Source organism: Lacerta agilis, chromosome 18 (assembly GCF_009819535.1).
Source record: "Lacerta agilis isolate rLacAgi1 chromosome 18, rLacAgi1.pri, whole genome shotgun sequence".
Classification (NCBI taxonomy): Eukaryota; Metazoa; Chordata; class Lepidosauria; order Squamata; family Lacertidae; genus Lacerta; species Lacerta agilis.
This window is the reverse complement of record NC_046329.1, coordinates 5,694,822-5,900,263: the sequence shown is the minus strand read 5'-3', so window position 1 is coordinate 5,900,263 and position 205,442 is coordinate 5,694,822. Positions and strand designations below refer to the sequence as shown.

General features: G+C 48.6%; 7 protein-coding genes and 1 long non-coding RNA gene across 10 annotated transcripts in view; 1 reads left to right on the top strand and 7 right to left on the bottom strand.

Annotated features, from left to right (window-relative positions):
• Positions 1–1,469: 1,469 nt before the first annotated feature.
• On the bottom strand, positions 1,470–20,253 carry UBXN6 (UBX domain protein 6). The gene is made up of 11 exons (XM_033136549.1): positions 20,138–20,253; positions 16,363–16,523; positions 14,972–15,033; positions 14,283–14,417; positions 13,610–13,707; positions 10,357–10,432; positions 8,019–8,103; positions 6,911–7,124; positions 4,781–4,911; positions 2,596–2,741; positions 1,470–1,619 (listed from the first exon to the last, which is right to left on the bottom strand). The coding sequence occupies exons 1-11, from the start codon at positions 20,218–20,220 to the stop codon at positions 1,491–1,493; spliced, it is 1,320 nt and encodes a 439-aa protein (XP_032992440.1). The 5' UTR covers positions 20,221–20,253; the 3' UTR covers positions 1,470–1,490.
• A 6,805-nt stretch (positions 20,254–27,058) lies between these two features.
• On the top strand, positions 27,059–59,333 carry HDGFL2 (HDGF like 2). Of its 2 annotated transcripts, none has more exons than XM_033136547.1 (16): positions 27,059–27,219; positions 32,910–32,986; positions 33,096–33,234; positions 35,105–35,317; positions 36,244–36,363; positions 40,414–40,485; positions 41,525–41,687; positions 46,360–46,438; positions 48,128–48,407; positions 51,527–51,624; positions 52,927–52,997; positions 53,124–53,194; positions 54,091–54,192; positions 56,752–56,971; positions 58,555–58,687; positions 59,112–59,333. In XM_033136547.1, exons 1-16 carry the CDS (start codon positions 27,148–27,150, stop codon positions 59,203–59,205), a joined length of 2,004 nt encoding a protein of 667 aa, XP_032992438.1. In that variant the 5' UTR covers positions 27,059–27,147; the 3' UTR covers positions 59,206–59,333. The 2 variants fall into 2 exon arrangements, with proteins under 2 accessions (XP_032992438.1, XP_032992437.1); XM_033136546.1 differs by having other exon boundaries at positions 46,357–46,438.
• A 5,123-nt stretch (positions 59,334–64,456) lies between these two features.
• Positions 64,457–81,085, bottom strand: LOC117039708 (trichohyalin-like). The gene is made up of 6 exons (XM_033136888.1): positions 81,037–81,085; positions 78,251–78,495; positions 76,501–76,744; positions 74,427–74,620; positions 71,290–72,033; positions 64,457–68,264 (listed from the first exon to the last, which is right to left on the bottom strand). Exons 1-6 carry the CDS (start codon positions 81,083–81,085, stop codon positions 64,608–64,610), a joined length of 5,133 nt encoding a protein of 1,710 aa, XP_032992779.1. The 3' UTR covers positions 64,457–64,607.
• Positions 81,086–81,089: 4 nt separating this feature from the next.
• On the bottom strand, positions 81,090–85,554 carry LOC117039456. Its single transcript, XR_004425778.1, has 3 exons — positions 85,374–85,554; positions 83,402–83,418; positions 81,090–81,139 (listed from the first exon to the last, which is right to left on the bottom strand). It is a non-coding gene; the product is annotated as an uncharacterized LOC117039456 (long non-coding RNA).
• A 25,029-nt stretch (positions 85,555–110,583) lies between these two features.
• LOC117039439 (perilipin-3-like) lies at positions 110,584–127,402 on the bottom strand. Of its 2 annotated transcripts, none has more exons than XM_033136551.1 (8): positions 127,309–127,402; positions 123,451–123,518; positions 117,891–118,086; positions 115,744–115,826; positions 114,330–114,627; positions 112,455–112,654; positions 112,103–112,231; positions 110,584–110,928 (listed from the first exon to the last, which is right to left on the bottom strand). In XM_033136551.1, the coding sequence occupies exons 2-8, from the start codon at positions 123,508–123,510 to the stop codon at positions 110,584–110,586; spliced, it is 1,311 nt and encodes a 436-aa protein (XP_032992442.1). In that variant the 5' UTR covers positions 123,511–123,518; positions 127,309–127,402. The 2 variants fall into 2 exon arrangements, with proteins under 2 accessions (XP_032992442.1, XP_032992441.1); XM_033136550.1 differs by having other exon boundaries at positions 110,584–110,931; positions 127,309–127,401.
• A 3,501-nt stretch (positions 127,403–130,903) lies between these two features.
• LOC117039437 (perilipin-3-like) lies at positions 130,904–149,114 on the bottom strand. The gene is made up of 8 exons (XM_033136548.1): positions 149,019–149,114; positions 141,525–141,594; positions 139,292–139,487; positions 137,950–138,032; positions 137,317–137,614; positions 135,311–135,510; positions 134,013–134,144; positions 130,904–132,906 (listed from the first exon to the last, which is right to left on the bottom strand). Exons 2-8 carry the CDS (start codon positions 141,585–141,587, stop codon positions 132,463–132,465), a joined length of 1,416 nt encoding a protein of 471 aa, XP_032992439.1. The 5' UTR covers positions 141,588–141,594; positions 149,019–149,114; the 3' UTR covers positions 130,904–132,462.
• A 7,840-nt stretch (positions 149,115–156,954) lies between these two features.
• LRG1 (leucine rich alpha-2-glycoprotein 1) lies at positions 156,955–162,892 on the bottom strand. The gene is made up of 2 exons (XM_033136556.1): positions 162,759–162,892; positions 156,955–158,030 (listed from the first exon to the last, which is right to left on the bottom strand). The coding sequence occupies exon 2, from the start codon at positions 158,022–158,024 to the stop codon at positions 157,026–157,028; it is 999 nt and encodes a 332-aa protein (XP_032992447.1). The 5' UTR covers positions 158,025–158,030; positions 162,759–162,892; the 3' UTR covers positions 156,955–157,025.
• Positions 162,893–193,133: 30,241 nt separating this feature from the next.
• SEMA6B (semaphorin 6B) overlaps positions 193,134–205,442 on the bottom strand; it is a 159,047-nt gene continuing 146,738 nt past the window's right edge. Inside the window, exons 13-17 of the mRNA XM_033136545.1 lie at positions 204,245–204,439; positions 202,190–202,330; positions 198,792–198,869; positions 195,652–195,710; positions 193,134–194,348 (exon numbers count right to left, since the gene is read on the bottom strand). Of these exons, the coding sequence (XP_032992436.1) occupies positions 193,333–194,348; positions 195,652–195,710; positions 198,792–198,869; positions 202,190–202,330; positions 204,245–204,439 (1,489 nt within the window). The 3' untranslated portion in view covers positions 193,134–193,332. The remainder of the gene's footprint in view (positions 194,349–195,651; positions 195,711–198,791; positions 198,870–202,189; positions 202,331–204,244; positions 204,440–205,442) is intronic.

Here is a 205,442-nt window from a genome sequence, read left to right as displayed (position 1 = left end):
CAATGTCTTACCCTGGCGACACGTAGGATCTTACCTGGGGTCTAGTAGTTTTATTATTTACACCCCACTTATCTGGCTGGGTTGCCCCAGCCACTCTGGGCCCAGAAACACATAATGTCAAACATTAAAATCTTCCCTATACAGGGCTGCCTTCAGAGCTCTTCTAAAAGTCACCTAGGTGTTTACTTCCTAGACATCTGACGGGAGGGCGTTCCACAGGGAGGGCGCCACCATCGAAAAGGCCCTCTGCCTGGTTCCCTGTAACATCAAATCTCGCAGGGAGGGAACCGCCAGAAGGCCCTCGGAGCTGGACCTCAGTGTCCAGGAAGAATGATGGGGTGATGCTCCTTCAGGTCTGTTTAGGGCTTTCAAGGTCAGCACCAACACTTTGAATTGTGCTCGGAAACGTACTGGGAGCCAATGTCGGTCTTTTAGGACCGGCGTTATATGGTCCCAGCGGCCGCTCCCCGTCACCAGTCTGGCAGCCGCATTCTGGATTAGTTGATGTTTACGACTCACCTTCAAGGTAGCCCCACGTAGAGCGCATGGCAGTAGTCCAAGCGGGAGATAACCAGAGCATGCACCACTCTGGTGAGACAGTCTGCGGGCAGGTAAGGTCTCAGCCTGCGTACCAGATGGAGCTGGTAGACAGCTGCCCTGGACACAGAATCGACTTGCACCTTCATGGACAGCTGTGAGTCCAAAACGACTCCCAGCTGCGCACCTGGTCCTTCAGGGGCACGGTTACCCCATTCAGGACCAGGGAGTCCCCCTTCCCACTTGCATGCAGATCAGATGTTCCACCACCAAGCCACAACCTCTCTCCCCTCGCGCCGTTCACCACTCTCGTCGCCTGCTGCTCCGGAAGACAAAACACCCCGAGTAGCCGTGGCAGCATATCTTCCTTTAATAAAGCTAACAGCTTCTGCTGCCAGCTGTAGGCTGACACAGTTACAGACAGACAAAAAACAAAATAAAATAAAGCTTCCTCCTAGCCTGGGATCGGGGAGGAACAAGGTTTGTGGAACGGAAACCAAAAGGACCCCTCGGCACAAACCGATTCGTGTCGCCACCATACACAGGGCAGGGTAGTGTTTTAATATTTCCCCCCCCCCCCCAGCCAGAAGCTTCGTTTTGAGGCTAGAAAGAGGTTAAGACCCCTCCGAGGGAAGGTTATAAATAGAAGAAGGAAGAAGCAGCACTGTAAAAATATCTCTCTTGATCCAACTCGTTTTGAACCAGTTCAAAGTCCTCGATGCGCTACTGCCCGGCCAGGCGACTCCTCTGGCCACGGGTACTCTGATTCCAGGGCCCTAACACGCACTAGGAAAAACAGCAGCCTCCCCGCCCCCCATTCCCCACCACCACCGTTTAGTGTTCACAAGACAGGGGGTTGGTTACTGGAGTGTCCGAAGCAGCATCCGTAAGAAACACGGGAGAAGGGGACCACGAGGGACGGGGCTGGATCGAATCCTGGTTTGCTTTTATTTTCAGGACAGGGTCTGCACGGAGAGCAGGAGGTCCGGCTTCAGCACGCTCCCGATGCGCTCCCCGCCGGAAGCCTTGATATCCGCCATGACCTCAGCATCCCATACGAACGTCAGGAGGGCAGACGGCACCTTGGGGAAGAAACAAAGGGCGCTTGGCGTTATTAGGACTAGGGGTGTTGTTCAAGTTCTTCCAAAAATCACCTAGGCCAAAATGGAAATTCCCCCCCTTTTTTTTTAACAAGAATTTATTGGTTTTCCACATCAAAACAAATACAAATACAACAACAACAGATACAACAAAAAAAACAAAACAAAACAGAAATAAAGGAAAATACATACCTACACCGGAACACCAACACTCCATACATTTAATTAAAATCTTATTTCGAATCTAATTAGGGGGACTTCCCCCATTCTCTCCTCTGCTTCCAATTCTAATTTACTTTAGTAACTTCTATCTATTTCAACAATTCATTCACCTAAATTCATAATCTTCATCTCTAAAATTTAAACCTTTTAACATCAAAGTATCAAAATACATCTTCTTAATCCAAATCTTAACTTCTTGTAACCCTATCTATCTCTTATTCCACTGAAACTGCTGCTGATATTTCTAATTCAAACCTTATATAATATTAAATTCTTCTTTAAAAACAGTCCAAGTATCTCTTCTCTGTTCCAGATCAAATTTTTTAACACTCTGACTTCGGGGTACCATGATAAGCCTTCCTGATTATACATCTAAAGTTTTTACCCTACCCCTCTTCTTGCCATTTTTTCTCCCCATCTCGGAATCACCCACCGGACCTCCCCCCTCCCCTTTCCAAAACCATTGTCCAGAATGTCCTCTTTTTCCTTATATCTATAGATATAGATACAAAATGGAAATTCCAACTGAATCACACAAGGTGCACAACTGTCCTTTCCCAACCCAAGCTTCCTTAGAGGAGCACAGTTCAAAGGAAGGATCCTGACGTTAAGGGACATGAAAGCCCCATCGTATTCAATGGTGCTTGCTCCAGGTTTCAACGTGGACAGGACTGCGCCTGACACACACACACACAGTCATTGGCAAGGAGACTTAAGCCAAGGTGGCCACACTTACCAGGCCACATTCATTGATCGCCATGCTCTCGTCGTTCAGTTTGTGGCCTCCGGGGGCCAGAAGCTCAAAGGGGAGCCAGTTGTTCTGCAGCGTCTCTCGCACAAACTGGTACAGGGTTGAGACGGGCTCCCGTGCGTAGAACGTTCCTGCGCCGGAAAGGAAGAAAATTTACTCTCTCTAGTATTTTGCGCAGATTCGGAAAGTTTCGGGGCAAACCCACGCTGTGCATTTGAAGCCTGTGACTTCACTCAAAAGGACCCCAGGAACCGTGGTTTCTCCACTGCAAATCTACAGTTCCCAGCACCCTTAGCAAACTGTAGTTCCCAGGATTCTCTGGGGGAAGACGCAGGCTTTTAAATGGGCCCCCGACTGTGCGTCACACGTACGGCGCAGATCTCCCCGTGGAACAGAACCCTATTCTCCTCGCTCCCACCGCAGCTGACATTTGCAAAAAAAAAAAAAAAAAAAAAAGGGAACCAGAAAAATTCCCCAGAGCAAAGGGGGAAATCCTGTTGTTGTCGTTAATATATTCTGGATGGTTGTTCAGCCAATCTGGTCTCTCATTCCCCTCTCCCCAACAGTGAAGGACCCCTGGATGGTTAAGTCCAGTCAAAGGCAACTATGGGGTTGCAGCGCTCATCTCGCTTTCAGGCCGAGGGAGCCGGCGTTTGTCCACAGACAGCTTTCCGGGTCATGTGGCCAGCAGGACTAAACCGCTTCCGGCGCAACGGGACACCGTGACAGAAGTCAGAGCGGACGGAAACGCCGTTTACCTTCCCGCCGGAGCGGTACCTATTTATCTACTTGCGCCGGTGTGCTTTTGAACTGCTAGGCTAGCAGGAGCTGGGACAGAGCAACAGGAGCTCACTCCGTCGCGGGGATTCAAACCGCCAGCCTTCCGATCGGCAAGCCCAAGAGGCTCAGTGGTTTAGACCACAGCGCTACCCGTATCCCTTAGGGCTTGGCTAAGAGGTACTTGGGAGGGCCAGCCCTGGGTTTGGAGAATCCCAGGCAAATATGTAATAACAAGGGTTTTAATTGGAGCTTCCTCCCGCTAAATAGTGCCATTCACCACTCTGGGAGATACTACTGATAAAAACTAAACCAGCCTTGCAGTTACTTCTGGGTCAGCGTTTGAAACTCCCATTGTCCTAGGCGGTTTTGCGACAGGGGGTTTCATTAGCACAAGCAGTTTCTGAGCTCTGGGTGCAACACTGCGCCTAAGATTTCAGGTTAAAACTGCAGTGGAAGGAAAGGAGGACCTTTTTTCCGCCTCCCCACTTCCAGCCATTCTCTGAAGACCGGAGAAGAGACCCTTTTAAGAATATCAGGGTGGCAGGCAGGGGAAGCGTGGCTTTGTTTTTTTGCAGATGAGGATCAGACAGTGTGAAAAACGAATGTAAGATTTAGCTGCAGTTCATTCCTTTCATTCAAAGCAAAGACATCACATTGCCAACAAAGGTCCGTATAGTTAAAGCTATGGTTTTCCCAGTAGTAATGTACGGAAGTGAGAGCTGGACCATAAAGAAGGCTGATCGCCGAAGAATGGATGCTTCTGAATTCTGGTGTTGGAGGAGACTCTTGAGAGTCCCATGGACTGCAAGAAGATCAAACCTATCCATTCTCAAAGAAATCAGCCCTGAGTGCTCACTGGAAGGACAGATGCTGAAGTTGAGGCTCCAGTACTTTGGCCACCTCATGAGAAGAGAAGACTCCCTGGAAAAGACCCTGATGTTGGGAAAGATGGAGGGCACAAGGAGAAGGGGACGACAGAGGACGAGATGGTTGGACAGTTTTCTCGAAGCTACTAACATGAGTTTGGCCAAACTGCGGGAGGCAGTGAAGGATAGGCGTGCCTGGCATGCTCTGGTCCATGGGGTCACAAAGAGTCGGACACGACTGAACAACAACAACATTCCTTTTCAACCTTGTATTCTTGTTATAAGAATACATTCCCTTGTTGCACCCACAACCTAGGTTTAAGGGGCCATTAAGCTCCTAGCTTTCCTATCTCAGCTTCTAAAGCTGCTTGCGATGTCCATCGGGCTATCATATTTCTTTAAGGCATTCATTCTTCCAGCCCAAAGGCTCTGACTTGGGACGAAGCAACCTGTGACGACCGAGAATCGGGTAGCCGGTGGCCTCTGACCGAGCTCCGGCTCACACCCAGAGCTTTCGGACGTACCTTGCAAGATGTACCCGTCCGGGAAGCGGACGCGCAGCAAGGCGTAGTTGTATTTCCTCAGCTCCCTCTGCTCCTCCTTCTCCCGCATGGCCTTCGTTCTCAGCATCGACGCCTTCTCAACCGCTTCTGCCCTTCAGAAGCAAAAAAAAAAAGGAGGGACCACATTGGAACGCCGACCCAACCACTGGTTTTGCCTACACATCCGCAGTGGTTTCCAGATCTAGAATACAATGAGCACCTCATTCAAAGCAGCCCTGCAAAGGCTGCCTTTTCCTTTTTTGGGTGCTCTCTTGCAGAGGTTGAAGAGCCGTTTCCTTCGCCGCCGCCGCCTTTCGCCATCGCAAGGGAAGCGAAGCACGGGGTATATCCGCTATCCAGCACCTCCATTCCTTCAACCCCTTTGCTGATGCCAGTGTGGTGTAGTGGTTAAGAGCGGTGGACTTGTAATCTGGTGAACCAGGTTCGTGTCTCCGCTCCTCCAAATGCAGCTGCTGGGTGACCTTGGGCTAGTCACACTTCTTTGAAGTCTCTCAGCCCCACTCACCTCACAGAGTGTTTGTTTTGGGGGAGGAAGGGAATGGAGAATGTGAGCTGCTTTGAGACTCCTTCGGGTAGTGATAAAGCGGGATATCAAATCCAAACTCCTCCTCTTCTTCTTCTTCTTCTGCTTCTTCTTCATACCAATAACAAACTTAGTTGGTCTCTAAGGTGCTACTGGAAGGATTTTGTGTGTGTGTGTGTAGAAAAAGCTAGCCCAAGTGTGACTAGCCCAAGGTCACCCAGCAGCTGCACGTGGAGGAAAGGAGACGCGAACCCGGTTCACCAGATTACAAGTCCACCGCTCTTAACCACTACACCACACTGGCGTAGTGTAATGAGCTTTCGTGTGCATGCACATTTCTTCAGATACACTGGAAGGTGCTACTGGAAGGATTTTTTTTATTTTGTTTTGAATATGGCAGACCAACACAGCTACCTACCTGTAACTTATTCCAGTGTTTTTCAACCTTTTTTGGGCAAAGGCACACTTGTTTCATGAAAAAAATCACGAGGCACACCACCATTAGAAAATGTTTAAAAAAATTAACTCTGTGCCTATATTGACTATATATAAAGTAATTCTCTTGAATTTTTCAATTTTTCCCACGGCACACCAGGCAACATCTCGCGGCACACTACTGTGCCGCGGAACAGTGGTTGAAAAACACTGACTTATTCTACACAGGATACTCCTGATAAGAGGACATGAATGTTCTGGATGTGTTGGGGACTGTCTGAAACACTTTCAGGCCACCATGTCATAGAAACGGAGGCTAATAACTAGAGTTGCCTGTCCAGAACAAACTGTGACACTAAGTGGCAGAGTGCAGGGTCTGGGCCTGAATCGCCTTTGTACTGTACATCTGAAGGAATCTGCCTCCAAAGGTATTAGGGAATGTGGAAACCAAAGCCCCCCTTCGCAGGCACACCAGCAGCAGACTCAATCTGTGGCTTAAAGTTAAGGGAGCAATTTTAAAATAGGTCTGTCATTGTGGAGTGCTGCTTTTAACAACTACTGTCTATTCTGGCGTATAAGACTACTTTTTAATCCAGGAAAATCTTCTCAAAAGTCGGGGGTCGTCTTATACACCAGGTGGAGAATCTGCGGTCGAGTATATCTCAAACTCTGTATTTTAATTGGAAAAGTTGAGGGTCGTCTTATACGCCCAGTCGTCTAATACGCCAGAAAATATGGTAATGACCCTGCGAAGCAACAGCTTTCTTGCTTCAAGTCCTGATGTTCTGTGAAATGTATTTAAACACTTACAGTCATACCTCGAGTTACGGCTGCTTCAGGTTGCACGATTTAAGGTTGCGCACCGTGCCGAAGTAACAGAACGTGTTACTTCCGGGTTTCGGCGCTTGGGCATGCGCAGAAGCGCTAGATCGCGCTTTGCACATGCACAGAAGCGCTGAATTGCATCACGCTGCGGGTTGGAAATGCGCCTCCTGCACTGATCGTGTTCGCAACCCGAGCGTCCGCTGTATTTAAATAAAAATGATTCTCAAAGCAACCCCCAGAACGAACTGGGGAGGCGGCAGCAAAAACGCGTGGCCTGTGAACGTTTCAGACCAGGCGGCACCACTCACCGGAGCCTCTGCTCCCGCTTGAGCTCCTCGGCAGTGATGCTGAAGAAGTCGCTTGGCAGCTCAAAGCGGGAGGCCTGGGGGGACGGCTTGAAGACGCGGAGCTGGCGATCCAGGGTGGCCCGGAGTGGCTCCCCGCTCAGAAGCTTCTCCTTGTGCTCCTTCAGGTCGCCCAGCTTCCCCTCCTTCAGGACATAGAAGTCCTCCGTGGCCTCTTCTAAGGGGATGGAGTGGGGAGGTGAAAGAGAGGTATAATAATCATAATAATTTCATTATTTATATATACCCTGCCCATCTGGCTGGGTTTCCCCGGCCACTCTGGGCGGCTTCCAACAAAACATTAAAATACAACAATCAATCAAACATTAAAAGCTTCCCTAAACAGAGCTGCCTTTAGATGTCTTCTGAAAGTCTGGTAGTTGTTGTTCTCTTTGACATCTGGTGGGAGGGCGTTCCACAGGGCGGGTGCCACCACCGAGAAGGCCCTCTGCCTGGTGCCCTGTAACTTGGTTTCCCGCAGTGAGGGAACCGCCAGAAGGCCCTCGGCGCTGGACCTCAGTGTCTGGGTAGATCAATGGGGTGGAGATGCTCCTTCAGGGATACTGGGCCAAGGCCATTTAGGGCTTTAAAGGTCAGCACCAACACTTTGACTTGTGTATCCTCTTAGCACTCGGCAATTGCTAAGGGGACAGGGGGCAGTCGGGTGTGGGGGACTCCCTGGTCCTGAATGGGGTAGCATGAATGAATTTTGTTTTGAATTCTTTGCTTCACAGAATATATAGAACAATGTTAGGTTACCAAGCAAATTGCAGTCATTAACAGTCGTCAACAGGTTTTCCACACCTATCGGCCAATCCCCCATTCCCACCACCCTTCTGAGTAATACCCCTCCCCATTCCCTCCCTATATATAAGGGTCTGGTGACTTCTGTTTCAGTGCATCTGAAGAAGTGTGCATGCACACGAAAGCTCATGCCAAGAACAAACTTACTTGGTCTCTAAGGTGCTACTGGAAGAAATTTTTATTTTATATTTTATTAAAAACAAAAAGTTCGTGAGCCGGGGACTTCCCGTCCACAGCTCAGCCTTTCAGCTGCTACGCTAAGCCTTACCTTGTCCTGGGATACTCAGGGTGGCCTTTTCAAACCCGACAGCCTGGAAAAACTTGTGTGTCCCCTCCAGGCAGTGGATCCTTTCCTAGGAGTAAGCCAAATGAATCCGTGCTGCTTATTTCTTTTCCTGAAAGCCTTTCCTGGCATCTCAACACATGACTCTCAACAGCCAAACCTAGCCAGCCGGCTAGAGAATTCCTGGGGCTGGTTGTTTCAGTTTTAAATTTTTTATTTTTTTTAAATAAATAATCTTTATTTGGTTCCAATAATATACAAACACACATACCAACACACAATCAAACAATAAAAACAATGAAATTAATCCCTCCCCCCATCCCACCCCTTTCACTCCCCCTCACTTGTACGTGATTTTATTTGTTCAGTATTACCTTTTATTACATCTTATATCCTTTATCCTTATTCTATATTTCCCAATTCTCTCATATCCCCTGTACCATTTACTCCATATTATACAGAATATCAATTCCAGAATAAGATATGGTCATGTATTATTTTACTCTTTCCCATTCTTTTTATTAACTCTTGATTAGAGCGACCTCTAATGTTTGCTGTTATCTTAGCCATCTCTACCAGTTTTCAATTGCTTGCCTTTGCACCCTGCCAAAGTCTGTGGAACAATATAAGGCGATTTAAGCGAGGGGTGGAGACCCTGTGAGCTGTGGGCCAAATCTGACCCAGCATGGGCCTCGCCCCAAACCATGCCCACTTGCCCCACACCTGATGTCACAGCAATCTTAGCTTCAAGCAAACTTAGCCCCCCCCCCCCAGCTGGCATGCCAAATGGGTCTTGCCCACCCCGCCTGCAAGCAAGGCAGAGAGCTCTAGCAGGGACACCCAAGGGGGAGGAGAGTTTAAAAGCTCTTTCCACGTCGTGTAAACCCTGCGCAAAAAGAGCTTTTAAGCTCCCTAACTTTCGTGCGTTTGCATCTGTGCGACTTCAGCCGGTGACGTTTAACTCAAATGTTCCCAAAAGGCAAAGAAATTCTTGACCAGGCAGAGGGCCTTCTCGGTGGTGGCGCCCTCCCTGCGGAACGCCCTCCCATCAGATGTCAAGGAAATAAACAACTACCTGACTTGTAGAAGACATCTGAAGGCAGCCCGGTTTAGGGAAGTTTTTAAATGTTTGACTTTTATTGTGCTTTTAATATTCTGTTGGGAGCCGCCCAGAGTGGCTGGGGAAACCCAGCCAGATGGGCAGGGTATAAATAATCAATTATTATTATTATTGTTATTGTTGTTGTTGTTGTTGTTGTTGTTGTTATTATTATTATTATTATTATTATTTATTTTTGAGGAAGGAGTTAATCGAACCCCTGTTAAAAAATCTACCAGGCCGTTCAATTGAAATGCTGACTAGATATTTAATTGAGGACACCAATCCAGAGCAAACTATGTCTGTAGCCAAATTTTGTTACCATGCGGCAAGACTGAGACGTGTCGGGACATCAACTAACAACAGCGATAAAGCCGTCCACCAAGCCATAGCGGATAATACATAAATGGAATTATCACCCATTAAATTTTAACTTATTTTTAATCTAATACGTGATTTGAAATAGTATCGTTAAAAGACGATATTTAAGAATTATTTATACTATGTACTATCGTTTTATTTTCTCTTTTGCTGGTCTATGACCGTAATAAAGATTTATTATTATTATTAATTATTATTATTATTATTGACTTTGGTGGGGTCGCACCTTCACTTTTCTAGTCCTCATTTTTCTGTGAGATGGTTTCTACCAGGCTGGCAGCAGCCTCTAGCGAGAGCAGGGTTTGAGAACGTGAAAAAGAAGAGTTTGGATTTGATATCCCGCTTTTCACTACCCAAAGGAGTCTCAAAGCAGCTCACATTCTCCTTTTCCCTTCCTCCCCCACAACAAACACTCTGTGAGGTGAGTGGGGCTGAGAGACTTCAGAGAAGTGTGACTAGCCCAAGGTCAACCAGCAGCTACATGTGGAGGAGCGGGGGAGCGAACCCGGTTCACCGGATTATGAGTCTACCGCTCTTAACCACTACACCACACCTTTGCGTGCATTGATAATTTATTATCCCTTTTCAGCCGTGCTGCATTTTGGTACTTTCGTGAGTAGCCCAAGGTCACCCAGCAGCTGCATGTGGAGGAGCGGGGACGCAAACGCAGTTCACCAGATTACAAGTCTACCGCTCTTAACCACTACACCAAACTGGCTCTCTGTGGACATTACTGGGCCCTCAATTCCCAGAAGGCCCAGCTGCTAGCAGGGACAGCTGCCTGGGACGAGAGGAGTTGTACCCCCAACAGCACCCAGGGACCCTCCTCTGAAACGCACCCACCTGGAACACTTTGTTCTGCAGTTTGATCTTCCGGTACTTCTCCTCATCTGGGTGGAGGTGGATGTTGTCAAGGTACCTTGGGAAGGAAGACAAGTTGTCATTCTGGGCACCAGTTCGCTCAAGTTTCCTCTCAAAAGGAAGTGGCACCAAGTTCAATAGGGACTTTTTTAAAAAAAATTACGAAAATACAAACACGTACACTACATATACAAAACACAATACATGTACAAAACGCTTACAGAAATACATCCATATATTCCATACTCATTCTTAACAAAATATCTTTCTTATAACGACTAATTAAGAGATATATATTCATACTTTTTAGCCATCCGTTCAAAACAGTAAGGCTAAATTCCATAGGGACTTTTTATACCACTTTCATAGTTTGGTGTTTTTTTAGAGGGACTTGTCAGAAGGGGGTTTTTTCTGTTAAAAAAGCTTTCTTTTTTTAATTGCAAAAACTTTATTGATTAAAACACAATACAACCAATACATTCTCACATTAACATACAATATCATTTTTATCACCCATTTCCCATTTTTCCATCCTCACACCAAACACCCCTCTGACTTCCCTCCGTCACTCTTTCGACTTCCATTGTAAGCTACTGGGTATTTGTTCACTATTTGTACAATCTTAATTTCTATATATTTCTATAATCATCTTTAATTCTTTATATTAATTTATTATTCTACCATTCCTTCATACCTCTTACTCCAAGCATATTAGCACTTCTTTCTTTGAGCAATGTTTCTCCATATACTCCTCATAACATTTCCGTTGTTCCTTCAAATTTTGATTTGTTTGGTTTCTTATTGCTGCTGTCGGTTTTGCCATTAACAAATACTCGTTTAACTTGCCTATCCACTCATCCTTTGTTGGGACCTGTTGTGTTTTCCATTTAGCTGCTATCACCATTCTGGCGGCCGAAGCTTCCTTGTTAGGTATTATAGGGCAGGAATTGCCAAAAGAGCAGGAGAAGCTATTCATGTATGCTACAACAGTGGCTAGGACAGGCATAGGCAAACTCCGGCCCTCCAGAGGTTTGGGACTACAATTCCCAACGTCCCTGACCACTTGTCCTGTTAGCTAGAGGTGATGGGAACTGTAGTCCCAAACATCTGGAGGGCTAGGATTTTACTAGCCCCCAAAAAGGAAAGAAGACAAGATACCAACGAAAGAAGAACGGCAGGTTAAACTTATGGAATATGCAGAAATGGCGAAACTCACGGGAAGACTCAAGAGACAAAGTGAACAGAGACTTTTAAAAAAGACTGGGAACCGTTCCTGTTGTATTTACAGAAATGTTGTAAAGAAATGGACTCACTAGCAGGGTTTGAGCAACACACTTACAGTTAAGGAAACCAGAGTAAAGGTTAAGAAACGGTAAGATGCAAATTAATTAAATGTAAGAAGTAACCGGAAGGAAAATTTGGTATAAAAATGTTAAGAATGTAAGAGCATTCAACTAAAAGATGAAAAATAAGAGAAAATTCAAGCAGAAGTAGCAAATTGTTAAAGAACCAGAAGGGGAAGTTGAGGGGAGTCACAGGGTGGGCAGTGGGGAGTTTTTATTCTATTTTTTTTTATGTATGTGTAGAGAAGTAGCAAAACCATGTTTGCAATCTTTGGTTCAGACCACAGCGTATTCTGGGAATTGTATGCTGGGAAAGAACTGGGTGTAACCCCTTTCTGGAATGTGAAGTGTTCTCTTTAATTGGGGAGGCGATTTAGTGTTTTATGGTTTCTGCCATGGGAGTGAAAAGTGACACCTAACTCATGGGCTTGGTCCAGCTGAGGTCAGTTGAAGTTATCAGACTGATCCTGAGAAGAAGTAGGGAGGATAAAAGTTAAACAAGTCTCTTGACATCAAAAGACAAATGGGGATCTGCTTTCTATTGGCCAATCCACTAATTAAAGGTTTATGCTAACAGGCCCATTATCGGAACCCTGCGTGGGTGAATGGGTATAATTGACCCTCTATTGAGATGCAAAATTTGCTCTTAGCGACCCTGCTATTAGCCATCATGGCTCCTAAGCCTCCTGCTTTGAGATCTGCATCCTTGCCAGTATAGAAGGACTTACGGTAGGTTACTTTCAAGTTCTAAGTTGTGAGTAGGGTTTTTTTTTTTATAAATAATTTTTATTGGTTTTTCCTTTAAATTTTACAAAAATTTATAACAAAAAACTTGTAAAAACAAATAATACAAAAACTCGTATTACCACAAATTTATACCACACTTAACTTTTACATTTAGGATTTTCATTCCCTTCCCTTCTTTCTTCTTATGTCTTCTCTAAATCATATGTCTATATTTTGCACGTCAAATATTTTTACCCCAATTATATTATTTCCTTTTTCAGATTTCAAATTATAACACTCTCATTTCCAAATTGAATGTCTTTCCTTAATTCTAAATATTTTCTTATATAAGATAGCTACACGCCAAGTGTTATATATCATCCTTTACGTCTTACACACCTTTTCCAAATATTCCATAAATTTCCCCCACTCTTTTCTAAATGTTACTTCCCCCTGCTGTCTGACTCTCATTGTAATTTTTGCGATCTCCATATATTCTGTGATTTTCTGTTGCCATTGCTGCACAGTTGGTACTGTTTTTGGTTTCCAGACCTGCGCTAGCAAGAGTCTCACCCCTGTGGTCGCATATAGGAAAAACTTTTGATCAGATTTATTAAGTTGTGAGTATGTTACCTAGCTAGAAATATTAAGTACCTTCTTTATTTTCTTGCATCGTAACCCGATGTTTGAGAAAATGTATAACCTTGTTTTAGTTTGAAGTTCTTTTAATAAATTCTTAAAAGGACGTTTTGTCTGTGTTTTGTTTCCCTTAACACTGTCGGGGGCTGAACTGGTACCCGGCTGCTTGGGCACTCTACTGAATAAGATTATTGCCTGTGTCTATCTAAATTAATTGTGCAGCCTGGAAAGGATAGGGTTCCCCTTTCCCTATACCCCAGGGCTGGCAATTCTTGGAGTCTAAAAAGGGTGGTGGCAGCTTACCGTGATTTGTTCTATTGGGGGGGTTTGGGAAGCAAGCCCCTTGGACCCCTGTTCCCGGCAACCCGGGAGACACTGGCTGGTGTGTCGAGTGGTCTCAGGGAGGGTTGGGGAACAGAAGGTCCGCTACAGTATGTTAAACGTGTTGAATATTAAATTGTAAAACTTAATAAAACTTATTACAAAAAAGAAGGGGGGGACACTGACAGCCACCAGGATCCACTTACTTTGCAATGGTCTCCACTCCGAGTTTGACCTTTTCCCGGTCCCTGTTGCAAGTGTGGATTTCCATGATGGCAGCAGCCACAGGGTCTTGGGCGGCATGCTGGGGAGATGAAGAAACAGAAATGCCTTTGTACTTATTTGTAATTTTTCTTTTGGCATCTGCATTAAATTTAATAAAATTAATAAGAAGAAGAAGAAGAAGAAAGGAAGAAAGGAAGGAGGAAGAAGATGATGATGATTTTGGATTTGATATCCCACTTTATCACTACCCGAAGGAGTCTCCAAGCGGCTCACATTCTCCTTTCCCTTCCTCCCCCACAACAAACCCTCTGTGAAGTGAGTGGGGCTGAGAGACTTCAGAGAAGTGTGACTAGCCCAAGGTCACCCAGCAGCTGCATGTGGAGGAGCAGAGACACGAACCCGATTCACTGGATTACGAGTCTATCGCTCTTAACCACTACACCACACCTTTGCATGCATTGATAATTTATTATCCCTTTTCAGCCGTGCTGCATTTTGGTACTTTTGTCTTCCCGGACAAAACTTGTTATGTTTGCATTTCTCTCCCCCCCGCCCCTTGTTAACAGATCAATAAAGCCGGGAGGGGGGGGATGCACTCTCTGTTGAGACTCTCCCTCACTCCCTCACTCCCACACTCCCCCAAAATAACCTTACCTCAAGGATGGCCTTTTTGACCTGCGCCTCTCTTTTATCCTTCCGGACGGTGGCCCCAGTTAAAGGGCAAGTGAAGTAGACTCCTGAGACGGACAGCATGGAAGGATCTTCTTCTTGAAGAGCAGGTAAAGAATTCTAAAGAGGGTTTAAGACAGGTGCTCCATTGGAGGAAGGAAAAGAAATGGCCTACACCCACTGTAGTTTCGTTTTGCGGTTATTTTAGCTGCTGCATATCCATCTGAAGGTATTGGATCAGATTGTTAGGTTTTGAAATAATTTACCTGCTGTGCACCTGATTGTTATTGCAATAGTGATGCCTTGATTTTGCATTTGTGAGCTGCTTGGAGCAGATTTACACAGAAAAGCGGCATACAAATTCAAAACAATAAATACCGCATTTTTCTGTGCATAAGACAGGGTTTTTTTAAACGAAAAAATTAAGTTTAAAATTGGGGTTCCTCTTATATACAGGTAGTGTTGGGGGGGGCGTTTTCTTAATTTGAAGTCCCCCCAAATAGGGGGCATCTTACACATGGGGGCATCTTACACACAGAGGAATACGTTAAATAAAGGTAAACACAACCTTTTGAAGAAATACTGAAAGAGCAGGTCAAAAACCTACTAATAAATGGCGAGGCGACAAAGGTGGGCCACCTTTCCCCGTTATTTCAAACGCAACTGGTTCCTACCTTCTGATCCACAGAGGCTCCTTTATCGCTTGCTGCTGCTTCAGCCATAAGCTCCTTTTTCACTAGAAGAACAATTAAAACAAAGATATGCATTCAAAAGTGAAATTTGAGGAGAGGATCTATACCGATGGCTTGTGTGCTATCAAAGTTTCCTGTCCAAATTTACACCACCTCCTCCCTCTCTCTCATTGTGCACAATTACATTCAATGAAAACACATCCAATGAAAATGACAAGACAGGAGTACCGTTTTGGGGGGACAGGAGGACTCCCCGGTCCTGAATGGGGCAACTGTGCCCCTGAAGGACCAGGTGCGCAGCCTGGGAGTCGTTTTGGACTCACAGCTGTCCATGGAGGCGCAGGTCAATTCTGTGTCCAGGGTGGCTGTCTACCAGCTCCATCTGGTATGCAGGCTGAGACCCTACCTGCCCGCAGACTGCCTCACCAGAGTGGTCCATGCTCTGGTTATCTCCCGCTTGGACTACTGCCATGTGCTCTCCGTGGAACTAGCTTTGAAGGTGACTCGGAAGTTACAACTAACCCAGAATGCAGCCGCTAGACTGGTGACTAGGAGTGGCCGCTGGGACCACATAACACCGGTCTTCAAAGACCTACATTGGCTCCCAGTACGTTTCCGAGCACAATTCAAAGTGTTGGTGCTGACCTTGAAAGCCCTAAACGGCCTCGGTCCAGTATACCTGAAGGAGCATCTCCACCCCCATCGTTCTGCCCGGACACAGAGGTCCAGCGCCGAGGGCCTTCTGGCGGTTCCCTTGCTGCGAGAAGCCAAGTTACAGGCAACCAGGCAGAGGGCCTTCTCGGTAGCGGCACCCGCCCTGTGGACAGGGCCGTCTTAAAGGGATCGGCCGCCGTGGCACGGCGATCCCTCGGCACCCCCGCCGTGCCGCCTCTCCGCCCACCTCCCTCCCGCGCTGGCCGCCCCTCGGGAAGGGGGGTGGGCGAGCAGGGGATGAGGGGCGTGGCGCTGGAGCGGCGTGGGGCTTTGCGCGCCCTTCCCAGCGCTCCAGCTGGGGCTCCGGAGGGCGGCCGGCTTGCAGCTCACCCGCCCACCCTTGGGGGCGGGGGCAGGTTGGGGAGGGGGCTCGCGGGGGCGCCCCTGGGGGGCCCGGCGCCCTGGCGCGCCGCGCCACCCAGCCCCTATGACGAGACGGCTCTGCCTGTGGAACGCCCTCCCACCAGATGTCACAAGAATTCGTTTATTATTATTTTCCCAAAATATAGTCCGGGCCACCACATTGTCTGAGGCACGGTGGACCGGCCCACGGCTGGAAAAGGTTGCTGAGCCCTGATATAAATGAACAACTAACCAAAAAAAGAGAGAGCTTTCATTAAGACACGCAGGCCAGCAACTCCTGCCCCTCGTCCTTTTACCCTGATTCCGGATGGCGTCTTGAGATGTGGGGGGACGGGGTTTGGGCTTCTGTTCCAGCCGGGCCAGGGCTGCCGCCGCCGCCATCTGAGCTTCATTTGTCGGCCCTTGGCGACACTTGGAAGGAGGGTCAGCTTTGGGTTTCTCCTTGGGAGCTCTTTCTCTGTAGGGGAGAAACGGAGACGCCTGAGGGCAGAGAAGCGCAAGTGGTTTGAAGGCGCAGCAGAGGACACAAGTTCCAGGGAGCCTGCCAAGCAGAATTGTCACCATGAAGATCACAAGCGGCGAACCCCTTACAGGTGGCAGCTGTTGGAAAAAGGCTCTGGGGAGACCCAAGACACCGGAACGTCCTCCTGGTGGCCCCCTCTGGCTGGCATGTCCCTTCAGTCCAGAGCGCCAGTAATCTGCAACCCGTATTAAAAGAGCACACAGGTCTTCTAGCCTCATGCAGCAAGAAGAAGGACTCATCTGCAGCTCTAAACTACTTTATTTACAGTCTATATACAGAGACTGAAGGATAGGCGTGCCTGGCGTGCTCTGGTCCATGGGGTCACGAAGAGTCGGACACGACTGAACGACTGAACAACAACAACAAATATACAGAGACTCCATAATCACGTCTGTGTTCTCCGAACAAGACTACAAACTGCAACACGGCAGAAGTGAAAATAAACCATACAATAACAACACAGGTGGAAGAGATAAGACAGACTTCCGTTCCCACACTCTCTCAGACACTCGTGTGATTTACACTAACCACAACAGTCCTGCTGAAGCAGCACAGGATATATAAAAATCCTAACAGCATCCCCCAGCAGCTAGAAGCAGGGCTGGCATCACTGGGCAACACTGCCAATCCCCAGCCCGCAGCCCTGGGCCTGTTCCTTCTGCTCCTTGCCATGAACACCGAGAAGGAACAGGAGCAGTATCTGCCACCAGTCACCTCTACCTCCAAGTGAAGGTGAGGGTGTGAGCAAACAAGCAAACCTGTTTGAGAAGATGCCTGTGTGCCCAAAATTATTTTGGGAATTGTATGGACAGAACTACCTAGATTGCATAGAAATTTATTTATGAATGCTACTTGCCCAAAAGTGGAAAGAAGCAGATGTCCTAGCAAAGGAAGAATGCATACAAAAACTTGTGGAATAGGCAGAAATGGTGAAACTTACCGGAAGAATAAGAAATCAAGAATGGAAATGGTTTATTGAATATTTACAGATAAATTGCAAACAGATAAAAACATTGGCAGGGTTACTGTAATAACCTGCAGTTTCGTAAGAGTATATATTTAAAGTAGATAATTAAATGAGCAAATTAAATGAATTCGGACATGCAGAAGATAGTAAAAAATAAATTTAAGGAGCCGCAGAAAGAGGGGGAAGGAAGTCAAGCTTCGAAATGTTAAATTGGTTGTAAAACTAATGAAATTATCAACTTGAAAAGTATAAATAAAAACGTTTTAAAAAGAGATAGAAGGTGCCAGTGTGGCAAAAGAGCTGAGTCAAGAAAGCTACAGAAGAGCTCCCATAAGGAAGGAGCAAGTGCAAGAGAATGCTAGCTTGGTTTTTAAGCGGTAAGGCAGGACTGGGGAACTCGAGGTCTTTCAGCTGTTGTTGGGCTCCAAGTCCCACTAGCCCCAGTCAGGGATGATGGGAAATGTAGTCCTGACAACATCTGACGAGCCACAGATTCCTCACCCCTGCAGAAGGAATTTCATAAAACAGCGGGAATTTTGCGCCAACCAAGAGAACTAAAAGGTACACAGACTATTGAATGTTTCCAAGCAAACTGTAAACAGATAAGAACATTGGCAGGGTTATTTTAATAACCTGCAGTTTTGTTAAAAAGTATATATTTAAAGCAGGTGAATAAATGAATGAATTAAGTTAATTTGGATTTGCAGAAGATATTAAAAATAAATTGAAGGAACCGCAGAAAGAGGGGGAAGGAAGCCAAGTTTTGAAATGTTAAAACGACTGTAAAATTACTGAAATGTATAAAACTAAAAAGCATCAATATTTATGATATATATATATGGCCAGTCTGTTTAAACTCCAGTGCCTTTCAAGATTGAGCTGATCTGTTTCTTGATGTTTAAAAGCTGAGTACATCCCAGGCTGAGTACATCCCAGGCTGAGCTGGGATTGGAGCTTACAGTCATTCACAACTCTCAGGGCAAGGCTGGCTACCTGCCCAATTACAGGTAAACGACCAGGAAGATGACTTTACACACCTATTCATATAGCGCAGGGAATTCCACGCAAAACAGAGAAAAGCTCCCAGGAGAAAAAAGAGACTGATATAGTGAAGGGGGTACATACACCACTCTGGGGTGGGGTGTTCTGCTCATCCTGGCAAACCCAACCTCAGCAGAGAAGCCAAGGCAGTATGGACTCTGTCCAGCCACCACTGTCCCCACAGTGTCACAGCACCATCACAAAGGGGCTGGGGAGCACCCACTTGCAGCCAGAGGACCACCACAACGTCTTCATAAGCGACTTGGATGAAGGAATTGAGGGGACGTTCGTCAAATCTGCAGGTGACACCAAACTGGGAGGGCTAGCGAATGCCACAGGAAACAGAACCGGGATTCAGAAAGACCTTACTGGATTGGAGAACTGGGCGCAAGCTAACAAAAAGAATTTCGATACGGACAAATGTAAAGGTTCTGCACTTAGGCAGGAAGAACCAAATGCACAAATATAGGATGGGGGATACCTGGCTTGCTAGCGGTACATGTGAAAAGGATCCAGGGGTCTTGGTGGACCACAAGCTGAACATGAGTCAACTGTGTGATGCAGCAGCAAAAAAGGCTAGTGCTGTTCTGGGCTGCATCAACCAAAGTACAGTGTCCAGATCAAGAAGTAATAGAAACCACTGTATTCTGCCTTGGTCACACCACACCTGGAATACTGTGTCCAATTCTGGGCACCACAATTTAAGAAGGATGTTGACAAGCTGGAAGGTGAGCAGCGGATGGTGATCAAGGGTCTGGAAGCTAAGCCTTATGAGGAGCGTTTGAAGGAGCTGGGTATGTTCAGCTTGGAAGAGAGGAGACTTGAGAGGAGATAGGATAGCCATCTTCGAATATCTGAAGGGCTGTCACAGGGAACAGGGAGCAAGCTTGTATACTCCTGCTCTGGAGGGTAGGACTCGAACCCACGGCTTCAAGTTTTCTGAGTGGACATTAGGAAGACAGTTAAGAGCTGTAACGACTGGGATTGAAGGTGGTGTGGACTCTCCTTCCCTGGAGGTTTTTAAGCAGAGGCTAGATGGCCTTCTGTCTAGTTGAGACTCCTGCCTTGCGGGGGGCTGGACTAGATGACCCTTGGGGTCCCCCCTGTCACCTCCCCTCATTCTCCCCTCCCCTCCCCCATTGGAACAGTTGAAGGAGCAGGGTATGCTCCTTCCCTGGAGGTTTTTAGGCAGAGGTTGTTGTATGGCCCTCTGTCTAGTTGAGACCCCTGCCTTGCGGGGGGGGGCTGGACTAGATGACCCTTGGGGGTCCCCCTGTCACCTCCCCTCATTCTCCCCTCCCCTCCCCCATTGGAACAGTTGAAGGAGCAGGGTATGCTCCTTCCCTGGAGGTTTTTAGGCAGAGGTTGTTGTATGACCCTCTGTCTACTTGAGACCCCTGCCTTGCAGGGGGGGCTGGACTAGATGACCTTTGGTGAACCCCTGCCCCCTTCCCTCCCTCCTCATTCTCTTCTCCCCCTCCCCCACGGGGACCCCGCCCACCAATCGCGGAGGAGGGGTAGGAGGGGGGCGGCTGGTTACCTAGGCGACTCGCTGAGCTTCTGGCCCGGCCCGGCTCCCTTGAACTGCAGCTCCGCTTTGATATCCTGGAAAAACTTCTTCATGGCGGCGGCTTCGGGGTCAAAAGCAGCCCCTCCCCGCCCCCTCGCCCCACTTTTCCTCCTCCTCCTCCCCCCTCCTCACGGTCCCCCAAACATATCAGCAGCACCCGCCCCCCACCCCTCGACTTTCGTTTCCTTCGACGCTCCGCCGTAAACAGGAAGCGGAAGTCGGTTGCGGGAGGGAAGAAGGGGACGCGCTTTCCGGTCACGTGCACCGCCACTTCCGCCCCTCTCTTGACTCAAACGGGAGGTTGCCGCTGTTGAGGGCGGAAGTTGAGCGAGGCCCCTGTTAGAGTGCCGATTGGCGTCGAGCCCGAACCCCTGGGCGTTTGATTGGTTAGACGTCTATGGTTCCCCCGCCCGGCTTAGGAAGGCCGCTCTAGGCGAGTGACCTTCCTTCTCCATGGTCAAACTTGACCAAGTCCGTAAATGAGGCCATAAAGTCATAGGGTCGTGGAGTTGGAACGGGACCCTGAGGGTCATCTAGTCCAACCCGCTGCAATGCACGAATATTCAGCCCATAGCTGTCAACTTTTCCCTTTTTAAAAAAAGGAAATTCCCTTATTCCGAATAGGATTCCTCGCAAGAAAAAGGGAAAACTTGACAGCTATGATTCAGCCATCCCATGCGGGGATCGAACCCGCAACCTTAGGGTCATCAGCACGGCGCTCTAACCAACGGAGCTATGCAACCTCTATGCATGAAGCACATTTAAAGGCCAGGGTTTTTCCTGAAAGAATCCCTGGCAACTGAACGCTTTGTGTAGCCTATTTGCAGGACCCCGGGACCTGCCTCAATATTTGTTCCTTCGTTCAACCCAGGACTAAATTTCTGTTCTGCCTCATCTATATTCTATATTTCAATACCATTCCAGAAAAGATTTCCTTGTTAGCCCAAAAATGGAAAACGAGCAAGGTTCCAACCAAAGAAGAGTGGCAACTTAAGTTGACAGAATATGCGCAGCCTGCAGACTTAACGTATAGAATGTTGTAAACATTAACTGCTCCTTTTACCTTATGGGTGTTAAAGGAGAAAGCTGAGGGCTCCCTTGGACAAAAAACAAGGACACCAGCCAGGAATGCCAGAGCAAAACAGCAGCCAGTAGGCTTCGTCTTTATTTGAAGACTGTCATGTCATCCCTCCTTGAACCCCTCCCAGGCATACATATCTACAAAACAAAAAAGCATTCCGAAGTTACTGCATTGGCCAGGTAGGGCTAATGACTGTCCTGTGGGGTGGCGCTGTGGGTGAAACCACAGTGCCTAGGCCTTGCCGATCAGAAGGTTGGCAGGTTCAAATCCCTGCAGTGACGGGGTGAGCTCCCGTTGCTCGGTCCCAGCTCCTGCCAACCTAGCAGTTCGAAAGCACGTCAAAGTGCAAGTAGATAAATAGGTACCACTCCGGCGGGAAGGTAAACAGCGTTTCCGTGCGCTGCTCTGGTTCGCCAGAAGCAGCTTAGTCACGCTGGCCACGTGACCCGGAAGCTGTACGCCGGCTCCCTCGGCCAGTAAAGCGAGATGAGCCCCGCAACCCCAGAGTTGTCCGCGACTGGACCTAATGGTCAGGGGTCCCTGTACCTTTACCTTTGTTCTAGCCTGGGCTCAATCCATTTTCAGGTGGTGGGTCCTTTGTGAGGGAAATGACCCATCGTCTGGCAGTTTTGAGTGGGCACATCCTCTGGCAGGGCTCCGCTATGGATGTGCTGGCAGGGCCGGCGCGTCCATTTAGGCAAACTAGGCAATTGCCTAGGGCGCCAAAATGGAGGGGGCGCTGGCCAGGCTTGGGTGGGGACGGGCTAGCAGCAGCTTCTCCGCTGTAGCGGAGAGGTGCTGCTTGCCCCCTACACCACCCCCCGCCCAAGCCTGGCCAGCGCCCCCTCCATTTTGGCCTCTCCACCACCCCTACCTCCCGCTAAAGCAGGCTTTGGCAGGGGGCGGGGGGCGCCAGAAGGTGGTTCCTAGCACCGGTCCTGCGTGCTGGTACACCTGGGAGATTATGGCCATAGCTGTCAACTTTTCCCTTTTTTTTAGGGAAATTCCCTTATTCCGAATAGGATTCCTCGCAAGAAAAGGGAAAAGTTGACAGCTATGATTATGGCTGCCCTGTGAGCACACCAGGCCTCCCCCCCTCCTCGATAGCGCAGAACAACAGTGGAACGGTTTAGATCTGATATACGGTTAATTTTATATGAATTTATAACAGAAACACTATAGAGAAATAAATATTTTCATTCAAGTGTGTGTGAGTGTGTGAGTGTCCTCCTTGTGGAACTGGGTGGTTCGGGGAAATTCCTGTAACATGGGGTACCCAAGAAGAGTCCGTATAGAGTTCTTTGTAGGTTCTCCATCGGTAGGAGGAAATAATGGAGGCCAACCAGAGAATATTGAGAAGCAAAGCAGCTAGTAAGTCGGATCCTTATTGGAAGCTGCTGCTTCCTCTTTGGCAATCCCTCGTAGCCGAGTAAGATTGTCTTCCATAAACACGGTTTTAACAATGAGTCCATAAGTGACTGTGGAAACCAATTCTGGATCCACACGTCCTTCCACAGTGGGGACATTGGTTCCCTGGCGGGTGTTGATCACGGTGAAGGTTTGCCAAGCGTGCCTTCCTCTTAGCACGTTTCTCCCTTGCGTCCTGAGTTCGAGTGTCTACGAAGAAAGTCCATGACACCTTTGGTAAAGGCTGTTCTCCAGCTGGAGCGCTCTCAGGCCAGTGTTTCCCAGTTGTCGGTGTTTATACTACATTATTTTAGATTTGCCTTGAGAGAGTCTTTGAACCTCTTTCGTTGACCACCCGCATTCCACTTTCCATTTTTAAGTTTGGAATAGAGTATGCAAATATCCCGGTCCTCAAACACTCTCCATGGATGCCAACAACAGTTCCCAAGATGGGTTTTTTTTGGGGGGGGGGGAGCCATGTGCTTGTAATATGTGGTGCAGTGTCACACCCCGAAGAAGGAAACCTGATCCCAGACTCGTAGCACAAACCTACTCAGTAATTAGTCCTAGCAAAACATCTCCAAAGCCAGGACAGTCTTATTTGCTCTATATATTTGCAAATACCCGTGGGTGTTTTTTTTTTTAGATCCATAGCTGTCAAGTCTCCCTTTTTGGGTGGGAAACTCCCTTCTTCCAAGCCGTTTCCCGCTGCTATCCCTTATTGTTGATATCCCTTAAATTTCCCTTATTTCCGGGAAGGAGAGTTGGAGTCCGGGGACTCCTTGGGTCCCTGCCTTTCTCAGCCCTGCCTGCCTGCCTGCCTACCTCACAGGACTGTTGTGGGGATTAAATGAGGACTAGGACCAGGGAGCTCCTTGGAGAAAAAGGTGGAATATAAATACCTAATAACAAACAAACAGACAGACAGATATATAAAGAAGAAGAAGATAAAACAGACGAATGTTTCTCGGCAACAGGTGCTCAGATTAAGTATTGCTGCCCCTAACTGGAGGCAAAGCAGAGCCATCCTGGCCAGAAGCCATCAGTGGTCCTCTCCTCCTGCATGAATTTGCCTAATCCTTTTTAAACCCATCCAAGTTGGTGGCCATCGCTGCTCCCTGTGGCAAGGAGTTCCAGAGGTTAACCGTGTGCTGCGTGAATAAGTGCTTTCTTTTCTCTGCCCTGATTTCTCTTTCCTGGGAGCTCTTTCCTGGTGTAAATTAATTTGTAGCCTGGGGGGATTACCACGGCGTGGACTGTCCCCGAGAACCGTAGACTGTCCCCAGGACAGGTGTGAGTGCTGATCCCTTATTTTCAAATCCGAAACTTGACAGCTTTGTTTAGATCACATGACCTGGTTGAAAAAAAAAACGATAAATCTGGAAGAGAGGCATTTGTAATGCAAACGAGGGGCCTTGCCCGTGCAGGTTTGATGCTGCATGTCTAGTCCTCCTCCTCCTCCTAAGGCACACTTAATTGCTTTTATTTCCCCAGTGAAAAAGTGAAGACGCCTTTCCACTTGAGAGTTCGGAGCCATGGGCAAAACACAGGTTGGGGCCTGATTGCAGGTGCCAATTAGGGACGCGGTGCCAACTTCGTAGCTCCAGGCAGCACCGTTAAAGTAGCTGCTTTTGCAAACGGGAGAGCTGATATTTTAAAAAAGAAAGAAGATCTGGTGCTTTAAAAAAAGATATGCAAAGCCTTTCCTGCTTCCTCTTTGACACACACACTTTGCATAGCACTCTCACGCACCCTTTGAGCACGAAGTTTGGTGGGGTGTATTTGCTGTACCTAGGCTATAGAGTAAAATAAAAAATTCCTTCCAGTAGCACCTTGTCTCCCTGCTTATTTAACTTATATGCAGAATTCATCATGCGAAAGGCTGGACTGGATGAACCCCAAACCGGAATTAAGATTGCCAGAAAAAATATCAACAACCTGAGTCAGATATGCTGATGACACAACCTTGATGGCAGAAAGTGAGGAGGAATTAAAGAACCTTTTAATGAGGGTGAAAGAGGAGAGTGCAAAATATGGTCTGAAGCTCAACATCAAAAAAACTAAGATCATGGCCACTGGTCCCATCACCTCCTGGCAAATAGAAGGGGAAGAAATGGAGGCAGTGAGAGATTTTGTTTTCTTGGGTTCCATGATCACTGCAGATGGTGACAGCAGTCACAAAATTAAAAGACGCCTGCTTCTTGGGAGGAAAGCAATGACAAACCTAGACAGCATCTTAAAAAGCAGAGACATCACCTTGCCGACAAAGGTCCGTATAGTTAACGCTATGGTTTTCCCAGTGGTAATGTACGGAAGTGAGAGCTGGACCATAAAGAAGGCTGATCACCAAAGAATTGATGCTTTTGAATTCTGGTGCTGGAGGAGACTCTTGAGAGTCCCATGGACTGCAAGAAGATCAAACCTATCCATTCTGAAGGAAATCAGCCCTGAGTGCTCACTAGAAGGACAGATCCTGAAGTTGAGGCTCCAGTACTTTGGCCACCTCATGAGAAGAGAAGACTCCCTGGAAAAGACCCTAATGTTGGGAAAGATGGAGGGCACAAGGAGAAGGGGACGACAGAGGATGAGATGGTTGGACAGTGTTCTCGAAGCTACTAACATGAGTTTGGCCAAACTGCAAGAGGCAGTGAAGGATAGGCGTGCTCTGGTCCAGGGGGTCACGAAGAGTCGGACACGACTGAACAACAACTACAACAAGCACCTTAGAGACTAAGGTGCTACTGGAAGGAATTTTTTTATTTCTTATTTTGTTTTGACTATGGCAGACCAACACGGCTACCTACCTGTAACCAGGCTATATAGAGTGTTGGGCATAGATCGGGTGCATTTGACTCAATCACACTCTCTTCCTGTGTTCGTCTAGCCCAGGGGTCGGCAACCTAAGGCCCGTGGGCCACAAGCGGCCCACAGGGGTCATTTAACCGGCCCACGAGCCGCCCCCGAACCGTGCCTCCCGCTCAGCAAGTCCCCGCCACGCACTGCGCTAAACCGGCGCAGCCCGGAGCGGGGACTCGCTTCCGCGGTGCCGGAAATCGTGTTTGCACAGGCGCAATAGTGTCTGCGCCTACGTAGGCGCGGGAAATCGCGGGAAAAGATCTCTGCTGTAGTGAACAATGCCCGGGGGAGGGAAACCTTGCCAACCCCTGGTCTAGCCATGTCATGTCGGCAAGATGGGAGAGGGAGAACCATGGGAGTCATCTTCAGTTCCTTCATTAATAATAATAATAATAATAATAATAATAATATTCCTTGGAAGAACTTTCCCCTTTCTATGAGCATAAATACCAATACCAGCACAGAGAGGGACCCTTTCTTAGGACTGAGAAGAAATCTTGGCATAACGCCCAATGCAAGACCAGACTGCTTTAGACCATGTGCAGATGTTTGGGGTGGGGTTGGGGAAACAACCTTAGGAATAAGCAATGTTAAGCACAGGTGGTGGTTCAGCGGTTATGGGGTGCCCGACAAAGACCTGGGTTCAGATCCTCACCCACCACTGTGTCTGGTCAGACCTCAGCTGGAATACTGTGTCCAGTTCTGGGCACCACAGTTCAAGAAGGATACTGACAAGCTGGAGCGTGTCCAGAGGAGGGCAACCAAAATAGTCCAAGGCCTGGAAACGATGCCTTATGAGGAACGGCTTAGGGAGCTGGGTATGTTTAGCCTGGAGAAGAGAAGGTGAAGGGGTGATATGATAGCCATGTTCAAATATATCAAAGGGCGTCATATAGAGGAGGGAGAAAGGTTGTTTTCTGCTGCTGCAGAGAAGCGGACACGGGGCAATGGATTCAAACTACAAGAAAGAAGATTCCACCTAAACCTTAGGAAGAACTTCCTGACAGTGAGAGCTGTTGGACAGTGGGATTTGCTGCCAAGGAGTGTGGTGGAGTCTCCTTCTTTGGAGGTCTTTAAGCGGAGGCTTGACAGCCACCTGTCAGGAATGCTTTGATGGTGTTTCCTGCTTGGCAGGGGGTTGGACTGGATGGCCCTTGGGGTCTCTTCCAACTCTAGGATTCTATGATTCTAAGTGTGTCTGTGGGGGGGGTCAGACTAGATGACCTCCAGGGGTGCCCTTTCCGCGATTCCCAACGGCTTTCTTCCCTCAGCCCCGCCTCTCCCCCCTCTCCTTTGTTAAGCCCCGCCCCTTTTCCCATTCCCGCTCCCCCCTTTTTTTTTTTTTACCCAGCCTGCCCCAACAGATCCCGCCTCCCTGGAGGGAGGCCCACCTCCGGTTGGGCGGGAGGCGCGCGCGCCAGCCGGCCAATGAGCGAGGAGGGCGGCTGAGGAGCGGCAGGCGGCGCCTACCAATTGGCTCCTTCGCAAGCTGCTTTTTTTTATTCCTCCTTCCCTCCCTCCCCTTCAAGAGGCCCGGCGGCCACGCCCACCCCCGCTCCCGGTTGCCTGGCGAAGCCTGAGGCCTGGCTGGGGCCTGCTCGCCAGCAGCCAGCCAGCCAGCCAGCCAGCCGCCGAGATGCCGCACGGCTTCAAGGCCGGAGACCTCGTCTTCGCCAAGATGAAGGGATACCCGCACTGGCCGGCCAGGGTGAGAGAGAGATTTCATATCTCTATATATGGCGTGAGGAGAGCGGTGGGCGAAATATAGATATTGAGGGGGGAGGGGGGGCTCCTCGTCGCTTAGCAACCGCCATGAGGGGGGGGAGGGACTGGTGTCTCTCTCCCCCCCTCCCCCCCGCTTTTCCTCTGTTGCTTCTGAGGCTGCGCCTTAGGGGCTGTTCTACGGCGCCCTCTAGCGGCGGAGGCGGAGGCAGCACATTGAGAAGCCTGGAAGCAGCCCGCCCCCCTTTCATGGGTCACCGGCCTTTTTTTGTGTGTGTTATCGCTATTTTTGTGTGTGTGTGTGTGATAGAGAGAGAGAGGTTAGGCCTCTTCCTCCACCCACTAGAATAAGGCTGGGGTGGAGGAGGGGGGTAGGCAAAGGAGAGAGGAAGGGGTCCTACTGGCATTGCAACCCCCCCCCCCACCATGAGACTCAGGGGTGTATGTGTGTGTGTGTGCGGTGGAGCCTGGCCCCAGATGTGTCTCTAAAATGCATGTGCAGTTTTGTGGGTTTTATTATTTTTATTTTTGCATTGTGGTTTCCAATCCTGTGAACCGGGTAGACAGGGCAGTATACAAATTTTAATAATAATAATTCATGTGATTATGCATGCATGATCGTATGTTTGCTTGCTTGTACAGATTTTTTTTTTTTTTTGGAGCGAGGAGGGGGGAGGGATAGGCCCCCCATCCAGCAAGGGGGAGATTGGGCCTACAGAAGCTACAGCGGTATACAAATTTTAATAATAATAATAATAATGCATGTGATTGTGCATGCACGAACGTGCATTTGCTTGTTTGTACAGATTTGGGGGGGGGGCTCCAATTTGGGCCCACAGAAGCTATGTGGGTAACATACGTGATGTATGCATGGAGTTCAAAGAAACAGGTTTGGGTGCACACAGGTGAGGCCTTTGCAATGCTGAGGAGAGATTCGCCCTCAAGTTTTTGGCGCAGAGGGGTTTGGGTCAGGAAGCCTGTCACTGAATGCTCCTCTTAAGTCCGAGGAGGGAGTTGGAGGGATTGTGTTGGGCATGTGTGCGTAACACTTAAATTTGATTTAGTTATATTTATACCCTATTCCATCTTGGAACCCCAGGTGTTTTCCTTAGGCGGCCGACCGGGTGCTGACCAGATCTGGATCTGCTTAGCCTTCGCCAAGGTGGCGCCACTGCCTACTCTTAAGACCCCGGGATATTAATAGTTAATGGAATCGTTAAGTTTGCTCCCACTCGCTGATTTGGGAGGGGTGGGGAATGAGGTGAAACGGGACCCCTGTGGAGGCTCTATATATAGGGTCTCCAATGGGGGCCCTGCCTACTCCCTCATAAATAATGCTGAGGGTGAGGCTGTGGAATTGGGGGAAACCACCCACTGTACTCTACAAGACTTTGTGACTAGAAAGACTTAATGCAGTCCATACATACATACCGGATTTAGAAGGCAATTGGGCCGCATCCGGCCCCCGGGCCTTAGTTTGCCTACCCATGGATGGAGGAAAGGATACACATAACATCTGAGTGAGTGAATGAATGTGTGTGTATATGCATTGTTTTATTTATTTGTTTCACTTACAACCCGCCCACTCATTTTGTCGTTTTGTGAGTTAGCTTATGCTGAGAGACTTACTGGCCCAGGGTCACCGATTGAACTTAATGTCCGAGTGAGGATTTGAACCCCGATCTCTCAGGTCCTAGCTTGACATTCCAAGCACACTAGCCTTATTTTGCAAGAGCCCAGCCCGTATGTTTGCTATCCAAATGGGGTTCTCTTCCCTGCCCCCTGTTGTACCGTGGGTTCACATACTAGCACTTCCTTGGGATTCCAGCACTTCCAGTGGAATCTCTTCAGGGTCAGAAACTCAGATATGTAAGCCAATCGCTAAATGGCACCTTAAAACCTGGGTTGCTTTCACCACAATGGGATGTCCAGGCGCCATTCAAGTTAATTATTGTTTTTATTATTCATTTCACTTCTATACCGCTTTATATTTTAAAGGGAAAATCTCAGAACTGTTTACAAGACATTAAAACGTCAAATAAAACAGTCCAGAATGTTTTAGCTGAGATCTGTGCATTGCAGGGGGTTGGACTAGATGACCCTTGGTCCCTTCCCAACTCTACGATGATTCTAAAAGAAGTGCAGACTTCCAGGAAAATATTTCAGACCCTTCTCTAAGAGACACTTTGCTTTCCCCGTATTTATTTACCTACTTAATGTATAGATCTGCCCCGTAACAGAAGGACTCTAGGAGGCCAGGGTGGGGGTAGTGTTGGACTAGGACCTCAGGAGATCAGGGCTCAAATCCCCACTCTGTCATGAAGCTCACTGGGTGACCTTGAAGTCAGTCAGAGCCAGTGTGGTGTAGTGGTTAAGAGTGGTAGACTCGTAATCTGGTGAACCGGGTTCGTTTCCCCGCTCTTCCACATGCAGCTGCTGGGTGACCTTGGGCTAGTCACACTTCTCTGAAGTCTCTCAGCCCCACTCACCTCACAGAGTGTTTGTTATTGGGGAGGAAGGGGAAGGCGAATGTGAGCCGCTTTGAGACTCCTTCGGGTAGCGATAAAGCGGGGTATCAAATCCAAACTCTTCCCTTCTTCTTCTTCTTCTTAACCTACCTCACAGGGTTGTTGTAGGGATTAACAGAGGAGGGGCATGAACCATGTACTCGTTGGGGGGAAAGGTGGGATATAAATGGAATAAATGATGTATTTTGCTCACCTGCTTAAGAAAGCTGCAGGGGCCAAACAGATGGAGATGTCATCCAGAGATCTCCATATGGTTGCCGTTGGGCTCATGCCAGTAGCAAAACATGGCTGGCACCAGGGGGATTTCGAACACTGCTTCATCCCTAGATGTAGCATGGGGAATGATGGCTCTGCTGTACCTTCACTGTTGGAGGCAGCACACTTCTGAATGCTAGTTGCTGAAAACCACAGGAGGGGAGAGGGCTGTTACACTGCAGTTGAGCTTGCTGGCTTCTTACTGGGGGCAGGACGCTGGGCTAGTTGAGCCACTGCTGGCCCCCTGCCTGTTTCTTTTGGTCCTCCCGTACCAAGATGGAGGGAGAAGAGAACGTGATCAGGCATCGTTTGAGCATGTCCAGGGATGACACTGTTGTTGGACCGGGTGTTTTATCTTCCTGCCCTTTGCTTCAAAAGAAGGTCTGGGAGAAGCTGTGTTGCTGAGCGGATAGAGCCCTGGCTTCCCACTCGGAAAGTGCCGGGTTCAATCCCCACCCTCTCCTGTGTCCAGTGTGGTGTGGTGGTTAAGAGCGGTGGACTTGTAATCTGGTGAACCGGGTTCGCGTCTCCACTCCTCCACATGCAGCTGCTGGGTGACCTTGGGCTAGTCACACTTCTTTGAAGTCTCTCAGCCCCACTCACCTCGCAGAGGAAGGGAAAGGAGAATGTTTGCCGCTTTGAGACTCCTTCGGGTAGTGAAAAGCGGGATATCAAATCCAAACTCTTCTTCTTCTTCTTCTTCTTCTGTTAAAAGGATTCCATAGCAGGAGGCATGAGATTCCTGCATTGCAGTGGGTTGACCCTTGGGATCCCTTCCAACACTATGATTCCCAAGGCCCTTTGACAAACCAACAATACTGGGGGTGTGCAGTTTGACGTATCAACAAGGCAGCTTCCCCACAGGTGACCCTGCCACTGGGCATTGCTTTGGGTTTCAGTTTGCCATGCAACATATATCCATGCAAGGATCCTGCTTCTCTGCTTCCATGTGCTCCTGGAGTCTTGTCTCAGAACCTTGAAAGCGTTCTAGGCACCTTGCGACAGACAAGATCCTTTGCCTATATATCCTAGCTCCTTTCTAGCAGCTGTGGGGTTTAGACTTGGGACACTATGAAAAGTACACGGAGATCGCACCCTAAACCTGCTTTCTGGCTCTCAGAGATCTTGCCGTCAGAGTGGGAGGGGAAAGCAGCCCACATATTTAAGGTTTCGCTCACCAAGCCAAACATGAGAAGAGACGCTCAGCACTTGGGGTGTTACAGCATCATGTTGTTCTTTGCATCTTGCAAAGGGGGGAGGGCTTGGCTGACGGTCACACCTGCTGCACCCAGCGATCGAAACTCACCAGGTGCATTTTGCACGTGGCTGTCGGCCACTTGCGACCAAGTGAAGACGACCTCGGTCCTGTATACCTGAAGGAGCGTCTCCACCCCCATCATTCAGCCCGGACACTGAGATCCAGCGCCGAGGGCCTTCTGGCGGTTCCCTCACTGCGAGAAGCAAAGCTACAGGGAACCAGGCAGAGGGCCTTCTCGGTAGTGGCGCCCGCCCTGTGGAACGCCCTCCCATCACAGGTCAAGGAGATAAATAACAACCTGACATTCAGAAAATACCTGAAGGCAGCCCTTTTCAGGGAAGTTTTTAATGTGTAATATTTTTGTATCTGAATTTTGTTGGAAGCCGCCCAGAGTGGCTGGGGAAATCCAGCCAGATGTGCGGGGTACAAATAATAAATATTATTATTATTATATTATAAGACACCTGGGTGCGCTTCAGCAAAAGAGCACAATCTTCTGCTGTGAACCAGCTTACTTGCAAAGTACTGCAGCAGCAGCAAACTCTTTCCTTGAAGTGTGCAATTCAATTTCATTTTGAAACTGGCAAAGCTGAGATCTAGCCCTAACGGTGAACTGCACCAAAAGGTGTAACGGTATTTCTTCTCTCTCATCCTGTTCAGTTCTGATTCAGACGTTTACTTAAAGCGATTTAATTACTGGTTCCGTTGCTTTGAACTTACTCAGGTACACATGGTACAAATTGATGTCATCATCAACTATTATTCTTGTGGAGTAATTCTGTTGGGAGTGGATATAATGATGAATATTTAACGAGAGACGGTGACGGATCCAAAGGACCTTGCTTCTTCCTCCTTGTCACTTCAACTGATCCTAAAAGGACAGGATTTGTTGAAGGAAGCCTGAGAACCTGCAGTTGAAAGGGGCAATTGTACAGGTGAAACTCGAAAAATTAGAATACCGTGGAAAGGTTCCTTTCTTTCAGTAATTCAACTTGAAAGGTGAAACTAATATATGAGATAGACTCATGACATGCAAAGCGAGATATGTCAAGCCTTTATTTGTTAGAATTGTGATGATTATGGCGTACAGCTGATGAGAACCCCAAATTAACAATCTCAACTTTGGGGTTTTCATCAGCTGTACGCCATAATCATCACAATTATAACAAGCAAAGGCTTGACATATCTCACTTTGCGTGTCATGAGTCTATCTCATATATTAAACTCCAGTAGCTAATGAAAACAATTGCTTACATAAATGGACTTTTCCACAATATTCTAATTTTTCGAGTTTCACCTGTAGAAGCCCACATAATTGCTTAAGAGCATGCCTGTTTTCTTGACTGTTTTCACACACTACTGTCCTGTAGAATTCTGTCAGTTATATTTTATCTGCACAATCAGAATGAATTTCAGGAACCAAAATGCTTTTTCTGTGCTCTTAACCCAAGCATAGCAGATGTTGTGGGACTAAACCTCCCACTGGCCAATGGATGGCGATGATGGGAGTTGTAGTCCAACAACATCTGGACTGCACATTGGCCAGCCCCGCTTTAACCACCATACCAAGGTGGTTCTCTGCAACAATCACTCAAGCCGCCATGCTGATCCCATTTGACTTGCTCTTCTTTTCAGATCGACGATATCATCGATGGCGCAGTGAAGCCCCCACCCAATAAATATCCCATTTTCTTCTTCGGCACCCACGAGACGTAAGTTCCGGTCTCAGGAGCTGGGGGGAAGGCGCGGCTTTCCTGTGTTTTCTTTGCTCGATGCCGTCCTGCTTCGTTCCCTAACCTTTGCTTTCCTTCTGCGCCCCAGGGCCTTCTTGGGACCCAAGGACCTCTTCCCTTACGAGAAATACAAGGACAAATATGGGAAGCCCAACAAACGGAAAGGCTTCAACGAAGGATTGTGGGAGATCCAGAACAACCCTCATGCCAGTTACAGTGCGCCTCCGGTAAGCGGCGTTAAGGACGGCCCTGCTGGAGCTACAATAGTAGGCTTTGTATCCCCGCCTCAGGGCAACATACATTGGGGTGGGGAACCTCTGACCCTCCAAACGTGGGGCTGCAACTCCCATCTGTTGGTCCTGCTGTCTAGAGGGCCAGACATTCCCAACCCCTGACACAAATAATTCTGCACCCAAGTATGGCCATGTCGGTCGTCTGCATCCAAAGCAAAAGCCTTCAAACATGTTAAAAGACATGTACAGTGGTGCCCCGCTAGACGAATGCCTCGCTAGACGAAAAACTCGCTAGACGAAAGGCATTCGCTAGCGGAAGGCTGCCTCGCAAGACAAATTTTCCTATGGGCTTGCCTCGCAAGACGAAAAAATTGCCGATTAAATTTTTTTTTTGTGTGTGTCAAACTGCTCTTCCCCCGTTGGTGCTTCGCAAGACAAAATTTTCGCTATACAACAGCACTCGCAGAACAAATTAATTTCGTCTTGCGAGGCACCACTGTATCTGAAGAAGTGTGCATGCAGATGAAAGCTCATACCAAGAACAAACTTAGTTGGTCTCTAAGGTGCTACTGGAAGGACTTTTTAAATTTTTGTTTTAAAAGACATACAAATTGATAGTGGCACAAGCTTTCATGGTCTACAGTCCACCAGATTCATGATGCATATATGGGTTGTTTTTTTGAAGGGGGCGGGTGAGACGGACTGTACGCAGCAAGGTTGGAAGGAAATGAAATGCAGAAAATGCGAATGGTGACACAATGGCCAGCCACCAAGGAAGCGTTTGTCATTGGTAACACAGACATCCTGGCACTGAGAAGCCAATTAACACTGTGGTTTAAAAAGATGGAGGGACTCCCTCGGGTATTTTGGGTCCAAGCTGTTTAGGGCATTAAAAAGTAAGTACCAGGACTTTGTAAGGGACACAGGTGCTGTGGTCTAAAGCACTGAGCTTTTTGGGGCTTGCTGATCAGAAGGTTGGCGGTTCGAATCCCCATGACGGGGTGAGCTCCCGTTGCTCTGTCCCAGCTCCTGCCAAAATAGCAGTTCAAAAGCACACCAGTGCAAATAGATAAATGTGCCAGGTAAACGGCGTTTCCGTGCGCTCTGGCTTCTGTCACAGTGTTCTGTTGCGCCAGAAGCGGTTTAGTCCTGCTGGCCACATGACTCGGAAAGCTGTCTGTGGGCAAACGCCGCCTCCCTCGGCCTGAAAGCGAGATGAGCGCCACAACCCGAGAGTCGCCTTTGACTGGATTTAACCGCTCAGGGGTCCTTTACCTTTTACCTTTTTCCCAGCACTTTAAATTGAGCTCAGGAGCAAATAGGTAGGCAATGTGATACTTTCAAAATAGGTGTAATATCAGCAACTTTCCTAAAAAGATTATGCCATATAGAAATGAAATTTATAATAATAACAACTCCTTCTAAATCTGGCCTGCGGACTGTCCGAGAATCAGTGTGTTTTTACATGAGTAGAACGTGTCCTTTTATTTAAAATGCATCTCTGGGTTATTTGTGTAGCATAGGAATTCGTTCATTCCCCCCCCCCCAAATAGTCTGGCCCCCCACAATGTCTGAGGGACAGTGGACTGGCCCCCTGCTGAAAAAGTTTGCTGACCCTTGGATTAAGAGGTGGAGGTGAGGAAGGTTAGCCTGGGGAACAGTGACTGGCCCCAAGGTTCATGGCTGAGTGAGGAGGTGAACCTGAGTCTCCCCAGCCCAAGCCCAACACTATGGATAGGCCTCTGCTCTCAGCTCCGGACCCCCTCTGTTTCTTTCTTTGCAGAATTGTGCATGGGGATTTAACAAAGGTTTTTAGGAAAAACATCTGACGATTTGCCTGTCTTCCCTTTCCCTCCCCCACCAGCCAATAAGCTCCTCCGATAGTGAAGTCCCTGACATTGACCCCATAGTTGGCGGAGGCGGAGGAGGCGGAAGCGACATCGTGGAGGAGGAGGGATCTGCCCCGATGGCAGCAGTCGGCGCTGCGGGAGTGACCGTGGAGAAAGTGCAGAGCGACGACGAGTCGGACAGGGGAAGCGATCACAGTGGTCTGAAGCGGAAGCCGTTAGCCATGAAAGTGAGTGTAGCCGCTGGGGAGCGGAAGTGCTTCCACCCCCCCACCCCCAGCCCTGGTTTCCCACTGTGGGCTCCCTGTCTAAAGTGGCCAGTTTGGGCAACGCAACATCTCTGCTTAATATAAGGAGAGGCCTGTTTAAACAGACGAAAGGCCTGTTTCAGGGGTAGCTTGAGACCCATGGCTGCCCTCCAGATGTTGTTGGACCCCAACTCCCACAATCCCTGGCTAGCATAGCCAGTAGTCAAGGGTGATGGGAGTTGCAATCTGGCAACATCTGCAGGGCCACAGATTCCCCACCTCTGGCCTGTCTTTCCCACAGTGGGTAATTAGGGGTAGTCAACCTTTTTATACCTACCTCCCACTAATGCATCTTTCCTGATGGTAAAATTTCCTTACCGCCCACCAGTGCTCGGCGGAAGGATTCAGCTTGTGCCATAGAACCCCCTACCGCCCACCTAGAGTCCTGAAACGCCCACTAGTGGGTGGTAGGGAGCAGGTTGACAACCCCTGGGCTAAACAGATGCCTCTGGGAAGCCCAAGCAAGAGGCAACAGCCGTTTCCCAGGACTCCCAAGTGGGGATTTGACCAAGGCAGAATACTATTACAGTCATCCCTTGGACCCCGAACGCCTTGCGAGTCGAACGTTTTGCCTCCCGAACTCTGCAAACCTGGAAGTGAGTGTTCTGGTTTGCAAATGTTCTTTGCAACCCGAAGGTGCGGCGCAGCTTCCGATTGGCGGCAGGAAGTTGCACCTTCGTTTCCGAACATTTGGAAGTCGAATGGACTTCCGGAATGGATTCCATTCGACTTCTGTGGTACGACTGTACTCCCCTTGAGCTGGACACTATGCTTCTGTTGGTGCAGCCAAGAATAGAAAAATTGGCCCAGCGAGTCATCCCCGTCCTTTGCTCTTTCCCCTGTTTCAGATGCCAGTGGCGAAACGGCCGCGGAAATCATCCAGTGACCTCGACCAGGCCACTCCATCGCCGTCGGAGGAGGAGGAAAACTCCGAAAGCTCCTCTGAGTCTGAGAAGTACAGCGACCAGGTGAGTTTCGACTGATCTGGGGTGGGGGGCAGGTGGCGATTGTGGTTTTGATGGGGGGAGTCTGGCGGATCCTGTTATTGGCACACAAAGCCCTGGACAACTTGGGGGCAGGTTTATTTACCTTTTGTACAGCCCAGTCACTGTGATCCTTGGGAGAGATGCTCGTTAACAGATTTATAGAAGGCTTCATAACTTTAAAGCTGTGTACACATAAAAGCAACCAAAGCGATTTCAGGAATAAAGCAATTTATTCAGATATGCAGTTGTTCCATAGGCGACTGGGTCAGTGTCTTCAATAGAGGCCTAGATATACAGGTGAAACTTGAAAAATTAGAATATCGTGGAGAGGTTCATTTCTTTTAGTAATTCAACTTAAAAGGTGAAACTAATATATGGGATAGACTCATGACATGCAAAGCGAGATATGTCAAGCCTTTATTTGTTATAATTGTAAAGAATATGGCATACAGCTGATGAGAACCCCAAATTAACAATCTCAACTTTGGGGGTTTTCATCAACTGTGCGCCATAATCATCACAATTATAACAAGCAAAGGCTTGACATATCTCGCTTTGCGTGTCATGAGTCTATCTCATATATTAAACTCCAGTAGCTAATGAAAACATTTGCTTACATAAATGGACTTTTCCACAATATTCTAATTTTTCAAGTTTCACCTGTATAATGAACCTATGGCTGTATCCAACTAAATCCTACTCAGAGTAGACCCATTAAAATTAAGTTAGCCTTGTCCATTATTTTGTCTCTTTTTTGGCCAAATAATGATTAGTTTTATAAATTATATAAACACTCACTGTCAGGTGTGCGGCGTTCGGGAGCCAAAACGTTTTTAGAATTAAGGTGTTTGAAAACCAAGGTACGACTGTTCTGTGGTATTTTTGTTGGTGGTATAGATTTTTGTTTTTTGCAAATGAAGGCCTTTCCTCCCCAACCCAAGCCCCTGTTTCCATATGACGCCATGCATTGTTGTCACCCAGTGCAGTTGGTTTAGGACGAATGGAGGCAGCGCTTTTTTCCAAGCCGGAACGCAGCTCTGGCACCTCTCAGGTGGGCGCCATCGCCATTATAAGAGAAAAAGGGAGAGGCGTTCAGGACGAGTTCTGGCACCCTTTTTCTAGAAAAATAGCACTGAACAGAGGAAAAGGGCTTCCTCACAGAACCAGTTTATTGAATCGGTTCAGAGATGATGACCTCTTCAACCAGGCCTTTGGCTAGTTAAACAATTTGCGGCCTTTTAAACTGTGTGTATTGGGGAGCGGGGTACCGTTTTGTTTCTTGCTATGTTGTGTATTTCTGTGTTTTTAAATTCTGATCCTCGGATGAAGGGCAATATATAAATTCAACAAATAATAACGTAATAAATGATGTACCAGCTTGAACTTGGCTACCGAGCTTTTGCCAGCCACCTCCCACTAACTCCTAGCTGTATCTTTGCAGTTATTAAAAGCCGAAAACGTACTTACAAAGCAATCCGAGATTTCTAGGGTGCTGCGGCTGATGGAACTTTCCATAGCTTTTCTATGCTTTTGCACAATTTCTGTGTGCGTGCGGACTTGCCTATATGCAGTGGCATCGAGGGAAGGGCTGTGGCCCAGTGTTGGGATGCTTGTTTTACATGCTTGTAGGAGCTAGGCGCTGTGCACAGAGCTTAGGGCTTGACGATCAGAAGGTCGGCGGTTCGAATCGCCGCAATGGGGTGAGCTCCCGTTGCTCGGTCCCTGCTCCTGCCAACCTAGCAGTTCAAAGGCATATCAAAGTGAAAGTAGATAAATAGGTACCTCTCTGGTGGGAAGGTAAACGGCGTTTCCGTGCGCTGCTGTGGTTTGCCAGAAGCGGCTTAGTCATGCTGGCCACATGACCCGGAAGCTGTATGCCGGCTCCCTCAGCCAGTAACGCGAAATGAGTGCCGCAACCCCAGAGTCGTCCACAACTGGACCTAACGGTCAGGGGTCCCTTTACCTTTACCTTTAGGCGCCAGGCTCAGTCTCTGGGCAGGAGTGGAAAGGATTCCTTTCTGAAAACTTGAAGAGCTGCTGCCAGTCATGGTTAGACAGTGAGCTTAGGCGGCCTGAGATTTCTTAAGTGATGCGCAGCGGAATAAAATACAGAGTAACGTGCAACGTAAAACAGTGGATTTTAAAAAGTGATCAGATTAAGATTAACATTCCGGACATGTTTGCTGATATGCCCCCCCACCCCCCCAGCATGCCGAAATCCGTACAACGTTGACATGTGCCTTTCTAGCCGGAGGGTTTCTTCTGAAATGCAGAGGCTATAGTGTTGGGTGCTGTCTTCTGATGATACAGAGATTTGATTTCTAGGGCATGAACTAATTAAAAAGAACGTAATGAGGGTATTGGATAGCTATAAGCAAAAAAGAAATCAATCTTTTAGATGGTACCTCCTATAATTTAAATACCGTATTTTTCTGTGTATAAGACTAGGTTTTTATCTTTTAAAAAATACGTTCAAAATTTGGAATCGCCTTATTCATGGATACAATCTCCCTCCATTTTCTTAATTTGGAGTCTCCAAAAACAAGGGGCGTCTTATACACAGGGGCGTCTTATATACGGAAATATACAGTACATTGCAAACAGCTCAAAGGTTTTATTGCAAACAAGCGGTATATCCATTGTGTTAAATGAAAGATAGATAGTAAGACTTTGTATTCTTATGAATGGGTGGCGGGTGGCGCTGTGGTCTAAACCCCTGAGCCTCTTGGGCTTGCTGATCAGAAGGTCAGTGGTTCAAATCCCTGTGACGGGGTGAGCTCCCGTTGCTCTGTCCCAGCTCCTGCCGACCTAGCAGTTCGAAAGCACGCCAGTGTAAGTAGATAAATAGGTACCTCTTCAGCGGGAAGGTAAACGGCGTTTCCGTGTGCTCTGGTTTCCTGGTGCGCCAGAAGCAGTATAGTCCTGCTGGCCACATGACCCGGAAGCTGTCTGTGGACAAACTCTGGCTCCTTCAGCCTGAAAGTGAGATGAGCACTGCAACCCCATAGTTGCCTTTGACTGGACTGAACCGTCCAGGGGTCCTTTACCTTTTATCTTTTGTCATAAATTGTAGTTGAGTGCCTCCCAGAGTGACTGGGGCAACCCAGTCAGATGGGCGGGGTACAATAAATAAATTATTATTGTATTATTATAAGTTGGCTGCTGTTTTGGGGGGGTGGTTGGGGCGGGTGCAGGAGGCATGATCCTGGATCCCAAATCTCCCCTGCCAGAATTTTGCATTGGAAGGGACCCTGGACGTCAATCCATCCTGCCCCCTGTGAAGCAGCCCTGCAAAGGGAGGAATTTGTGAAGGAGGCTGATGCTACTGCCAGCTGCTGCTGTTGCGATTGGCACTGTGCTTACCTTGTGGGCACCTGAGCTCTGCATAGAGTAACCTGGCCTTTAGGCCCAGCTGTGCCCATTTTCTATGCCCATCCAGTAGGGATAAAGGTTCTGATCAGTCTGTGAATCCTAGTTTCCCCCACGAAATTAGGTGCTTTTCCCAGTGCTTTCTTGCTTAAAAGGTCCCTGTGTAGACTGCTTTTAAAAAACTAGTTGGGCTAGTTGGAGATTCATTCCCTGTGTGCAGTCATGGGATTGTTGTCTTATCACATGACTGGGTATCTGTTTTGATTCCTCAGGAATGGGATGTGACGTAGACAGGATGTTTGTCTTACTGTGTTCCCTGAAGTGGGACTGTTGTCCTTTCTCTTTGCTGTCTGATGCTAGAGAGAGATGCTAGAGAGCCATGTTGAAGTGCTCTGTGTGTATTGTATGTAAATAAAGTAGATTAGCCAACATGCTGAGTTGCTGTGGTCTATCACGCAAGCTGAGCAAACTCTGTGGATCAAGGAGTGTGCTGATGTCTTCTGGCATCAGTCGCTGTGATGTTCAGGCTTAAGAAGCTCCCGAACGATCGTCCAGGAGGAAGGGAACATGCCAGTCGGGCATGTGTCTCTGCCAGGGTCCTACTTGTGAGTAGGCCGTTTCCTGACAGGCCTCATACCTAAATTCCTGTCTCTCCCTCTGCAGGACTTTACTCCGGAGAAGAAGCCTCCGCCAAGGGCTCCACGAAGGGTGGCTGCAGGCGGCTGGAAGAAAAAGGTAAAGGGCCCTTTAAATACAAAGGCCTCACTTTGGAGCCTATTTTTAAAAGAAAAACCTGACTAGCTTTTCAGATAACCTTTTAATCGAATACCTTTTTAAAGAAATGCCTGAAGTAACTGATACTATGGTTCAGTATTGTTTATTCTGTTAACATTTCACTCCAAGAATACCCATTTATCCTAAATAGAACCCAATAAGACAGGCATGGGTGTGCAAATTATTTTTTTAAAATGTGATCTCATTGAGATTCCAAGATGAAATTTGGCAGGGAGCTCTTAGAAATATGAAATAATCAATACTTTTTTGGGGGGGATTTAAAATCTTATTCCATTTTTAAAATCGCTTTTAAAACACTTAAAATTTAAAGTCCATCATGTGACATACCATATTAAAGCCTACGAAGTTTTGAAGAGAGTGGTATTTTTAGTTTTGAAATACAGTCAAACCTCGGCTCCCAAACGCCTAAAACCCCAGAAGTAAATGTTCCGGTTTTCGAACATTTTTCGGAAGCCAAACATCCGACACAGCTTCTGGTTAAGTGCAGGAAGCTCCTGCAGCCAATTGGAAGCTGTGCCTCGGTTCTCGAACATTTCGGAAGCCAAATGGGCTTCCGGAATGACAACCAAGGTTTGACTGTATCTCAATTCTGAGCTTTTAAGGTTTTTGTGTAGTGTAGCAAGACCAAAATTGTCAGGTTTTTTGAAATTTCAAACCCTCATAACTCAACAACAGGGTGAGATAAAAAAAATTAAAAACTGAGATTTTGGGAACTTCTCTTATACTGCTTTTAGGAAACTGAAACCAATGTAAAATGGTAAGGTGAAAGTCATTGGAATGGAATGACCCAGAAGGATCCTAGGAAGCCAGTGTGGTGTAGTGGTTAGCGGTCTGTCGGACCAGGATGCAGGAGAATTTCGAAAACAGCTGCCGAGGGCAAGTTGACCCTGTTACTTTCATGCCCTGATCATTGGCCAGGGAGGCACACACATGCTCTGGCCTGGTAGGGGTCTCCTTGTATCGTGTTGTGTCTTGGCAGAAAATCGAATCGGGCTCCGACTCGGATGCCAAGGCTGATTCGGAGGAAGAGGAGGAGGAGGAGGACGACGACAGAGAGAATGCCAAGGCTCCCACACCCAAGTCTGATTCCGACTCCAACTCGGACGAGTCCGTCAAGAAGCCCTCCCGGGGACGGAAGCCGGGTAGGCGACCTGGTTTTCTTCCCGTAGCTCGGCCCGTTAATGGGTGTGTGTTGTGTGTTTTTGTCCAAAGGGTGAGTTGATGACTTCAAAAATCTTCTTTGGCTGTCTTGGCATGAAATAAGTACTTCTTCAGCAGCCCCGCCCCCCTGTGCCCACTCCCAACTCGCTTGAACAGCTGTTCTTTTCCTTAATAGAAAGAGGGGAAAGGAGGTAAGGATGGAGAGGGTGTGGAGTCCTTTTTAGAGATTCAGGAAGCACCATAGCTCAGTGGTGGAGAACTGCTTTGCGCACAGAAAGTCACTTTTTCAGACCTTAGGGTCTCTGGTTCAAAGCAGCAGCTACCAGGGGATGAGGAAGCCCAAGACTCTGGAGAGCCTTGCTGACGTTCTGAGTAAACCAGGGATAAAGGAACCTCTGGCTCTCTAGATGTTTCCGAACCACAACTCTCATCTTCTCTGGCTATGTTTCCTAGGGCTGGTGGGAGTTTGCGTGGGTTTACCTTTGAAGGTGGCTTGGAAACTACAACTAGTCCCAAATAATAATAATATTTTTTTATTTATACCCCACCCTTCCCGATTTAAAAACCGGGCTCAGGGTGGCTAACAACAAACATAAAAACATTGATTAAAAACGACTTTAAAAACAGCTTAAGAACAGCATAAATACAACATAAATGTGGCATCACCAGGGTTTAACTGGCCAGATTAGCCCTCCTAGGGCCAGCAAGGAGACCAGGGAAGAAAATTAATGTGGGGTCTCAGTAAGGGTTTCTTCATAGAAAGGAAATAAAAATTTCTTTCCAGTAGCACCTTAGAGACCAACTAAGTTTGTTCTTGGTATGAGCTTTCGTGTGCATGCACACTTCTTCAGATACACTGAAACAGAAGTCACCAGAAGAAAGGGGAAGGGAAAAGGAATGGAGGATCAGGCTAAGTTGAAGGCCAGGCGGAATAGCTCTTTCTTACAGGCCCTGCGGAAGGAGATCAAGTCCTGCAGGGACCTAGTCTCAAGGGACAGAGCATTCCACCAGGTCGGAGCCATCACTGAAAAGGCCCTGGCCCTGGTGGACGATAATCTGGCTTCTTTAAGGCCCGGGACCCTTAAGCTATTATTATTCGTGAATCTTAGGGTCCTCTGCGGGACATATCAGGAGAGGCGGTCCCGTAAGTACGAGGGTCCTGGGCCGCATTGGGCTTTAAAGGTCAAAACCAGCACCTTAAACCTGACCCGGTACTCCACCAGGAGCCAGTGCAGCTGGTAAAGCACTGAGTGAATATGCTCCCATGGCAAGGACTCCGTGAGGAGCCTCGCTGGAGCATTCTGTACCCGCTGGAGTTTGTGGGTCAGTTTCAAGGGCAGCCCTGTGTAGAGTGAGTTACAGTAGTCAAGCCTGGAGGTGACAGTTGCACGGATCACTGTGGCCAGGTCGGGTCGGGAGAGGTAAGGCCTTGTGCTGCCGGCGAAACATTTGCCTTTAATGCTACGCTGTACAAGCATCTCCCCATATACGCAGGCCGTTACGGCTCGTCGGTGAAATCGCGTGCATTTGGAACACCGTTGGAAGAGCCAGCAAACGCCCTCTGAACCTCTGGAAACCCTTGAAAATCCCTTTAAAAATTAGCAGCGCTTACCAGGCTAGCCAAGCTCTGCCACAACTACTCCCTCCAAACCTTGCTCAAACTCACCACAGGCTTCAATGATCCGTTGCAAAGGCTCTTGGGATTGCACTTGCAAAGTCTTGTGGGATTGCTAGGCGCTGCTTTCATGCATTTTTTGCCCTTTCTGAGCTCTTTTAGGGCTGTTATTGCAATTTTTAGTCACTTCCAGGTTGGGTGCAGCCGTGTGTCAATTGGCGCATCAGTTGGGGTCGTTTCTTGTATTCCTTCCATTGTATTGCCAAGCAACCTGTTCCTTTGCTGACAAAGATTTCTTCTTGCATGACAAAACTTTTTCCCTCCCCTGCCCCCCCCCTCCAATCTGTTCTGTGGGCTCTCCCAACCCTCCGGGGAGCAGATCTGGGGAGGACATGGTGAGATGTTGCATTGCACAAGCTCAAATCCTTGTGCAAGCCGAACTAGCGCATTGAATATTGCCCCCTGGGTCTGCTGTAGCGTGCCATGAGATCATCGGGGGGGAGGAGATTACATACCTTCTGGTGCGTAAAAAACAGATGGAAAACTCAGAAGTAAATAACCTATTATCATTGCTACTATACCAGCACCACGACTGCTGCTGCTGTTTATTGATTTATTTACTGCCTAATGCCTTGACTGTCTTCTAAGCTGTTTGCAAAGTATGAAATCCCAAATGCACCATAGAACAGTATGGTAAAAATAATACAAGGCTAAAAACAGGAGATCCTTCTCAAGGGATCAAGAGAATGCTTCTGTGAGCAGGTGTGTGCGTCACTAGACACCTGAGTGCCATTTGATGCGGGAGGACTGTGTCTTGCCCTGTTTGCGGGATTCCTAGAGACACTAGAAACAGGGTACAGTAAACCCACAACTTGCGCACATCCAGCTTTATGCACTTGGCAAAATAAAATAAAATTAAAAAGAGGGTGGAAAGAGACCAGGCCCCCGGCGGAAAAGACTTGGGCACATTGCACCCAATGTGTTTTAACTATACAGTGGTGCCCCGCTAGACGAAAATAATTCGTTCTGCGAAAATTTTCGTCTAGCGGGTTTTTCGTCTTGCGGAGCGGCAATGACAGCCGCGCTCCGCAAAACGAAAAAAAAAAAAGACGAAAATTTTTCGTCTTGCGAGGCAGCCCCATAGACTTTTTCGTCTTGCGGGGCAGCCTTCCGCTAGACGAATGCCTTCGTCTAGCGAGTTTTTCGTCTTGCGAGGCATTCGTCTAGCGGGGCACCACTGTACACAGTTTTGGCTTTAGGCGCGACTCCCAGAACGTAACCCCTGTGTAAGCTGAGGGCTTGCTGGACTGGACTGATCTAGCAGGACTATTTGTTGGTTCCCTCGCACATTGGAAGCATTTTTACATCAATAAGACAGATCGTTCCCTCTCAAGCTTAATAGTCTAGGCCAGGCACATCCAACTCCCAAGAGACTGCGATCTACTCCCAGTATAAAAACCTGGCAGTGATCTACCCATTGCCATTGGAGGGAGGAGGAGCATGCATGGGATGGGTGGATTGCCCAGAGTTGTTGAGCCCAGAGTTGTTGAGCTTTTGTGGGGTAGGATTGCCCAGAGTTCTTCAGCTTTTATTTGTTAACTTTTGGTAAACTTTATTTAATCCCACGATCAGTAAGGGTCCCGCGATCTACCACGATCAGCTGGGGATCTACCGGTAGATCGTGATCTACTGGTTGGACATGCCTGGTCTAGGCAAACTAAGGCCTGGGGTCCGGATGTGGCCCAATCGCCTTCTCAATCCGGCCCGTGGGCGGTCCGGGAATCACCACGTTTTTACGAGTAGAATGTGTCCTTTTATTTAAAATGCATTTCTGGGTTATTTGTGGGGCATAGGAGTTCATTCATTTCTCCCCCCCCCAAAAAAAAATATAGTCCGGCCCCACACAAGGTTTGAGGGTCAGTGGACCGACCCACGGCTGAAAAAGGTTGCTGACCCCTGGTCTACATGCACGATGCAAAGGGGAGAGTGAACAGGAGCAAATTCGGGCACCTGCAATGCCCAGTCCGAATGGAAGGGGTTCAAGGAAAGGAGCGGCCCTGCTTCCCTTCTCCCCCTCCGCCGCAGCCGAGTTCCTATGTCGCTCATGCCCTTCCCCGAGTCACAAGAAAAGCCTGCAGCTTTTTCCATGGGATGCGGGTGGGTTGCTTCCAGGGTGGATTTGATTTAAATCATGATTTAAATCACTAGTCAGTAAGGCTTGATTTAAATCAGAGTTTTCTACATAAAGACTAATTCTTGCTGGTATAACTTTAATATGCAAGTAGATGAAGATTTTTAGAATAACAACTTTTCATATTAGTTTTTTTTTATCCCCAGTTTAATAGGTTAATCATTCATATTTGGACAACTTTTCTGTTGTACTTAGGAAGGAGAAAAATAATCATTACCTTAATAATAACAATTTAAATAGATTTATTAGATCCATTCCGCTCCAAACAATCAGAAAAATATTGTTTCTATTCTGTTCACTGAACTTCTTGAAACTTAACACTGAAGGGGTTGATTCTGTATTCATAGGTTTGTAGAATAATAGGATTAAGGTCTTTTTCTCAACTCTGTTCATGTTACAACATTTTTGCTGTGAAGAAGAGGCATGTGATCTCTGCTGAGTCAAATTCAGTTTTGAGAACTGCAAAAGTAAACCAAGCATCTGTGATAATATCTTGTAGGCAGAGAAACTGCCCGATAATCTTACAAAAACCTCTGGATGAGCATAAATGACACTGTGAATGGATTAATGGAATTTATTTACCAAAAAATTAAACATATACAGCCTTATTCTAAATAATTAAAAAACTAATCTTTATTTCATGATTGAATAACCTTTGGATGGTAATATATTTTCCCCCAAAAAACATTTTATTTAAAAAAATCCAATTTAAATAAAAAAAAATCCGATTTTTTTTTTTTTAAAAAGCATTGATTTTTATCCACCCTGGTTGCTTCACTTGAGGAACGTGGTGGCTAGGAGGTGGGTATAGCTAATTCTCTCCTCGTTCCTCTCCCCCCCCCGGCAGCAGCGGAAAAGCCGCCCCCGAAGCCTCGTGGGAGGAAGCCAAAGGCAGAGAAGCTTCCCAGCAGCTCCAGCAGCGACAGGTGAGCAAAGGTGGGGCTGTTGTGAGCACAGGGGTCCACTCACCTCCTCGGACCAGCAGGCACGCCTCGAGTTTAGAGAAGGTGCCATGGGCATCAATTGCAAAGTGGCTGTTGGGGGGTGGGATGGCAGAGCGCAGAATTTGGGAGAGGGTGCAGCCGTTGCTGCCTCCTCCCCCCCCCAGGCCCTCCCCATAACCTCGTGCTTGTCATCCCCTACATCCTGCTGGTCCTGACTCCGGAGGTCACACAATGATTAGTCACACACACTAAGCGCTATTGCTGTCTGATAACAACACAGAACATTCCTCTTTCCCTCTCTCTTTTACACACGCACACTCTCAGGTATATGCAGTCACAAATGTATATATTTCCATTCTCTCTCTCTCTACACATGTGCACCTCTTCCTTTCACAAAGTATGGAGAAGCTCTGAAGAGGCAGGTCAGGAAGTATTCTGGCCTTTCTCTCTATTTCTCTCTTTCCTGTCTCCTCTCCCCTACTCCCCCTTTTGAGAAATGCATCATACAGGCTTCCGTTTAGCAGTGCCTTGCAGGCCAGCTTGAGAAAGCACAGGTTTTTCTTCCTGCCGCCGCCCCTCCCGAGGCTGCGGGTGACAGCGCGGCTCGAAAACCTGCACACACAGGTGCAAAGGTGCCGTTTCTTCACATGTCACTGCCCTGTTGATTTCCCACTCGCTCGCCACTCCTGCTACGGATTTGGCAAATTCCAAAATGCAACAGGGCACTCTGTGAGTGCCGGTTGCCTGTTTTGGCCACGCCAGGCTTCCTCGACCTCGGCCCTCCAGATGTTTTTGGCCTACAACTCCCATGATCCCCAGCTAGCAGGACCAGTGTTCAGGGGTGCTGGGAATTGTAGTCTCAAAACATCCAGAGGGCCGAGATTGAGTCACGCATTCTCATGGGACTTACGAATTCTGTGTTCCTGCGTGCGTCTCTCTTTTTCTCTCTCCTTAAATTAGTGGAAGAGAGCCTTGGCTTTTTGGAGCACGGTAGGGGGTGGATGTCTCTGCGCGAGTTTCAGATTATTACTGCTATTTTAACAACTAAAGCAGACTTAATTCCAAACTGCTTTATCCAGGCGGAATCCAGATTAGAGAAGGAAAATACACACTCACATATATGCAGTCACAAATGTATATCTTTCCACTCTCTCTCTCTGCACAAGTGCACCACTTGCCTCTCACAGCCCTCCCTGAGCTAGGGACCAAGCAGTAGAGGCAGCTGAAATAAAGGACAGACTAGTCTGGTAGCATTTACGCAGGACATTTCAACGATGTGGCTTGCCGTGGTCGCCACATCGAGGATTTGTGCAATCTTTTTAGAAGTCTGGCGCTCAGGAGTAGCCAGCAGCTTGCATCCCAATCCCCCCGCAGTCATTTATTGTCTCTTTCCTTGCCTGCTTCCCCTCCCAGTTGAGAGCCAGTGTGGTGTAGTGGTTAGGAGCGGTAGACTCGTAATCCGGGGAACCGGGTTCGCGTCTCCACTCCTCCACATGCAGCTGCTGGGTGACCTTGGGCTAGTCACACTTCTTTGAAGTCTCTCAGCCCCGCTCACCTCACAGAGTGTTTGTTGTGGGGGAGGAAGGGAAAAGGAGAATGTGAGCCGCTTTGAGACTCCTTCGGGTAGTGAAAAGCGGGATATCAAATCCAAACTCTTCTTCTTCTTCCCAGCGACAGCGACAGCGACGTGGACCGCATCAGTGAGTGGAAGCGCCGCGACGAGGAGCGCCGCCGCGAGCTGGAGGAGAAGCGGAAGCGCGAGCAGGAGGAGGAGCTGCGCCGCCTTCGGGAGCAGGAGCGGGAGGAGAAGGAGCGGAAGAAGGAGAAGGCCGAGAAGGGAGAGGTGGAGCACTCAGACAGCGACAGCAGCGTGGACGACGAGGTCCCCAAGAAGAGCAAGAAGGGGCGGCCCAAGGCCCCGTCATCCTCCGACTCAGAAGTGGAGAAAGAGGTGAGCTGGCAAGGCAGGGGTAGGAGCCCCGTGGGAAAGGGGCCAGGCTGAACTTCATCCCTGGGCGTGCAGAGGTGGTGTGGCCCCTCTGTATGCTTTTGGACCGCCACTGGCCTCAGCCAGCCTGGCCCAACGGCAAAGGAAAATGGGTTGGAGTCCAAGGCTAAGTGTGGTAGTGGTTAAGAGTGGTAGACTCGTAATCTGGTGAACCGGGTTCGCGTCTCCGCTCCTCCACATGCAGCTGCTGGGTGACCTTGGGCTAGTCACACTTCTCTGAAGTCTCTCAGCCCCACTCACCTCACAGAGTGTTTGTTGTGGGGGAGGAAGGGAAAGGAGAATGTGAGCCACTTTGAGACTCCTTTGGGTAGTGATAAAGCGGGATATCAAATCCAAACTCTTCTTCTTCTTCACAAACCAAAAAACCTGCTTCCGGGTTTGCAGCGTTCTTAATCCAAGTTGTTCATAAACTAAGCTGTTCTTAAACCGAGGTACCTCCCTCTCTCTCTCTCTCTCTCTCTCTCTGTGTGTGTGTGTGTGTGTGTGTAAATTTTTATTAAATTTTCTGATTTACATTTCCAAATTTTCATTTAAACAGCCTTAATTCGATGACTTCCCTTCTTCTCTTTCCGTGGTTCATTTTGCATACCATCCATCCCTGCCTATTTTTTCATAAACAAAACCATGGTTACATCCATCAGAACTTATTTTCACCGTTGAATTCATCTTAATGCTACCAGCGTTTTTAAATGAACACAATTTTCACCCGTTAATTATTCAGTAAACGTTTTCCAGTTTTCTTTAAATGTACATTCTTGTTCTCTTATTCTATACTGTATGTTAGATCTGCAAGCTGCACGTATTCCATCCGTTTAAGTTGCCATTCTTCTTTAGTTGGGACCTCGCTCGTTTTCCATTTTTTGGGCTAACCAAACACCAGCCGCAGTAGTAGCGTACATAAATATTCTTTTTTGACACCTGGGAATTTTCCTCTGAATTATCCCCAACAAAAAGGACTCTGTTTTTTTGTTTTTGGAAAAGTACTATATTTTTAAACATTTTTTCAATTAATTACATATCATTTCCCAATACTCGTTTCCCCTTTTTACAAGTCTACCACATATGATAAAACATACCCTCAATCTCATTAAATCTCCAACACTTATCTGATTCGGACTTCTGCAACCCTGTTCTTCACACAGATTTCCAGTGGCCATTGCCCACTTCCCTGCTCTGAACGTAGCCCCAGGATTTTCTTTTCTGCCTATTATTTTTTCTTGGATTTTCCAAATTACTGCAAATCATTACCGAATTGATGCAGTTTAATACAATTTCCCAAAACCAGTTCCCCCTCTCTCCTTACAAGATATGTCCAAGATAGACCCCTCTGTTGCTGCATTAGTTCTCAATTAATCTCTAGTTGACATCTCAGTAATTGCCAATAATATTTTCCATCAGCTGCCCCTTTACGTCCCTGCAAATACAGTGGTCCCTCAGGTTACATACGCTTCAGGTTACATACTCCGCTAACCCAGAAATAACGCTTCAGGTTAAGAACTTAGCTTCAGGATAAGAACAGAAATCGTGCTCTGGCGGCGCAGCGGCAGTGGGAGGCCCCATTAGCTAAAGTGGTGCTTCAGGTTAAGAACAGTTTCAGGTTAAGAACTGACCTCCGGAACGAATTAAGTACGTAACCAGAGGTACCACTGTAAACCAAACAAACCTTAGTGTATACTGTATATTCAACAACAGCATGTGTGTTATTTCCCCCCATTTTCACTTAAATCATTTACTTGGGTTTTTAAGAAGTTTTTTTTTCCAGAGTTCAGTGTCATTTTCCAACTTAAATATTCTCTCATCCTTGTTCAAATCTGGATTCTCCCCTCATTACAGCTCCTTGGTTTCTGCCTGCTCTGCCCAAGGTCACATTCCTTCTCACAGATAACAGAGTCAAACCGCAGTCTCTCGGAGAGGGAACCATGTAATGGCCAGCCATCAGGATTCCAACACTCCAGTGTATTATAGACATATCATTTCCAGTACAACTCTGTGCCCATTACGATAAGCATCACTATGCCAAGCTGCGTCCCATTTCATTCAGCCTCTTTGTGGCCTAAATTCCTCCCATCATAACAAAGTCAGCTGCCGTCTAAAGGGTCGTGACGATTATGGCGTACAGCTGATGAGAACCCCAAATTTTGTTTTTTAAAGGTTTTGTCAAGCAACATTTTTATGGTCAAAAAATAAACATTGTCATTGAAGAAAAATTACCGCTATGGAAGAAAAATAATCATACTATTTCTGACAGTTCTTAATGGATAATTAAGTCAAACAAATAGGTATTTTAAAAGCAAACTGGATCAAACATCTGTCACAGTTTTCCTACTATAACTGCTGAACAGAGCTAGAATCGAGGTCTAGTGCTATTCCAAAAAGAAATGTCATGAAACAAGAAGAATTCAACTGAAATAGTAATCATCTTCACTTTTTGTAGTTAAATCTACAACTTGTACCCCTTTTTGTTTAGCTTCTGGAGGCTGGGAGCGGAAAACCAGTTTTCTTCCCACCTAAAATAAAGCCAGAAAATATAAACCTAAAAAACAAACAAACAATTTCAACTTTGGGGTTTTCATCAGCTGTGCGCCATAATATCACAGTTATAACAAGAAAAGGCTTGACATATCCCGCTTTGCATGCCATGAGTCTATCTCATATATTAAACTCCAGTAGCTAATGAAAACAGTTGCTTACACAAATGGGCTTTTACACGATATTCTAATTTTTCGAGTTTCACCTGTATATAAAGGAGTTGTTTAGAATGATTAACAGGAAGAAAATGAGGAATAAAAGCTGTAAATACAGACCAGAGGTGAGACCAGTGAAAAAGCCAGTTCTCTTGCCTTGTCTGGGCTGGGGCCTCAGATGATGACAGCATTGTTTGGGCTGGTGCATAGGGGGGAGAGGCTGTGCTTTGAGGCATTGCAGTCCTGAGCCTGTACATAGGAAAGCAGCTGTTTTACCATAGCCCTGCAGAGATCAAAAGAACAGGGGAAGCCTGGGAGGTTTTTCGCTGGGATGTGATCGCCTATCTTGTGACCTTCTCATTTTCTTTCCCCCTCCAGGTGAAAAAGCCTCTGAAGAAGCAGCAGTCCTCCGAGATCTCGAGGAAACAGAGTCAAAAGGAGAAGAGGGGCCAAGCAGACGAGAAGACCCGGAACAGGTTAAATAATAATAATAATAATAATAATAATAATAATAATAATAATAATAATAATAATAATAATAATAATAATAATAATGTTATTTATACCCCACCCACTCTGGGCAGCTCCCAACAGAATATCAAAAACACAATAAAACATCAAATATTAAAAACTTCCCTAAACAGGGTTGCCTTCAGGTGTCTACTATAAGTCAGATAGTTGTTTATTTCCTTGACATCAGACAGGAGGGCGTTCCACAGGGCGGGCGCCACCACTGAGAAGGCCCTCTGCCTGGTTCCCTGTAACTTCACTTCTCGCAGGGAGGGAACCGCCAGAAGGCCCTCGGAGCTGGACCTCAGTGTCCGGGCTGAACGATGGGGGTGGAGACGCTCCTTCAGGTATACTGGGCCGAGGCCGTATACCTCAGCCCAGTACAGTGGTACCCCGGGTTACGCACACCCCGTGTTGCGGACGTTCGAGTTGTGAATGCCCGCAACCCAGAAGTGTTTCCGGAGCGCGTGTGACCCACGCACAACCCCCGGATGCGCAAAAGCGTTCTGCGCACTTCGCGCATTCGCAGAAGCGCTCAAATCGCACTTATTCCAGGTTGTTTTTTTTGTGCGTTTGTGATACACATGCCCGTGTTACGTACCGCGACCCGGAACGGATCGCGTACATAACCCGGGGTACCACTGTATACCTGAGTCAGTTCCCAACATGCTTTGAAGAGGGAGGTTTAATGTAGTTTGATGAAACAGATTAGGGCAGCTTTTCTCTTCATCTTCTTCTTTTTAGTATGCCACTCTTCATTCATAGATCTCAGAGCAGCTCACAACATACCTAGGGAGAGCTTCTGTAGTGAGCTGGGAGAGAAAACTAGTGCCAAGCATTAAGCTTACGTTCGCTTTGGTAGGAGTTTCCTCCAAACACATTGAGAACTGAATTTGTTAACGGAGCGTTCCCTTGCCCATTTATGGTCCCGTCCATATTCCAATCCTTAAAGTTCAGCGCCTTGGTCTTGAATCGGGCTCTGAAACAGTTTGGTGACCTTTTATTACTGGCAATGAATGTGCCCAGCAAGCAGCCCCAGTTTTAGAGTCTTGCACCCAGTTCTTTGTTAGCTCCAGTTTCTGGACCATCTTCAAGGGCAGCCCAACATGCGGCACGTTGCAGTAGTCAAACCAACTAGCTGCAGGCCTTGACATTTTAGGGAGCGCTGGGTTGCCCGTTTGCAGGTTTTTCCATAGGCATGGAGTAGACACAGCCCGCTCCGCAGCATCGGTTCTGCTTCTTACCCTCTTTTTCTCTCCTGTCTCTAGAGCTTTGAAAGCAGAACGAGGCCGGAAAAAGTCAGAGCTGCTCCCTGAAAGGAGGGTGGAGAAGAAGAAAGGTAAAAAAGGGGTTGGAGAAGGAGAGAAAAGGGAAATGTGATGGGGGTTTGCTTTGGTGATGGGGTGGTAGGCGGGGAAGTGACATGCTTTTCCCGGCTTTCAAAAAACCTTTGCGCTGTCTGCAGAACCCACGATCGAGGAGAAACTCCAGAAGTTGCACAGCGAGATCAAGTTTGCTCTGAAAGTCGACAATCCGGTAAGCTGGAGCCCCCTCTTCATTGAGCCTGTTTTTTCCCTGGAAAGCTCTCCTTACAAGTCCCAGGTTTGCCTGCAGGTTCCTGCCCCCGTAAAGGATTTGCTTGCTGTTTCTGCTGCCGGAGAACTCTTCTGTGATGTCCACCTGAGGCAGGTGTGGGGTTCCTGCTGCCGTCCAAATGGTGCAGGATTCCAACCCCTGCCATTCCTTACTGTTAGACATGCTGATTGGGGCCGATTGGAGTTGTAGGTGCATCAACAAGTGGGGGGCCGCATGTCCCCCCCAGCCCTGGAGCCGAGGGGACGGGTCTCTTGTCCCACTGTTTTCCCCTTCTCCAATCCAATGAACGGCAGTGGGACACCCAGACACACAACCCCACCCCTTTCCACCTGCACTCTTGAGTTGATACAGGCCTGGGAACAGGACATCCCCAGGTGATGCTTCTAATGGCATAAACCCTGTATACCTGAAGGAGCGTCTCCACCCCCATTGCTCAGCCCGGACACTGGGGTGCAGCGCCAAGGACCTTCTAGTGGTTCCCTCGCAGCGAGAAGTGAAGTTACAGGCAACCAGGCACGGGGCCTTCTCGGTAGTGGCACCTTCCCTGTGGAACACCCTCCCATCAAATGTCAAGGAGATGAGTAACTCTACAACTTTTAGAAGACATCTGAAGTCAGCTGTGTATGGGGAAGTTTTTAATGTTTGATGTTTTGTGGTGTTTCAGATATTTTGTCGGGAGCCGCCCCAGAGCAGCTGGGGCGACCCAGTTAGATGGGCGGCTAATCATCACCATGGCCGTTCTTTGTCGTTGTTATTATAATTATTCTCCGTAAGCAGAGTTGGTGTAAGCTCCGGCGGGCCAAATGGTCACTGTGCCCAAAATCCTGTTTCTCTAGGACATCAAAAGGTGTCTGAGCGCGTTGGAAGAACTGGGCAGCCTGCAAGTCACCTCTCAGATCCTCCAGAAACACACGAACGTCGTGGCCACTCTAAAAAAGGTAAGGGGGTGGTGGGTGGGGATTGGGGAGGCCCCACTACTTGTGCACAGCCTTGAGGACATGTGTGGTGCTGTGGTCTAAACCAATAATAATAAAAACAATAACAATAATAATAATAATAAATTTTTATTTATACCCTGCCCTGCCCTTCCCCACCAAACCAGGCTCTGGGCGGCTAACACCAATAAAATCACAACAAAAACATAAAACAATTCATTAAAAATACAGGTTAAAATAAAATTAAAAATTGAATTTAGACTGCAGCCTCATTTTTAAGTAGCCCACCAATCACACCAAAAGAATGAAACATCAGGGTTAAACTGAAACCAACCCAAAGGCCAGGTGGAACAGCTCCGTCTTGCAGGCCCTGCGGAAAGATGCCAAATCCCGCAGGGCCCTGGTTTCTTGTGACAGACCGTTCCACCAAGTCGGGGCCAGTACTGAGAAGGCCCTGGCATCCTTGTGACTCAGGACCTCCAAAAAGTTATTATTTGAGGACCTTAAGGTCCTACCCGGGACATACCAGGAGAGGCGGTCCCTTAGGTACGAGCCACTTGGGCTTGCCGATCGGAAGGTCGGCGGTTCGAATCCCCGCCACGGGTTGAGCTCCCGTTGCTCTGTCCCAGCTCCTGCCAGCCTAGCAGTTCGAAAGCAAGCAAGGGCAAGTAGATAAGTAGGCACCGCTGCGGCGGGAAGGTAAACGGCGTTTTTGTGCGCTCTGGTTTCCGTCACGGTGTCTCGTTGCGCCAGAAGCTGTTTAGTCCCGCTGGCCACACGACCTGGAAAGCTGTCTGTGGACAAACGCCGGCTCCCTCGGCCTGAAAGCGAGATGAACGCCACAACCCCATAGTCGCCTTGGACTGGACTGAACTGTCCAGGGGGTCCTCTACAGCCTTGCTTTTGTTGCCAAGTCCCCCTGCTGCCTGCTTGACCTTGTGTGTGTTGTGATATCAGTACAAGCCGAGCTGCGAAGACGCTGAAGCAGCAAGGTCACTTGACTTGACTAAGAGTCATATTTCACTCTGTGAGAAACACACTAGCCATAGTAGCCCACTCACATGTGATGTCATTGTATTTTACTATTGTACTCTTTACTTTCAGTTCTGCATCAGGAGGTGCAGACGCTTTACAGACAGCTCTGAAATAATGAGCTGCTGCGCAGAGGCATACTCTGCTCTTTATCTACAATAAAGTAGGTTTTTAGCCTAAAAGGCTTGTGTGTGTTGTTTTCAAGCTGGGAACAACCGCATATTACATTGTGCCCCTGGACTCCAGAAGCCAGAGGGCATGGAAGCTTCGTCCGTCTTGGGGGTCAGTCTCTCAACTTGCCCCCGCGGGAAGTTTTTCATAACAGTGTGTGCCCCTCAGATGCACCCGAGTATGTTGTCTCTTAATGCTGTTTCTTGCTGCATTAACTCAATTGCTTGCAGTGGCCTCCTCTGCTTCGATTTATTTGTTTAAACATATACAAAGCCGCATTTCCCATATAAAATAATGCCGGGCGACACATCTTTCCCTTTAGCAAGCCACCTCCCTCTCCTCCAGGATCCTAAGCGTGTAGGAATGGGCCTTGCAGAGTCAGGCCCCAAGGGGCCGCCCCAGTTGAGCAGTGACCAGTCGCATGCCCCTCTGCTGTAGCTCTCCAGTGGCGCATGGCCTCTGAACCTAAATGTGCAGCAGCCATTGAGTTTCACAGTAGAAGGATCATCTGGTGTGGTAATTTAAAACACTATTAAAACAGTTTAAAGCAATTGCATATTCTTAGCCAACAATTGGGACGGTTGGGAAAGATGGAGGGCACAAGGAGAAGGGGACGACAGAGGATGAGATGGTTGGACAGTGTTCTCGAAGCTACTAACATGAGTTTGGTCAAACTGCGAGAGGCAGTGAAGGATAGGCGTGCCTGGCGTGCTCTGGTCCATGGGGTCACGAAGAGTCAGACACGACTGAACTATAACAACAACAGCCAACGATTTCATGGTTGCCAGGAGCAGCATCTTTTAGCCATCAATATGCTTGGGGTGAACAGGAATATTTACCCCAAGCTGGATAGCTCAGTCGCTAGAGCATGTATTTTTTATTGGGGGTGGGGGAGAGATAAATTTCATTATAATGTCAGATTCCTGGACAGGTGGTCCAGTTCACCGGTCAAGGTGGGTGTGGGATGTAAGGATGCGGCCACAGAGCCAAAGGGGTTCCCACCCGCGGTATATAGAATTAAAAGTCCTGCAACTGATAAGTTATTTCCTTCCAAAGGGTGATGGCTGTAATGGGAATACAGTCGTACCTTGGAAGTCGAACAGAATCCTTTCCGGAAGCCCATTCGACTTCCAAAACGTTCGGAAACCAAAGCGCGGCTTCCAAAAGGTTAGACGTCCGGCTTCCAAAAAATAGTTCGCAAACCGGAACAGTCACTTACAGGATTGCGGCCACAACGTTCGAGAACTAAGCTGTACCTTGATAAGCTTGTGTTTTGAATCCACCAAGTTAGAGCCTTTTACATTTTATATCTGCGCCTAATTTGAAAGTGTCTAAAACCCCGTGTTTGTTTGTAATAAGATTCGGCGTTACAAGGCTAACAAAGAAGTGATGGAGAAGGCAGCCGAGGTCTACACATGCCTGAAGTCCCGCGTCCTGGGGCCGAAGGTCGGGGCGAACCAGAAAGTCAACAGGACTGATTCGGAGAAGGAGAAGGACAAAGGGGAGGGGGACAAAGGCAAGGATAAGCTGCCTGAAGGAGAAATGCAGAATGAGACGGGCGAGGAAGAGACGAGTGCTGGTAAGGGGCTTTTGGCAAGAGAGACCCTCTCTGAGTGGGGTTGGGGTTGGCTGGGAGGGAGGGAGGGACAGGCAGGGAAGGGACTTGGAGATTGTTCCCACTCTCTTCAATCAGCCTTCCTCAGTCCTTCACAGCCAGGGAACCCAAGTGGGCAGTGATGGAGGAACTGGGAGGAGCTTAATCTTTTTATGACGGATGTCAGGGACTGGCTGGATGCAGAGGGAGTGGTGGGAGGCACCAGCTGGGAGACCCCATGGGAAGAAGGCTCAAAGCCAGGGGAGTGGTTATGGGATGATGATAGGGATGTGGGTGACGTTCTGGTCTAAACCACTGAGCCTCTTGGGCTTGCCGATCAAAAGGTCAGCTGTTCAAATCCCTGCGACGGGGTGAGCTCCCGTTTCTCAGTCCCCGCTCCTGCCAACCTAGCAGTTTGAAAGCACACCAGCGCAAGTAGATAAATAGGTACCGCTGCGGGAAGGTAAACAGCGTTTCCGTGCGCTCTGGTTTCCGTCACGGTGTCCAGTTGCGCCAGAACTGGGTTTAGTCCTGCTGGCCGCATGACCCGGAAAGCTGTCTGTGGACAAACGCCGGCTCCTTCCAGTGAGATGAGCGCTGCAACCCCCTAGTCGCCTTTGACTGGACTTAACCATCCAGGAGTCCTTTACCTTTTTGTGGGATGATGATGATGATGAGTGGTCGGAGAGAGAAGAGGGAGCGGAATGAGAGGAGCAGGTGCCTGAAATTGAAGAGGCAACAGGGTTTACTGAGCAGGAAGAGGCTGTGGCAGAGAGCAATTCAGACTCTGAGGAGGGAGGCAGAGAGGATTCCAGCCGCTGAAGAATCCAGAGAGTTTCCCGCTCCATTTTTGACCAACTCCCTTTCCTTCTGGTATGGGCATAGCCAAGATTTATGTTAAGGGGGAGTAGGATGTTAGATGGGACAGAACCAATTTATCTGCAACGTGTCTGGTCCGTTAGTCAAGTATTTTTATATCTACCGTCGTACCTCGGGTTATGTACGCTCCGGGTTGCGTACTTTTCGGGTTACGAACTCCGCTAACTCGGAAGCGCAACCGAACGCGCGCGCAATTTGTGCATGCGCAGAGCGTTTTTTTCGGGGGGGGGTTCGGTCTGCGCATGCACAGAACGAATTGTTTGGGTTACGTCCTTTTCGGGTTACGTACTGTAACCCAGAACGGATTAAGTACGTAACCTGGGGTACCACTGTACTTGATTTAGGGGGTGCAGCTGCACCCCCCTGGCTACGCCCATGACCCTGGTCTCCTAGAACACACAGCGAAATTTAAAAAAAAAAAGCAGAGCAGAGGATGGTTTTGCAACTGCTTGGGAAAGACCTCGGAGAGGAGGAGCCTTAGAGAGCGGTGGGAAGTCCTCACAACTGCCTCATTGGGGCAAGACCTACTGGGAAGAGTTGCTGTGATCACTAGGTTCATTTGAATAAAGAGTTAACTTCCCTGACGCCGTTTTTTTAATTTTATTTTTATTGCTGACCCACACTCCTGACAACAGATTGCCCCTTCCTGTTCTCTCGCCTGGGGGGTTTACATCTCTTTTCTTCCCCAGACCTCCCAGCTCCTGTGAACGGGGAGTCGGGAGCCCAGAAAGGAGAAGGCGTGACAGACAACAAGGATGGAGACGAAGATTGGACTTCCGGGGACGTCAAGGGAAGGGCTTCCCCCGAAGACAGCCACAACGAGTAGGGGTTCTTTCTGGCCTTTCTTGTGGGTTTGGTTGTGCTGCTTAGGAGATGCCGTGCCTCCTCACTCCAGAGGCTGCAACTGAAAAGTGTTGCAGTTAGGGGAGTGTTTAAAAAAAATCCCTGCAGTCCATATAACTTCAGAAACCCAATTTTGGGAGTTGGAATCGGACATAACTTGCATGCCTTGGGACAGAAGTTGGAATGAGGTCATTTTTCCAAGGGACGGGGAAAGACCCTTATTGGGGTCAGAGGCATCTGCATTATCCAGAGTCAGGCTCCTGGCCCACCTAACACAGGCCCCAGAGCCGCCTCAAGGGGCCCCCCTGCCCCCCCCAAACCTTTGTTTTCCTGCCTTGGGGTGGTAGAAGATCATTCTCATCCCACCTTGTCTCCCAACCCCTTCCTCTCTGTGCTACTGCAGGACGCAAGACTATTCTGCGACGGAGCGGGCAGGAGCAGAACGGGAGGCGATCCACATGGAGTCGGACTCCGTGGAGGAAGATGACGGGAGCTGAAACCGAGGGGGGGAGGCCCCTGCGAAGAAGCAGCGCCGGGCGGGTTGCGATGCTTGCAGCCCCCGGGGAGGCGAGGTCTCTGCCTTACCCTGTCTTTCAGAGATGCTTTTCCAAGCCACACAGTAGATGACGTTCTAGGTCGGCCTTCCCTGACTTGGTGCCTCCCAGAGTGCGGTTTCCGTTTCGTTTCCTAGACCTCTGCTCCCATCTCCCGTGGCCGTTGGCCATGCTAGCAGGGGGCTCATGGGAGTTGGAGTCCAGCAGTGCCTGGAGGGCACCTGGTTGGGGAAGCTTGTTCCTAAGTCATATCCCTTCCTCCCTGAGCCCTCTCCTCTCCCTCTCCCTCTCCCTCCCATTTCCCAGCCCTCTTATCGCTCCTTGGAGGATTATGAACTTCTGGGGCAGCCCCACAACCGCTGTATGTTTGTATTGGTTCCCTGTTTTTGATTTCCCCCACTCTCTGTCCAGTCTCCCCCCACCCAACCCAACCCACCCCTTTTACTCTTGTGATTTCAACAGACGTGAAATGAATATATAAAGGGTTGTTTTTTAATGAAAAGAAAATGCCATTCATCCTTGTCAGACTTCTTTACTGAGTTTTTCTCTCTCTCTCTCTCTTGGTGGGGGGGAATGGGAGAGAGATGGAGTGGGGAGGGAGAAAGATTGTGCTTTAATCACCCCAGGCTTGTGGTGGTCCGTGGCTTCAGATTTCAAGGGTGCCGCCTGTCAAATTCTGTTTCTGCAGGGTCTGGACTGTTCTGTGTTTCAAACAAGGCGTAGTGATCACTCGCTGCTCCAGATGTTGCAGAACCACAGATTCCATCAATGTGGGCCGTTGGCCATGCCTGTTGGAGCTGATGGGATTTGTAGTTGAGCAACATCTAGGAGGGCCAAAGGTTCTCCTTCTCGGTTGTAAAATCTGGCTGGGCTTCTCTCCTTATGTTGTCCTGGCAGGGCATTCAGCTTTGATTTTATTATCTCTTCTCTGAGTTGTGTTACGGCCTATAGGTGATTTCCCCCCAGCTCTTTATTTGTGTGCGTCACCATTGTGCCTCCCCTCCTCCCTAGGTACACTGCCGCTTACGATAGTTGGTTTGCCACCCTCTCCAGCCGTGACAGAGAGGCCTTTCAAGAAGTTTTAGTGTGCTGATATGGGTCAGTTTCTGCACAATATAATCCTCTCATGCACTGCTGCAAAGATATCGGAAGCCCTTCCACAATGCCTGACTAGAACGCTGGGCTGTTGGCCTCTCAGCCTAGCCGAAACTCCTTGTGTGGGTTGTGTCCGAATGCCCACTAACTGTTCCCCTGAAAGAATCCTACCATCTCATTCTCCTTAATACGAGACTGGTTTCAACCCTATCGGCAAGACACTGGTGTGTGCAAAACTAGCTGAGCAGTTTTGCATTTTCATTTTGTTTTTCAAATGCTGTGTTATTGGGTGGGTGGTGGCGTTGGTCTTTTTATGTCTTTTAAAACAAAAACAAAAAACCTCTCCGCAGGTAGAAAACACACCCAGCAGGGGAGTAGGTAGGAGACTGGCTAGCTAGCTTAGGGGAAGCATTCAGAGTGGTGTCTGAAGCGGCACAGTCAATTCTGCAACCAGCTCTTAGTGCCAGCAACTACCTTGGGCAGCAATTGAGAGACAAAGTATGGAGAAGCTCTGAAGAGGCAGGACAGGAAGTGTTCTGGCCTCTCTCTCTCTCATCTATCCTGTCTCCTCTCCCCTACCCCCCTTTTGAGAAATGCATCATAGAGGCTTCCGTTTAGCAGTGCCTTGAAGGGCACCTTGAGAAAGCACAGGTTTTTCTTCCTGCCGCCGCCCCTCCTGAAGCAGCGGGTGACAGTGGCTCAAAAACCTGCACACACAGGTGCAAAGATGCCGTTTCTTCATATGTCACTGCCCTGTTGATTTTCCACTCGCTACTGATTTGGCAAATTCCAAAATGCAACAGGGCACTCTGTGAGTGCCAGATGGCTGTTTTGGCCACGCCAGGCTTCCTCAACCTCGGCCCTCCAGATGTTTTTGGCCTACAACTCCCATGATCCCTAGCTAGCAGGACCAGTGGTCAGGGGTGCTGGGAATTGTAGTCTCAAAACATCCAGAGGGCCGAGATTGAGGAATCCTGGGCCACGCCTTCTCATGGGACTTACGAATTCTGTGTTCCTGCGTGCGTCTCTCTTTTTCTCTCTCCTTAGGTTAGTGGAAGAGTGTCTTGGCTTTTTGGAGCGCAGTAGGGGGTGGGTGTCTCTGCGTGAGTTTCAGATTATTACTATTTTTTAAACAACTGAAGCAGACTTAATTCCAAACTGCTTTACCCAGGCGGAATCCACATTGGAGGATGAAACTGCCGAAATATTGTCTGAAGCATCATTTTGTTTTCGGAAACCATGAAATAAACATGTTCCTGTCTGATAAGAAAGAGGAGTGTTTTGACTGTCAGTTGTAGCTGAATTGGCTGCAGAATCATCCTTTCAAAATATCTCAGCTTTTGGGTTTGGGGTCTTTTCCAATGCTAGAGCAGACCCATTGAATTTAATGAACCCAACCGAGCTGTGCCCGTTAACTTCAGCAGGTCTGCTAAAAGTAGGACGGGCATTGGAGACAACCCTTTGTTGTTAAATCAAGCTTCCAAGCAAAAGAAATATCAAATTTCATCTGCGAGAGGAATTACAGAATGCCACTTCCAGAGTGTATGGATGGGTCAGTTCCTTCTGAGGCTCCTTACGGCTCGGGGGGAAAAAAGAACAAAATAGGGAAGGTAAGAGAAATTGTTTAATTTACGTAATTTATACAGGTTGAAGGAGAGTCCTGTTGCTGAGTGTTGGGAGGGAGTAACCTTGGTGCAGAATTCCTGAAAGGAGAGCATAGGAAGGGGTGTGCTAAGCAGTGCACAACTAACTTTTGAAGGAAGTGGAAGAAAGGTGTGTGTGATGCTCGAGAAGGAGATTGTTTGATTGGAGATAAGTTCATGTCGCCATTCCGCCCCGCACAAACAGCCTAGAATTGGATCCCCGTAACAGCCCAGTTCTGAGGGCAGCCCAGAAATCTCTCTCCAATAGCAGGGCTGAATCCTGGAATACGGGGGTGCCTGTTTCTTAGTCTTATCACCAAGCAGCTGTGGACTCCTGCCACCCCACACACCTAGAACTCTGTGGGCTGCCTGTGGCCGCATATCTGGGCAGGATGTTCTGCTTAAGGGTTAAGCCCACATTCCTCTTCCTTCTACAGAAAAAGAAGGAAACCCCCCCCCCCCACTCCTGCTATTCTCCTCTCCCTCCTCCCAACCAAAGATTCCTACACCCCCTCCCTTTTAAAATAGCTTAGCAGGGTGGTGAAAGAACACATTCTTTTTTTGGGTGGGGGGAAGAGTTCATTTTGATGTTTTATTTTTCTAGGCACAAAAACAGCAAACGTAGAAATTAAAAAATGACAAGGGGGGGGGGGGCCTCATATCCTCTTGCCAACGAAATCAGAGGATGTTAATGGAAGCATTCAGAGTTCCCGGAGGTTAGGTGTCATGCCACACAGAATAAGCCTTTAAAGGTAAAGGTACCCCTGACTGTTAGGTCCAGTCACGGATGACTGGGGTTGCAGCGCTCATCTCACTTTACTGGCCGAGGGAGCCGGCGTTTGTCTGCAGACAGCTTACGGGTCATGTGGCCAGCATGATGACTAAGCCGCTCCTGGCAAACCAGAGCAGTGCACGGAAATGCCGTTTACCTTCCCGCTGGAGTGGTACCTATTTATCTACTTGCACTTTGACGTGCTTTCGAACTGCTAGGTGGGCAGGAGCAGGGACCGAGCAACGGGAGCTCACCCCGTCATTGCGGGGATTCGAACTGCCAACCTTCTGATCGGCAAGCCCTAGGCTCAGTGGTTTAACCCACAGCGCCACCCGCGCCCCTTTTCTAAGGCTTTAGAAACCTTTATATTCAGGGTTATCTTTTGTGCCCTGTTTCCATACATTTTTTTCATGCCATTTCATGGGCTTTCCATCATCATGGTATGTTACCAGTTCTTGCACTGGCAATTTTTGAGAATCACCATCCCATATAAGAAGTGAGAGGTCATTTGTACAGCAGGTTTTCTTTTCTGCTTTTTGCCAAAATCGTTTTTATCGTTTTTACAAATTTTAACGAATCAACCACAAAGTAAAACAAATTGAATACAATTCCCCCCCCCCCAAAAATGGCTTCCATCACTCCATCCTCGATGTTTCCATATTTTCCTGATTATTTTCATAATTTGGTCATGGTTTTCTCAATTGTTTCTAATTCCCGTTCCATTCCCTAAACTGACCTTACATTACAATATTTGTTTTGTTATTTCTAACTTCTTATCCATTTCCCCAATTCCTGAACATGCACTCTTTTAATGTTTCCGATATATTTTTGTACAGCAGTTTTTAAGGTACACGCAGGTCCCTGTTCGCTGTGCAAAGGTTTACTAATCTGGGCACGATGAATTTGTACCCAAACCTCACTTAACATACTGGAAAATTCAGATTTCCAAGCATGGATCTTTTAAAAATTCCTTGATTGCCTTTTGCTAGTTGGCTGGGGGGGGGGGGCAGGAAGTGACCAGAGAGCATTTCCCCGCTCGGTTCCCCCAGTTCTTTTTGGAGTCAAAAGTCTGTGGTCAGGAACGCAATAGAAATTTGCCCATAGGTATCAATGAGAGTCATCGACTGGTAATGTGAATGCTTGCCAATCGAAGCATTTCCAGGGAATGCATTCTGTTCAGTAAGTTGGACCTGTATGTACCAGAGACCTGACACCTACAAAAAAAGTGGGAACTACTACCACGAATGTAAAAATAAATAAATTCTCATGCCCCATATCCCTGCCAGCAAAGCAGTGTCATTGCTGAAGACATAGGGCAACTGTTATCAGTCTGTGATGCCACATACATGAAATTTTAGTGTTCCTCTACCCCCCCCCTCCGAGACTTAAAACCCACCCATCAGCACCGCCTAGGAGACTCACATTGTTAGAAAGTTACTCTCACAAGCAATCCACCAGGTACCTCTTAGGACAGGCATCCCCAAACTTCGGCCCTCCAGCTGTTTTGGGACTACAATTCCCATCATCCCTGACCACTGGTCCTGTTAGCTAGGGATGATGGCAGTTGTAGTCCCAAAACAGCTGGCCATGCCTGTCTTAGGAGAAACCACAGCCATTGTCCTGTGTGGCCTACGCCCAGCAGGGGGGACGGGATTGCCCAAGCAAAACACATCTATGGCCGAAATGAAGTTCCAAATTGCCTCTCTTATTTTAGTGACCGAGCCCCAGACCCGTCCCTTGGAAAACTCAGGCAAGCCTTTCAAGTGAAATCCACCCCAGTTTGCCGGCTTCATTGGGTTCAGAAGCGTGTAGCTCTGCTCTTTTGGAGTCTTGACTTATTTATCATCATCAGGGCAGCTTTTGGGGTCGTAGGCTTGCTGTACCTTCAGCATGTTATATCCCTGCAGGTTCCACTGGCCGAAATGTTGGAACTCCTCCTTAGGGCCTTCGTCGTCGCATCCCTTTGGGTCGTAGGCCTGTTGGATTTTGAGGATGTTCCAGCCTTCCATTTCTGGTTTGCCAGAAGGCTGGGCCTCCTCTCTGCAGATGGGGGAGTCTTCGTCGCACCCTTTTGGGTCGTAGGCCTGTTGCAGTTTCAGTATGTTCAACTCCCTCACCTCCATTTGAGGAGGTGGGGCCACCACGACTTCTTCTTTCTCCCTGCCAGAAGGCGATTCACCGTCGGAAAACTTTGGCTTGTAAGCTTGCAGCATTTTCAGGATCTTCCAGTCCTTTCCTTCCTCTTGGCCAGAAGGCGGGACGTCCTCCTCTTTCCTAGAATGAGTTTTGTCATTCTGCACCTCGTCATTGTCGGGTGTTCGGAACACCTTCTCCTCCTTTCCCGTATAGGATTCATCATCGCAGCCTTTGGGGTCGTAAGTCGCCTGGATTTTCAGGATGTCCTCCACCGGTTTGCCAGAAGGTTGGACAACCTCCTCCTTCCTGGAAGATGTTTCCTCTTCACAACTTTTTGGGTCGTAAGCCTGCTGGATTTTGAGGATGTTCCGTCTGTCCATCTCCCCCTTGCCAGAAGGTTGAACCTCTTCCTTATTTGTAGAAGCTTCCTCGTCACAAGCTTTTGGGTCATAGGCTTGTTGAATTTTCAGTATATTCCGCTCTTTTTCCTCCTCTTGGCTGGGAGGTGGGACTTCCATCTCCTCCTTCCTGCCGGAAGATGATTCGTCATCAGAAAATTTTGGCATATTAACTTTCAGGATTTTAAATATATCCCAGTCCTTTGCCTGCTCTTTCCCCGAAGGTGGGGTCTCTTCCCTAGAAGGAGTCTTGTCGTTCTCCTGTGTTCCAGAAGTTCGGAACACCTTCTCCTCCTTACCTGTATAGGATGCATCATCGCAGCCTTTGGGGTCGTAGGTCTCCTGGATTTTCAGGATGTCCTCCACCGGTTTGCCAGAAGGTTGGACCACTTCCTCCTCCCCCTTACTGGAAGGTGCTTCCTCATTGCAGCCTTTTGGGTCGTAAGTCTGCTGCAGTTTCAGAATGCTGCACCCCTCGGTCTCCCTCTTGCTAGAAGGTTGAACCTCCTCTTCCTTATTCATAGACGCTTCCTCGTTGCAACCTTTGGGGTCGTAGGCCTGTTGAATTTTCAGTATATTCCGCTCTTTGTCCTCCTCTTGGCTGGGAGGTGAGACATCCTCCTCCATCTCTTCCCATCTGTCATCAGCAAATTTGGGTGTGTAAGCTTGCAAGATTTTCAGTATATTCCACTCCTTTGCCTCCTTTTTGCCAGAAGGTGGGATCTCCTCTTTCCTAGAAGGAGGTTCGTCATGCTCCACTTCCTGTGTTCCAGAGGTCCGGAACACCTTCTCCTCCTTACCCGTATAGGATTCATCATCGCAGCCTTTGGGGTCGTAGGTCTCCTGGATTTTCAGGATGTCCTCCACTACTTCGCCAGAAAGTTGGACTGCTTCCTCCCCCTTACTGGAAGGTGTATCCTCATCGCAGTCTTTTGGGTCGTAAGTCTGCTGGAGTTTGAGAATGCTCCACCCTTCCATCTCACACTTGTCAGATGGTTGAACCTCCTCTTCCTTATTCATAGAAGCTTCCTCATCACAACCTTTTGGGTCATAGGCCTGTTGAATTTTCAGTATATTCCGCTCTTTGTCCTCCTCTTGGCTAGTAGGTGTGACATCCTCCTCCATCTCTTCCCATCTATCATCAGCAAATTTTGGTGTGTAAGCTTGCAGGATTTTCAGTATATTCCACTCCTTTGCCTCCTTTTTGCCAGAAGGTGGGGTCTCCTCTTTCCTAGAAGGAGGTTCGTCATGCTCCACTTCCTGTGTTCCAGAGGTCCGGAACACCTTCTCCTCCTTGCCCGTATAGGATTCATCGTCACAACCTTTGGGGTCGTAGGCCGCCTGGATTTTCAGGATGTCCTCCACCGGTTTGCTAGAAAGTTGGGCCACTTCCTCCTTGCTGGAAGGTTCTTCCTCTTCACAACCTTTTGGGTCGTAAGCCTGCTGGATTTTGAGGATGTTCCGGCACTCCATCTCCCACTTGTGAGAAGGTTGAACCTCCTCTTCCTTATTTGTAGAAGCTTCCTCATCGCAACCTTTCGGGTCGTAAGCCTGCTGTATTTTGAGGATGCTTCTTCTCTCCATCTCCCGCTTGTGAGGAGGTTGGACCTCCTTTTCCTTATTTGTAGAAGCTTCCGCATCGCAACCTTTTGGGTCGTAGACCTGTTGGAGTTCCAGTGAGTTCTGCTTCTCTGTCTTCTGCTTGCCAGAAGGTTGGACCTCCTCTTTCTTATTTGAAGAAACTTCTTCATCACCGCCTTTTTGATCATATGACTTTTGGCTTTTCAATGAGCTCCGCTCCATCTCTTGACTGTGCAGAGATTGGACCTCCTCTTCCTTATTTGAAGAAACTTCCTCATCACCGCCTTTTTGCTCGTATGACTTTTGGCTTTTCAATGAGCTCCGCTCCAACTCCTGGTTGTGAGAAGGTTGAACCTCCTCTTCCTTATTTGAAGAAACTTCCTCATCACCACCTTTTGGCTCGTATGACATTTGGCTTTTCAATGAGTTCCACTCCAGCTCTTGACTGTGCAAAGATTGGACCTCCTCTTCCTTATTTGAAGAAACTTCTTCATCACCACCTTTTTGATCATATGACTTTTGGCTTTTCAATGAGTTCCGCTCCATCTCTTGACTGTGCAAAGATTGGACCTCCTCTTCCTTATTTGAAGAAACTTCTTCATCACCACCTTTTGGCTCGTATGACACTTGGCTTTTCAATGAGCTCCGCTCCTGCTCTTGACTGTGCAAAGATTGGACCTCCTCTTCCTTATTTGAAGAAACCTCCTCATCACCACCTTTTGGCTCGTATGACTTTTGGCTTTTCAATGAGCTCCGCTCCAACTCCTGATTCTGAGAAGATTGGACCTCCTCTTCCTTATTTGAAGAAACTTCCTCATCACCACCTTTTGGCTCGTATGACTTTTGGCTTTTCAACGAGTTCCGCTCCAGCTCTTGACTGTGCAAAGATTGGACCTCCTCTTCCTTACTTGAAGAAGTTTCCCCTTCACCACCTGTTTGATCGTATGACTTTCGGCTTTTCAATGAGTTCCGCTCCAACTCCTGATTCTGAGAAGGTTGGACCTCCGCCTCTTCTTTCTCCGTGGAAAGAGGAGCATCCTTCACCACCTCTTTCTCCTCCGTGTCTGGGTTAGGCAGGTGGTCCTTCATCCACAAGAGAGATTCGGGACTTTGCAAAGCATACTCCATCAGTTCATCCATGGAGCCCTGGGCTTCAGCCATGATCGCAAAGCTCTTGTTCAAGACATTGTCAGCCAAATCTTCAAAACTGTGGGCCGAGGCAAAATCACAGTGGAGCTCTTTAATGTGCCGGCTGGTTTGGGACAGCTTGTTCCGGAGCTCTTCTGGGAGGTCTTTCAGGCTGGCCACAAGGTTCTCGTATGTGCCCTGGAGGTTATGGGTCAGGCTTCGGGACTTTGCCAATGTCTTGGCTTCTATCTGTCAGAATAGAAAGAAGACTTGTTCAGATTTATAGTCCACAAGGACCTGAAGCCGCCGCAAAACCAAATAGAATTCATTCCCCCCCTCTTTTAACCCTGAGCTCGAAGCACCTGCTTAACAGGTGTGACATGCTCATGGAAGCACCTTGGAGAGAGTCTCCACCAAGGGAGATTATTCAAGAATGTCTCTCTTGGCACTTCTGCTGTTTCAGCCCGAAAATGAGGGCCCTGAAAGATGTGTATATCCTGTTCTCACAGTGGTCAAGCAGAGATGCCTCTGGGAAGCCCCCAAGAAGAATCTGAAAGCATCTGCCCTCCTTTACAAATCCCATCAACCAACTGGAATTTGGAGGTAGACTGCCTCTGAACATGAAAGGTCCATTATTTCCTGTGGATGACGGCTACTACTACTAGACTTTGCTTTTCCCTTTTTGAACTGTGCCAATTAATTTTTATTAGTTTTCAAAAAAATCAACAATTTAACAACAAATTAATTCAAATTTAACCTAGATTTAGAATTTAACTCCCCCTTAAAGATCCTCCTTTTTTGCTCACAGTAAAAAAATAAATAAATCCTTAATTTCTAATACATTTCAATCCATTCCTATTTCCATCGACGGTACATGTTCAGTTCATGTTTAGACATTTACCCGGCTATTGTACCAATTAATCAAATAGAATTAAAATCTTACTGTATCGATCCCCATGAATTGTAATTTTAAATCGTGCTTCCTCCAGTAACAACTTAAATTATCCTGTTTTTGCGTTCACGACATCCTAGTTAACCATACTCGAGTTTTACACACCTGATAAACATCCAGGAAAATGATTCTGTTTTACCTTGTTACCCAATTCCCCTTTTCACAAAACAGATCCATTTCCCCCAGGCTTGATATACTCCCCTCTCATTATTCCCTCTTGGTTACGCAGTTCTCTAACCCAAGCAAACCTAATCTCTCACATTTGCCGCTCCAGGTAAAGGGACCCCTGACCGTTAGGTCCAGTCGCGGACGACTCTGGGGTTGCGGCGCTCATCTCGCTTTACTGGCCGAGGGAGCCGGCGTACAGCTTCCGGGTCGTATGGCCAGCATGACTAAACCTGCTTCTGGCGAACCAGAACAGTGCACGGAAATGCCGTTTACCTTCCTGCCAGAGCGGTACCTATTTATCTACTTGCACTTTGACATGCTTTCAACTGCTAGGTTGGGAGGAGCAGGGACCGAGCAACGGGAGCTCACCCCGTCATTGCAGGGATTCGAACCGCCAACCTTCGGATCAGCAAGCCCAAGAGGCTCGGTGGTTTAGAACACAGCGCCACCCGCGTCCCTATTTGCCGCTTTAACCCCCCCTTTAACTCTACCCCATACCAAATACTTCCCCAAATCTTTATTCTATAGTACTGACTACATAAATTTCAGAGCTGCCTTCCTCCTCTTTCTCTAAATACTTTGAGTGCTCAAAACCCTCCATATCAACATCCCAGGAGTCCCCAAATCTCTTTAAGCAGCAAACCAGGGCTTCTTCATGATGCCTCCAGCCTCAGGCTGTGTTGGGAGGGATGACAAAGGAGGAGGCAGAAGCAGCTTCGTGTGTGTCCTTTTCTGTTTTGCTTCAGGTGGCAAGCAGCCTAGGACCAGCCCTGGAGCAGCTTATACAGGTGAAACTCGAAAAATTAGAATATCGTGGAAAGGTTCATTTCTTTCAGTAATTCAACTTAAAAGGTGAAACTAAGATATGAGATAGACTCGTGACACGCAAAGCGAGATATGTCAAGCCTTTATTTGTTATAATTGTGATGATTATGGCGTACAGCTGATGAGAACCCCAAATTAACAATCTCAACCTTGGGGTTCTCATCAGCTGTACGCCATAATCATTACAATTATGACAAGCAAAGGCTATTGGCCCGCATTTTTATTTCTATTTGTAGCACAATACAATTTACAATATTATACTTGTAGAAATTGTTCTCTGGTCTTCGACTGTATTAAAGGTATTTGATTTGATTTGATTTGAAGAAACAAAGGCTTGATATATCTCGCTTTGCATGTCATGAGTCTATCTCATATACTAAACTCCAGTAGCTAATGAAAACAATTGCTTACCTAAATGGACTTTTCCACGATATTCTAGTTTTTCGAGTTTCACCTGCAATAAAAGAAAACAGCCTGCCCGCTAAGGTCTTCCTCCTTCCTCTGGAGACCTGGAGAAGGAGGCTGATAGTCCTTGATTGATTTTTCTGGTCCAATCCAAAGGGTCTAGAAGCCCTGCAGGACTGGAGGCAGAGATTGGGACCAAATCTGCAAAAGGAGCTGCCCGAACTGGCTAGAATTAACAATGCATTCTAATAAAATACAACCGTGGTCATAAAGGAGTAGGAGGCAAGTTGGTAGTGAATCACGGTTTCTCAGCTGCACCATGGTTATTGCGAGAACTGCACAGAGAACGTGCTTTTGTATCTGAAGAAGTGTGCATGCACAGAGAACGTGCTTTGGTATCTGAAGAAGTGTGCATGCACACGAAAGCTCATACCAGGAACAAACTCAGTTGGTCTCTAAGGTGCTACTGGAAAGAATTTTCGATTGTGCTTTTGTTTGATAACCCTGTGTTTCCCAAACTTCAAATTTAAGGGGGTTGCCCGCCCCCCCCCCCCCCCGAATTGAAATTGGAAGCACCGTTCTTACGCCAGAAAAGGTTGACAAGTTTAGGATAGAATCCTTGGCAGTGAGCATATCTCAGTAAGAGTCACCGCTTCCGGAAATGCCCCCCCCCCCGAGTTGGAAGTCGGGAACAGTGACTCGCACAGAGAAGCAGCGGTTCAGCTCCTCTGTGGGTGGGTGCTTTGGGCTCGTGGGAGATTAAGAATGCGCTTCCGCAACACAACAATGTGCCAAGGAGCGTGGTTTCGGTAATGGGGACTTCAGCAGATAATGGAATCGTAGAGTTGGAAAGGGACCATGAAGGTTCTCCAGTGGCAAACCGTTGTAACAACACGGTGGATCAGAATTTGGAGAAGAGGGTACCTCGGAGGTAGGGCTGTCCTCCTCATCTGCCTCATCGCGCAGCCGTAGGGTGATCTCGTCCTCCTCATCGCAACCTGGTGCCGTTAATGTTATGTTAGACACATCTCTGTAGCTGCGGTCCTTGGGTCTCTCCACCTTCTTGCGGGGACAGGGGGGTGCGGGCGGCATCTCAACTTTCACCGGGATGATGATCGGTGCAGGAGCCATCTCAACCTTCACCGGGATAATTATTGGTGGGGGCGGTACCTCAACGTTCACCGGGATGACGATTGCCGGGGGTGGCAGCTCAACTATTTCTGGGGTGCAGATTGGAATGGACGGCATCTCCAGCTGCTGTGGGAGGCTGACCTCTGTGGGCGTCACCTCAACCTGCGGGTGGCTGATTTCCTCACACTCTACGACGGTGCTGTGAGCACGAGGCGGCCCGATTTCCTCGCACTCTATCGTGGTGCTCTCAGCAGGAGGCCCCCCGATTTCCTCGCACTCGATCGTGGTGCTGTGAGCTTCAGACACCCCGATTTCCTCGCACTCAATCGTGGTGCTGTGGTCGCAAGGCTCCCCAGGTCCTCCTCTCCCGACCATGGCACTCTGAACACAAGGCACCCCAATGTCCAGGGTGTTGAGATCTTCGTTCCCCCTGGCAGAATCCCGCCGCGGGCTCGCGCTCCACTCCACGCAGACCATGCTCATCCGTTCGTTGGACGGACCAATCTCCAGCTCTCCTCTGTGCTGCACCTGATCAATCTGGAAATGCCCATGGGGTGGGGGAAAAGAAGAGGATAGCGCAATGAGTTTGGTGGGCACACCTGTGTGCTGCAGGAGCTCTCCAGGGTACCAAATAATTGGGCTTGTTTCTTCTGACCTGACTGCCCTGTACGAGTGAGAAATGTTAGGTGTTGTTGCTGTTCTTATATGATTTCAGCCGTGGTGGCTTGTGGCTATTGGGTCTGTTTGGGCAGGAAACCCAAAAGGAGGTGGTAAGGTTAAGGTAAAGGGACCCCTGACCATTAGGTCCAGTCGTATCCGACCCTTGGGTTGCGGCACTCACCTCGCATTACTGGCCGAGGGAGCCAGCATACAGCTTCCGTGTCATGTGGCCAACATGACTAAGCCGTTTCTGACGAACCAGAGCAGCGCACGGAAACGCCGTTTACCTTCCCGCCGGAGCGGTACCTATTTATCTACTTGCACTTTGACGTGCTTTTGAACTGCTAGGTGGGCAGGAGAAGGGACCGAGCAACGGGAGCTCACCCCGTCGCGGGGATTCGAACCGCCGACCTTCTGATCGGCAAGCCCTAGGCTCTGTGGTTTAACCCACAGTGCCACCCGTGTCCCAAAGGATGTGGAGCCAGAGCCAATTATGCTCGGCGCCAGCCAACCCTAGTTTTGTCATCTTCCACCTCCTTGCCAAGTTGAATGAGGGCAACACTCGGACCAAGGACGAAGAAGCTTGACAATCGGTGCCACCCCCTGGGCTGGTTTTAAGTAAGAAGACTTGCTTGTGGAGGCAGGCTGAGGTTGGTAGGGCAGTGGGCCAGCCACCGCTGCATTTCTTTGTAAACCCTCCCTGCTTATATTTTTGGAAAGATGGGGTGTAGCGAGCCCATGAACAAAGCTCAAATGGGGTTTGGTGTAGGGCCTTCAAACCGCCCTTTAATTCCATTGATTTCAGGAATATCCCTGGGAGCTTGTAGAATCACTTTCTGTCTCCGATGGTTTTCCAAGAAAGGTCGGAGACTGGCTGGGGATGTTTGAGGACATGGTAATTTTCCATGGCTAATTCTTCTCATTTTCAACCTTGGCTGCCTCCCAGTACATTTCTGAGCGCAATTCAAAGTGTTAGTAAAAGGTAAAGGTAAAGGGACCCCTGACCATCAGGTCCAGTCGTGTCCGACTCTGGGGTTGCGGCACTCATCTCGCTCTATAGGCTGAGGGAGCCGGCGTTTGTCCGCAGACAGCTTCCGGGTCATGTGGCCAGCATGACAAAGCCGCTTCTGGCGAACCAGAGCAGCGCACAGAAATGCCGTTTACCTTCCCGCCGGAGCGGTCCCTATTTATCTACTTGCACTTTGACGTGCTTTCAAACTGCTAGGTGGGCAGGAGCTGGGACCGAGCAACGGGAGCTCACCCCGTGGCAGGGATTCGAACTGCCAACCTTCTGATCAGCAAGCCCTAGGCTCTGTGGTTTAACCCACAGCGCCACCTGGGTCTTACTGTGTTTTAATTTGTTGGAAGCTTCCCAGAGTGGCTGGGGCGGGAGCATATCCTTAGTTTTTATTCTTTCCCTCTCTGCCTTTACTCACTACTCACTGGCTGCTGTGATGGTTATGTGTGTCAAGAGTTCACCGGGACCCTAACTCAGAGATTGAAATTACGGAGACCCCCCAACATGGTGGGAGCTGGACCTTGAGCTCCTGTTAACAACCTCTGAACAAGGCATCCCCCCCCCACACCATAGCTGTCAAGTTTCGGATTTGAAAATAAGGGATCAGCAGTCTCCCCTATCCCGGGGACAGTCACATGTCAGTGGTGGGCGGAGCCAGAAGCAAAAGTGGGCGGAGCAGCAATGTAAACTCCAAGCGGGCTCGGGCTCGGAGCGGAGCAAAGAGGAGGGCAGCCAGCAAAGAGGAGGGCAGCCATGTGCTCCGTGCGATGGAGCCCCATCGTCTTCTTGTCCGATCCCATCAAAACAGGACAGGAAGCAGCAGCTGCTCAAAGGCAGCCAGGCTCCGCCCGCCAGCTAACCCTATTGGCCGGCTGAGGGGCTCGGCAGCAACGGATAGGGGCCGATGCAGGGGGAGGAATACACCCCCCTGTAAGCACGGGAAACGGCTCCCACTTGCTTTGAGGGCTGAGGCTTTTCTCTCCAAGTAGGCGAGGTCTTCCCACCCAGTCCCTGGCCAGCAGGGGAGGAGCTGCTTCCATTAAAAACGGGAAATTTAAGGGAAATAAAAAATAAGGGAGAGCAGCGGGAAACTGCTTGAAATAAGGGAGAATCCCGGGGAAAACGGGATACTTGACAGCACTGCCACACACCCCTCCAATGGACAAAAAATCCAAAGGCACATTGATCTTGCAAGGGGAGGGGGGTGGATTGTTAAATCGGGATGGGAGCTGAAGAGAAGAGTTGGGCATACCACGTCCAACGTCTCGTGTAGCTGACTGATGCTCGCTTGGGTATTGCGTCTCGTGAAACGCAGCTTGCTCAGTGCCATCATGTAGGCCCTTTGGCGGAGTTTGTTGGACAGGTCGTTGATCCGCAAAAGGCAGGCTTGCATCCGGTGGTCTATGGACGTGTCTTCTATCTCCTCGACGGCTTTCTTCAGATTTCCTGCACCGAGTTGGGAGAGCGGCGAGAGGTTTGGGGGGGAAAGCGGAGAGAGATTGAGGAACCAGAGCGCACACCTGACCACTCCCCTTCGCCAATCTGCACATTGCTTTGGAAAACCCACAAATTTATTCGTGTCCTGCCTTTCTTGGAAGGGCCCAAGTTTTTGAACGGAAGGGGTAAGTTAGGCAAAGACTCCTTAAAGCATGGGTAGGCAAACTAAGGCCTGGGGGCCGGATGTGGCGCAATTGCCCAGTTCTAAATCCGGCCTGTGGATGGTCCAGGAATCCGTGTTTTTACATGAGTTGTTGTTGTTGTTCAGTTGTGTCAGACTCTTCGTGACCCCATGGACCAGAGCACGCCAGGCACGCCTATCCTTCACTGCCTCTCGCAGTTTGGCCAAACTCATGTTAGTAGCTTCGAGAACACTGTCCAACCATCTCATCCTCTGACGCCCCCTTCTCCTTGTGCCCTCCATCTTTCCCAACATCAGGGAGTACATGAGTAGAATGTGTCTTTAATTTAAAATGCTTATCCATCCTTAAAGAAATCAGCCCCGAGTGCTCACTGGAAGGGACAGATCCTGAAGTTGAGGCTCCAGTACTTTGGCCACCTCACGAGAAGAGAAGACTCCCTGGAAAAGACTCTGATGTTGGGAAATATGGAGGGCACAAGGAGAAGGGGACGACAGAGGACGAGGTGGCTGGACAGTGTTCTCGAAGCGACTGGCATGAGTTTGGCCAAACTGCGAGAGGCAGTGAAGGATAGGCGTGCCTGGCGTGCTCTGGTCCATGGGGTCACGAAGAGTCGGACACGACTGAACAACAACAAACAACAACAAACAACAACAACAACAACAACAACAACAACAACATGTCCCTAGTCTTTTCTAGAGATGCTGAAAATTGAAGGACCAGCATGGATAGCTGGCTCGGGTGAATATCTGATTTTTCCTCCCTTTTTGGTCTTCATCTATGGGCTACTACTAAAATGAGGCTGCATTTTAAGCTATATTTTAAGACGTATTTTAATTAACTCCCCCCCCCCCCCCGCTTGCCAATTGCACTTCATTGTAATTAATATTTGGTGTTAGCCATCCTGAGCCTGGCCCTGGCCAGGGAGGGCAGGGTATAAATTTATTTATTTATTTATTTATTTATTTATTTGGTCCCCCCGGGAGGTGGTGGTCTCTCTTTCATTGGAGGTTTTAATACAAAGGTCGGACGGCCGTCAGTTCAGGGATTCTTTAGCTGTGATTCCTGCCTTGCAGGAGTTTGGGCTAGACCAGGGGTCAGCAACCTTTTTCAGCCGTGGGTCGGTCCACCGTCCCTCAGACCTTGTGGTGGGCCAGACTATATTTTGGAGAGGGGGGGGGAATGAACGAATTCCTATACCCCACACAGGGCCGGTGCGTCCATTTAGGCGAACTAGGCAATTGCCTATGGCGCCAAAATGGAGGGGGTGCTGGCCAGGCTTGGATGGGACGGGCTAGCAGAAGCTTCTCCGCTGTAGCGGAGAGGCACCGCTTGCCCCCTACACCACCCCCCGGCTCCCGCTAAAGCAGGCTTTGGCGGGGAGGCGGGGGGCGCCAGAAGGTGGTCTCGCCTAGGGCGCAAGAAAGCCTAGCACCGGTCCTGACCCCACAAATAACCCAGAGATGCCTTTTAAATTAAAGCACACATTCTACTCATGTAAAAACACGCTGATTCTCGGACCGTCCGCCGGCCGGATTGAGGAGGCGATTGGGCCACATCTGGCCCACGGGACTTAGGTTGCCTACCCCTGGGCTAGATGACACCTCGGGGGGGGGGGTCCCTTCCAACCACGTATATGATTCTATGATTCGGCTGCCTTCTCTCCTGCTGCCACGCTTACACGCTTACCGATCTCCTCTTCGGTAAGAGGTAGGTAATGATCCATCAGCTCCTCCGACTTGTCCAGCAGCCTGTCGACGGTTCGCACAAAAAGCTGGCACACCCTGCAGGTCAGGACATTGTGCGGTTCACATTCTCTGTTGTCGTCCTCGTCGTCGTCGTCGTCGTCGTCGCCATCCCTTAATTCGCTAGCCAGGGCCCTCGCTTCCTCCTCTGCCGCCGTCAAGATATTTGCTCGGACTTCTCCCAAAACCTGAAGGTGAGAGACAGAGAGTGGAGCAATTCATGTGTTGTCAATGGATTACCGTATTTTTCTGTGTGTAAGACGCACCCATGTAGAAGGTGCCCCCTATTTTTGGTGACACTGATTTAAGAAAATGGGGGAAGATCTATCCGTGTATAAGATGCCCCCAAATTTTGGACATTAATTTTTTTTTTGGGGGGGGAGTAGTCTTATACATGGAAAAATACGGTAATAATAATAATAATAATTTCATTTCATTTCATTTCATTTCTATACTGCTTTATATTTTTAAGAAAAATCTCAAAGCAGTTTACAGAATATTGAAACATCGATTAACACCCCCCCCGAAGAAAGTCATATATGAGATAGACTCATGACATGCAAAGCGAGATATGCCAAGCCTTTGCTTGCTATAATTGTGATGATTATGGCGCACAGCTGATGAGAACCCCAAATTAACAATCTCAACTTGGGGGTTTTCATCAGCTGTGCGCCATAACCATCACAATTATAGCAAGCAAAGGCTTGACCTATCTCGCTTTGCATGTCACGAGTCTATCTCATATATTAAACTCCAGTAGCTAATGAAAACAATTGCTTACATAAATGGACTTTTCCACGATATTCTGATTTTTCGAGTTTCACCTGTATATATACAACCGGAGGGGATATAATCTATAACACATACAAATGTCTCATATCAGAAACTCCCCAGGGAGAAACGACTCTGCCCGTGTGGAGATGGAAACTTGGAGACAGCGTCACATGTTCTTCTGACCTGCCCCTTGTGCAAAGACCTGAGGAGCGAGATTATTACTCCCCTCCTACTTTCCGCCCCAGGTCGCTCATCAGCGGCCGAAATGTTTTACTTGTTAGCGGACCAGAACATCCAGACAACAGAGAAGGTCGCCAGATTCATTGAGAGGGCAATGAGACTAAGGGCCACAATTTGACAGACAACTCGAACGAGGCCACCACTTGAACGGCCTTTTAGCCTGGGGGTTTCATATGATTTATCAGTATATTTATATATTTGTGTACTTGACCGGTCTTTCTCCAGTATTTTTTATCTGTTTTATCTGTATTTTTAGTCGCAATGGCCTGTTGGCTACGTGAATAAAGTTTGATTCGATACAAATGTCTCAAAAGAGGCAATTACGATTCCAGAAGTGCAATGTTCAATGTGCAAAAAGTTCGTTGCGATAAGGTGCTCAAGTTTCGCTGTTACCGTTTCCTCATGGGACGGACTTCAAATATTCGAATATTCGTACATAGAAACTTAACAAGGCTGAAAAGCTTTGCCGACCAGGAACCGTTGAGGTTTGGGAGCATTTTAGCCTTCTTGAGTTTCTATCTACCGGGTTTTAAGATCACCCTCTCCATTTCGCACCCTCAAAACGAAAGACCTCAAAAGCAGTTCCTTGGGTTGTCCTACCCTGGGGGGGGGGGAGACACCGGAGGAGCCCTAGATTGATTTGGCTCCTCGGCGCAAGTAGCCGGCGGGGGTCAACGCACCGTCTCTATTGCGAAATTGGGTTCTTCCACCAGGTTGTTTCGGAACACCCCCTCCAGCGAAGGGGGAGGGGTAAGCGGGTGTCCACGCTCTTCGAGATCGGACTCCGAAAGAAACTCCGTTACTACTTCTGGGATGATGAAAGAAACTTCTGGAGATGGTTCGGTGTTCCACCCTTCGTCCACCCCCTCGACAAACTCCTCCTCCAGTTCCTCTTCTCTGCTCCTGCTCCTGGAAGGTGAGAGAGCTGCGGTGGGGGGAGGAATCTGGGGTTTAGTTGCCTGAGCACATGTGAGACTTAACTACTGAGCAATATTTTAATTTGTGTTACAGGTGGGTAGCCGTGTTGGTCTGCCATAGTCAAAACAAAATCGAAAATTCTTTCTAGTAGCACCTTAGAGACCAACTGAGTTTGTTCCTGGTATGAGCTTTCGTGCTAAGGTGCTACTAGAAATAATTTTCGATTTTATTTTAATTTGTGTGTGGCTGGATCCCACCCCCCACCCCACCCCAGACTATTTGGGGCGAAGACTGTGTGCTTTTCAATGTGTGGTGTGAGCATATCGTTACTGACGAAAGGCATTTGGAAAACAGAGAAAGGCAAGAAAACGTTTTGGAGGACTTGAGCATGGAATTTGGTAGCCAGGAGGCTTCCCACACTTGTTACATCCCGTGGGGATGTTAAGGATAGTAGCAAAGGATATACTGAATAAGTATTATCCGCTAGCGAGTGATATAGCAGAGCAGATTCCCCCCAATATAGCTGGAAGCTAGTTAGCAGATTCGTTTGAATCTCTTAAAGGTAAAGGTAAAGGGACCCCTGACCGTTAGGTCCAGTCGCGGACGACTCTGGGGTTGCGGCGCTCATCTCGCTTTATTGGCTGAGGGAGCCGGCGTATAGCTTCCGGGTCATGTGGCCAGCATGACTAAGCCACTTCTGGTGAACCAGAGCAGTGCACGGAAACGCCGTTTACCTTCCCGCTGGAACGGTGCCTATTTATCTACTTGCACTTTGATGTGCTTTCGAACTGCTGGGTTGGCAGGAGCAGGGACCGAGCAACGGGAGCTCACCCCGTCACGGGGATTCGAACCGCCAACCTTCTGTTCGGCAAGCCCTAGGCTCTGTGGTTTAACCCACAGCGCCACCCACGTCCCTCTTAGTTAATCTCTTAGTTAAGATTATTTCCGCGTGTCTCCTATAATCTCTCCTAAAAGAATAAAAACACAAGAGTGTTTTTGAGTAACGTTTACTCTAAGTTAACGATTTGATCCCTGAAAGGAATGCCATACTTACATAGTTACATAAAGAAACCGCGTGAGTTCATCTCATAGGGAGACTGAACTCATGCGCGGCTGTCTGAGAGTCAGCACATGACAAGATTACATTAAGACAGCGATGGCCAAACTCGGCCCTCCAGCTGTTTTGCGACTACAATTCCAATCATTCCTGACCACTGGTCCTGCTAGCTAGGGATCATGGGAGTTGTAGTCCTGAAACAGCTGGAGGGCCAAGTTTGGCCGTCAGTGCATTAAGACAACAGAATGGCTGCAGGAGATTGGCATGGCAGCAAAAGATAGAACAAGACAAACGGGAAGAGGGGAAACTGCAAGGCTGAGAAAATGGCTGTGTGATGTGGAGTCTTTGGTGGAGTCGGCCAGGGCCATGCCCATCTCCCAGGTCACATGCAGAGGGAGGATGCTGCAGACCAGCGGAACAGGATGTTCAAGGTAAAGGTAAAGGGACCCCTGACCATTAGGTCCAGTCGTGGATGGCTCTGGGGTTGCAGCGCTCATCTCGCTCTATAGGCCGAGGGAGCTGGCGTTTGTCCGCAGACAGCTTCCGGGTCATGTGGCCAGCATGACAAAGCCGCTTCTGGCGAACCAGAGCAGCGCACGGAAACGCCGTTTACCTTCCCGCCGGAGCGGTACCTATTTATCTACTTGCACTTTGACGTGCTTTCGAACTGCTAGGTTGGCAGGAGCTGGGACCGAGCAACGGGAGCTCACCCCGTGGCAGGGATTCGAACCGCTGACCTTCTGATCAGCAAGCCCTAGACTCTGTGGTTTGACCCACAGCGCCACCTGGGTCCCCTAATGTTACGCTGGCTGGATGTCCCCCTGCCTGTGCCCACACTAGGGAAATAAGGAATGTTGCGTTTTTGACTGTACCAATGGATTACATCCCAGAAATCCCAGGGGAAGACACCCTCCCAAGGGGCTTTTCCAGCATCAACAGGAGTTTAGTGCCCAGGTCAAAGGTAATAACAGCACTGCTTTATCCTGCCTTGGTTGGGCCACACATGGAGTCCTGCGTCCAGTTCTGGACCCGGGAATTGAGTTTCACGCACCCCGAATGGCACGGCCTATTACCTGAACATTTCAGGATTTGGGCCCTTGCCATTGGCCCTTGAGCTCTGAGTCGTGATTCGCAGCTTGGAAGTGTAGGCAGCCAATCACGTTGGGAGTGGGAGTGGCCCGGGCTTCCAGGAATGGGTATAAGCAGTTGTTTTGGCCATGTTTCCCAGTTACGTAGTTCAATAAAGGCTCTTGCTGTTGTCGCCGGGTCTTGCCTCGTGGGAACCCCACCTTCACTTCATGTCCCATAGGCATCTGGTTGGCTGTTAAGATGTTGCGGCAGCTGTGCTTTGGGCCCGATCCAGAAGATCCTGCCCATTACAGATTTGGCAACTCTGGAGAGCGACTGCCGCAGAGGATCATGAATTGGGGAGGCTCCCACCGACCCTACTGGCTCTCGCCTTGCATTTTGCCCCCCGTTCCCGTTACTCACACTGTTCCTCCAGGTCTTCTTGGTCCAGATTGAAGATGCTGGATTCCATATCCCTTAAGGACACCGAGTCTGAACCAAGGCTGTCAGTTTCTCTCTCACTAAGCTAACCAACACAAGCAACGGATCTGTTAGGAGGTGTCCACACGGTGCATTTCAAAGTGGTTTCGGGACTCTCTGCCCGACGTGGTTCCCAAGCCAAATACGAATAAATAGTTGTACTCTATGCCTAGCTATGGGACGTGGGTGGTGCTGTGGTCTAAACTACTGAGGGCTTGATGATCAGAAGGTCGGTGGTTCGAATCCCCGCGACGGGGTGAGCTCCCGTTGCTCGGTCCCTGCTCCTGCCAACCTAGCAGTTCGAAAGCACGTCAAAGTGCAAGTAGATAAATAGGTACCGCTCCGGCGGGAAGGTAAACGGCATTTCCGTGTGCTGCTCTGGTTCGCCAGAAGTGGCTTAGTCCTGCTGGCCACATGACCCGGAAGCTGTACGCCGGCTCCCTCGACCAGTAAAGTGAGATGAGCGCCACAACACCAGAACTGTTCGCGACTGGACTTAACTGTCAGGTGTCCTTTACCTTTAAAGTCACAAAGAAATGTTGTGTTGTGTTGTGTTGAGTAACCCATTTCTTTTGGAATTTCCCCCTCCTCTTGGCTAATAGGTTGGGATATAAACTTCCAAATAACACAAAACTTCAAGAGAAAAGAAAGGTAAAGGACTGGTTAAGTCCAGTCAAAGGTGACAATGGGGTTGTGGCGCTCATCTTGCTTTCAGGCCGAGGGAGCCGACGTTTGTCCGCAGACAGCTTTCTGGGTCATGTGGCTAGCAGGACTAAACTGCTTCTGGCGCAACGGGACACCGTGACGGAAACCAGAGCACACGGAAACGCCGTTTACTTTCCCGCCGGAGAGGTACCTGTTTATCTACTTGCACTGGTGTGCTTTCGAACTGCCAGGTTGGCAGGAGCTGGGACCAAGCAACGGGAGCTCACCCCGCCGCGGGGATTCGAACCACCGACCTTCCGATCGGCAAGCCCAAGAGGCTCGGTGGTTTAGACCACAGCGCCACACGCAACCCTGTTAACAAACGTAACTGTAACCTAACTTCATTAGGCCCAACTAAAGTCACAAAGAAACGCTGTTTCGTTTTGTTGAGCAACCTGTTTCTTTTGGGATTTCCCCCTCCTCTTGGCTAACATGTTGGGGATATAAACTTCCAAGTAACACAAAACTAAATTAACATGGGACCGGCGTTTCTACTGATTTTAATCCTCCTCTTCAATGTTGGTTCCCGTCCCCACAAATGTTTAAGTAACTGCTTTTATCAGTAACATTGTTGTTCCTTTTCATTGGGACTTGTCTACATGGCACTGGTGGGGCCACATTGACCAGCTGGTTCCCCCCCCCCAACACACACACATACAGGCAGGCAGGTGGCACAGCGCAGCCCCACTTGGCTCCAACGGGGCAGGCATTCCGGTGTTGTTGGCAGCTTGCCCACCCTGGCTCCCTGCAACCCACGCTATGCCACTGCCACTTGGAATATTCCATCAAACACCGCTCTAATGTTTTTAAGTGGGTTGTTTCCCGCTTTAAGGTCTAAAAATCAGATTTTTTTTATTTTAAAAGCGAAAATGATTCATTGATTCTTCTTGGGCATGGTCAATTCTACATCTGGGGCAAACTGCTTGCATGAGAGAGATGTGAAATACAGGGCAGGCAACCGAACACCACGTTGTTCTAAATTTAAGGCAGGAGTTCCCCACCCCCTTGTCATAAACCACTTGAAAAGAGCTGTTAATGTAAAAGCTGCTAAGTGGGGTCCCCCCTCCCCAGCTTGTTGCACCCCCAATTGTAATGCACCGTGCAATTTTTTAAATTGCTTCTTGTATTTTATTCCATTCCAGTCGTACCTTGGTTCTCGAACAGAATGCGTTCTGGGAATCGATTTCCGGAACCGTTTGAAAACCGAGACGTGGCTTCCGATTGGCTGCAGGAGCGTCCTGCAGCCAATCGGAAGCCGTGCTGGATGTTCGGCTTTCGAAAACCGGAACACTCATTTCCAGTTTTCGATCGTTCGGGAACCAAAACGTAAGAGTTCTGGGGCGTTCGACAGCAAAGGAACGACTGTACAATATGAATTCCATGTAACCCTATGGAATTCAAATTCCCGATGTTCTCCACAGGAGCACTGCGGGCCACAGAAATGAAACTCGTTGGTCACCCGTGGTCCATAGGCTGGTTTAGGAAGCCCTGATCAATGGCATGTGATGCTTAGCTGTGATAAAAGAAAACCACTTAGCCCCTCTGAGCATGGACAGAGTTCTTATCTGCCGTTGCATTTTTCTCTGCTGTGCCCCCAAAGTACCTGGTCTCTGTCTCGCACTGCCATCCGTTCGTTGTCATCCAGGGTGGGGTTTCCAAAGAGAGGATGAAAGGGAAATGAAATTATTATTTATTCATTAATAATAATAATAATAATAATAATAATAATAATAATAATAAATAATTTATTATTTGTACCCTGCCCATCTGGCTGGGTCTCCCCAGTCACTCTCGGCGGCTTCCAACAAATATTAAGACACATTAAAATATCACAGATTTTAAAACTTCCCTAAAATTTATTTATTAAATTCATGTCCAAAGATCGCAGGGCGGTTTACAGCCGCAGAAACGCAAAATGAAAACACAAAATTCCCCAACAAAAAAACCCCAAAGACTCGTCAACCTCCATCCCAAAAACACATTTAAAAAAGGACACAGATTGGTAGGCCGGGTGGAAGAGGAACGTTTTCACCAGGTACCTAAAGATACAGAGGGAAGGTGTTCTCAGACAAGCCTCCCTGGGAGAGCATTCCACAAACGGGGAGCCACCACAGAAAAAGGCCCACCTCCCTTTGAACGGATTCTGAGACATTACAGAACTCTTTCCCCCAGGAGGAAGTGATGGTCACTAACTTGGATGGCGTCCAAAGACGATTTGACAAATGAATGGAGCAAGGAGAGAGGGCTCTCAGTGGCTACCAGCCACAAGTGTGACTAGCCCAAGGCATAGCTGTCAAGTTTCGGATTTGAAAATAAGGGAACAGCAGTCTCCCCTATCCCGGGGACAGTCACATGTCAGTGGTGGGCGGAGCCAGAAGCAAAAGTGGGCGGAGCAGCAATGTAAACTCCAAGCGGGCTCGGAGCGGAGGAAAGAGGAGGGCAGCCAGCAGCAATGTAAACTCCAAGCAGCCTCGGGCTTAGAGCGGAGCAAAGAGGAGGGCAGCCAGCAAAGAGGAGGGCAGCCATATGCTCCGCACAATGGAGCCCCATCGTCTTCTTGTCTGATCCCATCAAAACAGGACAGGAAGCAGCAGCTGCTCAAAGGCAGCCAGGCTCCGCCTGCCAGCTAACCCTATTGGCCGGCTGAGGGGCTCGGCGGCAACGGACAGGGGCTGATGCAGGGGGGGGAATACACCCCCCCCGGTAAGAACGGGAAACGGCTCCCACTTGCTTTGAGGGCTGAGGCTTTTCTCTCCAAGTAGGCGAGGTCTTCCCACCCAGTCCCTGGCCAGCAGGGGAGGAGCTGCTTCCATTAAAAACGGGAAATTTAAGGGAAATAAAAAATAAGGGAGAGCAGCGGGAAACTGCTTAAAATAAGGGAGAATCCCGGGGGAAACGGGATACTTGACAGCACTGGCCCAAGGTCACCCAGCAGCTGCATGTGGAGGAGTGGAGACACGAACCCGGTTCACCAGATTACGAGTCTACCGCTCTTAACCACTACACCACACTACACCAGAGCAGCACACGGAAACGCCGTTTACCTTCCCGCCGGAGCGGTACCTATTTATATACTTGCACTTTGACGTGCTAGGTGGGCAGGAGCAGGGACCGAGCAACGGGAGCTCACCCCGTCATTGCGGGGATTCGAACCGCTGACCTTCTGATCGGCAAGCCCTAGGCTCTGTGGTTTAACCCACAGCACCACCCGCGTCCCACAGGCATTTGGTGGGAGAACAGGATGCTGAGCTAGCTAGATGGGCGACGGACCCCACCCAGATCTCTTCCACGAGACTCTGATTCTATGTTCTTATGAGCTACCATGGACCAATGTTCTGCCTCTGTATGTTCTTAGCACTGTAAGCAAAAGTCTGAAGAACGTAAGGACAGGCTGGCTGCACCCTGTTCTCGCAAGGGCCAGTGGGAAGCCCGTAAGGATGACCTGACATGTGCTTTTCAGGTATGGTACGAAGGCGACGCACCGAGGCGTGGATGTTGCACTGCTGGCGTCCTTCCGCTCCCGAAACGGCAATGCAAAAGAGGTCCCCGATCTCTCTCGCTTTCCTAACACTCACCCTTAGCCATGGTCTCCGGTCTCTGGCCTGGCAGGGTGGGCTAAAAAGAGCCCAGGGTTCATGGCAGCATCTTCCCTCGTTCCATGGGGTCTTGGGGCCCAGGATGCTCCCAGAATTCCATGCAGCTGTTGTCAAGCTGGGTGATGTCATAGATGGCTGGCATTGGCTCACTTGCTACAATGCCTCTACCGCCCAGCAACCCTAAGGAAGACCACCATTGCTTCAGAGAGCAGGTCTTAGAACCATAGAATCCTAGAGTTGGAAGAGACCCCAAGGGCCATCCAGTCCAACCCCCTGCCAAGCAGGAAACACCACCAAAGCATTCCTGACAGATGGCTGTCAAGCCTCCGCTGAAAGACCTCCAAAGAAGGAGACTCCACCACACTCCTTGGCAGCAAATTCCACTGTCCAACAGCTCTTACTGTCAGGAAGTTCTTCCTAAGGTTTAGGTGGAATCTTCTTTCTTGTAGCTTGAATCCATTGCCCCGTGTCCGCTTCTCTGGAGCAGCAGAAAACAACCTTTCTCCCTCCTCTATATGACATCCTTTGATATATTTGAACATGGCTATCATATCACCCCTTAACCTTCTCTTCTCCAGGCTAAACATACCCAGCTCCCTAAGCTGTTCCTCATAAGGCATCGTTTCCAGGCCTTGGACGATTTTGGTTGCCCTCCTCTGGACACGTTCCAGCTTGTCCGTATCCTTCTTGAACTGTGGTGCCCAGAACTGGACACAGTATTCCAGGTGAGGTCTGACCAGAGTGGAATACAGTGGTACTATTACTTCCCTTGATCTAGATGCTATACTCCTACTGGTGCAGCCCACAATTGCATTGGCTTTTTTAGCTGCTGCATCACACTGTTGACTCATGTCAAGTTTATGGTCTACCAAGGCTCCTAGATCCTTTTCACATGTACTGCTCTCAAGCCAGGTGTCGCCCATCCTGTATTTGTGATTTTCATATTTTTTTTGCCCAAGTGTAGTACTTTACATTTCTCCCTGTTAAAATTCATTGTTTGCTTTGGCCCAGTTCTCTGTTAAGGTCATTTTGAAGTGTGATCCTGTCCTCTGGGGTATTAGCCACCCCTCTCAATTTGGTGTCATCTGCAAACTTGATCAGGATGCCCTCAAGCCCATCATCCAAGTCATTGATAAAGATGTTGAATTAAGACTCAAGGCAGCTTACAGCTAACATTTCATTTTGTTCCATTTATCTGTTGTACATTACGTCTTCCCTTGCACGTTTTTTCTTTACGACAATCCTGCGAGGTAGGCAAGGCGGAGACGACGTCACTGGCTGAAAGTGACAGGTGTCAGTGTATATACAGTACGTGTGTGGTGATATCAAACAGTGGAGAAGCTTCCTGATGGAGAATAGGATGTCCCTGTTTTCATGGGAGAAATGTTGGAAGGTATGTTAGCGGAAATGAAGTGGACTCCCCAGGGTTTGTCCTGGGGTCCCAGATGACAAGACCCCCCCCCTTCGGTCTCACCAAAGGAAAGGAAAGCAAGATGTTTGGCACCAGCTTGGCTGCAGGAGTTTCCGGAAGGAGTCAGACAGGTGCCATGCCATCCAACAATCTTAGGGACTCCGCTCTGGATATTTGTTGAGTTTACTCCTGATCCTTCTCCCGAAGATGTCCCATAAGGCAGTGGAGGTTTGGGGTCAGAGTTTTCCTTCTCCTAGATGTGCTCCCTTCCTAGGTTGATGAGCCCCATCTGCCCGTTTGCTGTAAAAAAAGAAGTACCCCTGGGCGGTTAAGTCCAGTCCAAGGCGACTATGGGGTTGCGGCGCTCATCTTGCTTTCAGGCCGTGGGAGACGGCGTTTGTCCGCAGACAGCTTTCCGGGTCATGTGGCCAGCAGGACTAAACCGCTTCTGGTGCAACGGAAACACCGTGACGGAAACCAGAGCGCACGGAAACGCCGTTTACCTTCCCGCCGGAGCGGTACCTATTTATCTACTTGCACTTTGACGTGCTTTCGAACTGCTAGGTTGGCAGGAGCTGGGACAGAGCAACGGGAGCTCACTCCGTTGCGGGGATTCGAACCGCCGACTTTCCGATCGGCAATCCAAAGAGGCTCAGTGGTTTAGACCACAGCGCCACCCGCGTCTGTGAGTACACCTGTCTGCTGTGAGTACAGCGTGAATATAGCATGCTCTAGCATATGCCACTCTGTATATGTGTAAATAAACCATATATCATAAAGGCACCACAGTCTCTGAGAGCCAGTGTGGGGTAGTGGTTAAAAGCGGTGGACTCGTAATGCGGTGAACCGGGTTCGCGTCTCCACTCCTCCACATGCAGCTGCTGGATGGCCTTGGGATAGTCACACTTCTCTGAAGTCTCCACTCACCTCACAGAGTGTTTGTTGTGAAGGAGGAAGGGAAAGGAGAATGTTAGCCGCTTTGAGACTCCTTCGGGTACTGATAAAGCGGGATATCAAATCCAAACTCCTCTTCTTCTTCTTCTTCTTCTGCCTCATTTCCAAAGGAAGCATGAATCTTGGATAAGCACCAGGAACCCATGAAATCTTGGAGATTGTGGTGGTGTGTGACGATACATAACCCCTGCCTGATTCAGCAAGCTTGGCTCCTGTTCTTAGGGTGATGCATGATTGTCTCTGTGCAAAAGATCTCACCTTTCTACAGAATCTGTTCTAGGGGTTCCTGAATGGGGTGAGATTCTGGCACACACGTGTAACCCTATTGGGCAGAAAAACAACAACAACCCCACATACAGAAATTTTGCATGTTAGGCGAAAGCCACGCTGGAATGCTGATGAGTTTACATGAGGGACCCTTTTCTCTTAAAATGGTGCAGAAATGTGAAGTTGATATTGCAGGAGGTTTCAGCTACCAGAGGCTGCCAGCTGAGTTTGGCCTGGACACCATCTTCTTCTCCTTTATAAACACACACAAACAATTTTTAAATTCATTTTTTCTGTTTTACAATTTACAATACTCATTTAAACATTCTTAAACTATCAATGACTTCCCTTCTTCTCTTTCCATGGTTCATTCTGCATATCATAAATCCCTGCATATTTTACACAAACTAAAGCATTCAGTATTCCATTATTACATCCGTCAGAACTTATTTACACAGTTGAATTTATCTTAATGCTGCCAGTGTTTTCAAGTGTACACATTTTTCCCCTTCCCATATAATAAACGTTTTCCAATCTTCTCTAAACATATGTCCTTCTTGTCCTCTTATTCTATAAGTCTGCAAGCTGCGCATATTCCGTCAGTTTAAGTTGCCACTCTTCTTTGGTTTTTTCCCTCGCTCATTTTCCATTTTTGGGCTAACGAAACACGGGTCGCAGTAGTGGCATTTTTGACACCTGGGAATTTCCCTCTGGATTATCCCCAACAAAAAGGACTCTGTGTTTTGTTTTGTTTTGGAAAAGTACTTTAAAACATTCCCCCCCCCCAATTCATTATGGCCTGGTGTAACGAATCGGATCTAAGTTAAGGGATTTTCAGAAACCCACGGTGTTTTATGAGTTAATGGGTACCCCAGTTTGAGTGGCAGGTATCCCATGGGAGGTGGGACATTCTGCTCTTTAAAAAGGAGGGAGCAGCCGTTAGAGAGAGGTGTGGTGACTGGAAGAAGGAGGGCGTGGGGCCAGGGTAGTGGTGGGTAGGTTAGGATAGGTTAGGATAGCTTGAAGATGTGTATGTTGTTGTTGTTCAGTCGTGTCCGACTCTTCGTGACCCCATGGACCAGAGCACGCCAGGCACGCCTATCCTTCACTGCCTCCCGCAGTTTGGTCAAACTCATGTTAGTAGCTTCGAGAACACTGTCCAACCATCTCATCCTCTTCTCCTTGTGCCCGCCATCTTTCCCAACATCAGGGTCTTTTCCAGGGAGTCTTCTCTTCTCATGAGGTGGCCAAAGTACTGGAGCCTCAACTTCAGGATCTGTCCTTCTAGTGAGCACTCAGGGCCGATTTCCTTGAGAATGGATAGGTTTGATCTTCTTGCAGTCCATGGGACTCTCCAGCACCATAATTCAAAAGCATCAATTCTTCGGCGATCAGATGTGTATATGATGGTGAAAGAGTTTACTCTGTTATGAAACTACCGTAAGCTTATAAACCATTACTGAAACCGTTATGTTCTGAAAGAAATAAAGACTTATTGTTGAGCTAAGAAAATATTGCCGTTCATGTGGTCCAGCGAGCTATGTATGCTCATGAGGAGGTGAACTCAGGGAAAGGACAAAACTGACCTGCAGGGTGATAGTTTATGTCTTGGGAGTTCCCTCAAGAGCGGCTAGCGGGCGGAAACCCTGGTATTGCCACAGAGTTGCTAAGAGGGCTTAGCGAACTGATATAGTGAGGGGATCTAATAAGGAGAGACCCTGAACTGTAGGCAAAGGAGAGGTTAACCCCTGATGCCCAGAGCAGAGGATATAACCGGCCACGGCCGCTGGACAGGAAAACTCCCGTTATTAAGAGATTCCCAGATTATAAATAAAAGGGCATTGAAATAACAGACGGACCTCAGAGGGACAGGTGGGGTGGATTGAAATTTGACCCAGAATTAGAAATTCACTTAGTAACAAGGGGAGAGTGTGAAGGGGAGGTTCGTCGCACCTGGACATCATCGACCCCAACGGATTGACCTGTCTCCTTGCACCCCTCAGCACAGACTGACCCTCTCCTTTCACCCTGCTTGCACCTGCCTCCCAGCTTAGCCGACAAGACCCCCCCCCCCAAACATCGCACTGGGAGCGCAGAACCTTTCTCAAAGGAGCACGCAAGCGCAGTTTTGTTTCGGAGAGACCTTTAATTGCAGTGCGACCAGTTGCCCGCATCACAGGCGGAGGACGGCGCTGGCGAAGTTGGCTTCCGTGGGGTTACGAAACCGGAGCTGTAGTAGCCCGCAGCTGTAGTAACCCAAAGCTTCAGTTCCATGGAGGAACGCTCTTCGTCTGGCTTTAGAGCTGGGGGTCTTTCGAATACGAAGACGACGGGCGAGGTGGCGGAAGTTGCTGGGACATGGACCCTTCTTCTTCTTCTTTTTCTTCTTCTTCCCTTTTTCTTTCGACGTTTCCCGTTACCGGTGGCCTGGCCCCAGCCGGCGGCAATGCAACGGCTGTCCTGGAAGTGCCAGGCTGGGACAGCCACTGGCCTGGCTGGCTTTGGGCCATGAAATCTAGCAGCTCGTCCAGGTTCTCCCGGGCATTGTTGATTCTCTCTCGGCTCTGTAGGATCAGGTAGGTTGGCAGGTCCCTGAGGGAGCCGACGGAGGACAAATGAGAGTGGAGGTCTTCCAAGCTGCGGTAGACCCGTGTCACTTTATCCTGGAGGTGAGCCGGGAGCTCGGTGACATGCGGCAGGAGATTGCGGTAGGTTGTGTACAACTCGTCGGCTAGGACCCGGGTCATGGTCAGAGCTTTCATCTCCAGTTGCTGAAAAGAGGATAGATAGAGCCCTTTTTAAGTGGAGCAACAGCCCGCCATGGAGGAACGGGGAGAACTTCACATAACTAAGGCCAGTGGCATAGCGTGGGTTGCCAGTGTGTGGAGCCACGCGGAGGGAGGGAAACGGGACAGAGGATGCATGTGCATTCGACTGCCTAATGGCGTCCACATCACAGGAGATCGCAGCCACAGAGATAAGGAAGGAAGAGTCGTTCCATTGTTTGGAGAGTTCACTTCCTGGTTCACACGGAGAAGCCAGCTACGGAAGTGCTGTATTGAAATTGTGCGCCCCGGACAATTTTGCGGCCCTCCCCATGCTATGCCACTGAATGAGCCAGCTACGGAAGTGCTGTATTGAAATTGTGCGCCCCTGACAATTTTGTGCCCCTGTGGCCCTCCCCATGCTACGCCACTGAATGAGCCAGCTACGGAAGTGCTGTATTGAAATTGTGCGCCCCTGACAATTTTGTGCCCCTGTGGCCCTCCCCATGCTACGCCACTGAATGAGCCAGCTACGGAAGTGCTGTATTGAAATTGTGCGCCCCTGACAATTTTGTGCCCCTGTGGCCCTCCCCATGCTACGCCACTGAATGAGGCCCGCCCTAACTCCCAGGCTCTCTCCTTTGACTAACCCTTCATTCTTGGGCTCCACGCCTTATATCTCAGGAATTCCACCCCTCTCCACTACTAGAGGCAGCCTGAGGTTTATAGTGCTTCTCGGCTCCCCCCTCGCTAGAAGGGCTGTTTCCGCTGACCCATTGGCCAATTTCCCCTTGGACGCTTCCGTTCCTCACCAAGATACCTCAGGCATTAATGAGAGGGACTTCTGGACGCCCCTGGGCAGCTGCTTCTGGGAGGGGGTCTCCGGCTTTGCATTCCACTGCGGCCAAACGTTTGACAAGCTTTCGGAGACCTTTTGGAAGCTGGAAGGGCCCGGGGTCGGGCTAAGGGAGTGATCTATCTGGTTAAGGAGGGAATTGGGAGAGAGAGAGAAAGAGAGGGGGGGAGGTTACTGCTGTGGCATAACAAGGAGTACTCTGGCTTGCACAAAAACCCAATTACGGTACTTTAAAAAGGTAAAGGTAAAGGCACCCCTGACCATTAGGTCCAGTCTTGTCCGACTCTGGGGTTGCGGCGCTCATCTCGCTTTACTGGTTGAGGGAGCCGGCGTACAGCTTCCGGGTCATGTGGCCAGCATGACTAAGCCGCTTCTGGCGAACCAGAGCAGCGCACGGAAACGCCCTTTACCTTCCCGCCGGAGCGGTACCTATTTATCTACTTGCACTTTGACGTACTTTCGAACTGCTAGGTGGGCAGGAGAAGGGACTGAGCAACAGGAGCTCACCCCATCGCGGGGATTCAAACCGCCGACCTTCTGATCAGCAAGCCCTAGGCTCTGTGGTTTAACCCACAGCGCCTCCCACGTCCCCAATTACTGTACAGCATGCTAAGAATTACTAAACTATAAGAATTGCAGAAAGGGTAATTGGTGTTAGCTTGCCTTCAAAAGAGACAATTTATGCTACCCGAGTTAGGAAGAGAGCAGAGAGAATTGTAGCAGATCCTTTGCATCCCGGTCATCATCTGCTTGATTTACTTCCATCTGGACGTCGCTACAGGCAGTGGCGTCGCTAGCCTCTGCGCTGCTGGGGGCGGCGGCAGCGCAGAGGCACCCCCTGGGGGAGGGGCACGACGCGCGCGCCGTGACGTCATCATGACGTCACGACGCACGTGTATACAGAAAGGGGGGATTTCCCCCTTTCCGAGGCTTTTTTTCGGCGGGGGGGGGTGGTGACCAGCGAGGAGGGAGTGACGGGTGACCCCCACCTCGCTGGTCGCCCCCCCCGCCGAAAAAAGCGGTGGAAAGCGGAAAAAGAAGCAGAGCGGCGCTTAAACGCGCCTGCTCTGCTTCCTTTCCAGGCTTTCCCCGCCCCCCCCGCGGTTTTTTCGGCGGGGGGGGGTGGTGACCAGCGAGGAGGGGGTGACGGGTGACCCCCACCTCGCTGGTCGCCCCCCCCCCGCCGAAAAAAAGCGGTGGAAAGCGGAAAAAGAAGCAGAGCGGCGCTTAAACGCGCCTGCTCTGCTTCCTTTCCAGGCTTTCCCCGCCCCCCCCGCGGTTTTTTCGGCGGGGGGGGGTGGTGACCAGCGAGGAGGGGGTGACGGGTGACCCCCACCTCGCTGGTCGCCCCCCCCCCGCCGAAAAAAAGCGGTGGAAAGCGGAAAAAGAAGCAGAGCGGCGCTTAAACGCGCCTGCTCTGCTTCCTTTCCAGGCTTTCCCCGCCCCCCCCGCGGTTTTTTTCGGCGGGGGTGGTGGTGACCAGCGAGGAGGGGGTGACGGGTGACCCCCACCTCGCTGGTCGCCCCCCCCCGCCGAAAAAAAGCGGCGGAAAGCGGAAAAAGAAGCAGAGCGGCGCTTAAACGCGCCTGCTCTGCTTCCTTTCCAGGCTTTCCCCGCCCGCCCTCCCGCGGTTTTTTCGGCGCGGGGGGGGGTGACCAGCGAGGAGGGAGTGACGGGTGACCCCCACCTCGCTGGTCGGCCCCCCCCCCGCCGAAAAAAAGCGGCAGAAGCACCCCATCCATGTGCTGCTGCTCCGGGGGTGACGGGGGGAGCGGCGGCGCGTGGGAGTGGCGGGAGGGGCCGCCGCTTGACACCCCCACCCGCCGCTGCTCACCCTGTCACTGGGGGCGTCCCGCCCCCACCGCCCCTCCCCAGCGACGCCCCTGGCTACAGGACTTCATATACAAAATTGGCCAGGCACAAGAATCGATTTTTCCCTTGTGCCATTAAATTGTTAAATTCATAGTTGTATAGCTGAAGGGGAGGTAAATTATGGGTGGGGTTTCTTTGCTTCTTTGTATTGTGAGAGGAACAGTGTCTGTATGTTTACATTGCAATGTAGCCGAAACAAATTCCAAGTATGTTGGAAAATGTACTTGGCCAGTAATAAATTATTCCTGGTCCTATTCTTAAAACCTGAAGGGCGTCTGCTTCCTGGGAGCTTCATTGGCTGGGCTTCTGTGATGTCACAGAATTCTCAGGGCGGACTGCACTCCATCAATGTGGCCGACACCTTGGAGCAGGCTTCCTCAACCTCGGCCCTGTAGATGTTTTGAGACTACAATCTCCGTCATCCCTGACCACTGCTCCTGCTAGCTAGGGATCCTGGGAGTTGTAGGCCAAAAACAACTGGGGGGCTGAGGTTGAGGAAGCCTGCCTTGGAGGCTGTACTAGGCTGGGTCTGGATGCGAGAGCACTGAGGAACCACAACTGCCTTGAGTTCCAGGACAAACGCTCCAACATTCCTCGGACGTAGGATTGCCAGGCGTCCACTATTTGAGTGGACAGTCCATTATGTTCACTATTCCCCCCCCCCCACAAAATAGTGGACATTTTTTTAAATTCAAAAGCTTTATGATGAAATGGTATTTTAATACGCATTAAAATGTTTGTATGAAAATATATAATTTAATTTAAACCCCCCCTTCCCCGCTTGTCCGCTATTTTTTGGAAGCAGACCTGGCAACCCTACTTGGAGGAAAATAGGGATGTTTCTCACTTCCCCCAAATGTCCCTCCTTGATTGCCCCCCCCATTTTTCTGACACCCCCCTGTCATTGAAATTCTACTCAGAATTGATCCAGAGCAGATTCCAATGTATAGTTTGCAGAGTAAGAACATGTTGCAGGGTCGTCGTCCCCCCAAATAGACCAGGGGCAATTGTATTTCACTCAGCAGAGCTTTACTGCTACTGAAGGCAAATGGACATAATGGTCACAGATCCAATACATTCAAAATTGGCACTGTCCTTAAGAAATCCAATTGCAGCAGACTTAACTTAAACTTACAATAACTTACAATAAGTCTAAACCTTAACACTAAGCATACTATGTACAGAACACCACACCAGAAGGAAGAGAGCATGACCTTGGCAGAAGAGATAAGAGGACCAGTTTAAGCCAACTGTACTCAGCTTCTCTGAAGGAATAACCCAAACAACATGAACCTTCTGCTTGCTTCTTTCACGCAGAGAAGCTTCCAGGACCCTCTTGAATTAATCAGAATAGGAAAGATCTCTACACATCAGATCCATACTTCCTGATTTTATTGTTTGGTAGATTTGCAACACACACACACACACCAATAAATAAATTTTAGTTAGGGGCAAGATTAGACACAGGCAAATAATGCATTTAATTTTTTTTTAAAAAAATGAAAACTCTGCTCCCCTTTTGTTCCCTCCCTGGGCAGCCTTGCCCTCCGCAAGCCTCTTGGCGCTAAACAACAAAGACCCCCTGTGTTGCAAACCGAACAAACTGACAATCCAAAAGCAACACGGCAAGCTAATCATACGATTTTGTATCAATACTGAATTGTATATGAATTTACAATCAGTTAGCGTACAACAGGCATGTCCAACGAGTCGATCGTGAAAGACAGGTAGAAACCGCTGCTGTTCCTGTGGGTTGCTTATCGACCGCGGGATTAATTTTAGTGGGCACCCAAAAGAAAGCTCAAAAACTCTGGTCATTCCCCCCCCCTCAAAAAAGCTCAACAACTCTGGACAATCTTCCCCGGAAAAAAGCTTCCCTCTCCCCCCAAAAACACAGTTCGTTCCTAAAGACCTGTTGGAACAAGGAAGTTTTCAGCTTGCCATTGGAAGGACAGCAAGGACAGAGCCCGCCTGGCTCCTCTAGGGAAGGAGTTCCAAAGTTGCCTGGGATGAGCCACCACCAAGAAGGCCCTCTCCTGCGTCCCCAATAATCATGGCTGTGAGGGTGGAGGGACCGAGAGAAGGGCCGCCCCTGAAGATCTCAGTGGCTGGGCAGCTTCATGACGAGACTGGAAAACGGAGAAACTGGCAGATTTGCTCCCAGTTAACTTGGGAAAACATTTACTTCTGTTTCATTGACTACGCAAAAGCATTTGACTGTGTCGACTATGGCAAGTTCTTAAAGAAATGGGAGTGCCTGATCACCTCATCCGTCTCCTGAGAAATCTCTATGTGGGACAAGAAGCTACAGTTGGAACTGGATATGGAATAACTGATTGGTTCAAAATTGGGAAAGGAGTACGACAAGGCTGTATATTGTCTCCCTGCTTATTTAACTTATATGCAGAATTCATCATGCGAAAGGCTGGGCTGGATGAATCCCAAACCGGAATTAAGATTGCCGGAAAAAATATCAACAACCTCAGATATGCTGATGATACAACCTTGATGGCAGAAAGTGAGGAGGAATTAAAGAACCTTTTAATGAGGGTGAAAGAGGAGAGCGCAAAATATGGTCTGAAGCTCAACATAAAAAAACGAAGATCATGGCCACTGGTCCCATCACCTCCTGGCAAATAGAAGGGGAAGAAATGGAGGCAGTGAGAGATTTCACTTTCTTGGGCTCAATGATCACTGCAGTTGGTGACAGCAGTCACGAAATTAGAGGATGCCTGCTTCTTGGGAGAAAAGCAATGACAAACCTAGACAGCATCTTAAAAAGCAAAGACATCACCTTGCCGACAAAGGTCCGTATAGTTAAAGCTATGGTTTTCCCAGTAGTAATGTATGGAAGTGAGAGCTGGACCATAAAGAAGGCTGATCGCCGAAGAATTGATGCTTTTGAATTATGGTGCTGGAGGAGACTCTTGAGAGTCCCATGGACTGCAAGAAGATCAAACCTATCCATCCTTAAAGAAATCAGCCCTGAGTGCTCACTGGAAGGGCAGATCCTGAAGTTGAGGCTCCAGTACTTTGGCCACCTCATGAGAAGAGAAGACTCCCTGGGAAAGACCCTGATGTTGGGAAAGATGGAGGGCACAAGGAGAAGGGGACGACAGAGGACGAGATGGTTGGACAGTGTTCTCGAAGCGACTAGCATGAGTTTGGCCAAACTGCGGGAGGCAGTGGAGGATATGCGTGCCTGGCGTGCTCTGGTCCATGGGGTCACGAAGAGTCGGACACGACTGAACGACTGAACAACAACAACAACTTGGGAAATGTTTGGAACACCTCCATTAATGGCGGAGGGTCCCGAACTGTGGGGAATTTGCAGCGAGCCGCTTCTGCCCAGCGTTCAGCCTCACTTACCATGTCCAACACCTTATCGAGCCGCGAGAGCTGTTCGTTGGTGTTCTTGCGGGTCGTTTTCAGCCGGTGCAGCACAAACCTGAAGGCCCGGTTTCTCAGCTGGGTGGAAAGGAAATTAATCCTCATGAAGCAGCCCTCCTTGCAGAGGTCGTCTTTCGACGTGTCAGGCTCTTCTTTCTTCACGCTAGCGTCAGCTGAGAAAGACATGCAGATAGGAGGAAGAAGAAGAAGAAGAAGAAGAAGAAGAAGAAGAAGAAGAAGAAGAAGAGGAAGTGGTGTTTGGATTTGATATCCCGCTTTATCACTACCCGAAGGAGTCTCAAAGCAGCTAACATTCTCCTTTCCCTTCCTCCCCCCACAACAAACACTCTGTGAGGTGAGTGGGGCTGAGAGACTTCAGAGAAGTGTGACTAGCCCAAGGTCACCCAGCAGCTGCATATGGAGGAGGGGAGACGCGAACCCGGTTCTCCAGATTACGAGTCCACCGCTCTTAACCACTACACCACACTGGCTCCGTGGATCTTCTGTGCTTGGTCTGTACCCAGGCCTGGGATAGCTCAGTTGGTAGAGCCTGAGACTTGTGATCCCAGGGTCATGAGTTCGAGCCCCCCGTTGGACTAGATTCCGTGAGTACTATATAAGCAGGCTGGCTCAGCCCTTCAGTCCAGTTCTGTTCCAGCCTGAGAATAAAGAGAGCTGCTTGGAGAATCACTGTGTCGTCTGCTATGTCCACCCACCACTTAATATTCTCCTTTCCCTTCCTCCCCCCACAACAAACACTCTTGAGGTGAGTGGGGCTGAGAGACTTCAGAGAAGCGTGACTAGCCCAAGGTCACCCAGCAGCTGCATGTGGAGGAGTGGGGAAGCGAACCCGGTTCCCCAGATTACGAGTCTACCGCTCTTAACCACTACACCACACTGCAATTATACGGGGCTCAGATTTGGACTGGCAATCTCACTGGATCTATAGAAGCTGTCCAATCAAAGTTCTTAAGGCAAATTTTCTCTGTACCACCCTGTGTCCCAAACGCATCATTGCGCCTAGAGGCTAATCTTCCCTCGGTAGAATCACAGATCTGGCATAGGACATTTAACTAAACTCAAATCCCCCCCTGGTCTAATATCCCTAGTGCTGCAAGATTGTGACAAGCGCAGTGGACTAAATTGTCTATCAAAAACTCCACTCTTGGGGTTTATCACCACAACATCTACTCGCTTTGTGTTTTAGTAAAGCAAACAGTCTAATTCGTCAGCGCCTAAATGCTGTGGCTTAAACCACAGAACCTAGGGCTTGCTGATCAGAAAGTCAGTGGTTTGAATCCCCGCGATGGGGTGAGCTCCCGTTGCTCAGTCCCTGCTCCTGCCAACCTAGCAGTTCGAAAGCACACCAGGGCAAGTAGATAAATAGGTACCACTCCGGTGGGAAGGTAAACGGCGTTTCTGTGTGCTGCTTTGGTTCGTCAGAAGCGGCTTAGTCATGCTGGCCACATGACCCGGAAGCTGTACGCCGGCTCCCTCGGCCAGTAAAGCGAGATGAGCGCCGCAACCCCAGAGTCGTCTGCGACTGGACCGAATGGTCAGGAGTCTCTTTACCTTTAGATAAACTAAGGCCCAGAGGCCAGATCCAGCCCAATCACCTTCTCAATCTGGCCTGCAGACGATCCAGCAATCACCCCATTGCAGGGATTTGAACCGCTGACTTTCTGATCGGCAAGCCCAAGGCTCTGTGGTTTAACCCACAGCGCCACCCACATTCTCATTTAGGCGCTGACAAATCAGACTGTTTGCTTTGCTATAACCCGAAGCGAGTAGCTGTTGTGGTGATAAACCACAAGAGTGAAGTTTCCGATAGACAATTTTAGTCCAGCACGCCTGTGACAATCTTGCGGCGCTAGGGATATTCGTGTTTTTAGACCACGATGCCACCTGCATCCTACCCATGCTTTAAACAAACAAACAAAGGAATAATCGACGCTTGGCTCCCAATATGGTTGCCCATTTCTCACCGGCGCTTGTGTCTGGTAGAGGAAGATAATAATTCAGCCACTCCTCAGACTTCTCCAGGGCTCGGTCGATGGTGTTTGCAAAGACCTTCCCAACCGAGGAGTCCACAAAGGAACTGATGCTGTTTGCCATGGAGGAAGTGCTAGCATCCTTAATCTGGGAGGCGCCGTCTTCCACGGTGTCGTGAACCTTCTTGTCTTTCCCCCTCTGGGTTAACACGGCCGCTTTGGGCTTGAGGAGCGTCATGTCTGAAGGGGCTGGGTCCACCCTCGCAGGCCAGGCCTAGGAGGTTGAGAGAGGTTAGGAGCAGGGACAGGGTTAGGCAACACGGTGCCCTGAGCAAGGACAAAAATTGACCGCTCCTTCCCCAAATACTAATTTCAAACTGCGAGGTTGGCAGGAGCTGGGACAGAGTGGCGGGATTCGAACCACCGACCTTCCGATCGGCAAGCCCAAGAGGCTCAGTGGTTTTAGACCACAGCGCCACCTGCTTCTCTTGTACAATGGTTTTAACTGTCGTTATATGTGCATTTTTTAAATACAAGTTTTTGTTGTGAAATCGTTTCGAGATGTTTTATAGGAAGTGGTTCGTAGAAGAAATGGTACAATAACAATACGGTGCTGTACCTGGCTAAAGACTACCTTAGGTTCCGTTCGGCTCACAACCTCCTTTCCTGAGCGGGGGGCCACGGGAGGTTCGAAGCTCATAAGCGATGTTTCCTGCTTAGAGACTTTCTCGGCGGGTGCTTCAGGCTGGAAGCGAGAATGAATGAAAGGGACAGAGCTGAAAAGAGGAGCTGAGAGTCGGGGGATTCGGGACAGGCGAAAAGGGAAGTATTCACGCAGCGCAAAGTCAAACTGTGGATCTCACTGCCCCAAGATGCTGTGATTTTAAGGGAGAATTAGGCAAATTCATGGAAGGAGAGGGCTAGTAAAGCTAAATGGACCCCTGACCATTAGGTCCAGTCGCAGGCGACTCTGGGGTTGCGGCGCTCATCTCGCTTTACTGGCCGAGGGAGCCGGCATAAAGCTTCCGGGTCATGTGGCCAGCATGACAAAGCCGCTTCTGGTGAACCAGAGCAGCACACGGAAACGTCGTTTACCTACCCACCGGAGTGGTACCTATTTATCTACTTGCACTTTCAGTTACAGGTGGGTAGCCGTGTTGGTCTGCCATAGTCGAAACAAAATAGAAAATTCTTTCCGGTAGCACCTTAGAGACCAACTGAGTTTGTTCTTGGTATGAGCTTTCTGAAGCTATCAGAAGAAGTGTGCATGCACACGAAAGCTCATACCAAGAACAAACTCAGTTGGTCTCTAAGGTGCTACTGGAAATAATTTTCTATTTTGTTTCGACTACTTGCACTTTTGACGTGCTTTCGAACTGCTAGGTTGGCAGGAGCTAGGACCGAGCAACGGGAGCTCACCCCGTCATTGCGGGGATTCGAACCGCCGACCTTCCGATCGGCAAGCCCTAGGCTCTGTGGTTTAACCCACAGCGCCACCCGCGTCCCGACAACAGATAAAGGAGAGAGGGAACAAGGTTAGAAAATGTATCAAGAATTTTGGATTTGACAGATGTACAGGTGAAACTCGAAAAATTAGAATATCGTGGAAAGGTTCATTTCTTTCAGTTATTCAACTTAAAAGGCGAAACTAATATATGAGATAGACTCATGACATGCAAAGCGAGATACGTCAAGCATTTATTTGTTATAATTGTGATGATTATGGCGTACAGCCGATGAGAACCCCAAATTAACAATCTCAACTTTGGGGTTTTCATCAGCTGCGCGCCATAATCATCACAATTATAACAAACAAAGGCTTGACATATCTCGGTTTGCATGTCATGAGTCTATCTCATATATTGAACTCCAGTAGCTAATGAAAACAATTGCTTACATAAATGGACTTTTCTACAATATTCTAATTTTTTGAGTTTCACCTGTATTTTTATTTTCTTTTTTCTTTGCAATGTGATGGCTGTATGGATTTAAAAAAAAAAAGAATTTCTCTCTCTCAAAACAAATAATGATAAAAATACGGTACTGTACCTTTTCTGCCGGCAGGAAAACCGAAAAGTCATTTGAGTCTGATGCCCAGGGGATGAGCAGGTCTTGTTCCGACGCCTGCCGAGGGGGGGTCCTCACTTTCTCGGGTTGGGGCTCAGGGGCTGGAAGCAGCGGCTTGGGCGTGTCGGCTATTTCCGTGGGCGCTGCTAGCTGAGGTCCTTCCTCCCGTGGCTGTGGAACGACAGGCAACACTTGAGGGGGTGGCGGCAGAGAAACGTGCGACTCCCTCTCCGTCGGTGGAGTCGGCGGGGTCACCCTCTCCCTTTCTATAAGCGACCTCTGGAATGTCACCCACTCGCTCTCCAGAGGTGGCACCGGGGGGGTCATTCGCCCCCTCTGCGGAGGCGTCGGAGGGGGCACCCGTTCCCTCTCCGGGGCTGTTAGAGGGGTCACCCACTCCCCTTCTGCTGGTGGCAGTGGTAGCATGGGTTCTGGCGGAGGCGACGACGTCAGCACCCACTCTCGCGATCCCTTCTCTCCCGGGAGATTTCCTGCCAGTGTTTCCTTCCAGTACTCCTCTCCCTAGGGGAAAGAAATCGCTTTTAGTATGGACTGGCACCGCAGAGATTCTGACCCAGGAGTTTAAAAGAAGCGACGGAGATGCTCCTTCAGGTCTACTGGGCTGAGGCCGTTTAGGGCTTTAAAGGTCAACACCAACACTTTGAATTGTGCTCGGAAACATACTGGGAGCCAATGTAGATCTCTCCGGACTGGTGCTATGTGGTCCCAGTCACCAGTCTAGCTGCCGCATTCTGGATTAATTGCAGTTTCCGGGTCACCTTCAAAGTTAGCCCCACGGAGAGCGCGTTGCAGTAGTCCAAGCGGGAGATAACCAGAGCATGCACGACTCTGGTGAGACAGTCTGCGGGCAGGGAGGGTCTCAGCCTGCGTACCATTCCTATAAATGTGAACCAAACCACATCCCTACCTTGTCCCCACGTAGCTGATTTTAAAAAAAGAAAGAAAAAGAAAAATACCCAGAAAAGATAGAACGTTTTTTATGTATGCCACACAACAGCTGCTAGGATTTTGTTTGCTAAAAACTGGAAAGGCGAAGAGCTCCCAACAGTCAAAGATCGGCAGATGAAGTTAATTGAATATATGGAACTAGCAGAACTGACCGCGAAACTCCGAGACCAGAGAAGGTGCAAGAAGAGTGGAAGAAATTTAAAGAATATTTGAAACAACGTGAAAAGTTGGACATTTGAAGTGAAATCGGTGAATATAATAGGTTTAGCTGTACAATGTTAGGTTGAAATAGTTTATAAGAAGTTAAGATTATGATTTGTTATGATTGATATTATGGTTATGAATAAGTTTGATAGAGATAAGATGTTAGATTAAGATTAAGAATAATTGTTAATGAGTGTTAAAGTAGTTACAAAGTTACTAAAGTAAATTCGAATTGAACACAGAAGAGAGAACGTGAGGAAGTCCCCTAAGTAAGATTTGAAATAAGGTTAAAATAATTATATTGGTGTGTTCCTGTGTTGTGTTAGGTATGTATTAGTTTTCTTTGATTGTTTTGTGTATTTGTATTTTGTGGTGTGTTTGTATTTTATGTAACATGCATGTTTTTTGATTTGTTATTGTGTGTGGAAATGCCAATAACTTCTTATAAATAAATAAAAAGAGGGGGGAAAAGAAAAAAAAGAAAACAACGTACCAGTACCTCCTCTGGCAATTCCTGGTGGGACGTTATTATATTTTGGGGAGGCCTGTAACTGGCTAGTTGCTCTTCGAAAGAATATCGCAGCCCACTCCCTGGTCCCTCTTGAGAAAAGCTATTTTCCATTCCCGGGAACAGCTCATATTCGGATAGCATCGTCTGCAACACAAGCTCGTTCTCGGTGGTGCCCAGCGGCTCCTCGTCCTGCGAGTGCTGCCTCTCGAGTCTCGACTGAGCTTCTGTGGCTGCGGGGGAAAGCACACCCGGTGTCACCTTCCTCGCCCCGCGAGCCCAACCCGGAGACAACCCACTTACCAGCTCTTCCCAGTCTTCGCCAGTCTGGTTGGTACTCACTTAAATACCTCGTGGTAGAGTTTGAAAGGCTATCGTTCTTGATCGTGGTGGAAATCCTCCTGATGGCTTCATCGGGGACGCACAGAATGCTGCTTGTGGTGTGAGGGTTTGTTGTGTCGGAAGGCCATCTTGAGTTGTGTATGGTAGTATCTGAAAGCTGAGGAATAAGGGGTGGGAAGGTTGGTTTGCACAGTTTCCAAACAACCAAAAAACAAGGTTCTGCTTCTTAACGAGAAAAGCGCTGCAGTCCCAATCCCTTAATCATAGAATCATAGAATCCTAGAGTTGGAAGAGACCCCAAGGGCCATCCAGTCCAACCCCCTGCCAAGCAGGAAACACCATCAAAGCATTCCTGACAGATGGCTGTCAAGCCTCCGCTTCAAGACCTCCAAAGAAGGAGACTCCACCACACTCCTTGGCAGCAAATCCCACTGTCGAACAGCTCTTACTGCCAGGAAGTTCTTCCTAATGTTTAGGTGGAATCTTCTTTCTTGTAGTTTGAATCCATTGCCCCGTGTCCGCTTCTCTGGAGCAGCAGAAAACAACCTTTCTCCCTCCTCTATATGACATCCTTTTATATATTTGAACATGGCTATCAGATCACCCCTTAACCTTCTCTTCTCCAGGCTAAACATACCCAGCTCCCTAAGCCGTTCCTCATAAGGCATCGTTTCCAGGCCTTTGACCATTTTGGTTGCCCTCTTCTGGACACGTTCCAGCTTGTCAGTATCCTTCTTGAACTGTGGTGCCCAGAACTGGACACAGTATTCCAGGTGAGGTCTGACCAGAGCAGAATATAGTGGTACTATTACTTCCCTTGATCTAGATGCTATACTCCTATTGGTGCAGCCCAGAATTGCATTGGCTTTTTTAGTTGCTGCATCACACTGTTGACTCATGTCAAGTTTATGGTCTACCAAGACTCCTAGATCCTTTTCACATGTACTGCTCTCAAGCCAATCTTATCTGTCTGTCTGTCTGTCAGACAGACTATCTATCTATCAATCAATCTATCTATCTATCTATCTATCCATCCATCCACACACACACACACAAACAAGGAGCTTTTTTTCCTAGAACAATATTTAAGGGTACTCTCATTTTGACTCAAGAAAATCACCATTCTATAGTTCAAATCGGGAATAAATAAATATAGTAAATGGACAAAAGTACAAAGATTGACAAAACGTTTAGGGGCAAAACGTCCACAACCTGGTGGGGTGTGTGGGTTATGATCGTATTTGTTTTTTTATCTTACGTTTTGGAAACGTACATCCAATCCAGTGTTCCCCCCCCCTGCTTTTTTGGAGGGGGCCAAGAGAGTGGGGCCCTAAGCTATAGCTTGTTTAGCTTATATGTAAATCTGGCAGTGGCTCAACCTGTTGGATTTCTGCGCAGAAAACACGACAGAAGCAGGGAAAGTGCTTCCAAGGAGAAAACAGCCGCCGCAGAGGGATTCCTGTGTGCAAACAACCGTCAATCACGGTTCCGACTTCACTCATTGGCTTCATTCCATTTCCACGAGGTTTAAACTTTGGCAAAACAACAACAACCCACAAGCATAGTTGGGGCTGTTATGGGATTGCTCAGAGTCCAGGGCCCGAGGCTGGGAACACCAGCAAGGAGGGATGCTGTGAGTGCCCACAAACGATGGTTTGGCAAACCCTGGTGTCGCCAAATAATTAGCAGGGGTCAGCAACCTTTTTCAGCTGTGGGCTGGTCCACCATCCCTCATACCATTTGGTGGCCCGGACTATATTTTTTTGGGGGGGGGCGGATAATGAATTCCTTCTTGTCTTTGACCATAAAGGCAGCTGATTGCCGAAGGATGGATGCTTTTGAATAATGGTGCTGCAGGAGACTCTTGAGAGTCCCATGGACTGCAAGAATATCAAACCTATCCATTCTGAAGGAAATCAGCCCTGAGTGCTCACTGGAAGGACAGATCCTGAAGCTGATGCTCCAGTACTTTGGCCACCTCATGAGAAGAGAAGACTCCCTGGAAAAGACCCTGATGTTGGGAAAGATGGAGGGCACAAGGAGAAGGGGACGACAGAGGACGAGATGGTTGGACAGTGTTCTCGAAGCGACTGGCATGAGTTTGGCCAAACTGCGGGAGGCAGTGGAAGACAGGAGTGCCTGGCGTGCTCTGGTCCATGGGATCACGAAGAGTCGGACACGACTGAACAACAACAATGAATTCTTATGCCCCACAAATAACCCAGAGATGCATTTTATTTTTTTATTTTATTCAATCAGAATAAGATTCACTATTCGACTTTTGATTCAAGACCCTAAAATGTATTTTTATATAATTAACTTTTTATTTCTATTCTTTGTATATCATATTGTTGTTTTTCAGCTGGGGGCTGTTCCACAGTCCCTCACACCTTGTGGAGGGCTGGGCTATATTTGGTGGTGTGTGTGTGTGTGGGGGGGGAATGAACGAATTCCTATGCCCCACAAATAAGCCAGAGATGCATTTTAAATAAAAGCACACATTCTATTCATGTAAAAACACCAGGAAGGCCCCACAAATAACCCAGAGATGCATTTTAAATAAAAGGACACATTCTATTCATGTAAAAACACCAGGCAGGCCCCACAAATAACCCGGAGATGCATTTTAAATAAAAGCACACGTTCTACTCATGTAAAAACACCAGGCAGGCCCCACAAATAACCCAGAGATGCATTTTATATAAAAGCACACATTCTACCCACGTAAAAACACCAGGCTGCCCCCACAAATAACCCAGAGATGCATTTTAAATAAAAGCACACATTCTACTCATGTAAAAACACCAGGCAGGCCCCACAAATAACCCAGAGATGCATTTTAAATAAAAGCACACATTCTACTCGTGTAAAAACACACTGATTCCTGGACCGTCCGTGGACTGGATTTAGAAGGCGATTGGGCCGCATCCAGCCCACGGACCTTAGGCTGCCTACCCCTGAGCCATAGTAAGTATCGTGATGTACAAACCTCATCCTCTCGGTCGCTTGTGCCAGATGTGTTGACTGGAGGGTCCTCTGATGCCGGTTTCACATGATGTTCGTCAGATGAGCTAACTAGACCCAAATCAGGGAACAAATTAAAGGGCTCAACTATCCCGTTTTCGCCTCCTGATAAGAATCACTTGCAAAAGCTAACGTGCGGAAACTGGGTTTAAGTTTGGGAAAACGAGAAAGGAAGAGAACGAAAATGGCACCGTCTATCTCTAGGGCTGCCATACGCCTGGAATTTCCCGGACATAACCCCCACCCCCCAAAAAAAGCTCAACTTTGGCCAAAAACAGCAATTTTGTGTCCGGATTTCCACTTTTTGAAATATGGCGAACCTATCTATCCCTATGAGAAGAAAAGACACCCTAGAAAAGACCCTGATGTTGGGGAAGATGGAGGGCACAAGGAGAAGGGGACGACAGAGGATGAGATGGTTGGACAGTGTTCTCGAAGCTACTAACATGAGTTTGGCCAAACTGCGGGAGGCAGTGGAGGATAGGCGTGCCTGGCGTGCTCTGGTCCATGGGGTCACCAAGAGTCGGACACGGCTAAACAACAACATCAATCCCTAACTCTGAAGCTGGACCTAGAATGGATACTTCTCATTGCTCCACCTCGCTTGAATCCTGACTCCTATCTCTTCCCTCGGGGGCCAGCACCAGACTGCTTTTGCTCTGTAAAAGAGACCAGCCCCCTTTGTGTGGAGTTTAAATCTTAGCCCGCGACGGAAACTTCCGATCAAGCTTGCAGTTTGCGCCATGGGGCTGAAGGTCTTGAGTTCGAGCCCCACCTTGGGCAAATTATTCCTGCGTTGCAGCAGGGTTGGACCAAATGATACCTTGTGGTCCTTTGCAACTCCACAAATTGGTCATTCTTTTGTTCTTAACAGGGGAACTGTAGGGAGAAAGGAGAAGTGGGGAGGGAGCAGCGCAAGGAAGTATCCCTTTCCCAGACTGTTAGATGTATTTTTTTGGGGGGGGGGGAATCTGGAAGGTAAAAAACAGATTCAATACGCAGGTGCATATACAGGCGAAACTCAAAAAATCAGAGTATCGTGGAAAAGTCCATTTATGTAAGCAATTGTTTCCATTAGCTACTGGAGTTGAATATATGAGATAGACTCATGACATGCAAAGCGAGATATGCCAAGCCTTTGCTTGTTATAATTGTGATGATTATGGCGTACAGCTGATGAAAACCCCAAAGTTGAGATTAATTTGGGGTTCTCATCAGCTGTACGCCATAATCACCACAATTATAGCAAATAAAGGCTTGACACATCTCGCTTTGCATGTCATGAGTCTATCTCATAGATTAGTTTCACCTTTTAAGTTGAGTTACTGAAAGAAATGAACCTTTCCACGATATTCTATTTTTTTTTTTTTGAGTTTCACCTGTATATGCACCTGCCTATTGAATCAGTTTTTTACTTTCCAGATTCGAGTTTCACACGCAGAGTTGGTTCCAGGCCTATCATGATCAACTATCCCATAATCCAGAGAGAGAGAGATCCCAGCCTGCTTTCCTACTCACTATCTGCCATGATCTCTGCCCACTTGGCAGGGCGCGAATCATGGCATCACCAGGGCATCGTCATTTCCCATGCAGGCAGAGGAGACCTGCCGCCTCCCCGCCGAGGCGCGGCACAGCTCAGCTTCCCCCACCATTCCATCCATTCCCCCTTGTGATGCGGTGTGATGTCACAGGTGTTGTGGGATGTGAAACACGGGAGCAGTCCAGTACAACATCCCTAGAGCGGACATAGAAGGGGATGTCTGCACCAGCCAGTCGGAACTTCCTGTTTCCTCCTGGGCTGGGACTACATGTGGCTAGAGGTGAGTGTGGCCTCACCTGTGCAGGTAACAAAAGGGCATACGACTGGCTGCCATCTCTCCCTTCTTTTGACTACACCTCGATGAGGAAGCTTACTCAAAGATGCTCTCTTGCCAGCCAAGAGAGGACAAAGGAAGAAGAAGAGAAGAGTTTGGATTTGATATCCCGCTTTTCACTACCCGAAGGAGTCTCCAAGCAGCTAACATTCTCCTTTCCCTCCCTCCCCCACAACAAACACTCTGAGGTGAGTGGGGCTGAGAGACTCCAGAGAAGTGTGACTAGCCCAAGGTCACCCAGCAGCTGCATGTGGAGGAGCGTAGACACGAACCCGGTTCCCCAGATTACGAGTCTACCACTCTTAACCACTACACCACACAGGCTCTCCCTTATGGAATAGTCTGCAAGTGTATGCAACTTTTCTAAGCTAAGTCTGCCTTCTGGGATCCTATTGTGAACAGATGTGTGAGTAAACTCTTCTTATACTTTTAAAGACAACTGTGTTGTGTCTTATCTTTTAGGAGGGAATAAAGGGGAAAATGGGACGCGGGTGGCGCTGTGGGTTAAACCACAGAGCCTAGGGCTTGCTGATCAAAAGGTCGGCGGTTTCAATCCCCGCAACGGCGTGAGCTCCCGTTGCTTGGTCCCTGCTCCTGTCCACCTAGCAGTTCAAAAGCACAAAGTGCAAGTAGATAAATAGGTACCACTCTGGCGGGAAGGTAAACGGCATTCCTGTGCACTGCTTTGGTTCGCCAGAAGCGGCTTAGTCATGCTGGCCACATGACCCGGAAGCTGTACACCGGCATCCTCGGCCAGTAAAGCGAGATGAGCGCCGCAACCCCAGAGTTGTCCGCAAATATATCAAAGGATGTCATATAGAGGAGGGAGAAAGGTTGTTTTCTGCTGCTCCGGAGAAGCGGACACGGGGCAATGGATTCAAACTACAAGAAAGAAGATTCCACCTAAACATTAGGAAGAACTTCCTGACAGTAAGAGCTGTTCGGCAGTGGGATTTGCTGCCAAGGAGTGTGGTGGAGTCTCCTTCTTTGGAGGTCTTGAAGCGGAGGCTTGACAGCCATCTGTCAGGAATGCTTGGATGGTGTTTCCTGCTTGGCAGGGGGTTGGACTGGATGGCCCTTGGGGTCTCTTCCAACTCTAGGATTCTATGGACGTCTGCAGTAGATCACTGGCAGATCATTGGCTCCCCCCAAAGTAGCTGAACAACTGTGGCTCCCATAAAAAAGCTTAACATTTTACCCCCTCCCTGAAAAAACTCAACAACTTTGACCCAAACCCCCATATGACCTGGACTCCCAAAAAGGGGGTAGATCACTGCCACTTTTTTTTTTTTAACTCTGAGTAGATCATAGTCTCTTGGGAGTTGGCCAACAGTATGCAAAAATGTTGTGTATTTACGCCCATTGCTTTGGTGAGGGTGGGGTTGGTCACTTTCATCAGATTCCCAAAGGGGTCAGTGTCCTTAAAAAAGGTTAGGAGTCACAGAAGAAGACATTTTTATGGGGGGGTGGGGTTCTGCCTCTGAAATCCTTTTTGGCAAACTCTGAAGTGAAGAGTTAAAATGCTTTCGAAGCCGCACTCCTCAGCAGCGGTGCTCCACGCCCAGGGACCTGCAGAAACTCAATACTATCCCACATTTCAAGTTCACACTTAACCCAAACTGAAACGCAGACCTCCTTCAAAACTCACACTTCTCTGAATTTTGCAATGGCGGAGGGCTTCCGGTTTTACCGCCCCCCTGAGACGGAGGGGCTCCATGAATGCTCTGAGCAGGAGCGCTTGTTGGAGGGAATTAGGGGGCGACGTGGAGGCTACGCGACCCCCCCAAAAAACCTCAGGGGGTGACCCTGAGTCGAAACAGCCAGCGGCGTTGGACGGGACCCTTGGCATTCATCTTCAAGGCGAAAGAGTAGAGAGACCCAGACCAGACGCAATGCATCGAACACCCCTTCACAAGAAGCCTCAAGTTCCGGGACGGTGCAAAGCGGTAAAATTCCCAGCTAAATATACCCCGAAATAACAGCTTTTCGGCTCTTGCCAGCGAGTCCGCCAAGGGACCTCACAGGTGGCCCTCATGGATATTTGATGCAGCAAGACTGCTGCCCACCTCCCTGCTAATTCAAGACGGCTCGTGTTTTCATGCGACAAGTGTTTTATTTTTGAATCAAGGCACTGAGCGTACATAATGGGACACGTGGAGCTAGGAGGAAGTCATGGAAGGGGACAAATTCCATACAAGAAACATACACAACACAGGTTTTAAGGACACATGGATGGCTGAGAGGAAGCTGCACTGCAATCTCATTTCGCCTCCACCCAAATATTCCGTTGGCTTGAGATTTAGGATCGGTCAATTAAGCTTTACTCAGAGGGGAGTAAAGTATTTTGGGAGGAAAGGAGAAGAAAATTGGGATTTGCTCTTGACTAGGCTGTGGTACACGCCATGCCCACCCCTCAGCAAGAAGTACTGCTTCTTGAGATTCTTTGGCACAGAAAACTAGTCATGTGCAAGGAGTTTGCTCCAAGATGACTTCTCAGCTAAGCTGGTGCCTAACCGAAACGAGAGGCAAAAACGGAAGCTTAACCCCTCAAAACACTCCCTCTCAAATTTACCGCCCCAGAACTAAATGGATGTGTCCTACAGTTGGGTCTTCTCTTTGCTTCAAGGCCTGCCTGGATGCTGGGAACAAATATTTTTTTTTTTTTTAAAAAAGGTCTGGCACTCTCAAGATGATACTACTCCATCTCTATTTCCTCTGCCTCTGCCTTCCCGGACGCAGCAAAGGGTCCCACCAGCCAAGACAGGGGGGCATTCTGCAACACGTCGTCCATTAACTCGTCGGTCAGCTCGCGGAGCTTGGAGGCCTTTTCCCTGCTCTGGGCCAAGATGGTGCCGGAGAGGTCGCGGAAGGACTTGGCAGACCCAAAGGCCAGGCGGATGTCCTCGGCATTCTGGCGGAGCAGGCCCACTTTTTCTTGGAGGTTGGCTGGGAGGCCTTGGAGGTTGGAGACCAACGTCATGGTGGCCGACTGAAGCTGCTGGGCCAGGCCGCGGGAGACCTCCAAGGCTTGAGTCTCTATCTGCTGGAAGAGGACAGGATCGCATCAAGGTTTTGCAAAGGAGGAGGCGCGGGTCAATTCTGTATCCAAGGCAGCTGTCTCCCAGCTCCATCTGGTACGCAGGATGAGACCCTACCTGCCCGCGGACGGTCTCGCCACTGGGAGAGATCATCAGGGGGTTGGGGCTGGGTGTTCATCAGTATGCGGATGACACCCAGCTCTACCTCTCTTTCAAATCGGAACCAGTGATGGCGGTGAAGGTCCTGGGCGAGTGTCTGGAGGCGGTTGGAGGATGGATGGCGGCTAACAGGTTGAGGTCGAATCCTGACAAGACGGAAGTACTGTTTCTGGGGGACGGGGGATGGGCTGGTGTGAAGGACTCCCTGGTCCTGAATGGGAAAACTGTGCCCCTGAAGGAACAGGTGCGCAGCCTGGGAGTCATTTTGGACTCACAGCTGTCCATGGAGGCGCAGGTCAATTCTGTGTCCAGGGCAGCTGTTTACCAGCTCCATCTGGTATGCAGGCTGAGACCCTCCCTGCCCACAGACTGTCTCACCAGAGTGGTGCATGCTCTAGTTATCTCCCGCTTGGACTACTGCAATGCGCTCTACGTGGGGCTACCTTTGAAGGTGACCTGGAAACTACAACTAATCCAGAATGCGGCAGCTAGACTGGGGACTGGGAGCGGCAGCTGAGACCATATAAAACTGGCCCTGAAAGACCTACATTGGCTCCCAGTATGTTTCTGGGCACAATTCAAATTGTTGGTGCTGACCTTGAAAGCCCTAAACAGCCCAGTATACCTGAAGGAGCGAGTCCACCCCCATCGTTCAGCCCGGACACTGAGGTCCAGCTCCGAGGGCCTTCTGGCGGTTCCCTCCCTGCGAGAAGTGAGGTTACAGGGAACCAGGCAGAGGGCCTTCTCGGTAGTGGCGCCCGCCCTGTGGAACGCCCTCCCTTCAGATGTCAAAGAGATAAACAACTACCTGGCATTTAGAAGACATCTGAAGGCAGCCCTGTTTAGGGAAGCTTTTAATGTGTGACATTTAGTCTTTGTTGGAAGCCACCCAGAGTGGCTGGGGTACAAATAATAAAATTATTTATTATTATTATTATTATTATTATTATTATTATTATTATTATTATTATTATTAAGGCTGGGGAATCTTGCAGGGACCTTCCGAAAGTGAGTTACCTCAGGCTCTGGGACGTTCTTCTGACTCAGTTCGGGGGACTGATTCTGACTCCATTGCTTCCACATCTGATGCACCTTCTCCTGCCCGCTTTGGAACTTCTGATCCATCCCTTGTTTGACATGTTCCATCTGGGAGAATAGAAGAAGACAATCAACAGGCAGCCCCTTTTGCAGCCTGAAAACGGCTTTGGAGGTTGCAGTTTTCACAACCAAGAGGTGTTATCGATTTATGAAATAAATAAACGAACTACCGCCAAGTCTCCCCCAACCATTGATGCCGCCCGATGGGAGTTGCGAGCCCGGCAATATCTGGGGCTGCCCCATCGCCTGCTCTGGCCAGAATGCTTCTTACCAGCTCGATGGTTTGGTGCAGCTGGGCGAGGGCATCCTGGGTGCTCTGCTTGGCATCCCTCAGCTTGCCCAAAGAGTGCTGGTAGGCTCGGCGGCGGACCTTTGTTGAGAGAGACCCAAGGCGAACAAAGTAGCTCTTCTGTTCCTTCTGCTGCTCCACGGTGGCGATTTCAAAACCCTCGACGGAGGTGGCGAGCTTAGCTAGGAGAAAACCCAAGCGCTTTAAGTGTCTTCTTGGAAACTGTTCAGGGCCAGCCAGAGACATTTGGGCACCTGAGGCGAAGCCCTAGTGGGGTAGGAGAGCTGGGGGGGGGGGGAAACAATCCACATCTGGCTCCCCTTGGATTTCAAATAGTACAAGGGGATATGGAACTTGCTGAACTGACCGCGAAACTCCGAAGACCAGAGGGAGGAGAAGGTGCAAGAAGATTGGAACAAAATTTAAAGAATATTTGAAAAGTTAGATATTTGAAATTGAAATCAGTGGACACTATATAGACAGTAGCATTACAATGTTAGTTTAATAGAGTGTATAAGAAGTTAGTGATATATTTGAATTTCTTTTTCTGTATTTCGGTAAGATTAAGGTATTTTGTATAAGTTCCTAGCTAAAGTTTAAGATAAATTGTACAGAGGATTTAAAGCAGTTACAAAGTTACTAAATTATAGTAACTTATTATAAGAGAGGGCGTGAGGAAGTCCCCCCAATTAAGACTCAAAATAAGATTAAGACAGTTAATTAGGTGTTTTATGTAATTTTTTGATGTTTTGTACCAGTTTTTTTTCTTTGTTTCATTTTTTGTAGTTTGTATATCTTTTTTTGTATTTGCGTGTTTGTATTGTTTTATTTCTTTGTTAAATTTTGTTTGAAAAACCAATACATTCTTATATAAAAAAAATCAAATAGTACAAGGGGAAAGGGAAAGGGATTCCTGACCATTAGGTCCAGTCGCGGACAACTCTGGGGTTGTTGGTACAGTGGGAGCTGGGCTGTGTTAAAAACTGTACACACAGTGATCTCATTTCAAGCATGCCTAGGATCCTGATCCATAAAGAAGTCTGATCGCCAAAGAATTGATGCTTTTGAATTCTGGTGCTAGAGGAGACTCTTGAGAGTCCCATGGACTGCAAGAAGATCAAACCTATCCATTCTCAAGGAAATCGGCCCTGAGTGCTCACTAGAAGGACAGATCCTGAAGTTGAGGCTCCAGTACTTTGGCCACCTCATGAGAAGAGAAGACTCCCTTGAAAAGACCCTGATGTTGGGAAAGATGGAGGGCACAAGGAGAAGGGGACGACAGAGGATGAGATGGTTGGACAGTGTTCTCGAAGTTTGTATATCTTTTTTGTATTTGTATGGTGACAGCAGGTGAGTCGCCCCATAACCCCCGCCTGCTGAGATTGTCAGCCTTGGGAGACAACGCAGCAACTCTTCCCAGGTTGGCCTACAGGTGAAACTCGAAAAATTAGAATATCGTGGAAAAGTCCATTGATGTAAGCAATTGTTTTCATTAGCTACTGGAGTTGAATATATGAGATAGACTCATGACATGCAAAGCGAGATACGTCAAGCCTTTGTTTGTTGTAATTGTGATGATTATGGCGCACAGCTGATGAAAACCCCAAAGTTGAGGTTGTTAATTTGGGGTTCTCATCAGCTGTACGCCATAATCATCACAATTATAACAAATAAAGGCTTGTCATATCTCGCTTTGCATGTCGTGAGTCTATCTCATATATTAGTTTCACCTTTTAAGTTGAATTACTGAAAGAAATGAACCTTTCCACGATATTCTCATTTTTCGAGTTTCACCTGTAGATGAGCGCCAGGGCCTTTTCCAACTCTGTGGAAAGCTGAAAGCGTGCAGGGCCTCACCCAGCTCCTCATCCGTCATGGGAAGGTAGTGGTCCACCAGCTGTTCCGACTTCCCCAGCACAGCATCCACACCGCTGGTCACCATCTGCCCCACGGAAGAGCCCATCACTGTGTTGACTCCGCTGGTCACCGCGGACCTGGTCATCTCGACGCCCCCCTGGACCGCCTCCTTGGTTCGATCCACCATCCCGGTTACGGTGCTGGCAACGGCGTCCTTCGCACCCGAGACCGTGCTGCTGATGGCGTCCTTGGCTCCCGTCACGGTGGAGGTCACCAGATCTTTGGTGCCCGAAATGATCTAGAGGACAGTTTTGCATGTTTTATCGTTACAGTTAGGTAGCCGTGTTGGTCTGCCGTAGTCAAAACAAAATAAATAAAGAAATTCCTTCCAGTAGCACCTTAGAGACCAACTAAGTTTGTTCTTGGTATGAGCTTTCGTGTGCATGCACACTTCTTCAGATACACTGAAACAGAAGTCACCAGACCCTTAAATATGTATGCAATCAAATGTGTATGCCTTCAAATGCCAACAGTGCCCTTCAGCTCTCTATATTGGGCAAACAGGCCAAACCCTACGCCAAAGGATAAATGGACATAAATCTGATACCAGGAATCACAAGACAGAGAAACCAGTAGGAGAACACTTCAGTCTCCCAGGACATTCTATACAAGATCTCAAAGTAGCTGTCTTAATACAAAGGAATTTCAGAAATAGACTGGAAAGAGAAGTGGCTGAATTGCAATTAATTACCAAAATTAAACCCATGGAGAGACCTGGTCTGAACAAAGACATTGGATTCTTATCTCATTATACATGACAAAGCTATCTTTAGCCATCTCACCCCTTGCTTTTTCCTGTAAGACCAATTGCAGTCGTTAACAATCGTCAACAGGTTTTCCACACCTATCAGCCGATCACCCATTCCCACCACCCTTCTGAGTAATACCCCTCCCCACCCTCTCACTATATATAAGGGTCTGGTGACTTCCGTTTCAGTGTATCTGAAGAAGTGTGCATGCACACGAAAGCTCATACCAAGAACAAACTTAGTTGGTCTCTAAGGTGCTAATGGAAGGAATTTTTTTTTAAAAAAAATTCTGTTTTATCGTGTTTTTAATATCCTGCTGGGAGCCGCACCCAGAGTGGCTGGGGAAGCCCAGCCGGAGAGGTGGGGTATAAACAATAAATGGGCGGCCTGATCCAACAGCCAGTCTGACGTTCACAGTTTATTTGCATGCACTAAAAACGAACAGAAAGTCTACCCCCCCCAACCTTAACCTCTCCCTGGGACGCTTGCCTAACTTGTTTAACCCAGCCAGGATGTTGCAGAGTTAACACACATTGCAGAATTCCCTGGACATATGAAGAGGGAAACAGTCAATCCTGCCCTCCAGTAAGGACATCGTTATTTACCTTATCAGTGGGCTGTTGAAGAATCGGCAGGTTTTCCTCCAGCTTGTCCAGACCTTTGCAGGCAAACTCATTGGCTGTTGAAACTGAATGAGGAGCAATAGTAACAATATCTATATATTAGACAAGAATATCTGGAATTGTAATTGTTCAGTTTTTTTGGTGATATAGTATACTTTTCTTTCCCCCACCCCTTTTCACATCCTAAAATAAAATAAATATAATTTATTTGTACCCTGCCCATCTGCCTGGGTTTCTCCAGCCACTCTGGGCAGCTTTCCACATATAAAAACATAGCAAAACATTAAAAAGCTTCCCTATGGAGGGCTGCCTGGCGATGTTTTCTAAAGGTTGTAGAGTAACCCAGCTCCTTGATATCTGATGGGAGGGTGTCCCACAGAGGGGACCCTGAGGTCCAGCTCCGAAGGCCTTCTGGCGGTTCTCTCACTGTGGTGGAGTCTCCTTCTTTGGAGGTCTTGAAGCGGAGGCTTGACAGCCATCTGTCAGGAATGCTTTGATGGTGTTTCCTGCTTGGCAGGGGGTTGGACTGGATGGCCCTTGGGGTCTCTTCCAACTCTATGATTCTATGAGGTTCCAGGGAACCAGGCAGAGGGCCTTCTCGGTGGTGGCGCCCTCCCTGTGGAACGCCCTCCCACCAGATGTCAAGGAAATAAACAACTATCTGACTTTTAGAGGACATCTAAAGGCAGCCCTGTTTAGGGAAGTTTTTTATGTTTGATGTCTTACTGTGTTTAAATTTGCCGGAAGCTGCCCAGAGTGGCTGGGTCAACGCAGTGATATGGGTGAAATATTAATCATTGTTATCATCCTGGAGTCGGTTTGCTGCCCTGTGCTTCCTTTCAGGATGCAAGTTAAATATACAGGTGAAACTCGAAAAATTAGAATATCGTGGAAAAGTTAATTTACGCAAGCAATTGTTTTCATTAGCTACTGGAGTTTAATATATGAAAATATATGGAGTTTAATATCTGAAGAAGTGTGCATGCACATGAAAGCTCATACCAAGAACAAACTTAGTTGGTCTCTAAGGTGCTACTGGAAGGAATTTTCTATTTTATTTTGTTTTGACTATGGCAGACCAACACGGCTACCTACCTGTAACTTAATATATGAGATAGACTCATGACATGCGAAACGAGATTATGTCAAGCCTTTGCTTGTTATAATTGTGATGATTATGGCGTACAGCTGATGAAAACCCCAAAGTTGAGGTTGTTAATTTGGGGTTCTCATCAGCTGTACGCCATAATCATTACAATTATAACAAATAAAGGCTTGACATATCTCGCTTTGCATGTCATGAGTCTATCTCATAGAATAGTTTCACCTTTCAAGTTGAATTACTGAAAGAAATGAACCTTTCCACGATATTCTAATTTTTTCGAGTTTCACCTGCATAAAAGATAATAACTATGTTCTCCAGAGCTTTCAACCAAGCATAGTTGCCAACTCACTAGGGCCCTGGGTGATCAAGCACCCACAAAATTCCCCATGAAGGGGCTGGGCACATACAAATTTTGGTGCCAGGGCCATGCAAGGTAAGGTATAGGTAAAGGACTCCTGGACGGTTAAGTCCAGTCAAAGGTGACTCTGGGGTTGCGGCGCTCATCTCGCTTTCATGCCAAGGGAGCCGGCGTTTGTCCACAGACAGCTTTCCGGGTCATGTGGCCAGCAGGACTAAACCGCTTCTGGTGCAACGGGACACTGTGACGGAAACCAGAACGCATGGAAATGCCATTTACCTTCCCGCCAGAGGGGTACCTATTTATCTACTTGCACTTTGATGTGCTTTCGAACTGCTAGGTGGGCAGGAGCTGGGACCGAGCAACGGGAGCTCACCCCGTAATTGCGGGGATTCGAACCTGCTATTCTTCTGATCGGCAAGCCCAAGAGGCTCGGTGGTTTACCCACGGCCCTGGGCACCCACAGTTGCGGTGCCAAGCTGGCACTCCTGCAACCAAGTGACCGGGCTTTCGACGTACCCTGGATTTTAGATCGTAGGTTCGTCAAGGCAAGGTCGCCCGTTCGCCTCCAAAACACAGGAGGAGTGCGAAATGCAGCGTTGCTACCAGAGCAAGCAGGACGGCAAAACCCACCCACACCCCCCAGCAACTGGGGACGCCACTCACTCTGGGGCTCGAGTTTGCTCAGGATGGGCTGAGCACCGCTGGCAGCTGCCGAAGCGATGGTCTTGACGCCTTTCTCCGCCACGTCGCAGACGGATTTCACATAGGGGTGGCTCTCCTTCGTGGATGTGTATGCCGCAGAGACCATGTTGTAGGCGGAACTGACCAGGGGTAGGTTGGCTACCCTGTCCGCTACATTCTGACCGGGATTTTTTGGGTTAGGGAGGGAGGGAGAAAAAGAATGGAAGATATAAACACATATATAATTAGCCAAGATGTATCATGGTTTAAGGCGCAATGCATGTTGGAAATGTAAAAATGTAGAAGGTACCTTCTATCACATGTGGTGGACATGCCCAAAGGTGAAGGTCTTCTGGGAGAAAATTTATAATGAACTTAAAAAAGTGATGAAAATCACTTTTACTAAGAAACCAGAGGCCTTCCTGTTGGGCATTACCAATCATGAGATACCCAGGAAAGATAAAGTGTTTTTTATGTACGCTACAACAGCTGCTAGAATTTTGATTGCAAAAAACTGGAAAGGTGAAGAGCTCCCGACAGTAGAAGACTGGCAGATGAAGTTAATGGACTTTATGGAACTCGCAGAACTGACCACGAAACTCCGAGACCAGAGGGAGGAGAAGGTGCAAGAAGAGTGGAAAAAATTCAAAGAATATTTAAAACAACGTGAAAAATTGGATATTTGAAGCAAAATCAGTGAATATAAGAGGTTTTAGTTATATAATGTTAGGTTAAAATAGTATAGAAGTAGTATTGTGTATCAATTTTTATATAAATTATTATGGTTAGTAATAAGTTAATTTAGATAAGTTAAGATGTTATCTGATTTGGATTAAGGATAATGGTGAATGAATGTGAAAATAGTTACAAAGTTACTAAAGTAAATTTGAACTGAACGCAGATGAGAGAACGGGGGAAGTCCCCAAGCAAGATATGAAATAACATTTAAACAATAATTAATTGGTGTGTTCCAGTGTTTGTGTGTTGTTAGGTATGTATGAGCTTTTTTCTTTTTCTTTGTTTTTGTTATTGTAATTGTAGTGTTTTTATATTTGTATTTCTTAGAGATGGTATGTTGTTATTTGTTGTTTAATGTGGAAAACCAATAAATTCTTATTAAAAAAAAGATATAAACACATATATAAACTTAGGGCTTTTCTGGGTAACGCTGTTATTTGTTCATCATCCTTTGAGAAATACGAAGACGGTATGAAGGGAGATGGAGCAATTTGGAGACTTAGCTGGTTTCTACATAAACGAAGATAGAACTAAAATCTTGCCCCCCCAAATCTGCAAAACAAAATGGGCATTGGGGTGGAGAAAATTTGGCATATTTGGTTAACACACAAAAACTGCAGCGCTTTCCCAGAACGATTGCATTAAAGTAAGGAAAGAGGTGAAACTAGATCCATCAAGACCCTGCCTGCTACATTCTGACCGGGATTTTTTTGGGTTGGGGAGGGAGGAGAAAAAGAATGGAAGATATTAACGCAGATACAGCTGGTGAGGGGGTCAGATTGGATGATCCTCAGGGTCCCAACTCAATGATTCTGTGGAAACCCTTCAGTGCTCCCTTTTGCAATGGGAGAGACTGTGGCAGGTGGATATTAAATTCACAGCCTGCTACAACCTTAGAGAAAACATCTTAAAAATGATGTATAGGTGGCACCAGACACCAGAAAAATTAGCCAAAATGTACAGAAATAGATCCCCTTTGTGCTGGAGGTGCAACAAAGAAATCAGGTCGTACAAACATATGTGGTGGATGTGTCCTGTTATATGCAATTATTGGAATGCTGTATATGAAGAACATAAAAAATTGTTAAAGTGTACATTCAAAAAAAGACCAGAAATGTTCCTGTTAAGTATTTTGCCGGAAGAGATTAAAAAAACAGAAAGAGTACTATGTATGTACGGTATAACAGCAGCAAGAATGCTAGTGGCCAGGAAGTGGAAAAATACAGTTGCACCAACTGGCAAAACTTAATGATAGAATATCTGCAACTAGCTAAAACAACAAGTAAAGTTAGGAAACAGATGACCCAAGAAGTATGGAAAGAGTGGAGGATATTTAAAGAATACTTAAGGAATAGTGGTATAAGTGGAATCCTAATGGCAGATGTAGACTGAACCTTTAACGTAACAAATAGAGATTCAAGGATGGAAAAAATATGATTTGTAAATGAAATCTATAACTGTACGCGATACAAATATAATAGCACTAAATGCAATGAGGATAACTGGAGGTACGAGAATTTGTCTGTAAAAAAGAAAAAGAAAAGGATAGTAGTATGTAAATGTATATGTTTATTTTGTGTGTTTGTGTTTGTGTATATGTGTATTTGTATTTTTTAAATAATAAAGAGAGATATTAAAAAAAGCAAAAGGTTTCAGGACAGGCCACATAGATCGGCTCTTATTTCAGCCTCAAATGTGAGGGTTTTTTGGGGGGGGGGGAAGAACCCTGCCTTGAAGCCTCCCCTTCTCCTTTAAACGTAGAATCCAGCCCAGAACTGTGTACAAGAAAGGCATGTACTAGGGGAAAGGGCACAATTTTTTTAAAAAATGCATATATTTCTAAAAATGACATGCAACGATGCGTTGCTTGGGATGGGGGGGGGAGAATGGGAGAATTCCCCACTGAAATCTTGATGGGTTTTAATTTATTTATTTCTGCATTTATTTCGTGTGTGGCAATGCAGGAACCTTTTGCCCAACGCGGGACTTGAACCCACAACCCTGAGGTTTAAGAGTCTCGTGCTGTGCCTACCTGAGATATTGCGGAAGATGGCATCCGGGGCTGAATTGGACCCCCTTGGGCAGGCCCAAACTGATTCTGCAAACCAGAGGTCCCCCCCCTCACCTCTCAAAAGCAATAATAGGAAAGGCGTCCTGCGATGAAACAGGGATTCCCTAGCAGCGTGAATCGCACCAGGGACTCTCAGAATCAAAGAGATGGATTCCTGTACTGCTAGGGGTTGGAATAGATGCCCCTTAGGGTCCCTTCTGACTCTATGATTCCACAAGGCTGAAACAAGGGATTCTGCAAACGGAAACTAGCGCAAAGGAAGTTTCCCCAATGCTGCCGCAGCAGAAGTCTCCAGCGATGGGTTGTCACAATTCAGTCCCCTTGCAAACAAGCAAATAAATCAAAGCCGATTGTGCAAGCTGGACATTTCACCTAATAAAGTAGGTTGGGGTGAGAGATAGCAATGGGAGCCACGAGTTTCATGACTCAGCGGGACTCGAACTCTGGACTCTAGTCCACTGGGAGCCTCTGAATGTAGAAGCCAGAAAGGGGGATTAAAAAGGGCAGTCCAGCTCTTCACAGGAGAACACAGCCGCCGAAGTTTGGCGTTTGAGTATAGGCATGGCATTCCCCCCCCCCCTTGATAAAAGTTGCAGAAAAACTTGAAATTGTGGTTAACCAGGGCAGTGTGGCTCGCAGGTCGATGGGCAGAGGGAAGCCAATTGAGTTGCTATGCGTAGACAGTGATTACAGCGTCCCGAGTTCGAATCCTGACTCAAGACGGGGCCAGTCACCGTCGTCTCTCGGCCCAGCCGACCTCACAGTGGAATCAATTGTCGTCTATCAACTGCATGGGGCTACCAAAAGTCACTGTTGGCTACTCAGGCTAATGGTGCTATAAACTGGCAAAGCTCAGAAGAACTCTAGAACAGTGTTTTTCAATGTTGCCTGGTGTGCCGTGGGAAAATTACTTTATATATAGTCAATATAGGCACAGAGTTAAATTTTTTAACATTTTCTAATGGTGGTGTGCCTCGTGATTTTTTTCATGAAACAAGTGTGCCATTGCCCAAAAAAGGTTGAAAAACACTGCTCTAGAAGACACCTCAAGGCAGCCCTCCATAGGGAAGTTTTTTGATTTTTATTGTGTTATTGTATATGCCGGGAGCAGCCCAGAGTTGTTGGGGCAACCCAGTCAGATGGGCAGGATCCTAATAATAAAATTATCACACACAAAAAAAATATTAAAACACCAGCTGTGCTTGGAGGCCCCTCAACAAGCAATGCAACAGTACACCAAAATACATTTAAGCACATCCGATGTGTGTTTAAAACACACAGCTTCTCTTTCTCTCTCTCTCTCTCCCCTCCCCAGCAAAGATTCCTGGGAACTGTAGTTTGAAGGAGCTGAAAATTGCAGCTCTTGGGAAGGGAGAGTTAACTGCAGTCCGCTGAGTAAAGGTAAAGGGACCCCTGACCGTTAGGTCCAGTCGCGGACGACTCTGGGGTTGCGGCGCTCATCTCGCTTTACTGGCAGAGGGAGCCGGCGTACATCTTCCGGGTCATGTGGCCAGCATGACTAAGCCGCTTCTGGCAAACCAGAGCAGCGCACAGAAACGCCGTTTACCTTCCTGCCGGAGCGGTACCTATTTATCTACTTGCACTTTTGACGTGTTTTCGAACTGCTGGGTGGGCAGGAGCAGGGACCGAGCAACGGGAGCTCACCCCATTGCGGGGATTCGAACTGCTGATTCTCAATTGTATTTCAGTTCAACAATAACTTTGATAAAATCCCTAGGCTCTGTGGTTTAACTTGGTATCTGTTGTGACTGACCTGTGCCTCTCAGAAGCCCTCAGGCAGGACATCAAGATCTGTAACGACACCCCCTTACGTGCTGTTGGTCCCCGGCACCAGGGACTCAGGCAAGGCAGCCACCTCTGAACATGGCAGGAGCTGGGACCGAGCGACGGGAGCTCACCCCGTCATTGCGGGGATTCGAACCGCCGACCTTCCGATCGGCAAGCCCTAAGCTCTGTGGTTTAGACCACAGCGCCACCCGCGTCCCCTAGTCCGCAGGAGTAATGTGCTTTAAATGTTTGCAGAGGTGCCCTGCCTGTCTATCAGTCCAGCTGCCATTGCCAAGTACAATTCAAAGTTTTGGTGCTGACCTTTGCCTCTAGCCAACTTCTAAAATACTACCAGACATTTCCGTTATTTCAGCTTCGCTCCGCCAGACGGTCAGGCCTGGGGCGGGTTGTGAATGCAATTCCTTGGAAACAGGCCAGTCTGACTTTTGCTCCTGTGCCACTTTGCTGCAATCACACTTAAGCAGGGATTTTGAAACGGCAAGCTCCGAATGCCGTCTCCTGCTTGCATTTCGAACTCTGACCCTCTTGGACCTTGCCCTGGGCCGTCGGCGATCTGTGCAAGGATCTGCCAAGTGTGCCGAGGAACCCCTCACCGGCATTTGATGCCGGGGGGGGGGGAGGCAGTGTGGTGCGGCGGTCAGAGAGCCCGACTAGGAGACCCGGGTTCAAATCTCGCACTCATGCCAGGAAGCTCGGTGGGAGTCCTTGGGGCCAGGGACCGTCCCTCAGCCAAAATCGGCCTCGGAAGGTTTTCGGGAAGGATAAAAAGCGGGGCAGGGAGAGGGAGATTTGCCGCCTTGAGGTCTTTGGAGAAAACGGAGAAACAGACATGCCAAGTAGAAATTATAATAAGATTATAAGAAATTATAATAACTATACAAAAACACGAATCGTTGGAAAAACAAAACAAAACCAGCCACTTACTTTTGGGTCTTGTTCCTCGGTTACTGTAGAGGCAGCAGCTTCACTTTCTGCAGACGACATTCTTGCAGCTAAGATGTAAAAAGAAATTCTCTTGAGTCACACATATAAAGATAATCTTGGGGGTAAAATCCAGTGCCACAAAGACATTCCCCAGTTGGAGGTCAAGAGATAAGGAAGCCACATGCGATTAGCAGCTCAGAAGGTCCAGAAGGTCGATTTGGGATTGGGGGAAGGATCAGGTCTGCCTTTGCCGCTTACAAGTCACTTTGCAGAAAGAAAATAAAACACCTGACTCTTTTCCTTGACAGGGAACGAGGCCGTGGGGCTGGATTTGGCTCAAGGTTTCCTAGCTGCAAATCCCCCTGAGGGAAATATGTGCTTTGAAGCCAAGGTGGATAAAAATCAATGATTAATTTTTTTTAAAAAAAATGGATTTTTTTTTTTTGAAAATTTAAATCTTATTTTTTTTTTAATTAAACTGGATTTTTAAAATAAAATGCTTTTGGAGCAAAAATCTTTCTAAAGATTTTCTCTTTAACTTATAGTCCAGAGTTCCAGTTTCAGGTGGGTAGCCGTGTTGGTCTGCCATAGTCAAAACAAAATAAAATAAAAAAATTCTTTCCAGTAGCACCTTAAGAGACCAATTAAGTTTGTTCTTGGTATGAGCTTTTGTGTGCATGCACACTTCTTCAGATACCAAAGGCTATTCATCAGGAAATAAGGATCTGTCTTAAGTTCTTCACATGTGCTAAAACTCAGTCTAAGTTTAAAAAATAAATAAATAAATTGTTTAACCACATCAGTTAACAAACATGGATACCTATGTTATAATGTTATTGTTTTAGTTAAATTGTTTAAATCATTATGAAGGAAATTAATGTTTTTTCTCCTTCCAATAAAGTACAGCAGAAAAGTTGTCCAATTATAAACGGTTAACTTGTTAAACCTCGCAATAATTTCATAATTGCCTGTCTATGCATTTCTAAGAGTATAAGCAAATCAGTCATTTTTTATATAACTTTTAAAAACCACTCTGGAAAAATTTATTATTCCAAAAACGAAACCTTCATCTGGTTGGAAATATTCAAGATTTTTCCAGCAAGAATGAGTCTTTCTGTTAAAAAAAAGAGATTTAAATCAAGTCTTACTGACTGGTGATTTAAATCGATTGGATTTAAATCGTGGTTTAAATGGATTGGATTTAAATCAAATCCAAATTGTTTGCAACAGAGGTCTTCAACCTGGTACTGGACTTTTTTAAAAAAAATTTTTTTGCAAAATGCCAACTCCCGTTTTCCAGCCTGCCTCTATACGATTTGATTTCAGTACTGAACCTAACACAGACTCCGAATGACAATGGACCAGTTGTGAGCCACTCGGGAGCCTGAGAGGAGCAGAATTGGCTTTGGACGCAGAAGGTCACGAGTTCGATTCCAGCCATCCCCAGTTGCGGCCTCGAACCCTGGGGAGTTGATGCCATTTGGTGTCGTCAGACCCAATGGCCTGACTCAAGGCTCCCGAGAATAATTTGCTTTCGGGAGGTGGGCTGGCTTGGCAAACAACCTCTAACTCAGAAGTTCTTTGTTTGGCAAGACAAAAGCCCTACGCCTAGATAACTACCCTTGCCACATTTTTTTGGGGATGGGAAGGACTGCAACAGTGCAACCTTCACCCAAAAAGATAACTTTTGCAAGACTCCCCACAATTTACTCAAGCAGAGCTGTTTCGACACCAAACACACTTTTCTTTCGAGAGACAAAACCCGCCACAGTTGTCTTAAGATGAACCGGATAGCGAACGTTAAACAAAGCAATTGTAGCCACCTCCATCGTCCAGCCCGGACACTGAGGTCCAGCTCCGAGGGCCTTCTGGCGGTTCCCACCCTGCGAGAAGTGAGGTTGCAGGGAACCAGGCAGAGGGCCTTCTCGGTGGTGGCGCCCTCCCATCAGATGTCAAGGAAATAAACAACTACAGCGGTACCTCGGTTTAAGAACAGTCCTGTTTACGAACGATTCGGTTTACGAACTCAGCAAAACCGGAAACAGTGTCTTGGTTTGCGAACTTTACCTCGGTCTAAGAACGGAATCCGAACGGTGGAAGGGCACCGGTGGCAGGAGGGCGCATTAGGGAAAGCGCACCTCGGTTTAAGAACGGTTTCAGTTTAAGAACGGACTTCCGGAACGGATTAAGTTCGTAAACCGAGGTACCACTGTATCATAAGTTCTAGCTCAGGGGTGGCCAACTCCCAAGAGACTGCGATTTACTCGCAGAATTAAAAACTGGCAGTGATCTACCCCCGTTTTTTGGGGGGTTCAGGTCAAAGTTGTTGAGCTTTCTCAGGGAGGAGGGAAACCCTGTTTTGGGGGAGTTCAAGGCTAAGCTGTTGGCCATTTTTAGGGAGAAAGGGGAACAGCCACTCACCGACAGATCACTGGGGAAGCAAGCAACCTCAGTGAGTAAACTCTGTCTTAAGTTCTGCAAATCGTGCAACAATGGAGGGCGCGGCGAGGGGGCCGGATTCTATTTTGCCAAGGCTAAGAAAAGGGACCCAGCGACCGACCGACCGCGATCTACCCAAACCTCCCGGGGATCTACCAGTAGATTGCGATCATCCCTGCGAGTCTAGCGCATGTTCAGGGATACTCCTATCTTATTCCTCCACATGCAGTCACGCTTGGATCTCTGTCGGCTTCCAGGCTGTCGCTATTTGGGGTAGGATTCAGTGGCGCAGTGGCAAGCTCAAATTGCACAGTTCGGAAAGTGCAAGATGACGCCAGGCTGCGACTCGTCTAACCCCCTCGCAAACAAATTGGAAGGAAATGCTCAGTAAACGCCGTCCGGACAAGCCTGTGGCTAATAATAATATTAATAACAATAATAATTTATTATTTATACTCCACTGGGCAGCTTCCAACAGGATATTAAAAACACAAGGTCTCATTCCAGGTCAGTTGAGAGCACTATCCTTCCTTGGAGGTTTTTAGGGAGAGGTCGGACGGACATCTGCCAGGGATGCTTCGGTTGAGATTCCTGCATTCCAGGGGGTTGGACTAGATGACCGTTGGGGGTCCCTTCCAACTCTAAAATTCTGTCTGCGAAACGAGGACTTTTTTTCCCTTTGCCTCTACTTTACACTTTAAGCCCTACTCCTTCATTCCCCCCATACTGAAAGCACATTTAAAACCTAACCCCCCCAAATATCGGGAACTGTAGTTTGCAAAGTATGCTGGTGACTGAAGCTCTATATATGAGCGATCGGCTACAGTTCCCAGCATTTTGCAGGGGCATGGAAATGTGATTTAAGCACACCTCAGGTAAGCAAGCTTTACATCCCTAGACTTTGTGATGATGATGATAATAATAATAATAATAATAAATAAATAAATAAATAAATAAAAAGCTTGCCGTCACTGCAAAACGTGCGGTAGGCAGCTAAGTATTTCAAATCCTTTTAAAAAAATTTTATTTTTATTAATTCATTTTGTTTAACAAACATAGAGAAAAAAAGTAACGAAATATCACAACTGCTATTATATAATATTACTAAATAAAATTTAACATCCCACACAGTCGTATCTGTGTCTTATTGTTTATATCTTAAGAGAAAACTAAAAGAAAAAAATTAGAGGGGGAAAAATTCTAAGTATTTCAAATCCAGCTACAGCCCTACAAATACAGACTCAGAGATAATACAAATACACAGATAATACAAATACAGACTCAGAGATAATACTAAGCATTAAAAGAAGAGATGGATAGTGAAAGCGTTGCTGTCTTAAGTATCTGGCCTGAATTGAGAGAGAGAGAGAGAGAGAGAGAGAGAAAGAAAGAAAGACGCTACAAAGTATTTTAACTCACCTAGTGGGTCCTACAGAGTCTCAGCTCCAGCGACTGTAAGGGACACGCTCGCACCCACCTCCTAATATACTCCGGAGTCACTCCCCTTCCTCGCCGTCTGCAATCAGGAGCAAACAGGCATCATGTGAACTCCGGAATGTGGGTGGGGCCGGAGGCAAAGGTTGGGGGGAGAAGGCGATTTCCACCCCCCCTTCCAGTTCCGGAAAGTTTGATTCAAAACGAGCGGAGCGAAGCGAAGTGAAGCTCCACCCCCGGCTGAAGGAAATGAAAGTGGAAGTGGGCGAATTCTCCGTAGCAGCTTTCTTCCCGCACTGGCAGGCAGAAATCCAACCGGTGCAGAAAATAGTAGGCAAAACAAGAACTCAGGCCGCAATGATGATTCAAAAGTTTTTCCAAGCCTCTTATGAATAGATTTATTTCTTAAAGTTTATATCCCAGGTGAAATTAATGTTTCAGGACAAGGCCCTTTTTCGGTGATTCTTCTTCAGCTAATAGAGAGTCTTAAAGTCGATGTGTACTGGTTGCTTAGGAACCGAAATAGGGCATTGTCCTGGCACATTAATTTCACCTGGTATATAAACTTTAAGAAACAAATCTATTTATAAGAGACTTGAAAAACTTGAATCAATTGAATCATCACTGTGGCCCGAACTCTTGTTTTTCTACTATTTTCTGCAAAACTTCTATCAAGAACTCCAACTTTTAAAAAACAAAACAAAAAACAAAAAATTCCTTCCAGTAGCACCTTAGAGACCAACTAAGTTTGTTCTTGGTATGAGCTTTCGTGTGCATGCACACTTCTTCAGATATCTTCAGGTATTCAGATATTCAGGTATCTGAAGAAGTGTGCATGCACAGGAAAGCTCATACCAAGAACAAACTTAAGTTGGTCTCTAAGGTGCTACTGGAAGGAATTTTTTATTTTATTTTGTTTTGACTACGGCAGACCAACATGCCTACCTACCTGTAACTCCAACTTTTTAAGTTAGAAATCCAACCGGGGCAGCAAACCCCTCGCAGCTTCATTTTCTAGGGGGCGGGCAGGTACCCAGCCCACTAAATGACCCAGCATTGCTCTCGTTCCCTCTTGGTGTAAAATCAAATTTTTAAAAAATGGTTCCTGATACAACTGTGAAGCTAATAAGCAAAGCGAGCAGAGAATCTTAGGTTGCAATCCTATGCTTCTTCCTTTAATTTGGAGTAAGCCCTGTAGGGATTCCTTGGGTCTGGAAGCCCGCCATGGCTGCGAAGAGGCCACAGCCAGCACAATTTCCCTGGGAGTAGCTCCCCTCTTGGAAAACAGTGAAGACTTACTTCTGAGTAAACATGTGCTTATGATTCGGGTGGAAACTGCAACTCTCGTGTCTGCCCAGAGACACAGATAAATTGTGGAGGGCAGGGAATTGTGGGAAGCGCCACTCCACTCTGCTTATGCTCAGAGACAACCTTCTTTATAGCATTCCTTTTTACCCTGGAGAGAACTCCCGGTGCTATAGTGTTCAAGTGTGGCATCTTACAGCACTGCTGGCAGAAACCCCACAGGTGCAGAGGCTGTGATAGGGAAGGAAACTTCAAATGCCAAGTTTGTGTATAAAAAGGTAAAGGGACCCCTGACCGTTAGGTCCAGTCGCGGACGACTCTGGGGTTGCGGCGCTCATCTCGCTTTATTGGCCGAAGGACCTGGCGTACAGCTTCCGGGTCATATGGCTAGTAGGACTAAGCCGCTTCTGGCGAAACCAGAGCAGATGGGCAGGGTAAAAATAATAAAATGAAAGGCACAAATACAGGATGGGTGACACCTGGCTTGAGAGCAGTACATGTGAAAAGGATCTAGGAGTCTTGGAAGACCATAAACTTGACATGAGTCAACAGTGTGATGCAGCAGCTAAAAAAGCCAATGCAATTCTGGGCTGCATCAATAGGAGTATAGCATCTAGATGAAGGGAGGTAATAGTACCACTATATTCTGCTCTGGTCAGACCTCACCTGGAATACTGTGTCCAGTTCTGGGCACCACAGTTCAAGAAGGATACGGACAAGCTGGAACGTGTCCAGAGGAGGGCAACCAAAATGGTCAAAGGCCTGGAAACGATGCCTTAGGAGAAACGGCTTAGGGAGCTGGGTATGTTTAGCCTGGAGAAGAGAAGGTTAAGGGGCGATATGATAGCCATGTTCAAATATATCAAAGGATGTCATGTAGAGGAGGGAGAAAGGTTGTTTTCTGCTGCTCCAGAGAAGCGGACACGGGGCAATGGATTCAAACTACAAGAAAGAAGATTCCACCTAAACATTAGGAAGAACTTCCTGACAGCGAGAGCTGTTCGACAGTGGGATTTTCTGCCAAGGAGTGTGGTGGAGTCTCCTTCTTTGGAGGTCTTGAAGCGGAGGCTTGACAGCCATCTGTCAGGAATGCTTTGATGGTGTTTCCTGCTTGGCAGGGGGTTGGACTGGATGGCCCTTGGGGTCTCTTCCAACTCTAGGATTCTATGATTATTATTTATTATTATGCTCAGGTTCTGTTTGCTGGTTTCCTACAGGCATCTGTCTGGCTACTGTGAGAACAGGATACTGGACTAGATGGGCCACTGGCCTGATCCAGCTATCAGTGGCTGCTAGTCATGATGTCTGTGAGCCATGTCCAAGATTGGAGGCAGCATGTCTCCGAATATCAGGAACCAGGAGCAGGAGAATACATCAGTATGCTCAGGTCTCAGCTACGGGATTCCCATGGAGGCGTTTGCTTGGCCACTATGTGGAACATGATGTTGTACATTTCCTTGATTCAAAGTAAGCCACTCATCATCATCATCATATCTAGCTGCCGCATTCTGGATTAGTTGCGGTTTCTCATATATTAGTTTTGCCTTTTAAGTTGAATTACTGAAAGAAATGAACCTTTCCCTGATATTCTAATTTTTCGAGTTTCACCTGTATTTGTGGGGCATAGGAATTCGTTCATATATTTTTTTTCAAAATATAGTCCGGCCCCCCCACATGGTCTGAGGGACTGTGGATCGGCCCACGGCTGTAAAAGTTTGCTGACCTCTGTTGTAGACCCCTGGAGACAGAATTGACCTGCGCCTTCATGGACAGCTGCGAGTCCAAAATGACTCCCAGGCTGCGCACCTGGTCCTTCAGGGGCACAGTTGCCCCATTCAGGACCAGGGAGTCCCCCACACCCACCCGCCCGCTCCCTGTCCCCCAGAAACAGTATTTCTGTCTTGTCAGGATTCAACCTCAATCTGTTAGCCACCATCCATCCTCCAACCGCCTCCAGGCACTCACACAGGACCTTCGGTGGTTCTGATTTAAAGGAGATGTAGAGCTGGGTATCATCCGCATACTGATGGACACCCAGCCCAAACCCCCTGATGATCTCCCCCAGTGGCTTCATATAGATGTTAAAAAGCATGGGGGGAAAGGACGGAGCCCTGAGGCACCCCACAAATGAGAGCCCAGGGGTCTGAACACTCATCCTCTTTCTGGACACAGCCCAGGAGGAAGGAGAGGAACCACAGTTTCCCCCCAACTCCCCTGGGCAGTCCATGATGAGACCCTGGTCGATGGTATCAAAAACCGCAGAGAGATCCACAGCTCAAAAGAAGTCATTTCTTTATTCTGGAAGAAAAACAATTCTACGGAGGTACAAAAAACGTTAGCGGCACTTCAGAAGTCAGGCTGGATTTCTCGGGGCCGGCGTTGATTCAGGGCTCATTCAAAGTTCCTCTTGAACTGCACTCGGACAGTTCCAAGTGGTTTTCTCCTTTTCCCAGGAAAACACAACACAAATGCTGCTCTTCTTTGGCTCAAAATAGGAACAAACAGCAACCCACTGGAAACCTGAATGGCTGTTTGCTCTGAATGAGCACTAAAGAGCAGCGGCAGGAATAGAGGAATAGTGGCGAAGCCCTCAGTTACAAAAGGCAGGACAGCATCGGAGGCTACGCGAGATTCATGCTGGAACCACATTAAGAGCTGATGTGGTGGGGTCTTTTATTCTGCAGCATGCGAAGAGAGTGAGACCTCTACCGACACCCCCATGGCACTGGGAAGAAACTTGAGAAATTGAGGAGGCGGGCGGAGAAGAGAAATATTGTCAAAATCTGAAAGCCACAACAGGGTAGGCAAGAGTGAAGGAGGAGATAATTTCACTAATAGTTAAAACAGTCGTTCAAACCTACGTTAAAAGCATTGGGATTTCCTGAATGTTCGCTTTCGATATCCTAGAAAACCAAGATTTACAGGGCACATGTGGATAGCTCAGTCGATATGGCACAAGACCCCCTAATCCCAGGGGTCGTGGGTTCGAGTCCCACGTTGGGCAAAAGTTTCCTGCGTTGCAGGGGGCTGGGCTAGAGGATCCCTGTTTGTCCCTTCCAACTCTACAATTCCGTGTTAGATGATGGCCAATGTTAGTCTTACTCAAGAGTAGACTAGCTGAAAATAACGCCCATGGCTCACATGGCTCCAGTCGTTTCAACAGGTTTGCAGTCAAGTCAGTCCTACTCGGAAGTAGAACCGTGACAGGCTGGGCATGGGTCTACTCTTGAGTAGGGCCAGCAGTAGATGCAACCTATTTCTTCGGACTGTTAATTTCAATCTGTCAACTCTTGAGTAGAACTTAGCTTGAGAAAACCATTTTTCTCTCCCCCCCCCTTTTAAATAGTAAAATCCAAAAATTCTCCTTCCATTTCAAAATTTCAGAGTTCTGAGCTATTTGTGAGGGACTTTAAATGCCCCTAAGTGGTGGCAGTGGGGGAATAGGACAATATTCTCTTTATAGGGGATGGGGGATGTGTTTGTAAAACACACAAAGCGGCTCACCGTTCAGACCAATTTTTGTTGTTGCCGCCGCCACCATTCAGCATTCCAAAAAGGCACATCTAAATTACAACAGGCGCTGTCTGAACCTCTGCTCACCCAGAAACCCCTGGGAACTGTAGTTCTGCAAAAAGAAAATCAAAAAGCACCAGGTCTTTGAGACGGGGAACGAGGAACGTATGGCCCTCCAGATGTTCCTGGGCTGCTGGGAGCTGAGAGCCACAACATCTGGAGGGCTAACAGGTTCCGTATTCTCGACTTTCCTGCAATACTACGGTTCCCAAGGATTCTCTGCAGCCGCCGCAGATTTTTGAAACGCACAGCACAGAAGCTCTACAGTTCCTTCTCCGGCTCGGAGGGCTCCTTCTGCGGGCTCTTAGGCTTTTCGCCGGGTTCTTCCTGGGCCTGGGAGCCAACTCCCTCTGCCTCCTCGACATCGGCCTGCGCCACATCTGGAAGCTCCACCAGGTTGGGGGCAAAGGGCCCCACCAGCCACGGCAGGGGGACGTTCTGCACCACGTAGTCCAACATCTCATCCATCGAGCCGCGCGCCTTGGCGATCTTCTCACGGCTCTGGCTCAGGAGGGCGGTCGGCACGTCCTGGAACGAGCGAGCCCCGGAGAAGGCCGAGTGGAGACCCTCCACAGTGTGGCGGACCTGTTGGACTTTGTCCTGGATGCCGGCGGGAAGGCCTTGAACGCTGGACATGAGGTTCACGCAGGAGAGTTGCAGCTGCTGGGTGAGGCCCCGGAGCATGGCCAGAGAGCGGGATTCCACCTAGGAGACACAAGGAACCGCGTTGGCAACCTCGCGCAACGTCCCCCCCCCCACCCATATAGAAACCGGTGTTGCTTCCACCTCAAGAGGGACTAGAACCTTGGCCTTTGACCAAAATCTACAGTGGTAACTTGGTTCTCAAACGCCAAAAACCCAGAAGTAAGTGTTCCGGTTTTCAAACGTTTGTAGGAAGCCGAACATCTGATGCGGCTGTCGGCTATTGTTTCCGGGAAGCCTGCACCAATCAGAAGCTGCGCTCAGGTTTTTGACCATTTCGGAAGTCAAACGGACTTCCGGAACGGATTAAGTTTGGCGCTCTTGTTTTTGCTGTTTATTTTCCGTTTTTGTTTATGTGGCTTTTTCGGTTAGGTTCTTTTTGTGACTGTGTGGAGCCCAGTTCAGCTATTGATGGTGTGGCCGCAGAAATGGATAAAAGCCCGCCCCTCCCCCATCCAAATAATGACTATCATCAGTGCAGGTAAGAAAAAAATAATTTTGATTTTTATCATTTACAATACTGTCTTATTTATTTTATAGCACAGTACATTGTTTATTGCTTTCATTTTATGGATCAATGGTCTCGTTAGATGGTAAAATCCACGTTCAATTGCTGTTCTAGGGTTGTTTTTAAAAGCCTGGAACGGATTAATCCGTTTTGCATGACTTTCTAGGGGAAAGAAGCGTGCCTTGGTTTTGGAACGCTTTGGTTTTGGAACGGATTAAGTTTGAGAACCAAGGTAACACTGTATTTTGAAAAACAAACAGGGAAAGGAGTTGGAATCTGCAAGTAGCCTGGGAGCTCACAGCCAGTGATCCCAACCGAGTAATGTGTATACAGTGGTACATCGGGTTAAGTACTTAATTCGTTCCGGAGGTCCGTTCTTAACCTGAAACTGTTCTTAACCTGAAGCACCGCTTTAGCTAATGGGGCCTCCTGCTGCCGTTGCACCGCCAGAGCACGATTTCTGTTCTTATCCTGAAGCAAAGTTCTTAACCTGAAGTGTTATTTCTGGGTTAGTGGGGTGTGTAACTGGTCATTTGTTTTTAGAAGGGGCTGATCTCCCCACCCACCCGCCCCCCCCCCCTGAGAGAAAGGGAGCAGCTACCTCTGGCCGCACCAAGGAGTGCTGTGGCTCATCACTCTGAGCTTGCTTCTGGTTCCATTCCAGCCACATCTGATGTAGCTTTTCCTGGCCTCCCTGTAGCTTGTTGTCCACTCCCTGTTTGACATGTTCCATCTGACAAGGGACAAGAAAGGGTCGGAGGGGAACCGCACCAGAAGCTTGCTTTTCTTTTTGTTTAAAAATAATTTTTTTAAAAAACCCAGTCGTTCTCCTGCACCTGCTATAGCCTATAGGTCAAGAGGAACTCTTTGGCTCTTGAGATGGCGTTGGACTACAAATCCCATCAGCCTCAGCAAGCACGGCCAATGGCAGCTGTAGTTCTGCAACATCTGGAGGGCAACAGGTTCCCCTGCACCAACCTCATGGAGTTGGGCGGAACCCCAAAGATCACCCATCTCAAAAGGTTTCACTCTGGCAAATGCGGCAGATTGAACCTGCAACCTTGGCGCTCTGAGTTATGCACAGACAAGTCCTGATGTGGGTGGAGAATTGTTTTATGCCTCCATGCAATGCAGCCATTGCTTACCAACTCCAACATCTCTGCCGTCCATGCGGTTGTTTTCACCGGGGTCCTCAAACATTGCCTGCTTAAATCTCACTCCGTCCCCCAGTGCACATGCCATCCTGCCAAGCCCTGAACCTCTGTCCCCAACCCACCGCAGTGCCCTCCGAAAGTGGACAGAGGAGAGCTTCTCTCCCTCTCTCACATCTGACAACTGAACTGTGGAACTCCCTGCCACAGGAGGCCGCAACAGCCAGCATCTTGGGTGGCTTTAAAAGAGGGTTGTGGACAGGATGGGACAAATTCATGGACCAGAAGGCTATCGAGGGATCCTGGGGAATCAGGCTTGTGCCCTGCTTGCTGGATTCCCAGAAGAATCTGGGTGATCACTAGACCACTGGCCTGTTCCGGCAAACTCTCATTTATGCCCTAGATCCCTTGTGTCTTCTACCCATTCCACCCAACCCCTCTAATCGTTTGCCAACATTACATTGCCGGAACCTTCACCCTGGGCAGCTGAAATGTGCCTTACGTGACGTCATAGCAGCTCAGCCAATGGCAGGCAAAGGGCACTTCTCAAGCTGTAAACCACTATTATTTATTAAGTTCATTGGGTGGTTTACAACATAACCCCCCCCAAAAAAGACGCAATAGCAAAATATCCCAATAAACCACACGTGCGCCACCCCAGACATAAGCAGCCCCAACCCAGTTAAGGAGTGCGTAGAGTATAGATTAGAAATAAAAGACTCTGGATCTGCTCTCGGGGCATTCTTACCAGCTCAATGGTTTGGTGGAGCTGGGCGAGGGCATCTTGGGTGCTCTGCTTGGCATCCCTCAGCTTGCCCAGAGAGTGCTGGTAGGCTCGGTGACGGAGTTTGGCCGAGAGAGACCCCAGTCGCACAAAGTAGCTCCTCTGCTCCTTCTGCTGCTCCACGGTGGCGATTTCAAAACCCTCCACAGAGGTGGCGAGTTCAGCTGGGAATGAGAGAGGGGTGGTGGTTACGGTTGTGTTAAAGGTCCAAGTTCAATATGCATAAAACGCTGCGTTTGAATGCCTAGTGCTTAAAAGTGCTATGCACAGAAGTTTGCACCGGACGGGAGGTTTCACTCTGGCAAATGCGGCAAAAATGGTTGGATGTTTCCATTTCAATCTTTAGCAGTGGCACTTTAGTTGGCGTACAGCTTCCGGGTCATGTGGCCAGCATGACTAAGCCGCTTCTGGTGAACCAGAGCAGCGCACGGAAACGCTGTTTACCTTCCCGCCGGAGCAGTACCTATTTATCTACTTGCACTTTGACATGCTTTTGAACTGCTAGGTTGGCAGGAGCTGGGACAGAGCAACGGGAGCTCACTCTGTCGTGGGGATTCGAACCGCCGACCTTCGGATCGGCAAGCCCTAGGCTCTGTGGTTTAACTCACAGCGCCACCCACATCCCCGCTTTGATCTATAGGCTACCACTAAAACGAGGCTGCATTTCAAGCTGCATTTAAAACTGTATTCTAACTCATATTTTATTCAGTTACAGGTAGGTAGCCGTGTTGGTCTGCCATAGTCAAAACAAAACAAAATAAAAAATTCCTTCCAGTAGCACCTTAGAGACCAACTAAGTTTGTACTTGGTATGAGCTTTCGTGTGCATGCACACAACTGTTTGGGTTTTGTTTTGTTTTTTAAAAAAATGATTTTACATACATACATACATATTCTTTTTTTCGACCGATAGTCAGAAGAAACATTTCTCAATACAAAATTATACAACTAAAAAAAAAAAACCATCAGAGTAATACACAAACAAAATAGGACAGCACTAGTAAACCTTATACAGATAACCCACATCAAGGGATTCGATTTTACGCTTCCGACATTGAGCGCCAGGAAGAGGAATTTAGCCACAGATAAGGCTGTTTTCCCAGTGGGCTTATCCAGCAGATATGCAACCTGCCTCTCTCTTGATCGAAAACTAAACTGGCATAGATATGGGGCTATGAGATATGGGGCCTTAAATCATTATAAAAGGGACAACTCAGTAGAATGTGTTCTGTTGATTCAACCTCTCCTAAAGCACAATGGAGGAGACTCCTGAGAGTCCCATGGACTGCAAGAAGATCAAACCTATCCATTCTGAAGGAAACCAGCCCTGAGTGCTCACTAGAAGGACAGATCCTGAAGTTGAGGCTCCAGTACTTTGGCCACCTCATGAGAAGAGAAGACTCCCTAGAAAAGACCCTGATGTTGGGAAAGATGGAGGGCACAAGGAGAAGGGGACGACAGAGGATGAGATGGTTGGACAGTGTTCTCGAAGCTACTAACATGAGTTTGGCCAAACTGCGAGAGGCAGTGAAGGCTAGGCGTGCCTGGCGTGCTCTGGTCCATGGGGTCACAAAGAGTCGGACACGACTGAACGACTGAACAACAACAACAAGGCTGTTTTCCCAGTGGGCTTATCCAGCAGATATGCAACCTGTCTTTCTCTTGATCGAAAACTAACCTGGGATATTGAGATATTGCCTTAAATCGTTATAAAAGGGACAACTCAGTAGAATGTGTTCTGCTGATTCAACCTCTCCTAAAGCACAATGGCACGTTCTCCGACCATATGGAACTCCTCTAAATCTTCCCCTCAAAACTGAAAAAATGTTTTTACTGTATTTATATTTAGCGTTAGCTGCCCTGAACCCGGTTTTGGCTGGGGAGGGCGGGGTATAAACAAAAATTATTAATTAATATTATTATTATTAATGATACGAATAAAGGAATCCCCTTAACAAGGACGATACCTACCCAGTTCTTTGTCCGTCATCGGGAGATAGTGGTCCACCAGCTTTTCGGACTTGCCCAGCACCACATCCATGCCAGTGGCCACCATTTGACCCACTCTGGACCCTAGGACGGTGTTCACACTGCCAGCCACCACCGATCTGGTCATCTCCATGCCGCCGTGTACAGCCCCCTTGGCCATTTCCACCACCCCGCTCACGCCACCGGCGACAGCATCCTTCGCCCCGTTGAGGGTACCGGAGACAGTGTCCCGGGCTCCGGTCACTTTGGTGGAGACCAGCTCCTTCGTGTCTGCGACCACCTGGAAAATTGCGAGCAAAATGCTATGCACCCAAGTTTGCAACGGACGGGAGGTTTCACTCTGGCAAATGCGGCAGAAATGCTTGGGTGCTTCCATTTCAATTTTTAGCAGCGGCGCAGAGTGGGTTGCTAGCGTCCAGGGTAAGGCAAGTATTGTGGCCACTAGCATGTGGGGAGAAGCAATCTTTCGATTTAAGGATCAGTGGTCTGTCTACACTGATTGGCAGCAACCCACCATGGTTTTAGGGAGCCTGGGATTGAACTTTCTGCATTCAACGGAGATAACGTACCACTGAGCGGGGCATGTCGGGAAAGAAGAAGAAGAAAATTACTAACCTTCTCCGACGGCTGTTGCAAAATAGGCAGTTTCTCTTCCAATTTGTCCAACCCTTTGCAAGCATACTCATTGGCCGTTGCAACTAAACAGACACAGAGATTATACCGCTAGCTTCCAAAAACCAGCGATATGGGGACAGGACAACTCAGGAAAGCATGAATGAAGGCCATCTTGGCAGCAGTGGCCAGGGAACTGCTTCTTTTGGGATTTCCGGTAAAGGTTTGCCTTGCCAAGCTGCTAGTCCTCATGGGTGCCCAATGCCTGAAAGCCGAGAAGCCAGAGAGCTGGCTAAATAAGGTTTTGGTCCGGAACGGGGGGCCTGCTGGGAGAGGACAGTCTGTGTGTCGTCGTCCCCCCCAACCCAACTTTGTTCAACATCTGAAGAATGTAAAGGTTTGTTCACTGCCGTGCAATGTTATGGTTGGCCCCAATAATGCAGGGTTGGGGAGACCGGCGGACCCCCCAGAAGTTGTGGGACTCCAACTCCCATGAGCCCCCAATGGCCAGGGAGAATGGGAGTTGTAGTTCAGCTGCAACAAAGGCACTGCCTGGTTGAGGGTTCTGGAATTCCTTCGTCTTAGCGATTGTTTTGCTTTTTCTGCAGGCGGCAGTCACAGCCACACCACAGATTCAGTGCATGTTCCTGAGAACCCTGTGAACTGTGGTTTGTTAAGGTGCTGTGGGTCATGCAAACTACAGTTCCCAGGGTTTGTGGAGGGGAGAGTCCTGCGCTTAAAATGCACAGTTTGGAGGTGACCCACAAGACCCTGTTTTTAAAGTCACATCCACACCATACATCTACAGGATCACAGATATGTAGAGTTGGGTGGGGCCACAAGTGTCATCTAGTCTGACCCCCTGCAACACCCTAGGTGGGGCTCGAACCTACGACCCTGGGATTAAGAGTCTCATTCTCAACCAAATGAGCTATCCAGAAATGGAGAATAGTTGCTCCTTGTTCTTCTCCCCACCCCCAGCCAAAGGATTTTGGGAACTGTAGTTTGTCAGGGGCGTGATGCGAGAAGCAAACTACAGTTCCCAGGATTCTTTGGGGGGAAGTTCTGGTTTTTTAAATGCACGGTATGGGTGTGACCTACGAGATCCTGGCTTTTATGTCACGCCATGTGCCGAAAACATATTCAAAGCATGCGACTCCCTTCCCCTGCCAAAGAATCCTGGGAACCATAGTTTGCCATTGGAGAGGTGCAAACTACAGTTCCCAGGATCATCTGGGGGGGGGGGAGCCCTTTGCTTTAAGCATACAGCGAGGAGGCGAGGAGACGTGTCCGTTTCTCAACCTCGACGCACACAACAAAGCAGAAATTCGACAGCGTCACCCACTCTGAGGCTCCAGCTTGGTTAGGAGAGGCTGGGCTCCGCCGACAGCCGCCGCCGTGAGGGTCTTCACACTCTTCTCTGCCACGTCGCAAACGGACTTGAGGTAGGGGTGGGTCTCTTTTGTGGAGGCGTAAGCCGAGGAGACCATGTCGAAGGTCGAGCTGACCAACGGGAGGCTGACCACTCGACTGACCACATTCTACCAGGGCAGGAGAGAAAGAGAAGAAGAATTATTATCCCTTGGTTCTCAAACGCCTTGGTTCTCAAATGCCGAAAACCCGGAAGTAAGTTTTCCGGTTTCCGGACGTTTGTCGGAAGCCGAACGTCCGATGCGGCTGTCGGCTATCGTTTCCGGGGCGCCTGCACCAATCAGAAGCTGCGCCTCGGTTTCCGAACATTTCGGAAGTCAAACGGACTTCCGGAACGGATTAAGTTTGGCGCTTTTGTTTTGGGAAGTTTTTAACCTGTGATATTTTAAATGTATTTTAATAACTGTTGGAGGCCGCCCAGAGTGCCTGGGGGGACCCAGCCAGATAGGCGGGGTACAAATAATAAATTGTTGTTGTTGTTGTTGTTGTTGTTGTTGTTATTATTATTTTGCGTTTTTGTTTTTGAGGCTTTTTCGCTTCATTTGTTTTTGCGATTGTGCGGAACCCAGTTCAGTTACTGATGGATTGATTGTGTGACTGCGGAAATGGATAAAAGTGCCCCCATCCAAACAATGACTATCATCAGAAAACGTTTTAATTTTTTATCCTCTTCAATACCGTCTTATTTATTTTATATTACAGTACACTGATCACTGCTTTCATTTTATGGATCAATGGTCTCGTTAAGATAGTAAAATTCATGTTAAATTACTGTTTTTAGGGGTTGTTTTTAAAAAGCCTGGAACGGAGTTTTGCATTCCTTTCTATGGGAAAGAGCGCCTTGGTTTCGGAACGCTTTGGTTTTGGAACCGACTTCCGGAGCGGATCGAGAGCCGAGGTACCTCATTTCCCCCCCCAAGGAGCTCAAAGCAACGTAGTATCCTCTCAACCCCCCCATCCCATCTTCACAACAACCCTGCGAGGTCGGTCGGGCTGAGAGACAGCGAATGGCCCCCCAAGGTCACCCCGCGAGCTTCAGGGCTGAGTGGCTATTTGAACCCGGATCGCCTAGGTCCCAGCCCGACTCTCTCGCCCCTAGCAGCTATGTAGATCAAGCAGGTAAATAAAGTGGGGGGAGAGGGAACAAAATGTCACTTAGAGAAAGATCTGAAATGTCACCCACCCTCGCACCTCGAATCTGTTTTATTCTGGCTTGTTGTATTTGAGGTTTTCGTGTCCTGCAAACCGCTTTGAGGTGTCTCTCCCCCCTTTAAAATATAAAGCGATGCAGAAATGCGTAATGAAAATAATAAACTCCACTGGGGGGGTGTGTGTGTGGAAGGCGCTCAGATATTCCATTGCGGCAACCGCAACCTAGGTGTAAAGTTGCCTTTTGGAGATTAGCTTATATATATCTGTGTTTCGAACGTTGCTGAGGAAACTGGACAAACAAGATGTGGAGAGCTGCAAATATTAATTTTGTCTCTGTGTAGTGGGGTGTTTTCTACACACAACCCTTTCCTGCCCTCCACCCAGGGAATAATTATGTGAACGTAAAGGTAAAGGGACCCCTGACCATTAGGTCCAGTCGCGGACGACTCTGTGGTTGCGGCGCTCATCTCGCGTTACTGGTACAGCTTCCGGGTCATGTGCCCAGCATGACTAAGCCGCTTCTGGCAAACCAGAGCAGCGCACGGAAACGCCGTTTACCTTCCCGCCGGAGCGGTACCTATTTATCTACTTGCAGTTTGTGCTTTCGAACTGCTAGGTTGGCAGGAGCAGGGACCGAACAACAGGAGCTCACTCCATCGCGGGGATTCGAACCGCCGACCTTCTGATCGGCAAGCCCTAGGCTCAGTGGTTTAACCCACAGCGCCACCCGTGCCCCTGTGTGAACGTAGCCAAGAACATTTTCCAAGGTGGCAGCAGTCTGGGGGGTGGGAGTATCACTGTAAAATGTTCCACCCCCACTCCAAAAATGAAAAATTTAAAAAGGAAGAATGCAAATTCTTCCCATCTCCTACCTGGAATAGAGGGGCACGGGTATTTGGCCATAGAGACCAAAGGGGCGGATCGGGGCCCAGAAACCGCCAGCAGCCAACACCCAGCTTTTGGGGTGGAGGGACTCAACCCCCCCCCCCACATACCTGCTGATCAGGCTCTTGGTTTTCGGGAGCCGTGTCGCTCACGGGGCTTCCTTCCGACGTCATGGCACGGCTAAGAGAGAGGAAAAAGAATAAGCTGTCAGGAGAGGCAGGAGGGGGAGGGACAACCCAGCTTCTGCCCCACAATGGCCAGTTAACTTATGGAACTCCCCGACACATGGTACGCTGAGGGACGATCGATGAGCAGGCCTTTGCTGTTGTTGTTGTTTTAAGGGCCGTACAGATTCATGGAGGATGGTTCTATCGACAGCTCTGATTTACTGAAATGGAAACTGCATTAAGACAGCTTCCACAAATTTGTGCAATCCTCTTTTAAGTGGGTGGCTGTCGCTGTGCCTTAATTTCCCCCCCCCCAAATAATATTTATTGTATTTTCAAAAAAAGAAAGAGAAAAATAAACAACTACAAATACACACTAACAACAACAAACAACTAAACACAATAGAAAAAGAAAAACATCAAAAAAATAAACACAAAAAGAAAAAATACATCATCATACTAAAAATAACTCCATTTTCTTATCATCTTTTACGGACTTCCTCCTGTTTCCCCTTATTTGCTTCCCTTAGGAATATTACACGTAACTTCCAATTTTAATTTCTCCCATATATGTAAATGCTAACAATCTTGAAGTTCAAAACTATTTAAATTTATAACTATTAACTATTGACTATTAACTACTAACATAAATTCAAAATCTATTTGTAAAATTTATAATTTCCTAAAATTCTTATTATTTACTTCAACCTGTACATTGATAGCCTATCCTTCTTTTACCAATAAAAATTAACTTTTAAAGTGCCTTAAAATTTTAAGCCTACGTTGCTCCCTGGATGCTCGCCAGATAAGCGAAACCTCCCATTGTTTCAAATCCCAATAATTGGACGAGAAACAATGGTTCCCGCGTTACAGCGTGAACAGAAACCAGTCCGTGCCAGTTTGATGGGTCACGCTGTCTTTGTTGCTTAACCAAACCAACAGCTCCGTGGCAATGGAAACACACGCTGCTCTCTAATTCCTGGCAAACAGCGCAACCTAACCCATTTTCCAGACTGGAAACTGAGGTTTCTTCCGTTATGGGGCTCAAACAGTACAATATTGGGAAATGATTTATAATGAATTGAAAAAAATATATATTTAAATTTAGCTCCCCCCCCCCCAGTCCTTTTTGTTGGGAATAAGCCAGACAAAAATTCCCAGGTGCCAGAAGTTTATTTATGTATGCAGTAACAGCGGACCGCGTTTTGTTAGCGCAGAAATGGAGAGTGAGCAAAGTCCCATGTGAAGAGGATTCGCAACTTAAGATGTTAGAATATTCAGAACTTGCTGAAAACACAAAATAAAAGAGCGAGAAGAACGTATATTTAAAGAAGACTGGAAAATATCTATTGCAAGGGGTCAGCAAACTTTTTCAGCAGGGGGCCGGTCCACTGTCCCTCAGACCTTGTGGGGGGTTAGCGAGAAGCGAGGTTGCAGGGAACCAGGCAGAGGGCCTTCTCGGTGGTGGCACCCACCCTATGGAACGCCCTCCCACCAGATGCCAAGGAAATAAACAACTATCTGACTTTTAGAAGACATCCGAAGGCAGCCCTGTTTGGGGAAGTTTTTAAATGTCTGACCTTTTATCGTGTTTTGAATATTCTGTTGGGAGCCGCCCAGAGTGGCTGGGGAAACCCAGCCAGATGGACGGGGTACAAATAACAAATTGTTGTCGTTTTCCCCTCTCTCTCGTACACACCAGGATGCATGGATATGCAGTGAAGCTCAGTGACACAGCCCATCTATGGGGGTTTATTGGGGGAGGAGGGGGTGGAAGACCGGGGTATACCATGAACTCCACTGGGTGTGACCTAGGGCCAGTCACTGCCTCTTGGCGGATTAAATGTGAGGATTAAATGAGGACGGGGAGGAGACCCTTGTACACAATACCTTGAGCTCCTTGGCTTTGGGGCAGGGGATGGGAGCAGGTTATAAATGCAGATAACAACAAATAATATTATTATAATTGCAAGGGTGTGTTTGTGTGTGTTAATCACCTGCCCCAAGATTCTGTTGGGAAATGCCCAGAGTGGCTGGGGAGATGCAGCCGGATGAGCGGGGGATAAACAATTATTATTATTATTATTATTATTATTATTATTATTAAATCATAGAATTTTTGGAAGGGGACCCCTTCCTGAGATTAAGAGTCTACCAACGGAGCCCCAGTCTGACTTTGAAGATACAGTCATATCTCAGGTTACGGCCGCTTCAGGTTGCGCAAGTTGGTAGAGCATGAGACTGTTCGTCTCAGGGTTGTGAGTTTGAGCCCCACGTTGGGTAAAAGAAGAAGAAGAAGAAGAGTTTGGATTTGATATCCCGCTTTTCACTACCCGAAGGAGTCTCAAAGCGGCTCACATTCTCCTTTCCCTTCCTCCCCCACAACAAACACTCTGTGAGGTGAGTGGGGCTGAGAGACTTCAGAGAAGTGTGACTAGCCCAAGGTCACCCAGCAGCTGCATGTGGAGGAGCGGAGACGCGAACCTGGTTCCCCAGATAACGAGTCTACCGCTCTTAACCACACTACACCACACTGGCTCTCTAAAAGATTCCTGCATTGCAGAGGGTTGGGCTAGATGGCCCTTGTGGTCCCTTCCGACAATACACTTCTCTGAATTTCGGGCTGCGCACCGCACCAAACCCAGAAGTAACGGAACGGGTTACTTCCGGGTTCCGGCGCTCGCGCATATGCAGAAGCACTAAATCGTGCTTTGCGCAGAAGCGCCGAATCGCAGCCCGCGCGTGCACAGGCGCGGCACTGCGGGTTGCGAACGCGCCTCCCGCACGGATCGCGTTCGCCTCCCGAGCGTCCGCTGTACCGGGAATTGAAACTTGACCGTTCTGCGGAAAACGCCTGCATGCCAGCACTGAGCTACAGAGGCAAGAGGTTGACACATGTGATCAAGCACAGACCTGCCTGCGCATGCCGGCCGAATGCGCTCAGGTCCCGTTCAGAGAGTCAACTTCGCCCTAGTGGGCTGCCTGCCTCTGGCAGAGAACGGCCTTACTCATTTGAGGACACAGCCTGCAGCTTGCAACCTCCTTCCTGGAAGGTCAGGCTTTGATGACTCAAGAACACGTACGTGCCCAGCCGTGCAACATGATTGTGCAACGCACACCACAACTGCCTCCTTTCCCCCGTCAACATTCACTGACCCGGGAGGTGGGAAGGCTGAGAGCTGGAAACCTCCACGTGCCTGGAAGCGTTTCACCTGCACCCACTTAGCAACATCTTGCAACATATAAAAGCTGATTTCTGCCACAGGCAGGGTAGATAAAAAACAAGGATTTCTTTTTTTAAAAAAAATGGATTTTAAAAAATTATTATTTGAATTGGATTTTTTGAATTTAAATCGGATTTTTAAAATATAATGCTTTTGGAGGAAAAATCTTTCTAAAAATGTTCTTTTTAAAGTTACATTATAGTCCTAAGGATCAGGATGTCTTTAAGCTTTCCATGTGTGCTAAAACTCAGTCTAAGTATTATTCCAGTTACAGGTGGGTAGCCGTGTTGGTCTGCCATAGTCAAAACAAAACAAAATAAAAAATTCTTTCCAGTAGCACCTTAGAGACCAACTAAGTTTGTTCTTGGTATGAGCTTTCGTGTGCATGCACACTTCTTCAGATACACTGAAGCGGAAGTATTATTGTTATTTTTTAAATCGTTTAAACCACACCAGTTAACAAACATGGATACATATGATACAATGTTATTGTTTTAGTTAAATAAATGGTTCAAATTGTTACGAAGGAAATGATTCATTTCTCCTCCCAAATAAAGTACGGCAGAATAGTTGTCCAAATATAAACAATAATTTCATAATTGCCTGTCTATGTATTTCTAAGAGCATAACCAAATCCGTAATTTTTGATATAACTGTAAAAACCACTCTGAAAATTTATTATTCCAAAAACGAAACCTTCCTCTGGTGGTAAATATTAAGATTATACCAGCAAGAATGAATCTTTCTGTTTAAAAAAAATTAAATCAAGTCTTACTGACTAGTGATTTAAATTGTGATTTAAATCCATCTGTGATTTAAATTGTGATTTAAGTCCCACTTAAAAGCATGCATATAGGATCAGACCCTTGCAGGGGTGGTCCAAACTTTTTTCAAAGAGGGCCAGATTTGATGAAGTGATTTGAACATGCATGAGGGCTGACCAAAAATTCTTGAGCATTTTTAGGATTGAAGTTGTTGATCTTTTTTATTTTATTTTTACAATTGTACCCCAAATTTGTTCAGCTTTTTTTAAGGATTCAAGTTAATGAGCTTTTTCGGGGTTTCCCATAGTTTTAGTATTTTACCCTGGGAAGTAAACTACCACAGGGGCCGGAATAAACCAACAGGGAGGCCAGATTAGGCCCCCCGGGCCGGACTTTGTACATTCCTGCTTTAGCGGCTAATTATAGGCAGTTAAGGTGGCGCTGTGGGTTAAACCACAGAGCCTAGGGCTTGCTGATCAGAAGGTCGGGGGTTCGAATCCCTGCAAGGGGGTGAGCTCCTGTTGCTCGGTCCCAGCTCCTGCCCACCTAGCAGTTCAAAAGCACGTCAAAGTGCAAGTAGATAAATAGGGACCGCTCCGGCGGGGAAGGTAAACGGCGTTTCCGTACGCTGCTCTGGTTCGCCAGAAGCGGCTTAGTCATGCTGGCCACATAACCCGGAAGCTGTCTGCGGACAAACGCCGGCTCCCTCGGCCTATAGAGCGAGATGAGCGCCGCAACCCCAGAGTCGGACACGACTGGACCTGATGGTCAGGGGTCCCTTTACCTTTAAGACTCACCCATCCATCGCTCATTCGCAGCTACTTGGGTCCTTATAAACCAGATGTAGGCAGCCTTTGCCCCTCGATTCCAACGCCCATCACCCCCTGGCCATTGGCCACACTAGCTAGCGATGATGGGAGTTGTATTTCAGCCACCGCTCCCTCACACCTGCAATAAGCCAACATCCGAAAGCAGGGTTTCACAAACTTGGGTATCCAACTGTTTTGCGACTTGCAATGCCCATCATCCCTGACCACAAGTGTTGATGATGGGAGTTGTAGTCCAAACACGGCTGGAGACCCAAGTATGGGCAACCCTGATCTAAAGATCTAAACCAGAGGTTGGCAACCTAAGGCCCATGGGCAGGTTCCGGCCCATGAGCTTCCTGGAACCGGCCCACAGCCATTCCGTGGATCGGCGAGGGGATTCTGTGCTTTTTTCTCTCGCAGCGCCATTTATTTTCTCGCGGCGGGGACCAACTTCTGGGTCGGAAGAGCGCTGGAAACAGCTTGACCCTCCAGCCCACCAAGATGTCTGCCGGGGAGCGGATGGGACCGGCCTCAAAAAACGTTGCTGACCCCTGATCTAAACCTGATTGCTTAGGAGGAAAGGAGTGTGTCTACACTTTTACAAATACAGGTAGGTAGCCGTGTTGGTCTGCCATAGTCAAAACAAAATATAAAATAAAAAAATTCCTTCCAGTAGCACCTTAGAGACCAACTAAGTTTGTTCTTGGTATGAGCTTTCGTGTGCATGCACACTTCTTCAGGTACACTGAAACGGAAGTCACCAGACCCTTATATATAGTGAGGGAGTGGGGAGGGGTATTACTCAGAGGGGTGGTGGGAATGGGGGATTGGTGTGGAAAACCTGTTGGCGACTGTTAACGACTGCAGTTGGTCTTACAGGAAAAAGCAAGGGGTGAGATGGCTAAAGATAGCTTTGTCATGTATAATGAGATAAGAATCCAATGTCTTTGTTCAGACCAGGTTTCTCCGTGGTTTTAAGTTTGGTGATTAGTTGTAATTCAGCCACTTCTCTTTCCAGTCTATTTCTGAAATTTCTTTGTATTAAGACAGCTACTTTGAGATCTTGGATAGAATGTCCTGGGAGATTGAAGTGTTCTCCTACTGATTTCTCTGTCTTGTGATTCCTGATCTCAGATTTATGTCCGTTTATCCTTTGGCGTGGGGTTTGGCCTGGTTATCCAATATAGAGAGCTGAAGGGCACTGTTGGCATTTGATTGCATACACAATGTTAGAAGATGAGCAATTAAATAGTCCTGAGATGGTATGTTTGATGTTGTTGGGGCCAGTAATGGTGTTGTCCGGGTTTATGTGGCAGCAAAGTTGGCACACTTTACAAAGTTAAGATTTGCATTATTGCTCTGCCTGCTTTTGCATGTAGCCCCCAGAAGTGCAGCCCATGGGCTTTTCCAATTCTCCTTAAATGCACATGCCTTTGCTTGACCTTTTGAATGATAGCAGTTAAAACCACAGCTGAACACCAGGACCTCTTAGGAAGTCCAAGTTGCTTAAGAAAGCTAGAAGTTCTCACCAGGATCACCAAGATGTTATTTACTCATTAACTTGCCAGTGCCGAACTTCCTTGCCTTGGAAGTTAAATCCCATGGGTGCTTTTGTTTTCAGCTGCGGTGGGGGGTGGGGCTGTCCACTTCTTTTGGGAAACTCCGAATTGCTTTGCAGTGAAGCCAAGATCTCCTTTTATTGAAGCCACACAGAAACACTTTGACATGCAAATACATCCTCACAACACGCCGAAGTTCCTTAAAAATAAAATACTTCACTCCGGAAGCAAACCCTAAAAGGGGGAGGTGGAGGGGGAGTGAAATGCCCCCAGCCTTGAAACAAAAGCATTCCTGAAACATACAAACGGGGAGTGTTTCGAGGCATATTGTGATCCTACTTTTGCATTAAAAAGAAAAGAAAACAAGACCTTTTTTTTGCATTTTGGAATCTTTCTCTCATTTGCTAGTTTCGAATCCCAAAACACTTAGCCAAATTTATTTATGCAAAGTTAAAGGAGATACTGTATTATACAACCAATTTTTCTTCTTTTAGGAATTAGGAGGGTTCCCCCCCCCTTTACGATTCCAAGTTCCTAACAGTACAATCCTAGATACAGGTAAGGTAGCCGTGTTGGTCTGCCATAGTCCGAAACAAAATTTACAAATTCCTTCCAGTAGCACCTTAGAGACCAGTAACAAACTTAGTTGGTCTCTAAGGTGCTACTGGAAGGATTTTATTTTTTTTAAATTTTGTTAGTACAATCCTAGGCATGCCGACCCAGTTTTCAATGGAGTTTGCTCCCAGTTAAGCAGGTATAAAACTGCGGCGCAAGTTTCTTACAGGACTGTGAGGTGGGGAGGGGGCGCAGGAGGAGGAGGAGGGAGTTTGAGGGAGTGTTAAGAATCTATGTGGTATTTTAAACGCGCGGTATGAAGCAGATCAGCAAGTCCCAACGCATCACCCATTAAAATTAAGAAATCTCCCCCACCCAGTTTTTAAAATCGATCCCCAACAAATCTGGGACCCCTTAACCCCAGGAAATTCCTTTACCCCCCTCCCCCTCCCTGCAGAAACTGCTTTTTAACCCCGGAACCGTTGCATACGATCGCCACCTTGAAGCAATTAAACCACCACCATACCTTTCAACTGTCTACCCCGGACCCGGAGAAAACGACGAAGGTCCTTCCAGGCAGCGATCCGCACGCAGCTAAAAAGGCGGAGGTGAATCGATTCGATACTCACCGGCGTGGGCGGGGACAGAACGTCGGGCCCGCCGGCTTTGCTACATTGCGGCGCGTCGGAACCAATCGGGCGAGGGGTGGAATCGACCGCCGGCCAATGGGGAGCGGCGGAACGCGGCGGGGAACCGAACGTGGCGTCGCGAACATGTTACAAAGGAAATCAATAATACATTTAAAGGGGCTTCTTCTTGCACGTGGCGTGGGTCGCAGGTGGGCGTGGGAAGAGCAGGGACCTGGTATTAATGTATTGTCACCAGTAGTTGGTCTGAATGTTTTCTGCTTCTGTACCTAGCGCTGGAATTAGTATACAGTAGTGGTTTTGAATTTTGAATTATGGTGCTGGAAGAGACTCTTGAGAGTCCCATGGACTGCAAGAAGATCAAACCTATCTATTCTCAAGGAAATCGGCCCTGAGTGCTCACTGGAAGGGCAGATCCTGAAGCTGAGGCTCCAGTACTTTGGCCACCTCATGAGAAGAGAAGACTCCCTGGAAAAGACCCTGATGTTGGGAAAGATGGAGGGCACAAGGAGAAGGGGACGACGGAGGATGAGATGGTTGGACAGTGTTCTCGAAGCTACTAACATGAGTTTGGCCAAACTGCAGGAGGCAGTGAAGGATAGGCGTGCCTGGCGTGCTCTGGTCCATGGGGTCACGAAGAGTCGGATACGACTGAACGACTGAACAACAACAACAACAGTGGTTTTGTTGTTGTTTGTTTGTTTGTTAAAAAAGACACTGGCAGGGGCGTACCCAGGATCAAAACTGGGGGTGCGGGGCAAGCCATGGTCGTTCAGGTTGTGACATTTCAGCACGGAAAGGCGAATGAAACCAAAATTTTAGGAAAATTATATAGATGGAGGTCACAAGGAGAAGGGGACGACAGAGGATGAGATGGTTGGACAGTGTTCTTGAAGCTACTAGCATGAGTTTGGCCAAACTGCGAGAGGCAGTGAAGGATAGGCGTGCCTGGCGTGCTCTGGTCCATGGGGTCACAAAGAGTCGGACACGACTGAACGACTGAACAACAACAACAACATAGCAGTGATGGTTCCTTCACATGCTCAAATCATGGATATTTGTCAAGCTGGGTGTATGTCTCTGCAAGAACCATGCTTAATATAATGTTTTAGGACGGGAGATCTGGGCTTGATTCCTTCCGAGGTGGTTTTGGGGTAGGGCGACCAGTTTGGCCGCACTGGGCACTGTGCTACAGGGGGCACCACGAAAAAATGCCATAGAATGGAGTGTGAGAGGTGGGACGGTGGACCCGCATGCGCTGGATTTTAGCATCGTATAGGGTGCCACTGAAATTGGAGAGCCGGACACTGAGGTCCAGCTACGAGGGTCTTCTGGCGGTTCCCTCCCTGCGAGAAGTGAGGTTATGAGGAGCCAGGTGGAGGGCCTACTCGGTGGTGGCGCCCGCTCTCATCAGATGTCAAGGAAATAAACAACTATCTGACTTTTAGAAGACACCTGAAGGCAGCCCTGTTCAGGGAAGCTTTTAATGTTTGATGTTGTTTTTAATATTCTGTTGGGAGCTGCCCAAAGTGGCTGGGGAAACCCAGCCAGATGAGCGGGATATAAATAATAAATTATTATTATTATTATTATTATTATTATTATTATTATTAGGTCTGCTACTCATTCCTTATTCAGCCATGATGCTGTGTCGCTGAGTGACTTTGACCCAGTTGATCCCCCTCAGTCTGGCCTACCCCCCAGGGGTAGAGAGAAACAAACAGAAGAGTTTTGGATTTGATATCCCGCTTTATCACTACCCGAAGGAGTCTCAAATCGGCTAACATTCCCCTTTCCCTTCCTCTCCCACAACAAACACTCTGTGAGGTGAGTGGGGCTGAGAGACTTCAGAGAAGAGTGACTAGGCCAAGGTCACCCAGCAGCTGCATGTGGAGGAGCGGAGACGCGAACCCGGTTCACCAGATTACGAGTCCACCGCTCTTAACCACTACACCACACTGGCTCTCAGGGGGAGGAGGGGGGATACGCTGATGAACTACAGGTCATGATGGGTGCAAGACCTCATGACTCTGTGGGTACTTCGCAGGAGGAACTCCACACCCACCCACCCACCCACACCAGCAAATACTGATTTGAAACCTGGAAGAGTTCCCTGCTCTTCTGGTCCAAATGGATGCAGCCTGGGAGTTGTGACTATGGCAACCGCAGGAAGCTGCTTTGAACCACCAGTTTCCATTTGTGTTGCTGGCCCGAGTTACCATGGCAACCTCTCTGCCTCTGTTCTGCTGGTGCTCTCTCTGCAACGAGGGTGTTGCTGTTGTTGTTTAGTGGTTTAGTCGTGTCCGTGACCCCATGGACCAGAGCATGCCAGGCACTCCTGTCTTCCACTGCCTCCCGCAGTTTGGTCAGACTCATGTTAGTAGCTTCGAGAACACTGTCCCACCTTCTCTGTCGTCCCCTTCTCCTTGTGCCCTCCATCTTTCCCAACATCAGGGTCTTTCCCAGGGAGTCTTCTCTTCTCATGAGGTGGCCAAAGTACTGGAGCCTCAACTTCAGGATCTGTCCTTCCAGTGAGCACTCAGGGCTGGTTTCCTTCAGAATGGATAGGTTTGATCTTCTTGCAGTCCATGGGACTCTCAAGAGTCTCCTCCAGCACCATAATTCAAAAGCATCAATTCTTCGGCGATCAGTCTTCTTGATGGTCCAGCTCTCACTTCCGTACATTACTACTGGGGAAACCATAGCTTTAACTATACGGACCTTTGTCGGCAAAGTGGTGTCTCTGCTTTTTTAGATGCTGTCTAGGTTTGTCATTGCTTTCTTCCCAAGAAGCAGGCGTCTTTTAATTTCGTGACTGCTGTCACCACCTGCAGGAGGGTACAGACTCCCTTTTTGGACAAAATGGAATTGTTTTGTAAGAAACAGAGCTCTGGCACGGCATACCTTCAGGCCAAAGGCCGGGAATTCTGTCGGAAAGGGATGCTGCCAAAATGAGCAGCATCGCCAGACCTTAGGAACAGAAATGCAGGTGTGTGTTTTGGTCTTGTGAATGTTACACACACAATTATATTATTTTCCGTATTGTTTTTGATATTTCCCTTCCGTTGTAATGCACTGAAGCCCTACTCAGAATTGGCCTGTTGAAATGAATGGGCCTGGCTCACTTTGATCTATCAATTCCAATGGGTTTACTCTGAGTAGGACTTAGCTGGGTACGCCCCCAATTCCTTAACCTTTGTGCCCACTTATCTGGGAGCAATCACCACTGAATTTATGGGGCTCGGTTTCCAAACAGACCCGTGTAGGATGCTGCTGTGTAAATCAACAAAATAATACTTTTTTAAAAACAACAACAACAACGAACTGGACCTGTTTTCCCTTTCATAATGCTCAAAATAGCTTCCATTTTGTTTTACTATACAGAAGACACTGATGCAAACATTGCTCAAAATCATTAAACTGCACTAAATCAATTTCCCTACATTACTGTATTTCAAAATTAATCTCAATTTTCCAACAATGTACACTATTGCAACTTTATAATAGAAAATAATTTGTCTGCACGGCTCGTACGCAATGTTAGTCCTCCTGGGGGCAGATCCATAAAGGACACAATTAACTAAGATCCATTAATTTCATTAACTGCTCTGAGTAGGATTTATTGGGCTACGGCCCAATATCTTTAATATTAATATATGATAGAATGAAAGGCAAGGCTGGTTCTTGGGGGGGTTTCCCTCAAAATTATCGCTAATGCGGGTTTACTCAGAAGTAAGCCCCATTAATAATAATAATAATAATAATAATAATAATAATAATAATAATAATTGGTCCTCTTGTTAATTATGCTGTTTTAAATGTGCGTTTTGTATTTGACTTCAATTAGCAATGGTTTTTGTGAGGGTTTTTTTTCGGAAATGTTTAAGATTTTTTTGGGTTAACTTTGTGTTAAGTATGCATTTTGTAGTTGACTTCCTTGGTAATGTTTTATTTTGAAATCTTTAAGATAATATTTTAGTTTTCTGTTAATTATATTGCTTTGTCTTTATACTTGCCTTTCTTCAGAAATGTTTGATTCTGAATTGTTTTTATTGATGTGCTGTAAACCGCTTTGAGATTTTTCTTAAAAATATAAAGCGGTATAGAAATGAATAAATAATTAAATAAGTAAAAACAGCCACAGTCCAATGGCACCTTGCAGCTTCTTGAGAAATACTGAGGTCTGTACATTAGGGCTATAACTTTTTCCCCCACAACCACACGTTCCCGTAGCTTAGAAGAACTTTTGCCTAAAAAGAAAGGAATGAACTGTCGTTTCCAAATCTTTCGAAAAAATGTTCACCCCGAAATCAATAAATTGGTTTTTGTATATGTAACAGCATAATGTATTGTGTAATAACAAAATATAAAATATAAAATCAAAAATCAAAAAATCCTTCCAGTAGCACCTTAGAGACCAACTAAGTTTGTTCTTGGTATGAGCTTTCGTGTGCATGCACACTTCTTCAGATACCAGTACCAGATATCTGAAGAAGTGTGCATGCACACGAAAGCTCATACCAAGAACAAACTAAGTTCGTCTCTAAGGTGCTACTGGAAAGAATTTTCTATTTTGTTTTGACTATGGCAGACCAACATGGCTACCTACCTACCTGTAACTGGTATTGTGTAATAGTACATAATAATTGGACGCAGGTGGCGCTGTGGATTAAACCACAGAGCCTAGGGCTTGCTGATCAGAAGGTCGGCGGTTCGAACAACAGAGAACCTACACAATCAACGCTGACACCAAAACCTACATATATTAAGGAAAATAGAAGCATCGTCACCTCACCTCACCTCACCCATTCCCTCATCCCACCCACCTCCTTTCTCCCTTCTCTCCCTAATGTCTCAACAACCAAAACTGATTTGTAAAAATGTTACATGGAAAAAATACGAGACATTGCACACACTTTTGTAAATCAAGAAAATCTTTAATAAAAAAAAAATGAAGGTCGGCGGTTCGAATCCCCGTGATGGGGTGAGCTCCCGTTGCTCAGTCCCTGCTCATGCCCACCTAGCAGTTCAAAAGCACGTCAAAAGTTCTAGTAGATAAATAGGCATCACTCCGGTGGGAAGGTAAACGAAGTTTCCGTGCACTGCTCTGGTTCGCCAGAAGCGGCTCAGTCATGCTGGCCACATGACCCAGAAGCTGTACGCCGGCTCCCTCGGCCAGTAAAGCGAGATGAGCGCGGCAACCCCAGAGTCGTCCGCGAGTGGACTTAACAGTCAAGGGTCCCTTTACACAATAATTATAATTATGTATTACAATACAGGGGGGGAAGTAGAGCTTGTAAATTTTCTAATACTTGTACAATGTTTTGTACATTGTACGTCACTTCTTATTGCTTTGAATAAATCGAGGTTGCGGTTTGTAATGTGTCCTTTTATTTAAAATGCACCTCTGGGTTATTTGTGGGGCCTGCCTGGTGTTTTTACATGAGTAGAATGTGTCCTTTTATTTAAAATGCACCTCTGGGTTATTTGTGGGGCCTGCCTGGTGTTTTTACATGAGTAGAATGTGTCCTTTTATTTAAAATGCATCTCTGGGTTATTTGTGGGGCATAGGAATTTGTTCATTCCTCCCCCCAAAAAATATAGTCCAGCCCCCCTACAAGGTCTGAGGGACAGTGGACTGGCCCCCTGCTGTTTGCTGACCCCCTGATCTATCCCATATGGAGACAGTCCCAGTGTCCTTTGTTGGCTGAGAGCCAACATAGCATTTCTAGCTAAAAGCTGGTGCTCCAACAACGGAGGAAGTCAATGGGGGGGCTGCGTGCCTTGTCCTTTTTGTTACCTGGACAGGTAAGGTCACGCCCACCTCTAGTCACATGCAAAAGGAAGTATGTCCCAGCCAGGAGGAAACAGGAAGTTCTCGGCTGCCTGGACCAAACATTCCCCTGCATGTCCACTCTAGGAAAACAAGGAATGTTGTACTTGACTGCTACTTACACCCCACACTCTCCACATAAAAAGGCAGCTTGAAACGACCTTGCAGTGTTTCAAGCCACAGATGTGCATATAAGCATAAGAATTCCACCCAATTTTGCCCTTGGCCCCACCCCGACACTTGCATCCGGCCCCCAGAAGGTTCATCGCAAGCGAATGCGGCCCTCGGGCTGAAGAGGATTCCTCGCCCAGGACTGATTCTGAATTATATTCTTTCCTGTGTGCACAAACAGCTCTGTTTATTCTTATTTAAGGAAAGGAGGGGGCACGTGTGAAAGACAGACCGACACAGGACAAAACACCCAGCCTCCTTTGGGTTGGCGAATACGCTTTGTCGTTTTATTGCACAGCTAAATCACAGCAAATTGCCCGGCATCCTTAAGCAATTGGGTTTAATTTAAAACTTCCACGGGAGCGCAGCTTCACAATAAATTTCCGGGCGAGAGATATTCATGGATAAGATGGTGCATTTTCTTCCCAATTAACAGCATTTCTTTCTTCCTTTTTTAATGGGGAGGGGGCCAAGGAGAGGGGAAAGAAAGGAAGGACGAGGGAGGGGAGACCACACTAACTGTAGAGGCAAACAAATATAGCATTCCTCCTGCTCCCTCCAATTGCAAACTCAGCTCCTGTGTGCCAACAGGATGTCGGAAAGCTGGCCGCATGTATTTGGGAAGGCCATGCAATGGCTAATTGTGTGAATGTTCTCTTATTTTCAAACACTTAGGGTAGTGATAAAACGGGATATCAAATCCAAACTCTTCTTCTTCCTCTTCTTGGTTTTGGAAAGCTTCGGTTTTGGAACGGACTTAAGTTTCAAAGTTTCCGGAACGGATTAAGTTTGAGAACCAAGTTACCACTGTATCATACCACTTTAAATGCCCCTATCTTCCCCCAAAGGATACTGTAGTTTGCTAAAGGTGCAGAGAGTTGTCCAGAGGACCCCCTGGCCCCCAATTTCCCTCAGAGAGCTCAATGATTCACAGAGTTCCCTTAGAAGGGGGATTGGTAGTTAAACCACTCGAGGCCCTGCAGCTACAGGAGGCAAGTAGGCGCCTCCTAGCATCTCTTATGCACCTGTAACAAACTACAGTTCCCAAGAGCCTTTGGAGGAAGCCAAGGCTGTACGGTACAGTTAAAGCTCAGTTGTCGAACGTAATCCGTTCCAGAAGCCCGTTCAGCTTCCAAAATGTTCGACAACCGAGGCACAGTTTCCGACTGGTTGCAGGAGCTTCCTGAACTCAAGCGGAAGCCACGTCGGATATTCGGCTTCCGAAAAACATTCGGAAACCGGAGCATTCACTTCCAGGTTTTCGGTGTCGGGGAGCCGAAATGTTCCCAAACGGAGGCATTTGGGAGCCGAGGTTTAACTGTACTGCTTTAAATGCAGAGTGCGGATGAGGGGATGGCAGCAATTTGGGGAGAGGAACCGTAGCAAAGCTCTGAGGCAGAACTCCAGCGTTGCCTGCGCAAGGTCTCGAGTTCAATTTCTGGCATCTCTCAGTTTAGAAAGACCAGGCAGCACAGCAGATGATGGGGGAATAGACCCTTCTCTCTGCCTGAGGAGATAGCTGAATCCTGGGACAAATAGTCCAATGCATGGTTTTGAAACTTCATCCCACCATCCTCCCTAGGGGCAGAGGTGGGCTCCTGCAAACCCTGGCTATGGAGAAGAAGAGAAGAAGAGTTTGGATTTGATATCCCGCTTTATCACTACCCGAAGGAGTCTCAAAGCGGCTAACAATCTCCTCTTGCCTTCCTCCCCACCAACAAACACTCTGTGAGGTGAGTGGGGCTGAGAGACTTCAAAGAAGTGTGACTAGCCCAAGGTCACCCAGCAGCTGCATGTGGAGGAGAGGAGACGCGAACCCGGTTCCCCAGATTACGAGTCTACTGATCTTAACCACTGCACTACACCACACTGGCTCTTGGGTTCAGCAGGTGCCATATTCAGCATCGCCGAGAGACATCACCACCCGGCCTTTGAGGCTTTTGGGGGAGGCACAAACCACTTCTTCCCTGGAGTACAGGACGGCAGAATGACGCGTCACCCAGTTCACGAAGGTGCGCATGCGGCAATCACACGCCCACGGGTTTCTGGCGAGGTCGAGGCTGAGCTGTGTGAGCTGGCCCGAGAACCGAGGGTCCCAGGAAGCGATCTGGTTGTCGGAGATGAACAGGGTATCCAGGTTCCTCAAAGGCTCGAAGATTCCTGGCGGGAGACGGGTTAAGCTGTTGTTTTGGAGAAAGAGGAACCCCAGGCGTGGGACTTCCTGGAAGGTCTTGTCTGCGATGGAGCGGAGTTGGTTGGCTCCTAGTTCCAACCTCTCCAGAAGAGGCATCCCCTCCAGGATTTGCGGAGAGAGCTGGCGGAGGAAGTTGAAGGAGAGGTCCAGAGCCGTCAAATTCTCCAGCGTGCTGAAGCAGGAGGGGGGGACGTCCTTCAGCTGGTTGTTGGAGAGATCCAGGGTCTCAAGCCGCCTTAAGGGCTTGAACCACTGTGGCCGCAAGTTGGCCAACTGGTTCATCTTGAGAAACAGATGAGTCAACGAGGTGGAATTCTCAAATATTGATGGAGGCAGATCTTCCAGGAGATTGCTTGTGAGGTCCAAGGTGTGGAGCTGCGGGAGGTCACGGAAGAGGCCGCTGGGAAGGTCCTTCAGCCTGTTGTTGGAAAGGTGAAGTTCCTGAAGCTTGGGCAACCCCAGCAGCGCATCCTCACCGATGGTGGAGATGTTCGTGAACTCGACGGAGATCAGGGTCGTCTGCTCAGGGAAGCCAGCTGGGAAATGGCTAAGGGATGGGGAGGAGCAGGAGAACTCGGTGATGTTGCTTGGGGTGTCCACAGGGGGGCACTGGAGAGCCTGGAGGCAGCAGCAGTGAAGCGATAACACCATGCAAACAATGAAGATCAGGACTGAGGAAGCCATCATGCGACTCTGTATGGATGGAGAGAGAGAGAGAGAGAGAGAGAGAGAGAGTTTATTTGCATCCCTGAGAATTTGCCTTGGCTGCAAGTAAGTTGAGAGCTACGCATCAAGACAATACAGTGGTACCTTGGTTCCCAAACTTAATCCGTTCTGGATGTCCGTTCCAAAACCAAAGTGTTCCAAAACTAAGGTGCGCTTTCCCATAGAAAGTAATGCAAAAAGGATTAATTTGTTCCAGAGTTTTAAAAACAACCCCCAAAACAGCAACTGAACATGGATTTTACTATCTAACCAGACCGCTGATCCATAAAATTAAAGCAATAAACAATGTACTGCAGTCAATCAGTCAATCAGTCAATTAGTCAATCAATCAATCAATCAATCAATCAATCAGTAGCTGAACTGGGTTCCACACAGTCACAAAAACTAAAAAAATGCAAAATAAATAGCAAAAACAGAGAGATCTCAGTGTAACACTCAAAACGGAAGTGTGGCACTCAAAATGGAGCACATTCGGCTTTTGAAAAAAGTTCGCACACTCACTTCCGGGTTTGCAGTGTTTGGGTTCCAACTTGTTTGATTCCCAAGGCATTAATAATAATAATAATAATAATAATAATAATAATAATAATAATAATAATAATTTATTATTTGTACCCCGCCCATCTGGCTGGGTCTCCCCAGCCACTCTGGGCGGCTTCCATCAAACATTAAAATACATTTAAAATATCACAGTTTAAAAACTTCCCTAGACAGGGCTGCCTTCAGGTTTTTTCTGAATGTCAGGTAGTTGTTTATTCCCTTGACTTCTGATGGGAGGGCGTTCCACAGGGCGGGCGCCACCACCGAGAAGGCCCTCTGCCTGGTTCCCTGTAGTTTTGCTTCTCGCAGTGAGGGAACCGCCAGAAGGCCCTCGGAGCAGGATCTCAGTGTCCGGGCTGAATGATGGGGGTGGAGATGCTCCTTCAGGTATACAGGACCGAGGCCGTTTAGGGCTTTAAAGGTCAGCACCAACCAAAGTATCACTGTATCATAAGGGGGAGTGTGAGATGTGGAGCTCTTAACTTGTGCAGTTGTGATTTTTGCATTTTTGTATCTTTGCTTTGCTGCTGTTGTTGTTCAGTTTTAAATCAATTATTTGTATTATATGAAAACAAAATCGAAAATTCTTTCTAGTAGCACCTTAGAGACCAACTGAGTTTGTTCCTGGTATGAGCTTTCGTGTGCATGCACACTTCTTCAGATACACATTGTATTATATGCATTGTGAACAGTTGTGACGGCTTTTAGCTTTCAGCAATAAAGATACCATTCATTCATTTGCACCCCTGTAAATACCTGCGTAGTCTCCTGCACAGCTTGAGAAAGCGAAACTTATCATTTGGGCAGAGCCTATGGCTTGCTGATCAGAAGGTCGGCGGTTCGAATCCCCGCAGTGACGGGGTGAGCTCCCGTTGCTCGGTCCCAGCTCCTGCCCACCTAGCAGTTCAAAAGCACGTCAAAGTGCAAGTAGATAAATAGGTACCGCTCCAGCGGGAAGGTAAACGGCGTTTCCGTGCGCTGCTCTGGTTCTCCAGAAGCTGCTTTGTCATGCTGGCCACATGACCCGGAAGCTGTACGCCGGCTCCCTCGGCCAGTAAAGCGAGATGAGCGCCGCAACCCCAGAGTCGGAGACGACTGGACCTAACGGTCAGGGGTCCCTTTACCTTTTAGCTCTTGGTAAAGTGGGTGAAGCTGGGATGAGACTCTTAAATCTCAGGGTCGTGGGTTCGAGCCCCGTGTTGGGCAAATTCCTGCATTGCTGGGGGTTGGACCCTGGCGGTCCCTCCCTTCTCTGCAATTCTAGGATGAGCAACTTAGCAAGACAGACACCAACATCCACATCATACATTTAAAGCACATGACTCCTCCCCCCCACAAAGGACTGTGGGAGTGTCATTTGTTAAGGGTGCTGGGAATTGTAGTTCTTAGAGGGGGTAAGCTACAGTTCCCAGGATATATCCCATGATATTTGCATTGGCCACAGGTCACGGCGATCGTAGTAGTGACTGAACGTCGGGTGCAGGGACAGAATGTGTGTGAGGGTGGAATGGAGTTCTCTAGAGAAGGGAATGGCTGGCTGGCAGGCAAATGAACTTCTTCCCTCTTGTTCTTTCTTTAAAAAAAGGCTCTTCCTCCTCCGCTGCTGCTCCCCCCCCCCTTGTGCAATTCTGCATTGTTCTGTGGCCAGGCGATTGCAAAATCTCTAGCTCGGAGGACTTGTGCCAGCTGAGTGCTTTTGCATCATATATCATAGAATCATAGAATCCTAGAGTTGGAAGAGACCCCAAGGGCCATCCAGTCCAACCCCCTGCCAAGCAGGAAACACCATCAAAGCATTCCTGACAGACGGCTGTCAAGCCTCCGCTTAAAGACCTCCAAAGAAGGAGACTCCACCACACTCCTTGGCAGCAAATTCCACTGCCGAAAAGCTCTCACTGTCAGGAAGTTCTTCCTAATGTTTAGGTGGAATCTTCTTTCTTGTAGTTTGAAACTATTGCTCCGTGTCCGCTTCTCTGGAGCAGCACAAAACAACCTTTCTCCCTCCTCTATATGACATCCTTTTATATATTTGAACATGGCTATCCTATCACCCCTTAACCTTCTCTTCTCCAGGCTAAACATACCCAGCTCCCTAAGCCGTTCCTCATAAGGCAGGCATAGGCAACCTTCGGCTCTCCAGATGTTTTGGACTACAATTCCCATCATCCCTGACCACTGGTCCTGTTAGCTAGGGATCATGGGAGTTGTAGGCCAAAACATCTGGAGAGCCGAAGGTTGCCTATGCCTGTGACCTAAGGCATCGTTTCCAGGCCTTGGACCATTTTGGTTGCCCTCCTCTGGACACATTCCAGCTTGTCCGTATCCTTCTTGAACTGTGGTGCCCAGAACCGGACACAGTATTCCAGGTGGGGTCTGACCAGAGTGGAATACAGTGGTACTATTACTTCCCTTGATCTAGATGCTATACTCCTATTGATGCAGCCCAGAATTGAATTGGCTTTTTAAGCTATATATCTAGTTTTCTGTTAATTTATTCTGTCTTTGTGGATAATAGGCGAGTGGGCGGGGATGGCAGGAGCTTGTATGGAGCACCAAATACCTTTGCAAACCTTGCCTGCCATTTTTTATCGATTGGCTCAAATCCTAGGCTCCTTAGAACCACAGAGTTGTGAGGGGTCCCCCAGCGGTCATCTAGCCCAACCCCCAGCAATTCAGGAAGAAGGTCGCAGGTTCAATCCCAGGCAGGGCTGGGGGAAAACGATGCCTGAAATCCTGGAGAGTCAGTCAGGGTAGACAATACTGAGATAGAGAGTCCCAATGGTCTGACTTGGTAGAAGATGTCAGTATTCAGGATTAGGACTCAGTATTAAAAGGATGTCTGCTATTGCGCTCGATCTGAGAGGCATGATGTGCCCCCATTGAGTGGGGCTGGCTGAAGGAACCTCATACGGACAGTCTGAGCAGTGGTTCCCAAACTTAGGTCTCCAGTCCAATTAGGTTGGACTACAATGCCCAGCATCTTAAAAACCAGAGACATCACCTTGCCGACAAAGGTCCGTATAGTTAAAGCTATGGTTTCCCCAGTAGTAATGTATGGAAGTGAGAGCTGGACCATCAAGAAGGCTGATCGCCGAAGAATGGATGCTTTTGAATTCTGGTGCTGGAGGAGACTCTTGAGAGTCCCATGGACTGCAAGAAGATCAAACCTATCCATTCTTAAAGAAATCGGCCCTGAGTGCTCACTGGAAGGACAGATCCTGAAGTTGAGGCTCCAGTACTTTGGCCACCTCATGAGAAGAGAAGACTCCCTGGAAAAGACCCTGATGTTGGGAAAGATGGAGGGCGCAAGGAGAAGGGGACGACAGAGGACGAGATGGTTGGACAGTGTTCTCGAAGCTACTAACATGAGTCTGACCAAACTGCGAGAGGCAGTGGAAGACAGGAGTGCCTGGCGTGCTCTTGTCCATGGGGTCACAAAGAGTCGGACACGACTAAACGACTCAACAACAACAACAATGCCCATCATCCCTGACCTGCTAGCTAGGGATGATGGGAATTGTAGTCTAAAAAATAGCTAGGGAGCCAAGTTTGGGAAACTGTGGTCCAGAGGGGTCAGCCCTACTACGAATACAACATGCCCCGCTGCAGTCAAAAACATCTGGTGGGCTCCAGGTTGGGAAAGACACTTGTACACCCGCACCCCGGAGAACCTTAAAAACCAGAAACTTGGGGAAACAAGAAGTACTGCATTTTGAAGCCACAGAAAGGCAGAATATGTCCAGACCCTTCAAATCGATTGCACATAGTTGTCGTTCCTCCCTCTTCCCACATTCGAGGCTTCGCTTTGACACAGATCTCCCCGTTCTGAAGCCTCCACAATTCAGGTTGCAATTGGTAGCCGTGTTAGTCTGCCGTAGTTGAAACAAAATTTAAAAATTCCTTCCAGTAGCACCTTAGAAACCAACTAAGTTTGTTATTAGTATGAGCTTTCGTGTGCATGTATCTGAAGAAGTGTGCATGCACACGAAAGCTCATACCAAGAACAAACTTAGTTGGTCTCTAAGGTGCTACTGGAAGGAATTTCTTTATTTTGTCTCCACAATTCAGATTCTCAGAAGCTGAGATGAACCTGGGGACATTGCTGCAGGATGAAGGACAGGGAAAGGAAAGGAAAGGTTGAGGGACGACGCTTACCTGCAGCTCGGTTGCTTTCGCCCAGCGAACTATCCCTTCCACAGTGGATCTGTTCTACTTTTGCCTTATCGTGGAAGCAAGGGATTGGCGCAAGGAGGTCTCCGGTCCCCAAAAAGTTCTCCACCCCGGGGAAGTTGAAGGGCAAGGGAGGGAACAAAGAGCCTTGTCAGAAATGCCTCCCACCGGCTGTGTGCTTTTGGTTGCATCATCTGGTTGGGAAACACTATGTTGAAATCTGAAAGGGACAGGGCTAAAACGAGACCCAAAACGGGACACAGAAACCGGCTTCGCAATGACCTGAAACCAGTGGCTACGAAGAAAAGAGGACGCCGTAGGAAAGAGGCCCAAACTCTCATACAACATAAAATAATATTTAGAATATACTGGACCCCATTACATATTTTTTTTTAAAAAAGGGGCTATGTAAGGCATGGGTAGGCAAACTAAGGCCCGGGGGCTGGATCTGGCTCAATCGCCTTCTCAATTCGGCCTGTGGATGGTCCAGGAATCAGTGTGTTTTTACATGAGTAGAATGTGTGCTTTTATTTAAAATGCATCTCTGGGTTATTTGTGGGGCATAGGAATTAGTTCATTATTCCCCCCCCCCAAATATAGTCCGGGCCCCCCACAAGGTCCTAGGGACAGCGGACTGGCCCCCTGCTGAAAATGTTTGCTGACCCCTGCTTTAGATTGTGCTGAGTCACTTGCACATGCTTAAGCAGTTGCAGATGCAGGACAAACACACCCCAAATTAACGGGCACACCTGACTTAACCCTTTCTTGTCCCTTTTCTCTGCATGCCTAACCCCCTTACGCATTAATGTTCCCGCCGCACCGTGTGGCAGCTAACAACTCCACACATTCACGATACGGAATCTCAGATTTCTAGAGACGTGTGGGACCCCGGGCTATCTTGTAATTTGACCCCCTAGCAATGCAGGAATCTTGCACCCAAAGTGAGGCTCAAACCCACAGCCCCGAGATGAAGAGACTCTTACTCTACCAACTGAGCCACCCCTCTTAAAAGAAACCCAAACCCTTAATCACAGAACCAAAAAAATTGCAGAGTTGGAAGAGACCATGAGGGTCGCTTAGTTCGCCCTGCTGCGAGCATAGCTGTCAAGTCTCCCTTTTTTGCGGGAAACTCCCTTATTCCAAGCTGTTTCCCGCTGCTACCCCTTATTGTTGATATCCCTTAAATTTCCCTTATTTCCGGGAAGGAGAGTTGGAGTCCGGGGTCTCCTTGGGTCCCTGCCTTTCTCAGCCCTGCCTCCCTGCCTACCTCACAGGACTGTTGTGGGGATTAAATGAGGACTAGGACCAGGGAGCTTCTTGGAGAAAAAGGTGGAATATAAATACCTAATAACAAACAGACAGACAGATATATAAAGAAGAAGAAGATAAAAGAGACGAATGTTTCTTGGCAACAGGTGCTCAGATTAAGCATTGCTGCCCCTAACTGGATGCAGAGCAGAGCCAACCTGGCCAGAAGCCATCAGCGGTCCTCTCCTCCTGCATGGATTTGCCTAATCCTTTTTAAACCCATCCAAGTTGGTGGCCATCGCTGCTCCCTGTGGCAGGGAGTTCCAGAGGTTAACCGTGTGCTGCGTGAATAAGTGCTTTCTTTTCTCTGCCCTGATTTCTCTTTCCTGGGAGCTCTTTCCTGGTGTAAATTAATTTGTAGCCTGGGGGGGGGGGTTTACCACGGCATGTACTGTCCCTGAGAACCGTAGACTGTCCCTGGGACAGGTGAGGGTGCTGATCCCTTATTTTCAAATCCGAAACTTGACAGCTATGGCTGCGAGGTTCCTGCATTCAGCAGAGATTTGGGCTAAGGGACCTCCCAGCTCCGAAATCCCACGATCGCGTGTCCGCACATCCCTCCATCCCTTCGCTTCAAGCTGCTCGGTGGTGCGACGAAAGCCCACCCACTCCCTTCTGCCGCTGCCAGCTCAGAGCTGTGCCTTCGTCCCTCCGGCGAGTTTATTCTGGCTGAGATCAGAATCTGCTTGCCTCTGATGGATGCAGTGGCTGGGCCAAGTTTGGGCAGCTGCGTAGACTGAATGGGCCCTTTTGTGTTTTGTCTCCACACAGCTTGTTAACCCACTCGACACCGGCATCTGCTGCAACACAAGGGAAGAGGGCCAGGATTCAGGCAAGGGGGAGTCGACTCTGCCCCTTACCAGAATCTGAGGCCCAAGAACCACACGTGAGTAGGAAAGGGCGGACATATGTGTGAACAGGTGAGCACTGAAGCAGCCCCCTCCAGTCCAGCGACCTGGTCTCACACCAAGATACATCAACAGAAGTCTAGTGTCCAGATCAAGGGAAGTCATAAAGTTAAAGGGATCCCTGACCGTTAGGTCCAGTCGTGGACGACTCTGGGGTTGCGGCGCTCATCTCGCTTTACTGGCCGAGGGAGCCGGCGTCCAGCTTCCGGGTCATGTGGCCAGCAGGACTAAGCCACTTCTGGCGAACCAGAGCAGCACACGGAAATGCCGTTCACCTTCCCGCTGGAGCGGTACCTATTTATCTACTTGCACTTTGACGTGCTTTCGAACTGCTAGGTTGGCAGGAGCAGGGACCGAGCAATGGGAGCTCACCCCGTCATTGTGGGGATTCGAACCGCCGACCTTGTGATCGGCAAGCCCTAGGCTCTGTGGTTTAACCCACAGCGCCACCCACGTCATAGTCTCATAGTGACACTCTATTCTGCCTTGGTCGGAGTCCTGCATCCAATTTTGGGCACCACAATTTAAGAAGGATGTTGACAAGCTGGGTCTGGGAACCAAGCCTGATGAGGAACGGTTGAAGGAGCTGGGTATGTTTAGCCTGCAAACTAAAAGGAGACAGTCAATTTCAAATATCTGCAGGGCTGTCACACAGAGGAGGGAGCACGCTCGTTTTCAACCTGCTCTGGAAGGTAGGACTCGAACCCACGGCTTCAAACTGCAAGGAAGGAGATTCTGACTCAGCACCAGGAAGAACTTTCTGACAGTTAGAGCTGTTCGGTCATGGTACGGTCTCCCTTAGGATGCCGCCAATTCTCCTTCCTTGGAGGTTTTTAAGCAGAGGTTCGATAGCCATCTGCCATGGGTGCTTTAGCTGAGATTCCTGCATTGCAGGGGGTTGGACTAGATGACCCTAGAGGGTCCCGTCCAACTCTATGATTTTATGCCCCAATAGGACCCCCCCATCCCCACAGGACTTGAGTGCGAAAGCAGCACTCCTCATCCGTGATTAGGGATTCAGGATTCAGTCTGCTTTGCCTTCTTCCCTCAGTTATCCATTTGCCCAGCCCAAAGTTCATTCCATCACATTTCCTCACCGGTTTGCAAATATTTATTCAAAGCCCTCGTGAAAACCCTCTGGCGAATTTCTCTCCATTGCACACATGTTGGATGCAATTTGGCCTAAAACAGCCATTGCTGCAAATCGGTTTTTCCTAGTACAGTATGATGCATTTCTGCATGTTATCTCTATTAAGGTATGCATTTTTAAAATGCATGTTTCAATAAATGCATTTTTTGCAGACGTGGCTAGCCTTGGCCAGAGAGCTGCGCTGTCGAGTTTGGGGTCAGTGCCAATTCCGAAGGACGACTTGTGTTTCAGTTTGTGTCTTCTTTTGGAGAGCAGGTCTCCATTTGAAGGCGACCTGAACGCATACTACGGAACTCATTGCCACAAGGTGCTGTGATCGCCACCAGCTTGGATGGCTTTAGAAGGAGATCAGACATGGAGGAGAGGGTTGTTGAAGGCTAACAGCCATGACTGCTATGCTCTGCCTCCAGTTGGAGGCAGCGATGCTTGTGAAGACCAGTTGCTGGAAGCCCCAGGAGGGGAAGAGTTTTGCTCTTGTGTTCGAATCCTGCTTGCTGTCTTCCCACGGGCATCTGGTCGCCCCCTGTGAGAACAGGATGCTGGACCAGAGGCTCCATTGGCCTGATCCAGCAGGCTATTCTTATGCTCTTAACCACGCTCGGTCAGCATATGCCTGTTGTTTCCAGTTACAAATGTTGTAAGAATTTTAAGGTATTTTATTTATATAGAATAATTGTTATTAATGTACCAAAACAAATAAGGCCACATGTCTGAAAAACAGCACAGACAGGCCTCACTCCATTTTGACCCCCAACTGACCAAGTATTTCTTTGTCTCAGGAACAAAGGGGGGGGGGGTTGCCCCTCCAGCGACTTAGCAGCCCTCTGCCTGAGTGATAATCTCTGGCATCCTGATATCTGAGTGTCAGACAAAAAGGTGTGATTAACTTGGCTGGGATATAGGGAAATGTAAATATCTTTTGTTTCACTTGATGGGTTTTTGGTGGAGGGCAAGAGGCATGGGGGCAGGGTCCAAGATGCTCAGATCACTGCCACCAGACCCTCCCAATTTGTGATGTAATTCTAATGTATGGAGGGGTGGTCTTGAGCTGGAGGGGGGGAATTTCAAAAGTCTATATAGGAGCTTGCGTGCCTTTGTTCGTGGTCTTTTGCTTACAAAACACCCTGCTGCAGCAGTTCTAATAAAGGGCTATCGCCTTGCCTTGGGAGATTCTGTATTGTCTCTATTTTATTCATAAGTGCTCTTGAGAGGAGGGGAGCCCTACTAAGGCTCTCCCCCGGGTTCATGGACTCCCTTCTGGGGTTGAACCTAATTTTTATAACATTTTTCAATTATTATATATAATAATTTATTATATATAAATAAAATACCACAAACGCACCACAAAGACGTAACCGGCTGTATCAAAATAATATCCATACAGTATATTTATCTCTGTATCAAAAGTTCTTCACAGACATGGTCTACATGTAGAGATCAGCAAAGTTCAGCAAAAGTAATATAATAGCAGAATGAATAAATGTAGCATTTCACTTACGCCACATTGAGTGAGTTCAAGAATGAGAGACAAGACTTGACCAGCAAGCCCTGACCGGGAGAGACACAGAGAGGAAAGAGTCCCCCCTGAACTCCCACCAGGGTATTTTATAGACACGTCGCAGAATTCAAAACATCCAATCAGATACAAACAACACACCTCAATCAGTCTCCACAGTGGTTGCTATCAGGTAACAAAGATCTCCTTGAACATCCCAAGGAACCCACCACATTCCTGCACATCAAAGTATAGGATGTATAGCCAGAACAGAACATTGCAGGAAGGGAAGGGAAAAGGCATAAAGATAGCAGGGAGGTAGGATTTAGCTAGAAAGCATCTTAAAAAGCAAAGACATCACCTAGACAGCATCTTAAAAAGCAAAGACATCACCTTGCCGACAAAGGTCCGTATAGTTAAAGCTATGGTTTTCCCAGTAGTAATGTACGGAAGTGAGAGCTGGACCATAAAGAAGGCTGATCGCCGAAGAATGGATGCTTTTGAATTATGGTGCTGGAGGAGACTCTTGAGAGTCCCATGGACTGCAAGAAGATCAAACCTATCCATTCTCAAAGAAATCAGCCCTGAGTGCTCACTAGAAGGACAGATCCTGAAGTTGAGGCTCCAGTACTTTGGCCACCTCATGAGAAGAGAAGACTCCCTGGAAATGACCCTGATGTTGGGAAAGATGGAGGGCACAAGGAGAAGGGGACGACAGAGGATGAGATGGTTGGACAGTGTTCTCGAAGCTACTAACATGAGTTTGGCCAAACTGCAAGAGGCAGGGAAGGATAGGCGTGCCTGGCGTGCTCTGGTCCATGGGGTCACGAAGAGTCGGACACGACTGAACGACTGAACAACAACAAGGATTTAGCACCCTAACCCTAACACCAAGTTGTTTATCAACTCATGAGATTGATCAGGCAATTTCCCTTCTGAAGCTTGGGGATCAGAGAGCTAAGTTTATCACAGGAATGCCTGACAAATGGAAATGCAGCATCTGGTCTCAGCTTTAGGTGAGAGCTTGCTCTGCCTGCTTAAAAAACTGGCAAAGAGTGCATGGCCTTATGGGAAAACACAAAGCCTTATGGGATTTTATCAGAAACTTATGCTTATGATTCAGGCCCAGTAATGATATGATTCATATTACATATCGTAATCCACAGGTGACCGCCACAGATAAAAGTCCCAATGAGCAATATTGATCACGAAGTCCCAGATATGAACTTATCCACACGTGTCTCTGTGTTTGTGCGGTCCAAACGAAAGCTTGCACGATTCACAAGAAGAGCTTGCGCAGTTCACGGACAAGGTTTTCCGGAATAGTTGCCCTGTTTCGCCCTCCTGGGCTTCATCAGAAGCGCATGCTTCTAAACAATACAAACACAACATGGTAATACAACATCTTTGTACATAAAATCCAAATAATACAAACAATATAGACAATTGTAGCAATAGTATACATACCATATACCGGTAACGTGTATCAAAATATACGACTCTCATGAAATAGTGGTTTCTTGCATAGAGTAACAATAGTAAACTCAGGTTATACAGATAGATACAGTAATGGTTTTTTGCCCCAGTAGTAATGTACGGAAGTGAGAGCTGGACCATAAAGAAGGCTGATCGCCGAAGAATTGATGCTTTTGAATTCTGGTGCTGGAGGAGACTCTTGAGAGTCCCATGGACTGCAAGAAGATCAAACCTATCCATTCTCAAGGAAATCGGCCCTGAGTGCTCACTAGAAGGACAGATCCTGAAGTTGACGCTCCAGTACTTTGGCCACCTCATGAGAAGAGAAGACTCCCTGGAAATGACCCTGATGTTGGGAAAGATGGAGGGCACAAGGAGAAGGGGACGACAGAGGATGAGATGGTTGGACAGTGTTCTCGAAGCTACTGGCATGAGTTTGGCCAAACTGCGAGAGGCAGTGAAGGATAGGCGTGCCTGGCGTGCTCTGGTCCATGGGGTCACGAAGAGTCGGACACGACTGAACGACTGAACAACAACAACAACAAATGGTTTTTGTACAGGTGATGGCAATCTACAGTTGTGAATGCTTTCACGTAACCTAGGTTTAATGTTGTTTTGTTGTTTCTGGCTGGCTGGTATCACAGCCTGCTTTGCTTCAGAAATTCAAAGCACTGGTGCCACGCAGTCGCCAGCCCAAGAATCATAGAAGAGACCCCAAGGGCCATCCAGTCCAACCCCCTGCCAAGCAGGAAACACCATCAAAGCATTCCTGACAGATGGCTGTCAAGCCTCCGCTTAAAGACCTCCAAAGAAGGAGACTCCACCACACTCCTGGGCAGCAAATTCCACTGTCCAACAGCTCTTACTGTCAGGAAGTTCTTCCTAATGTTCTGGTGGAATCTTCTTTCTTGTAGTTTGAATCCATTGCCCCGTGTCCGCTTCTCTGGAGCAGCAGAAAACAACCTTTCTCCCTCCTCTATATGACATCCTTTGATATATTTGAACATGGCTATCATATCCCCCCTTAACCTTCTCTTCTCCAGGCTAAACACACCCAGCTCCCTAAGCCGCTCCTCATAAGGCATCGTTTCCAGGCCTTGGACCATTCATTCATACCTAACATATAGGGGTCTGGTCGATATCCATCCTTGGCCACAAGGTGGCCCCCTTGCAGTTCAAAACACGCTCCCTGACTCAAGCCCTACTGAATTTTGCAGTATTCCTAAGGCTGTGTTCACACTTCTGTTTACTCTCTGCAGTTGCAGTGCAGGATTTGCGACCCACGTTCCCACGATGCTGTGCAAAAGGCAGCCTTTGTTATTAGATACTCTTGTTCGATGTGTTGTTTCTCAAACCAGCTTAAGGACATAAGAGGTAAAAAGGTAAAAGGAAAGGACCCCTGGGCGGTTAAGTCCAGTCAAAGGTGACTATGGGGTTGCGGCGCTCATCTCGCTTTCAGGCTGAGGGAGCCGGCGTTTGTCCGCAGTCTGCTTTCCGGGTGATGTGGCCAGCAGGACTAAACCGCTTCTGGTGCAACGGGACACCGTGACAGAAACCAGAGCGCGGGGAAATGCCGTTTAGCTTCCCACCAAAGTGGTACCTATTTATCTACTTGCCCTGGTGTGCTTTCAAACTGCTAGGTTGGCAGGAGCCGGGACTGAGCAACGGGAGCTCACTCCGTCGCGGGGATTCGAACCGCCGACCTTCCGATCGGCAAGCCCAAGAGGCTCAGGGGTTTAGACCACAGCGCCACCTGCAGCGCCAAGGACATAAGAAGTGCCTGCTGGATCAGGCCTAGGGCCCATCTAGTACAGCATCCTATTCTCCCAGCAGCCAACCAGATGTCTTAGGGAAGACCATAAGCAGGATTCGAACACAAGAGCAACTCTCCCCTCATGTGGTTTCCAGCAACTGGTATTTAGAAGGATTGCTGCCTCCAGCAGTGATGGCAGAGGAAAGCCATCCTGGCTAGCAGCGATTGATAGCCCTCTCCTCCATGAATTGATCAAATCATATTTTAAACCCCCCTTAAAGGTAAAGGGACCCCTGACCGTTAGGTCCAGTCGCGGACGACTCTGGGGTTGCGGCGCTCATCTCGCTTTACTGGCCAGGGGAGCCGGCGTACAGCTTCCGGGTCATGTGGCCAGCATGACTAATCCGCTTCTGGCGAACCAGAGCAGCGCACGGAGTGGTACCTATTTATCTACTTGCACTGGCGTGCTTTTGAACTGCTAGGTGGGCAGGAGCAGGGACCAAGCAACGGGAGCTCACCCCGTCATTGTGGGGATTCGAACCGCCGACCTTCTGATCGGCAAGCCCTAGGCTCTGTGGTTTAACCCACAGCGCCACCTTAATTAACCCCCCCTTTAATTAACCTAAAACGACTGGGAGTTCACAGAATCATAGAATTACGGTGTTGGAAGGGACACCCAGATTCATAGAGATATTGTGTTCTTATAACATATGCATGCTATCCCTTGCTTTTTCCTGTAGGACTAATTGCAGTCTTTAACATTCGTCAACAGGTTTACCATACCCATTGAGTCAATCACCCATCTCCTACTATACCCTTCTGAGAAAAACCCCACCCCACCCTCCTGCTAGATATATATAAGGGTCTGGTGACTTCTGTTTCAGTGTATCTGAAGAAGTGTGCATGCACACGAAAGCTTATACCCAGAGCAAACTTAGTTGGTCTCTAAGGCGCTACTGGAGGATGCGGGTGGCGCTGTGGTCTAAACCCCTGAGCCTCTTGGGCTTGCCGATCAGAAGGTCGGCGGTTCGAATCCCCACGACCGGGTGAGCTCCCGTTGCTCGGTCCCTGCTCCTGCCCACCTAGCAGTTCGAAAGCACACCAGTACAAGTAGATAAATAGGTACCGCTCCGTCGGGAAGGCAAACGGTGTTTCTGAGCGCTGCTCTGGTTTCGCCAGAAGCGGATTAGTCCTGCTGGCCGCATGATTTGGAAAAACTGTCTGCGGACAAATGCCAGCTCCCTCGGCCTGTAAAGCGAGATGAGCACCGCATCCCCAGAGTCGTCTGCAACTGGACTTAACTGTCAGGGGTCCAAACAAAATAAAAAATTCTTTCCAGTAGCACCTTAGAGACCAACTAAGTTTGTTCTTGGTATGAGCTTTCGTGTGCATGCACACTTCTTCAGATACACTGAAACAGAAGTCACCAGATCCTTAAATATAGTGAGGGAGTGGGGAGGGGTATTACTCAGAAGGGTGGTGGGAATGGGTGATCGGCTGATAGGTGTGGGAAACCTGTTGACGACTCTTAACGGCTGCAATTAGCCTTGCAGGGAAAGGCAAGGGGTGAGATGGCTAAAGATAGCTTTGTCATGTATAATGAGATAAGAATCCAATGTCTTTGTTCAGACCAGGTTTCTCCATGGTTTTAAGTTTGGTGATTAGTCAGGGGACTTTTACCTTTACCTTTTCAGGTGCTCCTGGGCAATTTTTATTTATTTATTTCGAAAATAGGAAAGGGAGCAGAACAAAACGGGAAGGGGGATGGAGAGGGAGGGAGGGAGGGAGGGAGAGAGAGAGAGATTCACGAAGAGAGAGAGAGCTTCTTAAGGGAAAAAGGACTGGCTGAATAGAGGCCAAGCCACGTGTCACACGACAGTGCCAGAAAAGGAGTCCCAATAAAGGGATCCATTTCAGGGCACAGTGCCCGCCCCCCTCTGCAGCAATCCGGTGTGCGGGGAAACAGAGAGGGCCCTTCTCCCGGTTCCCCCCCCCATCGCTGCTGCATCTCCATCCCGCGCAGGGCCCTGCGCCTTCCATCTCAGGCGGGCTGCTCTATTAAGCATTTCAGCGTGTTAGCGATATTGTTTTCTTCTTTACTAGCTCCGAGGGAGCAATCCAGCCGGAGATTTATAGCTCGGCTAAAATCACCTTCCGTTCTTAAGTGAGCCATCCATATAGTCCGTGATCAGGGACGAAACCCTCCACCCCCCCTTCCTTCGCCCCGCACCAAACTAAAACACAAATTCAATCTCGCCTGGCTACGGAGCAAATCTATTTCATGCAGACAGCTGCCTGGGCAGCAGAGTGTTTTCTCTCCTTCTCCTTCTGACCTTGAGACAGAGCAATGGATGTGTGGGGGGTTTTTTCGGGGGGGGGGGACGACGGGGCAGGTTGCTAGTGCGGTGTTACGCACAGACAAACCGACTGGTCGCTCGGATTTCTTTAAACTGGTTTGGCAACGGGGGGGGGGGGCCTTAAAGCCAGTGGATCAGGCATGGGTGGTGGGCAGCCTTTAGCCTAATTTCACGCAGGGAAGATAGAGCTGGAAGTGGGAGGTGTGTGTGTGTGTGTGGGGGGAATGCCTCACCCACTTTTGGCTCCAGCCCCCCCCCCCGCCCCGCTGGCACCTGCGCCCCAACAGATTACCACCCATCCATCAACCTTTTATTGGCATCAAACAAACAAACATACATACAAAACAGAAGCGGATTGATACTTTCACAGTGGCACAGACTATGTTAGAAGAGAAAAGAGACAAGACTCCGCTGTCCATGATCACATCTCTGGGACTCCTGATAACTCAGACGACTGCAGAATATTATTACGACGAGAAAAGAGCAAATGCAGGTATTGAGCTACCAATTTGGTAAGCTCCTGGTCAGTCCCCTTTAGTAGGAAATGCAAGGCTTCCCGCTCTGGTCTCCTTCTAGGGATACAGAGCTGGGCCAGGAATTGGTGGCGGAGATCGTCGTAAAGTTTGCAGTGAAAAACCATATGAACAAGGCTTTCCACCTGGTGGTCATCGCATGGACAAATCCTCTCGCCCTCCACCCTGCCTGAGAACCTTCCCCATAGGAGGTTCGATGGATTTGCATTGAACCTGGCCAACGAAAAAGCCCTTCTTTCTGGGGGGTTCAGTAGGAAATCAAGATAATTACAATTTGTTTCGTGTGCCCACGGAAGATGAAAATAAAGAGGGGAACAGATTACGCTTGAAAGGATGAGGCCCATTCGACCACTTCAACCAACCGGTACTGCCACCAGTGCCGCAAAACACCGGTCGCACATTTGTAGGAACGTGGCTCATTTTTTTTAAAAGTGTGGCAGCCCATAAACTTTGGAACTCCCTGCCACTTGATATCAGCCAGGTGCCTTCACTGTACTCCTCCTGGTGCCTTGTTAAGACATTTTTTTTTTTTAGGCCAGGCACCCCCAACCTGCGACCCTCCAGATGTTTTTGGCCTACAACTCCCATGATCCCTAGCGAACAGGACCAGTGGTCAGGGATGATGGGAATTGTAGTCTCAAAACATCTGGAGGGCTGAAGGTTGGGGGTGCCTGGTTTAGGCAAGCCTCCCCAGATGTTTAGAAAGTCGGTGCGAGCTTCTGCCTGTTTTGAGTCTCTTGTTATTGTAATGCTTCGAACGGCTGAAGGGTCATACAAGTCTAGTTGGCAGACAAGCAAATCCGATTCCAGAGGCCTCTAGCCTGGTAGAATCTAGACACATATAAAAAACGCAGTGAAAATGCTTTTTAAAAAAAGCTTTGAAAAATACTGTATTTTTCCGTGTATTGGACGAAGTTTTTTGACTCAAAAATCACGTAAAAAAAAAAATCACGTCAAAGAAACCGAGACAGTTCAGGCTTAGCCGTATTGGTCTGCCATAGTCAAAACAAAATAAAATTTAAAATTCCTTCCAGTAGCACCTTAGAGACCAACTAAGTTTGTTCTTGGTATGAGCTTTAGTGTGCATGCACACATCTTCAGATACCTAAGATATCTGAAGAAGTGTGCATGCACACGAAAGCTCATACCAAGAACAAACTTAATTGGTCTCTAAGGTGCTACTGGAAGGAATTTTTTATTTTATTTTGTTTCATCCCAGTAGGTCTTCCCCAAAGGTGTAGTGGTTAAGAGCGGTAGTCCCGTAATCTGGGGAACCGGGTTCGCGTCTCCGCTCCTCCACTTGCAGCTGCTGGGTGACCTTGGGCTAGTCACACTTCTCTGAAGTCTCTCAGCCCCACTCACCTCACAGAGTGTTTGTTGTGGGGGAGGAAGGGAAAGGAGAATGTTAGCCGCTTTGAGACTCCTTTGGGTAGTGATAAAGCGGGATATCAAATCCAAACTCTTCTTCTTCTTCTTCTTCTTCCCGCTATCCAAGGCTCTTCCTCCGCCAAGCGATCTGAGGCTCCTCCATATTGTCTATCTATGCTCTTCCCCCTTCATACCCCTTTGGGTTCTGGGAGTCCAGGCAGGAGGAGAGCTGGTTGCAGCAGGAGAGGGAGACCCCACCCCCGGTTTCCTTACTAGCCTGCCTCATCTCTGTCTCCTGGTCCCCCTCCTCTGCCGCCTCTGAGCCTGCATTGCCCTCTGCCGCAGACTCTTCCTGCTCACTAAACCCTGTTGCCCCTCCAGCTTCTGACACCTCCAACAAGTGTTGCCTTATGAGGAACGGCTTAGGGAGCTGGGTATGTTTAGCCTGGAGAAGAGAAGGTTAAGGGGTGATATGATAGCCATGTTCAAATATATCAAAGGATGTCATATAGAGGAGGGAGAAAGGTTGTTTTCTGCTGCTCCAGAGAAGCGGACACGGAGCAATGGATTCAAACTGCAAGAAAGAAGATTCCACCTAAACATTAGGAAGAACTTCCTGACAGTAAGAGCTGTTCGACAGTGGGATTTGCTGCCAAGGAGTGTGGTGGAGTCTCCTTCTTTGGAGGTCTTGAAGCGGAGGCTTGACAGCCACCTGTCAGGAATGCTTTGATGGTGTTTCCTGCTTGGCAGGGGGTTGGACTGGATGGCCCTTGGGGTCTCTTCCAACTCTAGGATTCTATGATTCTAAGTCTTCTCCCTCTGACCACTCGCCGTCATCCCACCACCACCCCTCTGGCTCTGAGACATCATCCCTTGGGGGGGGGGGTTCTCCACCCGATGCCTCCCCACTCCACTTCCTCCAGCCAATCCTCGACACCTTGCTTGGTGGGGCTCCGCTCTGCGGTTGCGGTGGACGGGGGTGGCAGCAGGACGGCTGCCGCAGACCATTTCTTAAATGCGCCAAAGCTGACGACAACCCGGCGCTATTCTCCGAAGGCATAAAGTGTCTGTCCTTCGAGGCTGGCGAGAGAGGCAAAAACTGCAGCCTCATTGTGCCCTAATAGGCTTTAATGTTTGCAATTTAAATACGGCATAATAGCGGCCAGACGCTCCGCCATGTTTATTGTACACAAGGCTCATCGCAAACCGTGTCCGGCCTATTTATTACATCGGCTTTTAAGGCCGGATTCCAGGAGACACCTGGGGACGCGGGCAACTTCATTTATTCCTGCCGTGCTGGGAGAGGGGAGGCCGGCCGTCTCTCTCGGGGGGGGGGGGGCGGCTGCGCCAGGGGTGGGACCCCCCACCCCATCGGTCCAATTGGCCTGCAATCCCCCTTCCGCTCCAACACACACAGCTGGCTTCTAGATTATTAACGACGACTTTGAGAACGGTGGCCTTATTAGGATTCATCTTTGCTTAGAATCCTGCTGGGTGGCGGCGGTTTTCCAACCGACCAATAAAATCACGAATAAAAACAAAATAAATAGCCCGCTCATCGCTTTTTTTCAGCCTGTTTCGGAATCAAGGCAGTTGAAATAGCATTAGCACCAAGAATGGCTTCAGCTGATCGCCCAGATGAGCCCCAATCTGGCCCAGGAAAGCAAAACTCCTGTCATCTGTGCCCTGGCAACCTCTAGGTTAGGTTAAAGGTAAAGGGACGCCTGACCGTTAGGTCCAGTCGCAGACGACTCTGGGGTTGCGGCGCTCATCTCGCTTTACTGGCCGAGGGAGCCGGCGTACAGCTTCCGGGTCATGTGGCCAGCATGACAAAGCTGCTTCTGGCGAACCAGAGCAGCGCACGGAAACGCCGTTTACCTTCCCGCCGGAGTGGTACCTATTTATCTACTTGCACTTTGACGTGCTTTCAAACTGCTAGGTGGGCAGGAGCTGGGACTGAGCAACGGGAACTCAACCTGTTGCGGGGATTTGAACCGCCGACCTTCTGATCAGCAAGCCCTAGGCTCTGTGGTTTAACCCACAGCACCACCCGCGTTGATTACTGCAGCACATAATACACGGGGCTGCCTTTGAAGACATATTCGGCATCAGAGGCTATTCACCCTTGCAATACAGAGCTAAGATGGTCTAACGCAGGACATAGGAGTCTATGTCCCCCCCCCCCTGCAAATGATCCCTAAGTGTTCTGACAGTAGGTGGACACAGGGCCCCCACACTGGGGATGAAAGTTTCATATGCACAAAATGCTATGTTTGAGTGCATTGTATTTACAATGCGGTGCAGTTAAGTTTGCATTCAACAAGAGGTTTCACTCTGGCAAATGCGGCAGGAAAGGTTGGATGTTTCTGTTTCGGTCTTGAGGCCAACTGATGACTTACGGCCAGAAACAGGAGCTGCCATCTCCCTTCAGGAAGGTTTAAGTCAGCGATGGAGTAGGTGCGAAGCTCCGATGCTGAACTATAGGATCTCTCTCTGGGATTCAACTGCATTAAGGATTAAAAAGACAATGGGCCTGCTTTGCAACTTTTAACACTCCACGTATGCTATAAGGTAGCAGAAAGCATGAAGGCTAGACTCTACCTTCACATTTGGAGGCAATAATAATAATAATAATAATAATAATAATAATAATAATAATTTATACCTTGCCCATCTGGCTGGGTTTCCCCAGCCACTCTGGGTGGCACCCAACAGAATATTAAAAACACCAAACACTGAAAACTTCCCTCTACAGGGCTGCCTTCAGATGTCTTCTAAAAGTCACCTAGGTGTTTATTTCCTTGACATCTGACGGGAGGGCGTTCCACAGGACGGGCGCCACCACCGAGAAGGCCCTCTGCCTGGTTCCCTGTAACCTCACTTCTCGCAGGGAGGGAACCACCAGAAGACCCTTGGAGCAGAACCTCAGTATCTGGGCTGAACAATGGGGGTGGAGACGCTCCTCCAGGTATACTGCGCCGAGGCCGTTTCAGGCTTTCAAGGTCAGCACCAACACTTTGAATTGTGCTCGGAAACATACTGGGAGCCAATGTAGATCTTTCAGGACCGGTATTATATGGTCTCGGCGGCCATTCCCAGTCACCAGTCTAGCTGCCGCATTCTGGATTAGTTGTAGTTTCCGGGTCACCTTCAAAGGTAGCCCCACGTACAGCGCATGGCAGTAGTCCAAGCGGGAGATGACCAGAACATGCACCACTCTGGCGAGACAGTCTGCGGGTAGGGAGGGTCCCAGATGGAGCTGGTAGACAGCTGCCCTGGACACAGAATTGACCTGCGCCTCCATGGACAGCTGTGAGTCCAAAACGACTCGCAGGCTGCGCACCTGGTCCTTCAGGGGCGCAGTTACCCCATTCAGGACCAGGGAGTCCTCCACACCTACCCGCCCCCTGTCCTTCCCAAACAGTACTTCTGTCTTGTCAGGATTCAGCCTCAATCTGTTAGCCGCCCTCCATCCTCCAACCGCCTCCAGGCATTCACACTCCAGACACTCTTCCGTAAAACAGCTGCTGGAAACCACGGAAGGGCGAGAGTATTGCCCTTGTGCTTATGTTCTGCTCCCTGCATTTGGCCGGCGGCTGTGAGAAGAGGAGGCTAGACTAGATGGACCATTGGTTTGATGGAGCAAGCTGCTCTCCTGCACATGAGCAATGCTTTGGAGGCAGCTGGCGAGGCGAACATTCCCATTTCCTAATGATTCGTGTTGCAAGTTGGACTGTGGAAGGTATGTGCTTTTGAAGCCAGGGATAGGGGCGTTTCTAGCCACTTGGCTGCCCTGGGCAGGAAGAAGAAGAAGAGTTTGGATTTGATATCCTGCTTTATCACTACCCGAAGGAGTCTCCAAGCGGCTCACGTTCTCCTTTTCCCTTCCTCCCCCCACAACAAACACTCTGTGAGGTGAGTGGGGCTGAGAGACTTCAGAGAAGTGTGACTAGCCCAAGGTCACCCAGCAGCTGCATGTGGAGGAGCGGAGACACGAACCCGGTTCCCCAGATTACAAGTCCACCGCTCTTCACCACTACACCACACTGGCTCTCATGTGAAGCCAAGAAGCACCTCTAGGGGCGGGGCATGGCGGCGCGTGCGTGCGCCATGACGTCATGACGCACGCGACGGCCCGGCCCGCCCCCCGGGGTGCCTCTTGGTGGAGCGCAAGTCGGGGCAGGGAGAGGGACGGGCCAGCGTGGAGGGGTGTCACCCCCTCCTCGCTGACCCGCCCCTCTCCATGCCCTGGCTCCGCAAGCCAGCCAGCAGCGGAGCTTGGCATAGAGCCAAGGGGCGGGCCAGCGAGGAGGGGGTGGCACCCCTCCTCGCTGACCCGCCCCTCTCCATGCCCTGGCTCCGCAAGCCAGCCAGCAGTGGAGCTTGGCATAGAGCCAAGGGGCGGGCCAGCGAGGAGGGGGTGGCACCCCTCCTCGCTGGCCCGCCCCTTGCCGCCATGCCGAGCTCCGCCGCTGGAAACGGGGGACTATTCCCTAAGTAAGATTCAAAATAAGGTTTAAATTATTAGATTGGTGTGTTCCTGTGTTCCTGTGGGTTGTTAGGTATGTATTTGTTTTTCTTGCTTTTCTTGTATTTGTATTTTGTAGTTTGTTTGTATTCTTTGTAGCATGTAAGTTTATGCTTTGTTTGTCTTGTGTGGAAATACCTATAAATTCTTATTTTTTAAAAAAAGGAAAGGGGGGACTATTTTCGGCGCTGCCGGGGCGGAGCCACAGGGGCGGCCAGCGAGGGGTGTGTGTGACACCCCTCCTCGCTGGCCGCCCCTGCGGCTCCACCTCGGCAGTGCCGAAAATAGCCTAATTAAAAAAAAACAATTTAAGCCCAGGGAGCGGGGCCACCGCCCAAAGTGTCACCCCTAGCAGGGTGCTGCCCGAGACCCCCCCGCCCCCCGCCCCCTTGCTACGACCCTGGCCAGGGAGGGGGCAAGCTGGATCATCCATCCCACCGCCCATTTTTAGCAATGCCCCCTCCCTCCCAGCACTTTGATGGTTGGAAGGGAAGGAGAAAAGAACTCTCCCTTGTCCTCCATTTATCTCCCTCTCCCATTGTTCTGCGAGTTGCTAATTGACAGCTCGTGGGGGGGGGTGGTGTTTAAAAACAAAAACAAAAAACCCCACAAGATATTTTCAGCTCGTGGTTCTTTTGTGTTTTTGGAACACAAAACGGTTCTCCCCTCCGGCTTATGTGTAACCCACGCCTGCTCTATTTATTCCGCTCTCCTTTAAAAACAAAAAAACCAAACAAAAAAACAACAACCCCTGTTGTAATTATTTAAATTTATCTCTTCAGGTTAATCTCCTCCAAAGCCTAGTCACAGATCTTCCTACAGACTTCGCTGCAGCCGAACTAATTGGCAATTTCGAGAGGCAGTAAGGAAGGAGACGAGCTGAACGCCCCTGGGTTAAGCTGACATTCTTGCTTTTTTGTTTTATTGTGTTTTATTTTTACAAAAGGTGACTGCAGAGGAATAAGAACCAGTGTATTATAGGGGGGTTGCCACCTTCTGGGGAGCAGGGCGAACCCAACCCGGTCTTCTCTTGCACCATTTATCCGCAGTCTCGTGTGCAGAAGCTAGTTTTCACAGCATAAAGGTAAAGGTAAAGGGACCCCTGACCATTAGGTCCAGTCACGGACGACTCTGGGGTTGCGGTGCTCATCTTGCTTTACTGGCCGAGGGAGCCGGCGTACAGCTTCCGGGTCACGTGGCCAGCATGACAAAGCCGCTCCTGGCGAACCAGAGCAGCGCACGGAAACGCCGTTTACCTTCCCGCCGGAGCGGTACCTATTTATCTACTTGCGCTTTGACATGCTTTCGAACTGCTAGGTTGGCAGGAGCAGGGACCAAGCAATGGGAGCTCACCCCGTCATTGCGGGGATTCGAACTGCCGACCTTGTGATCGGCAAGCCCTAGGCTCTGTGGTTTAACCCACAGCGCCACCTGTTTCTTAGGTAAAGGTAAAGGGGGACCCCTGACCATCAGGTCCAGTCATGTCCGACTCTGGGGTTGTGGCGCTCATCTCGCTCTATAGGCCGAGGGAGCCGGCATTTGTCCGCAGACAGCTTCCGGGTCACAAGGCCAGCATGACAAAGCCGCTTCTGGCGAACCAGAGCAGCGCACGGAAACGCCGTTTACCTTCCCGCCGGAGCGGTACCTATTTATCTACTTCCACTTCATGCTTTCAAACTGCTAGGTTAGCAGGAGCAGGGACAGAGCAACGGGAGCTCACCCCGTCATTGCGGGGATTCGAACCGCCGACCTTCTGATCGGCAAGCCCTAGGCTCTTGTGGTTTAACCCACAGCGCCACCCGTGTCTTACTGTGTTTTAAATTGCTGGAAGCCACCCGGAGTGGCTGGCGTAACCCAGTCAGATGGGTGGCATATGAATAACAAACCACCATCCTAATCACTGCTGATGTGCAGGAAAAGCGTCAAGTGGGCAAAACCTCAGGTCCCCTTGTCTTCCCGCAAATGTTTGCCGCTTCTCGCACTGAGAGCCTTGTCCGAGTTTGGGGGAACAGGGCGATGTGTCATGGCAGAGACCCTCTCCTCTTTTCAGGAGGAGGCGTTTGGCTTGGCTCCGAGTTTTGCATCCTCCTTGCCCAGGGAGACTCGTTCCCGAGCTGCCCACCCACCTGCCAGAGGCCGGGCTGCGACAGAGAAAAGAACGAGGCGAGGGCAGCTTGGCATTGACATGGTCAATTTCCTTCCCATTAGATTCAATCAGCTTTATTGGCACCGCGCGCGCAGCGGAGCTCTGCCAAGGCGAGGCGGAGGTGAGATCCAACGCCAGGCCTCGCTTCCGCGGCAGCCAGGTTCCGGACCACCCCGCCTCCTCCCGCACCAGCTGCCAGACAGCTCTTCATAAATAATGGCGGCAAGCTGTTTCCTCCCAGAGACTCACACGAAGCCCATTGCAAGCAATGCCCACTGCCAGGGGTGTGGCGAGGGGGGCGGGCCGCCCTGGGTTCCATAATGGAGGGGGTGACAAATTAGCAAGGAAATTAAAATTTAAAAAAAGGGAATTTTTTTTGGAATTTTTTTTTAAAATGCCTGCTCCAAAGGTCTTATCTTACTATACTAGGGATTATATAGCTATATATGAAATTTCATCCATATCAGTTAATATCTTGACCCTCCTCCACCGAAATAGCTGTTCACTTGGCTGTTTCCCTATGTCGTGAAGGCTGAAATTTCAGTTCAGAGAACACTTTACTGTTCCCAACCCTAACCCTGTGGAAAGCCATCTAATTAGACTTTGAGAGGTTTTTAGGAGGTAATTTAATTATTGTTTGATTTTATACCAATGTTATATATCTAATGTTAGCCACCCTGAGCCCGACTTCGGCCGGGGGTGGGTGGGATATAAATAAAAGGGGTTTTTTTTTAATTACTTGTTATTATTCCTTTGTAAGAAAATATGAATTAATGTAAAACCATTTTTGCGGGGGGGGGGGGTGTCAATGGGGGGTTTGACAAGAAATTTTCCGCACCTGGTACCACCTGACCTCCCCATGCCTTGGGGGGGGGGACGACGACGACAAAATTTTGTTTGCCCCCGGGCGCCAATTTACCTAGCTACGCCCCTGCCCACTGCGCAGTTCCTGTTGAATCTCAGGAGGCCTCAGGTGCTTCGTAGGCCCTGAATAGGAGGCTGCTTGCTCTTGAGTAGGGACGCGGGTGGCGCTGTGGGTTAAACCACAGAGCCTAGGGCTTGCCCGATGACTCCGTCCACAATGCCACACTCAGGTGCCAGCTGGTGTCTTCTCCTCTGGAGCAAATTAAGCCCTGAAAGAGAGCCGAGGAGAGGAGTGGGGCTGGAATCTCCCGGCCCCACAAACCTTGACCTCTAGGGCTTAAGTGGCTGTCCTCTTGGAACCGCTAACCTGGCCAGGAAGGCTGCAGCCTCTCTGGGCAGAAGACAGGGCGGATGATGAGTCGCTGTGTGTCATCCTGTTATCTCAGAGTGCTTTTAGAGACAGGTGGGTAGCCGTGTTGGTCTGCCATAGTCGAAACAAAATAGGAAATTCTTTCCAGTAGCACCTTAGAGACCAACTGAGTTTGTTCTTGGTATGAGCTTTCGTGTGAATGCACACTTCTTCAGATACAAACTCAGTTGGTCTCTAAGGTGCTACTGGAAAGAATTTCCTATTTTGCTTTTAGAGAAAGAGAGAAAAGGGAAGAGAGCCCACATCCCGTAGGCGTTAATTTTGACCCCCCTCCCCAAGACCTGGCTCCCTTCCAGGGCCAGTGATTGTTTCCTGCCTGCTGTTTCAATTAGATTGCAGGGGGGGGGGGGAAATGACAACAGAGGTCCAGGAATGGGGAGGAGGGATGGCTTGGTAGGAGGAAGGTCAGATAAAACAAAATAAAAAATAAAAAAAATTCCTTCCAGTAGCACCTTAGATGGAGACCAACTAAGTTTGCTCTCCGTATGAGCTTTCGTGTGCATGCACACTTCTTCAGATACACTGGAACAGAAGTCATCAGACCCTTATATATAGTGAGAGGGTGGGGAGGGGTATTACTCAGAAGGGTGGTGGGAGATGGGCGATTGGCTGATGGGTGTGGAAAACCTGTTGACGACTGTTAACGACTGCAATCGGTCTTACAGGAAAAAGCAAGGGGTGAGATGGCTAAAGATAGCTTCATGTACAGGTGAAACTCGAAAAATTAGAATATCGTGGAAAGGTTAATTTCTTTCAGTAATTCAACTTAAAAGGTGAAACTAATATATGAGATAGACTCATGACATGCAAAGCGAGATATGTCAAGCCTTTATTTGTTATAATTGTGATGATTATGGCGTACAGCTGATGAGAACCCCAAATTAACAATTTCAATTTTGGGGTTTTCATCAGCTGTACGCCATAATCATCACAATTATAACAAATAAAGGCTTGACGTATCTCGCTTTGCATGACATGAGTCTATCTCATATATTAAACTCCATTAGCTAATGAAAATGATTGCTTACATAAATGGACTCTTCCACGATATTCTAATTTTTGGAGTTTCACCTGTATAATGAGATAAGAATCCAATGTCTCTATTCAGACCAGGTCTCTCCATGGTTTTAAGTTTGGCGTTGAGTTGCTTTTTCTCGTTTTCCCACCCTTGCCCACATTTCTGCCCCAATTATGCGAAGCCCTCACAAAAATTCACAAGCAGCTTAATACAAATGTCTCCTAAAGACAGTGGCACCTTGGTTTAAGAACAGCTTAGTTTATGAGCAACTTGGATTAAGAACGCTGCAAACCCGGAAGTAGGTGTTTTGGTTTGTGAACTTTGCCTTGGAATAATAATAATAATAATAATAATAATAATAATAATAATAATAATAATTTATTTGTATCCCACCCATCTGGCTGGGTCTCCCAAGCCACTCTGGGCAGCTTCCATCAAATATTAAAATACATTTAAAATATCACAGTTTAAAAACTTCCCTTCAGGTAGTTGTTTATTCCCTTGACCTCTGATGGGAGGGCGTTCCACAGGGCGGGCGCCACTACCGAGAAGGCCCTCTGCCTGGTTCCCTGTAGTTTTGCTTTTCGCAGTGAGGGAACCGACAGAAGGCCCTCGGCGCTGGATCTCAGTGTCCGGGCTGAATGATGGGGGTGGAGACACTCCTTCAGGTATACAGGACCGAGGCCGTTTAGGGCTTTAAAGGTCAGCACCAACACTTTGAATTGTGCTCGGAAATGTACTGGGAGCCAATGTAGATCTCTCAGGACCGGTGTTATGTGGTCCCAGCGGCCACTCCCAGTCACCAGTCTAGCTGCCGTATTCTGGGTTAGTTGCAGTTTCCGGGTCACCTTCAAAGGTAGCCCCACGTAGAGCGCATTGCAGTAGTCCAAGCGGGAGATAACCAGAGCATGCACCACTCTGGCCAGTCTGCGGGCAGGGAGGGTCTCAGCCTGCGTACCAGATGGAGCTGGTAGACAGCCGCCCTGGACACAGAATTAACAGAATAAGAATATGTTTCGCTTCCTGTTGAGTTTGTTCCATTTGTAAACTGAGTCCCCCGCTGCTATGGGAAAGCACAGCCTCGGTTTAAGAATGCTTTGGTTTGTGAACGGACTTCCGGAACGGATTAAGTTCGTAAACCAAGGTGCCACAGCATAGGTGAGTCATTTTTACTAAAATGCACATTATTGCAAAGTAAATTCCCTCCTCAAATAAAATGCATATTTGTATATTGTTTTCACACAGACGTGCATTCTTTTGCCCTGTATTTAGAATTTTGCACACACTGCTTGTTCGGGAAACCGCGTTGCAAAATTTGGAGAAGTGTGAATTTCAAAGGAAGGCCTTGCGCTCCCCCCTCGCTCCCTGTTCCAGAAAGCGCAAATTAAACGCCAACCGAATTAGATTTCTCCTCCCTGCCATCTTGATCGCTTCCAGCCTTCCTTGGCGGGGCGATGCCCGGCTCTCCCCAGCCAGAGTTACAGCCTTCGGCGTTGCAATTCCCGGCGTTTTCGCCCCAGAGCTCCGAGCGGCGTGTTCTCTCTCCGCAAAACGCACGGGCTTTCAGACAAGGGAAAAAAGGAAGGACTTGGAGCCAAGAGCCGTTGTAAACAAAGGTTTATTGGAAGGGAGATCATCTTTTGTGTTTCTCCAGAGTGATACAGAGGAGTTTTGTACTGCTGTTGCATGCAGGAGCTGCACATAGTTAAAAGATGAGAAATCACCGGGGTTGGGGTGGGGGGGCAAAAGGTCACGAGAGAACTTGCGTCAAACTAGCCCCCTTGTTACGCACATGCTACCCACACCCTATTTACAGTGTGCTTCTCTCTCCCTTCTCTCTCTCTCTGGGGAGGAGTCGTTACCCTAGGGAGTGGGTGGGGAGCTAGAGAATAACCAACCGTCCTGCAGTTCCCCTAATACAGCTGGGCTGCTTCCTCCCACCGATCTCTGCTTTCCAAATTTAGTGCCGGACCCCTTCTGCTCAGTGCTGTCAAGTATCCCGTTTCCCCCGGGATTCTCCCTTATTTCAAGCAGTTTCCCGCCGCTCTCCCTTATTTTTTATTTCCCTTAAATTTCCCGTTTTTAATGGAAGCAGCTCCTCCCCTGCTGGCCAGGGACTGGGTGGGAAGACCTCGCCTACTTGGAGAGAAAAGCCTCAGCCCTCAAAGCAAGTGGGAGCCGTTTCCCGTGCTTACAGGGGGGTGTATTCCTCCCCCTGCATCAGCCCCTATCCGTTGCTGCCGAGCCCCTCAGCCGGCCAATAGGGTTAGCTGGCGGGCAGAGCCTGGCTGCCTTTGAGCAGCTGCTGCTTCCTGTCCTGTTTTGATGGGATCAGACAAGAAGACGATGGGGCTCCATCGCACGGAGCACATGGCTGCCCTCCTCTTTGCTCCGCTCCGAGCCCGAGCCTGCTTGGAGTTTACATTGCTGCTCCACCCACTTTTGCTTCTGGCTCCGCCCACCACTGACATGTGACTGTCCCCGGGATAGGGGAGACTGCTGATCCCTTATTTTCAAATCCGAAACTTGACAGCTATGCTTCTGCTACCCCAACTGCCTCTCCAAATCCAGAGCTTCAGGAGCTTCAGGAGCCCCCCCACCCCTCGGAGCAGGAATAACACGGAATCGGGAACGCACCCCAAACCTCGACATAATGAAAGAGTGAGCGCAAGATTCTCCCCGCACCCCCCAGGGCAGGGTCAGACCGAAGGTCCGGCTAGACCAGGACATTTCCCGTGGTGCGTCTCGGAGACCCACAAGCAGAGCGGGCACACAACCCACACATCCTGGGCTGTGGGTTCTGCCCCCAGGGCAGGGGTGTTTGGTGCCCCATGGGGACTGGCGCTGGGGAGTCAGCGCTAACGGCCGGTGCAGAAGACTCAACTCTGCATTTGCCCCATCCTTTTCCCTTCTGAGTTCTGCAAGGAGAAACACTGGGGCTCAGGGGACGGTTGGAAGCTGGTATGAAGGGCCACCCTCAGGACTGGGTGCAAGTGGTGGGCGGGCCAAGGTTTTGCCTCCCCCCCTCCAGGCTAGCCTCCCCTGCTTCGAAGATGCGCTGCCTCCAAATGTGGAGGTGGCAATAAGAAAATTCGAAATGTTTGCCCGAGGACTCCCATCGCAGAGATGGGCTTGACTCAGTGGCCACACCTACAAGCTGCCTGCCTTGCGACATCAGGATTCCAGTACGGATTACAAGCTGCTTTCCAACCGGACAAATCTCCCCCAAATTATGGAGATTTCAGTTTGTCGGCACTGCGCCGACTCCTACAGACTTTCGCCGATCTGTAGTTCCCAGGAGCGGAACCGGTTCAAAACCGGTTCATGCAAGTGTGCCTTGTCAACCCAGACTCAATACCGAAGTCACTTCTCCCCGTTTTGAAAAGTCAAAGTGCTTCCTGCCAACGGTGCCTCCGTTACAACAACCTTGTAAGGCAGGCCGGAATCGATATTCCCTGTATCGCACACGGGAGTGGGGGCCAGGACTAGGAGGGGCTTCCTGCAAGCACTTGCCCCCCCCCCTCCCAGTGGGAACGACTTTGTGCTAACTTTCTACCTTGAGTTCCTTCTGTGAGATTAGGAACAAACCCTTGCCTTTTTTCCTTTTGAGGGTTGTTTCAGGCAGATCGCTTTCTCCTCCTGCACGTGCAGGTGTCTGCAAGCGACAGACAAACCCGCCAGGTGTTGATTGTCCTCCCGCAAGCCAAGAAACCCGCGCCTGTTGAATTTCTGCCTGCCGTGTTGTTACAAGTCCCGGAGTGCCGCTTGAAAATGGCAGACCAAGGAAATCTACCCTGATGCCCCAGCTAACTGAACTGGGGGTTGCAGCAAATGTGGGGTGTGGCAGAAATCCACGAGGGGCAGCTTTTCCTGTTGAACTTCCGCCTGCTAATAAGCTAAAAGAGCCCTTGCGACTCGAAAAACGATAAGCAGTTCTTTCTGTGTGAGAGCGAAGGAAGGAAATGAAACCGGCATTGGAATGGGGTCTCCTCGTCGCCCCCAAATTGGGGGTTGGATCCATTGTTAGTCATATTCAGAGCCGACCCACTGAAATTAAGGGATAACGGAGGCCCATAAATACCAGTGGGTCTACGCTGAGTAAAAAACTAAGTTGCTCATTTAGGTCCCATCTGCACCCTGCATTTAAATCACACCGCTTTCCCCAAAGGCTCCTGGGACCTGTAGTTTGTTAAGAGTGCTGGGAATTCTAAACTACAGTTCCCAGTTTTGTTGTGGGGGGGCCCCCACAAGTGGTCACACCCTGATTTGCGTTGGGGGGGGGAGACTGGAAGTGTGGATGAACTGGGGGGAAAGGAGAACTGGGGGGAAAGAGAAGCCCCCTTGTCCAAGCTTTGTTCTTTGAGACCCCTCCTACAATGGTGCCCCCTGTAAGGTTCAGCGGGAGACATGGGGGGTTAACCTGGGGGGGGGTTACCAGTGGCTTCATATGGCCATGATTCCCCCCCAACTCCCCCAACATATCCTGCAAAAAATGAGACGTCCTATTCTTTCTTGTGAGAGCAGCCATTTTTTAGTGCCATGATCTCGCACCATGGACCCCCCCAAAAGAGTGTGTTTTCTGGAGTCACATGGTGCCCCCCAATCACATGTTTTTAGGCCCTGCGCCTGAAAAAGAAATGCTTTTTTGGGGGAGGGTGGGGGGATTGCGGTGCAAAATCGCGCGAGATCACGGCATCCCCCGAAGGCCGCCGTTCCCTCACGATAAAAAGTGGGAAGATGGGGGTCCTGGATGTTGCCTTGTTGGAGGGTATGCAACGATGCCCCAGAAGATGGCTCATTTTTCAGGATGTTGTGCAGGGAGGGAAACGGAACGCCGTCACCACGGAAATTCGGAAGAGTCCGTATTTTTAATAGTACTCCCCGCCTTCCTCCCCCTGCCATGCAAACAAAGCTTGGAAACTCAATTTCTGGGCGGGTTTTGGGGAAATGGCTGCCAGCCTGAAAATGGAGAGGTCATGCTGTTTCTGTGGTGGTCTCCCTGCTTATTTAACTTATATGCAGAATTCATCATGCGAAAGGCTGGGCTGGAGGAATCCCAAACCGGAATTAAGATTGCCGGAGGAAATATCAACAACCTCAGGTATGCTGATGACACAACCTTGATGGCAGAAAGTGAGGAGGAATTAAAGAACCTTTTAATGAGGGTGAAAGAGGAGAGAGCAAAATATGGTCTGAAGCTCAACATCAAAAAGACTAAGATCATGGCCACCGGTCCCATCACCTCCAGGCAAATAGAAGGGGAAGAAATGGAGGCAGTGAGAGATTTTACTTTCTTGGGCTCCATGATCACTGCAGATGGTGACAGCAGTCACAAAATTAGAAGACGCCTGCTTCTTGGGAAGAAAGCAATGACAAACCTAGACAGCATCTTGCTGACAAAGGTCCGTATAGTTAAAGCTATGGTTTTCCCAGTAGTGATGTATGGAAGTGAGAGCTGGACCATAAAGAAGGCTGATCGCCAAAGAATGGATGCTTTTGAATTGTGGTGCTGGAGGAGACTCTTGAGAGTCCCATGGACTGCAAGAAGATCAAACCTATCCATTCTGAAGGAAATCAGCCCTGAGTGCTCACTGGAAGGACAGATCCTGAAGTTGAGGCTCCAGTACTTTGGCCACCTCATGAGAAGAGAAGACTCCCTAGAAAAGACCCTGATGTTGGGAAAGATGGAGGGTGCAAGGAGAAGGGGACGGCAGAGGATGAGATGGTTGGACAGTGTTCTCGAAGCGACTGGCATGAGTTTGGCCAAACTGCGGGAGGCAGTGGAGGATAGGCGTGCCTGGCGTTCTCTGGTCCATGGGGTCACAAAGAGTCAGACACGACTCAACGACTGAACAACAACAACAAATTGTTGGTAGCAAAGATGGCAGCCTGGGGTCCAGGGAAGACATCGTTGGTGTCCCTTGTTGGAGCAACTAGCCTCTGTCTAAGGATTCCTGTTTGGTGGTTGAGTGGTCAACTTCCCTCTGCTAAAGCTGTCCCAGCAAAAAAAACCAATTGTGCAACTGCTTTGCCTGTGTGTGGGATGGTAGCAGCGGATGGCGAATTTGAAAGGAGCCCTGCGGGGTCGGAGAAAAAGGCTCCTTGGGCCCAGTGCTCTGCTTCCGAAAGAGGACAGCGAGTCACCTGCCAGAGGCCCCAAGCAGAAAGCAACCTGTTCCCCTTGTTGCTTGCCTACAACCTCAAGCGTCCGGAGGTCTCTGGACACACAGATGCTCCAGCCATCTGCCGTAGCTCGTTGGGAGAAAGCGGTGAACTATCAGCCAGATAAAAAACAAAATATATTTCCAGAGGGGCAACAAACCAAGCTTTGGACCGGGGGGCAAAAAGAACTCTATATTTGTAATGTTAATAATACTCTTGGAAGTCCATAGGTGCAGCTGGGTCATTTCAGCACGAGAACTTGAAATACGACAATGAGCAAAACTGTTCGGCAGGCTGGTCTCGGGGTGAGAACCCGGGTTCAAATCTCAGGCAGGTTCTGCGTTTGCTCGTAAGGGGGAAAGGCTGGCTGGATTTCCCCGGGAGGGTCCGTCTCCCAGTTGGGACCACACTGGCACGGCAGGCAGGCGGGCTTGGTTCCTGGTCCCTCTGCCTGGGAACGTGGGTGCTGCTGCTGCCAGTCAGAGCTGGCAGCATAGGGTCAGAAGGGCCATTCCAAGGGTGGAAAACGGGTTCTGTCTTTGCCAAAGCAGGGCATCAATTGCGAACAGCGAGTTCTCTCTTTAGGATCTCTGGCATACCTGCGTCTGGGGTTTTCTAAGAGTTTAAGGTGCTGCTCTGGGGGTGGGGAGAGGAATGGGCAAAGAAAAGGATCCCCATCTGACCTCCCTACTCCAGAGTTGCAACCCAACAACCTAAATTTTGCAGTCAAGAAGACAGATCTGCATAGCCAGTTCTTTGGACCCCAATTTCCTCAATTGCTCCCAGGAGTACCCCGAGAAATAAACAAATTAACTAACAGATCTTGTGGCTTAAAAACCACTCAAACCGGTGAGGCGGCTTCCCTCTCTGTCTCTGCACAAGTCCCTGCCTCCTTCCAAACAGCTTTCACGTGACCTGTGTGCCCCCACCTCGATACATACACGGCTGCGTTGGATTATTCCGCCGCTCCCGGCGCTAAAAAGGCTTAGCAAAGTTGCGCGCCCTCAAAAGGAATGCTGCCTGTCGCACCTCTGAACGAGCCCCTTTCCCGACTTTGCTTCTGCCCCAGCAACAGCTGCGGCCGCGTTGAGGGGCCGACGCAGATTCACAGGAGAAAAGTGAGCACTTATTTTGGGGGAAACGCTTCCCAAGATTGTGTAAACACAGCGGAGATCGCCTTGTCGGACTTGGTTCATCCGCAATTGATTATCGGGGGGGGGGGGCCCTCCGCAAATAGGTGGGCTGTACATAGAGAAAGTGAGCAGAGTTAAAAAGACCCTCTCCAGACTACTTCAGGGATCATAGGGTTGGAAGGGACCCCAAGGGTGACCTAGTGCAACCCCCTTCAAGGCAGGAATCTCAACTGAAGCACCCAAGACAGATGGCCACCCAACCTCTGCTTAATAGCCTCCAAGGAAGGAGAGTCCTCCACTTCCTGAGGAAGTCTGCTCCACTTTCAAATCACAGAAGAGAACAGTTTTTGTGGGTGTTCCCCATGGCACAGCATTCCCTTAAGACGGGGGTCAGCAACCTAAGGCCCATGGGCCACAAGCAGCCCACGAGGGGTTGTTTAGCTGGCCCACGAGCCTCCCGCTAGGCGAGTCCCCATGCGCCGGGCTAAACTGGCACAGCGCGGCACGGGGACTCGCTTCTGCAGTGCTGGAAACCACATCTGTGCAGACACAGACGCCGGAAATCGCGTGTGCGCAAACGCTGTTAACAGCGGGAGCGTGGCCCATGGAGGGATCTCTGCTGGAGTGAACCGGCCCAGGCGAGTTAAACCTTGCCGACCCCTGGCTTGAGATATGGAATCAAGTGCCACGATCTATGCTGAGGCAGGCCAGACTTAGAACTGCGAGGGATTAGAACTGGCACTACAAATCAAACCAGTTATGGACCTTGCGCATATTGCCCTGTGACCCTTGAACTGGGGGCCCTCTGCACAGATTCATTCCCAGCCATCTTTGCCCCCCTCCGTCCACCAATCACAACCCGCAGGATTCTTTAAGCCAGGGGTGAACTTAAGCGGCCGTGAAAACGGTCCGAAGTCCTGCAGCATTGAGAACCATGAAAAAAAAGGGTGTTTTTTTTGACACCCTGACTTTGTTCTGCTTTCCATCGCTAGCACCGTTAGAATCGCAGCTGGAAGGGAACCCCAAAAGGCGCCGTCTAGTTGACCCCCCACCCCACCCGGCAATGCTGCGATTTGCTCTCCCGGTGCATGTAGAACGTCGTTACGGTCCCCTCCTCCTGAGAAATTTCTCGATCCGAGAGGAAAAAAAAAAAAAAAAGGCAATCCTTGCTATGCCAGGGCATGGCCATAGACAAACAGCCACTCCCCAACCATTCCTGCCTGGCACGAGCAAGGAATCGTTTTTGCGCATGTGTAAGTGACACACCAGAACCTCACCAAATGGGTAGAGAAAAATCAGATGGAAACGGAAGAAGGAATGCCAGCCCCGTTTTGTTTTTTAAACGCCTACCGTAGTCTGGCACCACCTCCCAAACACTCAACCACTCGGGAAGAAACTTTGGGGCAACAGATAGGGAGGACCCCCCCCCCGTCCCCGACCTTTGAAATTTCCCCGGCGACTTCCGTCGGTTATTATTTATTTCGCAACCATCATTCAAAATCCTGACCCCCCCGTTTACGAGGAAGGGGCGGAACGGCACCCGAGGCCACCCCGCGCCCCGCCTCTCAGAAAGGAGGCGGAGCGTCACGGGAGGAAGAGTCCAAGGAGGAAGCGCCCGGATGAAAAAAAACCCCAAATCACGCACACGCACGCACACACAGAAGAGGTCTCTCTCTCCCTGGTTTTTTTTTTTTTTTTTTTGCCTCAAGCAGCATCTCCCAAGTGCCCCCCCTCCAAGAATCCGTACGCCTGGGAGGATGGGGGGGGGAGCACAGGTCCTTCTCCTCCCCCCTCTGCCCCTCCTCAGGTGGGACCCAGGGTCTCGCGTTGTCCTTTTCCCGATGCGCTCTTCCTCCGTGCTGCGAAACCCCGCCCCCTTTCCTAAGGAGGGAGGCCGCCAAGCCAAGCCACGCCCCCTGGGCCGGTCCCCCTATTTGACGGAGGAGGCAGTCCGCTCCACGCCGCTGTATTTCAGGAGGTGGCTGAAGTCCGTCAAGGTGTGCTGGGCGCCCAATGTGGGTCCCCGCGCCGCCGCCCGGGCGTAGGCCGCCGGCCCTTCCCCGCTGTTGAAAGTGTGGGTGCGCTTGAGTTGCGCGCTCGCCCTGCTGGCCGCATTGTTACTATTCGAGTTCAGCTTCTCGGGGTTCCACGGGGCGGGGTCCCCCGTCTCCCCTCCGGGGGCCGACACCACCCGCCGCCGCTCGGGGCTGCCGTGCGGCGTGATGGGAAGCTCTCCGCCGTAAGAGCTCCGAGTCCCGCTCGGCCGGTGTGTGGCCGGCGCTTGGTGTTGTTGCTGTTGTTGTTGCTGGGCCACCCGTGCCCCCTCTCCGGCGCCGACCGGCAAGTACCGCATGTCTAGTGAGAGGTCGCCGGCCTCGTTCTCCAGCTCTTGGTCCATCAGCATGGAGTGGCAGGAGATGGGGATGACGCGGCCCGAGCCGAGGTGGTGCGGGGGCACGGCGGTGTGGCCGGCGTGGAAGAGGATGACCGAGGAGGGCGGTTCCCCGCTGCGCAAGGAGGCGTTAATGAGATTGTGGCTGTACTCCCAGGTGCAGGGCTTGGGGCAGCGCTTCTGCTGCAAGGGGGTCTGCTCCGGGGTGGGCAGCACCCCGGAATCCAGGTCGTGCTGGCTGACCTTCACCAGCCCCTTGGGCCACCCGTTCTGCATCAGCGGGGCCAGCAGGTTCTCGGGCTGCCCGCCGGGGCCACCCCGGGATCGGCGCTCGCCCAGCCGGCTGACGCTCACCACCGACTCGCTGTGAGACAGGATGTTCTCCTTGTCCTTTCGCCGGGCCAGCTCCTTGCGGTCTCGGTGCCCGATGAACCAGCAGACGCTGAAGCCCGAGATCACGGCTCCGATGACGAAGGCCGCTACGGAGGAGATCACCAGCAGGTTCACCGAGACCAGGCCGTCCGGCTCGTCCACAAAGCTCTCCGTCAACAACCCTGCGGGGGGAAGAAGAAGAAGAAGAAGAGTTTGGATTTGATATCCCGCTTTATCACTACACGAAGGAGTCACAAAGCGGCTCACCTTCTCCTTTCCCTTCCTCCCCCACAACAAACACTCTGTGAGGTGAGTGGGGCCGAGAGACTTCAGAGAAGTGTGACTAGCCCAAGGTCACCCAGCAGCGGGACACCGTGACGGAAACCAGAGCCAGTGCTGTCAAGTATCCCATTTTCCCGGGGATTCTCCCTTATTTCAAGCAGTTTCCCGCTGCTCTCCCTTATTTTTTATTTCCCTTAAATTTTCCCGTTTTTAATGGAAGCAGCTCCTCCCCTGCTGGCCAGGGACTGGGTGGGAAGACCTCGCCTACTTGGAGAGAAAAGCCTCAGCCCTCAAAGCAAGTGGGAGCCGTTTTCCGTGCTTACAGGGGGGTGTATTCCTCCCCCTGCATCAGCCCCTATCCATTGCCACCGAGCCCCTCAGCCGGCCAATAGGGTTAACTGGCGGGCGGAGCCTGGCTGCCTTTGAGCAGCTGCTGCTTCCTGTCCTGTTTTGATGGGATCAGACAAGAAGACGATGGGGCTCCATCGCGCGGAGCACATGGCTGCCCTCCTCTTTGCTCCGCTCCGAGCCCGAGCCCGCTTGGAGTTTACATTGCTGCTCTGCCCATTTTTTGCTTCTGGCTCCGCCCACCACTGACATGTGACTTTCCCCGGGATAGGTGAGACTGCTGATCCCTTATTTTCAAATCCAAAACTTGACAGCTATGACCAGAGCGCACAGAAACGGCATTTACCTTCCCGCCCCAGCGCTACCTATTTATCTACTTGCGCTGGAGTGCTTTCGAACTGCTAGGTTGGCAGGAGCTGGGACAGAGCAAAGGGAGCTCGCTCCGCCGCGGGGATTCGAACCGCCAACCTTATGATCGGCAAGCCCAAGAGGCTCAGTGCTTTAGGCCACAGCGCCACCGCGTCCCAGAAGGAGCACAATGTGTCCCCCACCAGCAATATTGGCCCTCCCTATACAGCCCGTACATCCTGCTTAATACCTATGGCACCTTATGGCCCCACCTGGCCAAACAGAGGCCAGGGCTGTCTAGGTCACACCTGCACTATGGATTCAAGAATCCTGTCGTTTAACCCCTGCATGCCTACAATGCCAGCGCCCTAACAGTTCCCAGCCATGCACTTTCAGTGTGTGGTGCGGGGGTTTGTGCAGCCGTGGTGAGTTTGGGGCAGGATCCGAACAACGGACTTGCTCAGCTGCCCTTGACCCCAGACCCGGGAATGGTGGACAGGCACACACCTTCACAGTCGCCAAGGTGAGAGGTCTTGCCTCCGAGGATGTCCTGCTCGAACGCGACCCTGCAGCCGGACGAAGGTAGAGAGAGGGAATCACAGAGTTAGAGAAAGAGAAAGGGCAGTTTCTATTAAGTGAGTCTGTTCCATGCAGGACCTCTGAAGGGTTCAACTTCTGGTTTGTTTGTTTTTTTAAAATTAATTTATACTTTTTAAGTTTATACATTTCACCATTGCTTTTTCCCTGGGGGGTACGCAGGGGTACACATACCATAGCTGTCAACATTTCCCTTTTCTTGTGAGGAGTCCTATTCGGAATAAGGGAATTTCCCTTTAAAAAAAGGGGAAAAGTTGAAAGCTATGATGCATACCCCTAAACATTTTGTGAATCTTCGTACTTTTGTCCATTTACTGTACGAATTTCCCTCGATTTGAACTATAAAATGGCGATTTTCTTGAGTCAAAACGAGAGTACCCCTAAACGTTTTTAAAGAAAAAAAAGCACTGCATCTCACTAATTTTAATACATTTCATTAATTTTACAATCATTTTGACATTTCAAGACTCGGCTTCCTTCCCCCTCTTTCCTTAAATTTATTTTTAATGTCTTCTGCATATCCTAATGAACTTAAGTTGCTCATTTATTGACCTTCTTTAAATATATACTCTTATAAAACTGCAGGTTAATACAGTAACCCTGGCAATGTTCTTCTCTGTTTGCAATTTATCTGTAAATATTCAATAAGCCATTTCCGTTTTTTAAAAATAAAAAGTTGGTTATCTTGATTTCTTATCCTTCCAGTAGGTTTTGCCATTTCTGCGTATTCGATAAGTTTCTGTATCTATTCTTCCTTTGCTGGGGATTCTGTTTCTTTCCATTTTGGGGCAAGTACCAGTAACATTCTCGCCGCTGTAGTCGCTTACACCAGGGGTGGCCAACTCCCAAGAGACTGTGATCTACTCACAGAGTTAAAAACTGGAAGTGATCTACCAGATTCAAGTCAAAGTTGTTGAAGGCCCATTTTGGGGGGATTCGGGTCGAAGTGGTTGAGTTTTTTCGGGGAGGAGGTAAAATGTTGAGCTTTTTTTTTTTTTAGGGGAGCCACAGTTGTTCAGCTTCTTGGGGGGGGGCATGATCTACCAATGATCTATCACACAGACGCCCAGTGATCTACTGGTAGATCACGATCTACCTGTTGGACCTGCCTGGCTTACATGAATAAGTTTCTCTACAATAAGGGTTCGACTTCTGGAACAATTAGCTGCCTGATTATCTCCCTGCTTTTCACAACTTTCGCTCTTCATGTCTAAAAGCTGCTCCCCCCCCCCGCAAACATACCCTGGGAATGTCTGGGGGATGGTGTCAGGAAACCCCCCTCCCCACGGCAGGTAGTGTCCCGGGATCGTTTGGAGTACAGGGACCCTCCTCTGTTGTTTACTAGCTCGTCCTCCCCCTCCTCTGCCGGAAGCGACCATTCCTCCAGTGGGGAGGGGGAGTCAGAGGCAGGAAGGCGGTGCAGGGGCTCTGGGAGTATAGCAGAGCCTCAGCGCCGAGGAGAGAACGGGGAACGGGGTCAGGTTCCCACGCTCCGAGGTCACAGGCAGGAAGGACATGGAAGGGGGAGGCGGGGGTTCAGGATCCCGCGCCTCTTTTGTTGGACAAAGAACCGGAAGGGATCGTTCCTGGACTCTGCGGTGGGATGAGATGGACGTTTGATCTTTTGCTCCACTGTATATAGCTGTGCACAATAAAGAACTTAGTTGTAGAAGTTCTGCGTTTGGCGCTTTACTCATGAGCAACCACTGAACGTCCTTACAGAGGGCAAGTAACAAATTAAATAATGCACGTGGAGAGGTGCACCAACATTCAAGGCTGTTTTGGGCCCCCTAATGTATTTTTTTGAAGGGCCCGAGCCCTCTCAATATTCAGGGGGGCATTCGGCTTCGCCCCCACCCAGCTTCTCACAGCGTCATGCATGTGACATCATGGTGCCCCGCCAAGCCCCCCTCAATCCTGTTAAGAAGATGGCGCCCTTCCGCACATGGGAGATTGCGTTTTGGGTGAAACCTGCGGCGGATCGCCTTCTGGCAGTAGGGTGGGTGGGGAGAACAACAAAAGCGGGCAGGGCCAAGGCCAAAAGCATCCCATAATGGACTGGATGACAGTCAGTAAACTGAAGGTCAACCCAGAGAAGGCGGAGGCAACTGTTGGTGCGGTGACTCCCAATTCAAGGAGCTGGTTTTGAGCTATGAAGCCTTAGACGTAAACCGTGAAAGCATTCAATCATGTATATGTGCAACCGGAGGGGATGAAATACAAATGTCTCCGAAAGAATCGCAGATATCGACCGCCAAAACACCTTAACTCGTCTTCCCTCAACGTACAGACAACTGTATGAGCACCGCCCAAACCACCCAGCTATCTATCTAAAGACGTTAGAAAACCCGAGACACCGATGGGCCTTTACTAGGGCTCGTTTTAATGCATTACCCTCGGCGTTACTAACTGGTAGATATCTTCGGATCCCAATAGAACAGAGGCTATGTCCTTGCGATCTCAAGGAAATCGAATCTATTAGCCACGTTCTCCTATACTGCACTCTGTATCGAGATTTGAGGAAGGAGTTAACCGAACCCCTGTTAAAAAATCTACCAGGCCGTTCAATTGAAATGCTGACTAGATATTTAATTGAGGACACCAACCCAGAGCGAACTATGACTGTAGCTAAATTCTGCTATCATGCGGCAAGACATCAACTAACTAAATTTTGCTATCACGCGTCGTGACATCAACTAACAACAGCGATAAAGCCGTCCACCAAGCCATAGCAGATAATACTTAAATGGAATTATCTCCCATTAAATTTTAGCTTAATTTTAATCCAACATGGGATCTGAAATAGTATTGTTAAAAGACGATATTCAAGAAATATTTATACTATGTATATCGTTTTATTTTCTCTTTTGCTGGTCTATGACCGTGATAAAGTTTTATTATTTATTATTAAATGTCTCCGAAGATCCGGATAAGGCTCAAAAAGTGCAACGTACAACGTGCAAAGAGTCCAATGTAATAAAGTGCTAAAGTCACCCGCACCCCCCCCCAATAATACTAACCAAGGAGGGGCATTTGCCACCAGATATTACCTTGTGCTCTGTTCCAGGAAAATACAGGAGCCTTCTGGTGTCCAGCCGCAGTATGGATCACGGCTGCCCAGGCAGTTTCTGAAGGGCAGAAAGGAAGACGGGTTTTTTTTTGGGGGGGGGGAAGTGGTGGTCAGTAAAAAGAAACAAACAGAAATAGCTAGAGAACCATGAGGACATAAAAAACCAGGAACCCTAAAATCACTTACCAACAAACAACAACAACAACTTATTATTTATACCCTGCCCATCTGGCTGGGTTTCCCCAGTCACTCTGGGTGGCTCCCAACAGAATTAAAAGCACAATAAAACACCAGACATTAAAAACTTCTCTGAACAGGGCTGCTTTCAGATGTCTTCTAAAAGTGAGATAGTGGTTTATTTCCTTGACATCTGATGGGAGGGCGTTTCACAGGGCGGGTGCCACCACCGAGAAGGCCCTCTGCCTGGTTCCCTGTAACCTCACTTTTTGCAGGGAGGGAACCGCCAGAAGGCCCTCGGAGCTGGACCTCAGTGTCCGGGCAGAACGATGGGGGTGGAGACGCTCCTTCAGGGATACAGGTCCGAGACCGTTTAGGGCTTTAAAGGTCAGCACCAACACTTTGAATTGTGCTCGGAAACGTACTGGGAGCCAATGTAGGTCTTTCAGGACCGGTATTATATGGTCTCGGCAGCCACTCCCAGTCACCAGTCTAGCTGCCGCATTCTGGATTAGTTGTAGTTTCTGGGTCACCTTCAAAGGTAGCCCCACGTAGAGCGCATTGCAGTAATCCAAGCGGGAGATAACCAGAGCATGGACCACTCTGGTGAGGCAGTCTGCGGTAGATCACTGGCAGATCATTGGCTCCCTCCAAAGAAGCTGAACAACTGTGGCTCCCTTAAAAAAAAGCTCAACATTTTACCTCCTCCCTGAAAAAACTCAACAACCTTGACCCGAACCCACCATAAATGGGCCTTCCTCCTTCCTAAAAAAGCTCAGCAACTTTGACCTGAATCCCAAAAAGGGGGCAGATCACTGTCAGTTTTTAACTCTGTGAGTAGATCGCAGTCTCTTGGGAGTTGGCCACCCCTGCCCTAGTGGTTTCATAGAATCATAGAGTTGGAAGAGTCCCCGAGGGCCACCCAGTCCAACCCCCTGCCAAGCAGGAAACACCATCAAAGCATTCCTGACAGATGGCTGTCAAGCCTCCGCTTAAAGACCTCCAAAGAAGGAGACTCCGCCACACTCCTTGGCAGCAAATCCCACTGTCGAACAAATAAATATTGGGTCTGATGGGAAGCTGGGAGTGGGCACTGCCCTGGGAAATGCCCTCCTACCAATTTTCCCTACGGACTCTCCCAATTGTGAGAGATTATTTGCAAGCACGGAGGAGAATGTGTGGAGAAGACTCCTTCTCTGGTTTCCCATGCCCTTTTGGGATAATCCATCCTCCAGCTCCGAACCCCCAGGCCCCGTGACCTTTCGTTCGGAGACAACTCTGCTCTTTTTATTCCGCTTCTCACGTTTTAAATTTTCCCACCGATCTATTCCCCCCCACCGCTCCCCGGGGCCAGGTATTAAGCGGGGAGCTTGTGAGTAATGGGGCTTCTGTCCCTGGCAATTACGGGAAGGAAATGTTGCATGCGCCGCAGTGAGGGCAGCAGGGTGACAAATGACTCCAATATCACGCTGAGGCAGGGCGGCCCGCAGCCTTCTGTGGGAATCAGCTCCAGGCGAAGACGCATGTGCCTCGTTGCGTCCTCCAAACACAGCCGCCGCGGAGAGCTTTCTGGGACATGCAGGCTGCATTGCTGCGCTAAGAACCCAGAATGATATACCGTATTTTTCGCTCCATTAGACGCACTTTTACTCCTGAAAATTAATGGGAAATATCTGTGCGTCTTATGGAACGAATGGTGGTCCCTGGAGCCGAATTGCCCAGGGGCCAAAAGAGGATGGTGCTTTTTATCTTACAAAGAGAAAAGGGGGTGTTGAAAGGACCCTGCTCAGCAGCTGATCAGCAAGAGATCGGGAGAGAGATAAGAGTCCCAGCTCTTTTTCACCCCCCCTCCATTGTTGAATGTGCTGCAGAGGGAGGTTGTTTGTTTCCCCAGCGACATGTGACTGGCTGATTAGATTATCTGTCTGGAAACTGTAGAAATGGCTCCCTTTCCTCCAGAAGCTGCAGAAATGTGAGTTGAACCCCATAAAAATGGGGCTTTTCCTCTTTGCTTTTCCCCCTTTGCAAAAGGAGCTTTGCTTTTCCTCCTTTGCAAAAAAAGCTGCAAAACCTTTAGCTGATCCTCAAAAAACAGGGTTTTTCCCTTTGCAAAAAAGCTGCAAAACTTCTAGTTGATTCTCAAAAAAACAGGGCTTTTCCCTTTGCAAAAAAGCTGCAAAACTTTTAGCTGATCCTCAAAAAAACCAGGGCTTTTCCCTTTGCAAAAAAGCTGCAAAACTTTTAGCTGATCCTCAAAAAACCAGGGCTTTTCCCTTTGCAAAAAAGCTGCAAAACCTTTAGCTGATCCTCAAAAAACCAGGGCTTTTCCCTTTGCAAAAAAAGCTGTAAAACTTTTAGCTGATCCTCAAAAAACCAGGGCTTTTCCCTTTGCAAAAAAAGCTGCAAAACTTTTAGCTGATCCTCAAAAAAACAGGGCTTTTAGAGGAGGAAAACCAGAAAAATATTTTTTTTCTTGTTTTCTCCTCTAAAACGAGGTGCGCCCTATGGTCCGGTGTGCCCTATGGAGCGAAAAATACGGTAATATTAATAAAATACGGAGGGGGAATCGGTAGTTCTGTCTTCCCAATTATGTAGGGGGCTCAAACGGAAAGTGGAAAGAGGAAAGGAGGAGACAGGGGGTCCCCGGGCTGTTTTGTTGGAAAAGCGCCACTTCTGGAATCTGAGAGTGACTGAGGCAGTCATGGCAATTTGGAGCTTTGTCTTGTACACATAAGGGACGCGGGTGGCGCTGTGGGTCAAACCACAGAGCCTAGGTCTTGCTGATCAGAAGGTCGGCGGTTCGAATCCCCACGGCGGGGTGAGCTCCCATTGCTCTGTCCCAGCTCCTGCCAACCTAGCAGTTCGAAAGCACGTCAAAGTGCAAGTAGATAAATAGGTACCGCTCCGGCGGGAAGGTAAATGGCCTTTCCTTGCGCTGCTCTGGTTCGCCAGAAGCGGCGTAGTCATGCTGGCCACATGACCCGGAAGCTGTACGCCGGCTCCCTCGGCCAGTAACGCGAGATGAGCGCCGCAACCCCAGAGTCGTCCGTGACTGGACCTAATGGTCAGGGGTCCCTTTACCTTGTACATATCTGTATAATAAAACTGATGTAAATATACAGATCCTGAGTCATTGTCACTCGTGAGGAGCACCACAAACCCTTACACCCCAGCACATGGGAACAGGAATGGAAGACTCACTTTATGCAACCGGAGTGCTGGTGACATCGGGCCACGGGGGCACGCACCACGCAGGGCGGGAAGGCCAGCAGCAGGGACCCTGTGGCCTTGTCCATTTCCATGCCCAGAAGTTTCCGTTCACCTGCATTGTCTTTTCCGCACCTGAAGGGGGGAAAAGGAAGACCAAATCCTCGGTCAGCCGTGTTAGAAATTAGCCAGGCGCCAGGCGCGTTTTGCTTGCTTTCCAGACCCTCGGTCATCTTGGTTCTGCCAGTTCCTCATCCCACACAAGCTAACAGCTCTTTCCCCTCTTCCAGTGGCGTAGGAAGGGGGTGCGAAGGGGGCGGGGTGCCCCAGGTTCCAGGCTGGAGGGGAGGGGTGGGCTTCTTTTGGGCTGCTGATGCCCCTCCCTGGCTCGCCTCCGCTCGGCAGCGCGCATTTTAAAGAGACATATCAAACGTAAAAACAAGATTCCAAGGAATCTCCTGGACTTCCCTCCTCCCCTTTGTGGGTCCTGCTGTTAATCATTTCCTCCCGCATCTTTTACGATCATCCAAATATCTGTGTCCAAAATTCACCATTAAACTACAAGTGATATTCCAGTCCTACTAACGATTTTAACTGTTTACATCTCTTTTAAGAGGGCCTTCTCTGGGTGGCTCCCAACAGATTAAAAACAGAACAAAACACCAGTCATTAATTTTTTTTCCCCTAAAAAGGGCTGCCTTCAGATGTCTTCTAAAAGTCAGATAGTTGTTTATTTCCTTGACATCTGATGGGAGGGCGTTCCACAGTGTACCATATTAAAAAAACATGTTACAAAACATCAATAATGTAAACATAATAGAAAGCATACTGGCAGATAGCCTCATAATAATGAATGTTAATAACAGCCCTCCACACTTTCACAGGCCATAGATTATTTAATGGCCAAAGTCCTAGGTAAAGAGGAACATTTTTTGCCTGGTGCCTGAAGACATGTAGTGATGGCACCAGGCGAGCCACTCTGGGGAGAGCATTCCAAAATCAGGGGGCCACCACCAAAAAGTCCCGTTCTCTTGTTGCCACCCTCCGAACGTCTCTGGGATGGGGAGAACACAGAGAAGGGCCTCAGGGGACTTAGTTTAAGGACTGCTTCACTGCTTTTCATTCTGTATTCAAGAACAGCACCAAACCTCTTTCCACAAAGCGTGTTCTCCTTCATGGAGAGCACGTGTTGCGGTGGGGGCTAGCAAGTCACCCCTCTGCTGCTGGGCGGGTTTGTATGGATGGCCGCTACTGTGATTGGGCTCTGGCTGTCATTGGGGAGATTCCTATGTTGCAACTTGTTGATGGACAGTCCAGAGCCTATAAATGACCCTGCACTCAGCGTCGGAGCCCTCCTGGCTTCGTGCATCGGATCGCCCGCCCTCCCGCCCTGTTATTAGGCCTCTGCATTGACCTTGCTATGCCTGTCATGGGGTCGTCTGCGTTGTAGCAGGGGCCTGGTAGGAATTTTTCCCACTTGGCTGATTGGCTGGTGCCATTTGGTTTTCGCCTACTGCGTAGCAATTAGTCACAACTTGTAAGGTTGGCGGTTAGGCATTGGTTATAAATTGGTTTAGGAGGGGCAGAGTTGGCTGTGGTTGCCCCTCCTATGCTGCGAAGGGGCAGGTGGGCTGTGGTTGCCCCTTCAAGGCTGTGGCGGCAAGGGGAATTCCGTTAAAGGAATCCAGGGGCTCGCCATGCTTGTCCGTTTCCCCCCGGTCAGGGGACAGGGCCCACGCAAGAGCCCCTGGGAGCATTAGGGGAGAACGGGCGCACATTCTCTCCCCAAAGTGTTTTCCCCTACACTGACTCCACAGGCGGGTGGATGTCAGTTCTGTCCCCAGCGGGACAGATAGTCTTAACCAATGCCTAAGCAACCACTCACTTATTTTGTATTCAATAAAGTTGTGGCCAAATTAATGCCAAAAACCTTAAACTTATATATGGTGTGAAGTGTGTTTTACTTGAGGGGTGTTTGGGGACCTCGACACGCAAGTGTTGCCACTGCCACCAAATCCAAAAGAACTCTTTGCCCACGGCCAAACTCACTTGTCGCTGGGGTAGGTCTCGAACTCCTCCAGCAGCAAACTCTGGCTGCTGGCTCTTACGGTCGCGGAGCTGGCGCTGACATTGGTGTGGACGAGGAACTTGAAGACGGTGCCCGTGTCGGAGGCCAGGAACACCACGGTGTGGTTCCTGCCGGGCCCTGCTGTGGGGTCCACCACAATCTTGCGCAGCTGATACCTGCCCAGAGAAACAGAGGTGGTGGGTTTATCGTCTGCGCACACAAAACCAGTGCGGTGCTGGGTGTGTGTGTGTTTGTGTGTGTGTGTGTGTGTAAAGAAGGCTGGTCGCCGAAGAATTGATGCTTTTGAATTATGGTGCTGGAGGAGACTCTTGAGAGTCCCATGGACTGCAAGAAGATCAAACCTATCCATTCTTAAAGAAATCAGCCCTGAGTGCTCACTAGAAGGACAGATCCTGAAGTTGAGGCTCCAGTACTTTGGCCACCTCATGAGAAGAGAAGACTCCCTAGAAAAGACCCTGATGTTGGGAAAGACCTGGAAGCTGTCTGTGGACAAACGCCGGCTCCCTCGACCTATAGAGCAAGATGAGCGCCGCAACCCCAGAGTCGGACATGACTGGACCTGATGGTCAGGGGTCCCTTTACCTATTTTTATTAAAGACAAAGGACCCCTGGATGGTTATGTCCAGTCCAAGGCGACTATGGGGTTGTGGTGCTCATCTCACTTTCAGGCCGAGGGAGCCGGTGTTTGTCCGCAGACAGCTTTCCGGGTCATGTGGCCCAGCAGGACTAAACGGCTTCTGGTGCAACGGGACACCCTGATGGAAACCAGAGCGCATGGAAATGCCGTTTACCTTCCCGCTGCAGTGGTACCTATTTATCTAGTTGTACTGGTCTGCTTTCGAACGGCTAGGTTGGCAGGAGCTGGGGCAGAGCAACGGGAGCTCACCCCGCCGCGGGTATTCGAACCGCCGACCTTCCGATCGGCAAGCCCAAGAGGCTCAGTGGTTTAGACCACAGCGCCACCCGCACCCCTCTATTCACAATATTTAAAATACCTCCCATAGAACCTGTCAATCACAGGGAATTTTGCATAGGATAGATGCACCACGCCTCTCCTCCAATTTCTCTGCCTTCCACACCCCTGTTTTCAAAACAGCCACGATCACGGATGCCGAACGCGGTGACACATTTAACCAGCCAGATTCCCCCCACCCCCTT

Excerpts from the sequence above, each read along its gene's own strand:
- UBXN6 (XM_033136549.1), bottom strand. The coding sequence starts at position 20,220 with ATGAAGAAGTTTTTCCAGGATATCAAAGCGGAGCTGCAGTTCAAGGGA. Across the intron at positions 16,524-20,137 it reads AAGCTCAGCGAGTCGCCTAG|AGAAAGAGCTCCCAAGGAGA; the intron begins GTAACCAGCCGC and ends TCTCCCCTACAG. Across the intron at positions 8,104-10,356 it reads TGCAGAACAAAGTGTTCCAG|GAAAGGATCCACTGCCTGGA; the intron begins GTGGGTGCGTTT and ends GCTTACTCCTAG.
- HDGFL2 (XM_033136546.1), top strand. The coding sequence starts at position 27,148 with ATGCCGCACGGCTTCAAGGCCGGAGACCTCGTCTTCGCCAAGATGAAG. Across the intron at positions 32,987-33,095 it reads TTCTTCGGCACCCACGAGAC|GGCCTTCTTGGGACCCAAGG; the intron begins GTAAGTTCCGGT and ends TCTGCGCCCCAG. Across the intron at positions 40,486-41,524 it reads CAGGCGGCTGGAAGAAAAAG|AAAATCGAATCGGGCTCCGA; the intron begins GTAAAGGGCCCT and ends GTGTCTTGGCAG.
- LOC117039708 (XM_033136888.1), bottom strand. The coding sequence starts at position 81,085 with ATGGAATCCAGCATCTTCAATCTGGACCAAGAAGACCTGGAGGAACAG. Across the intron at positions 74,621-76,500 it reads TCTTACCGAAGAGGAGATCG|GAAATCTGAAGAAAGCCGTC; the intron begins GTAAGCGTGTAA and ends AACTCGGTGCAG. Across the intron at positions 72,034-74,426 it reads TACACGAGACGTTGGACGTG|ATTGATCAGGTGCAGCACAG; the intron begins GTATGCCCAACT and ends GGGCATTTCCAG.
- LOC117039439 (XM_033136550.1), bottom strand. The coding sequence starts at position 123,510 with ATGTCGTCTGCAGAAAGTGAAGCTGCTGCCTCTACAGTAACCGAGGAA. Across the intron at positions 118,087-123,450 it reads CCGAGGAACAAGACCCAAAA|AATGTAGCGGACAGGGTAGC; the intron begins GTAAGTGGCTGG and ends AATCCCGGTCAG. Across the intron at positions 112,232-112,454 it reads TGCACCAAACCATCGAGCTG|ATGGAACATGTCAAACAAGG; the intron begins GTAAGAAGCATT and ends CTATTCTCCCAG.
- LOC117039437 (XM_033136548.1), bottom strand. The coding sequence starts at position 141,587 with ATGACGTCGGAAGGAAGCCCCGTGAGCGACACGGCTCCCGAAAACCAA. Across the intron at positions 135,511-137,316 it reads GATGACGGACAAAGAACTGG|CTGAACTCGCCACCTCTGTG; the intron begins GTAGGTATCGTC and ends TCTCATTCCCAG. Across the intron at positions 134,145-135,310 it reads TCCACCAAACCATTGAGCTG|ATGGAACATGTCAAACAGGG; the intron begins GTAAGAATGCCC and ends GTCCCTTGTCAG.
- LRG1 (XM_033136556.1), bottom strand. The coding sequence starts at position 158,024 with ATGATGGCTTCCTCAGTCCTGATCTTCATTGTTTGCATGGTGTTATCG.